Source organism: Salvelinus fontinalis, chromosome 13, assembly GCF_029448725.1.
Source record: "Salvelinus fontinalis isolate EN_2023a chromosome 13, ASM2944872v1, whole genome shotgun sequence".
In the NCBI taxonomy this organism is placed as follows: domain Eukaryota; kingdom Metazoa; phylum Chordata; class Actinopteri; order Salmoniformes; family Salmonidae; genus Salvelinus; species Salvelinus fontinalis.
In genome coordinates, this window is record NC_074677.1 from 25346426 (window position 1) to 25612697 (window position 266272).

The window sequence follows — 266272 nt, forward strand, 5'->3', positions numbered from 1 at the left end:
AGGCAGAGCATTACCTAGCATAGACCTATAGATGACCTGGAGCCAGTGGGTTTTGCAACGAATATGTAGTGAGGGCCAGCCAACGAGAGCGTACAGGTCGCAGTGGTGGGTAGTATATGGGGCTTTGGTGACAAAACAGATGGCACTGTGATAGACTGCATCCAATTTGCTGAGTACAGTGTTGGAGGTTAATTTGTAAATGACATCGCCGAAGTCAAGGATCGGTAGGATAGTCAGTTTTACGAGGGTAAGTTTGGCAGCATGAGTGAAGGAGGCTTTGTTGCGAAATATTGCAAAATTAATTATAACCTATTCAACTTCTTTAATAAGAGGAGAAACGTATATATTTTTTTCATTAGCTTATTCCTGACCACTAATTGGTTAGCCAGCATCTGCCTCATCAATTTATACTGCAGACTGATCAATTCCCTCTCCAACTATACCCACCCACCCAAGTGCTGGCTCAGCTGCCTGGCCTGCAGCATCTTCCTGATGAAATGGCAGCACTGCTAAAAAGTTAGCTTCACACTCAAATTCCAAGGAAATCTTTCCTAACCCTAGTTATTTTATTGTGCAATTATAGTCTACTACACCCAGTTACTATGCAGATTGTGGCCACGTAAAAGAGGAAATGGTCACTTGGATGTCTAGTCCACCATTTGCAAAGCAGTATGGTATGATAAGGACATCAGTAGACAGATATATTGATCCAGGATCCAAGAGAATTTGGATTGTTATTGAGTTGGATGATCAATTGTGCAAATACTAGAAACCATTCGACCACTTAAAAACAGGTAATTTCCCCCCCTACTTATTTAGACTGAACAATACATTCTCATCTCAAGATTTAGCTGAGTAAGCAGCTGGTTTGTCATTGTGTCAGAAGAGGTACTACTACAGTGCTTGGAAAATGGACAGGATGGAGCTGTGTTGACTAATATATATATTTTTTTAATTAACAGAAAGGTCCTGATGAAATGTGAGATGAGACAGTTCTCAGCAAGTAGATCTGTGGCAAGCCCTGTTTGACATAGGAGGGCAAATGAATCAAAGTGTTTTATATTACCTGCACATACACACAAGAGGAGTAACATGAATTGTTTATGCAGGTTCGTACATGAAACATTCTCAATTCAGGCAGCAAAGGCGTTGATGTCCTCCTTAACTCGATTTAATGAAGAGAAGGTGAAAAACACGGGAAATATCCATACGTTCATTATGAAACACCATAGGCATCGATCCATGCTTATTGAGGTGTATCCTAACAGTGTTGCCTGAAATTGAATTTTATGAATGCCCATCTATGTGGTAAGCCTACATTACCACCAAAAAACGACACTCGGACAGGACCAAAAAAGACGTGCTTGTGCTTACTGGTGTGTAGCCCACAATGGAATTTTATTAATGAATGCCCATCGTCTGTAAAACTTTTAGTCCTGAGAGTAATCAATTAGGCTACCTAACTTTATCAGGAGTTATCGCGCGCCTATTTGCAATGTGTTTACACAGCGGGAAATTCAGAATTTTAACTAGGCAAGTCAGTTAAGAAGAATTCCTTATTTCCAATGACAGCGGTTTAACTGCCTTGTTCGGGGGCAAAACGACATATTTTACCTTGTTAGCTCGGGGATTCGATCTTTAAGTTACTAGCCCAACGCTCTAACCACTATGCTACCTGCCTTCCCAATTAATTGGCTTGTCAAAAATTGAAGGGTACAAACTTGAAACCACTGATCATGACAATGGGGTGAAATTCCAGAACAACAGTCGTTATCGTCCATTCCATATTGTCCATTTTAATTTGACCTGTCCTGTTTTTAGGATATGTTGTTTGTTTTAACATAACAGCGCATTTTTTGTTGTTGATTGAGCGCCATTTAGGTTAGGTTATTTGATTGGAGAAACCGGCATAATGTAAAAAGTGTCCCTCTCATTTTTATTTTTTATTTTTTTATTTCACCTTTATTTAACCAGGTAGGCAAATTGAGAACACGTTCTCATTTACAATTGCGACCTGGCCAAGATAAAGCAAAGCAGTTCGACACATACAATTACATTTTATCTCCAGCCTGTAAGCTACAGAAAAGGCCACAATCTCTTTCTACCATATTTATATAGCTAATGTGCAGTCGCCCTACCCTGGTGCACTGCACAAGTAGCTAGGTAAGTGTTCTAGCTATCTATCTAGCCAAGACGTCATTACCATGAGAAATCGCGGGCATTAGCGCGTGACCATCTGACTGAGTAGGAGGAGACCTGGCTCACCAGCTAGCCAGCTATTTATTTACATTGGAACAGCAACCACAGGTATACACTGAAAATACATTATTTAATTAAATGTAACTTCATTACAACTAATTATTGTTTGAGGACGATGTTTTAGTTGTTGTTTATCTAGCTAAGTTAGCTACTAAAACTGAAATAGCTATTGATAACAATTGCTTTAGCTAAGGTCAGTAACGTTAGCTAGCTAGGCCCTGTTAACCACAGCTAACATTAGCAAGAAGTGGTCTGATGCTTTGTGGCTACAGGTGGCTGGCAAGCTAATTCTAACTATTTTACATCTTATGAATTCATTAGATTCTTTGAGTGGACACTGCAATAAGATGAGAAGATATGAAATGCAGCAGGCCAGACCTACTGCAGGTTTGTGAAATTCAAACGTGAGTTAGGCTGATGGCTGCATTCATGTCATAAACTGATTGTCAGGAATCGGTTGTTTCCTTTCCAGGCTGCCTCTCTGTGCCTCTGTTTACCCAGAAGAAAAGGAGCAGGCTGCCTTTGACATCCAATCCCTCTGAGAATGAATTCTGCTCTAGCAATGAATACATGTCCACACACAGCTCTGCTTCATCCAACAACATATCTGGTAAGATAAATAGGATACTTCTCATGCGTTTCAGTAGTAGCTATAATCATGCGTGATTCATAAATGTGGCTGTTATCAATTTATTCTGGATTTTCAAAGCGAGAGAGATATCCAAGTCACTAGATGGCACTACACACGAGGAAAAATGCAATTTTGCTGCCCATATCAATGCTTTACCAGAATTTTTTTTATAATACTTTCTACCTCTGCTCAGGTAACACAGAATATTTCCAAGATCAAGACCCAAGCTGTCCTGCACCTGCTACTCAGAACAGACAAGGCAACCAGCATCAGTCTCAACCACAGTTTCAGTATCCAAACAGTCGACTTGCACCTGAACCCGTGGGGAGAAACTTTGCACCTCTACCACACCCATATAAAGCTGTGAATACAGGGTATGGTCAGTTGATAGGTCTCTGGAGCTCTCTGTAGAGGCAGTTATTATAGATGCATAATTCGAAAATGTTTGCAGTGCACATTTAAAAGTTAACCTGCAGATTAACAGGGTCTATATACTGTATAGTAAGTACAGTTTTAGAGATTTTCGTTTTTTTGGGGGTTGTCTGATGGTTATGCAACACATAAACCAGTCATATCACTTATATTGCATATGTTCAGTCCGCAGATGGGACAGCAACAGCCACCAGTGAGGCAGGACTCCAGAGCCCCTATAAACCCCAGACAGAGCAACTACAACGGCCCCTGCAGCAGTGGGAACACACAGAGCAAGCCAGTACCGCCAAGTAGCTACTCTCATATGGGTCAGCAGCAGCAATCTGGCTACAGACAGGGACAGGCCAACCCACCAGAGCCTCCTCTCTACTCCCAGCAGTCTACACCCATTACCACAACAAGCAGACCAACTCCTGGCCCTCCAAGCAGACCAACACCTGGCCCTCCAAGCAGACCAACTCCTGGTCCTGGACCACAGCAGCAGAAACAGAACACATCCTGGAAGTTTAAAATGACCACCAACACTGGGCTACAGAAACAGCTGATGGACAGTAGAGACATATATCAAACTCAAAATACCTCTCAGTCTCAGGTACAACATGTAAGTCATCTGTGCTAATTGTAACTTATAGTGTAACATACTGCAGGAAAACTCAGCTTTTCATAGATTACTTACCATAAAATAACTTTGATATAGCTTTCATATTTAACCCAATTGTAAATCTTCAATCTAGTTAAAAATGACAGCTCATACAGTAACGTTACATCCTTAATATATTTTATTATGCTAGCCTTGTAAAATGTATGTTGTTCAATGCTAGAGCAGGTATTAAAGCATTCATGTTTCCTATGTTGGGAAGACACCACCTGTGTTCCAGATCAAACCAGCAACTGAGAACTCTTTGAGGATACTGACTGCTGTCATTGATGGCATGAGACACTGGAGCCAGTTCAAGGACAGAGCTCCGTACCTATTTGAGATTTTCGGTTAGTTTTCAGTTTGTCTCTTCACTAACATTGTATTTACCATTGCCTGTACTGTATTTACAAAATGTTTGTATTTTATTATTTTATGTTCGTCCCACAGCTACTCTTGACTCCGCAGTCACCGCCGGGTCTCATGGAGCTAAGAACTTCCTCATGAGAGATGGGAAAGAGGTGGTGCAGTGTGTCTTCTATGAAAATGTGAGTAAGAAAAACACTTCCTCTTTAATAGGAAAGGGAGAAATACAATAGCAGGCCAAGGGCTGTCGAGTTAGTCAGAGGACAACATTATATTACTTCATGTTCACCAAATGAATTGGAGTGTTTAAGGCGATAAAAAATGTAATCTTAAAAAGGCAGTTATTTTAAACATAAAGAACTTTGTAGATTAGAATTTTCTTTCCACAGGATTCTTACCAGCTGCTACTGATCATCAGCATTATAAAGCAGTAGTTTGTTTTGATATGGCTGGAGGATATGGATTCTCAAATCATACTGTATCTCCAGGGTGGATACCCATTATGTTACGTTTACAGTGTTGTGCTGGATGTATACCCTTTGTGTCTGACCCACCTCTGATCCATCCCCACCAGGAGCTGGACCTTCCCAGGCTGATCCGAGGCCAGGTGCACCGCTGTGTGGGAAATTACGACCGCACCAGGGACACACTCACCTGCATGTCTGTCAGGGCTGCCCTGCACTCAGAGCAGAGGAATGCACAGGAGTCTGTCAAAGCATCGGACGCTGAGATGAGGGGCCTGGTGAAATCACTCAGTGAAGTCTGATCAGAGGCACAGAAACACGTAAAGGGCAATTCAAGGGCAATACAATTGTTTTTGCCCATGGTTCCTTGTGAAGATCACTATATGGCAAGTGTTCTCCTTTTCATTAGAAACTGCGGGATCCTATATGGAGTGTTGTCGTCTATTAGAAACTGAAGGATCCTATATAAAGTCCTGCTGTATATACAGTGCCTTTGAAAAGTATTCAGACCCCTTGACCTTTTCAAAATTTTGTTACGTTCGCCTTATTCTAAAATTGATTAAGTAGTTTTCCCCCTCGTCAATCTACACACACAGGCCTCCCGGGTGGCGCAGTGGTCTAGGGCACGCAGTGCTAGCTGCGCCACCAGAGTCTCTGGGTTCGCGCCCAGGCTGGGCTGGGTTCGCGCCCAGGCTCTGTCGCAGCCGGCCGCAACCGGGAGGTCCGCGGGGCGACGCACAATTGGCATAGCGTCGTCCGGGTTAGGGAGGGTTTGGCCGGTAGGGATATCCTTGTCTCAGTATGTAAAAATGTAATAAAATGTATGCACTCTACTGTAAGTCGCTCTGGATAAGAGCGTCTGTTAAATGACTAAAATGTAATGAAATGTAATACCCCATAATGACTACGCAAAAACAGGTTTTTACTCAGTATTTGTTGAAGCATCTTTGGCAGCGATTACAGCATCAAGTCTTCTTGGTTATGACACTACAAGCTTGGCACACCTGTATTTGGAGAGTTTCTCCCATTCTTCTCTGCAGAACCTCTCAAGCTCTGTCAGGTTGGATGGGGGAGAGAGGGGGGGGGGGGGGGGGGGGGCGTTGTTGCACAGCTATTTTCAGGTCTCTCCAGAGATGTTCGATCGGGTTCCAAGTCCGTGCTCTGGCTGGGCCACTCAAGGACATTCAGAGACTTGTTCCCGACGCCACTCCTGCGTTGTCTTGGCTGTGTGCTTAGGGTTGTTGTCCTGTTGGAAGGTGAACCGTCACTCCAGTCCTAGGACCTGAGCGCTCTGTAGAAGGTTTTCATCAAGGATCTGTTTGTACTTTGCTCTGTTCATTTTTGCTTCGATCCTGACTAGTCTCCCAGTCCCTGCCGCTGAAAAACATCCCCACAGCATAATGCTGTCACCACCATGCCAGTTTTCCTCCAGAAGTGACGCTTGGCATTCAGGCCAAAGAGTTCAATCTTGGTTTCTTCAGACTAAAGAATCTTGTTTCTCATGGTCTGAGAGTCTTTAGGTGCCTTTTGGCAAACTCCAAGTGGGCTGTCATGTGCCTTTTACTGAGGAGTGGCCTTTGTCTGGCCACTCTACCATAAAGGCCTGATTGGTTGTCCTTCTGGAAGGTTCTCCCATCTCCACAGAGGAACTCTAGAGCTCCATCGGGTTCTTGGTCACCTCCCTGACCAAGGCCCTTCTCCCCCGATTGCTCAGTTTGGCCGGGCGGCCAGCTCTCGGAAGAGTCTTGGTGGTTCCAAATTTCTTCCATTTTAAGAATGATCACTGTGTTCTTGGGGAACTTCAATGCTGAATACATTTGTGCCTCGACCCAATCCTGTCTCTGAGCTCTATGGACAGTTCTTGTGACCTCATGGCTTGGTTTTTGCTTTGACATGCACTGTCAACTGTGGGACCTTACATAAACAGGTGTGTGCCTTTCCAAATCATGTCCAATCAATTGAATTTACCACAGGTGGACTCCAATCAAGTTGTAGAAACATCTCAAGGATGATCAATGGAAACAGGATGCACCTTGAGCTCAATTTTGAATCTCACAGCAAAGGGTCTGACTACTTGTGTAAATAAGCTATTTCTGTTTTTAATTTGCAACATTTCTAAAAACATCTTTTCGCTTTGTCATTATAGGGTATTATGTGATTTATTTAAAAAAAATGAATTTATTCTTTTTTAGAATAAGGCTGTAACGTAACAAAATGTGGAAAAGTCAAGAGGTCTGAATACTATCCGAAGGCACTGTAAATACTTGAGATGTTGGAAGATTCTTCCAGAGATGAGTAGTACATGATTCCCCATTATTTTGAAAGAATAGTCAGAACTGTGTTTTTCAAGTGTACAATTTCATCTGCTTGTTATCTGTTTCCCATTTTTATATAGTATTATACACATATTTCCAATGTTTCATATGTGTCATTCAGTTTCGGGACACAAATAAAACCCCTTTCTCTTCCTCATTTATGAAACATTTTATTATAAAGAATATTCACAGAACAGCAAACTTTGTCAAGAGGCTAGTTTCAGGTAAAACAAACACATTGAGGTAATATCTCAAAATATGTATTTCAAAAATGGGGGGCTGTTTAGAATGAAAAGTGAACCCACATACAGTTATTAGTTTATTTACAACCAACATACAATATCACAATGGAAAACCCAATACTACTCTCTACAAAAAAACACTTTCACCAGTGCTGAGACTTGACACAATGTTTCAACATATCGGGTAACAAATCCTGTGCAGCAAGTGAATCCCAGTCTTTCCCAATATCAAGCACAGTACGAGGTCCAATACAAATACCAACATTTCTTTCCTGGTCTTTTCAAAACATGGCAACACAATTACAATTTTTTTATCAAGACTTTCCCTCTTTGTAAGTAATTTGGCAATTTCCAAAGTTCACCCCAGCATTATGCACACACACTCTCTCTCACACACACACACCTTGGAATATAGTATGTATGTAAAATATTTGTTACATTGGCTGTGTTGTGGAGGAAATTATACAATTTGTCCTTGAAACATGACGAGAATAAAATCATTATATTAGGAGGAATGGGATGGCAAAAAACACTAATCCATTACCTTATCTCAGAATGTAATTATTTTAAGCCATGCTTCACACATTACGTGGTTAATGTGTCAATTCAACACTGATAACTTTGAGCTAAGTTAAATTTGTACAGCTCTCGAGCTCTACCACTCTAATTCTAAATTACATGGTATATGTCGCAACCTTTTAATTTAGTGATTAAAGTTATTTACCTCTTATGAATAAACTGCCAAAGTGTCAGCAGCACAATTCAACACAAGTACAGCTTGTTCTATCTGTCATTACATTCAAGCTTTTAGAAGACATCAGCTCTTTTCTTCTAGAGAATATTTTCAACAAGATCATAATGTTCAGAAGCACATCTTGAAACATATACAGGAAAAGTACAGCACACACAGAGAAAATAACAAAATTACAACTGTTTTACACTACAATATCCACAGTTTAAGCTGAAGTAGATGGTAACCTGATATTAAAAATATTGAAGTAACTTGTCTTGGTTCTGTTATAAAGGCACATGTTGGTATGGTCAGAGCAGATCATCTAATCTAGATAAACTGTTTTACTATTAAATAACCCCAACTTCATCTGCACTCTAGTCAATAATTTCTAGACAATGCTGTCTTATCTAATTGCCTTTAGCCTGATTTAAAGTAGTCCTGAATTATAGTGTATAGCTAATATTGTGTAGTGTTGGGGTCAATTCCAATTTAATGTGAAATTCGAATTCAGTTCTTGAATTCACTCATGAAGTGGAGAATTTACATTGTTGATATTCAAATTAAATTCAACCTTCAAGTTATGGAATTGGAATTAGACTGTTTGGACTGTTTGAATTGGAATTTCTATATTTCCAGTTTAGCTGGGCCGTCTGAACTGTGACATGATCAGCCTGAGGGAATTGAATTAGAATTTGTGTAATTGTTGGGGAAAGTATTGGATTGGCAATTGAATAATTAACATTGGAATTGAATTCTCTAAATTCAACGACTGGAATCAACGACCTGGACTTTAAATTTAATTAAATAGAATTTACAGGGAAAGGGAATTTAATTATAATTTTTTTAATTAACCCCAACCCTGGTATTGTGTGGTGTAAAAACTGAAACAATAATGACTTGGGTTAACAAGACAACCATATTAACACTAGGAACTCTGGGAAAACGTTGGTAGAAGGATATCATGTCATCCCAACATAAAATGTATAACAAATGCTTTTCATATGTTTTATGTTATTACTATGCACGCCTTCTATCTATATTAATTTGTCTTAAAGGCAGGTCAGACACATCTATATTGTTTGGTAGAGCTCCTTCACTGAAAAATATTTATTCAACTCTTTCTTTAGAATTTTTACTGTCCAATAGTCCATTTAAAACCATGTTGAAGATGTAGGCTAAGTCAGATGGTGAGTCCCCAAGGGTCATTTTTCACTGTGCTACATGTCCATCTTATGACATCCATTCAGTCAGTGTTGTTCAATGCTGGATAAAAACGGCATCTGGATCTAAACCTTTATACAATCCACTCTCCTCAAACTCCACTGGACAGAATCCTTGATGCGCTCACTGTGTTGAGACCTGAGTCCGTGTTCATATCCTTTCTGATCCTCGCTTTGTCTTGATGTCAAATTGGTCTCTCATTGTCTTTACTGTTCGCCAAATCCGCATTGATCCATTGAAGATAGAAGCGTGTCCATGTTTTTTGATAACTAGAAATGTCTCATTCTCTTTTAATCTCAGGCCCTACTTTACCTTCTCATTAAGTTTCTCGTTATTTTCACACCTTCTCTTTTGCAAACAACTCCCTGATTATTCTGGAATGATATATTTAATGACCACTCTTATTGCCCACTATTAATGTCACCATGGATTCATATTATGGTTCTAGTCCTGACCATCACCCTCTGTCTGGTTACAGTAATATTAAACCAACGTTGTATGTATAACATGATAGGAATGTTTATGCGCTGTATACTTCTGTTCATTTGAACAGAGGGAGTTGTTGTCATTCCTTGTGTTCCTTTCAAATTTATTTTTTTCCAGAAAATATACTGAATATCAAATAAGTCTAACCAGAAAGGCAGTCACAAATTGACAGTAAATGTGAATTAATAGTCATAACAATATGAGTTAACGTTTGACATTATTGGGAGAGGAAAAAAATGAACAGAACATAGTTCCATTCAATTAGGTCAATTATTAGATCAAATAAATAGCTTTTGTATGAAGGAAGACAGTACATAAATGTTGTTCACAGTTGGGTATAGCCTAGTTGTATATCAGAGGCAGGGCTTTTTAAAATGTCATCCTACTGAAGAAGTGGATGCAGGTGTTTCTCCCATCTCCATCATACAGGGAAGTAGGAAGTACTGTAGCAGACTGGATGAGGTTGGGGAGGGTGGGGTCAGTTGTTGTCCTATAAGAGAGTGGGCAGTGGGGTTGCGGACAGATGCTCCTTTGGTGCGTATTTGGCGAAGAAGGGTAGGAAGAGTGTGAGCATGACGGCGACAATGGCCAGCATGTATCCCCAGCCGATCTGGCAGTCCCCGGCATAGTAGATGTCTGAGTCCCCGCAAAAGGACCTCACCAGGGTGGAGTTCAGCCCAAAGGGATAGACCAGCAGCCCAGACCCCATGATGAACACTGGAAGAGAGGGGAGAGATGAAAGAGACTTTGGTTACAACCAGGGATACACTCAAATATGTAAGATATATCATAGTGTTGTGTTGTTTGGTCATGCATTTCATTGTTGACTATATCTTGAGAGAGCACTGAACATCCCCTCTTGTTCAGCTGCCAAAAAACATTTCTAATGTCCCTCTTTCTCCAACTGAACTAAATCCAGCTGTAAAAGTGTCCATCCTGGCTCATTACTTTGAGATTGGAAAGTGTTCCTCGAACATCCTGGTAATGCTGACTCCTGGCCACTTGGTGGAACTAGAGGTTCTGCATTATGAGTTGACAGCGCAAAGACAGCCCACAGATACGGCCAACAGTGTAATGTAGGAGCTTCACCATCTGCCTTATCTCCAGTTGTACCCTGAATAGCCCCAGTAGGAATATAAATCACAATTGAGATTGAGTCTGTCAACTCAGCCAGGGAGTGATGGAGGAAGGACTGATAGAGGAGAGGGGTATGGGGCTTTTATATATTAAAAAAGACCCCTGATGGCTTTTGATTGACAGGTCTGGCTAATGAAAAGTGAATCATGTCTCCTAAAATCCATTAGCACTTCTCAGGCCAAACTGACGACCACAAGAAAAGAGCCCAGCACTTTAATACACATCGATCAACTTTCACAGACAGTATCACATCCTCAGTGCTCGATGTAGCGATGGCGAGAGAGTGGCTCAGTTTAAAAATGGAGTCAGGTCTGCCAGCCAGTGCTGCCAAGAAGCAACTATCGACTGCTGAGTATCATCATTACTACTCATTTCAGGAAAAACATAAAAGGTTAGATTTACATTATATTGGAATGTCATGTGTCTTTTAAGATAAAAGGAGATAATAAATAGAGTATGGATTTGGATAATGAGCAGTTATCCATAGCTGTCTGTCTATAGAACGTATTAAACACGTATCATCTTTTGTTGATGTATTGATTTCAAATCTTCAAGGACAATGACGCAGCAGGGTTGATGGAGTGTAATAGGGAATTTATGAGAGAAGGTAATGGGGATGTCAAATAGGAAATAGTTTTGAGCTGTAATGTACACTACCGTTCAAAAGTTTGAGGTCACTTAGAAATGTCCTTGTTTTTGAAAGAAAAGCACATTTTTTGTCGATTAAAAATAACATAAAATTGATCAGAAATACAGTGTAGACATTGTTAATGTTCTAAATGACTATTGTGGCTGGAAACAGCAGATTTTTTAAATGGAATATCTACATAGCCGTACAAAGGCCCATTATCAGCAACCATCACTCCTGTGTTCCAATGGCACGTTGTATTAGCTAATCCAAGTTTATCATTTTAAAAAGCTAATTTGTCATTAGAAAACCCTTTTTCAATTATGTTAGCACAGCTGAAAACTATTATGCTGTATAAAGAAGCAATAAAACTGGCCTTCTTAAGACTTGTTGAGTATCTGGAGCATCAGCATTTGTGACTTCGATTACAGGCTCAAAATGGCCAGAAACAAAGAACTTTATTCTGAAACTCGTCAGTCTATTTTAATTTTTTTATTTTTTTATCCCATTTTCTCCCCAATTTTCGTGGTATCCAATCGCTAGTAATTACTACCTTGTCTCATCGCTACAACTCCCGTACGGGCTCGGGAGAGACGAAGGTCGAAAGCCATGCGTCCTCCGAAGCACAACCCAACCAGCCGTACTGCTTCTTAACACAGCGCGCCTCCAACCCGGAAGCCAGCCGCACCATTGTGTCGGAGGAAACACCGTGTACCTGGCCCCCTTGGTTGGCGCGCACTGCGCCCGGCCCGCCACAGGAGTCGCTGGAGCGCGATGAGACAAGGATATCCCTACCGGCCAAACCCTCCCTACCCCGGACGACGCTATGCCAATTGTGCGTCGCCCCACGGACCTCCCGGTCGCGGCCGGCTGCGACAGAGCCTGGGCGTGAACCCAGAGACTATGGTGGCGCAGTTAGCACTGCGATGCAGTGCCCTAGACCACTGCGCCACCCGGGAGGCCATCAGTCTATTCTTGTTCTGAGAAATGAAGGCCATTCCACGCGAGAAATTGCCAAGAAACTGAAGATCTTGTACAACGTTTTGTGTTGTGCACCGTGGGAGGCCCTGGTGCACAACTGAGCAAGAGGACAAGTACATTAGAGTGTCTAGTTTGAAAAGCAGACGCCTCACAAGTCAACTGGCAGCTTCATTAAATAGTACCCGCAAAACATCAGTCTCAACGTCAACAGTGAAGAGGCGACTCCGGGATGCTGGTCTTCTAGGCAGAGTTGCAAAGAAAAAGCCATATCTCTGTCACGGCCGTCGTAAGAAGCGGACCAAGGTGCAGCGTGGTCAGCGTACATATTCCTTTTATTAAGAAAATGACGCCAACAAAAACAATAAACAATACAAAAACGACCGTGAAGCTTAAGTGCTATGTGCCACAAACAAAGTTAACTTCCCACAAAGAAAGGAGGGAAAAGGGCTACCTAAGTATGGTTCCCAATCAGAGACAATGATAGATAGCTGTCCCTGATTGAGAACCATACCCGGCCAAAACATAGAAATACAAAATCATAGAAAACAAAAACATAGAATGCCCACCCGAAATCACACCCTGAGGGCGTGACAATCTCAGACAGGCCAATAAAAATAAAAGATTAAGATGGGCAAAAGAACACAGACACTGGACAGAGGAAGATTGGGAAAAAAAGTGATATGGACAGATGAAGTTTGAGGTGTTCAGATCACAAAGAAGAACATTTGTGAGACGCAGAAAAAAATGAAAAGATGCTGGAGGAGTGCTTGATGCCATCTGTCAATCATGGTGGAGGCAATGTGATGGTCTGGGGGTGCTTTGGTGGTGGTAAAGTGGGAGATTTGTACAGGGTAAAAGGGATCTTGAAGAAGGAACGCTATCACTCCATTTTGCAAAGCCATGCCATACCCTGTGGACGGAGCTTAATTGGAGCCAATTTCCTACTACAACAGGACAATGACCCAAAGCACAGCTCCAAATTCTGTAAGAACTATTTAGGGAAGAAGCAGTCAGCTGGTATTCTGTCTATAATGGAGTGGCCAGCACAGTCACTGGATCTCAACCCTATTGAGTTGTTGTGGGAGCAGCTTGACCGTATGGCATGTAAGAAGTGCCCATCGAGCCAATCCAACTTCTGGGAGGTGCTTCAGAAAGCATGGGGTGAAATCTCTTCAGATTACCTCAACAAATTGAACTAGAATGCCAAAGGTCTGCGAGGCTGTAATTGCTGTAAATGGAGGATTATTTGACGAAAGCAAAGTTTGAAGGACACAATTATTATTTCAAATCAAAATCATTATTTATAACCTTGTCAACGTCTTGACTATATTTCCTATTCATTTTGCAACTAATTTCTAAGTGACCCCAAACTTTTGAACGCTAGTGTATATGGATGTTTTGGTAAGGGGGGGCTGTACATTTAGAAAATTCCCATGCATATCTAAGAGAGTAGGTAGATAAATAAAAAAGCCCCCTGAGAGTGACTGCTGAGGATCATGCTGGTAAGGGCACAGGAGAGAAAGAGAGAGATGGAGGGGGGAAAAGGGAGAAAGACTAAAGGAATGGGGAGAAGGTTGTGTGAGTGGGTAATCAGGGCACTATGTCCCAGCGTCAGCTCATTACATCTATCTCTGAGGTGGAGGTTGAGGCTGGGAGAAAGACCCAACCCAGAGTGGAAGCTGAGGCTGCTAAATATCCCCCAACCCACCCAGAGTTCTGTCTCTGTCCTGCTCAGAATGGCCACCTGTTTATCTGTCGGCGCCTGGCTCCTCAAAGCAGCCCGGCTAATAACACTTTAAGGGCCTTCTCTCTCGTTGGCTTTGTGGAAAATGAACAAAGACACAGGCAGGGTTTCCTTTTCAAGGCCCTTCCCTCGCTGTTCCCTCCCACACAGAGATATGACAGCAGTCACACACAGCCTGCCTGCACCCCAGCCACTAAAATCCAAATAAATAATGAAGAAACTCGTAAGGCCCCCAAATAATCGATGCAGGAATGAAATCAAACCCCACAGCCTTGAAACAAGTGGCACGAGAGCCTTGAGCATCATTGGATTTCATCGACAGAAGCTGGAAGGTAGGTATACGGAGGGAGGGAGCAATGTTTGTCTGCATCAGATAAGCCCTGTGCCTCAGGTTGATATGGTCTCTCCAGGCTGCATAGCTCTGTTAATGGAACAGAAGTACAAGCCTGATGACCCTGGACTCAGTATCGGGAGCTGAGGGCTGCTGCACACACACTCCACCTGGATTCAGTTTAGAGACTAGCAACTGTGTTATTGTATGGGACTACTGGAGATATTCACCTAATTAGTTTGCCTTTGATTCTTCTTGCATGGCGATGATTCAAACGTGTAGTCTATGATATGATACACGTATATACTGTATATATGATGGATTAGCTGTTGAGGATGCACTGTATGCATACATATATATACATAACATTTCCTGATTTGACTCGTGTTTAATCTTGAGTAAAAGGTGAAAACTGTATTGGAGAGCACACGGTAGCAGCCCACTATGGACACGGATGGATAAACTCAATCTCATGACGATATAAGCTTCCATAGCAGTGTAATCCACAGGATGTTGGTGGCACCTTAATTGGGGAGGACAGGCTTGTGTTATTGACTGGAGAAGAATCATTGGAATGGTATCAAATACATCAAACACATGGTTGTCAGGTGTTTGATGCCATTCCATTTGCTCCGTTCCGGCCATTATTGTGAGCCGTTCAGCAGCCTCCACTGGTATAATCCTATGGGGACGTACAGAGACGAAGGGAGCGGTGTAAAATGATGCGATGCTGTGAAACTGCTCATGGTAACCTCACAGCATAAAAAGTAAATAATGTAGCGACCGTTGAGCTGACTTATATACTGTAAACTGCAGATAGAGCACCAAGCATGATCTAAATCCTAAAACAACAGTGGTCATTTGAATGAGCATCTCGGAACTGGTCACACACACAATGAGTATCCATCAGGAGTGGGCGAGGGGCTTCTTAACGGTCCACTTGGCCAGTTGGGCAGCAGGTACAGCAGTAATGAAGGCAGTTAGCCATGAGGAAGAACAGTTCAAATGTAATTACAGGAGTTTAAAGAGCCATCTCCACAATAGCTGCAGGGCAGTAAAAAGCATTCAGCACAGCACTTGAACATGCAGCTTCTTCTTCCTTCCTGTTCCTATTAGGCACCGTTTACTGTACTTCCTGCACCATTCACACACACCACACCCATGTGCACATATGCACTCACACACACAAACACACATTCACACAAACCATGTACATTCTGGGAGATGGGGAGGTTGCTGGCAATGGCATGATGTGGAGAGAGAGGGAGATTATCCAACGACAATCAGGTGGGACTGCAGGGAGGGAGGGAAGGAAGGAGGAACGGAGTCCATCAGAACAAATGATGGGGAAGAGACAGACAGAGGTAACAATGGGGAAAGGATAGTGTAGGTCACACGAGGGCTAATCTGTCTCATTTACAGATACACCCCACTCCCATACAGACATGCAGATACACACACAGACGGACACTTCCTATGGAGCATTGACACCTATGGAGATGACTACCATCACCTGATAAACTCCACCTGTAATGTTATAACAACACGTGTCACTCTAGATCCTGATGAAAATGTACCGCAGAGCAAGTGTGAAATTAGCATGTAGAAACAGTAAAGAATCACTGATGATGCTTTCCCTGCAGCCCCTAAACATAGATAAAGTAATTGGGATCACTTGGAGGCCTAACACAGACAAATTGTGAAGAGACATTGCAGCACCCACATCACTGCTAATGCTTCTTTACTGCAGCCTGTCTGGCTGAATACAACAGCAGAGCCGACGTGATGCTAATGATAGTAAATCACCAGCCAAAACAGATGCCTGCCTCTCTGTTCAGCAACATATGCTGCTTGGGAATATTCTATGAGTTCATCCATATGGTTTTGACTTGTTATTGCTCAGACTCATCCGTCCTCTGTGGTTACACCACTGGCAGGGTTATCCTTGAAGTTTGAAATCCTGGATTTTTTTGGAATGTTTCGCAATGGGGATAATTGCTTGTGGAGAACAACTTGTGAGAGAGATGCAGAGAGATGCTTTGCAGATGGTAACATCATGCTCTCCAGATGTTGTTGACAAGTGCAGAAGCACTTTGTTTCATTGTTCATTTCCACAGGTAGCTGTGGAAGTCAGGAGGCCAAGGGTCTGTGATTATCACTGAACCTTTAGCGTAGTCAATCCTCTAAAATAAACATCAATACTTCTGTAAGAGTGTGTTTATTCTTCAATCAGATTCAGGAAGTGAAGAGAGGAAAGGAAAGGAGAAGAGAAGAAGAGAGGAGATGTGATGAGAAGACTTGCAAAGCTCAGTCGAGGTGTACTGCAGCCTTGACTCTCCTCTGTCTTTTCCCCGGACTCTTCATTGAGAATATGACAGGAGAGAAGCAAGTGTTAGAAGAGGAGAGTGTTAGAAGAGGAGAGGAGAAGATAGGAGACCTCAGCCTTGACTCTCTCTTTCTCTCGCTCTCTCTCTCTCGCTCTCTCTGGTCCCTTGACTGCTCACCCTTCTCAATGAACTAGTGAGACATGCCACATCGCCCTTGAAGATGATACTGAATTGCACAGCTGTGAGAATGAGAAAAAGATTGAGTACATTTCATGAAGGTATTTGAGGAGAACTTCTTGGCTTCTTGACCTGTCCCCAGAGTGAGGTGTGTGATGAGGTAGCGTCCATGCGTGACAGTGCATTAACCCTCGGCTGGGTACCACGGTAACACCATGGTAACTCTGTATAGTACCAATCACACAGGATGGACTGAGGTCCCGATTCACTCTCTCTGGGTCAGGCTCTGGAAGGCTATACACACGGACTGGGAGGTCTTACTGAGAGTATATGATACCACTATCTCATGGGTACGGTACAGACTTCATACCAATATCTTTGGGTATAACTTTGCACTCTGATACTGTAGGTTAGTGATGTGGATCATCCAACATCAAACATCACCCATTAAAATAAAACGCTGTGAACCTTATACTCTTTATAGTACTAATCTATTAGTAGAACGACTTTTGGCATATTCAAATTAAATTGTTCCCTGTTGATGAATCATTAAATGAAAACATTAGGTTGTGACACATGACCTTTTAGTTGTCTAGTCAGTCCAATGCCCTGTGGGGCTGAGGGTTATACAGTGATCTCTCTCTACCAGTGAGTAGTGAGGTGGAGTGTGGCCCAGTCTTAGAGGATGATGTGGTTATCATAGAAATGGATGACTTGAACGGGCATTATGTCGACTATACCTACACAAGTTGAGTGTACCCATGCTAGTAATTATATTTCTTTGTTGGTCATCCTGTATTTCCTCCACGTACCATCAGAGGGCTTAATTACAAGCCATCCTCCTGCTGCTGCTGCTGCTGTGGGCCTTGAGGGCCATTCATTATAACGCTAAGATTTCTACTTTGGATCAAACTTTATTACCTCCCAACACTGACTGTGTTAACTCAGTTAGCACTGAGGACAGTTGCCCGTGGGATTGAATTAGAGATTGATGGGATAGCTCCCTCCCGGGACTGGCCTGTATGTCCATGGATACGTCCCAAATGGCACCCTATTCTCTATGTAGTGCACTACTAGTGCCTGCCATTTAGGACGTAACCCATGTCTAATCCTCTGGTTTGGTTGTAGCCAGGCCTGGCTGGCTGGAGGCTGTCATTTGTCTGTTCTGTCTGTTCCCATTGGCTCTGTTTGTTAACGACTACAGCTACCGCCCCGCACTGATTACTGTCACTCAGTAACAGATCTGGGTTCAACTGTGTCAGCACCACAAATAGCAGAACACACAAATCTCTACAATAGAGTTTTACCCCATGGTTAGAAACACTGGTGTGAATCTGAGGGTAAGCTAAGGTCAAGGGGACAACAGAGAGCGTTGACAGCAACTCTCAAGTCACTTATTCAAGAGGGGGAGCTTTGACACTTGACTTGACAAGTTACAAGACCACAGAGTAAATATGATAATCCTTTAGACAGGGAGAGAGGAGATTTAATGGATTGACAGTGGCTCCTCTTCTCCTTGTCCCCTACACTCCTATATCTGCATTCCAGCCTTGCAGCAAATATGGTCGGTGAATATGAGGGCTAATGTTGTCCCGTGGGCCGCTTATCTCCTATGACCCACAAGCACATCTGTGACACTCCCAGCCCTGGGAGAGACCAGCCCACAGCTGGAGGCCTGACTGGAACAAGTCAGCCACCACAGGCCCAGATAACAGAGAAATAGATTGTTATTTTTACTCCTCTGTCAGAGATGTGTCTTCTTGCAGTGTTTCCTTGCAAATATTTGGGAGCGGGTGTAAAAAAAAGAATGTATAATAAATCTTTATTTGCCAGCACAGCACTCATTTGTTTGTGTTGCCAGCGCTGTTTGTCAGTGATGAAACTCTGTGACATGAAACATATGCTGTAGGCCCTGGAAATACCAAGAAATATTGTTTAATTACAGTTGCAGCCTCATAGCCATACATCAAAGCAGTTTTTCTGACATGCTTTCCTTCTTGTGATTATTTGTCCTGTTGTCTACCTTTCCCCCTGATCTGATTAACAGATGCTTCACATACACAACAGGACAGGTGTTGTGATCCTGCCTACTATTTGCATATGTATTTTTTCACCAATAGAACTGCAACTGGCGTTCTGTGGCATGAAAGTAAGTGTTGACGGTTGTTAGATCTATGTATCTATTTTTATAAACAAAATAAGTTGTTTGCGGTTTAAGATTTGTTCTTAAATCAATGTGTTTGTGTGGTTGTGTTTGTGTGCTGCATGTGTGAGTGTGGTTGTGTTTGTGTGCTGCATGTGTGAGTGTGGTTGTGTTTGTGTGCTGCATGTGTGAGTGTGGTTGTGTTTGTGTGCTGTGAGTGTGGTTGTGTTTGTGTGCTGCATGTGTGAGTGTGGTTGTGTTTGTGTGCTGTGAGTGTGGTTGTGTTTGTGTGCTGCATGTGTGAGTGTGGTTGTGTTTGTGTGCTGTGAGTGTGTTTGTGTTTGTGTGTTGCATGTGTGAATGTGGTTGTATGTGTGTGCTGCGTGTGTGAGTGTGATTGTGTGTGTGTTTCAGTCAAGTCATTTCCTATCATTTCCTACCATAAAGCTCTATAATGAAAGCAGAAGGGGTGGCAGTTGGGATACGGGCGTCTCTTGGAAATTGCTTTTCATCACTCGCATGTGGAACCTATTTCCGTTTCCTTTTCCAGGCAGGTAGATGATAGGTATGGACGACCTCTCCTCTCCCCCTGGTCTGAAGGAGATGGAGGAGAGTGGTCCTGACGTTCCACCATCACATTAAAGCTACAGGCATGTCGGACCATGCTGTCTGAGTCTGACCATGCAGGGAATTAAACAGGGACTGTGGAGACGACAGGAGGGTTCTCATCTCATATGCCAATCTACCATGCCTTCCATGAATATGTCTAGGTGCTACTGGGGTATGCCACAGACAGAGGCAAGGGTGATGTGTATATCAAATAACATGGGAAAATGTACTAATCTCAATTGCATGGAGTGAGGAAAAGTTTAAAGGAACATGTGTTGTAGACATGCCTACTGATCCAAGAGAGAATCACCTATTTTTATCCACATCTATATTCCTCTATAAACATGTCACAATGTGCTCAGGAAGATAAATATTCTGGTATGAAGATTAAACTTTATTGCTTGCAGCTACAGATGTAGGATCTTAATTTGACCAGTATTGTCGTAGCAAAATAATCATGCAGCAACAGTATTCGAACGTTTAGTCCATAATGTTGCTTGATCGGTGGTTAGGCTATTAGCTGGACAAAAGTAGGCTACGTGAAAAGTGTGATACTGTTAATATACCTCTGTGTTAGTGAAAGTTTTCAAAGACTTTATGTAAATCACAAAGCTTTTGTGCATTTCCTGCAGCAATAAAATTCTCAGCAACAAACGAGTGATCAAATTAAGATCCTACACCTATAGGACGTGGTATGGTGTGTTTCAGGTATTCAAATGGGACTGTAGCGAGGAGTGGAACATAGTGGGGTAGTGGAGTATAAAACAGCAGGGAGGGTCCACATCTTAATGTGATGAGCTGTGCAATAGCAGCAGCCTGCACAAGCCATGATGATAATTAAGCACAGTGTGCCTCTGGGAAATTATGCTAACGGTTGCTTCTTCTTGAATCACGTTAGTACCTATAAACATTTGGCTGGAGGTGATCACGCAACCAAGAACACACACCCATGTGCACACACACCCATGTGCACACACACCCATGTACACACACCCATGTACACACACCCATGTACACACACACACACACACACACACACACACACACACACACACACACACACACACACACACACACACACACACACACACACACACACACACACACACACACACACACACACACACACACACACACACACACACACACACACACACACACAAAGGGAAGAGAGATAAATATGTTTTTAGGACAAGGCTCTTTAGAGGGAAAACAATAGCAGGAAATCTCTGGTACCACACAGAACCCACCGGGCACAGATGTCAGTTCAATGTCTAGTTGGGATTTACATTTGGTTGCGTTGTCAACTAACTTAAATTCAATGTAAAATCAACAACAAAAAATGACGATGTCATTGGATTGAGGTTAAAAGTTGGGTGAAAAAGAGACCAAATTCCCTTATGTTGATGACTTTTTGCAGATTCAATCAGTTTTCCACGTTGATTGTGAGAATGGAGGGAGAGTGAGAATGGAGGGAGAGTGAGAATGGAGGGAGAGTGAGAATGGAGGGAGAGTGAGTGAGAATGGAGGAAGAGTGAGTGAGAGAGAATGGAGGGAGAGTGAGAATGGAGGGAGAGTGAGTGAGATGGAGGGAGAGTGAGAATGGAGGGAGAGTGAGTGAGTGAGTGAGAATGGAGGGAGAGTGAGAATGGAGGGAGAGTGAGAATGGAGGGAGAGTGAGTGAGAATGGAGGGAGAGTGATAATGGAGGGAGAGTGAGTGAGAATGGAGGGAGAGTGAGTGAGAATGGAGGGAGAGTGAGTGAAAATGGAGGGAGAGTGAGTGAGAATGGAGGGAGATTGAGTGAGAATGGAGGGAGAAGAGTGAGTGAGAGTGAGAATGGAGGGAGAGTGAGACTGGAGGGAGAGTGAGAATGGAGGGAGAGTGAGTGAGAATGGAGGGAGAGTGAGAATGGAGGGAGAGTGAGAATGGAGGGAGAGTGAGAATGGAGGGAGAGTGAGAATGGATGGAGAGTGAGAATGGAGGGAGAGTGAGAATGGAGGGAGAGTGAGAATGGATGGAGAGTGAGAATGGAGGGAGAGTGAGAATGGATGGAGAGTGAGAATGGAGGGAGAGTGAGAATGGAGGGAGAGTGAGAATGGAGGGAGAGTGAGAATGGAGGGAGAGTGAGAATGGATGGAGAATGAGAATGGAGGGAGAGTGAGAATGGAGGGAGAGTGAGAATGGATGGAGAGTGAGAATGGAGGGAGAGTGAGAATGGAGGGAGAGTGAGAATGGAGGGAGAGAAAGAGAAAATTATAGAAATAGGAGAGTCAGAGGAGTGGTGACTTAGAAAGTAGATGAGAGGACAGTACTAGAATTCTGATTCAATGAGACCGCGCGAAACAACTATTCACTAAAAAGATCCAAAAGATTAAATACGATTTCAAAAAAAATATCAATTTGTCCTGCTGTTTAAGCGGCACAAAGAGATTACACAGAGAACGGAAGCGTGCCCTGAATGGATAAAATATGCTTTTGACTGGATGAAATTGCATGACTAAGACTGTATGAAATAGGTTGGCAAAAAGGGTGATCACACAGGTGATTCTCTCTCTCTCTCTCTCTCTCTCTCTCTCTCTCTCTCTCTCTCTCTCTCTCTCTCTCTCTCTCTCTCTCTCTCGCTCTCTCTCTCTCTCTCTCTCTCTCTCTCTCGCTCTCTCTCTCTCTCTCCCTCTCTCTTTCTCTCTCTCTCTCTCTCTCTCTGAAATGGGAAAGAACCTGTTGACCTTGGGAGGCAAAAGAGTAAGAGAAATAGAGGGGGGAAAAGAGAGGGGTAACAGAGAGAGAGAAAATAATAGAGGAGAAAGGGGAAGGCATGAAAGAGAGCACATGAAAATACATTGAGAGGGAAGAGATTAGAAGGGCTATAAAATTGCCCAGTAGAATCACTACCCATCTACAGAGTGGGCATGGCAATCTGGGGCACAATAGCAGTGGTCAATCAGAGAGCAGAGAACCATGGACTAATAGCCCTGTGTTATCACCGTGATTAGTTCAGCTTGTGTGTGGTCAAGACAACCGTGACACACATGTCAGACTTGTACCAGTGCCTCTTCTACCTCATGAACAAATGAGAAAGGAGGGAAAAAGAAAAAGAGAGATAAGAAGAAATGAAGAAAGAAGATTACAATACTATTACCATATGTTCCAGGAAGCCTCCAGGACAAGAAGGATGATGGTATAGAGGGCTTATAGACTCACTCATTGGTCTATATAACTATAGCTATAACTGACAAGAGGACAAAGGAACAATTTGTTCATTACTCAAGCAGCTCTTCATACATGTATGACAACAATCATATATCACATGAAAGGTGAAAACAAAACGTAACCTACATCCTATAAATGAAAGACACAAAGAAAGGACAAATAATTACAATCTTTCAGTGTACAACATGTGCATGCTTGTACTGCACTTCCAAAGAAGAAGTTTATGGAATCTCTGTCTTAGTCATGTGACTAATGTCCTACTGAAATACGTAAGAATCTCTGTCTTAGTCATGACCTACCGAAGACACGTGAATCTCTGTCTTAGTCATGACCTACCGAAGACACGTGAATCTCTGTCTTAGTCATGACCTACCGAAGACACGTGAATCTCTGTCTTAGTCATGTCCTACCGAAGACACGTGAATCTCTGTCTTAGTCATGACCTACCGAAGACACGTGAATCTCTGTCTTTGTCATGTACTACCGAAGACACGTGAATCTCTGTCTTAGTCATGATCTACCGAAGACACGTGAATCTCTGTCTTAGTCATGTCCTACCGAAGACACGTGAATCTCTGTCTTAGTCATGACCTACCGAAGACACGTGAATCTCTGTCTTAGTCATGTCCTACCGAAGACACGTGAATCTCTGTCTTAGTCATGTCCTACCGAAGACACGTGAATCTCTGTCTTAGTCATGACCTACCGAAGACACGTGAATCTCTGTCTTAGTCATGTCCTACCGAAGACACGTGAATCTCTGTCTTAGTCATGTCCTACCGAAGACACGTGAATCTCTGTCTTAGTCATGTACTACTGAAGACACGTGAATCTCTGTCTTAGTCATGACCTACCGAAAACACGTGAATCTCTGTGCCGCAACCAATCTATCATCTTAATTACTTTAATTTCTATATCTCTGTTCATGTTTTAATGTCACAAAGGAATTGACTTATCAGACGAATTGGTTGTCCTTGAAAACACGTGAAGGTTAAGCTCAATGTTACAGATAGCGACGTTCACCAAAACCCAAATCAATGAGTCAATACATCCATCTATCCCATGTAGCCTGCTAGCTCGATTGAATTTGCATAGTATACAAATCAATGACAAACTACAGTGTACATGAGAAGAAACCGAGATGAAAAACAGAATATGTTTTCCCCCCCTGACCCATAGTTTCCCTGGAAATCCACATTGTGGACTTCACATTCCTAATTTAAGAGTTCTACTGTGTACTCTGGACTTCACCCCAGCTGAGCATAATCTGAGAAGGTGGCCAGATGTGACAATGTTACTCTTGGTTTGACTAAGACGATATGTTCAGAACTGAGCCTTTGTCTGTGTTGGGTTTGGTTGGCTGCATTAGGAGGAATATGTGCCCAGTGACAATGTGTGCGTGCATGTGCGTGCGTGAGTAGCAATGGGAGAGTGACAGTGTGTCTTTGGGGACCTGGTTGGTCCTGAGGCTGAACAATCATGGTAGCTGTCGCCTGGGCTTAGTGGGTCTCCTGTGGTCCCAGGGGGAAGTGAGTGTGAAGAATGTGTCAGATGTGAACAGGACATCACATCGCTTCCCCTCCCATTCACAACACAGTCATGCTAAGCTGCATATGCACTCAGCCATACCCTGGCTCTTCACAGGTAAACTCACTGTGAGGTAAAAGTCACTGTGAGGTAACTCAGCACTCAACATGAAACATGCTCATATTGTGAGCAGAATTTTGTTATGGCACAGGGCCAAAACAGATGTCTGCTTTTGTTTCATCAAATGTGTTTATCTGCACTATGGACCTCCTGGTGTATAGAGAACGTCCTTGATATAAAAAAGGACACTGTTTTAAAATATATAGAGTGACTTGGTCCTTTTTGTGTTTGAATACTTTCAGTGCTATTCCCTGTTGGCACTATGGAACTGGTATACAGTATACATTATTGATAGCAAAACTGATATTTTCAAATAGACTTTCAGTCTTATTCACTGGCTCAATTTAAAACTGTATGAAAAAGCTTTATAGAAAATGTGGGATTGAGAATCAGTAATATCATCAGGAACTCCAGTATTACATCCCATCCTGTATTAAGGTGTGAAGAACAAAGGTTCCAGTATTACATCCCATCCTGTATTAAAAGGTGTGAAGAACAAAGGTTCCAGTATTACATCCCATCCTGTATTAAGGTGTGAAGAACAAAGGTTCCAGTATTACATCCCATCCTGTATTAAGGTGTGAAGAACAAAGGTTCCAGTATTACATCCCATCCTGTATTAAAAGGTGTGAAGAACAAAGGTTCCAGTATTACATCCCATCCTGTATTAAGGTGTGAAGAACAAAGGTTCCAGTATTACATCCCATCCTGTATTAAGGTGTGAAGAACAAAGGTTCCAGTATTACATCCCATCCTGTATTAAGGTGTGAAGAACAAAGGTTCCAGTATTACATCCCATCCTGTATTAAGGTGTGAAGAACAAAGGTTCCAGTATTACATCCCATCCTGTATTAAGGTGTGAAGAACAAAGGTTCCAGTATTACATCCCATCCTGTATTAAGGTGTGAAGAACAAAGGTTCCAGTATTACATCCCATCCTGTATTAAGGTGTGAAGAACAAAGGTTCCAGTATTACATACCATCCTGTATTAAGGTGTGAAGAACAAAGGTTCCAGTATTACATACCATCCTGTATTAAGGTGTGAAGAACAAAGCAGCTGTTTCCTATTGTCCTATTGGCTGCTCTTAGCAGCAGAGGGAGACAAAAGATAAAGATCAGGAGAGGCACCTGAGCGCAGTAACTAGTTGTGAGCTCTCATTAATCAGTCTGCTGCAAGAAGTGTGTGTGTGTGTGTGTGTGTGTGTGTGTGTGTGTGTGTGTGTGTGTGTGTGTGTGTGTGTGTGTGTGTGTGTGTGTGTGTGTGTGTGTGTGTGTGTGTGTGTGTGTGTGTGTGTGTGTGTGTGTGTGTATGTGTGTGCGTCTGTGTGTGTGTATATGTGTGTGTGTCTGTGTCTGCCTAAATGTGTGTGTATGATAGTTTGTAGCATCCAGGGTGTAGCCCTAGCCGGGGGCAGCGTAATAAATTCCTCCAGGAGACACGGGGCCCCATGGCGTTGCTGTAATGAAGCAGGGACCCGAGGTGACTCCTGACCTGCTGGCATTAAAGTGAAATAAAAACCATTACCTTCAGCCTTCACCTCACCACCACACCTAGAGGTGGGGCCTGGGGTGCTGGAAGGGGGTTTGATAAGGGGAAGGAAGGGGGGCTGGAAGGGGGCCTGGGGTGCTGGAAAGGGGGTTGATAAGGGGAAGGAAGGGGGGCTGGAAGGGGGCCTGGGGTGCTGGAAAGGGGGTTGATAAGGGGAAGGAAGGGGGGCTGGAAGGGGGCCTGGGGTGCTGGAAAGGGGGTTGATAAGGGGAAGGAAGGGAGGCTGGAAGGGGGCCTGGGGTGCTGGAAAGGGGGTTGATAAGATTAAGGAAGGGGGGCTGGAAGGGGGCCTGGGGTGCTGGAAGGGGGTTTGATAAGGGGAAGGAAGGGGGCCTGGGGTGCTGGAAGGGGGTTTGATAAGGGGAAGGAAGGGGGGCTGGAAGGGGCCCTGGGGTGCTGGAAAGGGGGTTGATAAGGGGAAGGAAGGGGGGCTGGAAGGGGGCCTGGGGTGCTGGAAAGGGGGTTGATAAGGGGAAGGAGGGGGGCTGGAAGGGGGCCTGGGGTGCTGGAAAGGGGGTTGATAAGATTAAGGAAGGGGGGCTGGAAGGGGGCCTGGGGTGCTGGAAGGTTGTTTGATAAGGGGAAGGAAGGGGGGCTGGAAGGGGGCCTGGGGTGCTGGAAAGGGGGTTGATAAGGGGAAGGAAGGGGGCCTGGGGTGCTGGAAAGGGGGTTGATAAGGGGAAGGAAGGGGGGCTGGAAGGGGGCCTGGGGTGCTGGAAAGGGGGTTGATAAGGGGAAGGAAGGGGGGCTGGAAGGGGGCCTGGGGTGCTGGAAAGGGGGTTGATAAGGGGAAGGAAGGGGGGCTGGAAGGGGGCCTGGGGTGCTGGAAGGGGGTTTGATAAGGGGAAGGAAGGGGGGCTGGAAGGGGGCCTGGGGTGCTGGAAAGGGGGTTGATAAGGGGAAGGCAGGGGGGCTGGAAGGGGGCCTGGGGTGCTGGAAAGGGGGTTGATAAGGGGAAGGAAGGGGGGCTGGAAGGGGCCCTGGGGTGCTGGAAAGGGGGTTGATAAGGGGAAGGAAGGGGGGCTGGAAGGGGGAGGGGAGTTGAGGGTGTTGGAGCTGTAACATTGTTTCCCTCCAGTGGAGACAGATCACTCAGCACTGGGAAGGACCTGGGAGGGCCTGAAAGCATGCTCTCTTTTCACAGCCATGGCATTCTAAAACAGTGGTTTTGGTGATGGAATGATTGTGGAAGCTATATGTAGAAGATAAGCGCTGCCATATAATAATCTCTATATCTTTAGTATCCATGGTGGTGTGGTGTGTGTAGGAGACAGCTTATATTTGATCATTTCCCATCATCCCCTCTCTCCTTGAGGATCCTCCTAAAATTAGTGATTTGTCACAAGGAGAGAAAAATACCCCTCCAGCCCAGGGAGATGAGGCCAGAGAGGTAAGGTGGGGGGATGGGGGGATAAGGGGGTAACATGGGGGTAATGGTGAGGAACAAACAGAAAAAACACCCTCATTTCCTGGAGAACGAGACGAGCCCAAAGGGGCGTTTGCTCAGCAGTCAATGTCAATGTTCCACACTCTTAGAAAAAAGGGTTCCAAAAGCGTTCTTTGGGTTCCATGAAGAACCCTCTCTGTAAAGGGTTCTACATGGACCTCAAAAGGTTCTAGCTGGAACCAAAAGGATTCTCTTTTTTTAGAGTGGTAGGTAACCGAAAGGTCGCTGGTTCGAATCCCTGAGACAACTAGGTGAAAAAAATCTGCCGATGTGCCTTTGAGCAAATCTGTCGATGTGACTAATTGCTCCTGTTAGTCACTCTGGATATCAGTCTCTGCTAAATGACTAAAGTGTTCTACCTGGAACCAAAAATGTTTCTCCTATGGGGACAGCCGAAGAACCCTTTTAGGTTCTAGATAACGCAATGATGAGATAGTAAAGCATACAAACAAAGAAGAAGTACATCTATCTCACTGTCATACTGTGTTCAACCGTGTTGGAAATAAGTCCCAGACTTTATCGTGTGTTATCCTCCAACTCATGTGCATGTATGGCTCTTTCACGTTTTATGTGTGCTTGTTTATTTTAAATGGTCCAATTACTAAACTAAACTAAAAAGAGAAAAAAAATTCTAAGAGTGCGGGCTGGATCTATCTGACCGTGACCTGGCATAAATTGACAAATATACATTGTTAGTTTTCCCTGTTTGTGCTCTCACTGGCCCCTGCCCCACTCTGGCCTGGCTAGTGGTGCGGTGCAGAGTGGAGTGTCTAGCTACCAGGGGACTCACTATTAAGAGGTAAGAATCAGCAGAGAAGGAGGTGGAGGGGCAGGCAGGGCTAAATGTGGCTGTTATCTCCCTGAGAGTTGTTGCAGGTTTCAGCTGTACACACACACACACACACACACACACACACACACACACACACACACACACACACACACACACACACACACACACACACACACACACACACACACACACACACACACACACACACACACACACACACACACACACACACACACACACACACACACACACACACACACAGCCTGTCAATGACAAACAACTAACATAACTGCATAGGTATTAGGCATAAAATCCTAAACACATACATGCAGAGTGCACAGAGGTTATTGATTACAAACCTGCACAGTCCCTCACACTTGTGGTCTCAGATACTGGCACTTAAAGGAGTACTAATGAGAGAGATGAATAAATCAGCACTGAGGTGATGGAGTGCTGGGGTCACTGGAACTTTGTCTGAGACGAGATCTAGCCACGCCTAGACTTAAACAGCACTTTAGTGGGGGGCATAAATACAGTGAAGACTGGAAGGGTGAAGACTCCCTGGGTGAGTGTACAGAGCAAAGACTAAGATGCATGGCAGATCTCCATTACCAAGCCCTCAGCATCTCCTCACCAAATTGATTCCTCCACTACAAATCATCCCTGTACCCTTTCTAACCCCCTCTCCCCCTCTCCCCACCCCACACACCCCAGCCCATCTTCCTCCTCTGCACGGCTGCTGAGGCTAGCTATCACCAGCACACACAAACAGAGCCCTGTCAGGCCGGCCGGTCCCCTGGGCCAAATTACCATGATAATTGCAGTGTTTATCTGAACAACACAATAGCTGGTTAACATCTTCAGGGGCCAATCTATCAGCAAATTATCACTAAGCAACAGTGGGCCTTGTAGTTTGAATTCCTCCTGATTGACCCCCATCCCCTCCCCTCCAACGCTTAATCCCATCTCCCCTCCCCTTCATCCCCTCCACCCCTCCATACCACCATCCTCTCCCCTCAACCATTCCATACCACCATCCTCTCCCCTCCACCCCTCCATACCACCATCCTCTCCCCTCCACCATTCCATACCACCATCCTCTCCCCTCCACCCCTCCATTCCACCATCCTCTCCCCTCCACCATTCCATACCACCATCCTCTCCCCTCTACCCCTCCATATCACCATCCTCTCCCCTCCACCCCTCCATACCACCATCCTCTCCCCTCCACCCCTCCATACCACCATCCTCTCCCCTCCACCCCTCCATACCACCATCCTCTCCCCTCCACCCCTCCATACCACCATCCTCTCCCCTCCACCCCTCCATACCACCATCCTCTCCCCTCCACCCCTCCATGCCACAATCCTCTCCCCTCCACCCCTCCATACCACCATCCTCTCCCCTCCACCCCTCCATGCCACCATCCTCTCCCCTCCACCCCTCCATACCACCATCCTCTCCCCTCCATCCCTCCATACCATCATCCCCACCCCTCCATACCACCATCCCCTCCCCTCCATACCACCATCCTCTCCCCTCCACCCCTCCATACCACCATCCTCTCCCCTCCACCCCTCCATGCCACCATCCTCTCCCCTCCATACCACCATCCCCTCCCCTCCATACCACCATCCTCTCCCCTCCACCCCTCCATACCACCATCCTCTCCCCTCCACCCCTCCATACCACCATCCCCTCCCCTCCATACCACCATCCTCTCCCCTCCACCCCTCCACCCCTCCACTCCTCCACCCCTCCATACCACCGTCCTCTCCCCTCCACCCTTCCATACCACCATCCTCTCCCCTCCATCACTCCATACCACCATCCTCTCCCCTCCACCCCTCCATACCACCATCCTCTCCCCTACACCCCTCCATACCACCATCCTCTCCCCTCCACCCCTCCATACCACCATCCTCTCCCCTCCACCCCTCCATACCACCCTCCTCTCCCCTCCGTCATTGTAAATAAGAAGTTGTTCTTAACTGACTTGCCTAGTTAAATAAAGGTCAACTATAAAATAAAATAGTCTGTATTGATTGTGTGTTAGTAGGACCAGAAGTAGACAAATGTGTTCCAGTACTGGCGGTGAAAGAAACACTTCCCTTGTCTCTGATGAATCTAATAAAGAGATACATGTACTCTGGTGGTGTGTAGATCTGAACACCATGCACCAACAAACACACTATGCTGCTGTGACTGCATACTGAACATCCACCTTCCCCCTGTTAGTGAGCAATTCTTGCTTGATGGGGCCTTAAACAGTGGGGAGATGCTCTGTTCCCCATGGAGGAGAGGCAGTATCAAACAGACAGCCCGCTGCCCGCTCTACACTCCTCTCCTCTCCTCTCCTCTCCTCTCCTCTCCTCTCCTCTCCTCTCCTCTCCTCTCCTCTCCTCTCCTCTCCTCTCCTCACTCCCTGCTCTCCCGACTCTCCCCACTCTCTTCGCTCCCTGCTCCCCTCTCTTCTCCTCGCTCCCTCCTCCCCTCTCTCCTCTCCTCGCTCCCTGCTCCCCTCTCTCCTCTCCTCGCTCCCCACTCTCCTCTCCTCGCTCCCTGCTCCCTTCTCTCCTCTCCTCACTCCCTGCTCTCGTCCCATCTCAGTGTGTGTGTATATGTGTCCTGTCTCACCACGCTCCATATGGATTTTAGTACCTGGTCTGCAGACCGGTGTGTGTGCGTGCGGACGTGCATGCTCCTGGCCTGCAGGCCAAGGCCCATCGATTCCACCAACCAGCCAATCACACTGAGAGGACTGGCAAGAGAGTTTCTTTAAATGGCCCTTGCCTGCTCACTGTTACACTCCTACACCCCTGAAGGAAACATTTGCAAACACACACAAATACAGACCGATATATGGTCACACACATACATTTCACTGCCACATGAAAAAATACTATAGTGTACAGTATTCTATGGTAGGAATACTATAGTATTCACTGTAGTGTTTTTGCAAACTGTTTTTGCAGACTGTAGTATACTGTAGTATTTAGGGGACATTACTGTAGTATCTACTAGGGTTGCAAAGGGTCGGAAACTGTCCGGTACATTTCCGGAATTCTTCCGGATATTTTGGGAATTTTCCTTAAATTCATCTAAAAAGTTAGCTTATAACAGTGAACCTTTTTTGTGTGATACAATAATGCAATTCTAGGTCTTCTGGCATATTTTGGTTAAACTATCCTAAATTCTATGGAATTGCAACCCTCTGCATGCACAGTACATTCTTCCATCACATCTGCAGTGCACTCTTTCATCACATGTGCAGCTCATTCTCAAGATCTTGCACACTGCTATTGAGCCCACGCTATTACACTGTCTGAGCCAAGGACTACATGCTTTCTGGTAAGTTTTGATTACAATACTGGGTGGAGTGAATATATTTTAAATGACTTACATGATTTTTTGTTAACGAGTAAACAGCAAAGTGTGTTTAAATCATTTCTAACTTGTTAACAATTTCTGCTAGTTTGTTTTTGCTACCATGTGGGTTTTAGCTTGCTTGAGCCTGCTAACTGAGTGTTAATTCCCCTGTTTTCATACATGTTTCATTTTAAAACATTTATCTTACAAAGGAGTTGTTTATCTAACTGCTTAACTATTTATCTGTACATGGAATTGTATTTGTTGTTTTTTTACTCATTTTTTTCTTATCTTTACAGGAAAATGCCATGGACACTATCTGATATGTGGAGACATTTCAGTGCATCTCATTTCACTGCAACCAGAGTTCATGTAGAAGGGAAAGCTGTGTACATTTGCAAATATTGTGCTGAATCATATCAGAAGAATGCAACATAGATGCAGAATCATCTGGCCAAGTGCATAAAGTTCCCACAACAAGCAACCTCTGACAAAAGTCGCTCTACTTCTATTCGAAGTGAAAATGATGAATCAGACACTTTATCGATAGCAACAGCTCATGGTCTTCCTGGAATCAGAAGTTTTTTTGACTCAAATTAGGAAATTAGTCAGAGAAATGCTGATGAATGTCTTGCTCGAGCTGTGTATGCAACTGGTTCACCTCTGATGTTCACAGGCAATGTGTATTGGAAGAGATTTCTGAATGTTCTTGGCCCAGCATACACCCCTCCAACCAGACATGCTTAATCTACTCATTTGCTGGATGCAGAGTTCAACAGAGTTCAAGTGAAAGTCAAGCAAATCATAGAGAAAGCAGACTGTATTGCAATCATCTCTGATGGGTGGTCGAATGTTCGTGGGCAAGGAATAATTAACTACATCTCCACCCCTCAACCAGTATTCTACAAGAGCACAGACACAAGGGACAACAGACACACCGGTCTCTACATTGCAGATGAGCTGAAGGCAGTAATCAATGACCTTGGACCACAGAAGGTATTTGCACTGGTCACAGACAACGCTGTGAACATGAAGGCTGCTTGGTTTAAAGTGGAGGAGTCCTACCTTCACATCACACCCATTGGCTGTGCTGCTCATGCATTAAATCTGCTCCTCAAGGACATCATGGCACTGAAAACAATGGATACACTCTACAAGAGAGCCAAGGAAATTGTTAGGTATGTGAAGGGTCATCAAGTTATAGCAGCAATCTACCTCACCAAGCAAAGTGAGAAGAATAAGAGCACCACATTGAAGCTGCCCAGCAACACCCGTTGGGGTGGTGTTGTCATCATGTTTGACAGTCTCCTGGAGGGGAAGGAGTCTCTCCAAGAAATGGCCATATCAGTCTGCCGATATGGACAAGAGGATCCTCCTGGATGATGTATTTTGGGAGAGAGTGGTAAGCAGCCTAAAACTCCTGAAACCTATAGCAGTAGCCATTGCACGGATTGAGGGAGACAATGCCATCCTGTCTGATGTTCAGACTCTGCTTGCAGATGTAAGAGAAGAAATCCATACTGCCCTGCCTATTTCACTGTTGCTCCAAGCAGATGAAACTGCAGTTCTGAAACACATCAAAAAGCGTGAAGACTTCTGCTTGAAGCCCATACATGCCGCCGCGTACATGTTGGACCCCAAGTATGCTGGCAAGAGCATCCTGTCTGGTGCAGAGATCAACAAGGCCTATGATGTCATCACTACCATGTCTCGCCACCTTGGCCTGGATGAGGACAAGGTTCTTGGCAGTCTGGTGAAGTACACTTCCAAGCAAGGGCTTTGGGATGGAGATGCAATATGGCAGTCGTGCCAACATATCTCATCAGCCAGCTGGTGGAAGGGACTTTGTGGATCTGAGGCTCTGTCCCCTGTTGCCTCCATCATCCTCCAAATCCCACCAACATCAGCCGTCTCAGAGCGCAACTGGTCCTTGTTTGGAAACACACACACCAAAGCACGCAACAGGCTGACCAATACAAGGATTGAAAAATTGGTGGCCATCCAGGAAAATTTGAGGCTTTTTATGCCTGACAACGAGCCATCCTCAACAAGGTTGGAAATGGACAGTGAAGATGAGGCCTCAGAGTCTGATGTCCAAGAGGTGGACATTGAAGAGGTCCAGGGAGAAGACATGGAAGCCTGAGAGGAAGACAACCAAAGCTTTAAAGTTTTTGGGAGATGCGATGGATCATTGGGGATGATTCAATATTCCCTTTCTTTTGTGGTTCAGTAAAATCATCCCATGTGAAGAGTCAACTCATTTTTATTACATTTCAATTCGTAACTAAATTGTTTTTTAAATTTCATTTGGAAGTATTTAATCATTTGCAATTATGTCCACGTATGATAAGGTTTATGTTTCTGTCTCCATATGATATGGTAAGTATATCCAATGCAAAAAACATCTACATTTAAATGGTATTAATATTAATTTGCATATATTTCCATTCATTCCCATATATTCCCATTAATTCCCATATATCTCAATCTTTCAATCTCACACAAATTATCAATGAACCTACCAGGTACCACCCCAAAGCCGTAAACACGGGCATCCTCATAGATATCATCCAAACTAACTCGCCCTGTAAATACACCTCTGCTGTTTTCAACCAAGATCTCAGCGATCACTGCCTCATTGCCTGCATCCGTAATGGGTCAGCGGTCAAACGACCTCCACTCATCACTGTCAAACGTTCCCTGAAAACACTTCAGCGAGCAGGCCTTTCTAATCGACCTGGCCCTCACCTCATCCCGTCAGTAGAGGATGCCTGGTTATTTTTTTTAAATGCCTTCCTCACCATCTTAAATAAGAATGCCCCATTCAAGAAATTTAGAAACAGGAACAGATACAGCACTTGGTTCTCTCCAGACCTGACTGCCCTTAACCAACACAATAACATCCTGCGCCGTTCTGCATTAGCATCGAACAGCCCCCGTGATATGCAACTTTTCAGGGAAGTTAGAAACCAATATACACAGGCAGTTAGAAAAGACAAGGCTAGCTTTTTCAAGCAGAAATTTGCTTCCTGCAACACAAACTCAAAAAAGTTCTGGGACACTGTAAAGTCCATGGAAAATAAGAACACCTCCTCCCAGCTGCCCACTGCACTGAGGATAGGAAACTGTCACCACTGATAAATCCACTATAATTGAGAATTTCAATAAGCATTTTTCTACGGCTGGCCATGCTTTCCACCTGGCTACCCCAACCCCGATCAACAGCACTGCACCCCCCACAGCAACTCGCCCAAGCCTTCCCCATTTTTCCTTCTCCCAAATCCAGTCAGCTGATGTTCTGAAAGAGCTGCAAAAATCTGGACCCCTACAAGTCAGCCGGGCTAGACAATCTGGACCCTTTCTTTCTAAAATTATCTGCCGAAATTGTTGCAACCCCTATTACTAGCCTGTTCAACCTCTCTTTCGTGTCGTCTGAGATTCCTAAAGATTGGAAAGCAGCTGCAATCATCCTCCTCTTCAAAGGGGGGGACACTCTTGACCCAAACTGCTACAGACCTATATCTATCCTACCCTGCCTTTCTAAGGTCTTCGAAAGCCAAGTCAACACACAGATTACCGATCATTTCAAATCCCACCGCACCTTCTCCGCTATGCAATCTGGTTTCAGAGCTGGTCATGGGTGCACCTCAGCCAGGCTCAAGGTCCTAAACGATATCCTAACCGCCATCGAAAAGAAACAATACTGTGCAGCCGTATTCATTGACCTGGCCAAGGCTTTCAACTCTGTCAATCACCACATCCTCATCGGCAGACTCGATAGCCTTGGTTTCTTAAATTATTGCCATGCCTGGTTCACCAACTACTTCTCTGATAGACTTCAGTGTGTCAAATCAGAGGGCCTGTTGTCCGGGCCCCAGACAGTCTCTATGGGGGTGCCACAGGGTTCAATTCTTGGGCCGACTCTCTTCTCTGTCTACATCAATGATGTCGCTCTTGCTGCTGGTGAGTCTCTGATCCACCTCTATGCAGACGACACCATTCTGTATACTTCTTGCCCTTCTTTGGACACTGTGTTAACAACCCTCCAGACAAGCTTCAATGCCATACAACTCTCCTTCCGTGGCCTCCAACTGCTCTTAAATACAAGTAAAACTAAATGCATACTCTTCAACCGATCGCTGCCTGCACCTGCCCGCCCGTCCAGCATCACTACTCTGGACGGTTCTGACTTTTTTTTTTTGACAACTACAAATACCTAGGTTTCTGGTTAGACTATAAACTCTCCTTCCAGACTCATATCAAACATCTCCAATCCAAAGTTAAATCTAGAATTGGCTTCCTATTTCGCAACAACGCATCCTTCACTCATGCTGCCAAACATACCCTCGTAAAACTGACCATCCTACCGATCCTCGACTTCGGCGATGTCATTTACAAAATAGCCTCCAATACCCTACTCAATAAATTGGATGCAGTCTATCACAGTGCCATCCGTTTTATCACCAAAGCCCCATATACTACCCACCACTGTGACCTGTACGCTCTCGTTGGCTGGCCCTCGCTTCATACTCGTCGCCAAACCCACTGGCTCCAGGTCATCTACAAGACCCTGCTAGGTAAAGTCCCCCCTTATCTCAGCTCGCTGGTCACCATAGCAGCACCCACCTGTAGCATGCGCTCCAGCAGGTATATCTCTCTGGTCACCCCCAAAGCCAATTCCTCCTTTGGCCGCCTCTCCTTCCAGTTCTCTGCTGCCAATGACTGGAACGAACTACAAAAATCTCTGAAACTGGAAACACTTACCTCCCTCACTAGCTTCAAGCACCAGCTGTCAGAGCAGCTCACAGATTACTGCACCTGTACATAGCCCATCTATGATTTAGCCCAAACAACTACCTCTTCCCCTACTGTATTTATTTATTTATTTTTGCTCCTTTGCACCCCATTATTTCTATTTCTACTTTGCACATTCTTCCACTGCAAATCTACCATTCCAGTGTTTAACTTGCTATATTGTATTTACTTCGCCATCATGACCTTTTTTTGCCTTTTGCTCCCTTTTCTCACCTCATTTGCTCACATTGTTTATAGACTTATTTTTCTACTGTATTATTGACTGTATGTTTGTTTTACTCCATGTGTAACTCTGTGTTGTTGTATGAGTCGAACTGCTTTGCTTTATCTTCGCCAGGTCGCAATTGTAAATGAGAACTTGTTCTCAACTTGCCTACCTGGTTAAATAAAGGTGAAATAAATGAAAATAAAATAAATATATTCCCTTTAACTCCCACGGAAAGTTTCCACATCTGAATATTCCCCAAAATGTGCAACCCTAGTATCTACCTAAGTGTTCTTGTTTTATAATCTTTGACATAAAAGTGGGGGGCTTTATCCTTAAAGAAACCTACTGGAGAAATACTAAAAGAGCAAATTTACATAACCTGCAGGTAGGTAAGACTGGGTTCTGAACGGAGGTCAGACACTCCTGGTCTTTTCTATAACTTGTAGGGAACACAATATATGGTCTATACTTGGCATGTAAGTTTCTCACTTACGGGTGGTACAAATTGGGATACGGTGGAGGAGAATTGGCAGGGTTTGTGCAAATGAAATACTGTAGTATTTACTATAGTTAAACGTTTTTGTGTTTTTGCGGACTGTAGTGTTTCTGCGGACATTTCGGTAGTATTTACTACTGTGTTTTTTTGTGGATAATACCATACTATTTACTATAGTATTCTACAGTATACTACAATATTCTATACTAAGTACTACACATGATCGAGGGACACTACAATGTGTAGTCTAGTATTCTGCAGTATGCTACAGCTTACTACCAAATTCTACAGTAAACTGTAGTTTTTGTAGGCTGGCTTGCGAAGGGAACTCATATACACACAGAAATGTATACAGACACATACCAAACACAAATGCCCACACACACACACACGCACGCACGCACGCACACACACACACACACACACACACACACACCGTTTCTCATTTAAAGCTTAATAGCTCTTGTCTGCATCTCCTTCTGCCTTCCCTCTGTGGGCCCGGCAACAGTGTAAAATAATCAGACTGCAAATGCAAATGACCTTGTCTAATCTCAGATCAAACAGTAGGAGATTAAATGAAGGCTCTATGTGAATAGGGAAACGCTCTTCTTTCCTTTCTTCTCCTCTCCTTTCTACCCCTCCTTTCCTCTCCTCTCTCCTTCTGCCCCTCCTTTCCTCTCCTCACTCCTTTCTGACCCTCCTTTCCTTAATCCAAGTCTTTGTTTGCCTGTTCCATTGTAACGCAGCATTACATAAATAATTCATTTGCTGTGGGTGGGTGTGGTAAACGGACAGGCAGGCAGCAACAACACACGCACGCACGCACGCACGCACGCACGCACGCACACACACACACACACACACACACACACACACACACACACACACACACACACACACACACACACACACACACAGAGAGAACACAAGCCCAGCTGAAATCCCATTAACTCCTAATGAATTATTCCTACCATACATCTGTCCCAGCTCCTTACCCACACACAAACAAACACAGACAGACAGACAGACAGACACACACACACGTCACGCCCACCTCCTCACAATTTTCCTAATGGGTCCCCACTAAACAGGCTTTACCTAAAGCCTTTCCTTCCCGCTATCCCTCTCTCTCTCTGTGGGCTCACTTTGCTTTATTAGTCATCTGAAATGGAGACGCTATTGGCCTCTTAGATGGGATCGTAAGCCAGGGATATTACGATAATGGAAACGGTATGGCGAGTAAATGACAAGCAGAGTGATTAGCTGCTACGTGAGATCAGGGCCCATATCCACAACACGTATCTAAGTAGTATTGTTGATCTAGGATCTTTCCATACAATCTTTTTCATCATGATCCATAGGTCAAAACTGATGCTAGATCAGCACTCCTACTCTGAGACACTTTGTTTTGTAGATACGGGCCCAGAGCTGAACGGCAGGGTTAGAAACCACAAGGAAACAGGCCTAGGCTTAGTTACGTCTTGTTGCTGATCTATACTTCATCCACGTTCATCTGTAACTGTCCTTCTATGTTGATCCGTGTATCAACCTCCCTCTTTCTATCCATGCCTCTTACATTAGGTGAGCAGAAACATGGGCCCAACTGTAGAGCAGGGAGAGCAAAAGCTCCTCAACGCCTGCATGGCCTATACTGTAGCACAGTAAGACAACAGCCAGCATAAGGTCCTCTATAATGTCCCTTCACACCTGTTTAATGCACAGTAAAAGACTCAGAAGAGACAATTTAGGCAGGGGAATCACAAATCCAATATCTCAGATTCATAAAGCTGACTCTTACCCTGAGGCAAAGAGGTCCTGTCTCCCCCCATTACGTAGCCCAGGTTAACCCCCCTAAACTCTGCTGTTTCCCCACTGCCCCGGGGGTAGAAGTTAAGGAACCTTGTGCTACCATGACAACCTCAAAACAGTAGCTGGATGTATGGTTAAGCAGCAGGTAAAGTGGTGAATTCTCTGTGAGTGAGTGAGTGTGCTCTTTTACGGCATAACAAAGAAATATCACCATAACAGCCTCTCTGTCTGTCTGCCTGCCTGCCTGCCTACCTGCCTGTCTGCCTGTCTGCCTGCTTGTCTGTCTGCCTGTCTGCCTGTCTGTCTGCCTGTCTGTCTGCCTGTCTGCCTGTCTGCCTGTCTGCCTGCCTGTCTGCCTGCCTGTCTGCCTGTCTGTCTACCTCTCTGCCTGCCTGCCTGTCTGCCTACCTGCCTGTCTGTCTGCCTGTCTGCCTGTCTGTCTGCCTGTCTGCCTGCTTGTCTACCTGCCTGCCTGTCTGTCTGTCTGTCTGTCTGTCTGTCTGCCTGCCTGCCTGTCTGTCTGTCTGCCTGCCTGCCTGCCTGCCTGTCTGTCTGTCTGTCTGTCTGTCTGCCTGCCTGCCTGTCTGTCTGTCTGTCTGTCTGCCTGTCTGCCTGTCTGCCTGTCTGCAGCACTGTAGCGTTACACATAGACTCACTACTCACTATACATAGACGCTCCTATTTCAGTGAGATGAGAGACTGTCACAACTAGGTACTGAGTATTTCATCACAAGGCTTATCTAAAAACAATATGGATTTTTCCTTATCAGAGCCCGAAACGGGTCAGGACGTCTTTCTTGAGTTATTTGCATATAAATAGTCAGGAGGAAGAGATTTTTCCTCCCTTGATCCTTAATATCACATATGGGCTCTTAGTAAGCACCAAGTTAGAACCACAGTTATGAACTAAACCACTCTAATCACATTTCATTCTTCTTTTATTTGGCTAAAAAAGCAACATCAGTAGGTCGTGATAGAGAATAAACTACCAGCACCATTCCCTTCTTACTGTAGGTCGTGATAGAGAATAAACTACCAGCACCGTTCCCTTCTTACTGTAGGTCGTGATAGAGAATAAACTACCAGCACCGTTCCCTTCTTACTGTAGGTCGTGATAGAGAATAAACTACCAGCACCGTTCCCTTCTTACTGTAGGTCGTCATAGAGAATAAACTACCAGCACCGTTCCCTTCTTACTGTAGGTCGTAATAGAGAATAAACTACCAGCACCGTTCCCTTCTTACTGTAGGTCGTGATAGAGAATAAACTACCAGCACCGTTCCCTTCTTACTGTAGGTCGTAATAGAGAATAAACTACCAGCACTGTTCCCTTCTTACTGTAGGTTGTGATAGAGAATAAACTACCAGCACCGTTCCCTTCTTACTGTAGGTCGTGATAGAGAATAAACTACCAGCACCGTTCCCTTCTTACTGTAGGTTGTGATAGAGAATAAACTACCAGCACCGTTCCCTTCTTACTGTAGGTCGTGATAGAGAATAAACTACCAGCACCGTTCCCTTCGCACTGTAGGTCGTAATAGAGAATAAACTACCAGCACCGTTCCCTTCTTACTGTAGGTCGTAATAGAGAATAAACTACCAGCAGCGTTCCCTTCTTACTGTAGGTCGTGATAGTGAATAAACTACCAGCACCGTTCCCTTCTTACTGTAGGTCGTGATAGAGAATAAACTACCAGCAACGTTCCCTTCTTACTGTAGGTCGTGATAGAGAATAAACTACCAGCACCGTTCCTTTCTTACTGTAGGTCGTAATAGAGAATAAACTACCAGTACCGTTCCCTTCTTACTGTAGGTCGTAATAGAGAATAAACTACCAGCACCGTTCCCTTCTTACTGTAGGTCGTAATAGAGAATAAACTACCAGCACCGTTCCCTTCTTACTGTAGGTTGTGATAGAGATTAAACTACCAGCACCGTTCCCTTCTTACTGTAGGTTGTGATAGAGAATAAACTACCAGCACCGTTCCCTTCTTACTGTAGGTCGTGATAGAGAATAAACTACCAGTACCGTTCCCTTCTTTCTGTAGGTTGTGATAGAGAATAAACTACCAGCACCGTTCCCTTCTTACTGTAGGTCGTAATAGAGAATAAACTACCAGCACCGTTCCCTTCGTACTGTAGGTCGTAATAGAGAATAAACTACCAGCACCATTCCCTTCTTACTGTAGGTCGTAATAGAGAATAAACTACCAGCACCGTTCCCTTCTTACTGTAGGTCGTGATAGTGAATAAACTACCAGCACCGTTCCCTTCTTACTGTAGGTCGTGATAGAGAATAAACTACCAGCACCGTTCCCTTCTTACTGTAGGTCGTGATAGAGAATAAACTACCAGCACTGTTCCTTTCTTACTGTAGGTCGTAATAGAGAATAAACTACCAGTACCGTTCCCTTCTTTCTGTAGGTCGTAATAGAGAATAAACTACCAGCACCGTTCCCTTCTTACTGTAGGTCGTAATAGAGAATAAACTACCAGCACCGTTCCCTTCTTACTGTAGATTGTGATAGAGAATAAACTACCAGCACCGTTCCCTTCTTACTGTAGGTCGTAATAGAGAATAAACTACCAGCACCGTTCCCTTCTTACTGTAGGTCGTGATAGAGAATAAACTACCAACACGTTCCTTTCTTACTGTAGGTCGTAATAGAGAATAAACTACCAGTACCGTTCCCTTCTTACTGTAGGTCGTAATAGAGAATAAACTACCAGCACCGTTCCCTTCTTACTGTAGGTCGTAATAGAGAATAAACTACCAGCACCGTTCCCTTCGTACTGTAGGTCGTAATAGAGAATAAACTACCAGCACCATTCCCTTCTTACTGTAGGTCGTAATAGAGAATAAACTACCAGCACCGTTCCCTTCTTACTGTAGGTCGTGATAGTGAATAAACTGCCAGCACCGTTCCCTTCTTACTGTAGGTCGTGATAGAGAATAAACTACCAGCACCGTTCCCTTCTTACTGTAGGTCGTAATAGAGAATAAACTACCAGCACCGTTCCCTTCGTACTGTAGGTCGTAATAGAGAATAAACTACCAGTACCGTTCCCTTCTTACTGTAGCTCGTAATAGAGAATAAACTACCAGCACCGTTCCCTTCTTACTGTAGGTCGTAATAGAGAATAAACTACCAGCACCGTTCCCTTCTTACTGTAGGTCGTAATAGAGAATAAACTACCAGCACCGTTCCCTTCTTACTGTAGGTTGTGATAGAGAATAAACTACCAGCACTGTTCCTTTCTTACTGTAGGTCGTAATAGAGAATAAACTACCAGTACCGTTCCCTTCTTTCTGTAGGTCGTAATAGAGAATAAACTACCAGCACCGTTCCCTTCTTACTGTAGGTCGTAATAGAGAATAAACTACCAGCACCGTTCCCTTCTTACTGTAGATTGTGATAGAGAATAAACTACCAGCGCCGTTCCCTTCTTACTGTAGGTCGTAATAGAGAATAAACTACCAGCACCGTTCCCTTCTTACTGTAGGTCGTGATAGAGAATAAACTACCAACACGTTCCTTTCTTACTGTAGGTCGTAATAGAGAATAAACTACCAGTACCGTTCCCTTCTTACTGTAGGTCGTAATAGAGAATAAACTACCAGCACCGTTCCCTTCTTACTGTAGGTCGTAATAGAGAATAAACTACCAGCACCGTTCCCTTCGTACTGTAGGTCGTAATAGAGAATAAACTACCAGCACCATTCCCTTCTTACTGTAGGTCGTAATAGAGAATAAACTACCAGCACCGTTCCCTTCTTACTGTAGGTCGTGATAGTGAATAAACTACCAGCACCGTTCCCTTCTTACTGTAGGTCGTGATAGAGAATAAACTACCAGCACCGTTCCCTTCTTACTGTAGGTCGTAATAGAGAATAAACTACCAGCACCGTTCCCTTCTTACTGTAGGTCGTAATAGAGAATAAACTACCAGTACCGTTCCCTTCTTACTGTAGCTCGTAATAGAGAATAAACTACCAGCACCGTTCCCTTCTTACTGTAGGTCGTAATAGAGAATAAACTACCAGCACCGTTCCCTTCTTACTGTAGGTCGTGATAGAGAATAAACTACCAGCACCGTTCCCTTCTTACTGTAAGTTGTGATAGAGAATAAACTACCAGCACTGTTCCTTTCTTACTGTAGGTCGTAATAGAGAATAAACTACCAGTACCGTTCCCTTCTTACTGTAGGTCGTGATAGTGAATAAACTACCAGCACCGTTCCCTTCTTACCGTAGGTCGTAATAGAGAATAAACTACCAGCACTGTTCCTTTCTTACTGTAGGTTGTGATAGAGAATAAACTACCAGCACCGTTCCCTTCTTACTGTAGGTCGTGATAGAGAATAAACTACCAGCACCGTTCCCTTCTTACTGTAGGTCGTGATAGAGAATAAACTACCAGCACCGTTCCCTTCTTACTGTAGGTCGTGATAGAGAATAAACTACCAGCACCGTTCCCTTCTTACTGTAGGTCGTGATAGAGAATAAACTACCAGCACCGTTCCCTTCTTACTGTAGGTCGTGATAGAGAATAAACTACCAGCACCGTTCCCTTCTTACTGTAGGTCGTGATAGAGAATAAACTACCAGCACCGTTCCCTTCTTACTGTAGGTCGTGATAGAGAATAAACTACCAGCACCGTTCCCTTCTTACTGTAGGTCGTAATAGAGAATAAACTACCAGCACCGTTCCCTTCTTACTGTAGGTCGTGATAGTGAATAAACTACCAGCACCGTTCCCTTCTTACTGTAGGTCGTGATAGAGAATAAACTACCAGCACCGTTCCCTTCTTACTGTAGGTCGTGATAGAGAATAAACTACCAGCACCGTTCCTTTCTTACTGTAGGTCGTAATAGAGAATAAACTACCAGTACCGTTCCCTTCTTACTGTAGGTCGTAATAGAGAATAAACTACCAGCACCGTTCCCTTCTTACTGTAGGTCGTAATAGAGAATAAACTACCAGCACCGTTCCCTTCTTACTGTAGGTTGTGATAGAGAATAAACTACCAGCACCGTTCCCTTCTTACTGTAGGTTGTGATAGAGAATAAACTACCAGCACCGTTCCCTTCTTACTGTAGGTCGTGATAGAGAATAAACTACCAGTACCGTTCCCTTCTTACTGTAGGTTGTGATAGAGAATAAACTACCAGCACCGTTCCCTTCTTACTGTAGGTCGTAATAGAGAATAAACTACCAGCACCGTTCCCTTCGTACTGTAGGTCGTAATAGAGAATAAACTACCAGCACCATTCCCTTCTTACTGTAGGTCGTAATAGAGAATAAACTACCAGCACCGTTCCCTTCTTACTGTAGGTCGTGATAGTGAATAAACTACCAGCACCGTTCCCTTCTTACTGTAGGTCGTGATAGAGAATAAACTACCAGCACCGTTCCCTTCTTACTGTAGGTCGTGATAGAGAATAAACTACCAGCACTGTTCCTTTCTTACTGTAGGTCGTAATAGAGAATAAACTACCAGTACCGTTCCCTTCTTACTGTAGGTCGTAATAGAGAATAAACTACCAGCACCGTTCCCTTCTTACTGTAGGTCGTAATAGAGAATAAACTACCAGCACCGTTCCCTTCTTACTGTAGATTGTGATAGAGAATAAACTACCAGCACCGTTCCCTTCTTACTGTAGGTCGTAATAGAGAATAAACTACCAGCACCGTTCCCTTCTTACTGTAGGTCGTGATACAGAATAAACTACCAACACGTTCCTTTCTTACTGTAGGTCGTAATAGAGAATAAACTACCAGTACCGTTCCCTTCTTACTGTAGGTCGTAATAGAGAATAAACTACCAGCACCGTTCCCTTCTTACTGTAGGTCGTAATAGAGAATAAACTACCAGCACCGTTCCCTTCGTACTGTAGGTCGTAATAGAGAATAAACTACCAGCACCATTCCCTTCTTACTGTAGGTCGTAATAGAGAATAAACTACCAGCACCGTTCCCTTCTTACTGTAGGTCGTGATAGTGAATAAACTACCAGCACCATTCCCTTCTTACTGTAGGTCGTGATAGAGAATAAACTACCAGCACCGTTCCCTTCTTACTGTAGGTCGTAATAGAGAATAAACTACCAGCACCGTTCCCTTCTTACTGTAGGTCGTAATAGAGAATAAACTACCAGTACCGTTCCCTTCTTACTGTAGCTCGTAATAGAGAATAAACTACCAGCACCGTTCCCTTCTTACTGTAGGTCGTAATAGAGAATAAACTACCAGCACCGTTCCCTTCTTACTGTAGGTCGTAATAGAGAATAAACTACCAGCACCGTTCCCTTCTTACTGTAGGTCGTAATAGAGAATAAACTACCAGCACTGTTCCTTTCTTACTGTAGGTTGTGATAGAGAATAAACTACCAGCACCGTTCCCTTCTTACTGTAGGTCGTGATAGAGAATAAACTACCAGCACTGTTCCTTTCTTACTGTAGGTCGTAATAGAGAATAAACTACCAGCACCGTTCCCTTCTTACTGTAGGTCGTAATAGAGAATAAACTACCAGCACCGTTCCCTTCTTACTGTAGGTCGTAATAGAGAATAAACTACCAGTACCGTTCCCTTCTTACTGTAGGTCGTGATAGAGAATAAACTACCAGCACTGTTCCTTTCTTACTGTAGGTCGTAATAGAGAATAAACTACCAGCACCGTTCCCTTCTTACTGTAGGTCGTAATAGAGAATAAACTACCAGTACCGTTCCCTTCTTACTGTAGGTTGTGATAGAGAATAAACTACCAGCACTGTTCCCTTCTTACTGTAGGTCGTAATAGAGAATAAACTACCAGCACCGTTCCCTTCTTACTGTAGGTCGTAATAGAGAATAAACTACCAGTACCGTTCCCTTCTTACTGTAGGTTGTGATAGAGAATAAACTACCAGCACTGTTCCCTTCTTACTGTAGGTCGTGATAGAGAATAAACTACCAGCACCGTTCCCTTTTTACTGTAGGTTGTGATAGAGAATAAACTACCAGCACCGTTCCCTTCTTACTGTAGGTCGTGATAGAGAATAAACTACCAGCACCGTTCCCTTCTTACTGTAGGTCGTGCCAGTAGAAATATCAATACCCTTCTCTACTTTAAGTGTCTGCTTCAGCCAAATGTCAAGTATTCAGCCTTCATATGACTAATTGCTTCAATTTAGATAATGAGCTTGCCGTGGGAGAATAATAAACGCTGAGTGTCATGTCGGTTATATCAGCCCGCGTTCCAGAGAAATGTCAAACTTGTTTTCTCAAGCCCTTTATAAACATTTAAGCAATACTCTCATCGCCTTCTTATTGCTTTGCCTCAATGATTCCCTGAGCTCATTTCCACTGTCTTCTCTCTCTTTTTACTGCCTGTGTGATCGCTAGCTCACTGATTAAATCTTAATTGACCTTGTAGAGCTCACCGATTTAAAAACAATACATAGCAGGCGTCTACAAGGATTACATTTTAGTCATTTAGCAGACACTCTTATCCAGAGTAACTTACAGTAGTGAATGCATATATTACCATATTTTCATCCCCTGTGGGAATCAAACCCACAACCTTGGCGTTGCAAGCACTATGCTCTACCAACTGAGCCACATGGAAATACAGAGGATCTGTACCGCATAAACAGAGCATGAGAGAGGGAGAGAACGAGGAAAAGAGGCAGAAGCAGGATGTTGGCTTAGAGAGGAATGATCACACGGCCTGAGATGGAACAAGCTCTGGTTATATGACGCTTGAAATGTGGTTCTGCTGCTATGCCAGCCAGCCTACGTTAGCTGTTAAGATTAATAATATATGCCATTTAGCAGATGCTTTTTTCCAAAGATTTACAGTCATGCGTGCATACATTTTACATATGGGTGGTCCCAGGAATCAAACCCACTACGCTGGCTTTACAAGCGCCATGCTCTAGCAACTGAGCAACAAAGGACAGCGGCGTAAAGTACTTCAGTAAAAATACTTTTAAGTACTACTTAAGTAGTTTTTGGGGTATCTGTAGTTTACTATTTATATTTCTGACAACTTTTAGTTTTACTTCACTACATTCCTAAAATAATGTACCTTTTACTCCATACATTTTCCTTGACACCCAAAAATACTCGATACATTTTGAATGCTTAGCAGGACAGGACAATTGTCAAATTCACACACTTATCAAGAGAACATCCCTAGTCATCCCTACTGCCTCTGATCTAGAGGACTCATTAAACACAAATGCTTAGTTTGTAAAGATGTCTGAGTGTTGGAGTGTGCCCCTGGCTATCCGTAAATAAAAAAACAAGAAAATCGTGCCGTCTGGTTTGTTTAATATAAGGAATTTGAAATGATTTATACTTTCACTTTTGATACGTAAGTATATTTTAGCAATAACATTTACTTTGATACGTAAGTATATTTAAAATCAACTTTTAGACTTTTACTCAAGTGGTATTTTGCTGGGTGACTTTCACTTTTACTTGAGTCATTTTCTATTAAGGTATCTTTACTTTTACTCAAGTATAACACATGAGTACTTTTTCCACCACTGACAAAGGTTAGACTAGATTAAACTGGGGGTGTAAAATAAGTTCTCGTTGCCTGGGGGCTCCAGTGACCTGGTCATGGCATAACCTTTTCCTCCTTTTACAGTTCACACATCTATCCATAACACTCTCTCACACATAAACATATACGTATGCACACACATGTGCACACACAGGCACTTACACACACAAGCACGCAGACACGCATGCACACACACACACACCACCCTAAAGCCTAGGGCTAAGAGATTTGTCAGCAAGATTGCCATGTTGTGATGAAGCCAGTGTTAGAGGAGTATTGGAATGTGGGGGATAACAGACCAGCCACACTAAACCCCAGTGTAACATGAACTGAAGCACTTTCTCCAGTGCGTGGCTCTGATCACCAGAGCTTGACATAGTTCATTATCAAAATGTGTCTTGAGCTTCTCTAGATGAGAGGTTTCGAGAACAGTGCTGGAATGTATAACGGCCGTTTTACGGGCTCCTGACCAATTCTGATATTTTTTTATTTTTTTGCGTTGATCTTGACTTTTCTTGTACATAATGTTTTCGGCATCGTTTCCTATGACCGAAAAGAGCTTCTGGACATCAGAACAGCGATCACTAATGTACATTTTAATGACTTGGCTGCACAGAACATACTACTCACCCCGGACCAGGCCCTAAAGAGACGTCCATATAGAGGCCGACGTGCGGGTACCCTGATGAAACTGCGGCGGTGAGGAAATAATGAGCCTTTACACTCTGTTCTATAGACGAATGTACAATCACTAGAGAACAAACTGAAGAACTGTAATATTCTATGTTTCTTGAAATCTTGGCTGAACAAACATAATATTCTAGCTATTTATTCTACGCATCAGCAGGACAGAACAGCAGCGTTGTGGAAGCTCAAAGGGGGTGTATCTCTTTGCTAACAACAGCGAGAGCACAATCTCTAATTTAACCAGGCAAGTCAGTTAAGAACCAATTATTATTTACAATGACGGCCAAACCCAGACAACACTGGGCCAATTGTGCTCCACCCTATGGGACTCCCAATCACGGACAGTTATGATACAGCCTGGAATTGAACCAGGGTCTGTAGTGACACCTCTAACACTGAGCTACAGTGCCTTAGACCACTGCACCACTCGGGAGCCCAATATTAAGGAAGTCTCGAGGTTCTGCTCGCCTGATTTAGAATACCTCATGATAATCTGTAGACCATACTACACTGCTCAAAAAAATAAAGGGAACACTTAAACAACACAATGTAACTCCAAGTCAATCACACTTCTGTGAAATCAAACTGTCCACTTAGGAAGCAACACTGATTGACAATAAATTTCACATGCTGTTGTGCAAATGGAATAGACAAAAGGTGGAAATTATAGGCAATTAGCAAGACACCCCCAAAAAAGGAGTGATTCTGCAGGTGGTGACCACAGACCACTTCTCAGTTCCTATGCTTCCTGGCTGATGTTTTGGTCACTTTTGAATGCTGGCGGTGCTCTCACTCTAGTGGTAGCATGAGACGGAGTCTACAACCCACACAAGTGGCTCAGGTAGTGCAGCTCATCCAGGATGGCACGTCAATGCGAGCTGTGGCAAAAAGGTTTGCTGTGTCTGTCAGCGTAGTGTCCAGAGCATGGAGGCGCTACCAGGAGACAGGCCAGTACATCAGGAGACGTGGAGGAGGCCGTAGGAGGGCAACAACCCAGCAGCAGGACCGCTACCTCCGCCTTTGTGCAAGGAGATGCACTGCGCCCTGCAAAATGACCTCCAGCAGGCCTTTCTCACAGACCCTCTCCCCTCCTCCCCTCCCCTCCCCCCCCCCTGGCTTTATAGCCAGTGGAGAGTGACTCTGGTGAGATGAGATCCCCGCACAGCTTAACATCTGGCCGCATCGCTATTGAAGCATTCATAAATAAAAAATAACTCCAGTCCCTTGACCGCACACATCACGCAGCCGCACTTGTATAAATCATGTATATCGATTTCTACTTCTCCTCCCCCCTCTCTCTCTCTCACTCTCTCCCCCTTCTCTCTTTGGGATACGAGTGAGGGTCTGATTAAGGTAAGATGGGGCAGAGCAGGATCTCCTAGTCTTCCTGGGGGGCTACAGTGGAGCAGAGCAGGATCTCCTAGTCTTCCTCGGGGGCTACAGCGGGGCAGAGCACGATCTCCTAGTCTTCCTGGGGGGGCTACAGCGGGGCAGAGCAGGATCTCCTAGTCTTCCTGGGGGGCTACAACGGGGCAGAGCAGGATCTCCTAGTCTTCCTGGGGGGGCTACAGTGGGGCAGAGCAGGATCTCCTACTCTTCCTGGGGGCTACAGCGGGGCAGAGCAGGATCTCCTAGTCTTCCTGGGGGGCTACAGTGGGGCAGAGCAGGATCTCCTACTCTTCCTGGGGGGCTACAGTGGGGCAGGATCAGGAGAGAATCTATGAGGGGTTCGTGGATAAGGTTGCGGCTAAGTTGTCTAAATGGCAGTGGTTGCTGCCACTGATGTCTTTCAGGGGAAGGATCCTGGTCACTAACAACTTGGCTGCTTCTATGGTCTGGCACAGACTGATGGTGTTAGAACCCCCACAGAGTCTTGTCAAGCAAATTTAGAGGTTACTGTTTGATTTATTTTGGTCAACACTGGACACACGCAGCAGTGTTACACCTCCCTTTGCATGAGGGTGGGCAAGGGCTGGTGGACATTGGGTCCAGAGTGACAGCATTCCATCTACACGCTGCACAGCAGGCGATGTGCTGGAGAGACACTGTTTGGGCTTTTCTGAAGAGAGCAGGGGACCTTGGGTATGACAGGCACTTGTTCCTGTTGGATCTGGAGCACGTCGATATGTGCATCATCTTTTTATCCCTTATTCCAGCCTTGTAGGGTTGTTTTCTGTCCTGGGTGGGTGGTGTACAGGCCTAAGGTTGGGGCTGACTCTGGAGTTATACGTTGGAGGACCTAAGTATAGCGTAGCCAATAGCGAAGGGCCTGCTGAGTAAATTACCTGTTGTGGCAAGCAAAAATAGTCATGTGGAAGACTAAGAAACATGAGCTGCAGAGGCGGGGTGTACAGACCCCAGAGTTGTGCTACTGAAACTGGAGCATGTAAGGAACACTACTTGACCAAAAGTATGTGGACACCTGAACATCTCATTCCATGGGCATTAATATGGAGTTGGTCCCCCCTTTGCTGCTATAACAGCCTCCACTCTTCTGGGAAGGCTTTACACATTGATGTAGGGACTTGCCTCCATTCAGCCACAAGAACATTAGTGAGGTCAGAACTGATGTTGGGCGATTAGGCTTGCAGTTGGCATTCCAATTCATCCCAAAGGTATTCAATGGGGTTGAGGTCAGGTCTCGGTGCAGGCCAGTCAGGTCTCGGTGCAGGCCAGTCAAGTTCTTCCACACCAATCTCAACAAACCATTTCTGTATGGACCTTGCTTTGTGCACGAGGTCATTGTCATGCTGAAACAGGAAAGGGCTTTCCCCAAACTGTTGCCTCAAAGTTGGAAGCACAGAATCCTCTAGAATGTCAATGTAGGCTGTAGCGTTAAAATTTCCCTTCACTGGAACTAAGGGGCCTAGCCTGAACCCTGAAAAACAGCCACAGACCATTATTCTTCCTCCACCAAACTTTATAATTGGCACTATGTATTCGGGCAGGTAGCGTTCTCCTGGCATCTGCCAAACCCAGATTCATCCGTCGGACTGCCAGATGGTGAAGCGTGAATCATCACTCCAGACAACGCGTTTCCACTGCTCCAGGGTCCAATGGCGGCGTGCTTTACACCACTCCAGCTAACGCTTGGGTTTGCACATGGTGATCGTAGGCTTGTGTGCGGCTGCTCGGCCATAGAAACCCATTTCACAGTTCTTGTGTTGACGTTGCTTCCAGAGGCAGTTTGGAACTTGGTAGTGAATGTTGCAACCGAGGAAAGATGATTTTTACACGCTACGTGTTTTAGCACTCGACGGTCCCATTCTGTAAGCTTATGTGGCCTACCACTTCGTGGCTGAGCCGTTGTTGCTCCTAGATGTTTCCACTTCACAATAACAGCCCATACTGTTGACCGGGGCATCTCTAGCAGAGCAGATATTTGACGAACTGACTTGTTGGAAAGGTGGCATCCTTTGACGGTGCCACGTTGAAAGACATTGAGCTCTTCAGTAAGGCTGCCAATGTTTGTCTATGTATATTGTATGGCTGTGTGCTCTATTTTATACACCTGTCAGCAACGGGTGTGGCTGAAATAGCCAAATCCACTTATTTGAAGGGGTGTCCACATACTTTTATATACACTGCTCAAAAAAATAAAGGGAACACTAAAATAACACATCATAGATCTGAATGAATGAAATATTCTTATTAAATACTTTTTTCTTTACATAGTTGAATGTGCTGACAACAAAATCAAACAAAAATGATCAATGTAAATCAAATTTATCAACCCATGGAGGTCTGGATTTGGAGTCACACTCAAAATTAAAGTGGAAAACCACACTACAGGCTGATCCAACTTTGATGTAATGTCCTTAAAACAAGTCAAAATGAGGCTCAGTAGTGTGTGTGGCCTCCACGTGCCTGTATGACCTCCCTACAACGCCTGGGCATGCTCCTGATGAGGTGGCGGATGGTCTCCTGAGGGATCTCCTCCCAGACCTGGACTAAAGCATCCGCCAACTCCTGGACAGTCTGTGGTGCAACGTGGCGTTGGTGGATGGAGCGAGACATGATGTCCCAGATGTGCTCAATTGGATTCAGGTCTGGGGAACGGGCAGGCCAGTCCATAGCATCAATGCCTTCCTCTTGCAGGAACTGCTGACACACTCCAGCCACATGAGGTCTAGCATTGTCTTGCATTAGGAGGAACCCAGGGCCAACCGCACCAGCATATGGTCGCACAAGGGGTCTGAGGATCTCATCTCGGTACCGAATGGCAGTCAGGCTACCTCTGGCGAGCACATGGAGGGCTGTGCGGCCCCCCAAAGAAATGCCACCCCACACCATGACTGACCCACCGCCAAACCGGTCATGCTGGAGGATGATGCAGGCAGCAGAACATTCTCCACGGCGTCTCCAGACTCTGTCACGTCTGTCACATGTGCTCAGTGTGAACCTGCTTTCATCTGTGAAGAGCACAGGGCGCCAGTGGCGAATTTGCCAATCTTGGTGTTCTCTGGCAAATGCCAAACGTCCTGCACGGTGTTGGGCTGTAAGCACAACCCCCACCTGTGGACGTCGGGCCCTCATACCACCCTCATGGAGTCTGTTTCTGACCGTTTGAGCAGACACATGCACATTTGTGGCCTGCTGGAGGTCATTTTGCAGGGCTCTGGCAGTGCTCCTCCTGCTCCTCCTTGCACAAAGGCGGAGGTAGCGGTCCTGCTGCTGGGTTGTTGCCCTCCTACGGCCTCCTCCACGTCTCCTGATGTACTGGCCTGTCTCCTGGTAGCGCCTCCATGCTCTGGACACTAGGCAGACAGACACAGCAAACCTTCTTGCCACAGCTCGCATTGATGTGCCATCCTGGATGAACTGCACTACCTGAGCCACTTGTGTGGGTTGTAGACTCCGTCTCATGCTACCACTAGAGTGAGAGCACCGCCAGCATTCAAAAGAGACCTAAACATCAGCCAGGAAGTATAGGAACTGAGAAGTGGTCTGTGGTCACCACCTGCAGAACCACTCCTTTATTGGGGGTGTCTTGCTAATTGCCTATAATTTCCACCTGTTGTCTATTCCATTTGCACAACAGCATGTGAAATGTATTGTCAATCAGTGTTGCTTCCTAAGTGGACAGTTTGATTTCACAGAAGTGTGATTGACATTGTGTTGTTTAAGTGTTCCCTTTATTTTTTTGAGCAGTGTATATAGTATATATTGTATTTGTATTTATTATGGATCCCCATTAGCTGCTGCCAAGGCAGCAGATACTCATCCTGGGGTCCAGCTAAATTAAGCTATTATACAATATTAAGGCAGTTATACAATTATACGGTATATGGGGGGCTGGTGAACTGTCTATGGGATTTTGTTGGGGTGTGGGACGTCAGGGAGTTCTATGTGCAGTGGATGAGGAGGGGGACTTGTTTAACTTTCCAGTCTATTAAAATGAAATGTTTGTGTTTTAATTATGTAACTATTTGGGCCAATATCTCTCTCTCTCATACAGTCTGGAGGACCAATAAGAGAGGTAGAGGGGTGCAGCAGGTAATTGGAGAAATCAGTGATACGAACCGTCCCATATTCAGAGAAAAGAAGAGAGGAGGAGATGAGAGGAGAGGGTATATAAAGACACGCTTGGTACCCAAATTGATGACGTATGACGCGCAGCTGTGAATCGAGTGGCGACTAATGGATTTGGTTCAGTCTGTCGAGCGTGGAAACAACAGCAGCATAATGCTAGTTAAAACTTGTAAAAGAAATGGATGTTAATATCTATTGGCGAGGGATAAATAATTTGTACTATTGGTCACCATCTGGATATCACCGTGACTTGCCAATTAGCTTACGTGACGGCAAGCCGATGAGAATGAGCAGTGCAACGGTGTTGTATCGAGGTGCTTGCCGACGTGCGTTGCTTCCCACTGTGCAGCAGTATCACATGACGCCTGTGGTAGTTAACGCGGCCAATTTGTTCCATCCCACTTGAAGTAGGATAGCAGCCTACACAAGAAATAACTTCTGGATGTCACCGTACAGTCTTCTGCTCAATGGGGAGAGTTTGCACTGCAAGCCGGCAAAACAAGAACACGGGGCACAGTGTCCTTCGCTCCCGCATGCCGCAGTAAGGAGAGGGAAGTAGCTACAGTCAGGGGCGCAACTTTTACTGGGGATGGGGGTCATGACCACCCCACATTCTGAAATTTAACATCCTTAAGATGTATCTAAAACTTGATTGGAGTCAACCTGTGGTGAATTCAATTGATTGGAAATGATTTCGAAATGCACCCATAAGGTCTCACAGTTGACAGTGCATGTCAGAGCAAAAACCAAGCCATGAGGTCCAAGGAATTGTCCGTAGAGCTCCGAGACAGGATTGTGTCGAGGCACAGATCTGGGGAAGGTTAGCAATAATTTCTGCAGCATTGAAGGTCCCCAAGAACACAGTGGCCTCCATCATTCTTAAATGGAAGAAGTTTGAGCGATCAGGGCCTTGGTCAGGGAGGTAACAAAGAACCCGATGGTCACTGACAGAGCTCCAGAGTTCCTCTGTGAAGATGGGAGAACATTCCAGAAGAGCAACCATCTCTGCCGCACTCCACCAATCAGGCCTTTATGGAAGAGTGGCCAGACAGAAGCCAGTCTACAGTAAAATGCATATGACAGCCATTTGGAGTTTGCCAAAATGATTCTCTGGTCTGATGAAACCAATATTGAACTCTTTGGCCTGAAGGCCAAGCATCAGGTCTGGAGGAAACCAGGCACCACTCATCAACTCACCGATACCACCCCTACGGTGAAGCATGGTGGTGGCAGCATCATGCTGTGAGGATGTTTTTCAGCTGCAGGAACTGGGAGACTAGTCAGGATTGAGGGAAAGATGAACGGAGCAAATTACAGAGAGATCCTTGATGAAAACCTACTCCAGAGCACTCAGAACCTCAGACTGGGGCGAAGGTTCACCTTCCAACAGGACAACGACCCTAAGCACACAGCCAAGACAATGCAGGAGTGGCTTTGGGACAAGTCTGAATGTCCTTGAGTGGTCCAGGCAGAGCCCGGACTTGAACCCGATCAAACATCTCTGGAGAGACATAATAATAGCTGTGTAGTGACGCTCCCCATCCAACCTGACAGAGCTTGAGAGGATCTGCGGAGAAGAATGGGAGAAACTCCCCAAATACAGGCGTTCCAAGCTTGTAGCATCATACCCAAGAAGACTCGAAGCTGTATCACTGCTAAAAGTGCTTCAACAAAGTACTGAGTAAAGGGTCTGAATACTTACGTAAATGTGATATCAGCTTTTTTATATATATATAAATTTGCTATCATCAGGACGACTGACTAAACTGACTGAACCCAATCCGTTTGTCTCCCCTCAGCTGTGCGACATAGGTCATCAATTTGGGCAACAAGAGGAGAACTACAGTATATGAAGGGAATTACAGGAAGAGTCTCCAAGCCTTGACATGAGGCCACTGAGATTCTTTGTTTGGCATATGAAATATGCCCTTTTATGAATGCATACTCATAAACCGACATGTGTCCCCCTGGCTAGTGGGCGATGCCCATATGTTACGACCTCTATGACATGGATTTGTGGAGCACACAATATGCATTCATGGTTTGCATCGCGTAGGCTCAGCTTTTGAACAAGATGGCAAATCAATCTCATGGAGAGGAGCTGGTATGCAAACCACCTGTTCAGACTGGTGTATTGGCCAGCAGATATATTCAACAGCTATATTCTTTCCACTCAACAATCAAGTGTCTATTACAGTTCTGTATGTAAACACCTGACGTATTCTACCTACATTATTTTACGGACACAGGCACTAGCTATTTTCACCATGAAACAATGCGTAAGCCCACCTCAATCGTGGATGAATTACAATAGGACAGGGACTGCTACATACTATAGCTACTGTAGCTATCATCACTTATTAATAAACACCGTTTACAGCAGCATATATAGCCTTCAGTCTATCGGGATGTTTAGAAATGAGACAAGGCCTTTCTTTCTCTCTCTCTGATGGTTGGTTCAGTTGACGTTTAAACAATTGCTGGATATATTTAATCCTTAAGGACAGGAAGCCCAAATAAAAAAAGGAATTACAGTATGTAATCTCTCCTATGGCTGATGATGAAGAATATACACTGCTGTTCAAAAGTTTGAAGAGGCGACTCCGGAATGCTGGCCTTCTAGGCAGAGTTCCTCTGTCCAGTGTTCTTTAGCCCATCTTAATCATATATTTTTAATGGCCAGTCTGAGATATGTTTTTTTCTTTGCAACTCTGCCTAGAAGGCCAGCATCCCGGAGTCGCCTCTTCACTGTTGACGTTGAGACTGGTGTTTTGTGGGTACTATTTAATGAAGCTGCCATTTGAGGACTTGTGATGCGTCTGTTTCTCAAACTAGACACTCTAATGTACTTGTCCTCTTGCTCGGTTGTGCACCGGGGCCTCCCACTCCTCATTCTATTCTAGTTAGAGCCAGTTTGCGCTGTTCTGTGAAGGGAGTAGTACACAGCATTGTATGCGATCTTCAGTTTCTTGGCAATATCTCGCATGGAATAGCCTTCATTTCTCAGAACAAGAATAGACTGACGAGTGTCAGAAGAAAGTCCTTTGTTTCTAGCCATTTTGAGCCTGTAATCGAACCCACAAATGCTGATGCTCCAGATACTCATCTAGTCTAAAGAAGGCCAGTTGTCCTGCTTCTTTAATCAGGACAACAGTTTTCAGGTGTGATAACATAATTGCAAAAGGGTTTTCTAATGATCAATTAGCCTTTTAAAATGATAAACTTGGATTAGCTAACACAATGTGCCATTGGAACACAGGAGTGATGGTTGCTGATAATGGGCCTTTGTACGGCTATGTAGATATTCCATAAAAAGAATCTGCTGTTTCATTTACATTACATACATTTAAGTCATTTAGCAGACGCTCTTATCCAGAGCGACTTACAAATTGGTGCATTCACCTTATGATATCCAGTGGAACAACCACTTTACAATAGTGCATCTAACTCTTTTAAGGGTGGGGGGGGGGGGGGGGGGGGGGGTTAGAAGGATTACTTTATCCTATCCTAGGTATTCCTTAAAGAGGTGGGGTTTCAGGTGTCTCCGGAAGGTGGTGATTGACTCCGCTGACCTGGCGTCGTGAGGGAGTTTGTTCCACCATTGGGGTGCCAGAGCAGCGAACAGTTTTGACTGGGCTGAGCGGGAACTGTACATCCTCAGAGGTAGGGAGGCGAGCAGGCCAGAGGTGGATGAACGCAGTGCCCTTGTTTGGGTGTAGGGCCTGATCAGAGCCTGAAGGTACGGAGGTGCCGTTCCCCTCACAGCTCCGTAGGCAAGCACCATGGTCTTGTAGCGGATGCGAGCTTCAACTGGAAGCCAGTGGAGAGAGCGGAGGAGCGGGGTGACGTGAGAGAACTTGGGAAAGTTGAACACCAGACGGGCTGCGGCGTTCTGGATGAGTTGTAGGGGTTTAATGGCACAGGCAGGGAGCCCAGCCAACAGCGAGTTGCAGTAATCCAGACGGGAGATGACAAGTGCCTGGATTAGGACCTGCGCCGCTTCCTGCGTGAGGCAGGGTCGTACTCTGCGAATGTTGTAGAGCATGAACCTACAGGAACGGGTCACCGCCTTGATGTTAGTTGAGAACGACAGGGTGTTGTCCAGGATCACGCCAAGGTTCTTAGCACTCTGGGAGGAGGACACAATGGAGTTGTCAACCGTGATGGCGAGATCATGGAACGGGCAGTCCTTCCCCGGGAGGAAGAGCAGCTCCGTCTTGCCGAGGTTCAGCTTGAGGTGGTGATCCGTCATCCACACTGATATGTCTGCCAGACATGCAGAGATGCGATTCACCACCTGGTTATCAGAGGGGGGAAAGGAGAAGATTAATTGTGTGTCGTCTGCATAGCAATGATAGGAGAGACCATGTGAGGATATGACAGAGCCAAGTGACTTGGTGTATAGCGAGAATAGGAGAGGGCCTAGAACAGAGCCCTGGGGGACACCAGTGGTGAGAGCACGTGGTGCGGAGACAGATTCTCGCCACGCCACCTGGTAGGAGCGACCTGTCAGGTAGGACGCAATCCAAGCGTGGGCCGCGCCGGAGATGCCCAGCTCGGAGAGGGTGGAGAGGAGGATCTGATGGTTCACAGTATCAAAGGCAGCCGATAAGTCTAGAAGGATGAGAGCAGAGGAGAGAGAGTTAGCTTTAGCAGTGCGGAGCGCCTCCGTGACACAGAGAAGAGCAGTCTCAGTTGAATGACTAGTCTTGAAACCTGACTGATTTGGATCAAGAAGGTCATTCTGAGAGAGATAGCAGGAGAGCTGGCCAAGGACGGCACGTTCAAGAGTTTTGGAGAGAAAAGAAAGAAGGGATACTGGTCTGTAGTTGTTGACATCGGAGGGATCGAGTGTAGGTTTTTTCAGAAGGGGTGCAACTCTCGCTCTCTTGAAGACGGAAGGGACGTAGCCAGCGGTCAAGGATGAGTTGATGAGCGAGGTGAGGTAAGGGAGAAGGTCTCCGGAAATGGTCTGGAGAAGAGAGGAGGGGATAGGGTCAAGCGGGCAGGTTGTTGGGCGGCCGGCCGTCACAAGACGCGAGATTTCATCTGGAGAGAGAGGGGAGAAAGAGGTCAAAGCACAGGGTAGGGCAGTGTGAGCAGAACCAGCGGTGTCGTTTGACTTAGCAAACGAGGATCGGATGTCGTCGACCTTCTTTTCAAAATGGTTGACAAAGTCATCAGCAGAGAGGGAGGAGGGGGGAGGAGGGGGAGGAGGATTCAGGAGGGAGGAGAAGGTGGCAAAGAGCTTCCTAGGGTTAGAGGCAGATGCTTGGAATTTAGAGTGGTAGAAATTGGCTTTAGCAGCAGAGACAGAAGAGGAGAATGTAGAGAGGAGGGAGTGAAAGGATGCCAGGTCCGCAGGGAGGCGAGTTTTCCTCCATTTCCGCTCGGCTGCCCGGAGCCCTGTTCTGTGAGCTCGCAATGAGTCGTCGAGCCACGGAGCAGGAGGGGAGGACCGAGCCGGCCTGGAGGATAGGGGACATAGAGAGTCAAAGGATGCAGAAAGGGAGGAGAGGAGGGTTGAGGAGGCAGAATCAGGAGATAGGTTGGAGAAGGTTTGAGCAGAGGGAAGAGATGATAGGATGGAAGAGGAGAGAGTAGCGGGGGAGAGAGAGCGAAGGTTGGGACGGCGCGATACCATCCGAGTAGGGGCAGTGTGGGAAGTGTTGGATGAGAGCGAGAGGGAAAAGGATACAAGGTAGTGGTCGGAGACTTGGAGGGGAGTTGCAATGAGATTAGTGGAAGAACAGCATCTAGTAAAGATGAGGTCAAGCGTATTGCCTGCCTTGTGAGTAGGGGGGGAAGGTGAGAGGGTGAGGTCAAAAGAGGAGAGGAGTGGAAAGAAGGAGGCAGAGAGGAATGAGTCAAAGGTAGACGTGGGGAGGTTAAAGTCACCCAGAACTGTGAGAGGTGAGCCATCCTCAGGAAAGGAACTTATCAGGGCGTCAAGCTCATTGATGAACTCTCCAAGGGAACCTGGAGGGCGATAAATGATAAGGATGTTAAGCTTGAAAGGGCTGGTAACTGTGACAGCATGGAATTCAAAGGAGGCGATAGACAGATGGGTCAGGGGAGAAAGAGAGAATGTCCACTTGGGAGAGATGAGGATCCCAGTGCCACCACCCCGCTGACCAGAAGCTCTCGGGGTGTGCGAGAACACGTGGGCAGACGAGGAGAGAGCAGTAGGAGTAGCAATGTTATCAGTGGTAATCCATGTTTCCGTCAGTGCCAAGAAGTCGAGGGACTGGAGGGAAGCATAGGCTAAGATGAACTCTGCCTTGTTGGCCGCAGATCGGCAGTTCCAGAGGCTGCCTGAGACCTGGAACTCCACGTGGGTTGTGCGCGCTGGGACCACCAGGTTAGAGTAGCAGCGGCCACGCGGTGTGAAGCGTTTGTATGGTCTGTGCAGAGAGGAGAGAACAGGGATAGACAGACACATAGTTGACAGGCTACAGAAGAGGCTACACTAATGCAAAGGAGATTGGAATGACAAGTGGACTACACGTCTCGAATGTTCAGAAAGTTAAGCTTACGTTGCAAAAAATCTTATTGACTAAAATGATATAGTACTGCTGGCTGGTGAAATAGGCTAGCTAGCAGTGGCTGCGTTGTTGACTTTGTTTGAAAGTGTAGCTGGCTAGGTAACCTCTAACTGGCTAGGTAACCTCGACAATTACTCTAGACTACACAATTATCTTGGATACAAAGACGGCTATGTAGCCAGCTAAGATCAAACAAATCAAACTGTTGTACTGTAATGAAATGAAATGTAATACTACCTGTGGAGCAAAGCGGAATGCAACTACTCACTCCAACCCGGAAGTGCGTATCGTAGAGGGAGAGGCAATAGAAGTGTTGTTTCTTGTATTATTGTCTTTTGTGTCTTTAGAGGACTGCTTCACCTTAATGTCCCCTTTCCCCCCTTTCCCTTTTCTTCTGTCCTTATTTTGTCCCACTTTGTCCCTTCTTTGTCCCTTCTTCTCTTCTGCCAACTAGACACTCCTTGTTAGCTAGCTAGCCTCTTCCAGGAATGTCCCTAGCAACTGCCTAGCAACAGGTAAACAACTTAGCTAGCTAAGAAAACGGTATAATTTTATGAAAAAATTGTTACTTTTTCAAAAGCCTTTCTTCTTTGTTTGCTGCTTGTTTGGTCTCCTATTCAGTTTGCAGTTTTCTTTTGATTTTTTTTTTTTTTTTTTTGTTTCCAGCTACAATAGTCATTTACAACATTAACAATGTCTACACTGTATTTCTGATTAATCTGATGTTATTTTAATGGACAAAAAATGTGCTTTTCTTTCAAAAACAAGGACATTTCTAAGTGAACCCAAACTTTTGAATGGTACTCCACGTAACCGTGGAGACGATGTAGCCTTTAACGAACTGCCACTTGATTGATGAGGAGGCTCATTTCCCGTACCAAATGATTTGCGGTCACTATCTACATACATGCACGCAGGCACGTATGCACGTACACACACACACCCCTCATCTCTATCTCCCGAATTGTCCAAACAAGTTGGTAGACAAGCTACAAAGGGGGAAAACACATTAATCCTGTATTTTCATTACTCATATCATCAGATACTTACATCTCAAGTGGAAACGAGACAGTGTACAATTTAAATTCAGAGAGGCCAAGGCTGCTTCATCAGTTCCCATTCACAATAGCCAGGTCTGACAACAACAATGTCAGCCAGAGACAATACTCAGCCTCATTTATCTGTCTTCTACCCAGAGACACTGGGACAGTTAGAGAAAATAACGGATGAAACGCTGACTGAAGCTGATACATGTTTCTCTTCTCCAGGACAAACAATACAGACATCTCAAATTAATATCGCCAGAGGAAACAGCCATGTGACACTCAGGGAAATAACACAATCTCATAAGACCATTCTTAGATACTGCGAGGGAAATGTAGATATTTCTATCTGGGAGGAGAGGAAGGTAGGTAACTAAAAATCCATAATGTTAGCTGAGGAACAAGGTACACTTCTATGGGCTTAGAGGGTTACACATCCCCCTTATCCAAAGACCATTCCTCATATAGGCTTCATCTCGGCATAAAGAACCAAATTAACTAAAATGTCCAGTGGGTCACTATGTTGAATGAAACATATTCTGCTTCTACCCCCTTTCTGTCATTCCATATCTGTATAGAGCCAGGACGAGCGCAGTCAGACCAGGAAGTACATATCTGGTGTCTGGCCTGACAGTTGATGAATGTGCAGCTGCACTCCTAACCTGGTTACTCCGAGTTCTTCCAATGATAGGGGCAATTGGCTGAACTTCTTAGGGCTAGGGGTCCCGCTAGCGGGATAACTTCCGGTGAAACTGGAGGGCACGCATTTCAAATAAATAATCATAAATAATATGGATTTTAAACATTTATGTACATATAAGTGTCTTATATCAGCTGAAAGCATAAATTCTTGTTATTCTAACTGCACTGTCCGATTTACAATAGCTATTCCAGCGAAAACATGCCATGGCATTGTTTGAGGACAGCACTCCACATCAAAATATTTTTCCACCGGCACAGGTTTCCTACATTCACAAATAACAATTAAATGTTCACTTACTTTTTGAAAATCTTCCTCTGATTTGTCATCCAAAGGGTCCCAGCTATAACATGTAGTGTCGTTTTTTTAGATAAAATCCTTCTTTACATCCCAAAAAGTCAGTTTAGTCGGCGCCATCGATTTGAGTAATCCACTCGTTCAACATGCAGAGGAAGTAATCCGAAAATCTACCCCTAAACTTTGTTTCAACAAGTCAAAATACGTTTCTATTTACTCCTCGGATACCCTAAAATGTAATCAAACTATAATATTTCTTACTGAAAGAAGTATGTTCAATAGGAAACCGATTTTAGCAGGTGCATAATGTCTTCATAGTGCGAGCAAACACGAATTTCCAAGACTGTGTCCTTCTGCTAAAACGAATATTTCGTATTCGTTTTTGAAGTTACAAGCCTGAAATCTTGAACATAGACTGCTGACACCCTGTGGAGCTAATTTTCAATATGACCTTTCTCTTGAATTTCTAAGAGGATGGTCTCTCTCAAAAAAAATGTATGGTTGGTTTTTCTTTGGATTTTCTCCTACCATATCTATTGTGTTATATTCTCCTACATTATTTTTACAATTTCTACAAACTTCAAAGTGTTTTCTTCCAATGGTACCAATTATGGGCATATCCTGGCTTCAGGGCCTGAGCTACAGGCAGTTAGATATTACTGCACTGTCGGAACTAGAAGCACAAGAATTTCGCTACACTTGCATTAACATTTGCTAACCATGTGTATGTGACCAATATTTTTTTTTTTACTTTCACAGCATTTCAAATATTCTGGTATTTTTCAATAGTTCTCTTGTCACTTTAAATCATTACCAGAAAGAGAGAGAGGGGGAGAGAGAGAGAGAGCAAAAGATAAAAGAAAAGGTGAGGTGTTTTAGAAAAATTATTATTATTATTTTTTTATTTATTTTTTTCACCTTTATTTAACCAGGTAGGCAAATTGAGAACACGTTCTCATTTACAATTGCGACCTCGCCAAGATAAAGCAAAGCAGTTCGACACATACAACAACACATAGTTACACATGGAGTAAAACAAACATACAGTCAATAATACAGTGAAAAATAAGTCTATATACAATATGAGCAAGTGAGGTGAGATAAGGGAGGTGAAGGCAAACAAAATATATATATAAATATATAAAAATATAAAAAGGCCATGGTGGCGAAGTAAATACAATATAGCAAGTAAAAAAAAAAGAAAAAAAGTAGAGATAGTAGAGATAGAAAAAAGTAGAGATAGAAATAATGGGGTGCAAAGGAGCAAAATAAATAAATACAGTAGGTAAAGAGGTAGTTGTTTGGGCTAAATTATAGATGGGCTATGTACAGGTGCAGTAATCTATGAGCTGCTCTGACAGCTGGTGCTTAAAGCTAGTGAGGGAGATAAGTGTTTCCAGTTTCAGAGATTTTTGTAGTTCGTTCCAGTCATTGGCAACAGAGAACTGGAAGGAGAGGCGGCCAAAGGAAGAATTTGTTTTGGGGGTGACCAGAGAGATATACCTGCTGGAGCGCGTGCTACAGGTAGGTGCTGCCATTGATTTAGCCCAGTCATATGTAGCTGTGACAATAAAGGACTATTGCCCCACTTTTCAGAATCATCTTCATTATCTCCAGCACCAAACCAGTGTCTAAATATGTGAAAACAGCACGTTTCTAAGATCCGTGGTTAAAAAGATCAGAAGAAAGGTCCTAAAAAATGCTTCTCTGTGACATCACAGGGTAGGTTAAAAAGTTTAAAAAAAACTGTGATTTTCAAAACCTTGCTCCCCATATCACCAGGAATCTCACAGTGTTTGTGAATAACTGTTTTTAAAATGTTATAACTTTTGATGGTGTCATCGGGTAGAACTTTCAAATTGTATATTATTTGGAAAAAACATAGAAATGCTACATTTTCACATATGTAGACACTGGTATTGTGCTGGAGATAATACAAATGATGTTGAAAATGGCTGGAATTGCCCTTTAACCAATTAGATTTGAGGTCAGACATGGAGAAGGGGTTATAGTGACCAGAGTAGGTAAATTAAAACCTGCTAATTTAATATGAGCAGTAGGGACATGGTCATTAGCAACACCCTGCTAGACTGAGTCTGAACCCTATTGGATAAGAGGGCAATAAAGACCAAGTGGTAAACATGGAGTCTATTGGGAATCAATAGGTGGTAATAAAAAAGCTAACCCCAAAAAGCTAATGTCACATTGTATTTTTTTTATTTAACATTTATTTAACAAGGCAAGTCAGTTAAGAACAAATTCTTATTTACAATGACGGCCTACCCTGGCCAAACCCTAACCCGGACGATGCTGGGCCAATTTTGCACCGCCCTATGGGATCAAGGTCCCTCAATAGTAGCAGTGGACTCAATACCACTCATCAATGAACAAAGTGTTTGGCATCCTCGTCACACTCTCTCTCTGGGAAAAGCTGGAATCCAATAACAAAATTCTTCCTTCCCTTTTTTCTTTCAGCCTTTCTTTTTCCATATTCTGGAAGGTTCCATTCAGGGACCATTGTCATTCTGCCTCTGGCTGAATGGATTCTATACAGTTCCTCCCTCCTTCAATGGATGAGGACAGGCTAGCCTGGCCATTCTCTCTCCAAACACAGTTATCCATGGACCATGTGCTGGCCTTGCATGGCCCAGCCACATATTTCCAGCCCTCCAGCTTTCAGCCTTCAGCCCTTCACACATTTATATTCACCCCTCTGTTCACTTCTGGTTGATGGCTGGCCAGGCCCATGACTTCATCCAGCTTCCCTGCTCCTATCAGCCTATTTCAATGCAAAACAGGAGCGTCTTCTGTAGTTTGTTTCCCTTCCACCCCTCCACGGCCGTCCCCTTAATTAAGAAGTCCCCCTCTTTAGCCGTGTCTTTGTCCAACAGCAACTAATGCGTGTCATTTGTAAAAATCATCTTTTCCTCCTCCACTATAGGATTTGGTCCATATGGCACTGGGAAGATGTGTCACTGTGAGTGTCCCACTGGGAAACAAACAGTGGGACAAAAGGATTGGAGAGACTTGGAATGGGAGGGCTTAAGTTTTTGTGGAGAAAAACCAACCACAGCATAACAATACTTAATGGTTCCTATCCTGTAAGTGATCACTCTTCCAGACTTCGTTTTCAAGTGAGAATATCCTGAGTATCTAAACATTCAGAGTCAAGATTCTCATATCAAACAGCTTTGCATTGCTGCAGTGGACTTTTTATTTAAATCCTGGTAAATATTACGGTAAGAAAGCTAAACATATACGGCATTACAGGAAGGAAACAATATGCTATGTTACTAGGTTTAGTAATGCATGAATAATGTAGAAGATTTTTATGTATACTGTATAACTGTATAAGAAAACACCTGCTGGATGGACACTTTAGACTAGGTGGTTCCATATCCATCCCCTGGCAGGATAGATTTCTCAGGCCTTCCTTTATTCTCATATACAGCTTTTTACATGATTCAAAATTCGAGGAAATTGTAAAAAGAGGAAGGTTATATCAATGGAGCCTGCATGCCTTCAAAGAGGATGGAGACAGCTTTATATGATTAAAATTGACTGGCACATAGAAGCGGCATACACACCCTCCCATAACAGATATTGAGGGCCCCCTTGGGAGGCAGGCTCAGGTCTCACTCAGAACTGAATGAGAAGGGCAGTAAAGCAGGAGACTCCCTGCACAATCAATCCTGATCCATTGACGAGTGTGTGTGTGTGTGTGTGTGTGTGTGTGTGTGTGTGTGTGTGTGTGTGTGTGTGTGTGTGTGTGTGTGTGTGTGTGTGTGTGTGTGTGTGTGTGTGTGTGTGTGTGTGTGTGTGTGTGTGTGTGTCTACCAGAGTAGCAACAGTGTGCAATTCCCCCAGTGTGCTCGGAGCTCTCAAGCACCCCCACTCCCTCTACTGGTGTGGAAATAAATATTTATCACATCACCTTGAAGACCAGACACACACAGAAAGAGGCACGATAACAACTGCTTCCCTCTTTGGAGAGGACGAAAACAAAAGGAAATGGAACAGACACAAAACAATGAGAGCCAGTGGATGTCGGACAAAAGGAATGCAAATACAAGCCCTCAAATAACTCAGTTGTTGGTAAAGTTACTAGCACAGGAATGAGAGAGTCAAACCTAGTGACGAACAGAAATACATGGTATTGACAGAGACGAGGAAAATGGCTACTCTCCTCTTTGTTTCTCAGCAAGTTAGAGTTGTGAGCAGTGTTCTCCAGAGTCTTATTACCTCTGGCTTAATATCTCTCCCACTCCATCACTCTTTCCCACTCCAACCCCATCCCTCGCTCTTAACCCCACACTCTTTCTATGTCTCTGTCTCCATCCCAATCTCTCTCTGTCTAAGTACCCCTCTTTTGGTTTCATTTCAACCACATCACTCTCCCTAACCCTTCCTTTTAGGATTCTCTACTTGTCTCTGTCCGACTCTTTATCTCTCTGTCTCTCAGTCTTAGTCCCAAACCCATCCGTCGATTTCTCTCTTTGTGTCTATATGTCTGTCTCCCCACCTCTCTCCATCTCCACCTCTCCCCACATCCCTCTCTCTTTCCCAGCATACCAAAATTGGTTCTGTGTATGAAAGTTCCAAGAACATTTGTTCGGTCAGGGCAAATGTTAGCAGAACACAACAACTGTCCAGTCGTGCTGATGATTATAACGTGTTTGTATAAAACATTTGCCTGATGTTGCAAGAACGTTCCTAGAACGTTTCATTAAGTTGTGGGAACATTGTGTGTACATCACAAAAGATATATTCCCAAAACATAAAATCTGTCCAGTTGTGTGGATGATTCTATGTTTCTTATGTGGTTTAAAAAACATTCACCTGATTTTACAAGAACGTTTCCAGAACAAATTTAGTCTGTTCTTGAAAGGTTCTCTGAACAGTTAATTAGGTTGTGGGAACAGTGTGGGTACATTACAAGAGACAGGTTCCTAAAACACAAAATATGCTCAGTTGTGATTAGATTCATACAATGTTTAAGTTAGGTTGCACTGGACATTCTTATAAAATTGTTACAATGTTGACACCTGGTCTAAGTTCTTTAAAGGTTCCCAGAAATGTTTATTAAGTTATGGGAGTTGTCTGGGATGTTGCAAGAATATTATTTTGCTATTCACATAGGTTGCACAGAACATTCCCACAATTTTGCACAATGTTCCACAGTTTCCAAATAAGTCCGTTTTTATGACGTTCATAGCACATTTGGTTTAGGTTTAACATAATTTTTCACTGAAGTTCATGCAATATATATTTTACCTTGTCTTGGAAGTCCTCAGAACATTTGAAAATGTTATATTGAAGTTTTACCTAATATTACCACAACATTCTCAGCATGCAATTTGTAGCTCCTTAAATCAGATAGGAATACATGTCCATTATGTTTCTCTCCAGATTTAATTGTAATTCACATTTGAAGGTGATACAGAGACACATGGCATTTGTATTTAATTCATAGGACACTTGAAGAGCATTTAATCATACAAACACAACCATTTTTTTAACTTCAAATGTTGACAATCTGCACATTATTTCATTCAAAGGACATTTGAACAGCATTTAATCATACAAACACAACAATATGTTTTACACTTCAGATGTTGCTAATCTGCACGTGAGGGGTTTGAACCTGCAATTTTTGGTTCCCAAGGCATTTTATTTTTTCAGTATACAGTGCATTCGGAAAGTATTTTTTTGTTTGTTTATTTTTTATTTAACCTTTTATTTAACTATCAAATCAAAATCAAATCAAATGTATTTGTCACATACACATGGTTAGCAGAGTTTAATGTGACTGTAGCGAAATGCTTGTGCTTCTAGTTCCGACCATGCAGTAATATCTAACAAGTAATCTAACCTAACAATTTCACAACAACTGCCTTATACACACAAGCGGAAATTAATGAATAAGAATATGTACATATAAATATATGAATGGGCGATGGCCGAACGGCATAGGCAAGATGCAGTAGATGGTATAGAGTACAGTATATACATATGAGATGAGTAATGTAGGGTATGTAAACATTATATAAAGTGGCATTGTTTAAAGTGGCTAGTGATACATTTATACATCAATGAGTCAGTATGTTGGCAGCAGCCACTCAATGTTAGTGATGGCTGTTTAACAGTCTGATGGCCTTCAGATAGAAGCTGTTTTTCAGTCTCTCGGTCCCCGCTTTCATGCACCTGCACTGACCTCGCCTTCTGGATGATAGCGGGGTGAACAGGCAGTGGCTCGGGTGGTTGTTGTTCTTGATGATATTTTTTGGCCTTCCTGTGACATCGATCCAGGGTTTTGCCAGCCCGGGTCGCGCATTCGATATGCTGATAAAATTTAGGGAGCCTTGTTTTCAGATTAGCCTTGTTAAAATCCCCAGCTACAATAAATGTAGCCTCAGGATATGTGGTTTCCAGTTTACATAGAGTCAAATGAAGTTCTTGGAAACCACATATCCTGAGGCTGCATTTATTGTAGCTGGGGATTTTAACAAGGCTAATCAGTTAAGAACAAATTCTTATTTACTCCAGCCAAACCTGGACGACGCTGGCCCAATTATGAACCGCTCTATTGGACTCCCAATCATGGTCGGATGTAATGCAGCCTGAATTCGAAGGGACTGCAGTGATGCCTCTTGCACTGAGATGCAGTGCCTTAGATCGCTGCGACATTCGGGAACCCAAGTATTCAGACCCCTTGACTTTTTCCACATTTTGTTACATTACTGCCTTATTCTAAAATGTATTACATTTTTTCCCTCATCAATCTACATACAATACCCCATAATGACAAAGTGAAAATACAGGTTTATAGATTTACAGAAATACCTTATTTACATATATATTCATATCCTTTGCTATGAGACTCAACATTGAGCTCAGGTGCACCCTGTTCCATCCTTAAGATGTTTCTACAATTTGATTGAAGTCCACCAGTGGTAAATTCAAATTATTATTATATATATTTTTCACCTTTATTTAACTACGTAGGCAGTTGAGAACAAGTTCTCTTTTACAACTGCGACCTGGCCAAGATAAAGCAAAGCAGTGCGACAAAAAAAACAACACAGAATGATGCTAGTGCTGGCCACTGCACAAGCATCGAATAGTCTCCGCGATATGCAACTTTTCAGGGAAGTCAGGAACCAATACAAGCAGTCAGTTAGGAAAGCAAAGGCTAGCTTTTTCAAACAGAAATTTGCATCCTCCAAAAAGTTTGGGACACTGTAAAGTCCATGGAGAATAAGAGCTCCTCCTCCCAGCTGCCCACTGCGCTGAGGACAGGAAACACTGTCACCACCGATAAATTCACTATAATTGAGAATTTCAATAAGCATTTTTCTACGGCTGGCCATGCTTTCCACCTGGTTACCCCTACCCCGGTCAACAGCACTGCACCCCCCACAGCAACTCGCCCAAGCCTTCCCCATTTCTGCTTCTCCCAAATCCAGTCAGCTGATGTTCTGAAAGAGCGGCAAAATCTGGACCCCTACAAATCAGCCGGGCTAGACAATCTGGACCCTTTCTTTCTAAAATTATCTGCCGAAATTGTTGCAACCCCTATTACTTGCCTGTTCAACCTCTCCTTTGTGTCGTCTGAGATTCCCAAAGATTGGAAAGCAGCTGCGATCATCCCCCTCTTCAAAGGGGGGGACACTTTTGACCCAAACTGCTACAGACCTATATCTATCCTACCCTGCCTTTCTAAGGTCTTCGAAAGCCAAGTCAACAAACAGATTACCGACCATTTCGAATCCCACCACACCTTCTCCGCTATGCAATCTGGTTTCAGAGCTGGTCATGGGTGCATCTCAGCCAGGCTCAAGGTCCTAAACGATATCCTAACCGCCATCGAAAAGAAACGATACTGTGCAGCCGTATTCATTGACCTGGCCAAGGCTTTCGACTCTGTCAATCACCACATCCTCATCGGCAGACTCGATAGCCTTGGTTTCTCAAATGATTGCCTCACCTGGTTTACCAACTACTTCTCTGATAGAGTTCAGTGTGTCAAATCGGAGGGCCTGTTGTCCGGGCCTCTGGCAGTCTCTATGGGGGTGCCACAGGGTTCAATTCTTGGACCGACTCTCTTCTCTGTATACATCAATGATGTCACTCTTGCTGCTGGTGAGTCTCTGATCCACCTCTACGCAGACGACACCATTCTGTATACTTCTGGCCCTTCTTTGGACACTGTGTTAACAACCCTCCAGATGAACTTCAATGCCATACAACTCTCCTTCCGTGGCCTCTAATTGCTCTTAAATACAAGTAAAACTAAATGCATACTCTTCAACCGATCGCTGCCTGCACCTGCCCGCCCGTCCAGCATCACTACTCTGGACGGTTCTGACTTAGAATATGTGGACAACTACAAATACCTAGGTGTCTGGTTAGACTGTAAACTCTCCTTCCAGACTCACACACAAACATCTCCAATCCAAAGTTAAATCTAGAATTGGCTTCCTATTTCGCAACAAAGCATCCTTCACTCATGCTGCCAAACATACCCTCGTAAAACTGACCATCCTACCGATCCTCGACTTCGGCGATGTCATTTACAAAATAGCCTCCAATACCCTACTCAATAAATTTGATGCAGTCTATCACAGTGCCATCCGTTTTGTCACCAAAGCCCCATATACTACCCACCACTGTGACCTGTACGCTCTCGTTGGCTGGCCCTCGCTTCATACTCGTCGCCAAACCCACTGGCTCCAGGTCATCTACAAGACCCTGCTAGGTAAAGTCCCCCCTTATCTCAGCTCGCTGGTCACCATAGCAGCACCCACCTGTAGCACGCGCTCCAGCAGGTATATCTCTCTGGTCACCCCCAAAACAAATTATTCCTTTGGCCGCCTCTCCTTCCAGTTCTCTGCTGCCAATGACTGGAACGAACTACAAAAATCTCTGAAACTGGAAACACTTATCTCCCTCACTAGCTTCAAGCACCAGCTGTCAGAGCAGCTCACAGATTACTGCACCTGTACATAGCCCATCTATGATTTAGCCCAAACAACTACCTCTTCCCCTACTGTATTTATTTATTTATTTTGCTCCTTTGCACCCCATTATTTCTATTTCTACTTTGCACATTCTTCCACTGCAAATCTACCATTCCAGTGTTTTATTTGCTATATTGTATTTACTTCGCCACCATGGCCTTTTTTTGCCTTTACCTCCCTTATTTCACCTCATTTGCTCACATTGTATATAGACTTATTTTTGTACTGTATTATTGACTGTATGTTTGTTTTACTCGATGTGTAACTCTGTGTTGTTGTATGTGTCGAACTGCTTTGCTTTATCTTGGCCGGGTTGCAATTGTAAATGAGAACTTGTTCTCAACTTGCCTACCTGGTTAAATAAAGGTTAAATATTTTTTTTTTAATAAAAATAGTGTTCCAGGTTGAAACAGCTTACATAGTTGAGAGGTGATAAGTCTCAAGCACACCCATTGGTTCTGGAATAGAGAATGTGCAAATAAGGTTTGCAATTTGGCACAATTAACATGACAGTAATTCTACCTCAAAAACAAATGTGTGAATACCAACAAATTTAAAGCCCACCATAGCAGGTAGGCCTGGGTTACATAACCTTGCCTACTAGCTATACTAATGATCTGCTGTCCAGAGAGTAACAGCACACATATCAATGTTCTCCCGCAGTAAAGTAAGCACACTGTTGACTGAAAAAAAAGGATGCTAATCAGTCCATCTCTGAAACCTCTCAAAAAGCCAGACTAAAATAATACAGCTAGCTAGGGTAGATACAAGTCAAGTTGTACTTGAAGTAGGCTACCCACCCCTCACCCACAGACACAAACAAACATGATCAAGAACGCCTAGCCTTAGCTTCACCATGTAAATTAGCGAGCAAGCTAAACTGTTGGTTTATAAAATCCAAAGAAAACTAAACTCGTTTTAATGAATATGTCATGCATTTAAATGGCTAAACAAATATAGCCATCTAGCCAGGCTAATGTTGCTAACTAGCTAACCGTGAGCTAGCTAGCTAGATAACAGGCATTTTCAATTCAAAACTTGCCCAAGACAGTTCACAGAATTGTCCAATTCAACAACTTTATCCTATTTATTAATTACTACATTTAGCTAACATTAAGTAGTTAATCCAGAGATTCTTACCTTTGCCTTGATTTGGCAGTCTTGTCCAGATCATCATTGTCATGGTCAGTGACATGAAGCTTGAGACAGGCATTTGTAGTTCTGTATGATAGCCATATTAGCAGCACCACGGCTCCAGATTTAGCCCGTCTCTCCCAGTCCCCCTCCATCTCTCTCTGTCTGCAGCCTCAGAGAGGCCTTTCTCTGCCAGGCTGCCTTCTTCACTGTCCCCCCTCTCCCTCTCCAACCCTCCATCTCTGGTTGTTTTTGTTTGTGTCTGTCTGTGGTTCTCTGAGTCTGAGGATAAACCCTCCAGTGCAGTAATCCTCAGAAGTGACAGTAATATGGCAGCGGTGTGTGTGTGTGTGTGTGTGTGTGTGTGTGTGTGTGTGTGTGTGTGTGTGTGTGTGTGTGTGTGTGTGTGTGTGTGTGTGTGTGTGTGTGTGTGTGTGTGTGTGTGTGTGTGTGTGTGTGTGTGTGTGTGTGTGTGTGTATGCATGCATGCATACATGAAAGGCCTCAGATGGAATAGTAGGCAGCGGTGTGACATGTGACTTAGGGAGCCTCAGCAGTGCTGTTACTGGCTGCTCTATAGGAGTACATGCTCAAACTGTATAATATAGTACAGAGATAAAGGGGACTTTTGCTGAGGGGAAAGAACTGGTCCAATTGGATTGAGAATGAATGAAGGTGTGCTTGAGGTATCTAAGTGTACAAGCTGTGCTTTATTCTCATGAGGAAAGGACCCACACTGAATAGGACACAATCAGCTGTGGCCTTGCCCTTAAAGAGAACATGTAGTGTAAGGCTGTCTTACAATGTCTGTCTGACAACACAGGCAGGATGCATGAAATCAAAGGAATAATGACTGATACAGTCTACATAACATCACACACAGAAAGATTGGGTGGCAATGTCCTTCCTGCCTCCAATGCCAAAATCTCACAGCCAAGCAGCACCACAATAGCATGGCAGAGTGTGCCAGCTCTAATTCTGTTATCACCCACCAGTGTGACATGAGGCTGTGTGTGTGGTGTGTGTGTGTGTGTGTGTGTGTGTGTGTGTGTGTGTGTGTGTGTGTGTGTGTGTGTGTGTGTGTGTGTGTGTGTGTGTGTGTGTGTGTGTGTGTGTGTGTGTGTGTGTGTGTGTGTGTGTGTGTAAGGCTGTTTGCCTCCAGATTGTCTCTCCTCCGCCTCCATTAAGTTACGCAGAAAAACACACAAAGGTATGACCTTCACAGCCTCTCCATCACAGACACATTAAGAGCGAGAGAGACAGAGAGGGGGAGAGGGAAAGAGATAAACTGTGCTCGGTTGATGTACGACGGGCGTAAATCACATTACCTAGTGCATTAATATTCTAGTGCATTAATATTCACAGCGCTTACAGTAATGAGCAGAACATAAATACACATTATGCCCCACGTATATATTAACAACAAATATATCATTATAATACAAAAGCCTCAGCTGTAAAATAAACAAATGAATAATGTATGATCTGTATACGTTATGTCAGATGAAAATCACATCCAATCCATCAATGCAGATTACAAATTGGATTCATATTGGAGATGGAGTGTTGTGTAGGTTTGGTGGAGAACCCCCTTTGGTCCAGAGATAAGGGAGCACTGAGCGCCCTCTCCCCAGGAAAGCCTCGGTGAGCCTGGGCAGGCAGGGGCGCTACCCTCCCTGGGCCTGGTGTGGGGGGGGGGGGGGGGGGGGGCTTGCCTGGGCAATGTGCTGGAAAACCATCCCACAGTAGAGAGTAGATTATTGAAATCTTCTCAGGCGGAGTGGGTTGCTTAAACTTGGAAAGGGAGTAGGGGGGTGGTAGTGGGTTGGGGGGGAGGGCACAGCCAAGCATGAGAGGAGACACTGATGACACCTCCATGACTGAGTAATTCAGCAATATCTCGTCCTGACACCACTTCAACTATATTTTCTCCGTCTCAGACACACCGATATGAGTATGCACTCATACACACACATGTACCGATGCTATGAGCACACACACACTCTTGGCAGGCTCTCTCGTACACATGCTCTTTTAAACACACACACACACACACACACACACACACACACACACACACACACACACACACACACACACACACACACACACACACACACACACACACAGGAGAGGAGAGATGAGGGTGTGCAAGCTGTGACGGTGAACATCAATAAGGAGAGCAGCTGTGGAATTATTGTGGCACATCTGGGAGAAAGGAGACAGACCTGAGAAAGTGTGACAGGGAAAAGAGAGGAAGAAAGAGAGAGAGAGGGGGAGAGAGAGAGGGGGAGAGACAGAGAGAGGGAGAGTGAGTGAGTGAGAGAGAGAGCGAGAGAGAGAGGGAGAGAGCGAGAGAGAGAGGGAGAGAGCTCTTCAAATAGTATTGGTAAAAGATTTGATAATATTATTGAGGATCTTTAAGGAGTAGATTTGATACATCTTCTGTACCAGCTAGGGCCACACACCCTTTCCATGTGTGTGTACAAAGGCTCTGGGTGGATGTGTTCAAAGACATAGCTGCTTGCATGTCTGTTATGGGGACTTGTGGATCCCACCACCACAACTAAGTAAAGTACTTACAGTGGCTTGCGAAAGTATTCACCCCCCTTGGCATTTTTCCTATTTTGTTGCCTTACAACCTGGAATTAAAATTGATTTTGGGGGGGGTTAGTATAATTTGATTTACACAACATGCCTACCACATTGAAGACGCAAAATATTTTTTATTGTTAAACAAACAAGAAATAAGACAAAAAAACTGAAATATTGAGCGTGCATAACTATTCACCCCCCTGAAAAGTCAATACATTTTGCAGGATTTACAGCTGCAAGTCTTTTGCGATATGTCTCTATAAGCTTGGCACATCTATTTTTGCCCATTCTTCAAGGCAAAACTGCTCCAGCTTCTTCAAGTTGGATGGGTTCCTGCTGGTGTACAGCAATCTTTAAGTCATACCACAGATTCTCAATTGGATTGAGGTCTGGGCTTTGACTAGGCCATTCCAAGACATTTAAATGTTTCCCCTTAAACCACTCGAGTGTTGCTTTAGCAATATGCTTAGGGTCATTGTCCTGCTCGAAGGTGAACCTCCATCCCAGTCTCAAATCTCTGTAAGACTGAAACAGGTTTACCTCAAGAATTTCCCTGTATTTAGGGCCATCCATCATTCCTTCAATTCTGACCAGTTTCCCAGTCCCTGCCAATGAAAAACATCCCCACAGCATGATGCTGCCACCACCATGCTTCACTGTGGGGATGGTGTTCTAGGGGTGATGAGAGGTGTTGGGTTTGTGCCAGACATAGCGTTCTCCTTGATGGACAAAAAGCTCAATTTTAGTCTCATCTGACCAGAGTATCTTCTTGCATATGTTTGGGGAGTCTCCCACATGCCTTTTGGCGAACACCAAACGTGAGTGTTGCTTATTTTTTTCTTTAAGCAATGGCTTTTTTTCTGGCCACTCTTCCGTAAAGCCCAGCTCTGTGGAGTGTACGACTTAAAGTGGTCCTATGGACAGATACTCCAATCTCCGCTGTGGAGCTTTGCAGCTCCTTCAGGGTTATATTTGGTCTCTTTGTTGCCTCTCTGATTAATGCCCTCCTTGAATGGTCCATGAGTTTTGGAGAAATTGAAATTCTTTAAATGTCTTTATAATCGATTTAATGGTGCGCCGTGGGATGTTCAAAGTTTGAGATATTTTTTATAACCCAACCCTGATCTGTACTTCTCCACAACTTCGTCCCTGACCTGTTTGGAGAGCTCTTTGGTCTTCATAGTGACGCTTGCTTGGTGTTGCCCCTTGCTTAGTGGTGTTGCAGACTTTGGGGCCTTTCAGAACAGGTGTCTATATACTGAGATCATGTGACAGATCATGTGCCCCCTCGATTGCGCACAGGTCGACTTTATTTCACAAATTATGTGACTTCTGAAGGTAATTGGTTGCACCAGATCTTATTTAGGGGCTTCATAGCAAAAGGGGTGAGAACATATGCACACACCACTTTTCTGTTATTTATAAAATAAAATAAATTAAACAAGTTACTTTTCATTTCACTTCACCAATTTGGACTATTTTGTGTATTTCCATTACATGAAATCCAAATAAAAAGAAATTGAAATTACAGGTTGTAATGAAACAAAATAGGAAAACCGCCAAGGGGGTGAATACTTTTGCAAGGCACTGCAAGTAAAAATACTTGAAAGTACTATTAAGTCTTTTACTTTTACTTAACACCATTCCTAAAGACAATTATGTACTTTTTACTCAATGCATTTTCCCTGACACCCAAAAGTACTGGTTACATTTTTAATGCTTAGCAGGACAAAAAAGTGATCACACACTTATCAAGAGAATATCCCTGGTCATCCCTACTGCCTCTGATCTGGCAGACTCTGTAACGGCGTTCCTCCTCCTCTTCATACGAAGAGGAGGAGTAGTGATTCGACCAACGTGCAGCGGGTTGTGCATACATAATGATTTATTAACACAAAGACGAAACACAAAAACAAACACTTGGAAGGATTACAAAATAACAAACCGACCTAAACAGACTTAAACTTAAGAACTACATGTAACACGAAGAACGCACGGACAGGGAAAACAGACTACACAAAAACCGAACAAACATTCCGAAACAGTCCCGTGTGGCGCAACATACACAGACACGGAAGACAACCACCCACAACGAACACTGTGAAACAACCTACCTTAATATGACTCTCAATTAGAGGAAACGCCAAACACCTGCCTCTAATTGAGAGCCATACCAGGCAACCCTTAAAACAACATAGAAACAGAAAACATAGACTACCCACCCAAATTCACGCCCTGACCAATTAAACACATACCAAAACAACAGAAAACAGGTCAGGAACGTGACAGACTCACTAAACACATGCTTCGTTTGTAAATTATGTCTGAGTGTTGGCTATCCGTAAATAAAAAAAAAACAAGAGAATGATTCCCTCTAGTTCGCTTAATATAAGGAATTTTAAATGATTTATATTTATACTTTTACTTTTGATACTAAAGTATGTTTAAAACCAAATACTTTCAAACTTTTACTCAAGCAGTATTTTACTGGGTGACTTTCACATTTTCTATTAAGGTATCTTTACTTTTACTCAAGTATAACAATTGTGTACTTTTTCCACCACTGTTATCACCTAACACAAAACAAAACAACACAGCCCAGTATTCATTTAAACAATGTCTCTGTGCTAAGCCGTCTCTGAACATTACTAGAAGAGGCTGACTGCTTACTGCCGCTTAACCACTGTGAGGGAGCATGGCCCTGGAGATGTGATTTCCTCTTTGCTCTGAGTGGATATGGAGGAGTGGCAACAGTAAATCCTGGTGAATGGCTTATCATCTTGACTGCAGAAGAAGAGAGCTGAGGACACAGGGATTGGATAGAAGACCTCCTCATCCGGCTGAATCCTCAGGGCAAAGTATTGAAGTTGAAATCTAAAGAATATATACTACAATATATGAAAATATATTAAATTACGAGCAAATGAATCATGTCCTGTCCTGGCAGGCAGAATTAAGGCCAAGTAGACAGATTATTAAGATATAGTATAGTGTAATGGACGTCGGATAATCATATGACAGTTGTTACTTAATTGGCTGAGTTAATTGTCTGTCATTACATAGCCTTGCTGGGAGCAGTGGGGGGAGTGTGTGTGTGTGTGTGTGCGTGCGTGCATGCATGCGTGTGCAAGTGTGTGTATCTGTGTGTGTTGAAGGAGTTAGGGTTAAGATTCATACCTCGCTCTGAACTGAGGATGGAAGTCAGTGGTTGATATCTATCTCTCTCTTTCTTTTCCTCAGCAGATATATTGCACCATCAATCCCCTACATCAGGAAGCCATTAGGAAGAATGAATACATTAATCTGGAATAAATGGCCACCTGCTTGACACATTATCACAGATTAGGGCTCTGGCTGCCTGAGAATGATGAGTTAGCCCAGGCTGCTGCACTGTGTGGGGGGGTGAACCCACATTAACCTCTGACTAGAAGCACCAGAGGAGAGCAAGCCCGCCTGGCTCAGTAAGGGGCAGGAGCGAAGACACTGTTATGGGGGGATGATTGAAATAGATCTGTCTGTGTGTGTGTGTGTGTGTGTGTGTGTGTGTGTGTGTGTGTGTGTGTGTGTGTGTGTGTGTGTGTGTGTGTGTGTGTGTGTGTGTGTGTGTGTCTGTGTCTGTGTCTGTGTCTGTGTGTGTGTGTCTGTGTCTGTGTCTGTGTCTGTGTCTGTGTCTGTGTCTGTGTGTGTGTGTGTGTGTGTGTGTGTGTGTGTGTGTGTGTGTGTGTGTGTGTGTGTGTGTGTGTGTGTGTGTTCGTGCGTGCGTGCGTGCGTGCGTGAGTGTGTTCGTGCGTGCGTGCGTGAGGGGGTGAGGGGGTGAAGGTGTGTGCGTGTGCTGGCCCATGTTGACTCCAATGCTTCCCACAGTTCTGTCAAGTTGGCTGGATGTCCTTTGGGTGGTGGACCATTCTTGATACACACTGTTAACTGTTGAGTGTGAAAAACCCATCATCGTTGCAGGTTTTGACACACTCAAACCGGTGCGCCTGGCACGTACTAGGGTGCCGTCTTTTGGATGGGACGTTAAACGGGTGTCCTGACTCCCTGAGGTCATTAAAGATCCCATGGCACTTATCTTAAGAGTAGGGGTGTTAACCTCGGGGTCCTGGCTAAATTCCCAATCTGGCCCTCATACAGTACAATCACGGTCACCTAAACATCCCCAGCTTACATTTGGCTCATTCATCCCCCCTCCTCTCCCCTGTAACTATTCCCCAGGTCGTTGCTGTAAATGAGAACATGTTCTCAGTCAACTTACCTGGTTAAATAACGGATAAATAAAAACTTAAATAAAAATTAAGTACTACCATACCCCGTTCAAAGACACTTAAATCTTTTGTCTTGCCCATTCCCCCATTCATTTCGTGTCTCAAAATCCTTCTTTAACCTGTCTCCTCCCCTTCATCTACACTGATTGAAGTGGATTTAACAAGTGACATCAATAAGGTATCATAGCTTTCACCTCAATTCACCTGGCCAGTCTATGTCATCAAAAGAGCAGGTGTTTCTAATGTTTTGTACACTCAGTGTATATGAATATGATGATGTGTATAGACATTATGGACAGTATATGAATAAATGCCTTGACTAGAATACAGTATATACATATGAAGTGGGTAAGACAGTATGTAAACATTATTAAAGTGACCAGTATTCAATGACTATGTAAATACGGCAGCAGTCTCTAAGGTACAGGGTACGTTACGGGATGGAAACCGGCTAGTAACAGTGACTATGTTCAGGGCAGGGTACTGGGCAGAGGCCGGCTAGTGGTGACAATTTAACAGTCTGATGGCCTGGAGATTGAAAAACAGCTTATATCAGTCTCAGCTTTGATGCACCTGTACTTTCTCCACCTTCTAATTGGTACCGGGGTGAAGAGGCCATGGCTTGCGTGGCTGAAGTACTTGATGATCTTCTTGGCCTTCTTGTGACACAGGGTGCTGTAGATGTCCTTGAGGGTAGGCAGTGTGCCCCCGGTGATGCGTTGGGCTAACCCCACCACCCTCTGGAGAGCCCTGCGGTTGCGAACAGTGCAATTGCCGTACCAGGCAGTGATACAGCCCAACAAGATACTCTCAAGCCAAATTTCTTTAGCCTCCTGAGGATGAAGAGGCGGTGCTGTACACATCGAGGAACTTGAAGCTTTTCACATTCTCCACTGCGGCCCCGTCGATGTGGATGGGGGCGTGCTCGCTCTGCTGTCTCCTGAAGTCCATGGTCATCTCCTTCGTTTTGTTGACCTTGAGGGAGAGGTTATTTTCCTGGCACCACTCCGAAAGGGCCCTCTCCTCCTCTCTGTAGGTTGTCTCATCGTTGTTGTGTTGCTACGCAGTCATGGGTGAACAGGGAGTACATGAGCACGCACCTTTGTAGGGCCCCAGTGTTAAGGATAAGTGTAGCGGAGGTGTTGTTGCCTACCTTCACCACTTGGGGTTGGCCCGCCAGGAAGTCCAGGGCAGGGCAGGGTTCAGACCCAGGGCCCCGGGCTTAGTGATGACCTTGGAGGGCACTATGGTGTTGAAGGCTGAGCTGTAGTCGATGAACAACATTCTTGCATATGTATTCCTCTCAGATGGGATAGGGCAGTGTGCAATGCAATTGCGTCATCTGTGGATCTGTTGGGGCAGTATGGAAATTGTAGTGGGTCTAGGGTGTCGAGTAAGATGGAGGTGATATGATCCTTAAATAGCCTCTCAAAGCACTTCATGATGACAGAAGTGAGTGCTACGGGGCGATAGTCATTTAGCTCAGTTACCTTCACTTTCTCGGGTACAGGAACAACTTTCTTGGGTACAGGTGGACATCTTGAAGGAAGTGGGGACAACAGACTGTGATAGGGAGAGATTGAATATTTCCGTCAACACGCCAGCCAACTAGTCTGCACATACTCTAAGGAAGCAGCTTGGGATGCCTTCTGGGTTGGCAGCCTTGCGAGAGTTTTCACGCTTAACTTCACTAGGGTAGGGGGCAGCATTCGGAATTTTGGATGAAATACATGCCCAAATTAAACTGCCTGCTTCTCGGGCCCAGAAGATAAGATATGCATGTAACTGGTAGATTTGGATAGAAAACACTCTAAAGTTTCCAAAACTGTTAAAATAGTGTCTGTGAGTATAACAGAACTGATTTGGCAGGTGACAACCTGAGACAAATCCATTCAGGAAGTAGTTATGTTTTTGTTTTTGTAGTTTTCTATTCAATGCCATTACAGTATCCATTGATTTAGGACTGAAATTGCAGTTTCTATGCCTTCCACTAGATGTCAACAGTCTTTAGAAATTGTTTCAGGCTTGTATTCTGAAAAATGAAGAAGGAAGAGCAGTCTGAATGAGTGGACCCTAAAGTGTCACAGAGCTTTTTCATGCGCACAACCGAGGGAGTGCGTTTCTTGTTAAATTGACAACGTTATTGTCCGGTTGAAATATTCTCAATTATTTAGGCTAAAAACAACCAGAGGTTTGAATATAAACATCGTTTGACATGTTTCTATGAACTTTACGGATACAATTTGGATTTTTTTGTCTTCCTGTTTTGACTGCGTTTGAGCCTGTGGATTACTGAAGAAAACGCGCAAACAAAACTGAGGTTTTTGGATATAAAGAGACTATAAAGGAATATTTCTTGAGTAAATGAATGTCTGCTGAGTGCAACCATATGAAGATCATCAAAGGTAAGGGATTATTTTTATCTCTATTTGGCTACTGTTTGTAATGATTTGTCTAGTGGGCTATGTTCTCAAATAATCGTAAGGTATGCTTTCGCCGTAAAGCATTTTAAAAATCTGACACCGTGGTTGGATTCACAAGAAGTTCATCTTTAAACCTATGTAAAATATGCTTTGTTTTCTGAATTTTTATATGATGAGTATTTCTGTATTTGAATTTGGCGCCCAGCAGTTTCACTGGCTGTTAAAGAGGTGGGACGCTACCGTCTCACGTGCCCAAGAGAGGTTAAATGTCTTACTCACGACGGCCATTGAGAACGAGAGCTCACAGCCCTCGTGAGCGGTGGTTGCCCGCTTCCGTGGCACTGTGTTTTTCTCAAAGCGGGTGAAGAAGGTGTTTGGCTTGTCCGGGAGCAAGGTATAGGTTTCCGGAGGTGTCTAGTTTTCCCTGTATAATCCATGATTGTCTGGAGTCCCTGCCACATACGTCGCATTTCTGAGCCGTTGAATTGCGACTACCTATACTGTCGTTTTGACTGTTTGATTGCCTTACTAAGGGCATAGCTGGACTGTTTGTACTCGTCCATGTTCCCAGTCACCTTGCCGCGGTTAAATGCGGCGCGAATGCTGCCATCTATTCACGTTTTTTGGATTGGATAAGTTCTAATCGTCACAGTGGGAACAACATCCTCTATGCACTTCCTGATGAACTCAGTCACCGAGTCAGTGTATACGTCAATGCTATTCTCAGAGGCCAACATATCCCAGTCCGCTTGATCAAAACAATCTTGAAGCATATATTTTGATTGGTCAGACCAACGTTGAACAGTCCTTACCACGGGTACTTACTGTTTAAGTTCCTGCCCATAGGAGGGTATGGAATGGAGGCATGATCTGATTTCCTGAAGGGAGGGCAGGGGAAAGCCTTGTAGCCGTCCTGGAAGGGGGAGTAGCAATGGTCAAGAGTTCTCGATGAGCAAGTAGTACAGGAGATGTGTTGATAAAACTTCTGTAGCGTTTTCCTCAGATTTCCTTTATTAAAGTCCCCAGCTACAATAAATGTCGCCCCAGGATTTGCGGTTTCCAGTTTGCACAAACCACTCTGCAATCCCCTAACCTTCCACGCTTCAGCTGTTAACATGATGTATGAAACTGTCGATAACAGTCACGCTGCGAAGAAAATCCTTGCTGCCAGAATACATATACCTTAACATGGGATGGGAAGGCAAGGCCAGGGAAGGATATGTACTGTACTATTTGTAGAACGTGGCAAAAGAACAGAACAAAGCTGCCTATGCTGAATAACACTACGGTCTTACTCAGACATCCTCTCCTCTCCTCCACTCCTCTCTCTCTCTCTCTCTCTCTCCCTATCACTGAGCCTTTCATTAGCGGGGTGAGCAGTGGAAGTCCTATTGACTCAACTGTCCAATCAGGCCACATGGTAGTCGCTGCATGCCTGCCTACCACTGCCCACTTCCATGCCCCAATATCATCACAGGAAGAGCGAGAGGAGAGGACTCGATCAGTCCTGAATTAGACGCAGTCCTGAATTAGATGCAGTCCTGCACACCACCCCTGTCCCTCTAGCTAGGCATACTAGAGAATAGGAAACAGTCAGTGGCCAGTAAAAACAAAAACATGCAGAACAGTGTTCTTGTTATTTAGTTTAGGAGAAACATCACTTCCTAAACTTAAGCTTGAACTTTAACTTAGAACGTGATAATGAATGGTCAAAACCAATAAGGACCAACAACAGAGAGAACACTTTTAGCCTATAGAAGGAGACTCCTATTTGGGCTCTTGTTTCTTGTTTCCACCAGGTCCCAAACCCAAGGTTGAGCAGGGTTTTCGAGAGCTAGGTGGAGGTGTAAATGAGGGGAATATCACCATGTGTCCTCTGGGGCAGATCCTCAGTCTGTGACAACATAATGCGCCTGGTCTCACTCACTGAGACCTCAATACTGGTATTGACTTGCAATCACTCTGCTAACATGGACCCATTGATTTATAGCTCCACACCATTCCCGCCATCCCCCCATTCTTTCCTCCCTCCATCCCTTGTGTCAGTATGGACATTCTTGCCCATCTGAAGGGAAGACGTGTGTAGACTCCTAATGCACCTCACGCAAGCATGCACACAAGAGCAGCCAGACCGCTCAAGTCTGATTTCGAAATTGGACGTCTATCCATGTCCTGAGGAAGTTGGGAAATGCCTTCATAACTGTCCACTAGGGGCAACAGTGAGCACTACTGCCATCAAGTAGTAATCTGATGACTACGGATCCAGAAGTCACATGGGTCAATCCCAGTGGTAGACACTGTTTATTTGGTGTTTTTCTACCCTACCCTATCCCAAACCTTAACCCTTACCTTAACCATTCAGAATGAATGCTTAAAACTTCTTATGGCTGCATCCCGCTACCGGGATCGATATGACAGCAGCCAGATAAAGTGCAGGGCGCCAAATAAAAAAAACAGAAATCTCATAATTAAAATTCCTCAAACATACATGTGTCTTAAATAATTTTAAAGGGTATTCTTGTTGTTAATCCCACCAAAGTGTCCGATTTCAAATATGTTTTTCAGCGAAAGCACTACGATTATGTTAGGTCACCACAAAACCACAATAAGCACAGCCCTTTTTCCAGCGAAAGATAGCAGTCAGAAAAAGCAGAAATAGAGATAGAATTAATCACTAACCTTTGATTATCTTCATCAGATGACACTCATAGGACTTCATGTTACACAATACATGCATGTTTTGTTTGATAAAGTTCATATTTATAACAAAAAATCTGAGTTTACATTGGCGCGTTACATTCACTAGTTCCAAAAACATCCAGTGATAGTACATAGCCACATCGTTTCAACAGAAATACTCTTCATAAATATAGATGATAATACAAGTTATACACATGGAATTATAGATATACCTCTCCTTAATGCAACCGCTGTGTCAGATTTCAAAAAAACTTTACGTAAAAAGCAAATCATGCAATAATCTGAGACGGAGCTCAGAACAATAGCCAAATTAGCCGCCATGTTGGGGTCAACAGAAACCAGAAAATACATGATAAATGTTTCCTTACCTTTGATGAACCTCCTCACAATGCAGTCCTAGGAATTCCAGGTCCACAATAAATGCTTGATTTGTTCGATAATGTCCGTTATTTATGTCCAATTAGCTACTTTGGTTTGCGCCTTCGGTAAACAATTCCAAAGTCAGAAAGCGCCTCCACTATAACGTGACTAAATGTCCAAATGTTCCGTAACAGTCAGTAGAAACATGTCAAACGATGTATTGAATCAATCTATAGAATGTTGTTAACATACATCTTGAATAGCGTTCCAACCGGAGAATTAGATTGACTTCAGAAGAGCGATGGAACGGAAGTCCTACTCATGTGAAGGCACATGGTGAATGCGTGATCAGCTCGTGGAAGTGATTACTCATTCCTGTCTCCTTCGGCCCCCCTTCACATTAGCGTCATCAGACAAAGTTCTGTTGACTGTTGACACCATATGAGTTCTGTTGTACTCACAGACATAATTCAAACAGTTTTATAATCTTCAGAGTGTTTTCTATCCAATATGAATAATAATATGCATATATTAGCAACTGGGACTAAGGAGCAGGCCGTTTAATATGGGCACCTCTGTGCACCTTTCATCCAAGCTACTCAATACTGCCCCTGCAGCCATAAGAAGTTAAACTTCACTCCTTTTCTAGTGGCGCAGGGGTCTAAGACACTGCATCTCAGTGCAAGAGGTGTCACTGCAGTCCCATATGGCGGCGCACAACTGGCCAAGCGTCGTCCGGGTTTGGTGTAGGCCGTCATTGTAAATAAGAGTTTGTTCTTAACTGACTTGCCTAGTTAAATAAAATAAATAAATACAATTCTTTGTGCTCTGTCTATGAGTTGTGACTATCACCACGTATCAAAAGGAACCCTGTGTCACAAACCACTGAGATTACATTATTGACTGGAGGGCAGATATCAAGGGAGAGCTATTGTGTACAGTAAACACACATACACACACACACACACACACACACACACACACACACACACACACACACACACACACACACACACACACACACACACACACACACACACACACACACACACACACACACACACACACACACACACACACACACACACACACTGAGCCATGATGGTGACACTAACAGTGAGACATCTCTAGGAGCGGAGTGGGAACACCTCAATCCAGATACCCATCTTTCCCCTGTGTTCTGCTCTGTGGAATAAAACAAGTGGTTGTGACAGTGGAGGCCGACAGGACCTATAAGTCTCTTCACCTCTGGACCTGCTCTTATCTCCTCGTCAATACATGCCTTGAGTTACGTTCCCCAAATATTCCCCAACCCCCTCAGCTAAACCCGCTGTTCCCTGGTAAGCTGTCATTGTAAATAAGAATTTGTTCTTAACTGACTTGACTAGTTAAATAAAAGTTACATCCCCCAGACCCCCTCCCCTTGCCTAGAGCTAGGGGACACTGAGAGAGGGGTGGGGGAACTAGTGAGAGAAAGACAAATAGTGGAGGGAAGAAAGACAAAGAATGGCGAGAGATTAGGCAAAAACAAATTCAATCCCTAAACAGAGATAACACAGTGGCAGAGTGACTCACCCAAACATAAGGAAAGCTTTGACTATGCACAGACTCAGTGAGCATAGCCTTGCTATTGAGAAAGGCCGCCGTAGGCAGACCTGGCTTTCAAGAGAAGACAGGCTATGTGCACACTGCCCACAAAATGAGGTGGAACTGAGCTGCACTTCCTAACCTCCTGCCAAATGTATGACCATATTAGAGACATATTTTCCACAGATCCACAAAGAATTTGAAAACAAACCCAATTTTGATAAACTCCCATATCTACTGGGTGAAATACCACAGTGTGCCATCACAGCAGCAAGATTTGTGATCTGAAAAGGGCAACCAGTGAAGAACAAACACCATTGTAAATACAACCCATATTTATGTTTATTTATTTTGCCTTTTGTACTTTAACTATTTGCACATAATTTGAAATGTATTTATTATTTTGGAACATCTGTGAGTGTAATGTTTACTGTTAATTGTTATTGTTTATTTCACTTTAGTTTATTATCTATTTCACTTGCTTTGGCAATGTTAACATATGTTTCCCATGCCAATAAAGCCCTTAAATTGAAATTGAATTGAGAGAGAGCGACAGAAAGAAAGAGAGAGCAGTACAAGTGTGAACTACACATCTGGGGCTGTATCAGATCCTGTATGTTAGCCCTAGGATGTTTTGAGACAGGGTAAATGGATTGTTACGTGGATGTGGACAAGGTAACTGTAAACAAAGTTAGTTCCTGCCTGCTGAGCTAAAGGACTGAATAATGCGACACGAGTCCCAGCCTTGGTACACACACACTGTTAGAGACATTTTGTATATAAAAGAAAATGTGTATTGAAGTTATTTAGGTTAATTTATTGTGCATAGACATTGTAGTGAAACTTTTATTTATATGGAATATCCCTTTATTTTCTATAATGACACCTCGTGGCCAATTGTTAGTTCACTGTCTATACTTACTTGGAAAAAATGCTTGCTTTATCATTCACCTTCATAGGAACTGTGTGACATACCTGGACATTCTGTGAGTAAATCAATGTGATTTTTGTTATACCAAGAAACACAATCTCAAGCCGTTTCTTGGAAGCAAGTTGGAACCGTCAATGTAAAGTTGTCTGAAAGGAAGTGGCTAATTAGATTGTATGCCACTACACACACACACACACACACACACACACACACACACACACACACACACACACACACACACACACACACACACACACACACACACACACACACACACACACACACACACACACACACACACACACACACACACACACAGTGTGTTAGTCCCTGGCTGTTGAGCTAGAGGACTGAATAATGAGACATGATTCTCCACCACCCCGGCCTTGTTGGTTCTCTTCTCTCCTCTCTCCCTTTGTGTATGGTGGAGGAGTTAGCACACAGGGACCCAGCTGAATCCACACAGACAGACACATGCTATAGCCTGCAGTTATTTGTTTTTCTATCCGGACCATATGTGTCCCCCATATTGGTACTTCTACAGCATGTTGTCTAAAATGCACGTCCACCTCACAGTACCCCATCTGGATAATGATTCAACACTTGGTCTGATATCAAGTGTGTGAGTGGTAGAGTTCCTGCCTTCCCCTTTTCTATAGTACAGAGAGGAGGACACACGAAGGAAGAGGGGCTCAGTGAGAGCAGTGTGTCATAGAGATGTCTTACATATCCTGGACCAAACTTTCTGTTACGGATGACTGCATTACTGTCACGTTCCTGACCTGTTTTCTCTTGTTTTATATGTCTTTATTGGTCAGGGCGTGTTGGGTGGGCAGTCTATGTTTTCTATTTCTATGTGGGGTTTTGTGTTCGGCCTGGTATGATTCTCAATTAGAGACAGGTGTGTATCGTTTGTCTCTGATTGAGAGTCATACTAAGGCAGCCAGGGTTTCACTGGTGTTTTGTGGGTGTTTGTTTCCTGTCTCAGTGTTTGTTCTGCACCAGATAGGACTGTCTCGGTTTTCACGGTTTGTTATTTGTTAAGTGTTCATGGTTATTGTTTAATTAAACATGTTGAGCACTGGCTACGCTGCATTTTGGTCCTCTCCTTTACCCCTGGAAGAAAACTTTCACAATTACTCATATTGTCAGGTGTGGACATACACAATCCAAACACAGTGGTTGTACAACAATGAGACATTTCCCTTATAGGATGGCTTGGCAATCCCCTGGACACAACATCCCATTTGGCACATAATCAATGACAATCCTGCAAACCCCTGGATACATTCCTTTGATTTGCATGTGTTGATTTACATGCAGATTCTATGATAAATAGCCAAGTGCCACACACACCTCCCCGCACACATACAACCATATCCCCCCAACCCAGTAAGTGAAGTTGTCTACACAGCAGCTCAGCCAGTAGTTTTATAGCTAGGATGGGAATAGCTGGCTGGCCATGCTCTGAGGACCACTGCTTACTTTCTGTTAATAGATTCATCACCAGTCATCAGCCTATCAGGCCTGCACATTTATACTGGCTAGATGATGGGGAGACTTACAGCATGCATGCAGTCTCTTACAGATCTCTTTTTTCTTTTTCCTCTGCTAATTCATCCTCCTCTCATAGCTGTTCCATTATTCAATTCCAGCCATTACAATGATCCTGTTTTCCTATAGCTCCTCCCACCAGCCTCCTCTGGTGTGTGTGTGTGTGTGTGTGTGCGCGTGCGTGCGTGCGTGCGTGCGTGTGTGTGTGTGTGTGTGTGTGTGTGTGTGTGTGTGTGTGTGTGTGTGTGTGTGTGTGTGTGTGTGTGTGTGTGTGTGTGTGTGTGTGTGTGTGTGTGTGTGTGTGTGTGTGACAGGGTGGATGTTGTGCTGCTGAAACATTGGCCAAACAAAGCAGGGCTGTTAATCCCTAACAAATTGATTGTCACTCTGCCACACAACGAGACACAATGGAAGAAATAAAGAAATGCTCTATAGCATACTGTAGCAGGGTATTCACATCTTACCTTACCAGGTTCTACTGTAAATGGATTCATTTGCACCCTCTTAAATCAGTCGCTGATTAGAGGGGAAGAATGAAAAAAAGCAGTGGAACTGGCTTTGAGGTCCAGATTTAAATTTGAGGGCTCTATAGGAAACCCATTATTGAGCGAGATTTATAAAAAGAGAGAGAGAGAGAGAAAGAAAGAGAGTGAAGCCCCCCGTGAATAATATTACTGATGCTGCTGTGTTAAATAAAATACACTGCTCAAAAAAATAAAGGGAACACTTAAACAACACAATGTAACTCCAAGTCTATCACACTTCTGTGAAATCAAACTGTCCACTTAGGAAGCAACACTGATTGACAATAAATTTCACATGCTGTTGTGCAAATGGAATAGACAAAAGGTGGAAATTATAGGCAATTTGCAAGACACCCCCCAAAACAGGAGTGATTCTGCAGGTGGTGACCACAGACCACTTCTCAGTTCCTATGCTTCCTGGCTGATGTTTTGGTCACTTTTGAATGCTGGCGGTGCTCTCACTCTAGTGGTAGCATGAGACGGAGTCTACAACCCACACAAGTGGCTCAGGTAGTGCAGTTCATCCAGGATGGCACATCAATGCGAACTGTGGCAAAAAGGTTTGCTGTGTCTGTCAGCGTAGTGTCCAGAGCATGCAGGCGCTACCAGGAGACAGGCCAGTACATCAGGAGACGTGGAGGAGGCCGTAGGAGGGCAACAACCCAGCAGCAGGACCGGTACCTCCACCTTAGTGCAAGGAGGTGCACTGCCAGAGCCCTGCAAAATGACTTCCAGCAGGCCACAAATGTGCATGTTTCAGCACATGGTCTCACAAGGGGTCTGAGGATCTCATCTCGGTACCTAATGGCAGTCAGGCTACCTCTGGCGAGCACATGGAGGGCTGTGCGGCCCCACAAAGAAATGCCACCCCACACCATGACTGACCCATCGCCAAACCGGTCATGCTGGAGGATGTTGCAGGCAGCAGAACGTTCTCCACGGCGTCTCCAGACTCTGTCACATGTGCTCATGTGCTCAATGTGAACCTGCTTTCATCTGTGAAGAGCACAGGGCGCCAGTGGCGAATTTGCCAATCTTGGTGTTCTCTGGCAAATGCCAAACGTCCTGCACGGTGTTGGGCAGTAAGCACAACCCCCACCTGTGGACGTCGGGCCCTCATACCACCCTCATGGAGTCTGTTTCTGACCATTTGAGCAGACACATGCACATTTGTGGCCTGCTGGAGGTCATTTTGCAGGGCGCTGGCAGTGCACCTCCTTGCACAAAGGCGGAGGTAGCGGTCCTGCTGCTGGGTTGTTGCCCTCCTACGGCCTCCTCCACGTCTCCTGATGTACTGGCCTGTCTCCTGGTAGCGCCTGCATGCTCTGGACACTACGCTGACAGACACAGCAAACCTTTTTGCCACAGTTCGCATTGATGTGCCATCGTGGATGAACTGCACTACCTGAGCCACGTGTGTGGGTTGTAGACTCCGTCTCATGCTACCACTAGAGTGAGAGCACCGCCAGCATTCAAAAGTGACCAAAACATCAACCAGGAAGCATAGGAACTGAGAAGTGGTCTGTGGTCACCACCTGCAGAATCACTCCTGTTTTGGGGGGTGTCTTGCTAAATGCCTATAATTTCGACCTTTTGTCTATTCCATTTGCACAACAGCATGTGAAATTTATTGTCAATCAGTGTTGCTTCCTAAGTGGACAGTTTGATTTCACAGAAGTATAATTGACTTGGAGTTACATTGTGTTGTTTAAGTGTTCCCTTTATTTTTTTGAGCAGTGTATAATCTAAGTTTATTGGTCGCGTAAACACAGATTTGCAGATGCAGCGAAATGCTTTTGTTTCTAGCTCAAACAGTGCAATAATAATACCTAGCATTTTTTTTACAAAACAATATGCCCAGTATGTAGGTTCATATGTATGTGAATAGAAATATGTATATTTCTATTCAGTGCCTTTGGAAAGTATTCAGACTCCTTTTTTTTTTTTTTTTTACAATGCAGCCTTATTCTAAAATGTATTGAATAAAATAAAAAATCAGCAATCTACAGACAATATCCCATAATGACAAAACGAAAACAGGTTTTTATACATTTTAGCAAATTTATAAAAAATTGAAAACAGATTTACCTTACTTACATAATTATTGAGACCCTTTACTATCAGACTCGAAACTGAGATCAGGTGCATCCTGTTTCATTGATCATCCTTGAGATGTTTCTACAACTTCAATGGAATCCACTTGTGGTAAATTCAATTGATTGGACATGATTTGGAAAGGCACACAACTGTCTATAAAAAGGTCCCACAGTTGACAGTGCATGTCACAGCAAAAACCAAGCCAGGAGGTCGAAGGAATTGTCAGTAGAGGTCCGAGACACAGATCTGGGGAAGGGTACCAAAACATTTCTGCAGCATTGAAAGTCCACAAGAACACAGTGGCGTCCATCATTCTTAAATGGAAGAAGTTTGGAACCGCCCGGCCAAACTGAGCAATCATGTGAGAAGGGCCTTGGTCAGGGAGGTGACAAAGAACCCGATGGTCACTCTGACAGAGCTCAAGAGTTCCTCTGTGGAGATGGAAGAACCTTCCAGAAGGACAACCATCTCTGCAGCACTCCACCAATCAGGTCTTTATGGTAGAGTGGCCAGACGGAAGCCCCTCCTCAGTAAAAGGCACAAAACAGCCTGCTTGGAGTTTGCCAAAAGGCACCTAAAGACTCTCAGACCATGAGAAACAAGATTCTCTGGTCTGATGAAACCAAGATTGAACTCTTTGGCCTGAATGCCAAGCGTCACGTTCGGAGGAAACATGGCACCATCCCTATGGTGAAGCATGGTGGTGGCAGCATCATGCTGTGGGGATGTCTTTCAGCATCAGGGAATGGGAGACTAGTCAGAATTGAAACAAAGATGAACGCCGCAAAGTACAGAGAGATCCTTGATGAAAACCTGTTCCAGAGTGGGGTGAAGGTACACCTTCCAACAGGACAACGACCCTGAGCACACAGGAGTGGCTTCGGGTCAAGTCTCTGAATATCCTTGAGTGGCCCAGCCTGAGCCTGGACTTGAAACCGATCGAACATCTCTGGTGAGACCTGAAAATAGCTGTGCAGCGACGCTCCCCATCCAACCTGACAGAGCTTGAGAGGATTTGTAGAGAATAATAGGAGAAACTCCACAAATACAGGTGTGCCAATCTTGTAGTGCCATGCCCAAGAAGACTCGAGGCTGTAATCGCTGCCAAAGGTGCTTCAACAAAGTACTGAGAAAAGGGTCTGAATACTTATGTAAAAGTGATATTTCAGCTTTATATTTTTTAAACCTGTTTTTGCTTTGTCATTATGGGGTATTGTGTGTAGGAAGAAAATTAGGATTTTTAAAAAAAATCAATTTTAGAATAAGTCTATAACGTAAGTGGTCTGAAAAAAAAGTCAAGGGGTCTGAAAACTTTCCGAAGGCAATGTATATGTCTATATACAGTTGAAGTCTTAAGTTTACATACACCTTCGCCAAATACATTTAAACTACATTTTTAATTCAAATAAAAATTCACTGTCTTAGGTCAGTTAGGATCACCACTTTATTTTAAGAATGTGAAATGTCAGAATAATAGTAGAGAGAACTATTTATTTCAGCTTTTATTTCTTAAGAGAAATAAGAGAATTACCGAAATGGAAAAAATCCAAGCATTTATAAATAAAATCCAGTCTTACTTTATCAAATGCCCTTTCAAAATACCATTTCTGGCTTCTTATAGGTTTCATGATGTTCTATTATTTCTAGTAGTTCTAGTAGTCATATATTATCTCTAATGTATCGTCCATGTAAAAAACCTGTCTGATCAGGATGAACAATACCTGGTAAAACCCTTTTAATTCTGAGTGTTATGCAATTTGCTAGTATTTTTGCATCACAACATTGAAGTGTAAGGGGCCTCCAGTTTTTTTAGATAGACCGGGTCTTTATATTTGCCATCTGGGTCTTGTTTTAATAATAGAGAAATCAGACCTTCCTGCTGAGTACCTGACAGACTACCATTTCTATAGGAGTAGTTAAAACAATCTAACAATGGAGCTTTTAGAATATCAAAAAATACTTGATATACCTCTACCGGTATGCCATCAAGACCTGGGGTTTTTCCAGACTGAAAGGATTTAATAGCCTCAAAAAATTATTCCTCTGTAATTTGGCCTTCGCACTGATATTTCTGTACATTTGTTAATTTTACATTTTTTATATTATTTGGAAATAATTCCTTACCGTAATCTTCATTCAGTGGAAGAGGATGTGATGGAAAAGAGAACATCTGTCTAAAATAATTAGCTTCCTCTTTTAAAATATAATTCGGAGAATCATAGATGACTCCGTCTTCTATACACCTTAGCCAAATATATTTAAACTACATTTTTCACAATTCCTGACATTTAACTGTAATAAAAATTCACTGTTTTAGGTCAGTTAGGATCACCACTTTATTTAAAGAATGTGAAATGTCAGAATAATAGCAGAGAAAATGATTTATTTCAGCTTTTATTTCTTTCATCACATTCCCAGTGGATCAGAAGTTGTCATAAACTCAATTAGTATTTGGTAGTATTGCCTTTAAATTGTTTAACTTGGGTCAAACATTTTGGGTAGCCTTCCACAAGCTTCCCGCAATAAGTTGGGTGAATTTTGGCCCATTCCTCCTGACAGATCTGGTGTAACTGAGTCAGGTTTGTAGGCCTCCTTGCTCACACACACTTTTTCAATTCTGCCCACAAATGATCTATGGGATTGAGGTCAGGGCTTTGTGATGGCCACTACAATACCTTGACTTTGTTGTCCTTAAGCCATTTTGCAACAACTTTGGAAGTATGCTTGGGGTCATTGTCCATTTGGAAGACCCATTTGCGACCAAGCTTTAACTTTCTGACTGATGTCTTGAAATGTTGCTTCAATATATCAACCTAATTTTTCTTCCTCATGATGGCTTCTATTTTGTGAAGTGCACCAGTCCCTCCTGCAGCAAAGCACCCCCATAACATGATGCTGCCACCCCTGTGCTTCAAAGTTGGGATGGTGTTCTTCGGCTTGCAAGCATCCCCCTTTTTCCTCCAAACATAACGATGGTCATTATGGCCAAACAGTTCTATTTTTGTTTCATCAGACCAGAGGACATTTCTCCAAAAAGTGCGATCTTTGTCCCCATGTGCAGTTGCGAACCGTAGTCCGGCTTTTTTATGGCGGTTTTGGAGCAGTGGCTTCTTCCTTGCTGAGCGGTCTTTCAGGTTATGTCGATATAGGACTCATTTTACTGTGGATATAGATACTTTTGTACCTGTTTCCTCCAGCATCTTCACAAGGTCCTTTGCTGTTGTTCTGGGATTGATTTGCACTTTTCTCACCAAAGTACGTTCATCTCTAGGAGACAGAACGTGTCTCCTTCCTGAGCGGTATGATGGCTGTGTGGTCCCATGGTGTTTATACTTGCGTACTATTGTTTGTACAGATGAACGTGGTACCTTCAGGCGTTTGGAAATTGCTCCCAACGATGAACCAGACTTGTGGAGGTCTACAATTTTTTTCTGAGGTCTTGGCTGATTTCTTTTGATTTTCCCACAATGTCAAGCAAAGAGGCACTGAGTTTGAAGCATTAAAATTCATCCACAGGTACACCTCCAATTGACCCAAATTATGTAAATTAGCCTATCAGAAGCTTCTAAAGCCATGACATTATTTTCTGGAATGTTCCAAGCTGTTTAAAGTCACAGTCAACTTAGTGTATGTAAACTTCTGACCCACTGGAATTGTGATACGGTGAATTATAAGTGAAATAATATATCTGTAAACAATTGTTGTAAAAATTACTTGTGTCATGCACAAAGTAGATGTCCTAACCGACTTGCCAAAACTATAGTTTGTCAACAAGAAATGTGTTTCGTGGTTGAAAAATGAGTTTTAATGACTCCAACCTAAGTGTATGTAAACTTCTGGCTTCAACTGTATCTCTTAGATACAGGACATATTGTATATATATATATACAATATGTAGGTTTATAGCCTCAGTGCACAATTTCATAGGAAAAAGTATGACTTGGTCTGATTAGTGACAATACATGACAGGTGTGCATATCACTAAAAGTGTTTGTAAAAATGAAGATCAAACTGTACAGGGTGTGTGTTAGGAGAGGATATTTAGGGTGACAGGGTCTGTGTGTGTGTGATATTGGCAGGGGTGACAAGTTTGGTTGTTTGATATGTTGTGTGTAATGTGGGTTAACTTGACAGACTGTTTGTTGGTGTGTGTGCATCTCATTATGTTTGTGCAAAGGCAGTAGACCTCCATGTCTCTTGTACAGAGCGTAGAAGGTAGTTATGAGGGGAAAAAACAAGGGCTCCTGAGTGGCGCAGTGGTCTAAGACACTGCATCTCAGTGCTAGAGGTGTCACTACAGACCCTGGTTTAATTCCAGGCTGTATCACAACCGGCTGTAATTGGGCACCACCCAATTGGCCCAGCGTCGTCTGGGTTAGGGTTTGGCTGGGGAAACTCGTCACTGTAATTAAGAATTTGACAGACAGAGGAGAGACTCAGAGATGAGTGGTCAACAGGAGAAAATAGGAACATAGAGATGGAAGGGGAGGGAGTGAGAGATGAAATACCTGACATCACATCCTCAAACAAATACAGTACACGCTTATGAATTAACATCATGTTTGATTGTTTAACAAAAGGGCAAGGTAAACACCAATCAGGCAAACACAAGGCCCACATCAACAAGTACGATCTGATCTTGTCCTGCATCAAAATTGTTTCGCTGATGTGTGTGTATGCATATGGGTACGTGTGTATGTTTCCTCAGATAGAGATACAGCTGACTCTGAATATTCTTTGGTGGCTGTGTACTATGTCAAACAGGTCATCCATAGCTAGCAAAAATATGCTGAGATGAATAGATGACTCCAAAACATAAATAAAACCACATTTTGATCAATATTTTAAACCTGCAGAGGCTTCAGAGCTGCTAAGCTGCCAAGGTAGCTAAGCATGTAAGTCAATAACATCTCCAACCCCAGGTAATGCCAGGAGTCCTCTTCTAAAGTAACTAGATCCTCTATTGTGAGAGTAAAGGGGATAGATCAATCTAAGTCTCTCTGGATGAGGGTAATTGATGATAACATTAAAAGAAAATAAATTATTGTCTGCTGTAAAAGGCACGGCAGACAGACATTCTTTAGGTGGGATATCCAGTGGCATTCATCTAGGAGAGGGTTCATAACTCTGTCCTCCTCCTCACCCCCTCTATTCTTCCCTCTCAGTCTTTCTCCCTCCCTCTCTCCTTCCCTCTCATTCTACCTCTCTCATGTACTCTCTTTTTGCCCTCTTTCTTACTCTGCCTTTCTCTCCCTCTGTACTTTTCTTCCTGCCTCCCTTTTTCTTTCCCAGTCTCTCCTTCCCTCCCCCAGGGTAAAGTATGGCAGATCAGGGAGGTTTAAGTTCCAGGCTGGTGGCATGATAAGACCCACTCTGGGGTGACATCATTGGCATAACTGTGCCAGCCTTGTTGTTCACATGATCATCACAGAGAGATATGATACAGGGTACCCTGGAGCTCTGCGTGATACTTTAATACAGCTGAGTATAAGTTTGTGTGAGACACACCACAGCATGAGCCTTTGTTGGAGCAGGTGTCTCTGAACAAGCAGTACACTACTCCAACCATACCAGTCTCACACTGACAGCTCTATCATGCAGGCTGGAGAGGTGCTGGCAGCCTATAACACACATTTTAAATGTTCACATTTTTGTCATTTAGCAGACGCTCTTATCAAGAGCAACTTACAGGAGCATTTAGGGTTAAGTGCCTTGCTCAAGGACACATTTGTTCACCAATTCTTATTTTACAATGTCAGCCTACTGGGGAACAGTCGATTAACTGCCTTGTTCAGGGACAAAACAACAGATTTTTACTTGGTCAAGTCAGGGATTCGATCCAGCAACCTTTAAGTTACTGGCCCAATGCTCTAACCACTAGGCTACCTGCCACCCCAAATACTAGATCTATAATTCTCTGTGACCCTGTCCACTTTCAAGACAGGAAAGGAGCTGATCCTCCTCTGGCTCTTCTCTACAGTTGAACATCATGCCGAGCCCTGTCATTTGACTCCCCCAGAAAGGGGGTCAAGTAAGGTCAAGTGTTGTATTGACATTCTAAAACTGTAATCTCAAACTAGATTCCCTTTTGGACAGACAACAGATAACCAGCACATTATATAGTTTCACTAAACTTTCACACAGTAGTAGCATGAGTACAGATGAAGGATCTTAATTTAACCTATATTGTCACAGCAAAAGAATCCTGCAGCAAAAGGATTTGAATGTTTAGTCCATAATGCTGCTTGATCAGTGGTTAGGCTATTAGCTGACCAAAAGTAAGCTACATGAAAAGTGCAAAACTGTTAATATAACAGTCTTGGTGTGGGTTTTCAGTGAATGTATGTAAATCACAAAGCTCATTTGCATTTCCTGCGGTGCAGAAAAATTTGAAGCAGACAAAGTGATCAAATTAAGATCCTACACCTGTATATAGCTCAGTAATGTTGAAAATATCCTATTGGTCTATTCATTTCTCCAATCTTGGCAATGACCTTGTTTACTAGTGCAAGAGCTTGAGAGCCACAATAGAGGCCAATACATTACTTTAACACTCAGCCTCCTGCTATGGCCCATTCACCGGCTGCCCGCATATTGACAAGCAGACAAATAGCCTGGGCCTGGGTGGCAGAAAGAGCTACGGTTAAGAAGTTTGATTTAATATGTGGGAGGCTATGAAGCATTATTATGTCTGAACCACTGAAGGCCCCTCTCACATACCTGGGTTCCTACTGGAAAGATTGTAGAGGTCAAACTGCCCTGCAACAGCCAGGAATAACAATGTAGCTCACCACACACGGACACACGGACACATACATACATACATACACACACACACATGCATGCGCACATAAAAACACAGACACACACAAACACACATACAGAGAAGCAAGTATGCATGGATGCACACACACAAACAGGTATGGTAGTAAATTGTGTTAAGGACAGGTAGGTCATCTCAAAGCATGGGTCTAAAAAAAGCAGCAAATTATTAATACACTATGACATATTAGGTGATACATTTCATAACAATTATACTGTAGCTACAAACCATGACATTAACAAAGACAAGTCATTGTTCTGTTTCTACTGACTAACACATTGCTTTCAATTAAACGTTACTATGGCGGGGTGTCTTTACTCCATGATCGGCGGCCCATTGCACAATTAGATACAGTATGTGATGGCGGTATTGTCTTGGCTGCCTCACTCGCTACATACACCCTCTTCTTGTTAACCTTCCAAATGGCATGGTTGATAGGAACACGCACACACACAGACACACACACAGACACACAGCGTAGGAAAGCGTAATTAAAGTGGATCCTACCAATAGTCACACTGCACCAAAGGAAGTAGAAAAGCATGCGTTCATATATAGAGCTCATTAACCAGACAAAAACAGCATCCCAATGGGACAGAAGATTAATGGGAGGCAGCTCTCACATATGCTCACATGCCAACAAGTAGGGCCTTGATTTTGCTGCTGTTCGGTTGAAGGACGTATTCCTTCATCCATGCCCTTATGGGAGTCATCAGCATTACAGTGAAATGAGATGCCATGTCGGCTGATGACACAACCAAGCATATACAATACAAACAGGATGGGTCCAAGAATAGTTCCTTGTGGGACACTGCAGATGATGTGGTGGGCCTGGGACCCGGACCAACCTAGCGACACATACTCAGTCCTGTCTGATAGGTAGTAGTGGAACCAGCTCAGAGCTAGTCCAGACAGTCCGATGGTGTCCCGGAGGCGTTCCAGGAAGATGGGGTGGTTAACAGTGTCAAACGCTGTACATAAGTTCAGGAGGATCAGGAGACAAGGGGAGCCTGCATCAATCACAAGGCCAAATCTACATTGGAGTTGCTTACCAAGAAGACAGTGAATGCTCTTGAGTGACTGAGTGACAGTTTTGACTTAAATCTACTTAAAAACCTATGGCAAGACCTAAAAATGATTGTCTAGCAATGATAAACAACAAATTTGAGAGAGCTTGAATAATTTTTAAGAATAATGGGCAAATGTTGCACAATCCAGGTGTGGAAAGCTCTTAGAGACTTACCCAGAAAGACTCACAGCTGTAATCGACACCAAAGGTGCTTCTACAAAGTGTTGATTCAGGTAAATTAGATATTTCTGTATTTCATTTTCAATAAATTTGCAAAAATTCTAAAAACATGTTTTCACTTTGTCATTACTGGGTATTGTGTGTAGATGGGTGATACAACATAACAAATCATCAATTTTGAATTCAGGCTGTAACACAACAAAATGTGGAATAAGTCAAGGGGTAGGAATCATTTCTGAAGGCACCTCTAACAGATTACCTTTCAGATAAAGTATTTCCCCTGACTCCCAGCCCTGGCACATCAAGGCTCTCTTAACCCCAGCCATGGCACATCAAGGCTCTCTTAACCCCAGCCATGGAGACGAGGAGGAGACGAGGAGGAGAAACACCGTTACAGAATCACCCACCAACCAAGGACAAAGCAGCGTGGGAGAAAGCAGCGGCAGAAACCCCAGGACTCCTGGACATGGGAGGAGATTTTGAACGGAGAAGGACCCTGGGCACAGGCTGGGGAATATCGCCGCCCCAAAGCTGAGCTGGAGGAAGCGAAAGCTGAGCGGCGGCGATATGAGGAGGCAGCACGGCAGCGCGACCGGTACGAGAGGCAGCCCCAGAATTTTTGGGGGTGGGGGCTAGAGTGGAGTGTGGCTAAGCCAGGAAGCAGACCTGAGCGCACTCCTCCGCTTATCATAAGCAACGCGTTACTCGTCAGGCACCGTGTTATGCGGTTAAGCGCACGGTGTCGCCAGTGCGTGCCCATAGCCTGGTGCGCTATAGGGCAGCCCCCCGAAAGTGTCATGTGAGTGTGGGCATCCAGCGGGGGCGTATTGTGCCTGCTCAGCGCGTCTGGTCTCCGGTACGCAGTTTCGGTCCAGGGTATCCTGCGCCGGCTCTGCGTGCTGTGTCTCCGGGGCGCTGGGAGGGTGCAGTGCGTCCTATGCCTATGCTCCGCTCATACCGGGCAAATGTGGGAGTGGAGCCTAAGGGAGAGGTGCGCGCAGTAGGCACTAGATCTCCAGTGCTCATCCACAGCCCGGTTCAACCTGTGCCTGCACTCTGGAGGGTCCGGACTGGAGTAGTATTCCAGCCTGGGGGAGTGGTGCCAAGGCTGCGCACCAGAGCTCCAGTGCTGCCCCACAGTCCGGTCCTTCAGGTGCCTCCTCTTAACATCAAGCCTCCTGTAGGTCTCTCCAGCCTGGTGGGTCCTGCGGCAGCCCCACGCACCAGGCTGTCTCTCCGTCTCCTCCCTACAGGTGTGCCCCTCTGCCCAGAGCCGCCTGCACTGCCCGTCTGCCCAGTGTCGCCTGCGCTGCCCGTCTGCCCAGTGCCGCTTGCGCTGCCCGTCTGCCCAGAGCCGCCTGCGCTATCCGTCTGTCCCGAGCCGTCTGAACTGCCCGTCTGTCCCGAGCTGTCAGAGCTGCCCGTCTGTCCCGAGCCGTCAGAGCTGCCCGTCTGTCCCGAGCCGTCAGAGCTGCCCGTCTGTCCCGAGCCGTCAGAGCTGCCCGTCTGTCCCGAGCCGTCAGAGCTGCCCGTCTGTCCCGAGCCGTCAGAGCTGCCCGTCTGTCCCGAGCCGTCAGAGCTGCCCGTCTGTCCCGAGCCGTCAGAGCCGCCCGTCTGTCCCGAGCCGCTAGAGCCGTCCGTCAGTCAGGTGCAGCCAGAGTCGTCCGCCAGACAGGAGCAACCAGAGCCGTCCGCCAGACAGGAGCAGCCAGAGCCGTCCGCCAGACAGGAGCAGCCAGAGCCGTCCGCCAGACAGGAGCAGCCAGAGCCGTCCGCCAGCCATGACCAGCCAGAGCCGTCCGCCAGGCACGAGCAGCCAGAGCCGTCCGCCAGACAGGAGCAGCCAGAGCCGTCCGCCAGACAGGAGCAGCCAGAGCCGTCCGCCAGACAGAAGCAGCCAGAGGTGTCCGCCAGCCATGACCAGCCAGAGCCGTCCGCCAGCCATGACCAGCCAGAGCCGTCCGACAGCCATGACCAGCCAGAACCGTCATCCAGCCAAGACCAGCCAGAGCCGTCTGCCAGCCATGGCCAGCCAGAGCCGTCAGCCAGCCCGGAGCTGCCCCTCAGTCCGGAGCTGCCCCTCAGTCCGGTGCTGCCCCTCAGTCCGGTGCTTCCCCTCAGTCCGGTGCTGTCCCTTAATCCAGGTGGGTTAATTTGGAGGGTGGCCATTGGGAGGAGGCTACGGAAGCGGGGATTGACTATGGTGGGGTGGGGACAACGTCCAGAGCCAGAGCCGCCACCATGGACAGATGCCCACCCAGACCCTCCCCTATAGGTTCAGTTTTGCGGCCGGAGTCCGCGTCTTGGGGAGGAGGGGGTACTGTCACGTTCCTGACCTTATTTTCCTTTGTTTAGCTTTGTTTAGTTGGTCAGGATGTGGGCTGGGTGGGCAGTCTATGTTATTTGTTTCTATGTTTAGGTTCATTGTTATTTAGCCTTATATGGTTCTCAATCAGGGGCAGGCGTTTGATGTTTCCTCTGATTGAGAACCATATTAAGGTAGGCTGTTCACACCGTTTGTTTGTGGGTGATTGTCTTCCGTGTCAGTGTTTGTACCACACGGGACTGTTTCGTTTGTTTAGTCTGTACCTGTTCGTGCGCTCTTCGTTATATGTAAGTTCACATGTTCAGGTCTGTTGACGTCATTTGTTGTTTTGTATAGTTTGTCAGTGTTCTTCGTTTCGTCTTCTTTAAAATAAATCAAACATGTATTCTCCACAAGCTGCGTTTTGGTCCGATCCATGCTCCTCCTCAGACGAGGAGGAGAACAATCGTTACACCATGGCACATCAAGGCTCTCTTAACCCCAGCCATGGCACATCAAGGCTCTCTTAACCCCAGCCATGGCACATCAAGGCTCTCTTAACCCCAGCCATGGCCAATCAAGGTTGTCTTTAACAGCTAGGCTATTAGAGTCCCCCCCCCCCCGGGCAGAGTGGTGATGGGGATTAGGAACAAGATGTCTGTCAGTCCAATCATAGATTTGAGACTAATAAGGATTAAAATAACTCAGGTCCACCACTCAGTCACATTGCTGGGGAAGATACTGCATGTGGGAACAATGAGCACTATAGTAACCAGCTCACCACTTGGGGTTTTCCCACTTTATTTCACTTTTCTCCTTTAAATGTGCTTTCAAACGTTGTTTTGGAAAGAGTGTGTACAGTCTGTGCATCCAGGTGGAAGGTCTGAGGGATTAAAAAATGTGTGTGTGTGGCTGGGGGTTGTGACAGATTGAGACTGCTGAGCCACTGTAGTGACTGATAATTCTGAGCACCGCTCCTGTTGCTTCAGCTGAGTGGGAGTTGCACTCCAGCATTAAACCACACACACACACACACACACACACACACACACACACACACACACACACACACACACACACACACACACACACACACACACACACACACACACACACACACACACACACACACACACACACACACACACACACACACACACACACACACACACACACACACACAAGCATCAGACAGCATACACAAACACACACTGCACACAAAGCTCCAGGCAATATCAAACACACACATTCTGGTTTTACCTGTTTGTTTTCATGTCTTGGTACAATAGAGGATTTGCATTAAATTGACGTTCTCTGTCTGCAAAACTTCAACTCTTAAATTAGTGTGACAGAGAGAAAGTTATTTAAAGCCAATTTCAGCAGACTAACCACATCCCTCTATGGGGATGACTGAACTCAAGGACAATAAGACTTTAGAGAAAGCATAAAGTCTCCCAGAGAGGTGTAATTCTGTTAGCTAAGCTAGCGAGCCATTATTGTTCTCTTTATTCCAATCATAATAGTCTGCAACTGCCCCTGATTCTAACACCATTCAATTTCTCCAGCCATGTTGAAAGAGGCCAGCAACCACAGCTAAACTTCTGTAAACAACATGGAATGAACCAAACTCAAGAGACTAAAGTAAATCATTACTGTATCAAGGGTTATCAAAAGCACAGGGATTCAAAAGCATCTTCAACACTGGCTAAGGTAAGCACACCAGAACTGATGTTCCAGCAAGCTTGATACACCATTAGCCCTAATTGGTAGTGAACTTATTATTTGAACCTGAACATTAGAGTCTCATGAGCTCTGAGGGATGGGGAAAAGCATGTTGGATTTGGTCATTTCAAGTTTTAATGCCACGTGCACAAGTACAGTGAAATGCCTTTCTTGCTAGCTCAAAGCCATACAATGCAGTAATCAATGCAGTACTAAAAATAACATAAGGTAGAACAAAAACACATGAGAAAAAATAAATACAAATAAATAAATGTTACAGTAGTGACTGTGATTGTAAACCTAATCTGCCTCCCACCCATCCCAATACATCACCATCTTCATCATCATCACCATCAACAAAAGTGTGACCATGTCTCGTCACGTTCCCAGTGGCAGGTTGTTCATCTCCTACACGATGAGCAGTGATCATCAACCTCCTCACCCAATTATGTATATATAAATCATTGTCTTAACCGGTCCATTTTTACAACACTGACTGACTGGGTCACACATTGGTCTCCAGTGACAGCAATCACAGCACTAACCCGCCATATATCACACTCCATCTCATTCATGTCTCAACCACATCTCATCATGTTTTCTAGAAGAGGAATAGACATAAACGTGCACACACACACACTCACTCAAGCCCGTACATCGCACAAGGGAGTCAGTGATAGCAACATAACAAATAGCAACATAACATAATAGCAACATAACATTAACAAACAAATGTCCTGGTGAAGCATTGATTACTCATCTGTACTTCACAGGACAAGATTACTCATCTGTACTTCACAGGACAAGATTACTCATCTGTACTTCACAGGACAAGATTACTCATCTGTACTTCACAGGACAAGATTACTCATCTGTCCTTCACAGGACAAGATTACTCATCTGTCCTTCACAGGACAAGATTACTCATCTGTACTTCACAGGACAAGATTACTCATCTGTACTTCACAGGACAAGATTACTCATCTGTACTTCACAGGACAAGATTACTCATCTGTACTTCACAGGACAAGATTACTCATCTGTACTTCACAGGACAAGATTACTCATCTGTACTTCACTGACTTATGTTCAAATAAAAAAAATAAGTCAGTGAGTACAGATGAGTAAATTACCAGCTCGGTCAGCACTCTGTCACAACGCCCTTGACCAACTAGAAACCCCGATTTCACTGTAGGAAGGTAAACAAGGGTATAACAAAAGTGTGTGAATGAGTGCAGTGTGTTCGTGTTGAAATACTTTCGCTATCTCCTAAAATGACCTATTTCACTCTCCTAACAGAACTAACAACATTTACAAGACAAGACACAACTGTGATAATATACATTTTGAACGTTGTAGTCTAGGAATGTGGTTGTCTTGGGAATCTTGTCTTTCCCAACATTCCCTACCCCCAGAATAATGTTGACCTGGGTGTGACCTCTCTCTCTCGGAGGAGCAGACTGGGTGAGGGAAGCAGAGAACAGGGGAGGGGGACAGGATAGATGGTACAGGGGGAGCAGGTGCACTGAGCAGTTTAATCTCAATTTTCTTATACTGTATCTCTCTCTCTCTCTCTCTCTCTCTCTCTCATATCCTCCTGCTTTCTCCCCTCACTCCCCCTCACTCTCCCTCCTTCTCTCCTCCCTCGTCTCTCTCACCATTTTTGATCTGTGGTAGACGTTTCAGGCAGTATCCTGATCGGTTCTGACAGGTATGAACCAAGCAGGAACGGTACAGTACTGTATGTGGTGCTGTCATAGAGCGCGTTGTACACATAAATAGAGAGTGTGTGTTCAGTGTGTGCTCAGTGTGTGTTCAGTGTGTGTTCAATGCAGTCCTTCTCACAGGCTACTGGCAGCTGATTACACCTGATCACATGCATCAGGAAAGCCTCCACCCCATCAACAGATCTATCAGTGTGAACAGCATGAGCACCAGCACACTGTGGATATGTGTGTGTGTGTGTGTGTGTGTGTGTGTGTGTGTGTGTGTGTGTGTGTGTGTGTGTGTGTGTGTGTGTGTGTGTGTGTGTGTGTGTGTGTGTGTGTGTGTGTGTGTGTGTGTGTGTGTGTGTGTGTGTGTGTGTGTGTGTGTGTGTGTGTGTGTGTGTGTGTGTGTGTGTGTGCGTACGCGTACATGCATGAGTGTGGCTGCAGCTTGTAACAGTGTGGTATCTGATGACACTGTGGTGTCTGATTACTCCCAGCATGTTAGTGTGTGTGAGAGAGCAAGAGATAGAGTGGATAGGGGAGTATGCCACATTAAGACGTACAAACATAGTCCACAATCTGTCCACTGTATGACCATGAAGAACATGGTAGACCATGATAAGCCATTGCAGAACTGGTTGGTTTCCATATAAACTGCTCCTCCATCCCTCAGCTATAATGTTTTAGTTTACACACACACGACACTAACACTCACCTTCACAAAACAAAGCAACCCTTCAACAGAAAACACATATTGCACATTATGTCCATGTTGGTTCAAGTGACACGGGAGAAGAGGGTTCCCCAGTAAAGGCATCAATCGTCTGAAGACAGATTCCATTTCCAAGTTGATGAAAGAGACCATAGTAGAAGATTGATTAAACTATGGCATCATCCCACTGCGAGGAGGCGTGTGTTGTTGGATGACTTCCAGTAACGAGGATAAAATGCTAGTAGCGTTGTGCTGTGGAACTGGGGTGTCGTCCACAGTTGAGTGGGTTTACATAAGGGCTGCTGTACTGGAGCGAGGCCAGCAAACTCAAGATCATTCATAGCCTCTGCTGTAGATAGATGGATAGATACCACTGTGGCTTGAAACAAAGAAGCTGCACTTGTGTGAGAGCATGTGTTTATTGTTCATAACGGTACATGTGTGTACACTGGCGTGCTTGTGTGTTTGTGTGTGTGAGAGTACAGAATGTGAACATATCAGTGTGTGTGTTATAATGTGAGGGCAGGGGCCCCATACAGAGTGTGTGTGGTGCTCAGGGGAGAAAGAGACAGGAATGTGTAGTGGCAGGGGGGTAGCATGCACCTGTGTGTGTGTACAGTCTATATATTTCAAAGACAGAGCTGTATCTCTGAGTCTGTGTCTCAGAGCACAGCAGAGCAGTGCATCAAAACAATATCTCCGCAGGGACTCACACACGAGCTTACCCTCTCTCTCACTCTCTCACACACACATATTCATACACACACGAGCTTACCCTCTCTCTCACTCTCTCACACACACATATTCATACACACACGAGCTTACCCTCTCTCTCACTCTCTCACACACACATATTCATACACACACGAGCTTACCCTCTCTCTCACTCTCTCACACACACATATTCATACACACATGAGCTTACCCTCTCTCTCACTCTCTCACACACACATATTCATACACACACGAGCTTACCCTCTCTCTCACTCTCTCACACACACATATTCATACACACACGAGCTTACCCTCTCACTCTCTCACACACACATATTCATACACACACGAGCTTACCCTCTCTCTCGCTCTCTCACACACACATATTCAAACACACACGAGCTTACCCTCTCTCTCGCTCTCTCACACACACATATTCATACACACACACGAGCGTACCCTCTCTCTCGCTCTCTCACACACACATATTCATACACACACGAAAACACCCCATTAGAAAACCTTGGACACAAACACACATAATTCTAACCATTCTGTTAAAAATAACAGGCGCACAAACACACACAGACACACAGCCTCCACCACATACTGTAGCTTTTATCTAGAACACCCATGACCTGCCAGACCTCTTTCAGTGCAGTAATTAATATTGTCTCCAGAGACAACATGTCTGTCTAGTTGCTGTCAGAACCACCAGGATCCCATAATACACCTCTTTGACACTCAGTTTAGCAGTTGACACTCTGCTAAACTGACAACAGGTGGGGGGTTGGGGTTAGCAGGGCCAAAGCTCCTTTAAGTATGTGACATAAACTGACTACACAGAGACTGTCAGACAGTACAGTCAGTCATACAGTCCAGTCAATCAGTCAGTCAGACAGTCAGTCCAGTCAGTCACAGTCCAGTCATTCTGACTGCCTTCCCCTGGGCTGTCTTCCTGGAGCACTGTTTTTAATTCGCTTAGCAGAGAGAACACATCCATTAGCTCATGTTAATGAGATGCTCAGGAGGCCTTCCAATTGGCACTGATGGAGAGAGCCTGGACAATCCATCACTCTCTCTGTGTGTGTGTGTGTGTGTGTGTGTGTGTGTGTGTGTGTGTGTGTGTGTGTGTGTGTGTGTGTGTGTGTGTGTGTGTGTGTCTGTGTGTGTGTGTGTGTGTGTGTGTGTGTGTGTGTGTGTGTGTGTGTGTGTGTGTGTGTGTGTGTGTGTGGACAGATGTAACCCCAAGAGGAGAAGGAAAGTAGAGTGTGTACAGTACAAAGCAATTAAACATACATAAACATACATCGCCAACTGTAGACACTGCTCTTCCATGGTTGGGTGACCGATGTGAAGAGCTAGACAGAGACCGTATCATAGTTTGACATGTCCAATCACTCAGTCCCACTGATGAGTCATTCCTACTGTGCGTTCTTATATACCACTAACAGCCCACTTCAGGGAATTGCTGGGAACCAGACTGCAGCTTAAACTGACACACACACACACACACACACACACACACACACACACACACACACACACACATACATACACACACACACACACACACGGAATCAGATATTACAATGATACAGATGGAAGACAATCACGATGACTGACAGGCCTCATGGGGCGGGACTACATTGTAGGAGGCAGGGTTTGTCTATGTCATGTTTGAGAGCAGCCGTTGAGTGGGTGGACACTGACTCCAGCCAATCAACATTGAGGCCTGACTGTAGCTTGGCAAAATGAAAACGCAGAGAGGCCCTCAGAGTTGGAACACTCATGTAATATGTATGGGTAACAGGCTGTGTGTGCGTGCGTCCATCCGTGCATGTGTGTAAGAGGGCTTTTATGGACGCATGACAGGATGAGGAGAAGGACGAAAAGGAGGAGAGTGAGAGGAGATAAGAAACAAAAACATGCATTCATTCTTGCACCTTACACCTCTTTGCTTTAAACCTCTGTGCTTTTAATCAAGAAAAAGAATTCAAGCCATCCACCACATTAACAATGAAAGAAGTAGAGATAAAAAAATGAAGCACAGCATCCTTAGAAATATCTGCTGATTCCAAGAGGAATCTCTCTCATCTCTCATCTCTTTCTCTCTCCCTTCCATCTCCCCTCTTTCTCTCTCTCTCCCCCTCCCATCTCCCCTCTTTCTCTCTCCCATCTCCCCTCTTTCTCTCTCTCTCTCTCCCTCCCTCCCATCTCCCCTCTTTCTCTCTCTCCCCCTCCCATCTCCCCTCTTTCTCTCTCTCTCTCCCCCTCCCATCTCCCCTCTTTCTCTCTCTCTCTCCCCCTCCCATCTCCCCTCTTTCTCTCTCCCATCTCCCCTCTTTCTCTCTCTCTCTCTCCCTCCCTCCCATCTCCCCTCTTTCTCTCTCTCTCTCCCTCCCATCTCCCCTCTTTCTCTCTCTCCCCCTCCCATCTCCCCTCTTTCTCTCTCTCTCTCCCCCTCCCATCATCCCCTCTTTCTCTCTCTCTCTCTCTCTCTCCCCCTCCCATCTCCCCTCTTTCTCTCTCTCTCTCCCATCTCCCCTCTTTCTCTCTCTCCCCCTCCCATCTCCACTCCTTCTCTCTCTCTCCCTCCCATCTCCCCTCTTTCTCTCTCGCCCCCTCCCAACTCCCCCCTTTCTCTCTCGCCCCCTCCCATCTCCCCTCTTTCTCTCTCTCTCTCCCTCCCATCTCCCCTCTTTCTCTCTCTCTCCCTCCCATCTCCCTTCTTTCTCTCTCTCTCCCTCCCATCTCCTTCTCTTTCTCTCTCTCTCTCCCCCTCCCTTCTCCCCTCTTTCTTCCTCTCTCCCCTCCCATTTCCCCTCTTTCTCATCTCCCCTCTTTCTTCCTCTCTCCCTCTCCGATCTCCCCTCTTTCTTCTTTGATAGTGTGTGTTTCATTTGGAGCACATAGAGATGCATATAGAAACAGAGTGACTAGAATGACTCCACATGGTCAGTGAAACAGTCAACAGAACTGTATTATTCAGTACAATAAAGAGAAAATGATGGTACACTATATCTAAAACATATACAGCAGCAGTCAAAATTTGAGACACCTACTCATTCCAGGGTTTGTCTTTATTTTTACTATTTTCTACATTGTAGATGAATAGTGAATACATCAAAACTATGAAATAACACATACGGAATCATGTAGTAACCAAACAAGTATTTAACAAATTTCTTCAAAGTAGCCACCATTTGCCTTGATCTCTTCACAATGCCAATGTAGAGTGTTCTCGAGTGGATTAAACACAGATGAATCAGGAGGCATGAAAGTGCATTCTTAATGACAATGCAACTTTAATTGGCTGGAAGACAAATTAGTAGTGTTGTTAATGTATCTATGTATGTGGAACGTACCATTGTCCATCAATACCCCACATCAAACACCAGGGAGATCAAACACATACTGTACACACGCACACACCCACACAAACACACCCTCATAACTCAGGAGGACACACATCCATGATTGATGTCTACTGTCACAGTGGGCTCTGAGTCATAGGTGAAAGGTCATTGTATAAGCATCACACACTGCAGCTAAACTGGGTCCCGTTCTGCCAACCTGCAGAGCGCAGATTGAAACAGGTGGAACCACAGATGTATCACTACAGTATCTGATTGGGGCTGCAGTTCAGTCAATTCAGATAGCAGTGTTTCCACATTGCACTTTCAGAAGTGTGTTTGATTTGAAAAGCAGTGTGCCCAGCATTGGAGAGAGTTGAGTTGATTTAGAAATTGCCAGTTATTATAATCTATAACTTGGGTCAGTTATTATAACCTATAACTTCAGTCAGTTATTATAACCTATAACTTCGGTCAGTTATTATAACCTATAACTTCGGTCAGTTATTATAACCTATAACTTCAGTCAGTTATTATAAACTATAACTTGGGTCAGTTATTATAACCTATAACTTCAGTCAGTTATTATAACCTATAACTTCAGTCCGTTATTATAACCTATAACTTCAGTCCGTTATTATAACCTATAACTTCAGTCCGTTATTATAACCTATAACTTGGGTCTGTTATTATAACCTATAACTGGGTCAGTTATTATAACCTATAACTTCAGTCAGTTATTATAACCTATAACTTCAGTCAGTTATTATAACCTATAACTTCAGTCCGTTATTATAACCTACAACTTGGGTCAGTTATTATAACCTATAGCTGGGTCAGTTATTATAACCTATAACTTCAGTCAGTTATTATAACCTATAACTTGGGTCAGTTATTATAACCTATAACTTCAGTCAGTTATTATAACCTATAACTTCAGTCAGTTATTATAACCTATAACTTCAGTCAGTTATTATAACCTACAACTTCAGTCAGTTATTATAACCTACAACTTGGGTCAGTTATTATAACCTATAACTTCAGTCCGTTATTATAACCTATAACTTCAGTCAGTTATTATAACCTATAACTGGGTCAGTTATTATAACCTATAACTGGGTCAGTTATTATAACCTATAACTTCAGTCAGTTATTATAACCTATAACTGGGTCAGTTATTATAACCTATAACTGGGTCTGTTATTATAACCTATAACTTCAGTCAGTTATTATAACCTACAACTTGGGTCAGTTATTATAACCTATAACTTCAGTCCGTTATTATAACCTATAACTTCAGTCCGTTATTATAACCTACAACTTGGGTCAGTTATTATAACCTATAACTTGGGTCAGTTATTATAACCTATAACTTCAGTCAGTTATTATAACCTATAACTTCAGTCCGTTATTATAACCTATAACTTCAGTCCGCTATTATAACCTACAACTTGGGTCAGTTATTATAACCTGTAGCTGGGTCAGTTATTATAACCTATAGCTGGGTCAGTTATTATAACCTATAGCTGGGTCAGTTATTATAACCTATAACTTGGCTCCCTGAGTTTTTCCTAGTCAGGGCACGTGGTCTAGAAAACTCCAAGCCCCAATACTAGCTACAGCAAAAAAAAAAAGAAGCTTTGCTTGTGGGAATGAAATTTGGACCGTGCACTAACTGGTTTGATATGCACTCTGAAGTTATTACTATATATCAATATAATGTAAAAAGTTAGACTGCTTAACTAAGCATCTTGCTTGCGGACTTCTTGGTTTCAGAGTTTCAGAGTAAAGAAAGTTGTTAGTCTCTAAAATTGCAGCTATGTTGTTAAGGCTTCTGGCAAGCAGATTAATGATGAAAGGGAGATAAAGATCTGTCATCGCCTGAACAGGAGCCAAAAAACAGAAGCTTCTCTCCCTCTCTCCTCTAGTAAGGATGTAGTGAATTCTGTGTTCTCCTTATGAGAGGATGTGGGAAAGAGAGGGAGAAAAGAGAGTGTTCAAAAAGAAGGAGAACAGCATTCAGATCTCTGTCACCACCCCTAGGCTTCCACCTAATAAACAGTAGTACTCCAAAGACATGCTGAAAACAGTATGGTATGCTCCAAAGAGATACAGAAAATTAGGTCAAATTGACAGATTGTCAACAGGAAAGTCCTCGACATATATTACGGGTGCTATAGTTATTTCTGCTCCAAGTCCTCCTTATGGTGGTGAACAGCGCATTCCATCCCTTCTGTAAAACAGTCTAACTGAAGCGCCACTGTGATGATGACTGACAGCTGGCACATGTACATTATACACATTAGCACTGACGAAGACGTCGGTAATGATAGCATCATCAAGCACAGGTGCAGCTCAGCTTTAAACCACAGGGGCATCGCATGCATGGGTGCACACACTCCCACACACACACGCTCAAACACTCACGCACACACTCCATAGCCATGTTGCTGTAATGTAGAGTTTAGTAAGAGTAGTAGTGATAGTTTCATTTCATGTTTGAGAGGAGAGAGGACATCTGCATAGCAGCTCTGCCCAGTGGAGGGTTGACACAGCAGGCTGCTGCCTCTTCAGCACTATCACACTGGAAGACAAGAACACAGTGTGTGTGTGAGAGTGCGTGCGAGCCTCCGCTGATTCCCTCAGTGAAAAGAGCGAGAGAGAGAGAGTTGTTAAAGACAGTACAGTAACTCACTGAGGAATTTCATCTGATCCGTTTGGATAACAAGCACTGCAGGACACACTGCTATACTGTATCACTGGGGCTAGGGTGGGACTCGGAGTCTTCAAAGAGGAGAAACACCAACATATTTATCTAATAGCTGTAGTTGGGTGGAAGTTAGCTTGATGGCAATTTGTAATACAGTTGAGAATGATGCTCCAACTGGTTAATCAAAATGCTCTTGGATTCTGTTATGACAATTTTTGGTTGGGTGCTTGTCTGAGTCAAGAACAAACAAGAGAAATTAACTGAAAGCTTGAAGATTTTCATTCAATTATATGACATTGTATTGTTGTTTGGTATAAGCTTTGTGGTAAATATGCTAACCGATGCAAATGTAATTACATCATGCCTGTACACCCTAAACCATTTGAGATTAAGACGGAGCATGTGCAGTGACTGCCTGAGGCTCCAACAGAGTGTGACGTGTTTTCAGTGTTGAACAGAAGAACCACACAATGAGAATCACACAGAGTCACTGTTCTGTCACAATACTCTGTCTTATAGACCTCTCTTTATGAGACATGAGATTGTCTTTCCCATGGAACTGAATTCAAATGACTGATTAGAATAACGAGGAGGTTTGAAGCTGGAGCACGACAGGCAAAGATCAGTCGCCTCTATTACAGTTGTGAAAAAATATTCCCGAGAATGTGTGAGTGCATGTTTAAGGGCGAGTGGCATCGTCAGTATTCCCAGCTCTCCACTGCCTTACTGTGAATATCATACGGTTCCGGCACACACATGCACACACGTCACAGAGCCGTCCTCCAGTGGCCATAGCCCACTAACAAAAACAGTCCAATAAAATATGTATGGAGGGAAAAGAAAACTCTCACCACCCTCGCAAATAAAATGTGGCCCCTCCCTGTTATGTTAAAACATTCATGGAGAATGCTTACCACGTGCTACACTATATATACCAGGACCCTGAACTCCAGCAGCACCAAATGGTGCTGCTTTGAGCCAGTGAAGGTTGAGCGAGTTCACAGTCTAATCCTGGACTTCACCTGTGGGAATTCATAGCTAGGAAAGGAAAGAGCAGGGATGTTTTTACCTCTAAAATGCTTTTTCTGGATCTGCTGTGTGTGTGTGTGTGTATGTGTGTGTATGTGTGTGTGTGTGTGTGTGTGTGTGTGTGTGTGTGTGTGTGTGTGTGTGTGTGTGTGTGTGTGTGTGTGTGTGTGTGTGTGTGTGTGTGTGTGTGTGTGTGTGTGTGTGTGTGTGTGTGGATGGGAGCTCACACTCTGGAGGACTGTAGGCTTTAGCTGTGAGGGGAGCTAAATCCTCACACACGCACACACATGCATGCAGACGCACTGACACACTAGGCTACCACTGTCTTGAAAGCTATTGTGTCTTACAGGAATGTTATCAATAAAACATTACAATAAGGTGCAGAGCATTCGACTTTACTGCTGGGGGGCAAGGAGACCCCCAGCTCCACTAAAACCATTGACAACTGGGTGCCGTTTTCAAGGAATTGTTAAATAAATGATAACTATTTGGTTGTAATATCATCAACTCTTGAAGAACATATTCAGAAGTACTAATTTCAGATTATTCCACATGTAGCCCTGTAATCAGAGTTGTACAGCAAGTAACTGAAAGCGTATCATGATCAGTAAACATCAGTTGATCATGTCATTTCAGATAGCCTCACGATATCTCTCAATATTAGCTACCATTAATTGGATATTTGAGTGATATAAAAGTGAACTATACATGACAAGTATGAGTGGTTTATGTTAATTGTCCATCCTTTATGGACTCTGCCTGTCAAGCAGCAGACAGGCATATAGGCAGATGTACTGTTAGCTGATAATGTTTACTTTGCAAGCTACCGGTAGAAATGTTTTACAGTTGGTCAAACATACAGTAGTGGTAAGCAGACCTAATGTACTATTTTCTCCAACCAATCCCTAAAGTGTACATTTCCCAGCTGTCAGGTTTATATCTAAATATTGTGAAACGTATGTGATTAATATAATGTTTACATACCCTACATTACTCATCTCATATGTATATGTATATACTGTACTCTATATCATCTACTGCATCTTGCCATCTTTATGTAATACATGTACAGTATCAATAGCCACTTTAAACTATGCCCCTTTATGTTTATATACCCTACATTACTCATCTCATATGTATATACTGTACTCTATACCATCTACTGCATCTTGCCTATGCCGTTCTGTACCATCATTCATTCATATATCTTTATGTACATATTCTTTATCCCTTTACCCTTGTGTGTATAAGGTAGTAGTTGTGGAATTATTAGGTTAGATTACTCGTTGGTTATTACTGCATTGTCGGAACTAGAGGCACAAGCATTTCGCTACACTCGAATTAACATCTGCTAACCATGTGCATGTGACAAATAAAATTTGATTTGATTTGATTTCGACATTACGTCGACGTCATGGAACCGCCCTTTTTTATTCCAGAGTATAAAACCCACCCGTGACGAAATGTATATTTCATGCCAAAGAGATCCCCGGTAAGCCGGAAGTCCAGAATGGTTAAGTCAGAGAACGCCGGGACGTCGTCCCCACGTTGGAATGGCTACAATTCCATAGGCCACGGAGACCATACAGCTGTAGGTTTGGCTACACGGCTGGAAATGGTTAAACTCTGAGACTATCGATCACTACAGAATAAGATTAAATCTTAGACGTAAAATTACTAGTCTGCAGCTAGAAATTACGTTAGTCTTGAACGAGAATACAGACAACCGCCGAAGCATCTATTCTATGAGAACATTTCCGAATAGTACTCTGCAGTATCCATTCTAATCTCCTAAAACCACGAAAGACGTGACTTCTGGGAAAGTTAACCAGAGACTCTGATGAACTCTACAGGACGATCGAGGAATCCAACAGATACGACAACGACATACGGGCGTAAATATATAAATGAGTGGCCGTTCATGTGCAAAGGATTAGCAGTTCAATTAATATAATTATAGACTGTGTGTAGTGAATCCATTTCCTCTTTCCCGCTCTTTCTCAGTCCCAACCTCTTTCCTTTGTCTACCAAGCCGAGATATCGGCTTAGACCACTATGGGCTTTTCTATCATTGTTAGTTACCAATATATACTGTTTGTTAGTTATGTATTTCTGTGATTATTTAGTTAGTTAGTAAATAAATAATTAAGCCAATTTGTATATTGTAATGGGTGTCGTCGTCGGATGAGGAATAATCGGACCAAAGCGTAGCGTGGTAAGTGTTCATGCTTTTTATTTTAAACTGAACACTAAACAAAAATAACAAAGTGAATAACCGAAACCGAAACAGTCCTGTCAGGTGCAAAACACTAAACAGAAAACAACTACCCACAAAACACAGGTGGGAAAAAGCTGCCTAAGTATGATTCTCAATCAGAGACAACGATAGACAGCTGCCTCTGATTGAGAACCACACCCGGCCAAACACAAAGAAATACAAAATCATAGAAAATTAAGATAGAATGCCCACCCAAATCACACCCTGACCAAACCAAAATAGAGACATTTAAAGCTCTCTACGGTCATGGCGTGACATATATTGCTGATTCATTATGGAAACTAGGGTGTGTGCATATATCCAAGGTTTTACGACATTCAATAATGAGCACTGATGATGTAACAAATAATAATTCATTAATAAGAGTCTGTTTTGATTAGATATAAAAATATCTGAGTCGATTCGAGAAATAGAGACTCTATAAACATTTTTCCATGATGCCCTCACATAATAATCAAATAGTAATCACATAATAATAATTACAGAAAGAGAATTGATTTGATAAAATAACAGTCTTCACATTTAATGATAGTCCAGACACGACACCACCATCACGCTCGGTAAACAAAACAGAAAACACACCTTTATAAAATAGTGATAATATGCATAGCATAATGAAGCCATTGTTGCCACTCTAGTGTTATCAGTCCTTTTGATATCACACACACACACACACACACACACACACACACACACACACACACACACACACACACACACACACACACACACACACACACACACACACACAGTAGGGCCTGGGGAAACAAACATACACACACTCTTCTGATCTCAGTTGTTCTGGGGCTTTGTGCGCTCTCCAAAAAAAACTGTTTATCAAGACGAGACACAACCTGGAAACTGAACAAAGAAACCAAAGCTTCTGCATTGTTACAATGTATTGTATAGTGATACGCCGACTAGACACTAACAGTGAGAGCTATACAGTATATATTACACATGCAGATGCTGCCTGGCCTAGACTGGCTGCGTACAGATGTGGGATCTTAAATTGATCGCCCTGTTACAAGAGAACGTTCCTGCAATGGAGACATGTTTTAACTTGTAGTGTATTTGAGGTTTAAAAAGGCTTCTGAAGTTTGTAATTTTCACTTTGAAATGTCATACTTGATTTTCCCTCACAAAAAAATTGAAGAAACCCTACAAAAATGTCCATTAACTATAATCCACATAATAATTCATATTTCCTGTTTCAGCAAGATTATGCTGCTGTTGTAGCAAAGTGGCTCAAGTTAAGATCCCACATCAGCACTGCCTGGGCTCTTTGTCAAGCGCTGTCAGAGATCTGAGTCTTCTTAATCCAAATCAGCATCGATCTGACCTGCAGTCTGGGTGGACACAGCCCATGTCGAGGCTGGAGAGGTATGAAGTGTTCAAAGAGGTGGGCGGCAGGCCTTTTATAATCACTGCTGTAGAGCCAGTGGCCACCCTGCTGCCTCATAAGCCGTCTCAATGCCTTCGCAAAGACAATGAGACAGCAGCTGTTTTGAAAGTCGTCAACCAAGTGTACTAGCACCGTGACACACAAATAGCTGAGACGATGACCTAATCATCGCCGTGCTCTGCACGTAGCACGCCAATGCGCGCACCGGGCACAGGCGAGGAAGCCTCTTCTCTCTCCGCTCCGCATGGGGAGGCCCACAGCTCAACGGTCCCACAGCTCAAACTATAAAAGCTCTCAAACTTCGGCATAAATGCCAGGTTAGGATGTAACACCGCTCTGCTCAAGTCGCCATTGAAGGCAAGGCAGTCGGGTCTCGTCGAAAGAGCACACAAATCCCTGACACGCTTGGCTATAGTCAAGGCAAGCAACAGTGCCGCCTTCAGAGACAACATCTTGAGGGGGATTTGATTCAATGGCTCGAATGGCATCTCACAGAGCGCCTCGAGTACCAAAGTTAAATCGCACTCTAGCCGCTGGCGTAAGCCGCCGCATTCCCAATAGAAACCGTTTCACTAGAGGGTGGCTGAAGACGGTGTCTCTTCCAACCCCTCATGACAAGCTGAAATTGCTGCTGCGAACACCTTAATGGTGGCGGGTGAGCTCTGCTTGTCAAACATGAACTGTAGGAATGAGAGCACTCTCTCGACCTGACAGCACACAGGGTACACATTCTCTGTGGCACACCATTGTGAAAACACGTTCCATCTGCTGGAACCTCCTGGATGTGGAACTGGCACGTGAGCTCTGCATGGTTCTGATTACTGAATCAGATAACTCACGGCGCTCTAACCTGTCTCTCTCAGGGGCCAGACCCTTAGTGGTTGGCCGATTAGAGGCGATTGCTCTATCATTCCCTCGCCTGAGACATCGCATCCTCTCGCATCCTCGAGGATGCAATGTGGAATTGGCCATGATGGCGCAATCAACATTTGAGTCATCTCCACGTACCACGGAGCCCCTGGGCGATCGGGGGCTATCAATATGATTAGCAGTGGGAGAATGCAGGACAGCGGTGGAAATGCGTACAGGAGAACATCTGGCCACGGTTGGTGCACAAAAGCATATATCCCTAGTGGCAGTTCGTCCTGGGCTCGTAGGGAGAAGCATAGGGGACACTGCGCATTCACACATGACACAAATAGGTCCACCTCGCCTCTCCCGAACCGTTCCCATATTTGGAGAACAATGTCGGGGTGCAGCTGCCACTCATCGTCTCGGGGACCCCCTCGAGACATGAGGTATGCTCCAACGTTCTGATAGCCTGGAATGTGTACTGCTGTCAATGAACGAAGGTGCTCATGAGCCCACAGCCACAATTCCTCCGCCAGCAGGTGGAGTGCAGGAGACCTGACTCATCCTTGGCGATTTATGTAGGCTACTGTGGTTCGGTTTTCCGACCAGACCAGCACGTCGTGACCCCGTAGGGTAAACATGAAGTGGGTCAGAACCAGTAGAACTGTCTCCAACTCCAGGAGGTTGACGTGGCGTCCCGAGGAAGGCCACACACCTCCAACCACCCGAGCCTGACATGTCAGAATAGCGTTTGTAAACACTGGAATGTTGGAGGACACTCTGCCAATTGGGACCCCTTGCGTCAGGACGCACGGGTCTCTCCAATAGTTCAGGTCCTCTCTGAGTGAGAGGGGAACTACCAACAACCGCCGACGGTGCCTCACTGGGTCCAGTCATAGTTGGGCAAACCATCGCTGTGTTCTGTGCATGTGCAGAAGTCCCAGCTGAACCACGGAGTGGGCAGACCCAAGAGTGTTATGACGGAATGCGCCGTCACCGTGTGATTCGGATAAAACCTTCGTAGGGCTAGCAACAAGGCAGCCATTTGAGGATCTGAAATTCAAGCCTTCATAGTCACAGTGTCTAGCTGTAATCCCAGGTAGACAATCCGATGACTGCGCCAGGGCGCACTCTTTTCCCAATTCACAGCGAACCCCAGACTTGTGAGATGAATCACTGTCTGTGTCGTGTGTGTGATCGCCAGCTCTGCTGACGGGGCGAGAACCAGTAGGTCATCTAGGTAGGCTAGTAGCCTTATCCCTTGACAATGCAAAAGTTGCAATGCCGCCTCCACGCATTTGGAAAAGGTGCGAGGTGCCAAGTCTTTGTTGTGGATACATTCCAGAAGACGTTTTGTCGTAAGCATTCGAAAGGGCCGTTTGGCTACACTCTCATTGAGAGTGCGTAAATCCAATATTGGCCTCATTCCCCCTGCTTTTTTGGCACTAGGAAGCAGGGTGAATATAGCCTGCTGTTCCTTTGCTCTTGGGGAACTACTATGACCGCCTCCTTCACCAAAAGTTCCGTAATCTCTTTCACAAGAGCGGCTACTTTCTCTGGCGTTTTCATCACTGTCTCCACCACGCCCGAAAACGGGAGGAGTTCGGTGGAATTGGATTGCATAACCCTTCTCCAGCGTCCGGCTTAGCCAGGGGGAGAGGGTGCAGCTTTGCTGCCACTCAGAGTAATGCTCTGAGAGCGCAAAGCTGTGGTACAGACAGTAGGAAGGACCTGTATTCCTCTACGGCCCAAGGCGCCGTGGTCCCTCGACACTGATGTGGCGGTCCTCCGTGAACAGCCCTCCGTGAACGCAGCACGGGTCTGAGCTGCACTAACTGAGACGCCTGCCTGAATTAGTGTGCCGTCCCCCAACAGCGGTTGCATCATCGGCCCAACATTACTCCTGGGGGTGTGTGGTATAGGGTTTTTATGAGGTATAGCACGGCGGCTCATCAAGAGTGTCCGATTTGCTGCCCTCATGTCAATTCCACAACATCCTCATGTGTGTGCTCAGCTACGCACTCATGGTGGGCTGTGCAACCAACAGAGTGGTGCGAGGAAGAGAGAGAGATAGAGAGAGAAGGAACCTGAACGGTCTGAACCTGAAGTTTGTAATGGAAAAGAGGTTCTCTTGTGACAAAGTTAGATGGAACACATTCTTTATTAACAACTGACACATTGGCTCCTCCATCCCCTTTGCAGGGGTGGGAGAAGAACAGTGGGCGCTGTCACACGAAGTGCTGCGCTCACTCCTGTCCTCCCCCCCTCGTCCTGTCATGGCCGTCGTCTCTTCTGGCTGCCCCTAGGCCGTCAGGGCGACAAAATGAAAACCTCTCTCGCCGATGGAGCCTCTGCCATCTCTGGTGCTGCCGGAGGGGCGGAGCCCGCTCGTGGTGCATCGGGTACTGCTGCTCAACGGGCTCTCCGTCTGGCTGTAGACCCAGGTCTACTAGAGAAGGTGGAGTGAGGAGGCTCTTTTGAACCCGCTCTAAACCCTCCTGTCAATGGCAGGTGTCTAGTGAGCTGCATCTTCTCCTCTACTAGCTTCCCAAAGCGTGCCGCCTGTTTCGGTCTAGAGTATGGGCCGCCCACCATCATACCCACCTCCGGGTTGGGGGAAATGGGGGGCAGTGTAATCTCTAGACGGTTCGCGGCCCGCTCATTGAGCCCTGTAAAGTCAGAGCGCAAAGAGGCCATTGCGTAGGAGGGGGCTGCTAAGAACTCTCTTCCTCGCCCAAGGATGTGAAATTCCCCTCGCTCTCCCTAGGTAGGGGGGGCATGTCAGCCTCAGTCAGTAGACTGGGTTTTTCCCGGAGAAAAACCCAGACACTTCCCAACATCTTCGTCATCTCCGGAGGCGACGTCGTCATATGACGCCTCAGAACCTGAGGCTAGCACAGGCATGGCGTCTTCCAGAGGGAGATCTACCCTGAAAAAAGCCCACCGCTGTTTCCTCTCCTTTAAAGAAAGGAGGGTGCAGCTTGGGCATTCCGGGGGATCTTTGAGGCCGCCCCTAGCGTCCTGCGAATCCAACACACGAAACATGAGTTGTGTGGGTCCATAGACGCCATAGTGGAGCAGCGACACTGAGCTCTTAAAAGATATTTTGGGGGTAGAAAAGGCGTGCTCATGAAGGACGACGTCGAGACCAGGATATCGACGACGTGTTCGTCCTGAATCTTCTCTCTTCTCTTCTAGGCTTCTTCAGTCCAGTCCTGTCACTGAAGATAATGGGAGGCTGATTGTGGGGAAGCATCCCCTTATATAGGTACACCTGTTCTCCTATTGGCTGCAGGTGTGTGCATCATTTTCTCTCAGGCTGGGTAAACCACTAGGAGCAGAGCTCCACAATATAGAACCAACACCAACTGGCATTCAGTCAGTTCAAAGTATGACAAAGTAATACCACATCAAAACCAAAACTGCTTACACTCGGATATGAACACTGAAGATTTTGCTGTGTAGTGAGAGAATTAGGGGGGAACTGACTGAGGGCTAAAACTGTGAGACTTGTTCATTTCTAAACTACAAGGTGCGGCAGAAAAGACCAAAGGTTTTCAAAAGGGCTGTCGACAGGAAATCCAGGAATGTTTCCAAAGAAAGTGTCTGAAAAGCCCAGTCTGCAAAAGTGTGTTGTTGTTCGAGGGGATGTTTTTCTCAGACTGGACATATTTCAGGATAGTACAGTTTTCAATCCAGGAAATAAAGCAGTACTTTATTAGCCAGTCCTTTCTCCACTCTCCTCCTCTCTGTTATAGTTTACTGTATGTTGTGGGTTGTTAGTTAGAGGAGTGTGTGTCCTTCAAATATCCTAATCTCACACACTGTGATGAACACGTAACTACAGACAAACACACATGAACGGACAAATGTGCACACACACGCTATACAGTGAGTGGAAGGCCTATGCACCAGGGTGGTGGGCAGCGGCTAGGGCTGCTTAGTTTACTTGGCTGGTGTCGTGTGTACATCACATTAAACCCTGAGCATCTCATCACCAGTAACCATGCTTAGTTTACTTGGCTGGTGTCGTGTGTACATCACATTAAACACTGAGCATCTCGTCACCAGTAACCATGCTTAGTTTATGGTGCTACTTCTCTGTTTGAACGAAAGCAGGGCCTTGATAAGACACACGTTCTCTTGAACCAATGACCTGTGTTAAGGGTCTGTAATTGTATTTTTCCTGCCTCCTCTAAATCTCCCCAGTGCCCTCCTCATATCGCTCTACGCCAGCATAACACTTCACTCCACCGCCGCACCGCAGCCCGTAACCTAGCAACGGCCCGCTGAAGGCCTGAAGAGCAGCAGCTTCTGTTTGGTTTTGTGTGAGTGATGTGCCTTGGCAACAGAGTGAGCTCCTCTTCACTTCAGATAATAGGCAGCTTTATCTGTGTGTAGCTCGTAAGTATCTGTACACTGAGCTGTCTCTTACCTATAGAGAACACTGAGGATGAACATGTAGCCTATCTAGATCACTAAAGAAGGTCCAAGCAGAGAAATGGAAGAGACAATCACTGATGTGACCAAGGGACTTCATTCATAACTAATGCTTCTTATGATTCACCTTGAACTTGTATGTCAGCCGTTGATTAAACAAATCAATCTACCGTCTAGGTAATAGAAAGTGTGTGTGTTGTTTGTGAAGTGTTTGTTCTGTACTCACCCGCAGTCATCTGCATGTATCCAGCCAGTGTACAGATCCTCCTCTCACAGCCTCCGCTGGGCAAGAAGATGGTGATGATGGCCAACAGGGAGCTGACCGCCAGGACAGCACATCCTCCAGAGCAGAGCACTGCACTCGTCTGAAACACACAGAACATTTAATCAGATGCTTTTATCCAAATAAATTGTCAAAAGTGACTGTGACACATACAAGTGTAGTAAATATACAGTTGAAGTCGGAAGTTTACATACACTTAGGTTGGAGTCATTAAAACTCGTTTTTCAACCACTCCACAAATTTCTTGATATCAAATTATAGTTTTGGCAAGTCGGTTAGGACATCTACTTTGTGCATTATACAAGTATTTTTTCCAACAATTGTTTACGGACAGATTATTTCACTTATAATTCACTGTATCACAATTCCAGTGGGTCAGAGGTTTACATACACTAACTTCTTGTCAATAGGGGGGCGCTGTTTTCACTTTGGAAAAAATCGTGCCCAAATTAAACTGCCTCATACTCTATTCTAGATCATACAATATGCATATTATTATTACTATTGGATAGAAAACACTCAAAAGTTTCTAAAACTGTTTGAATTATATCTGTGAGTAAAACAGAACTCATTTTGCAGCAAACTTCCATATAGGAAGTGAAAAATCTGAAAACGATGCTCTGTTCCAGGGCCTGCCTATTCAATTGCCTTATATTTATCGATATGCATGCACTTCATACGCCTTCCACTAGATGTCAACAGGCAGTGGAAGGTGGAATGGGGTGTCTAGCTTGATCTGAGGCCGAACAAGAGCTTTTGGAGTGACAGGTCTGGAAATTTCTTTGTCTTCTCTGGCGCGCGAAGTCATCCGACATTGTCTTCTGATAAGCGTTCGGTATACACGGCTAATATCTCCGGCTCTGATTTTATTTGATACATGTGATAATGACATCGTAAAGTATGATTTTTCAACCGAGTTTTATCAGATTATTCAACGTTTATTGGGACTTTTGGAATTTTCCGTTCTTTGCGTCGAGAGATGATGGGCATGTTCGCGCCACATGGCTAGCTAAGGTTGCTAATTCGACAGGACAAAATGACATTCTAAAACCAAACAACGATTTATTCTGGACCAAGGACTCCTTGTACAAGATTCTGATAGAAGCTCAGCAAAAGTAAGAACAATTTATGATGTTATTTCGTATTTCTGTGGAAAATGTTCTATTCTCCGCCGGGCGCTGTCTCGCAATAACGCAAGCTGTTTGTTATGGTAAAGTTATTTTAAAAAATCTAACACTGCGGTTGCATTAAGAACCAGTGTATCTTTCATTTGCTATACAACATGTATTTTTTAGTAAAGTTTATGATGAGTTCTTTGGTCAGATTAGATGAGTGTCCAAAATAGCTCCTGACATTCTGGGAAAATGTTGCTACATTTTCACAATGTATAACCACGGTTTGCAGCTCTAAACATGCACATTTTCGAACAAAACATAATTATAACCTGATGTTATAAGACTGTCATCTGATGAAGTTGTTCAAAGTTAGTGATTCATTTTATATCTTTTGCTTGTTTTTGCGAATGCTATCTATGCGGTGAATAAATGCGTTTGTGTGTTTGGCTATTGTGGTAAGCTAATATAAAACACTTAAAAAAATCGGAAATATTGTCTGGATTCACAAGATGTTTATCTTTCCTTTGCTGTACACCATGTATTTTTCATAAATGTTTTATGATGAGTATTTAGGTATTTCACGTTGCTCTCTGTAATTATTCTGGCTGCTTTGGTGATATTTTTGATGGTAGCTGCAATGTAAAAACTATGATTTATACCTCAAATATGCACATTTTCGAACAAAACATAAATTTATTGTATAACATGTTAAAAGACTGTCATCTGATGAAGTTGTTTCTTGGTTAGTGACTAATTATATCTCTATTTGGTCGGTTTTGTGATAGCTACCTATGCGGTAGAAACATGGTGAAAATATGCGGTTGAGTCTTTGGCTATTGTGGTTAGTTAATAGAAATACATAGTGTTTTCGCTGTAAAACATTTAAAACATCGGAAATAATGGCTGGATTCACAAGATGTTTATCTTTCATTTGCTGTATTGGACTTGTGATTTCATGAAAATTATATTATATGATATCCCTGTCCCGTTAGGTTAGGCTATGCTAGTCAGCTTTTTTGATGAGGAGGATACCGGATCCCGATGATGGTAATGATGCAGGTGCTCGTGCTGCATTGCTGATATTATGAGAGGTGAGAGGAAGGTATGCAGACTAGGCTAACGGATATAGAAAAGCCATTCAATATTATGTTCTTTATTCTCTTTTCCTCTCTCACTAAAATGATATTCATGTATGCATGGGAATGTCTAGTTCTTTCCCCCGTTGCTGGATCCTGCTTGGCTCACAGCCTCCTGGTGTAGAGCCTAGCTGCCTCCCTGCTGGGATCTTTTACATTCACAGTGACACATGAAAAGATATGCTGGGCCTTATAGAACAGAGAAGAGGGGAGGGAAGGGGGGGCAAGGCTGGAGTGGGGGGCAATGCTGGAGTGGGGAAGGCCATCTATTCACCACAGTATTATAGTCCACAAAATACATACCCCCTTAGCAGAAGCAGTCATTTACTGTATGGAGCTACAGGTTACAGCATATTTCTCCACTACCAGAAGAGTTGTCTGTGTGTTTATCTTGTTTCATTCATAAAATTAACTGGGAAGCAGTAATAGATTTATTCACATGGCATTTTACACTTTACGCACCGTTGGCGTCTATAAGACAAAACCTAAATTTCAATCTACGCGGCCAGCATCAATCAAGTCTTTACATTGTGTGTTTCTCGGCGAGCATGTGTCGTAAGTGTTCGGCTGTTGATGATACAAACACGTTATAATGACCTCATTATCATCACATCGTTTACTTACAGACGAGACAGAAAGAAAGACATGAGAGGCCCTTTTCCACTGCCGGGGGCTCCGGACCGCCGACCGTCGCCGGGGGCTCCGGACCGCCGACCGTTGCCGGAGGCTCCGGACCGCAGACCGTCGCCGGAGGCTCTGGACTGCAGACCGTCGCAGAAGGCTCCGTGCCATGGATCGTCACTGGAGGCTTTGTGCCATGGATCGTCACTGGAGGCTTTGTGCCATGAATAATCACTGGAGGCTTCGTGCCATGGATCATCACTGGAGGCTTCGTGCCATGGATCATCACTGGAGGCTTCGTGCCATGGATCATCACTGGAGGCTTTGTGCCATGAATCATCACTGGAGGCTTCGTGCCATGGATCATCACTGGAGGCTTCGTGCCATGGATCATCACTGGAGGCTTCGTGCCATGGACCATCACTGGAAGCTTCTTGCCATGGATCACCACTGGAGCCTTCTGGCCATGGATCACCACTGGAGGCTTCGTGCCATGGATTACCACTGGAGGCTTCGTGCCATGGATCGTCACTGGAGGCTTCGGGCCATGGATCGTCACTGGAGGCTTCGGGCCATGGATCACCACTGGAGGCTTTGTGCCATGGATCATCACTGGAGGCCGGGTGCGTAGAGCTGGCACAGGACGCACCGGGCTGGAGAGACAAACAGGAGGCCTGGTGCGTGGAGCCGGCACAGGATATACTGGGCCGTGGAGACGCACCAGAGGTCTGGAGCGCAGAGCTGGCACAACCCATCCTGGCTGGATGCTCACTTTAGCCCGGCAAGTGCGGGGCGCTGGCACAGGACGCACTGGGCTGTGAAGGCGCACTGGAGGCATAGTGCGTAGAGCCGGCGCAGGATATACTGGGCTGTGGAGGTGGACTGGAGGTCTGAAGCGTAGAGCTGGCACAACGCGTCCTGGCTGGTTGCACACCCTAGCCCGGCAAGTGCGGGGAGCTGGCACAGGACGCACTGGGCTGTGAAGGCGCACCGGAGACACAGTGCGCAGAGCCGGCGCAGGATATCCTGGGCCGAAGAGACGCACCGGAGACCAGGAGCGCTGAGCCGGCACAATTTGTCCTGGCTGAATGCCCACCCTATCACGGCAAATGCGGGGAGCTGGCACAGAGCACACCGGGCTGTGGATGCGTACCGGAGACACAGTACGCGTAACCGCAACCACACTCACTCACACACATCCTAAAACACTAACACAAAAGCACACGGCCCCACACATCCCGATGGTCAGGGCTGGGGCTCAGTCATAAAGACTGTTTTATTGGTTTCCTACTCTTAACAAATCCAATATCACATCCAAGGCCTGTACTGGAGAGTAATACCAGTTTCAGCACTGCTGCAGACATGCCCTAAATAAACCAAGGGACTTGAGTAATAAAGTAACATTCAGGTGGAGGCTCCATGGGTAACCTTTTCAAATTAAGTCAAGGAAGCCAAGGATTACGCACTAAAGGCTAATAACATTTCATTGTATAATTGGGAGTTATACAATTGGTGGTTTGGAAGGCGCTGAGCATAAGTGCTGTTGCAGCCATAAAAAACCTGTCCTCCCTCCAATGAAATAATCACAATAGTATTTCCATGGAGCTTGTGAAAGTGCACATCCTAACCTCTTATTGCTGTTATAACAGCAGCATAAAGACCAGCCCATTAGTGCTCTCTGCATACATACATACATACCCTTGACATAAACAACCCAGCCTCTTGACAATATAAAGCATCACCTGTATAAAGGACTCTAGGTAAAGTGAGTGCATACCCGCTGCAGCCTAACTGATAAGCATGAAAACGTGATGAGATTGTTATGGTACTCAACTGACGTGTGGGTGCTGTTGTATTGTTTTCCATACTGTAAGGGATGACACAGACCCAAAGCACAGCAGCTATGCTGGGCGGTATTCTCTCTCTCCTTGTCGTCTTTCTCTCCACACCTTCCTTTTAGTTCTGTCCTTCCACTTGGCTAGCTCGACCCTGGGCACATCCGCATTCAGTGAAGAAACAGCGTAGCTGGCGACCACAGTAAGTGTCAGCCTTGACATCTCTCTGTGTCTGCCGAGCCTCGGCTGTGTCTGCCGAGCCTCGGCTGTGTCTGCCGAAGCCTCGGCTGTGCTATAATGTTCTGCCGCCCATTAGCTCTGTCACACACCTCCAAAAACACAACTTTACACTGTAACATCACACACACACACATACTAACCCACACACGCTTACACAAAGATCACTTTACCCTGAGAGAGGCTGAGTGAGGCTTGTTTATGGCTCTTTAGCTGGCGCGTACACACACACAGCTGGGACGGGCCCCTACACCCTCATCTCTCTCTCCCTCTACCACACTTTCTCTCTCTCTTTTTCTCTCTTTTAATCCGTTGTCCTTCCTCCCTGGTACTCTGTACTTGTCTTGTAACTTCATCATTTTCCGGACAATCCTTATAACCCTGCCAAAATGGTCACACAAATGCCGCTAGTCCCCTAAATGAACGTGCTGAATAATACATCTATCTCCTCATTGATCTTTACTTGGGGAGAGTCGCCTAGTGGAGACAGAGGTTTGTGTGCATCTGTGTGTGTCGTGTCAGACAGTCCCCTGAATGGCTGACAAAAGCCACCACCAAGGGCCCATGCTGAGAGAATACAAGATGGGAGAGAAAATGAGGGATAGGGCGGAGGAGATTAATGACCTGACAAGTGGAGGGAGTGTTCATTTATATGTTGAGGACAGCACATGACATTCAGAAGGCACTTATGAAGAGGACATGGGAATGTGGGAATGTTCTTCAGTTTCCCTTGAAACCAGACACGGATTCAACAGGCAAATTCCTAAAATTCACCTCTGCAAATGGGTGCGCCTGTAAATGTTTATTGTCCTCATTGAATAATAACTGGTGAAGTTAACATGTTATAACATAGGATGGTCGAAGGTTACGAAATGTAACCGGTCATTCATTTGATTTACGGTGTTCCTCTTCCCTCAGATCCTGTTACACAGTAATTACCTTGTTCAATAACATGCTGAACGTGAATGCTGATTGGAATGCTAATCTGTGACATGTATTTCCAGGCCTAGTTTAGCAGTAGGGGTTGGGTTCCCATAGAGCCGAGTGGAGTGGAGTTTCCCATAATCTCCCCCATAAGGGGGAAACTAACTATCCCGTTCTGGGGAAGTCAGTGGGGGTAATACTAAACTGCCTATCATTGTCATAAGGAATCCACTATATTCGTGGCTGAAATAAGGCCCTGCTGGTAAGCTGACATGTTTTAATCAAAACACACAGCGGGAATCTAAAGTCAGCCATCCAACTTTCTCACTGGCTGAATGAACTGGGGCGAACTCTCTCTCTCCTCATTGTTTTCCCAGCAGTTTGCCCCCGGTCAGTCCCTCCCCTCAGCAGGCAGTAAGAGCCAGAACCAGGTGGGGATGTTGGTGTTGGTGGAGGGGGCAAAAAGTAAAGTTCAACCCACAGAGCAGAGCCACTCTCGAACCCAGACCCCCGTGTGTGTGTGCGTGCGCGTGTGTGCGTGCGTGCGTGCGCGTGTGCGTGTGTGTGTGTGCGTGTGTGTATGCGTCTACATGTGTACATGCATGTATACCCCAGTCAGACATGTGGAGTGGCCTCTCAGAGCCTTCCCCTACAGGCTGCCTAATCCTTTCTACAGCTGTACAGGACATGAAAGCAGGAGTGCAGAGCCACTGACCGAGGGACAGAGACCCTCTTTAGGACTGCATCCACACAGCCTGAGGAGTGCATTCCAGAACTCATCCTCTTTAGGACTGCATCCACACAGCCTGAGGAGTGCATTCCAGAACTCAGCCCCTTCCTCCCCCTTGTAGTCCCAGTTTCCCTGGCCTGGCTCCACTCTGGCCTCAGCTACAGGCAGCTGTCTTCTTGTCAGGGTCACTTACCACCACCTGCTGCCTGGAACCCCAATGGACGCCACTGTCTGTGTGCTTTGGAATGGGTGAAGGACCGACACGGCCTCTTCATGGCCTCCTACAGCAGGTGAGTGGGTCTAGTTGCTCTCCATACTGTCTCCCCTAATGCTGATGCATTATTGCAGTTTTTTACTTCTTTTAGCAAATCACAGAAATGTAACTCCAGACTGCTATTCAGTACCTTCTCTGAGTCTACAGGCCTAAATGCAAGGTAAGGAACAAAACCACCTCAGCAGGAAGCTGAAGGTACCGCACAACTTGGGCAATGTCGGATCAAGACAAATGTGGAAATAATGTATTGGATTCCCCCTGCAATGAACTATGAGAAGTCCGAGATGGAGAGATGCATATTCTGAACATTTCCATAATATCTGTTGTTGTGGGTGGTAGAAGCAGCAGCAGGAACTGAGTGTGCATACAGCACCATCATCCCACAGGAGATGTGATATCTTTATGCAGATGCCAGAGCTATAGAAACCTATTGAATGGCTGTTACATAAGGCTGTGGAGAGGATGGCTATGGGCCACAGTACAGAGCTAACTTCAGCTGCTATTTTAGAGCCATATTATTCTTCAACCAGCTCTTTTGTCTCCTCAGCCTCCTCTTAAAATCAGGAAGCATTGCAGCCCCTGCATCCTTTATTCGATCAACTACATTTAGATTTTAATAGATCAAGAGCTACATTTCGTTAGACACATCGTCACAAATACACTGCTAAGATAAAACGTTAAGAAATTGGACTACTTTTTTGGCCAATTCTCATTGCTCCATACGGAGCAATAAAATAGCATCCCCACATTATACATAGGCTAATCAAGGACGATATGACCGTAATCAAAAACCCATCTGTCAACTCTGTCCACCCACACTAAACATTACACAATACACATCACGGCTGCACTGCTATTGGAAATGACTGTAGAATACACTGATCAAAACACTACAGCACCGCCAAGCTCACACATATCACATCACCACTGCAAAAGCCTTAACGCTCAAACACAGGCTCAGTTAGTCCAGCTGTATCAGGACTCTCTAGTTGTGGCTGTATAGTTGTAAGACGGTTTCATGTAGCCTACAGTATTCTCCCCCTCACCATCACACCCCCTCTCTCCCTCCCTCCCTCCCTCCTGCTCTCCCTCGATCTCCCCCTTCCTCCCTCCCTCTCTCCCAAACCTCTGAAGCCTGCTCTCTAAAGGAGGAGTGATACTCCACCCGAGGGCTTACACCCCATTAGCAGACAGCCACCTTATCACACACAAAGCCCCTTCTCCCCAACCCATCTCCCCCCAGTCTCAATTAAATGGATGTTATTGTCCCAGGGGGAGGCAGGCACAGGGTCAGGTACAACGGATAAAATAACCACCTCTTCCCTCACCTGACTAGCTCCCAAACTCCCTCCCTCATTCCTTCTAACTCTTTTCCTTCCTTCCTACCCACTCCATTGGACTGTGGCAAATAATACATCACACGGCAGTCAGATCCGATGGATGGTGCGAACTGTCTTCACAGAGCTGTGTTAATGATGACATCCCAGTACCAGTCTCAGACTAGCCAAGGGATTGGGTGAGAGCCTCTGAAAAGGCCTCTTTTATACCAGGTTAGTGGGGGGGCTGTCAATGAGAGAGAAAAGAGGAACCGCAGGCTCACTTTCTTCCTTTTTCTTCTTCTCTTTCAATAGAGGACTCATTTAATTGATACTTTGTTTTTTTCTCCCTAATTCTCTTGATAACAAACAAACATAGCATTTGCTTTTTGCTTTGAGGCTCATGCTAAACAGAGAACAGAGAAAAACACATGGGAATTTAGAAGTGCAGAAAAAGCAAGCAGATATATGAACAGTAGTCATTCAGAATGGCATGTTTGCACAAAGTTGAGGGTGGAAATTATAGAAATCTGCCTGATAAACAAGCCAAATAAATCAAAGTCAACTATGTGTGATTGTGCTAATTATAGTAAACCTATGTAGCTACGCATGTATGTCTGGCACACTTACAAACAGCAAGTAGAATACAGAGGCAGAATCCTACAATTATGTTCGATTTATTTCTTAGACTAAGCAGCACTTTGAGCTGTACGAAGAAGAGAGCAGAGGGGAGGGCATGAGATGAGAGGAGGAGAGAGAGTTGAGAGGAGGATAGAGATGAGAGGAGGAAAGAGAGCAGAGGGGAGGAGAGAGAGATAAGACAGCAGAGGGGAGAGGGAGAGATGAGAGGAGGGGAGAGAGCAGAGGAGGAAAGAGAGCAGAGGGGAGGAAAGAGAGCAGAGGGGAGAGGGAGAGATGAGAGGAAGGGAGAGAGCAGAGGGGAGGAAAGAGAGCAGATGGGAGGAAAGAGAGCAGAGAGGAGAGGAGAGGAGGAAAGAGAGCAGAGGAGAGGGGAGAGAGATAAGAGAGCAGAGGGGAGAGAGATGAGAGGAGGGGAGAGAGCAGAGGGGAGGAGAGAAAGATGAGAGAGAGGTGAGAGGAAGAGAGAGAGATGACGGGAGGAGAGAGAGAGAGATGAGGGGAGGAGAAAGAGAGATGAGAGGAGGGGAGGAGAGAGAGATGAGAGGAGAGAGATAGATGAGAGGAGGGGAGAGTAGAGGGGAGAGAGAGATGAGAGGAGGAGAGAGAGATGAGAGAGAGATGAGGGGAGGAAAGAGCAGAGGGATGGAGAGAGAGCAGAGTGGAGGATAGAAAGATGAGAGAGAGGTGAGAGGAAGAGAGAGAGATGAGAGGAGGAGAGAGAGAGGAGAGGAGAGAGATGAGAGGAGGAGCGAGCCGAGAGGAGGAAAGCGAGCAGAGAGGAGGAAATAGAGCAGAGGGGAGGAGAGATGAGAGAGCAGAGGGGAGAGAAAGGGAGATGAGAGGAGAGAGAGCAGAGGGGAGGATAGAAAGATGAGAGAGAGGTGAGAGGAAGAGAGAGAGATGGGAGGAGGAGAGAGAGAGATGAGAGGAGGAGAGAGAGATGAGGAGAGAGCGGTGAGAGGAGGAGAGAGAGATGAGAGTAGGAGAGAGAGATGAGAGTAGGAGAGAGAGATGAGAGTAGGAGAGAGGAGGAGAGAGATACAGGAAGAAAGGGATGCAGAGAGAGGGGTGAGTTAGTAAAGGAATGGAAGATACTGTATTCTAATTATTTTCCAATCCACATCAGTTGTTTCTGTAATACTGTACAAACCCACACACTTATAAATACAATGTTCCCTTGCTCTGGAAGGTCTGATAGTGACAACATTTGTTTTCACCGTGGGTGTTTTATTTACCAACAGCATGATTAGATATACATAATCTCACCATACTGTACCCACACCTGTTAGTTATGGTAAACAGCACATGACTTTTCCCCCTTTCTTTAAAAATGAATTAAATGGATTATCAAAAACATGGTAAAAGGCTCCCTCTCCATCCATAAACACTAAAACATGTAGTATTTTCTCTCTGATTAACAGAACTTTGTAATATTCACTACAAAGCCTTCTAAAGGCTAGTCTGCAGTACAGAATATTGTCAACCAGTCAAAAAGGATCAGAGGTTTGTCGGCCTAGTATAGAGACAGATGGTTAGAGAGTGTGTGATGAACTGTGGAGGGTTGTGGCTGTCACTGCGCGTACCTCTCATGCTCTGTCCACCCAGACTCACACTGTCAGGCAGCTGCTGCGTGACCTGGCTTACCACTGGTACCCAATGCACATTTCAGAATTCATGTACACAGTACAATACCATAGCAACTGGAAACGCTACTATATCAGCCTTGGCCCCCAACACAACTACTGCAGACTAGTTGGGATAAAACTATCATCCATCTACAGGTTACTGCCAAAATAAAGGAAATACCAACATAGTGTCTTAATAGGGCGTTGGGCCACGACGATCCACCAGAACAGCTTCAATGCCCCTGGGCATAGATTCTACAAGTCTGAAACTCTATTGGATGGATGCGACATCATTCTTCCACAAGAAATTCCATCACTTGGTGTTTTGTTGATGGTGATGGAAAATGCTGTCTCAGGCGCCGCTCCAGAACATCCCATAAGTGTTAAATTGGGTTGAGATCTGGTGACTGAGACAGACAGACAGACAAGACAGACAGACAAGACAGACAGACAAGACAGACAAGACAGACAGACACACTTTTTAAACCCCCTATGCTCCTTTGAGACCCCTCTTTCCAAGTCACTGAGATTTCCTATTTTAGCCATGGTAGACAAAATAATGGGTAACTGGCCATTTTTTATACATGACCCTAAGCATGATGGGATGTTAATTGCTTAATTAACTCAGGAACCACACCTGTGTGGAAGCACCTGCTTTCATTATACTTTGTATCCCTCATGTACTGAAGTGTTTCCCATATTTTGGCAGTTACCTGTACATAGCAACATGTCAACGGCAATCAACTCTCTAACCCAAATCAATGTAAGGATCCTTCCTATAAGTCCAGGATAGTAAATAAGAAAGTTTCAGACACCTGTTTGCTTTTTTGAAAATAAATCTCAAATCTAAAAACATTACAAAGAAGAACCTTGGAGTCCGTCATACTTTCAAAAATCAAATGTATGAGATTAAGAAAATAACATTATACATGTTTTGAGGTTGGATGCTCTACACAGAGGTAAATTAACTGAATTGCTGGGTTTGAAACAAAGTTGCATCAGCTTGTAACATCATTTCCTTATGAGTAAGAGAGAGAGAGAGAATCTTCTCAATGTTCGATTGGAAATGATGCAACTTAACAACAATACGCTGTGGAAGGCGTAAAGGAGAGGTTTGTCACTATGTGCTGGGTGCTTCACTAATCAGAGTTAACTTGTTGTGTTCAGAGGCCTGGGATAGATTGGGAATAAACTAATCTTATCCAGCCGTTACTGACAGACGATAACCACTGCACCATCCCCTGTGATCTACACAGAACATGAGTGAATTGGTAGTGGATTAACTACAGGCTTTTTTGTAGTTTGAAATCAAAATAATTGGGAACACTCATTTCATTTTAGGCAATTGTGTTAAAGAGTTAATCATTAGTGGCTGTCTTGTTTAAGTTGTTGTCAAAGTTTTTGGTACAAAAAATGGAATAGATTACAAACAAACTCCTTGCCGTAGATTACCTCAGAAACGACCAGAGTCAGCTCTACACTTGTGGTTATTACCTGAACGTGTCATGATAACAAACGAGCAAGGATGGATTACAGAAACGCTTCCAGCAAATCATATTTTCAAAAGCTTAATTTGCCAGGCTTCCTGAGCTGCTCTGACAACAACAGATACACATACTGGACATTTAACTGTATATATTTCAAATATCAGCTAAACAAGATGTGTCCCCTCTACCTACATATAGTGTTTATTTAACTCTACAGAATTCTACTCCTAAAGAATTAAATGTTTTATTCTCAAGATGCAGGAATCGCCTGACTCTCAAAGATGTTTAAAAAGGCTTTGAAGCACTTTATGTTTGAGCGCTTTAGAAGAGTACCCCGAAAATCCTGTTTGATATTTTTCATTGGGTAGAGAGAAAGAGAGAGAGCTAGATCCAATTTCTATAGAGACAGCCATGGAGGGCCCACATGGGCCTCCCTAAATCATCTATAATTCAAGATGATATAATCAAAAAGAAATGCTGTTCTCCTTCTTTTAGACGCTGGCTACAGTACATCAACCTTGTACAACATTTGTTGGGTGATTTACAGCATTAGTGCTGAAGTGTTCTTTTCCCCTCTTGCTTTCCTCCATTATCCCTGGCCTCTGTGCAGTGACTACTGATGGAGACTAGCTCACGGCTACAACCTGAACCTGGCTCCATGCATCAAGTCAAGTGAGCTATCTTTCATTTATGGAAAAAGAAATGTTTGAGCGTTGCCTGTTAAATCAATACATAAACTACCCTCTGGGTCTACAATGGAGGCAGGCGGTGGGATGACATGCTGGTAGACAAATGGACAGCAGACACACAGACCAGCCTGACTCAGCAGCTTCCTGAGTCACTCTCTACATCGCTCTCTCTCTCTCCCTCTCCATCTTTCTCTGTCGGTCTCTCCTATTTCTCTCTCTGTCTCTTTCTCGCTATCTCACAGTTTCTCTCCATTTTTTCCACTTTCCTCCATCCCTCCATCCCTGTTCTTGATTAGTAAGCCACAGATCTGTTTCTACCTGGGAATTGATGATCAGAGGGTCTTAAATATAACAAAAGCAAAGAGTAAAAATTCAGCAGAGGAAGATACTAATTCAAGGATGCGAGAGACAGAGTTGATGCAATTTCTGCAGTGGGTTGAATTCAGCCAGCAAAATACAAGTTACATAAAGCTATTTCTTTTGCCCCAATTCTCATTCTAGTTTTGAAATAAGAAGTGAGTGAGATTTGCCTGTACAGTATATGACGTAAAAGCCACAGGGATACATACACAGGATTGGTCCCCTGGTGGTGTTAGTAGTGTGTATTGGAGGTGAAGTCAGGTGCAGGAGAGCAGAGTGTTGTTAACAGGCACACTTTTCATTCTGGTCCAAAATGACAGCACAAAGTAACATAAAATGTGCCCAAAACACGGAACATAGACAAAAAGTAATGCGTGTAACAATATCCACAATTCCAAAATACACGTAACTGAAAACCAGGTGTGCAGGGAACAAGACAAGACAAATGGATACATGAAAAATGGAGCAGCGATGGCTAGAAAGCCGGTGACGTCGACCGCCGGACGCCGCCCGAACAAGGAGAGGAACCGACTTCGGCGAAAGTCGTGACAGGTGGTATGTCTAATAAGAGAACACCTGCATCCGTTTCTATGTCTCTCCATCTCTCTCTGTCTCTTTCTCTTTCCATCTCTCCATCCTTCTGTATCTCCTTCATGCCCACCTGTTTCATCCATCACACTGTAGGCATCAGGTTAAATCTCAGTCCCCCTGTGTTACTCCTCCTGACCCCCCTGCACCCCCCTGTGTCTGCCTCTATCAGCACACTCACCCAAAGCCACCTGACCCCCCTGCACCCCCTGTGTCTGCCTCTATCAGCACACTCACCCAAAGCCTACTGACCCCCTGCAACCCCATATGTCTGCCTTCACCACCAAACTCACTCAAAGCCACAAATCCTGACCCCAAATCCTAAATCCCAGGCCTATAACAATTTGACCCCACTGACAAATGCCTGAGCTTCTCTCAATCACATGAGCTAAATTGGTTTGAAATTGGATTGCCCTCTGAACTGGCTCAACATCAGCCAGAACCAGACCACTGACTGACTGACGACCAAACCGGCAATAGATGAGATTTCAGTTGGGAATGAATGGGCTCTGAGGAACTGGGGCTTTGCTTACAGGTAAACCTGTTCACCATGCACTACTATGATCAAATGGACCTTGACAGCAAAATAAGATTATTTTATTTTCCTATGTCCACATGTGTACAAGGGCAAGTTGAGTTCTGCTTTATCCCAGCCCTACTAAAAGACACACACACATAGAGAGGGTGGAGCGAAATGGTGTCAAGCCTATAGAGAATTTAATTCATTCAGAAGTGCCACAACAGGATGGATGTAAACTGTAGCCATTAGTTTTGGCACCAGTGGGTTAAATGCCTTGTTCAGGGGTAGAATGACCCAAAGTCCTAAACACTAGGCTCCTGTCTGTGAGAGACAGGCAGAAGCATCTTACCACACACTCTTGATTTCTCATAAGGTGAGCTGTCATAGAACACCTCATCATCTGTTGTCTAAATCATTTCCAGCCCCTTCTCCATCTCCTCCTAGATCGCTGTATTACACATCCAGTACATTTTGGGATGGTGCACTTCCACTCGTGCTTAGAGAAGGTGACCGACCACAAAAAAGGGGAGGGTTTGGCCGTCAGGGATGTCCTTGTCCCATCGCACAGTAGTGACTCCTGTGGCGGGCCGGGCGCAGATGCAGTCCCCAGTTGTACAATGTTTCCTCCGACATTAGCGCGGCTGACTTCCGGGTTAAGCGATTAAGCGAGCAGTGTGTCAAGAAGCAGTGCGGCTCGGCAGGGTCGTGTTTCGGAGGACGCATGGCTCTCGACCTTCGCCTCTCCCGAGTACGTATGGGATTTGCAGCGATGGGACAAGACTGTAACTACCAATTGGATATCATTAAAAAGGGGTAAAAAATAAAAAGCTATGTTGACTAGGACATTTGCTAATATGGTGACATCAATGTTGGCTGTGTGTAGCTGTTATGATATGAAGGTTTGGCTTGGAAATATGTATTGCCTGGACATAGACAGCTGCATTGAAATCCACAAGCGAATGGAACAGGTGAGAAGAGGACAGCGCATAGATGCGAGAAGGAATTAATGAGCAAAGTGATCGTGCTGTTTTTGTGTGGCTGCTATGACAGTGACCTGTGTTTGCATGTAATCAGGGGTGTATTCATTCCGCCAATTCTGTTGAAAAACGTTTCTTAAATGGACGCAAACAGAACAAACCGGGGATAAACATACCTGAATTTGTACAATTGAACCTCTTGTTCGCAACTGTTGGACTAATGATTACATCCTAGATCAGCTTGATGCAGGCAAGAGTATACAAGGCGGTATTGAATGTGGCACTGTCTTTCACCTTGATTACTCAAAATTCTCTCAACCTGTGCACCAACGTTTTAAACTTTCCTTCATAGGCTAGGTTGTAGGAACCTCATGATGGGTATAGGGAAAATCAGAGTATCATGTAGTAGCCTAAACCTATCTGTCACGGCCGTTTAAAGGAGTGGACCAAGGCGCAGCGTTTTGAGCGTACATACTTATTTACCAATGTCGCCAACAAAAACAATAAATATCAAACCGACACGTGACGCCAATGTAGTGCATCCAGGCAACTAACAAGGACTACACACAAAACCAACTTGGAAAATGGCAACCTAAATAGGCTCCCCAATCAGAGACAACGATAAACAGCTGTCTCTGATTGGGAACCCATCCAGGCCACCATCAACCTAATTACCCCTAGACAATACAAAATCCCCATAGATAACAAAAACCCTAGACAAGACAAAAACCCATAGACAATACAAAAACTAAACAAACCACCCTTGTCACACCCTGACCTAACCAAATAATAAAGAAACCAAATATAACTAAAGTCAGGGCGTGATACTATCGATGTTACATTGAGCTGGGTGAATGGAATATGAATGACAGTCTTCCAAGATGTTGTAATAGAAATAAGGCCATGCTCATCAAAAAAATGATCGTCCCCCCATCTTAAATGGCACCGACCGCCATTGGTATGTGTGTGTGTGCATGACAATCCATTCTGTGATGTCTCTCTGTGTAAGAAATAGAATCAGGTCAGGAGAATCCACCCAGACAAAGCTCTCTGGCGTATTCTGTAACGTAGCAGTATGCTTTTGTCTCTCACCGACACTCAGCCCCGTTCCGTTCTAGTCCTCTCTCCAGGGCCACAGAGATACGACCCAGCACACCCCAAAAAATTCAGTGAAACTCCCCAGAACATTCGCGGCAAAAACTGTCCAGTCGTGGCGATCATTATAGAATGTTTGTGTAAAACATTTTCTTGATGTTGCAAGAACGTTCTTAGAACACATTTTATTTGTTCTTCAAAGGTTCCCAGAATGTTTCATTAGGTTGTGGGAACAGTTTGGTGAAAACACTGTGGGGATATAACAAAATATATGTTAGCAAACACAAACACTGTCCAGTTGTGCAGATGATTTTACAACATTACAATTCATTTCTGATTGACCATACTGCCATGGCTATATAGTGAAAAAAAAAGATGTAAGCAAGATTCCCTGGTGGTGCAGAGGAGAAAGACCTGGTTTTCACGTTCTGACCATAGTTCTTTTGTGTTTTCTTTGTTTTAGTGTTGGTCAGGACGTGAGCTGAGTGGGCATTCTATGTTGTGTGTCTAGTTTTCCCGTTTCTATGTTTGGCCTGATATGGTTCTCAATCAGAGGCAGGTGTTAGTCATTGTCTCTGATTGGGAACCATATTTAGGTAGCCTGTTTTGTGTTGGGTTTTGTGGGTGGTTGTCTTCATGTCTTCGTGTGTCTGCACCAGACAGAACTGTTTCAGTTTTTCACATTTTGTTGTTTTGTATTTTGTAGTGTTCACGTTTTATTGGCTTTAATTAAAAATGATGAACACTAACCACGCTGCGCTTTGGTCCGATCCTTCGTCCACAGAAGAAAGCCGTTACAGAACCACCCACCAAAAAAGGACCAAGCAGCGTGGTAACAGGCAGCGGCAGCAGGAGCAGCGCAAGAAGAAGGAATGGACATGGGAGGACGAGTTGGACGGCAAAGGACCCTGGGCAGAGCCAGGGGAATATCGCCGCTCCAAAGCAGAGCTGGAGGCAGCAAAAGCAGAGAGGTGGCATTATGAGGAGCTAGCACGGCAGAGCGGCTGGAAGCCCGAGAGGCAGCCCGAAAAATGTATTGGGGGGAGCGCACGTGGGGTGTAGCTGGGTCAAGTAGGAGACTTGAGCCAGCTCCCCGTGCTTACCGTAAGGAGCAGAGGATGGAATCAGAGCAGTCGGCGAAATTGAGGTATGAGTCGGAGAATGTTGAGGAGTTATTGGACAGATTGGAGGAGAGTGAATGGAGGGGAGATTATGAGACATTCGAGGAGTTGTTGATAAAATTGGAGGAGAGTGAAGAGAGAGAGCTGTTGATTTGGCGTAGTATGCACGGCATTCGCCCTGAGGAGCGTGTTAGCTGTGTGATGCCACATGTGTCAGTTCCTAGTGCTCATCCTGAAGCATGTGTTGAAGTTCCGGAGCAATTGATGCCGGCTATACACACCAGGTCTCCAGAGTACCTTCACAACCCGGGGTGTTCTGTTCCTGCTCCCCGCACTCGCCCAGAGGTGCGGGTTCCCAGTCCGGTACCACCAGTGCCAACACCACGCACCAGGCTTCCTGTGCGTCTCCAGAGTCCAGTGTGCCCTGTTCCTGCTCCTCGCACTCGCCCTGAGGTGCGTGTTCCCAGCCCAGTACCACCAGTGCCAACACCACGCACCAGGCTTCCTGTGCGTCTCCAGAGTCCAGTATGCCCTGTTCCTCCTCCCCGCACTTGCCCAGTGGTGCGTGTCCCCAGTCCGGTACCACCATTTCCGGCACCACGCACCAGGCCTACTGTGCGCCTCAGCAGGCCAGAGTCTGCCGTCTGCCCAGCGCCGCCTGAGCTGCCCGTCTGCCCAGAGCCATCTGAGCTGCCCGTCTGCCCAGAGCCATCTGAGCTGCCCGTCTGCCCAGCGCCAACTGAGCTGCCCGTCTGCCCAGCGCCGTCTGAGCTGCCCGTCTGCCCAGCGCCGTCTGAGCTGCCCGTCTGCCCAGCGCCGTCTGAGCTGCCCGTCTGCCTAGCGACGTCTGAGCTGCCCGTTTGCCCAGCGCCGTCTGAGCTGCCCGTCTGCCCAGCGCCGTCTGAGCTGCCCGTCTGCCCAGCGCCGTCTGAGCTGCCCGTCTGCCTAGCGACATCTGAGCTGCCCGTCTGCCCAGCGCCGTCTGAGCTGCCCGTCTGCCCAGCGCCGTCTGAGCTGCCTGTCTGCCCAGCGACGTCTGAGCTGCCCGTCTGCCCAGCGCCGTCAGAGCTGCCCGTCTGCCCAGCGCCGTCAGAGCTGCCCGTCTGCCCAGCGCCGTCTGAGCTGCCCGTCTGCCCAGCGCCGTCTGAGCTGCCCGTCTGCCCAGCGCCGTCTGAGCTGCCCGTCAGGAGCTGCCAGAGCTGCCCGCCAGTCAGGAGCTGCCAGAGCCGCCCGCCAGTCAGGAACCGCCCTTCAGTCCGGAACTGCCCCTCAGTCCGGAGCTGCCCCTCAGTCCGGAGGAGTTTCCTCAGTCCAGAGGCGCCCCTCAGTCCAGAGGCGCTCCTCAGTCCGGTGGGGCCGTTTATAAGGGTTCCCAGGCCAGGGTCGGCGGCGAGGGTCGCCGCTCAAAGGACGTCAGTGAAGTGGACAAAGACTATGGTGGAGTGGGGTCCACGTTCAGCGCCAGAGCCGCCACCGCAGACAGATGCCCACCCAGACCCTCCCCTATAGGTTCAGGTTTTGCGGCCGGAGTCCGCACCGTGGGGGGGGGGGGGGGTACTGTCACGTTCTGACCATAGTTCTTTTGTGTTTTCTTTGTTTTAGTGTTGGTCAGGACGTGAGCTGAGTGGGCATTCTATGTTGTGTGTCTAGTTTTCCCATTTCTATGTTTGGCCTGATATGGTTCTCAATCAGAGGCAGGTGTTAGTCATTGTCTCTGATTGGGAACCATATTTAGGTAGCCTGTTTTGTGTTGGGTTTTGTGGGTGGTTGTCTTCATGTCTTCGTGTGTCTGCACCAGACAGAACTGTTTCAGTTTTTCACATTTTGTTGTTTTGTATTTTGTAGTGTTCACGTTTTATTGGCTTTAATTAAAAATGATGAACACTAACAACGCTGCGCTTTGGTCCGATCCTTCGTCCACAGAAGAAAGCCGTTACACTGGTGGTGCAGAGGATAAAAGACCTGGTGGTGCAGAGGATAAAAGACCTGGTGGTGCAGAGGATAAAAGACCTGGTGTTGGAACCAAACCATGCAAGTCCAAACCCCACATGGGCAGACTGTCCACATATAAAGTGTAAAAAATATGTTTGTGTGACTAAATGCTGTTCAAATGTCCTACAAATTAAATTAAAATGCCATTTTTCTCTTTATCACTTACAATACCGTTCTCTAATGACAATTGCCATCAAATCTGGCGAGAAACATATGGGCATGTTTTTTTACATTTGCATGCTGAGAATGTTGTGGTAATATTAGGTCAAACTCAAATATACCATTTTCTAAATGTTCTTGAAATGTTCCCGAGGTCCTCCAAGACAAGGTCAAATGTATATTACGTGAACATCAATGGAATATTATGTTAAACCTAAAACAAATATGCTATGAACATCATAAAAATGTACTTATTTCATTCTTATACTGTAACATTAATGGAATGTCCTGTGTTACCTAACTTAAACAGTGTACAGTCGTGGCCAAAAGTTTTGAGAATGACACAGATATTCATTTCCACAAAGTTTGCTGCTTCATTGTCTTTAGATATGTTTGTCAGATTTTATTATGGAATACAGAATTATAATTACAAGCGTTTCATAATTGTCAAAGGCTTTTATTGACAATTACATGAAGTTGATGCAAAGAATCAATATGTGCAGTGTTGACCCTTCTTTTTCAAGACCTCTGCAATCCGCCCTGGCATGCTGTCAATTAACTTCTGGGCCACATCCTGACTGATGGCAGCCCATTCTCGCATAATCAATGCTTGGAGTTTTTCCTGATTTTTTTTCCGGATGCCCCAAACAGTCGGAAAGGGATTCATCAGAGAAAATGACTTTACCCCAGTCCTCAACAGTCCAATCCCTGTACCTTTTGCAGAATATCAGTCTGTCCCTGATGTTTTTCCTGAAGAGATGTGGCTTCTTTGCTGCCCTTCTTGACACCAGGCCATCCTCCAAAAGTATTCGCATCACTGTGCGTACAGATGCACTCACACCTGCCTGCTGCCATTCCTGAGCAAGCTCTGTACTGGTGGTGCCCCGATCCCGCAGCTGAATCAACTTTAGGAGATTGTCCTGGCACTTGCTGGACTTTCTTGGGCGCCCTGAAGCCTTCACAACAATTGAACCGCTCTCCTTGAAGTTCTTGATGATCCGATAAATTGTTGATTTAGGTGCAATTTTACTGGCAGCAATATCCTTGTCTGTGAAACCCTTTTTGTGCAAAGCAATGATGACGGCACATGTTTCCTTGCAGGTAACCATGGTTGACAGAGGAAGAACAATGATTCCAAGCATCACCCTCCTTTTGAAGCTTCCAGTCTGTTATTCGAACTCAATCAGCATGTCATTACTGATCTCCAGCCTTGTCCTCGTCAACACTCACACTTGTGTTAACGAGAGAATCACTGACATGATTTCAGCTGGTCCTTTTGTGGCAGGGCTGAAATGCAGCGGAAATGTTTTTTGGGGATTCAGTTCATTTGCATGGCAAAGAGGGACTTTGCAATTAATTGCAATTCATCTGATCACTCTTCATAACATTCTGGAGTATATGCAAACTGTCATCATACAAACTGAGGCAGCAGACTTTGTGAAAATTTATATTTGTGTCATTCTCAAAACTTTTGGCCACGACTGTATGAATGTCATCACAATTGTGGGGACTGAGCATATCAGGTCCCCACAATGTTACCACAACCTAATGAAACATTCTGGGGACCTTTAAAGAACAGACTAAATGCATTCGGGGAACGTTCTTGTAACATCAGGTGAATGTTTTTTTCACCATAAAAGAAACATTGTAGAATCATCTGCACAGTTTTGTGTTCTGGGAACATATATTTTGTGATGTCCCCAGAGCCGTGAACAGGGTTTGAGTTTTAGAGATGTTTTATTTTATCACTAAATAAAATAAAAATGTATTTACTACATTTCTACATAAAAAATATAATAAAAAAATGCTATTTGGAGAACAGCAAAAATCACCTTGGCTGCTGTAGGTTAACTAGAACTTAATGGTTAATGTTCTGAGAATGTTTCCGGTTTGCTGGGGACACACTTACTATCATTAGGCCACATAACATCATCTATAGTAGAGATACTGTCACGTTCCTGACCTATTTCTGTTAGTTTGTTGTATGTGTTAGTTGGTCAGGACGTGAGTTTGGGTGGGCATTCTATGTTTTCTGTTTCTATGTTGGTTTAAGGGTTGCCTGGTATGGCTCTTAATTAGAGGCAGGTGTTTGGCGTTCCTCTAATTGAGAGTCATATTTAGGTAGGTTGTTTCACAGTGTTCGTTGTGGGTGGTTGTCTCCTGTGTCAGTGTTTGTCGCACCATACGGGACTGTTCGGTTTGTTTTGTACATCGTCATTTTGTGTAGTCTATTTTTCCCTGTGTTGAATGTAAGTTCATCGTCCAGGTCTGTCTACTCCGTTTGTTGTTTTGTTAGTTATAGTGAAGTTCGTGTTTTTTCGTCTTTTCTTTAAATAAATTATGTGTTCACAACCCGCTGCGCCTTGGTTCCATCACTACTCCTCCTTTTCGGTTGAAGAGGAGGAGGACCACCGTTACAGATACACATTCCTGGACAAAAACCTTTCACCACTAATGGGATAACTAGCTCATAGCTAGCTATCCCATTAGCTAGCTATCCCATTAGCCATGAATCGGAGGCCTACTCCTACTGAAAGAGCGGAGGGGAGGAGAGGAGACATTACACAGAGACATTGGTGAGCGCAAACAGTAAATCTACAGGGAGTAAAACCTTAGCCTCAGGCTGCACCAGGAAAAGGACAGACAGAGTGCTTTCGATTTGGAGAGATTTTGCAACTCTTCATTGTGAAAGTGCATGGGCGTAACTGGTATATATCTTGCGGAGTGACAGGGAATTCATTAACTCCCGTGCCATTGTAATATGTGGGCCCTTCTGGGACCTTGGCTCCTGGCTTGGCCCAACCTGCAAGCTGCCATGTTTCTCATTTTCTCTCTCAAAACAAGGATAGGTCCCAGAACCTCGAGAGTAGAGACCAACACACACACACACTCACACACACACAGGCCTCGTCCATCATTTTATTACCTACAGTAGCAGCAGCAGCCTCTGATAACACCCGGGGGCTGGACTCCCCATTTTGTTGGGCAGGCAGAGGGCCCTGATTCAAGCGGAGCACATCATTGCTTCCTCCCCTGATGCCATATAGGTACAGTGCAGAAAGAAATAGGAATTGCCTGGACTGTCCAACCCCACCCCAAAGTTCAGTTAATTCCATTTGAAGAATATTCCACTTACACTCAGAGCTTTGTACTGTCGCTATGGACTATTAAAGTTTAGGGGGGGGGTTTACAGTTGAAGTCGGAAGTTTACATACACTTAGGTTGGAGTCATTAAAACTTGTTTTTCAACCACTCCACAAATGTCTTGTTAACAAACTATAGTTTTGGCAAGTCGGTTAGGACATCTACTTTGTGCATGATACAAGTCATTTTTCCAAATATGGTTTACAGACAGATTATTTCACTTATAATTCACTGTATCACAATTCCAGTGGGTCAGAAGTTTACATACACTAAGTTGACTGTGCCTTTAAACAGCTTGGAAAATTCCAGAAAATGATGTGATGGCTTTAGAAGCTTCTGATAGGCTAATTGACATCATTTGAGTCAATTGGAGGTGTACCTGTGGATGTATTTCAAGGCCTACCTTCAAACTCAGTGCCTCTTTGTTTGACATCATCAGCAGAAAAAATTGTAGACCTCCACAAGTCTGGTTCATCCTTGGGAGCAATTTCCAAACGCCTGAAGGTACCACGTTCATCTGTACAAACAATAGTACGCAAGTATAAACGCCATGTGACCACGCAGCCGTCATACTGCTCAAAAAGGTGACGCGTTCTGTCTCCTAGAGGTGGCAGCATCATGTTGTGGGGGTGCTTTGCTGCAGGAGGGACTGGTGCACTTCACAAAATAGATGGCATCATGAGGCAGGAAAATTAGGTGGATATATTGAAGCAAAATCTCAAGACATCAGTCAGGAAGTTCAAGCTTGGTCACAAATGGGTCTTCCAAATGGACAATGACCCCAAGCATACTTCCAAAGTTGTGGCAAAATGGCTTAAGGACAACAAAGTCAAGGTATTGGAGTGGCCATCACAAAGCCCTGACCTCAATCCCATAGAAAATTTGTGGGCAGAACTGAAAAAGCGTGTGCGAGCAAGGAGGCCTACAAACCTGACTCAGTTACACCAGCTCTGTCAGGAGGAATGGGCCAAAATTCACCCAACTTATTGTGGGAAGCTTTTGGAAGGCTACCCAAAACGTTTGACCCAAGTTAAACAATTTAAAGGCAATGCTACCAAATACTAACTGAGTGTATGTAAACTTTTGACCCACTGGGAATATGATGAAAGAAATAAAAGGTGAAATAAATAATTCTCTCTACTATTATTCTGACATTTCACATTCTTAAAATAAAATGGTGATCCTAACTGACCTAAGATAGGGACATTTTACTAGGATTAAATGCCAGGAATTGTGAAAAACTGAGTTTAAATGTATTTGGCTGAGGTGTATGTAAACTTCCGACTTCAACAGTATATAAGGAAGGAAGTGTTTTTCACAGACTTAAATTAAGTATTTAAAACAAGATGTCTGAAAGGACAATATGTGACTCATCATTTTGGCAGCTCTGTATGGAAGTCTGAGGAGAGGATTGTGTTGTGTATTGCATTGTTGAGTTGATTGCTTGACAACTGGCCCCTCTAAACCCTGGAAATCTCAGGCTTATTAACCTGCCATTTTCTGAAGAGAAACAAAAGATGAGGATGAACTTCTACATTTTCCAATCACTGTTTCTGGAGACTGGCCATGACTCATCTACATTGCAACCATGACAATCTTTGTCGAAGTACACACGCACGCTCACACATAGATGACACACACACACACCATTCACACAGCAGTTGGATGTGTCAAGACGGAGCACTAATCCAGCATGCTACAGGGCCAGGTTAATCCAGCATGCTACAGGGCCAGGTTAATCCAGCATGCTACAGGTCCAGGTTAATCCAGCATGCTACAGGGCCAGGTTAATCCAGCATGCTACAGGGCCAGGTTAATCCAGCATGCTACAGGGCCAGGTTAATCCAGCATGCTACAGGGCCAGGTTAATCCAGCATGCTACAGGGCCAGGTTAATCCAGCATGCTACAGGGCCAGGTTAATCCAGCATGCTACAGGGCCAGGTTAATCCAGCATGCTACAGGTCCAGGTTAACCCAGCATGCTACAGGGCCAGGTTAATCCAGCATGCTACAGGGCCAGGTTAATCCAGCATGCTACAGAGCCAGGTTAATCCAGCATGCTACAGGGCCAGGTTAATCAGGCATGCTACAGAGCCAGGTTAATCCAGCATGCTACAGGGCCAGGTTAATCCAGCATGCTACAGAGCCAGGTTAATCCCGCATGCTACAGAGACAGGTTAATCCAGCATGCTACAGGGCCAGGTTAATCCAGCATGCTACAGGGCCAGGTTAATCCAGCATGCTACAGAGCCAGGTTAATCCAGCATGCTACAGAGCCAGGTTAATCCAGCATGCTACAGGGCCAGGTTAATCCAGCATGCTACAGGGCCAGGTTAATCCAGCATGCTACAGGGCCAGGTTAATCAGGCATGCTACAGGGCCAGGTTAATCCAGCATGCTACAGGGCCAGGTTAACCCAGCATGCTACAGGGCCAAGTTAATCCAGCATGCTACAGAGCCAGGTTAATCAGGCATGCTACAGGGCCAGGTTAATCCAGCATGCTACAGGGCCAGGTTAATCCAGCATGCTACAGGGCCAGGTTAATCCAGCATGCTACAGGGCCAGGTTAACCCAACATGCTACAGGGCCAGGTTAACCCAGCATGCTACAGGGCCAGGTTAATCCAGCATGCTACAGGTCCAGGTTAATCAGGCATGCTACAGGGCCAGGTTAATCAGGCATGCTACAGGGCCAGGTTAATCAGGCATGCTACAGGGCCAGGTTAACCCAGCATGCTACAGGGCCAGGTTAATCCAGCATGCTACAGAGCCAGGTTAATCAGGCATGCTACAGGGCCAGGTTAACCCAGCATGCTACAGGGCCAGGTTAATCCAGCATGCTACAGGGCCAGGTTAATCCAGCATGCTACAGGGCCAGGTTAATCCAGCATGCTACAGAGCCAGATTAATCAGGCATGCAACAGGGCCAGGTTAACCCAGCATGCTACAGGGCCAGGTTAATCCAGCATGCTACAGGGACAGGTTAATCCAGCAGTGCCAGTGATTACAGCTGTGGGTGGAGCCAGACGATACCAGCCTTCAGCTGCTGGAAGCACACTAAGCTACTAACAATTTAAGTGAAATTCTTCTGGCAGGTGAGACGAGCACCACCTCCTCCTCCTTCACACTTACCAAGCAGCAGGTCTGAGTACAAGCCCCTTGCTAACACTTCCTTCAACCTGGCAACCTCTAACACCTGGACTGACTGACACCTACCAACCTGTCAACCGCTGCCTGCTGCCCCAGAACGCGCAGGCAGGACTCAGGCTGCTTTGAGGACAATAACATCAACACAACTCAGTCAGTCTTATGAGAGAGGTGGAGAAATGACTTGATATAATCAGGGTTGATTCTAATAACCACCTCCGTTTCAGTTCATTCCTTAATATTATAGTAAACTATGCAATTCTGTTTATAAAATGTATTATATTGACTGCTTATATAACTTTGTAATAGAGTATAATTACTGTATAATTCCATTGTATCACATTTGTGTTCTATTCTACAAGATCAGGTCTTACATCTGTGCATGTGTTTTCAACCTGTTTGTTTAACACACTCATTCCATCCCAGAGCTAGTTGCCACTGTAGCAGACACTATCAGGCCTGCCAGTCAGTGCTCCAGCCTGGCTGTAACGATCTTCGTTGGGAGAAAGAGAGGAGGAACAAAGCACAGCGTGGTAAGTGTTCATGATGAATATTTAATGGATCAAACTGAACACTGAAATACAAAACAATAAAGTGAACGAACCGAAACAGTTCCGTGTGGAACACACAGACACGGAAGACAACCACCCACCAAACCCAGGTGAAAAAAGGCTACCTAAGTATGATTCTCAATCAGAGACAACTAACGACACCTGCCTCTGATTGAGAATCATACCAGGTCAAACGAAAAAACCAACATAGAAAAACGAACATAGATAACCCACCCAACTCACGCCCTGACCATACTAAAACAAAGAAATAACAAAAGAACTAAGGTCAGAACGTGACACTGGCACATCTCTTGGCTAGCTCCTCAGTGCCAAGGCTGGATGTCAGCGCAGGCCAACCAGGGCTTTAAAACATGGACGGAGGACAGAAATTGACCATAGAACCAGAGCACATCTAGGCCAGACACAGAGGGAGTGTGAGAAAGCCAAAGCCCTCCTTCTTGTTCTGTCCCCTCTACTGGGCTCTGTACACACACAAATCAGTGTGAGCTCTCATTGTAGGCCAGCTGAACACAGCCCCTCACTGATGGACTCCACAGACCCCATGCTTTCTGAGATAGGGGGGCCTTTTAACCTGTCATATACAAAGGAGAACAGATGGTGATGGTTGTGGGTGGTAGTGTGAATGTTGGAGGGGGGTCAGTTAGTGTGTGAGTGTGTATGTGCGCTTGGTGTGTGAATGCATGCATATGTATGTGTGTTTGTATGTGTGTGTGTGCATATTTGTGTGCATATTGGTGTGTGCATGTGTATGTGTTTTTGTGTGTTCGGGATGCATATTGTGTTTGTTTTTGTGTAAGTGAGTGTGTGTGTAAATGTGTGTGAGAGAGAGAGAGAGGTGACGTTGTTTTAAAAAGGAGGACAAGAGCATCAGCGGAATAATCTGTACACCAATGAGGGGTGTCGGCCTGGAAGGGGTGAGGCGGGGGCCGTAACTTATTAATGCCCATGGGGGCGTGATGCTGGGATGCTATGCTACTATGACGCAGCATGGGATACTATGATGCTGTGCTTGGGCCAACCTGATCACAGACGTATCCATGTACAATGCCTAGTGAAAGGCTGCACACCCCATTCACAGTCTTTAAAGTTTGCTGCCTTAAATGTTAATCTAAAAAGGATTCATGTCTTTCCTACAGATCTACAAAGCATAGTCAATATTTTCAAAGTGAACGAAAATTATGGAAAACTTTCAAAATGAAAAGAAAAAAATGTAAAAAGCTGTACGTCTTCACACCCCAGAGTAAATAATTGGTGGCAGCACCTGAATAAGATTCTACCAACTTTGCACAACTCTTAGGGCAACATACACCATGTGTAGACAGCATTAGGAACATCATCCTAATATTGAGTTGCAGCTCCTTTTGTCCTCAGAACAGCTTCGTCGGGGCATGGACTCTACAAGGTGTCGAAAGCATTCCACAGGGATGCTGGCCCATGTTGACTCCAATGCTTCCCACAGTTGTGTCAAGTTGGCTGGATGACCTATGGGTGGTGGACCAATCTTGATAAACACGGGAAACTGTTGAGTGGGAAAATGCAGTTCTTGACACACTCAAACCGGTGCACCTGGCACCTAGTACCATACCCCGTTCAAAGGCACTTAAATATTTTGTCTTGCCCATTTACCTCTGAATGGCACACATACTCAATCCATGTCTCAATTGTCTCAAGGCTTAAAAATCCTTCTTTAGCCCGTCTCCTCCCCTTCACCTACACTGATTGAAGTGGATTTAACAGGTGACATCAATAAGGGATCATAGCTTACACCTGGATAGTCTGTCTCACGGAAAGAGCAAGTGTTCCTAATGTTTTGTACACTCACTGTTTGTCAAAATTGCTCATGCTCTGTAAATATGGTTGGGAATCATTGATAGACAGCAATATTCAAACCTTATCTCTGATTTTCAAGTAAATTTATGTCAGAATTGAGACTAGACCACTCAAGAACCCCTCTTAGAAAGCCATTCTGGTGTGTCTTTGGCATTAACATTTCTGTAATTGTGTTTTGGGTGTGTAGACTTCTACTAGGCACTGTACAAGAAGGACTTCGCTCAGTTAGCAACTCTCTGGGTACTAAAGGTACTGTATCGCCTGACTGTCTGAACAGGTGAGACTACTCCGAAATGTGTCAAAGCCCAGAGATGAAACCCTTCAAATAAAGTGATAACACTCTTCAAAGGTCCCTGGAACATTAGTTGCCAGCACAAATACATGGAATTCCCATTCAGCCATACAGTACCTCCTATCCACAAACACCTGAATCTTCATCATTTGAAGATATGAAGTACTAGAATTATTAACTCATTCTGCTCTGCTTTGTATTAGACTGTGTACTCTGCTCAGACCTGTTTGCCTGATCCAGTATAAATCCCATCTTCTACCTGTGTGGGAAAACTACAGTAGCTACGTATTTGATTCTTTCCTGCACACAGCCCCTAGCTACTACATCTGAACTGCCACTTAATTATATATCTCTTTCATATGTTAATTTATCCTGCTCATACATAATCATAACTCCTACAGAAGCTGGTGGGATATTGCAGTTTTTTTTACAGCATGGTCGTGGGTCCAACTGGCCTGCTTTTTCTAATCTAGAATGAAAAGAAGGACTGGAATGCACTGGACAGCTTTACGGGAATACCCATGGTGCAATGCAACTGGACTCCCGGGGGGCCCCATACTTCTGGCTGCCCCAGAGAGGCAAATAAGATAACTTACACAATCACACATTCCATTTGGTGGGAAGTTAGCCAACATAGTCACTTAGACAGCCATCTCTTGATTTAACTTAGCACACGGTCCCATAGCTTTACACCAGTTGTTTTTTTAGCACATGCCCTCATTCTGTTTTGAATGGACTTCAACATGTTGAATTATAAATGCTTTTTATGACAGATTTTTTGTGTTTACAGACTGAAGATTCATGCTTGTTGACACGTTTTCAAAAGTGGATCACTGCTACTACATTAAGACCATTGATTGTTAAAACCCATCAGCTATTTAACAAGAGGAGCAAGAGCATCTCTCCCTCATAGTTTGTGACCCATTAATGACTGTAACTAAATTAAGCACTATGCTATGCTTTGTCAAAGCAAAGCATTCATATTCTGAATAGGAAAAACTGAAATCCTAGGGAACTGTAACCAGTGTCTGGGTCTATGGCTGGCAGTAGTTATGTAACCAGTTATCCTGAGAATTAAAGAAACAAGACCACTGACTGAAGGTGGAAGTGTGTGATGTGAGAGATTCCCTATGGCACTACAATACTATCATCTCACTCAACTGCCATGCTAACCGTGGCCCAGCTCCTTAGCTCAAACAAACAATTTAGCTCAGAATAAATAGTGAATAGTAACATAAGAAATGGCAGGTCCTTATTGCTAGTTCTACAGTTCATTACTACTGTAGCTACGCCTCCCTGAGTGTACTGTACTACCTATTAATGGTACCTAATTCCTAATAGTGGTAGAATAGAAACCCATATATCGGCCAGATAAGGTGCCAAACACTTGCCCTCTGCTGGTGAGAGATTACCCAACATAAACACTGATGGCACAAGGCCCCTCTCCATCCATCCACCAGAGAGCCTGTTGCTGTGAAGGTTAATCCACAACCCCAGCCTTGTCAACAGGTCTCACCTGAGGGCAAGGACCTTTCATTGTGACATAACTAATTCTATAACACCTGTTGACTATGAGCTTGAACAACACCTAATGGAAATCTATACCTATTCCTTTGGGAGATCCGTGTTCAGAAAGTGTTCTGTTTATGGTTTTGGTTGGATTTAGTTCAATCTCATTGATTGTGCATGCTGCCATGTCCATCATCAACAACACTAATGTCACTATATTGGAGTCCTGAATACACTCAAGACAGTGATGCAGGAGCTGCAATGGCTCAAAGTCCTCTCTCAGCTGGTCTTATAAGACAAAGGGGTATGTTTGCTCATCACAGACAACATAATGAACACTATCCTTTGTGGATTCTGGAAGCCACTGCATGCTCATGTAGTTGCTACGTTATTGAGATGTAATACGCAACACTGTTTACTAATTTGTTACCATAACACATTCATTCAAGTATTGCATGTATGATCCATGTATGGTCATGTACCTGCCACGAGCTGGATGGAATCTCAGCAAATTTCCCGGGTCCTCCGAAGGTGTAGCATCTGTACATATGGTCCAGGGACTCGGAGCAGTGCCAAAGTAAGCCGAAGCTCACAGAGTCCTTATTTTTCAGATGGTCCTTGACAATCCATGCAGATGATATAAAACTGAAACTACAGATAGCGACCAGAGCGGAGGACAGGAAGACCCAAAAGCAGCCCACACAGCTGAACATCCTCGCAGCTTGGGGCAACGAGTAGCTCAGAGACAGATCGATCCCAACCCCGGCTTCTTTCTTCTTCCGATCCAGCAATGAATGCATTTGGAGCTCACACACCCAGAAGAGAGAAAGTGAACCTCACCCCAACAAATTTTACACCAGCAGCCTCCTGCAGCAACAGAACTAGTTAACAATTTGTTAACCGTAATGATTTAAAGGGATATTCCAGTGACCCAAACATCGGCTCGTGATTTCATAAAAGAGTCAAACATGAGCACTTCTAGGTAAACAAGCTGCCACCTCAACAAGAAGTAATGTCTCCTTTAAATAGGCTATCCGCGACTATACTTGAGAATCTAGAAATATGAGTCACGGCAGGACACAAAAGCTGTTTGTCACACCTGAAACAGAGATGCATAACTGTCATTCCGTAGATGGTCGCCGCCTGGAAATATGGAACTATCAAATGATCTTAATCGAATTTTACTCACGAGATGTAAAATAAAACATATGTTAGTGTTGCAGTTGCTGTCTATAGGTCCGGGTATTTGAGTCGCCGCGCTTTGTTCAGCAGGAAAAGCCGTGGTTTTGGTTACGCGTGGTAACCAGTAGGCAACACAACAAAAGTGTCCACATTGGCGCGCGCGTCATTGCGCACAGGGAATACTCAAGTGGGCGTCTCCCCATCAAGATACATGTTGTAAACCTTGACTTGTGTCCTCATGTTACTTACGGTAGGTAAATACATGTCTAGAGCAAAGTGATACTAAACCACAAAGATTGCCCATTTGGCTAAACATTTGCTAAAGTGCCAATTTTATAAGACAATTTTCTGTGGGAAACAAGAGGAACTAATATTTTTAGTGAAATAACCTAGTCCTAATTATTATTGGACAAAACGCTGTTTTTGTCGTTTAAACAAACATCCAAATCACTGAATATTATATACTTATTGCTAATCATTTTTAGTTAGACATTTATCTTTATCATTTATGTTTCAATACAGTCCACATTGCCCCCAACTGGTTAAATGGCATTGCAACAAGAAAAATCTGATTTTGCTGTTTGACAACGTTACCTACTTCAGCTACAATATAGGCAGAAAAGTTTTATTACATGAACGCCATAAAATACTTACAATAAAGTATATCATACTGTACAACATAAAATGAGGATAAAACAATTTGGATGCGAAAAACTGCAGCATCAACACCAATAGAGCTTATGCAAAAGCTAACCACACACTTGAAACTGCACTGGGATGAGCATTCATTTGCTGAATTACAGGTTGCATTACCATCTGGCAATATTAGAGGTTAAATACCCAAGTGCGATTAACAACGTCATAGCCACAAACTATGACCAGCCAACAAGCTAATGACGACTGAAATAGAGCCAAATCCATCCCTGTTTGGCAGCAGACAAGATTTCATACATAATCAGTGCAAAGAGAAAGAATTCTGTCATTTTCCATCATTGGTAGCATTTCTGTCCCTTCTGTATAAAAAACAAAATAGACAAACACAAGGCAAACATTTCAATAATATATATATATATATATATATATTTAAATCAAACACAATTTAAATATATTATAGATTAAGAACACATAGGTCAGAGAAACAATATTAGTGGTACATAGCACCAAAATAGTATTTTCTGGTTCTTTTCCACACATCTCAATGAGGTTCAGGCAAAGTCATAATAATATTAACATTATATTCACTGAGTACACTTCAATGAGATTTGCTTAAACATTGCTTTCGACAGTAAATACAAAAAAGAAAACCGCAACAATCACCATAAAAAATAACTAACATTAATATATGGGGGTAAACCAGAAATCTACATATTTATAACAATACATGGAGTAGCCTGGAGTTCTTCTTTCATTGCAACTGTAGCACGTCTTTTTCAGGCCATAATAAGAAGTATCTATTCATTAGCCTATGCTCCGTAATGATATGGACAAGGTGCCAGGGGTCGCCAGAGCTACAGGTAGATGGCAAGACCAGGAAATCAAGAAGGTCCATTCCAGTTTGACTGTAACATGTCTGACCTGCTCTAGAAAGTACATTAGGGCACAGCCAGGAGGGTAGGAAAGGACAGCTCTGACTCACCATCTCATCATAGTAACCCACCCCACTGACAAAATACACCAGGAATGCCAAGGCATATAAGCAGGATACGCATCTGCCGCAAAATAAAACTGCACAAAGCCCCTACTTCCAGCTGGAATTTTTTTGGGGCATCAGTCTGACCACTTTCAAATTGATTTAATCTAAAAACAAAGAATGAGGAATTGGCAAAGGCGGTAGTGGTGGTGGGGTACGGAGAGAAGATGGCGAGGACAACCTAGTCTTCTTAGTGATTGCTTCGTGAAGGATGCTTCAGGCCCCTGCAGGCCCTCTCTTAGATGGCATGGTAACAGAGGTAACCACGGCAGCACCATTGCTTTCTGAAGTGCTGCTCTTTCTGACAGCTCCCGTTCAGCACCATTTTGTGTCCTTTTTGTCATCCCTCCTTTTTGGTCTGGAAGGAAGGAAGTCGGGTGCTCTGTGCAACCGCCTTGTTGACTTTTCTTTTCCACTTCATTTGTTCACAGAGATACCTTCATAGTGTTACGACGAGTTGGATGGATGGATGATATACTTCAAGTTTTTCGCTCACGCACATATATTCACACACAAACCAGTACAAGTTGATGCAGGAGATGATGGAATGCTTTTGTTCTTCTATCTTCATTGATGCATTTCACCATAAGGTGAATCCAGTGTACAGTTCATCACTGGACTAGGTGACATCTGTCTGTCACTGTCTGTCTCTATAGGATGAAGGGAATAACAATCTTTTGGTTCTCCACTGGAGGGTCATAACTAGGGAGAGAGATGGACAATGAAACATGGACAATCATCATACAACAGTAAATTTGTCATGACTGAAGAGTCATTTTATTTGATATAGTTGACTACTGTATTAGATAAATGCAATGGCTTGGGGCATACAGATATCCGGAACAATTTGACATACCTTGGTGGATTTGTCAGGACTGTTGTGGTGCGCCTGGTGTACTACGTCATTGACGATCATCTTAGCGATCTTCCAGGCCATTTCCTCCTGGGCCTAAACACACATAGACAAGTTACAATTCAATATGTTCATCATTCATTAGTTCAAACAGATTGAACACAAGAGGAGCTTGTTTTGTTGGTGTACACACCTCATCTGAGTTGCCTTGAACAAGTTTCTTCATGGCTAGAGAAAGCATGGAACCTGTGAGGAGAGAGAGTGAAGACTGAGTGAAGAAGATGTCAACAGTCAGAGGACAAGCCTCTCATCTATTGTTCCTCTGAAACAGGTATTCCCAAACTGGGGTAAGCAATGCCATCGGGGGTACAGCAAATAAAAATGTGATTCACATAAAAAGTTAAATAATAATAACATTTTCAAACAGTCCATTTAAATTTTCCAACGGGGCTATACATTTGTGTGAGATTCTTTTCTCGCCTGATTAGCCTCGTTTCACTGCCAAAAATAAAATTAAACCACCTAGTGTTTAGCGAAATAACAACACAATGTCAAATACAGGTAGCCTTGTCAAATAATTAACATACAATCACATTAACCATTACTCTCTCGTGGGAATTCCACTAATGGTCCGTATGCAGCCAAACGTAGCTGCTGCTCATTCCGTTTGCGCGAAAATTGATAAATGGTTAAAAAAAATTAAGGCCCACGTCCATAACGATACATACCAGCTCTACTGGTAGTACTGCTACTACCAGCAGTACGACACCTGCACCTGTTGACGACACAAGTTGTTCTGCTTCCACAGGCACATCCAATGCTAGTATTAGTAATTCTACATTTGTTGTTAGCACAGCTAGCATGGACACTGACAGTTGTGAATCTGATGCAGCCGAAGAGCTACTGCCCCCTTACCAGGGAAAGCACCGAACAACATACAGGGACGTTGGACCATCGAAGAGGCGCAAATATGATGAGAACTACATTGACTTGGGGTTCACTTAGATTGGCAGTAGTGCCTTTCCTCAGCCACAGTATGTTATATGTGCAAAAGTACTATCTCACAACTCGATGAAACCTTCATTCCTGCGCAAACATTTAGAAACAAACACGCCAATATGAAAAATAAGCCACAGGAGTGTTTGGAGCGAGAATTAAGATGACTTTCGAGTAGTAAGACATGTATAAAAGCAACAGATACCATTAATAAGAAGGGGCTAGAAGCATCTTATATGGTGAGCTTCTGAGTGGTTGGGACAGGCAAGCTCCATACTATTGTGGAGGACTTCATTCTTCCTGCTGCTGCAGATATGGCTGGGACAATGCTGGGGGAAAAGGTCCAAAACAACTATACAGAACACACCTTCATCAAACAACACTGTTTCACGACACATCAGTGACATGGCAGGAGATGTTTTGAAACAATTACTGCTTCACATACAAGCCAGTGAATTCTATGCGTTACAGCTGGATTAGTCAACAGGCGTGGCAAGACATCCTCGTCTGCAAACCACTGGAAACCAGGACAACCAGAAATTCTATTTTTAAAGTTCTGGACAGCGTTGTGACATCAAATGGACTTTGGTGGTCAAAATGTGTTGGTATCTGTACTGATGGTGCAAAAGCCATGACAGGGAGACAGAGGGGAATGCAGTTGCTCTCGACGCCACTTGGGTACACTGCAGCATCCACCAAGAGGATCTTGCTGCCAAGGGAATGCCTGACAGCTTGAAAGACACTCGTGTATTTTCTGCACTATGCAATGATATGGGCAGCGACCATGTACCGCTTTTACAACATACAGAAATGCGTTGGTTATCAAGGGACAAAGTATTGACACGTGTTTGTTTTTTTATTGGGAGACAAGCTTAAAGTTTTCTTTACTGACCATCATTTTCACTTGTCTGACCGCGTGCATGATTTCTCACAAGACTGGCCTATCTGGGTGATGTTTTTTCCTTGCCTGAATGATCTGAATCTAGGATTACAGGGACTCTCCGCAACTACATGCGGGACAAAACCGAGGCTATGATTAAGAAGTTGGGGCTCTTCTCTGTCTGCATTAACAAGGACAACACACAAGCCTTTCCATCATTGTATAATTTTTTTGTGTACAAATGAACTCAGGCTTACGGACCATGTTAAATATGACATAGCGAAGCACCTGAGTGGGTTGGGTGCGCAATTACGCAGGTACTTTCCCAAAACGGATGACACAAACAACTGGATTCGTTATCCCTTTCATGGCCTGCCTCCAGTCCACTTGCCGATATCTGAAGAAGAGAGCCTCATCGAAATTGCAACAAGGGGTTCTGTGAAAATTTTATTTAAAATCGGAAGCCACTGCCAGATTTCTGGATTGGGCTGCGCTCAGAGTATCCTGCCTTGGCAAATCACACTGTTATTAAGACACTGATGCCCTTTGCATCCACGTACCTATGTGAGAGGGGATTCTCAGCCCTCACTAGCATGAAAACTAAATATAGGCACAGACTGTGTGGAAAATTATTTAAGACAGACTCTCTCCAATACAACCCAACATTGCAGAGTTATGTGCATCCTTTCAAGCACACCCTTCTCAACCTGTGGTGAGTTACTCACAATTGTCAATGCACAAATAAAGTTATATGTAAGATGGCTAAATAAAGAGCAAAATGATTGATTATTATTTGTTCCCTGGTCCTATAAGAGCTCTTTGTCACTTCCCACGAGCCGGGTTGTGACAAAAACTCACACTCATTGTCGCTATTATTATTATTATACATTTTTTTTTACCCCTTTTTCTCCCCAATTTTGTGGTATCCAATTGGTAGTTACAGTCTCGTCTCATCGCTGCAACTCCCGTACGGACTTAAGAGAGGCAAAGGTTGAGAGCCATGCATCCTCCGAAACACAACCAAACCAAGCCGCACTGCTTCTTGACACAACGCCCACTTAACCCGAAAGCCAGCCGCACCAATGTGTCGGAGGAAACACTGTACACCTGGCGACTGCATCAGCAGGAGTCGTTAGTGCGCGATGGGACAAGGACATCCCTGCTGACCAAACCCTCCCTAACCCAGACGATGCTTGGCAAATTGTGCGCCGCCCCATGGGTCTCCCGGGCGGGCCGGCTGCGACAGAGCCTGGACTCAAACCCAGAATCTCTAGTGGCACAGCTAGCACTGCGATGCAGTGCCTTAGACTACTGTACCACTTGGGAGGCTCCATTCATTCTTATGTTCAAGAAATTGATTGTATAGTGTGTGTGGCAGGCTTACAATGGCAAAAAACAACATTTGAGAGTTCGCTGACCCTGGTGCTAGAGGGGGTACGCAGCTGGAGATTGAATGTTTGAAGGGGTACGAGACTATAAAGGTTTGGGAACCACTGCTCTGAAAGATACTAGACGTATGAGGTACATGAACAATTTATCACAGCACAGAATTCTCTTGGAATGCGATCGATGCATTTGGAAGAAACCGAGGGCTGGAGAAGTTGGTTTGTGATTAGAGCCATGAAATCTACTAAGAAAATGCATTCAACATATACAGGTTTAGTCCAGGACTTTTATATGGATTTCTTCTTGTTCTCAGAGAACATTCTCTTCTTAGAAATCCTAAATAATATATTAATGTTATACTGTATAGTCTTTTATAAGAACTAAAAGCACCTTGCGTTGTATTTGGGGTGCCCCACTTATTTAAACCTACTTTCTGTTTGCGGTTAGGATGATAATAGAAGAAAATACCCACACCATGCATGCTTGAGTGACATGACACAAATTATACAAGCAACAATGAACAGTAGAGAAAGAAAAAAAAGGAGAGAGAAGTAGAGAAAGAAAGATATAGATTGTCAATGTAAATTACCTTTGGATTTCTTCACATCCGGCTCTGGTTCGGCCTCCCTGATGAACTGGCCCAGCTCGTTCACTTTCCCAAACGTCATTCTTCTGAATAGAGAGGGGACATAGCCAATGATGTCATAGATACCAGATATCAATGGAGACAGCACACTGTTACTAGACTGGTCCCACATTAGTTTGTGCTGTACAGCCAACTCCTATCGTCGTTGTCACTTGGTCCCAGCACAAACAGATCTGGGACCAGGCTAATCTCTTACAGCAACTAGGACACTACTGGGGCTGCACTATATCAGTCTGTGTGTTTGGCCTATTAGACTGCTATAAAGTAATGGGGATAACCTACAAATCTTCGGTCACACTGAGGACCGCATGGTGGAGTCTTGAAAATATGCTTTTTAACATCATATATTCATTCATAACATGTTTGTATTTGGAGTGGTTTAGGTCACACATCAGTGCCATTGCAAGCTAAGTACGCCAGTGTATCAAAAGAACCGTTTTGGGAATATTACATTAGTAAAATCAGGCTAGTTCAGGGGTAGAAATGGGGGAAATTTAGCACCATTATTTGACTATTTTCTAAAATATCATCCAGTAGAGAAACATATGGGAAAAAAACACCAGATCAAATAGTTGAAATAATAAAAGTTGTTTACAGACGACAGTACGTAGAGAATGCTGAAACTGTATATCTGAGAAGGCCAGAGGAGGTTATGCAGATTTACCCAGCGTAGGGGCGCTGGTACAGGGACTCTGGGTCCAAACTGGCTATGTCCACCGTTATCGCCTCGTCAAAATTTTTCAGGATTTTCACTGCTGCCACCTTTTTGGTAGCTTGCTGTAATGAGAACAAATATAATACTTTGCACAGTTAGAGAAGAACTAGAGGGAATAATATTCCACGTATGAAGCTATTTACTTGAAGTTCATTATCTCCGAAACGGTTCAGGAGGGAAAATGACTAACAGACAAAGGTACGACTGCTACTGCTGTTGAACATTCATTCATTCATTCGAGTGCACATTGACAAACTTTTCAAAATGTCTCATGAAATGAGGAAAATGTCAGGGTGTGAGCAGGTCAAGTGTGGGATTATCTACCTGGGTTTGAGACCCCTCGGTAGCATTGGTGCTGCGGTCACCATCTGGGGCCACACCTTGACCGGGAGCGCTGGCCAGCACAAACTCATCTGCTCGGACAGAGTTGATAAGGTCACTCAGATACTTGTAGTAAAGGTTACTCGACAGGAAGCCTGGCATGTAGACCTGAGGGAAGAAAAATAACATGAACTTCAAATTAGCAAAGTTGAACTTGAAAATGCAAGAGGGTCATGCCTTTCAGTCATAAAGGTCTTCCGTTTTCTTCAGAGCATGGCAAAGTGTTTCAGCATCATCCCTAGCCTTTGGCAACAACATGGTAACTCAAAGCCAAATCTTTATACAGTTGAAGTCGGAAGTTTACATACACTTAGGTTGGAGTCATTAAAACTCGTTTTTCAACCACTACACAAATTTCTTGTTAACTATAGTTTTGGCAAGTCGATTAGGACATCTACTTTGTGCATGACACAAGTCATTTTTCCAACAATTGTTTACAGAGAGATTATTTCACTTATAATTCACTGTATCACAATTCCAGTGGGTCAGAAGTTTACATACACTAAGTTGACTGTGCCTTTAAACAGCTTGGAACATTCCAGAAAATGATGTGATGGCTTTAGAAGCTTCTGATAGGCTAATTGACATCATTTGAGTCAATTGGAGGTGTATCTGTGGATATATTTCAAGGCCTGCCTTCAAACTCAGTGCCTCTTTGCTTGACATCATGGGAAAATCAAAAGAAAATCAGCCAAGACCTCAGGAATAAATAGACCTCGACAAGTCTGGTTCATCCTTGGGAGCAATTTCCAAATGCCTGAAGGTACCATGTTCATCTGTACAAACAATAGTACGCAAGTATAAACACCATGGGACCACGCAGCCGTCATACTGCTCAGGAAGGAGATGCGTCCTGTCTCCTAGAGATGAATGTACTTTGGTGCAAAAAGTGCAATCAATCCCAGAACAGCAAAGGACCTTGTGAAGATGCTGGAGGAAACAGGTACAAAAGTATCTATATCCACAGTAAAACGAGTCCTATATCAACATAACCTGAAAGGCCGCTCAGCAAGGAAGAAGTCACTGCTCCAAAACTGCCATAAAAAAGACAGACTACGGTTTGCAACTGCACATGGGGACAAAGATTATACTTTTTGGAGAAATGTCCTCTAGTTTGATGAAACAAAAATAGAACTGCTTGGCCATAATGACAATTGGGGGAGGCTTGCAAGCCGAAAAACACCATCCCAACCGTGAAGCACGGGGGTGGCAGCATCATGTTGTGGGGGTGCTTTATTGCAGGAGGGACTGGTGTACTTCACAAAATAGATGGCATCATGAGGCAGGAAAATTATGTGGATATATTGTAGCAACATCTCAAGACATCAGTCAGGAAGCTAACGCTTGGTCGCAAATGGGTCTTCCAAATGGACAATGACCTCAAGCATACTTCCAAAGTTGCGGCAAAATGGCTTAAGGACAACAAAGTCAAGGTATTGGAGTGGCCATCACAAAGCCCTGACCTCAATCCCATAGAAAATGTGTGGGCAGAACTGAAAAAGCGTGTGCGAGCAAGGAGCCCTACAAACCTGACTGTTACACCAGCTCTGTCAGGAGGAATGGGCCAAAAATTCACCCAACTTATTGTGGGAAGCTTGTGGAAGACTCCCTGAAACGTTTGACCCAAGTTAAACAATTTAAAGGCAATGTTACCAAATACTGATCGAGTGTATGTAAACTTCTGACCCACTGGGAATGTGATGAAATAAATAAAAACTGAAATAAATCATTCTCTCTACTATTATTTTGACATTTCACATTCTTAAAAAAAAGGGTTGATCCTAACTGACCTAAGACAGGGAATTTTTACTAGGATAAAATATCAGGAATTGTGAAAATCTGAGTTTAAATATATTTGGCTAAGGTGTATGTAAACTTCCGACTTCAACTGTACCTGTAACCAGCCTAGTACTGTAAAAGCCTGTTATATAAAATAAAGTGCCATTTAATATTGACCACATAGAAAATTCTATAAATCTTTATACACTGCTCAAAAAAATAAAGGGAACACTTAAACAACACAATGTAACTCCAAGTCAATCACACTTCTGTGAAATCAAACTGTCCACTTAGGAAGCAACACTGATTGACAATAAATTTCACATGCTGTTGTGCAAATGGAATAGACAAAAGGTGGAAATTATAGGCAATTAGCAAGACACCCCCAATAAAGGAGTGGTTCTGCAGGTGGTGACCACAGACCACTTCTCAGTTCCTATGCTTCCTGGCTGATGTTTTGGTCACTTTTGAATGCTGGCGGTGCTTTCACTCTAGTGGTAGCATGAGACGGAGTCTACAACCCACACAAGTGGCTCAGGTAGTGCAGCTCATCCAGGATGGCACATCAATGCGAGCTGTGGCAAGAAGGTTTGCTGTGTCTGTCAGCGTAGTGTCCAGAGCATGGAGGCGCTACCAGGAGACAGGCCAGTACATCAGGAGACGTGGAGGAGGCCGTAGGAGGACAACAACCCAGCAGCATGCACATTTGTGGCCTGCTGGAGGTCATTTTGCAGGGCGCTGGCAGTGCTCCTCCTTGCACAAAGGCGGAGGTAGCGGTCCTGCTGCTGGGTTACCTGGGCCACTTGTGTGGGTTGTAGACTCCGTCTCATGCTACCACTAGAGTGAGAGCACCGCCAGCATTCAAAAGTGACCAAAACATCAGCCAGGAAGCATAGGAACTGAGAAGTGGTGTGTGGCCACCACCTGCAGAACCACTCCTTTATTGGGGGTGTCTTGCTAATTGCCTATAATTTCCACCGTTTGTCTATTCCATTTGCACAACAGCATGTGAAATCAGTGTTGCTTCCTAAGTGGACAGTTTGATTTCACAGAAGTGTGATTGACTTGGAGTTACATTGTGTTGTTTAAGTGTTCCCTTTATTTTTTTGAGCAGTGTACAATAAATAAAGACTTGCTAAAGTGCCAAAATTCCTCAGGAATTGTGAAAACCTGAGTTTAAATGTATTTGGCTAAGGTGTATGTAAACTTCTGACTTCAACTGTAAATGTATTGCTCTGGTATCACTACCTTCAATAACCCCAAAGGCCTGTCACTGGTAATTTAAACCTTATGGTTCAATCTAATAATGTTTTTTTTTAAGCTAATTTCCTAGTGATTTTACAGTTGAGAGTTGGCAGAGTGACCCCTGTGTGTGTCCCGTATAAACAAATGTATTTGACCCAGGTTAAGAGAGTTGGGCCAGTAACCGGAAGGTCGCTGGTTTGAATCCCCGAGCCGACTAGGTGAAACACCTGTCTGTGCCCTTGAGCAAGGCACTTACCTCTAATTGCTCCTGTAAGTCACTCTGGATATGAGTGTCTGCTAAATGACAACTTATTTTTGTTTTTAAGTCAAATGTTACTGTGTGACTTTCAACCCCTCACCTTTTCCATGGTGGTCCAGGCCTGTCTGAGAGGAGTGGTGAAGCAGTCTGGTAGAGGCCCTCCTTCCCGGCATATATTAGACTCTATCTCCATCCGCACAGAATCATCGAAACCCAGCGGTTTGGTGGCTTGGAGTGAGAAATACCTGGGGAGGAAACAGATCCCACCACTATTAAACTGGTGTCCCAATAAACAAGCCAGACTGAGTAATGCTGAGGTGTTTAGGCAAATATATTGTGAAGGCAAATATATTGTAAAGGCAAATATATTGTAAAGACAATGATGGTGAGAAACCAAAGATATTGTTAAGCAAATACACTCAGTGGCCAGTGTATTTCACTGGTCACCCCCAGGGCCAATTCCTCCTTTGGCCGCCTCTCCTTCCAGTTCTCTGCTGCCAATGACTGGAATGAACTACAAAAATCTCTGAAACTGGAAACACTTATCTCCCTCACCAGCGTTAAGCACCAGCTGTCAGAGCAGCTCACAGATCACTGCACATAGCCAATCTATAAATAGCCCAAACAATTACCTCATCCCCTACTGTATTTATTTATTTATTTTGTTCCCTTGCACCCCAGTATTTCTACTTTGCACATTCACCTACTGCAAATCTACAATTCCAGTGTTTATAATTGCTATATTGTATTTACTTCTCCACCGTGGCCTTTTTATTGCCTTTACCTCCCTTCTCACCTCATTTGCTCACATTGTATATATACTTTTTTTGTACTGTATTATTGACTGTATGTTTGTTTTACTTCATGTGTAATTCTGTGTTGTTGTATGTGTCGAACTGCTTTGCTTTATCTTGGCCAGGTCGCAGTTGTAAATGAGAACTTGTTCTCAACTTGCCTACCTGGTTAAACAAAGGTAAAATAAATTAAATAAATAAAGTTAGGTACACCCATCTAGTACCGGGTCGGACCCACTTTTCCTCCAAAACAGCCCAAATTATTCGGGGAATGGATTCTACAAGGTGTCGGAAATGTTCCACAGGGATGTTGGTCCATGCTGACGCAATGGCATCATGCAGTTGCTGCAGATTGGAGGGCAGTACATTCATGTTGTGAATAGCCCGTTCCATCTAATCCCAAAGATGCTCTATTGCAGTGGTCACCAACCTTTTCTGAGTCAAGATCACTTGGAGTCAAAATGCAAGCCAAGATGTACTACTCAGATGTTTTTTTCTTCAAACAGGATAAAAAAAAAAAATACGCCCATGCAACATTAACCAATTGAAAACAGTTCTGTAGCAATAAGGCTTATGCAGTAGGCTATAGGCCCAATAAATTATCACTGTATATTGGCTATGCTTCAATTGCCCTGCCAATGTTGTTCTTCTCAGACCATTTTTAAATGACATTTACACATTTTAGGTATATGATCACACTGGTAATAGATTGTTTGTTGTATTACTTGTGAGGCACAGCTGAGTGAGCTCAATCCTTTTATTTTTTTACTGGACTGATGGCCTGCATCTGATGGTGTTGGCGGAGTTCTACCTTCGGCGGAGTTCTACCTTCAGACACATGAAAGGATTCAAAATGGGAACACTTTGCCTTCCCGGCAATAGGGCTACTAAATCAAATGCACCTACCACCAAAAGCGCAAAATATATAAAAATAGGAACACAAGGCTTTATTGTTGGGTTTTTAACCAAAATGTTTGGTGATTGACTAGGAATGCCTTGGAGACCACTGCTCCAATGTTCAGATACGCTGTGGTGTTCAATCGTTGCTCAATTGGTCTCAGGGGACCTAACGTGTGCCAGGAAACCATTCCTCACACCATTACACCCCCGCCACCAGCCTGTACCGTTGACACCAGGCAGGATGGGGCCATGGACTCATGCTGCTTCTGCCAAATTCTGACTGACTCATCAGACCAGGGAATGTTTTTCTCAATTGTTCAGTGTTGGTGATTGCGTGCCCACTGAAGCCGCTTCTTCTTGTTTTTAGCTGATAGAAGTGGAACACAATGTGATCGTCTGCTGCAATAGCCCATCCGTGGCGAGGAGTTGTGCGTTCTGAGATTCCGTTCTGCACACTACTGTTGTACTGCGCCGTAATTGGTCTGTTTGTGGCCTGACTGTTAGCTTGCACGATTCTTGCCATTCTTCTTCGACCTCTCTCATCAACGAGTTGTTTTCACCCACAAGACTGCAACTGACTGGATGTTTTTGTTTATCACACCATTCTCAGTAAACCCAAGACAGTGTCGTGCGTAAAAAACGCCCAGGAGGACGGACGTTTCTGAGATACTGAATCCGGCGCGCCTGGCACCGACAATCATACCACACTCAAAGTCGCTTAGATCACTTGTTTTGCCCATTCTAATGTTCAATCCAACAGTAACTGAATGCATCGATGCCTGTGTGCCTTCTTTATATAGCAAGCCATGGCCACGTGACTCAATGTCTGTAGGAGCAAACCATTTTCATGAACGGGGTGGCATAACCTAATAAACTGGCCACAGTTTATATATAAAGAAACGGATGGCTTACTTGTCATAGAGGATCATGGCGTCATTCTGGGCCTCCTGGCCGTCGTATTGGCCAGCCATTGCAGCCAGCTGGTCCTGGAAGTTATCTGCTGCCAGCCAGAACTGCAGGATATTCACAGCGTCCTCCTTCTCCATGTACTGGGGAGACACACAGACACACACCATGTTAGCTTCATTACCAATGACTCTTCTATTAACACCTACCATATGACACTAATGTAAAATAGAATAGAGAAGAATAGAATAGAAACAAATAGATTAGAAACACCAGTAGCACCAACAGCAATAACACCAATGAATAAAACAGCAATTAATATTAATTAACTTGATAACATACTGTGGTTGTGTTTAAACAACATCAATTGTGTGGTACAGTTGTTGCTCTCACCTCAGAGAAGTAGAATAGGGCCGACTCACAGAACAAGATGTCTGCCAGAAACACTGAGCCACTGGTCAAAACTTCCATCTGGTACTTACAGAAATGATGGCTGCGCAAGAATTCACTAAAGTGCCTGGGAAATATAAATGATATGTGATCACATTTACATTTATGATATAAGAGTGGATATACGAGTGGATAGGTGTATAAGAGAACATTGGTTACACTTTAATCATATATGAGACAAATCATGAACCATACAGAAAAACACTGGCATTTAACATGAACTCATATGAGAAATTGCCAATCTTTCAGTGGATACTAGAACATGAAGACTGGAGAATCTAAAACGTACTGTAGCTCCATGATGGAGAAGACGACTGACTGTGCAATGACAAAGCAGTTTGGGTCCACCATTCCATCCTCGCCACAGATTTTAGCTGGGCAAAGTGGAGAAAGGGACTAAAACAGTCACAATCACACAACGGATTATCAATTCATCCACAAAATAGATATCCTGAAACTTTGTTAAATGTACTTCACAGACGAGAGAGGATTAGGGCAGATTTGATCTTTAACGTTGGTTGCAACATCCCTACTAGGTCTAACCTTCATAGGAATGCATACAGTACTCATACAATTCTGATAAAATACTCATACAGTACACACACACACAGAGACCGTCTTACAGTCAAAGTCAATACTAATGGCAAACAGATGGGGGTACTAATTTCTTACCGACTATGTCGTTTCTAATCTGTTCTGTGATGGGGATGGGCCTAGCAGCGTCTGGAGAGATGTACTTGGTGAAGATGTTCACTGCATCTCTCTCTATACCTACAACACACAGGTGAAAATGGTTAACAGTCTGTCACAGGTGTCAAATTGTGTACAACTCAGGTATTGTTACCTTCAATGTGCAATTAAAATAAATGAAACTTATTCTCACAGCCAGTTGTTTCACATGGTGGAGATTAGAATAAATATAGCTAATAAACTACCCTTACCTAGTCAGAGTGTTATACAGTCATAACAGTAAGGTAGGAATATAGAGAAATTATGGTACAGCCATTATGGCCCAACACAAACATACATAAAAACACAAAATTATAGCCCAACTCATAAAAAAGGATTGTGAGAACAGCCATAGCGTCTCTCTGTAACATTCACCAGCCGGATCCTTCAGCCGGCTCCGACAGACTCCAGGCTACTTACTTAACCATTATTTGTACAGGTAAATTAAGACCAGATTTCGATTTACATATTTATTTATGAAGACCAGTCAAACGTACTCTTCATGAGCTTGTCTGAGAGCTCCTTGAGGGCGTGGGTGGACTGCAGCTTGAACGGGGTCCCTGTCCTGGAATTCTGCCTGGGGGGGGTATCTTCCCTGCTGGGGGTGCCTGGCCTCTGGTCCACTAAGGAGCTAAAGGAGTCCCTGTGGACGAGCTGCGTAGTGGGGCCTTCAATACTGTTACAGTTTATCTCCTGGGGGCGGGAGGAGGGGGGCCTGGGGACGGAGGGTAGGTCCATGTCTGGGGGGGAGGAGGGGTCGGGGGAGACAGGGGTGGAGGCAGGCTCGGCCAGGGAGCTGTGTTTGATGGAGTTGAGACTGTTGGCCCGGACCCGGGACCAGCTGGTTGAGCGGAAGCTCTCTGCCTCCAGCCAAAAGCGGACCAAGTGGTCGGACCCACGGGCCTCCTGGAACTGGATGTAGTAGGGCATGGCCAAATTGTCCCGCAGGATCTGGTCCACTGTCTTAGACAGGCGTGAACGCGTCTCAGAGGCCAGGTAGTTCACACTAGAGTGCCCTGAAAACACACCACAATACTGAATAAAACCACTATACAACCAAACAGTATGATCACACTGGACCGTTCTGAAACACACAATGAACCAATCAAACCATCAATCAATCAAACGTCTTTATAAAGCCCTTTCTACATAATCCGTTCTTACAAAGTCTAACCCAGCGGACCACAGCATACTGAATGAAACCACACACGATCATCCAAAATAAAAAATAATACTTATCTAAAACCTATTCAACTATGGCACAGTTCCCAGGTCATATGATCAGGGAGGCCATGTGAATGTATGACTGAAGCCTGGCTGGAGGCCTCCATTATATAATGGACTAGAGTAGGAGCACTAAACAGTGAGCTGGTGTTTTGTGATGAGTGTTGTGTGCTCCTAGTATCAGCTCCAGAGAGTGGGCAGGCTGCCATGTGTGACTGTTAACCGGCAGCTCAGCTCCCTCTCCCTCTCCCACCCCTCCTCTCTCCCTCCACCCCTCCCTTTCTCCTGTACAAGAGTTCACACCCTCAGAGCACTGTCTGGGGTCCAGTCACTGTAGCACAGTATAGTCACCCTACCCTACTGCATTCCAAGCCCCCCCCCCCAACACCGGTAAATAAAGGACCTGTCCCAGCACTATCATAAACATTACTGGTGTGGTTGGCTGCTGTGGCACTATAAAACTAATGCCTGATATCTACCTATTTATGAAATGGTTCATTTAAATAGCCTGCATCTTCAGAGGAAATAAGATTTAGGGAGTTCTTATGTGTCATAATCAAATAAAGTATTTGTCACATGCACTGAATACAACAAGTGTTGACTTTACCATGAAATGCTTACTTACGAGCCCTTTCCCAACAATGCAGTTAAAAATTAAGAAAATTTGACAAATGGATAAAAATAAAATAGTAACACAAAATAACAATGATGAGGCTATACAAGGGCTATATATACAAGGAGTACCGGTACCGAGTCAGTTTACTGGGATACAAGGTAGTTGGGGTGATCGATTGAGGTAATATGTACATGTAGGTTTGGTTAGGTTAGGTGATTGATTTAAGTACTATGTACAGGTCGCCATTTAATTAACCCAGAAAACTTCAGTACAGGGTTTTTTCTGGATAAAAAAGGGGCTTAGGTGGTGGGCATGGCAGGGGACGTGGCAGAGGACATGGCGATGAGCACGGTCAGCCCGTCAGGGTGGATACATTTTAGAGAAAATATTAGAGGCCCCCATCTTGGCGGTGTAGAGAAATATTTGCATTTTTAAAGGGATACTTTGAGATTTTGGCAATGAGGCCCTTCATCTACTTCCCAAAATTCAGATGAACTAGTGGATACCATTTGTAGGTCTCTGTGTCCAGTATGAAGAAAGTTAAATGTAGTTTTGCGAGCCAATGGTAACTAGCATTAGCAAAATGACTGGAAATCTATGGGTATCTGCTACAATAGACTTCCAGTCATTGCACTACTTTAAAAAATGTGTAGTGGATCATTTATTTTTCCGTTTTAAATAGTTTCCTGCAATTCTATGCATTTTCCCATGGCTTCTTTTGCTCTAAAATAAAAAAAATACACAAAACAATGAATTTAGTAGTATTAATTTTATTATTTATCCCCGACTGTCTAGCTTTTATTTTGGTTATTGTTAGTTCTTAAAGATTATTATAAAAAAAATATTATAGGTCCATTCAAATTTAAAGTATGTAGAAAATTTGTCTTAGTCGTTTAAGTTTACACTAAGTATTTTTCCATCCTGAAAATGCATTTACAATGTATTATTTACTTTTTTTACACTGTTTGGACTTTGGTGACAAAAAAAATGCTTAGGCGTCCAACCCAATGATTACAACGGCAGCAGAAAAATCCCTGCAGTATGATGCATGAGATATAAGGAGTTTTCCTGATCAGGACATGTGGTCCCTCAGGAAAAACTCAGGGCCCTACTTATGAGTCATACTAAAAATCTTTGCTGGTAGTGTGCTGGTTGGTCAAAAGGCTAACTCATGCAGGAGTGCGTTGCAGGATTAGCCTTGAACCAATCGCTTGTGGAAAGGCCAGGCCCGTTGGTAGTTAAACCAATTCCACCAGCACCATATCCACCACCTACTATTATCACATTGTATCAACTCGCTGAAGCATTGGCACACACGGTCCAGTCAGAAGGAGAACTTAAAAGACAAAGCTCATCCATTAAAATCACTCTAAATAACTTTTTTTCCTTCTTAGATCTAGGATGAGTTTATCCTTTTAAATTATAATAAACAAGAGCGGTCACTTAATCCTAGATCAGCACTTCTTCTCTGAAATGCTTGTGAATACGTTTCCTGAAAACTATGAGACAAATCAGAAGAATACTGGAGGCACATACCCAGATCCCCAAAGTGTGCAGCCTCCATGTGGCTGGGCTGTTTCTTGAGGATGGCCGTGCGTCCGCTGGCGAAGGAGTCCATGTTTGCAGAGATGGCGTTGATGGCCACATGGCTGGGCCCCGCCACCTCCAGGATGGCATGGTGGTTACGGAGGCTATGGGAGGGGGAGTGGGGGCTTGCTGGGACTACCAGGGCTGGGGTTACAGGGGAGGAGGAGGGTGGAAACATAGGTATCTTATTTCCTTTGATCGATACAGAATGTAGGCTTAGCTTTCTAGATGACAGAAACCCAAAACATCAACAAAGTATGTTATGTACGAGGTTATGGGTTCTGAAAAAACGCCTACTTCTTTAACTGAATGGTGTAGTGATCTAGTACATAACTGTGCCCAGTTAGAGCTCAGTGGGTGCTGGGACACTTTTTTTCTTTAACGCTAGGGTGTGGGGAGTGCGAGACATTGTGCTCTGTGTAAATGTTAACTTAGCCCTTTGAGCCTGTCTAAGAACATAAAATACTTCACTGGCATCTCTCTAAAAACTCTTAAACCCAATAATTTAAAGTCTGAACTTTGGACATAAATTAGGCCTACTAGCAATACATTCTCTCTCAGTACATTTACAAAGACAAATATAAACAGCTACAAAAAGAGAAAGCTCAGAGGGAAATACCGCTACCCTCAAAAAAGTGAGTGAACATAACACTTCAACTAAAGAGACACTTGACTGCTTTCAAAGAACTTCAAACAAGGACCCTATTTCCTCTATTTTCAGGGCTGCTAAAAAATGAAACAGACGGCAGCAGCACAGCATTATAATTCATAATTTCAAAGAAGTAGTAGTGCGGTACCCACCTCTACTGACTTTAGCATCAACTGGTTGCTCGGGTTCCTTGCCTTTTGCTATGGGTCAAAAAGGAATTGCATAGCATTGTAATTAGAGCAGGCTCTAACATTTGATTCGCAATGCAGGGTGAGATCAGTGACCGGAATACTGTGCCTGAGGTTCATTGTAGGGTAAAGCAATATGGATGATGATGATGATGATGCAGTGTCACTGAAAAGTCACAAACTTAAAGGGATAATTTGTGACTTTGGCAACAAGGCCCTGAACTTGTGGATATCCTTTTTTGTCTCTGCGTGCAGTTTGAAGGAAGATGCTAACTAGCAGATACCCATAGACTTCCAGTCATTGTAGCAGATACCCATAGACTTCCAGTCATTGTAGCAGATACCCATAGACTTCCAGTCATTGTAGCAGATACCCATAGACTTCCAGTCATTGTGCTAATGCTAGTTAGCATTGGCTTGCCAAACTAACTTTAACTTCCTTCATACTGGGCAGAGACCTAAACATGGTATGCACAAGTTCGTCTGACTCTGGGGAAGTAGATAAAGGGCCTCATAGCCAAAATCCCGAAGTATCTTTAACTATACAGTTACATAATGGCCTAGGCCTGGTCGGGAAACAGATATGCCTGTGACAGTGGGATAAACCTTCTCTGTTTAGCAAACAAATAATTATAACTATTTTCCTCACTGTCATGCACAGAGAAGACAAGGAAGAGGAGCAAGCTACTTGTGTGAGGCTCCTAATAGGAATAGAACAGAGTTCTTCTTCACATTGAAGCATGGCTGCCATCTTACAAGGTGTGTTTATTGACTACAGTGGCCCTGGTCTATCAGCTCGATGTCACTTCGATGTCATGTTGTTACTGCAAAAAACCCTCATCACCATAAAGAACAGTCTGGAACCAAAGTCCTGTTTTTCTACACATTTCAGTCCTCCTCCATTACATAAAGTAACAGAATATGCCTGGTTACAATTGTGTGGTGAAAGTGAACCTTTTACGCATGACATAAATAGTTTTTCTGAGGCGCTTTCAGCGTTCAGTAGAGGAGTGGGGGAAAGATGGAAGGCTCTTTTTCCTTAGAGGCATCAGATGGTTAGCACATGGTTATGTCTACCCACCTCAAAGAGCTTTATAATTTCATTCTGTATATAAATAGGTTTCTGCATATGACTGATTGTTATCATCAGAATTTCATATTATCCATGGTTTGCACTGTAGGCCAAATACTTTACAGTAGCTGTCAAGACAAATGTGTGTTGTGTGTGTGTTTTACTAGCCCCAGGAATGGAGGTCTATAGTTTGGGCTAGTGATTTACATGCAATCTTTTTTGCTTTTATGTCTTCTGACCACAATTCCAAGGTAAATACTGAGTTAGCCTGGAGCAGTGGTCACCAACCTTTTCTGAGTCAAAATCACTTTCTGGGTCAAAATGCAAGACGAGATCTACCGCTCAGATTGAAAAATCATGACTTAAAAGCATAAGCCTATGCAACACAAACCAATCAAAAACAGTTATGTAACAAAGAGGTTTGTGCAGTAGGCTATTGGCCCAATACATTATCACTGTATATTGGCTACGCTTGAATTTCCCTGCCAATGTTGTTCTTCTCAGACCATTTTGAAATTGTATTTCAACATTTTTGGTATATGATCACTGGTAATAGACTATTTATTTCATTACTTGTGAGGCACAGCTGAATTTTCTCTTTTTTTTTTTTTTTTTACTGGACTGATGGCCTGCATCTTATGGTCAGTCTGAGGGGAGGGAGGGAGGGAGCAGAGGTCCTATGTTCTCCTTACTCCTATGATCAAAGAAAGTGCATTATTCCTCGATATTAAAAAAGACACAAGCGCAAATAATAACAAAGGTAGATTATCATAACATGCGCATTTTATGGCTTATAGACAGTGCTGCATAACAACTTAAACATGAATTTACTCATAAAAACTGCAGTTCTTTGCTGTATTCGTTGGCTTTAAACGTTTTTAAATCTCACATTATCAACTTTGGTGTGCTTTTGAGGTTTGTTTTTACAGTCCTAGTGTGCGAAGAAACTGTGCAGACACCGTGATCTGAGCTATCTGATTGGCCAGCGGTAGATATACAGTTGCACTTGATTTGCTCTGAAGGCCTGCCGGGTAGGCGGAGTTCTACTCCAGACACATGAAACGGTTAAAAAAAAGGAACACTTTGGCTTGCCGGCGCTAGGGCAGCTGAATCAAGTGCATCTACACCCAACAGCGCGAAACGAATAAAAATAAGAATGCAAATGCTTGGCTTTATCTTTGTTGTTTTTTACAGACATGTTTGGTGATCGACTAGGAATGGCTTGGAGATCGACCGGTTGGTGACAACTGACCAAGAGCCATTAAACTTAACTCCCCGCCACCAGAATTTCCAACATGCCAATGAAGAATGCCTAGCCCTAAACCTACTTATAACGTTACTTGCATGGGGAGCTATCCATCCAACCACCATGGCATAGTTGACTGGCATGGAAGACAGCCAGTGACCTAAACTAAAGAAACATTACCGTGACATTATTAGGAAATCACCAAATGCAAGGCTTTCGGGTTAATTAGTATCTAGGTGATAACCAACATAATCTACATTCTCCAATAATTAATTGCTATCGATCATGGTCAGGCATACTAGTAGCTAGCTGAGTCTTAGCACCACAGCATCAGATAGCTAACGTTAGCTACTTAACGTCAGCAGTAGCAACAACTATTGAGAAGGAAAGCTGCATTAGCTAGATCGTGTGGCTGCCAGTTTTAGATCTTCAGATTTGAAACACATAACTACAGAAACAAATTGGTATTTGCTATATTATCCAGCGGATATTTTGTCGGCGTGGACTTGACACAGACCTGTCAAGCGCATTCTCATCTCAGTCAATACTAGCCATCGCGCATTCCTCACCCTCTCCCGCGAGCCTCTTTACGCCCTTTGGCTCGCGCTAGCCGGCTATCATACTTCCTTACCTTTCCTTCGGAAAAACGACATGACGATTTTCACGCTCTGAATGTATCCTCAGCTCAATGACAACATCCCGTGGATTCCCGAGTCCCTTCATTCATATGCGTCGATTCTTGACTATGGTAATGTGGTCATTTGCGACCGAGGGGAATAGGCTGTCAAATCCAAAACTTCACCCTTCTGCGACCAGTGGCCATATTGTCAATATTGTCTCACTTCCGGACATGATGATGCGGCAGCGTTGTGGGAAACTTGCATTATTTGTTAGTGACAGTAGAGGGCAGGATCCACAAGGGGGCTATTTTACTGTAGAACACTATACTAGGGGTGTAATCATTAGTCCAAACCCTAGTCATTGGTCCCAAAACGAGAGTTTCTATTGGACAAATGCAGGTATGTCCCGCCCAGTTTTGTTCGTTTTGCTTCCGTTTAAGAAACTTTTTGCGCCCCATGGGTGTAATCGTTACTCCAAACAGTAAACGGAAAACTAGCGTTTCAATTGGACAGGTTCAGCAACAGGGCGGTTTGCAACTGTTTAGAGTAATGATTACACCCCTCTGCGAAAGGGATTAGAAAGGAACACTGCGCTACCTAGCTCTCCAACGTGCATGAGGAGCGAACTCAAGTGAAGAGGATATTCAGCAACTCTTGGATAACAGTGGATGTTGATAATAATAGTAAAACCGACGCAATTCGGCACTTCAGGGTCTTACAGAAAGAAAAACAAAAGTAGATTTTTTTAACATTTTCAAATTTCTAAAAGTCTAAATCAATCGCAATGGGAATACAAAATATTGTGCTTGGTTAAAGGAGCAATCAGCAGTTGCTACATACATTTTTGGAATTATAATATGTAGGTTACCCATTGAATCTTGAAGAATATAACCTATAAATGCCTCATGAGCTTAGTTCAACTGTAGTACCCCATCAGAACCCCCAAAAATAAGATCAAATCACATTTTATTTGTCACATGTTTTGTAAGCAACAGGTGTAGACTAACAGTGAAATGATACTTACAGGCACTTCCCAACAAGGCAGAGAGAAAAATATATAAATAATAGAAACAATAACACAAGGAATAAATACACAATGAGTGGCAATAACTTGGCTATATACCCGGGGTACCAGTACAGAGTCAATGTGCATGGGTACAAGGTAATTGAGGTAGATTATGTACATATATGTAAGTGTAAAGTGACTAGGCAACTGTATAGATAATAAACAGTAGCAGCAGCGTATGTGATGAGCCAAGAGTTAGCGCAAACAGGGTCAATGCAGATAGTCCGGGTAGCTATTTGGTAGCTACTATTAGCTACTATTTCACTAACTATTTAGCAGTCTTATGGCTTGGTGGTAGAAGTTTTTCAGGGTCCTTTTGGTTCCAGACTTGCTGCATCGGTACCGCTTGCCGTGCGGTAGCAGAGAGAACAGTCTTTTTAGGGCCTTCCTCTGACACCAGCTGGAATAGAGGTCCTGGATGGCAGGGAGCTCGACCCCAGTGATGTACTGGGACGTAAGCACTACCCTCTATAGCGCCTTGCAGTCGGATGCCAAGCAGTTGCCATACCAAGCGGGGATGCAGCCGGTCAAGATGCTCTCAATGGTACAGCTGTAGAACTTTTTAAGGATCTGAGGGCCCATGTCAAATCTTTTCATCCCCCTTCAGGGGGAAGAGGTATTGTCATGCCTTCTTCACGACTGTGTTGGTGTGTGTGGACCATGATAATTCTTTAGGGATGGGGACACAGAGGAACTTCAATCTCTCGACCCGCTCCACTTCAGCCCACTACACCTTGTTTTACTGCAATGTTTGTAAACAAACTGAAACATGGTGAAATAAAATCAAATCTAATCAAAACTACAGAACTAGAGTACATTCGGAAAGTATTCAGACCTCTTGACTTTTTCCACATTGTGTTGCATTACAGCCTTATTCTAAAATTGATTAAATAAAACATGTTCCTGATCAATCTACACACAATACCTGATAATAACAAAGTGAAAACAGGTTTTTAGAAATTTTTGCAAATGTATTAAAAATAAAAAACAGAAATACTTTATTTACGTAAGTATTCAGACCCTTTGCTAGGAGACTTGAAATTGAGCTCAGTTGCATCCTGTTTCCATTGACCATCCTTGAGATGTTTTTACAACTTGATTGGAGTCCACCTGTGGTAAATTCAAATGATTGGACATGATTTGGAAAGGCACACACCTGTCTATATAAGGTCCCACAGTTGACCGTGCCTGTCAGATGCGCTGGGAAGAAAGCTGAGGAAGATGGCGGAAGTGGATGCTGAGTTTGAATTAAGCAGCGCGTTGAGTAAATTTGGTGAAGACGAATGTTCTGAATGGACAACAGTAATATCAAAAACTGGAACAAAAAAGAAATTGTCTAAAATTGGAGTGAAGGATACGTGTGTAAATGATAATGAATCGCTTCTTGTTGGGATGCATTTGTTGAGTAAGGATGCGTATGTGGGAAACCCGTTTGAGGTTATCAAAAATTGTGAAGTATGCGCTTGGAAAAGTGGAGTCTATCCAAGTGACCAGGAGTGGTTTTATTCTGATTGATTGTATTTCTGAAGAGCAGAGTAAGATTGCAGTGGGCCTTAAAATAATCTGGACAACAGAAGTTTTGTGTTTTGAACTTCGGGGTAGAGCACCTGTCAAAGGAGTCATCTCAGGGGCGACGACGGATGTTCCGGTTGAATACCTGAAGATAATTCCTGGTGTGGTTGGTGCCCGGTGTCTGACACGTTGGGTGAATGGAGAGAAAGAAGAAAGTCTGTCGGTCCTGTTGTTTTTTGATAAAGAGCAAATACCTATGCATGTGAAGCTTGATTATGTAAGATACGCTGTAAGAGCTTCCATCCCCAAACCACTGCAGTGTAAGAATTGTAAAGGTTTTGGCCATGTTTCAGTGTGTGCAGACGAACAGAGTATATTGAAGAACGGTGTGTTGAAAAAGGATTTGGCCATATTTCAGTGTGTGCAGACGAACAGAGTATATTGAAGAACGGTGTGTTGAAAAAGGATTTGGCCATGTTTCAGTGTGTGCAGACGAACAGAGTATATTGAAGAACGGTGTGTTGAAAAAGGATTTGGCCATGTTTCAGTGTGTGCAGACGAACAGAGTATATTGAAGAACGGTGTGTTGAAAAAGGATTTGGCCATGTTTCAGTGTGTGCAGACGAACAGAGTATATTGAAGAACGGTGTGTTGAAAAAGGATTTGGCCATGTTTCAGTGTGTGCAGACGAACAGAGTATATTGAAGAACGGTGTGTTGAAGGACGACGGTGTTGCAATTGTGGTGGGGAACATGATCCTGAGTTCCTGGAGTGCCCTGTAAGGGTGAAGGAAATTGAGGTGGCAAAAGTTAGAGCAGTCAATCGAATCTCCTATGCGGAGGCGTTTAAAAGAATTGAGAAAACAGTGATGCTAGTGAAGAGATGGTAGTGGACGCACCACAGCCTGTAGTAAATGTTTTCTGCCAGACAAAAGATACCCTGTGTGTTAAAAATATGGATTTTGTTGCGTTCATTGCCACAGTTATAAACTGTACAGCACAAGTCTAAAAAAAAAAGTAGAAGAAACTAGACTAGATTATTGTGGCTGCAGCAGAAACGTTTTTGGGACTCAAGGATTTTACATTGAAAGACTTGCAAGGGATACTGGCGCCGGAAGAGCCTCCCTCCCAGGCTCCCCTTGAGCCTGTGTAGGGATCAGATCTGTTTAATGAATTTCTTTAATAGAAGTTGTTTGATTTATTTATTTTTTGGCAGTATTTTGGCAGTTCAGATTTTGGGGAATCCTCTTTCCATCCTGCATAGTAGATGGCGGGTGCACATTAAATTGTGTGATCACCAATATACCATGGAAGAAGAAGTGCCTGCCAGAGAAAAACCCCCGAGACTCCCAAGACTGGAACCCCCAGGACTCTTCCTCGAACATCTCTGGAGAGACCTGAAAATAGCTGTGCAGCGACGCTCCCAATCCAACCTGACAGAGTTTGAGAGAATCTGCAGAGAAGAATGTGCCAAGCTTGTAGTTTCATACCCAAGAAGACGCGAGGCTGTAATTGTGCTTCAACAATGTACTGAGTAAAGGGTCTTAATACTTACGTAAATGTAATATTTCAGTTTTTTATTTTTATAAATTTGCGAATACATTTTTTCTTTTTTTCTTTGTCATTATGGGGTATTGTGTGTAGATTGACGAGGGGGGGAAACTATTTAATCCATTTCAGAATAAGGCTGTAACTTAATAAAATATGGAAAAAGTCAAGGGGTCTGAATACTTTCCGAATGCACTGAACAAAAATATAAACGCCACATGCAGCAATTTCAAAGAATTTACTGAGTCCGAGTTCATATAAGGAAATCATTACATTTAAATAAATTAGGCCCTAATCTATGAATTTCACATGACTGGGCAGGGTTGCAGCCATGGGTGGGCTTTGAAGGGCATAGGCCCACCCACTTGGCAGCCAGGTCCAACCAATCAGAATGAGTTTTTCCCCACAAAAGTGCTTTATTACAGACAGAAATGCTCCTCAACTCATGAAACATGTGACCAACACTTTAAATGTTGCGTTTATATTTTTGTTCAGTGTATAATTTTGGTATCTTGGATGGTCACTCCTGGCTTGCATCCATAGCCCTGTCTGTTAATTTTAGAATGGTTACGTTTCCCCAGCCCTATCCCTCAGCTTTTTACCGAAACAATGGCGGGGAGGACGCTTTCTTATGTTTTCAACTGTTGATTGGGCCTTTAAATCAGTTGCAGAAATCTGACCATTTCTTTTTGGCATTGACTAATCAATAGATTGTGATTGGACCCTGAGCCCATAGGAGGCCATTTTCAAATGTATTAAAGCCTCATTCTTTTTTCCATCTGTTAAATGGTTTTACTAAACCCCTGTCGAAGGCCGAGGGTTGAAACCAATGATGTCTACAAACCCTGATTGCGGATGCTATGTATGGCCATTGGGAGGCATTGAAGCCACCGGTCGGCCATATTGGTACTCCCCATTTGGCACAGTCCTCCATAGGAAGTAATGTAATTCTACAGTATTCCTATTAAATGTTTTAAGGACAAAATTACATTTATTTAAGTATTTATTTAAGTATTTGTCGTTGTAGTGGGGACAGTAACATAAATTATCAAAAATGTTTTATACACTGCTCAAAAAAATAAAGGGAACACTTAAACAACACAATGTCAATCACACTTCTGTGATATCAAACTGTCCACTTAGGAAGCAACACTGATTGACAATAAATTTCACATGCTGTTGTGCAAATGGAATAGACAAAAGGTGGAAATTATAGGCAATTAGCAAGACACCCCCAATAAAGGAGTGGTTCTGCAGGTGGTGACCACACACCACTTCTCAGTTCCTATGCTTCCTGGCTGATGTTTTGGTCACTTTTGAATGCTGGCGGTGCTTTCACTCTAGTGGTAGCATGAGACGGAGTCTACATCCCACACAAGTGGCTCAGGTAGTGCAGCTCATCCAGGATGGCACATCAATGCGAGCTGTGGCAAGAAGGTTTGCTGTGTCTGTCAGCGTAGTGTCCAGAGCATGCAGGCGCTACCAGGAGACAGGCCAGTACATCAGGAGATGTGGAGGAGGCCGTAGGAGGGCAACAACCCTGCAGCAGGACCGCTACCTCCGCCTTTGTGCAAGGAGGTGCACTGCCAGCGCCCTGCAAAATGACCTCCAGCAGGCCACAAATGTGCATGTGTCTGCTCAAACGGTCAGAAACAGACTCCATGAGGGTGGTATGAGGGCCCGACGTCCACAGGTGGGGGTTGTGCTTACAGCCCAACACCATGCAGGACGTTTGGCATTTGCCAGAGAACACCAAGATTGGCAAATTCGCCACTGGCGCACTGTGCTCTTCACAGATGAAAGCAGGTTCACACTGAGCACATGAGCACATGTGACAGACGTGACAGAGTCTGGAGACGCCGTGGAGAACGTTCTGCTGCCTGCAACATCCTCCAGCATGACCGGTTTGGCGATGGGTCAGTCATGGTGTGGGGTGGCATTTCTTTGTGGGGCCGCACAGCCCTCCATGTGCTCGCCAGAGGTAGCCTGACTGCCGTTAGGTACCGAGATGAGATCCTCAGACCCCTTGTGAGACCATATGCTGACACATGCACATTTGTGGCCTGCTGGAGGTCATTTTGCAGGGCGCTGGCAGTGCACCTCCTTGCACAAAGGCGGAGGTAGCGGTCCTGCTGCTGGGTTGTTGCCCTCCTACGGCCTCCTCCACGTCTCCTGATGTACTGGCCTGTCTCCTGGTAGCGCCTCCATGCTCTGGACACTACGCTGACAGACACAGCAAACCTTTTTGCCACAGCTCGCATTGATGTGCCATCCTGGATGAACTGCACTACCTGAGCCACTTGTGTGGGTTGTAGACTCCGTCTCATGCTACCACTAGAGTGAGAGCACCGCCAGCATTCAAAAGTGACCAAAACATCAGCCAGGAAGCATAGGAACTGAGAAGTGGTCTGTGGTCACCACCTGCAGAACCACTCCTTTATTGGGGGTGTCTTGCTAATTGCCTATAATTTCCACCTTTTGTCTATTCCATTTGCACAACAGCATGTGAAATTTATTGTCAATCAGTGTTGCTTCCTAAGTGGACAGTTTGATTTCACAGAAGTGTGATTGACTTGGAGTTACATTGTGTTGTTTAAGTGTTCTCTTTATTTTTTTGAGCAGTGTATATATTTGTATGCACTGTTAAGAGTAAGACAAGCATTTTGCTTCACCCACTTTAACATCTGCTAAACTGTGTACGCGTCCAATAAACTTCGATTTGATTTGAGAAAATGGGAAAATAATACAAAAAAAGCACGGATGCTGTTTTATCGTAGAAATTACGGATGGGTAGTTAATTCCCAAAAGTACAACATAATGAAATGTTAGAATTATTTGAATCAAAAGCATTTTTATCAAACGATTCTTGAAATGTTTCTGAGTTATTGTTCAAAACTTTTAGTTTAAGGTCCACAGTATTGTCTTTACTAAAACAATTTGGTCTTTGTTGTAAAACCATCAAAGCAAAGGCCTTTTGATCAAGCATAATGTAAGATATATTGTAGACAATCATCAACTATTGATTCAGTAAGATAATCAAGATCAAAAGGTAAGACTTTCTAACATTGATTTGACTGTCAAGTGTCATATGTTTCAGTCTCTCCCCACATCGTGGGTGTCCTTGGGTCGGTCGATGCGGTAGACGAACTCGGCAGGCATGAAGTATCCCAGGTATTCCACGGTGTCAGATGAGGGGTGCACGTACCTCAAAGTGTTTCGGCCACTTGTTCACATCGTCGTTGGAGTTGAGTGGGGCAGGCTGAGAACTCCTTTGGCTATGCACAGGAGGGCACCAGAAAGACACGAAATGGTAATGCTCTCTTTGGCTGCATTTGAACAGGCAGCCCAATTCCGATCTTTTTTTCACTAATTGGTGTTTTGACCAATCAAATTACCTCTAAAAAAGAGCTGATGTAAAAAGATCTGATGGGATTGGTCAAAAGACCAATTAGTGGGAAAAATATCAGAATTGGGCTCCCTGTCTAAGCAGCCTTTGAGGTCTCAGTAATAAGGGCTACATACGTTCTGACTGTTGGTGTCCATTGATATGGTTTGGCAACAAACATTTTAAGTCATGGAAATTAGATAGAGAAAGCAATAAGCATGCATTGGGCCTTGAAACCGCAACACCATGTCACAGAATCTTGTCAACACAAATATCTGCACGTTTTATCTTTTGACCATGATGTGGATCTTGGCCTTCCCTTTCTGGATGAAGAAGGTGCCTCTGAGAGCCAGGCTTTTATCAGGACAGTGCTCCTCCATGGACTTCCTAAGAGCACCCACAAGGCACCCACCTGTTCTCTTTTTGGCTCTCACCTCTATGACCTGACCGTGACAGAAACATTTTAAATAATTTTCAGCACTGATTACGCAACCAGTTTAGAGTCTCCTGTTAAATATTTGTTGACCTAAAGTAAACCTTTGGGAGCAAACATAGACAGGGAGGTCTTAGTTCATGTAAACATCATTTCAATGATGATCCTCAAGGGCACTTTGTTTATGTCAATGCATAACCAGAGGCAGGTTTTATTCACCAGGAACACATATAATGATTCATACACAATGATTAAGCACAATTTAAATTATAGTGAGGCATAAAATCTCACTTGGTTTTTAAATTGATATGAACATAATTATAATAGTTATAATTCCAAGTATCAAAATAATCTACACAGTATTCATCACATTCTCTTACCAACCACACCATCCATCTCTTACCTTTCCAGGCTTCCCCTCACATGTATATAGGTTTGCCAGCAGTCCGAAGTCACAGTCTGAAAATGTATCACTGTTTTTCTCCAGTAGGCACTGCCAATCAGCTGGATTGATGGAGGAAAACCAGCTGCTATTCACTGCAGGCCTTCACTCAGCTTCAGTGAGCCCCAGAGGCATCATGTAGTGTGATGATAATTAAAATGAGATAAGACTCAACTTATTGACTAATAATAAAACAAACTGTCTTCAACTAAGTTGTGTCTAATTTAAGCGTCCAATGTGTTGGTACCATAATGTATCCTATCCTCCCAAAGTTTGCAATTGAAATGGGCAACTTCAGGAAGTCTTTCTATTCACGTAATCATAATAAGTCTGACAAAATACTGCATGAATATATCAAGACAATGGGGAAATTATTTTGGCAACTAACAAACATTTCTGGAGGATACAGCTCCTGCACCAAGAATGAATGCTCCAGGTAGCTCCATTTCCTTTCATACAGTGTTCATGTTGTAATCCTTGAGGGGAGAAATAAGAATTTATATTGGACCAATTGTAATAGCATTAATCTCATATCACTTTATCAGGCGGACCAAATACGGCACTCCCCCCACATCTGTAATGTGTGGTTTTCCACACAACCCTGTTGATAGGTAAAATAAATATTGCGGTAGAGATGGTAACAAAGTATCACTGCATAATATTGGCCACTAATTTGTAGTTTATAAGTGTGTGTATATATGTAGCTTATAAGGCCTTTATTATGTCTTATTAGACATATATATATTAGCCCTTAAGTGTTTTCTTATTGAAACGTTATAAGTCATGTATAACTGGACAATCCTTAATAACCTCACTGTTAGTTATAATAAAAGCATATTAATAGTTAATTAAGAGCAAGTTACACAAGAAACAGACTCTTAGTAAGCTATCTCAATGTGGGACTAATAAGGGCATATTACCTCGATATGTGTTCCTTATTCTAAAGTCTGACCATATTTTTACTTGCATAAACAGCAGAACTTCAATATACAGTACCAGTCAAAAGTTTGGACACACCTACTCATTCAAGGGTTTTTCTTTATTTTTACTATTTTCTACATTGTAGAATAATAGTGAAGACATCAAAACAAGGAAATAACACATATGGAATCAGTGTGTTAAACAAATTAAAATATATTTTATATTTGAGATTCTTTAAAGTAGCCACCCTTTGCCTTGATGACAGATTTGCACACTTTGAAGTTTATGGAAATGTGAAAGGAATGTAGTAGAATATAACCCAATAGATCTGGTAAAAGATAATACAAAGAAAAAAAATAATCTTTGAAAAATAGAAGAGAAAGGCCATAATGTATTTTTCCAGCCCAGGTGCAATTTAGATTTTGGCCACTAGATGGCATCAGTGTATGGGCAAAGTGTTAGACTGATCCAATGAACCATTGCATTTCTGTTCAACCGTTTGTATCAAGACTGCCCGAATGTGCCTAATTTGTTTATTAATAACTTTCATGTTCAAAATTGTGCACTCTCCTTAAACAATAGCATGGTATTCTAGAATAAACAGGTCTTGAGTGAGGTCTGTCAGCAAAATTGTTCTTCAGCCCTCGCTGCAACACTGTAGTGGCAAGAGGAGGAAAGGAAGATTTGAATCAGGCAGACAGTTCAATATCGGTTAAAACCAAGTGTTCAGCAAATCCATGCATACAGTAAGTCGCAATTTCCTAAATATGTTTTACGTCACACAATTCCTTCAATTTTGGGACATGTAATAGCAACTGTTCAGTCTTGCAGACGTCTGCCATTCTGTATCCTGTAGGAATCACAAGCCTCGAGCGACTGAAGATCACAGATTGGTCATCGCCCAATGGTCGAGTTGGTGATCTGCATAAAACGTTGGGAAATGCTGGTATTTTTCATCGCCTTTCACGTCAAGTTCGCCCCACCCAATCTGCTTCTCACGGCTTTCACAAGCCTCAATAATGAATGGGAAGTGGTGTTTCACTGCGCGGCACCGCGTGCTAGTGTCCACGAGCCGTGCAGCGCAAAGTCAATTAAGAACTCCTATAAAAACCTTGGTTGGCCCACAAATATTCTCTGACGTTACGTAACGACGTCTGCTCGTCTCACTTCCTGGTTGACTGTATGAATTTGTCCAAACATGACCGCGTGTGCTGTGTACAGGTAGAATAGATACAAGGGTTACCTCTTTTTGTACCTCATGGCTTCTGTCAGGGACCTGCAAGCTCGACGAGTTGACAATAATAATACACGCACTCTGTTGAACTCAGAAGGCGTTTATGAAGCAGCAGAAGATAATTCATCCCAGCTCATTCTGGAGAACCCCGATCCTGATATCGTCAAAACAATCTCACATTATTTCGAGGCTGCTCTCAGTGGGCAGAAATATGTGTTATCCCATCCCGTCACAGACCATGGCACTGAGTCTTCAGCAGACAGGTAAGCACACATGGAAAGATGAACCCAGATAAATTGGTTAAAAGTCAGTGCAGTGCCCTCAGCAATGCTTCTACATAAATGTGTGAAGCATTAAGAATATATTCCTATAGCTAGCTTATTACAACAATGTCAAGAAAAATGTATTTGAATTAACATTGCAATTAACACAACCAAAAGTGTGAACATTGCAATGCTTGTCTTTGCCTTTTCTCACACATATATCAGTAGGGATTCAGGGGACAGCCTGTTCATAACTCAAGTGCCAGTGTCTGAGGTGGTGAGGTCTGTGAGAAGATGTCACTCAAAGGAGAGGTCAGAGTTCACATGTACCATAGAATCAGAGGAGGAGAGCGGGGAGGAAGATGGACCTGCCACTCCCAAAAGGAAGCAGCAGGTCTCACATGCAATGAAACATCACAAGAGGAAAGCAGAGAAGCATGGCCTGAAAAAGTACTCCTTTTCCTTCCTGGGGAGCGTTTACAGAAGTAAACCCCTATCTAGTCGAGAGAGGACTTACAGAAACACACACCTACCACTATTAAAGAGTGTGACCTTCTCGGTAAGTAGGCAGCACTTCTTGAGTCAAATTCGTATTGTAAAAAAAGATCTGTCATAAAATAAAACAAAGTCCAGCTTCTGATACTTATCATTTGGATCATATATAGGCCTAATGTATTCATGGGTAACTAATGTGTCATATGCTCCTAAATGTCTTCTCAGTCTCACTGACATTTAATCCCTTTTGTTTCCAATAGAGTAAGGCAATTGGAGGCTTTTTTAGATGCGTCAAAACACTGAAGAAGTTCTCTAAAGGAAAAGAGACTTTAGCCTCAGCTTTACCAAACAGATATCTGGATGAGGAAGGTGAACTGTCTCCACTGTCAGAGTAAGTTTTCTACAGCTCTAAATTTTTTGGTTGTAATTGCTGGAGATGGTCAGTGCTCTTAATGTAGATTTGAGCTATGAAACGGGGCAGAACACATTTCTTCCTTTGAGCTTCTTTATAATGATTGTATATTTCTGAGGTGTATAATGCTGTTTTTTTTTTTCAATGGACCTACAGACAGGAGGTGGAATCTGAAGGTAGTGATGATATCAGAGTGGTGGTGAGTATGATCAAATAATCTTACATTTTATCTAGGCTCTTTTTCTCATTGCATCATGAGTCAATGATTTGCTATTTCAAGTCTAGCAGTACATTTATCAAAACATTTCTTTCTTACAGGAAAATACACTTTTAATGCCATTCCTGAAAAAGAAAAATAGGCAAACTTGGTGTCATCCATCATCTGAAGCTGAAAAGCAATGCAGAAAGTTTTCATCTGTAAGCAAATACTTCACCAAAGACTCCACATCAGTAAGCAAAGACTCCACCGCCAAGACAAAGAAACGGAGCACAAAGAAAACACAACACCTCCCTCATGTTAAACAAACTCTTTCCTTGGTTTCCAAAATGATTAAAGACACACCATCAAAGCAGAGTTTTGCTGGTTCACGGCGAATCGTACCTGAGAAATGTAACATGGCAGAAAAAGAGACTAACCCAGAGTCAATGAGTTGCGTTAGGAGATGTTCATCTGGTAGGAGTTTGGTCCGCAATGAAACAGAAGAACCTGGGATACATTTAGCTGACAATACAGATGGACAGGAAGAGAACGACAACATGGACATTTCATTGACAGAATGGAAGACAATGCTGAATATCGGATTTGTCAGTGAGGAAGTAGAGGGGACTAGAATAGACCAGGCAGTGGACATAACGAGTTCACCTATTAATGAAGTGCAGGAAAGTGAAGGAAGCTGTTTGGAGAGGACCCAAGTGGGCAGAGCCATGACCCCCAGTGTGACTGAGCAGAGCCCTGATCGTGACCATCAGAACCAGACAAGAGAAACAGAGGCTGATCCTGGAACTAAAGGCCACAACCCCCCTTCAACAGAACCAGAGCTCACAAATGACTGTACAAATGTTGATGTTGGGGGAGATTATGAACAGAAGGGAAAGAAGAGGAAGAAAAAGAACAGGAAAAGAGAGGGAGGAGATGGTGAAAGTATAGAGTACCGAGTTGGGCAGCCTCCATGCCAAGAGGCTCCAGATTATCAGGAACTAGTCACCTGTGTGAGTACAAGCACCATACAGGGAGGAGAGGCTACTGAGAGAACCCAGGATAACAAGGCAGAGCATTCTGTTTCCGCGTCTGGTGAAATGATTATGCCACAGAAAAAGAAGAGAAAAAAGGAGAGGAGGAGGGATTCACCATGCCATGCTGATACAGATATAGGCCTAAAACAGGAAGAGAACCCCAAGCTATCATCCCATGCTGGAGGTGGTGCTATAGTTCAGACCGAAGACATAGAATTGAAGAAAATGAAGAAAAAGTATAAGAATTCCACAGCACATGCCATCCTGGAGGAAGGACCAGTAAAAGGACATTTTCCGAATTTGAGTTTGGAATCACAGTTAGATGAGGTAATAGGACCCCAAAAGGGAACAAACATTTCAACCCTCCCTGAAGATACTGTCACAAACCTACAGGTAAATGCTACTGATATAAGACAGAAAACAATTGAGTGCTCTATAGTCCAACTTACTAAATTGGTAGCCCAGAGAAAGAAGCATAAAACCATGGCACCAATAGACAATTCTTTGGTACAGAGTGACGGCACAATTTATTTTAGGAAAAAGAAAAAGGCAAAGAAAGATGGGGATTCCTGCAGCAATGAAATGGTGGGAAATTATACTGAAATTCCTCTGACTACAAGTACTTTATCTCAATCTGGTCAAATCGATACACTGGAGAAGAAAAAACGCAAACGAGATAAGAAACAGAATTCTGACATTCATGAAGATTCTGAGGCCAGACCCAAAGAGAATGTTGTGAGCCATGAGAGGTCTGAAGACAAGGTCACGGAGAAGAAGAGGAAAAATAAGAAGAGGAGGAAATCTTCAACTGACGATGGCGCCGTTGTTCAACAACAAGAGGATAATATTCAAAAATTCCATATCACCCTCAAGAGTTCTGTGTCTGAATCCAATGACACTGTGCCACCAAGAAAAAAGCGGAAGAAAGATAGGGATTTAGTAACTCCTTTGAGCACAGAGGAGAGACATCAAAAGGACAGCATACCACCTGAAACAGATGAGATCACTAGCCCAAGAAAGATGAAGAAGAAAAAGCGAGATGGGTCTAAAGACACTTGTTCTGTCATACACAAGGATACAGCAGCTCCACTGGAAAAAGAGAGTATTGGCATATCTTTGGAGGGGTTTGAGAGGTCTGCTTTGACTCCAGATGACACAGTTTCTCAGAGAAAAACTAAGAAAAATAAGAATTCCCTCACCAAACATGATCCTGAGGGAAGACTGAAAAATGATGCAACTAAAATATCTCAGACGATGAGCGCAACTGTAAAAAATTCTAGACCAGAAGAGAAAAAAGAGATAGATACAACTGAAGTGAGACTTGAAGCTGAAAGTGCCTTTATATCCTCAGAGAGAAAGAGGAAAAAGACAAAGAGGCGGAAATCCACTGGTTACGAAGTACCAGCGGTAGGACATCAAGATAATGGTTACACTGCAATATTAATTGAAACGACTCAGAGTTCTATGACCCAATACACAGAAACAGAGTTACAGAAAAAGAAGAAGAAGAAGAAGAAAATAAATGATAACACTGCAATGCTAATTGAAACGACCCAGAGTTCTATGACCCAATACACAGAAACAGAGTCACAGAAGAAGAAGAAAAGAAATGATAACACTGCAATGCTAATTGAAACGACCCAGAGTTCTATGACCCAATACACAGAAACAGAGTCACAGAAGAAGAAGAAAATAAATAGAAAAACTAACAAGGAATCAGTTGCCCCGAAGCACACAGATGGAAGACAGACCGGGGAGATGTCAGAGGCGACGTCAGACTGTCTGCCTTTACCACAGATTAATCCTGATCCTGTATCAATCTCCCATGAACTGGTTTCATCAGCAGAGAAGAAGAAGAAGAAGAAGAAAAAGAAGCATGGAAAAGATGCAAATCAGGATTAGCTCGCAACCGAACACATTGACTCAGTGGTGATGACATGAAGCATGCCATCTGAATAAAACAACCCATAGCTTGGAGAGGATTTTTGATGGGTGGCCTTTGGTTATAAGGGAACATTTTTAAATGAGTAGATTCATTGTACACCACCTCTATGATGGTTGTTCTTCCACTCTTTAGAGACACTTGTATGTGCATTCAGATGATAAATGTGCATGCATAGGCTAGTCAGATAAACAGTGAACGTTTTCAGTGTTAAGTTACCACTAAATGGTGTTTTGTAAAGAATATTTTTATCCTACCCTGTCACCTAGTGGACAATTTAAGACAAAACACACTGGTTTTACTCAAACTGGTTTTATTGCAGTGTAAGTGACATGTTTATAACTTGGATTCGAATGTCATGATGTTTCATTAGTCCTACTACATATAATGTATGCCAGTGCTGCATGAGAAAGTGGTTAATGTGTACATTTGACAAGATTTGTTTCTTGTTCAGTTTTGAAATAGATTACATTTCTAATGTAATTCCCTTCAGTAAGGGACATTGCTTCAATATCCTTTGTGTGCAGTGCATCATATGAAGGCCTAGTCTAAACATTGTCTCCACAACCATTATAGTAATACTTTTTATATTGGCTCCATACAAGTGTATTTGTAAGTATGACTGTATTGAAGGATGCACAATAAATGTACAGCTTATCAATGTTTTATTGTAAGACTAATGTGTTATTGATTAGCAGCACTGTATTCATAGAATTAGATCAGTTCAGGCAAATAATGTCCAGACAGATATATAGGCCTATAAAACATAACGTTCATATATAATTATGTAATATTAATTGATAATCTGGTTGCAACATAATAATTAATAATGTGGTTGCAACTTTAAGATTAACTGTGAAAATCATATTTATGAAATTGTAAAACCATATCACAACCAATCCATAATGTATAGCCTAGTATGTGTAGGCTGTTGTGGGAGGATCTTAACCCAACCTTCTCAAGTAATGTACAACACGACGGAGTTATGTTCGGTGGTGAGTGGTCACAGTAACTAGTCCAGCGGCGGTATTATGTAAGTGTACTACCCGAACAGCATTCATATCACAATTGGTTAAGAAACGTCAACCGTGGTTTTTATAGCCTGGCAACTTTCCGCGGCTGCTCTCCGAGTCCTCAAACTCGTGCTTTCATCTGAGGGCTTGTATCAACTGTTCAATATTCCAGCCTTCACTACCGCTATGACTTCAAGTACCAATGTCTCTTGTTTTCACGAGGCTAGAAGAGTTGCTATTTTTGGAGGCACGCACGGAAATGAAATGTCAGGCGTAACGCTTGTAAATCTGTGGATACAGAATGGAAAAGAAATCCAAAGAAAGGGAGTTGAGACGAAACCCTTCATAACGAACCCAAGAGCCGTTGAGAAATGCACTAGATATGTGGACACAGATCTTAACAGAGCGTTCACGACCGAGAATCTCAGGTAAACAGCGGGGACCTTTGACGTTGAGTCGTGTTTATCTGTGTGTCCAGTGTTATTTAGTTCTCAGTACCCAAATACACTAAAGTCTATATTGTCTAGAGACAACTCTGGAATTGCCATATTATAGATGTTCTTATTTTTTATATATATTGTGGACCCATGGTGCTAAGGATGTATGTTTATTATGGCTTATTATAAGCAATTCCCGAACAGCTTATTATGGAAATCCTGAAGTTTGTGATTTTCTTGAAAAAAAAAAGTTGAACTGCTCCAATTACAGCAAAGTTACTGTATTCATGCTCACACAGACTCACAGCTGACTTTCAGCCAGCCTCTGGGCAAAACGTGAGCAGAATGTGACTGAGTTACAAATGAGCTTGGAGTTGGTCCAAGTGCATGACAGCAGAAGGATTGGACTGACAGAAGTTCATGTTTTATAATACAGCAGGCTCTTCAACAGTAGCCTATTCATTAAATTACATGTGTAATGATTTATTTTGCTTCTAACTTGGCATTATGCCCCAATGGCCAAATAGGCCTAGTTTGAAAACTTCAGTGTGTATGCATGGGAAGCAAGCACCTTCCATCTCCTTGCTATCATGATATAGGTAGACTTGAATCCACATTTTGAACATTCAAAATATAGTCTAAATGTAGAAATAATGCTTATCTTCAGTGTCTGTAGATGTAGTCAAATAGATTATAAACTCATTTTTCACTGGAGTATTCCATCTACTCAGCAGACAACCTCTCTAGTCACACTACCATGTTGTTGACACATCTTTTAGGCAGGCTAAGCTGATTACCTCCTTGAAGACATATTCTAATTATAGCATTTCTATTTATATCAGGCCGATGGACTGCACTCCTGATTCCAAGATACATTCCTGTAATGTTTTTGTGGTTTTATACTGGCATTTTGGTGTTTGGTGTAAGCTGGTTGGTAGGCCTATAGTTGTCTTTTAACCAATCAACCACACATTTTTCATAATCTATCTGGTATAGTTTTTCTTTTATAGCCTACTGAGAGTGGAGAATAACTGCATTTTGACAGACCTACCTGTCTCTATTGTGCTACATGATAGTCCTAACTATCCGGACATTGCTAGATATGCAGTCAAAAGGGAGTTGGGCGGGGGAGAGAAAGAGACAAAAAATGGGTAGCACAGGTGCCATTATGCTATTGGGGCAGCTTGGAGAACATGCTGGTTCAGCATTAGAGCATTTGTTGTTTTAGAATTGTTAAAAAAGGCATAGGATAGGAAGGAAACATTTCAGCTATCCAATGGTATTGTGAATCAATTTTGTGAGCATAGGTTGCAGCATGATAAGAATCACTGAAGATTAGCTTAGTCATTAGTTCATAAGACGTTCAGAAATGTTGTAATAATTGCTCAGAAATGCTTGCCAGATGAGACTTCCTCTGCTCGCTACATACTTCAGTCTGAGACTGTCATCATTGAAGGCATTTGTGGTGACGACAAAATGAGGTGTGTTGTACAAAACAACGTCATCAGCGATTGGATCATCGATAACCAATAAGAGTATCAATGCCAATGATACATTTTCCAAATGCCGCTTTACCCACATGTGTTCTGGCTCTGACCCAACACATCGGTTTCTGGGACCAATCAGAACGGTTAGAATGTGTTTGCGTTCTAGACATCGTTGAGGAGGTAATCAGATCCAGACTCACTGCGGAGAAGAAACTAACGTACATGGCTGTGGCGTAGTGTTTGGCTGGAGCAAGGAGTTTGGGTAGCCAGGCAACAGAACTGCAAGGCTGTGAGAATATGGTCCAAATAAATGTGCTGCTTTTGAGGGTCAGAAGAATAACATGCTTTGTGATATTTTTGTTCTCCAAAATGTTAGCTTTTGCCGACTCCCCAACAACAGGATGTTCCGGTTTTCAGGGGAAATAGAAAGAGAGCCTGTGACACTACTTCTGCTTTTGGACGTTAACAAGGCGACACTCCATCTTATCTCCTCCTCCACATTTACTGGATTGGTTCAACAGTGCAGAAGAGAACCTCCCCCCAATTTTTTTTTCTTCTCGTCAAGACCAGTATGTAGGGGATCTAGTTTCAGGTGTTTCTTTTACGCCTGCTACATTAGTTAACCAAAATTCAGAAACGTACCATTTGAATGTGAGCATGAATATGCATGAGCCTGATCATACTTCTGTACTCTTAAAGGGATAGCGCAGTTAAAAACGTGATTTTTCTGTAGAATAAAAAATATATTTCCACACTATGAGGTTGAAATAACACTCTGAACTTGTGAAAATTGTTATAATGCCCTTATGTTTGAAAAAAATGCTTTCCCATCCATCCTGTAGCAGAGTAGGCGTTTTCATTATTTGTGGGCTACAATTTACCGCTGTCTGGTGAACGTTTTGTTGGTCTTCTTACATTAGGGTTAAAGTGTAAGTCTTATATCACCATTTGTTTATTGTAACAGACTCCACTGTCAATCATTAACAACCTCAGTTATGGTAAGGCATGTGCTGTGTTCTGAATCACATATTTACTAGGGATAATCGGTAGCTTATAAATGGCTGTTTAGTATGTAGGCCTAGTATGTGGGGTATATAAGACCATTGTTTACTAGACAGGAGGTGAACAGTACTGTACACTGAACAAAAATATAAACGCAAGATGTAAACTGTTGGTCCCATGTTTCATGAGCTGAAATAGAAAATCCCAGACATTTTCCATACGCACAAAAAGCTTATCTCAAATTTTGTGCACAAATTTGTTTATGTCCTTGTTAGTGAGCATTTCTCCTTTGCCAAGATAATCCATCCACCTGACCGGTGTGGCATATCAAGAAGCTGATTAAATGATCATTACACAGGTGCACCTTGTGCTGGGGACAATAAAAGGCCTCTTTAAAATGTGCAGTTTAGTCAAACAACACAATGCCACATATTGATCAAGTTTTAAGGGAGCGTGCAATTGGCATGCTGACTGCAGGAATGACCACCAGAGCTGTTGCCAGAGAACTGAATGTTCATGACTCTACCATAAGTTGCCTCCAACCGGCCTTACAAACGCAGGCCACGTGTAACCACGCCAGCCCTGGACCTCCACATCCGGCTTCTTTACCTGCGGGATTGTCTGAGGGGTGCCTTTTATTGTCCCCAGCACCTGTCAGGTGGATGAGGAGAATTTCTGTCTTTAATAAAGCCCCTTTCTGGGGAAAAACTCCTTCTGATTGGCTGGCTCCCCAGTGATGCACGCCTACCCAGTCATGTGAAATCCTAGGGGCATAATGAATTTATTTCAATTGACTGATTTCCTTATATGAACTGTAACTCAGTAAAATCTTTGAAATTGTTGCATGTTGCATTTATATTTTTGTTCAGTATAGTTTATCAGTATAGTTATTACACAAATGGATTTCACATTGTTAATACAATGTTGCTCCTATAGTAATTACACTGTTTCTACACAGGTGTTAGAACTACTAAAAGTAAAGCGCGTTAGGCCAGTAACCGAAAGGTCGCTGGTTCGAATATCCGAGTCGACAAGGTGACAATCTGCCGATGTGCCCTTGAACAAGGCACTAAACCCTAATTTTCTCCAGGGGTGCCATACTACTATGTCTGACCCTGTAAAACAACACATTTCACTGCACCTATCCGGTGTGTGTGACAATAAAACAAGTGGTTAACCTGTCAGTGGTGTATCCACAGTGCCCCTAGTGGAGATGACCTGCCCTACGAGGTCCAGAGGGCCCAGCAGATCAATGAGATATTTGGACCTAAAGGAAGCCCTGAGGCCTACGATGTCATCTTCGACCTCCACAACACCACCTCCAACATGGGTTGTACGCTCATACTGGAGAGCTCCAAGGACCACTTCAACCTCCAGATGATGCATTACATCAAGGTGAACTTAGAATGTGTTTACTCCCTCTCGCTTTCTCAAATAAAACATGCTTTTTGGGCTCAGTTAGAATTTCAGGCAGTCAATTCAGGAAATAAACCAAAATTTCAATTCAGTAACTGAAAAAATTGCATTTATTTTCTATAACTTCTTAATAAACTGAAAAGTAGAAGCTATTTATTTCAGAAGTTTTAACATGTCTGAAGTTTAAATTCAAATCACTTCCTGAGTTGACAGCCGTCAACTCGAATTGAGCACAACCCTGGTCCGGGAAACCGCCGTTCTGTGTTTCCTCTTAGTGCACTTTGGATAACCTTTCTCACTCACTAACCCTTTATGGGTTAGTTGTATGAATAATGAATAATTTAATTGATTGAATCATAGTGCTCTTTAATGGTACATGTGAGTTAACTAGAGGGAACCTATAGGAAGTTAGCTAATGTATAAAGAGGAGGGTTTAAACCACTTATTAAACACTGGTTTGACTATGGTCTTTTAAGTGAAAATTGGTCATACTTAGCCTTTTATTGTTATATTTCTGACTAGTGTGTTATTAGCGGCCATATTGTAATGGAAATAATGTGTTCTGTGTTGAGGTTGTGTGTTTGTTCACATGCTGAGACATCTTTAATTATGTCATGCAGAAGGCCATAGCTCCAGACAGTTGTCCAGTTCTGCTGACTGAACACCCGCTACTCAAGTATTCAACTTCACGCTCTGTGGCCAAGCACCCCATCGGTGAGTGCAAATTCCAGCCTTACAGCCTTGGAAAAATGTGAGATGTTGTAGTACGTTGGGGGCATTTATTTACCTTTTTTACTTTATAATGTAATAGTAATTATTAAACGAGTCAAAAATAAACAAAGTTTAAATAGATTCAAATAGAATTTGTCCCTAAAGAAGACAACATATTTAAAGGTATATAAAGGTTTTGAATGTGTTTATTTCAGGTCTAGAGGTTGGCCCACAACCTCAGGGGGTTTTGAGGAGCAACATCTTTGAGTCTATGAGGGTGGTACTGAAACATGCCCTGGACTTCATTGAGCTCTTCAACGAAGGTTAGTAACATTTGTGTAACATTTATAAAAGATAAACATTCCATAGATTTTGTACAGCATACATCAGCTGGTGTTAAATTAATATGGTAAGATATTAAAATATAAGATATAATCTTATATAGATATAAGATATTAAAAACAAAATACCTAAGGGGTAGTTTGAATGTCCCACTGTCACGTTGTATAAAGGATTGGAGACAGGCGCAGGAATACATAATAGGGGGATTTAATACTCCACCCAAAAATACAACATGCCATGAAAGGCACGGGGACGAAGGCCAAAACAAACACGTATACAAAAACACAGCGATGGAACTCAAACAAAAGAGCGAGGTTGAACATCTAATAAATACAAGGGACGAGACCCGTAATAACGAGTACACAATACACGCAGCACGAAAGCCAAAACAACAAAGCACAGGTACTCACAAGACCAACAGACATGGGAACATTAACCCACAAGACAATGGTAAACAGAGGGCACATATATACAATTACTAATTAGGGGAAATGGGATCCAGGTGTGCGTAATGAAACAGTTCAATGACGCCTAGAGGCCGCTGATGTAGCCGTCCAGAACTGGTGCACGGAATGAGCAGCAGTACCAGGGGAATCCGTGACACCAACCGTCTTGTTTTGTTAAGAAAACAATTGTTGTAAGAGAAAGCTTTTTGCAGAATATATTGGTCTCTACTCTACCAATACTTTAATAATAAAACAGAAATACACATCTAACATCAACAACATAAACTTTTTTCTTAGAGAGATGTCTAATAGGCTAAGTCGTTTTGTATCTCTTTTTGTTTTGTATAAAAGCCTTCTCTGCTCCCCCTTCAGCCTATCTGGCATTATCAGCATCACTGTAATGACTCAGTTTTTGTGACATTGCTCATGGGTGAGCAAGTCGTGTTCTCCTTACATGAAAACCTTTTTTAAGTAATCCTTCCACTTCAACTATTTCATAAGATCCCCTTCCAGTTCCTTCAGACAGACAGTGTTTGCCTCTTTGAGGTATCATGTAACTTGTACAGATGTAGGATCTTAATTTGACCAGTTTTTCAAAGCAAAAAATAATTCTGTAGCAACAGGAAATGTGAATTATTGTGTGGATTATAATTAAAGGACATTTTTGTAGGGGTTAATACATTTTTAGTTAGGGAAAATGTCCTGCAACAACAGTGATCAAATTAAGATCATACATCTGTATATAGCTGTAAAATATGTAAAAGTATGCTTGACAACTAATGGAAATATGAATGGGGGAAAAAGCTGCATGATACCTCAAAACTGCAACCACTGTAACAAGCTTTCCTCCACATTTTCTGTAAACAAGCAGTAGTTCCCAAGAGTGAATTGAAGTTTGAAGTCTGCATGTTCGTTCCCCTCACTAGGCCCGCTAGGCTGCTGAATGGCATACTTGTTGGAAGTTGGTTAGTTTCCATGTGATTAGGAGCCAGCAGGGTTTTGTAATCTGGTGTCCAGGGGCCTGGCTCTAGGGTCCACAGTGGGGGCCTGATGAATGCTGTGTGCCTTGGTGCTGAGTTGTGTTTTCTGCTCTGAGAAATTAAACTGTGTGTGAGATCCTCCAAAACAACAGTTGGAACTACAGGCTATTTTGTACATGATTGGGGATTAATCAATGAGGGAAGAAAAAGTCATGCACACAATCATAGTCAAACTTATTTACAAAATAACACAAATACATACTGTACATAGGCTACATTATTATTGATATTTCTCATAACTGTTGAGGATTATTTTATTTGTGTGCAAGGAAACTACTTCAGTGCTATTTGTTTTGTCCTTTACTTTATTTTGCATGCACAGTAACAAGTGAGGACGATGTGGTGTGTTGTTTGTATTCTGTAGGCTTGGAGTTTCCCCCCTGTACAGTGGATGTGTTCAGAGTTTCAGAGAAGATGGACTACCCCAGAGACACCAATGGCAACATCATTGCCATGGTGCACCCCAATCTACAGGTACAAAACCGGGCTATTAAATGCTATGATACTTTTAAATGTCTATTGTTATTTGCTTATTCTAACTTTTTGTTCCTTTCAGTTACGTCTGTTTTTGGCCTAATGTCTTGGGTAACAAATATTTATTTAGTAGTGAATTTCAATAGCCTGTGATGGTGTATCCAAGGACAGTCAGAATCCCAGGCTGTTTTCTTTAACTGTGGGGATGCAGTAGTTTGTTACTTTTCTTCAAAAAAGCAGAACTCTAACTCTTGAGCTTTGAATTTCCTTGTTGTTGTTCATTCCTACTTTAGGACTGTGACTGGGAGCCGTTGAACCCTGGTGACCCTATGTTCCAAACGTTTGACGGGACAACCATCCGCTACGAAGGTGCTGGCACCGTCTATCCCACTTTTATTAACGAAGCTGCTTATTATGAGAAGCAGCAGGCGTTCGTAACTACCAGACGAGAGACCTTAGCAGCTGGTGCCATCAAAAAAACATGGGACAAAGTTAGTGTATAGTTTACTTCAGTTTGTTGTAAGCCCCAGCAATATTCTATATTCTTTACAGTTAATCTTTATTATATTAGATCTTTATACAATATTCTTTATAGTTTTCCCAATGACACCACTTAAAAAGAACATCATATCTTTCACATTGATAATTAGAGAGTAATGTTTTATACTCTCTGTACTTTTTTAGATGTCATATTGATATGTTGTTCTAAGATCAACTAACTATGCAAAGTACAGTCACTGTGACTAGAGGCACTGCTAGGTTTTTAATGAAGCTGTGAACTTTTTCTATCCTAAGAATTGTTGTGATGAATACATTTTCTGTTATTCTCAAATAGATTTTATTAAGCAAACTTAAAGTTTTGTGAAGTGAAAGTAAGCATATCTATGACAAATACAAAGTACCGCAATCCCAAGAAGAACCACAACACTTAAGCACTGTTCTTAATACTGTATTCTATATAACCGCTCAGGAAGTTGGGCAATTTTATATTATATCAAAAGGATAACCTACAACCTGAGAATCTTTATGTTGTATCTATTATACTTATAATCAAGTTGTTACAATCAATAAGCTAGTGAGCTTGGCCTTAAAATACAATAACAGAACCTCTTGATGCAACCTAACCTCTCTACAGATGTCGGATCTTAATTTGAGGACTCTTTTGTTGCTGAGAATGTTCCTGCACAGCAGAAAATGCAAACTTGTAGTGTATTTGAGTTTTTAAAATGCTTATAAAGTTTGTAATTTCCACTGAAAAATGTCAGACTTTATTTGCCCTAACGAAAAATATATCAACTCCAACAAAAATGTCCATTAGTTATAATCCACATAATAATTCACATTTCCTGCTACTGCAGGATTAAATTAAGATCCTACATATGTATACAATCAATGCCACCTAACCTTTCTACAATGGTCACTATTATGGTGCTGCTACTATTGTCCTACTATTGCCTTAAAATAAGTGATTTCTATGATAATTGCATGACATTTGTGAGGGAAAGTTTCATTTGTATCTTAGATGTGGAATAAATACAGATGCTATTTTGATACGAAGTTGGATATATAAAGAGGATTTATTTTCATGTGACGAGGTGTGATGTGTTTCAAAAGTCAATTTACATGTGTTTGGTGTCAGAAGGTAGAAAATAGTTGATGGTGGTATTATTGTTATTTTGATGTACTGTAAGTGGGTTTTAATGTGTGATGTCAATTTCGAAAATAACATATGAGTGGACATGTGAAATCTGTTCAAAATATACTGTATGTATATTGTGCAATAATTTCCTTTCCAATAATGTCCTACGCATTTGTTGTTTGTTGAAATGTTATATAATTATAGCAATAGTGATCTGATTTAAAGATTTCATTCCAATCCCTCAGAACAGTTCAATTGTGGTATATGCCATGCCTTTTTTGTAAAAGTGACATAATCAATAAATATGTCATTTGCATTATACCATCAGTAAATTGATCATAGTGGCTTTTATCATACAATTTTGAAAAAATTAAGAAGAAAGTTGTACATGCACTCTTATATCTTCTGATTATTGGAATCAAAAACAAACAGAGATAGATATACAGTATGTATGTACAGTGTTTGTTTTCAGAATGTTTCATCTCTGCAATGTCATTATGCTATACGAACACAAGAGCAGCACAGCTCTATTTTTTAATTTTTAATTTTAGTTTACCTTTATTTAACCAGGTAGGCCAGTTGAGAACAAGTTCTCATTTACAACTGCGACCTGGCCAAGATAAAGCAAAGCAGTGCGACACAAACAACAACACAGAGTTACACATGGAATAAACAAACAGAAAAGAGTCCATCCCTACCCATGTGATTGTTCTGCTGAAGGAATGAACAAGTGGACAGTCTTTGTTACATAACTAGCTACCAACCAGCCACTGTACTCTTTTTTTACATCAATAACACAATAGAAAAGTTGATATACAGTGTGTGCAAATGAGGTAAGATAAGGGAGGTAAGGCAATAAATAGGCCATGGTGGCAAAATAATTACAATATAGCAATTCAACACTGGAGTGATAGATGTGCAGAAGATGAATGTGCAAGTAGAGATACTGGGGTGCAAAGGAGCAAAAAATAAATAACAATATGGGAATGAGGTGCTATTTACAGATGGGCTATGTACAGGTGCAGTGATCTGTGAGCTGCTCTGACAGCTGGTGCTTAAAGTTAGACAGGGAGATATGAGTCTCCAGCTTCAGTGATTTTTACAATTTGTTCCAGTCATTGGCAGCAGAGAACTGTAAGGAAAGGTGGCCAAAGGGGGAATTGGCTTTGGGGGTGACCAGTGAACTACCTGCTGGAGCGTGCTACGGGTGAGTGCTGCTATGGTGACCAGTGAACTGAGATAAGGCGGGTCTTTACCTAGCAAAGACTTATAGATGACCTGGAGCCAGTGGGTTTGGCGATGAATATGAAGCGAGGGCCAGCCAACGAGAGCATACAGGTTGCAGTGGTGGGTAGTATATGGGGCTTTGGTGACAAAACGGATGGCACTGTGATTGACTGCATCCAATTTGCTGAGTAGAGTGTTAGAGGCTATTTTGTAAATGACATCGCCGAAGTCAAGGATCGGTAGGATAGTCAGTTTTACGAGGGTATGTTTGGCAGCATGAGTGAAGGATGCTTTGTTGCAAAATAGGAAGCCTATTCTAGATTTAATTTTGGTTGGAGATGCTTAATGTGAGTCTGGAAGGAGAGTTTACAATCTAACCAGGCACCTAGGTATTTGTAGTTGTTCACATATTGTAAGTCAGAACCGTCCTGAGTAGTGATGTTGTCAGCGATCGGTTGAAGAGCATGCATTTAGTTTTACTTGCATTTAAGAGCAGTTGGAGGCCACGGCAGGAGAGTTGTATGGCATTGAAGCTCGTCTGGAGGTTAGTTAACACAGTGTCCAAAGAAGGGACAGAATTATACAGAATGGTGTTGTCTGCGTTGAGGTGGATCAGAGACTCACCAGCAGCAAGAGCGACATCCTTGATGTATACAGAGAAAAGAGTCGACCCGAGAATTGAACTCTGTGGCACCCCCATAGAGACTGCCAGAGATCCGTACAACAGGCCCTCCGATTTGACACACTGAACTCTATCTGAGAAGTAGTTGGTGAACCAGGCGAGGCAGTCATTTAAGAAGTCAAGGCTGTTGAGTCTGCCGATAAGAATGTGGTGATTGACAGAGTCGAAAGCCCTGGCCAGGTCGATGAATACAGCTGCACAGTATTGTCTCTTATCGATGTCGGTTATGATATCGTTTAGGACCTTGAGCATGGCTGAGGTGCACCCATGACCAGCTCGGAAACCAGAAGGTACGGTGGGATTCGAAAATGGTCGGTGATCTGTTTGTTGACTTGGCTTTCGAAGACCTTAGAAAAGCAGGGCAACATAGATATAGGTCTGTAACAGTTTGGGTCTAGAGTGTCTCCCCCTTTGAAGAGGGGGATGACCGCGGCACCTTTCGAATCTTTGGGGTTCTCAGACAATACGAAAAAGAGGTTGAACAGGCTAGTAATAGGGGTTGCAACAATTGCGGCAGATAATTTTAGAAAGAGAGGGTCCAGATTGTCTAGCCCGGCTGATTTGTAAGGGTCCAGATTTTGCAGCTTTCAGAACATCGGCTATCTGGATTTGGGTGAAGGAGAAATGGGGGAGGCTTGGGCAAGTTGCTGAGGGGGGTACAGGGCTGTTGACCGGGGTAGGGGTAACCAGGTGGAAAGAATGGCCAGCCGTAGAAAAATGCTTATGAAATTCTCAATTATCGTGGATTTATCGGTGGTGACAGTGTTTCTTAGCCTCAGTACAGTGGGCAGCTGGGAGGAGGTGCTTTTATTCTCCATGGACTTTACAGTGTCCCAGAACTTTTTAAAGTTTGTGCTACATAATGCAAATTTCTGTTTGAAAAAGCTAGCCTTTGCTTTCCTAACTGTCTGTGTATATTGGTTCCTAACTTCCCTGAAAAGTTGCATATCGCGGAGGCTATTCGATGCTAATGCAGTACGCCACAGGATGTTTTTATGCTGGTCAAGGGCAGTCAGGTCTGGAGTGAACCAAGGACTATATATTTTCCTGGTTCTACATTTTTTGAATGGGGCATGCTTATTTAAGATGGTGAGGAAAGCACTTTTAAAGAATAACCAGGCATCCTCTACTGACGGAATGAGGTCAATATTCTTCCAGGATGGCAACGGTGAGAGACCTGTTTCTGGAAAGTTGTATTTTTAAATTAGAAGCTCAAATTGTTTGGGCACAGGCCTGGATAGTAAGACAGAACTCTGCAGGCTATCTCTGCAGTAGATTGGAACTCCGCCCCCTTTGGCAGTTCTATCTTGTCGGAAAATGTTATAGTTAGGGATGGAAATTTTAGGATTTTTGGTGGCCTTCCTAAGCCAGGATTCAGACACGGCAAGGACATCCGGTTTGGCAGAGTGTGCTAAAGCAGTGAATAAAACAAACTTAGGGAGGAACCTTCTAATGTTAACATGCATGAAACCAAGGCTTTTACGGTTACAGAAGTCAACAAATGAGAGCGCCTGGGGAATGGGAGTGGAGCTAGGCACTGCAGGGCCTGGATTAACCTCTACATCTCCAGAGGAACAGAGGAGGAGTAGGATAAGGGTACGGCTAAAGGCTATTAGAAATGGTCGTCTAGTGAGTTCGGAACAGAGAGTAAAAGAAGCAGGTTTCTGGGCACGGAAGAATAGATTCAAGGCATAATGTACAGGCAAGGGTATGGTAGGATGTGAATACAGTGGAGGTAGACCTAGGCATTGAGTGATGATGAGAGAGGTATTGTCTCTAGGTTAACAAACCACTGTTACGTTGACATCATTGCAATAATAAAGGCCTCTTGGTCTTGTGGTCAATAGATCATCTAATTAATTGTACCTTTTTCAACCACTGGATTCTAACAAATTAGTCTCATACTAAATGACTTTCATAAGTTAGAACTGTAGCCTTCAATGTGTCACTTTAACTGAGCTCAACAAGCAGGAAGTCTCTCCAGTTCATAGATAAGAGCTTTAACTTCCCTGCATATCTGATTGCTGTATTTCTACATACCAGCAGTAGTAACAGAACGTTCCCATATTTCCTGTAAAGTTACCTCACCCGACACCAGGCAGCACTCTGATTTGTCTAATTGTCTCCCTATTTAAAGTTACGGTCACTCCTACCCTTTTCATTATTATGGTAATCCAACCAAACTCTCAAACTATTGATTGGTGATCTATGATTCCCACAGGCAAAATAAATATTTTAGGATCATTCTTTTTCAGTTCTGGGCAAGGACACTCAAATCCACCAGCTGGTTATGTATCCCCCCTCCTCTCTCATGAGTGATATAATTGTTCTGTTTTTTATTGAATAGCATTACAGCTCAGATTTACTGGAAATGTATGTCTTGGCTGGTGTTCAAGTGTTTAGTTGGGTGGATGCAGCCATGTGTATCAGATTTGAGATAATCTAATCAAGTTTTGGGGTACTCTTCTTGAAAGAAAACATTTATCATATCGCAAGATTAACATTCTTGGACTGTGTAAGTCTGTGATATGTCTTTGTGATACATTTATTTTCATAAATAATATGATTTGATAAACCAGTAAGCAATGGTAAAACATTGCACATTCAGCAATGTGCCATGATTTCTCATTTGCATAAAATGTCATAAGTTTAAACAAAGCACAATTGCATAACATTTGCATGTAGGCAACCGACACTCAGGTGACATATAGTAGAAAAACTGGTTGATATGTGTTCAGTGCATGCTGTCCTGTTCCTATGTGTGTGTGCATGCTGTCCTGTTCCTATGTGTGTGTGCATGCTGTCCTGTTCCTATGTGTGTGTGCATGCTGTCCTGTTCCTATGTGTGTGTGCATGCTGTCCTGTTCCTATGTGTGTGTGCATGCTGTCCTGTTCCTATGTGTGTGTGCATGCTGTCCTGTTCCTATGTGTGTGTGCATGCTGTCCTGTTCCTATGTGTGTGTGCATGCTGTCCTGTTCCTATGTGTGTGTGCTTGCGAGCGCACTTGTGTATGTGTGACCGTAATGCCTGCTGTTGTGCTGGCTGTTTCCTTCTGGTCCTGATACTGACTTGTCTAATAAACATATCGCACAAAGAGCCTCTTCCTCTGTATAATGTCAAACATCTCCATCCACCAATCAGACAAAAAGGACTGGATTGTCATAAAAATACAGCAAACAACAGCTTCCAGTTTCTCCATGTTTTACAGTAGAGTATAACTGTATATTTTCATGAAACTCATTTCTATCATATGATAATAATAAATGGTATACTAGCCTACAGCAGTAGACTAGAGCACCCTATCTCTAGGCCTATAGAATGAAAGCAACCTACCCCAATGCATTGTATGAGCATGTGTATCAGTAGTAAACTGTGTATCCCCAGTTTACAATTGGCTCATTCATCCCCCTCCTCTCCCCTGTAACTATTCCCCAGGTCGTTGCTGCAAATGAGAACGTGTTCTCAGTCAACTTACCTGGTAAAATAACGGTAAAATAAAATAAATAAATAAATAAATAGTGTAGCATTTCGCAGGTCAGCAGGGAGAGACTAGTCGAGGCCTGGTGACAGACGGAGTCTACATCATGCAGCAATGGCTCCCTCTGCTGGACGTGCCAGGTCTCAACGGGCTCGCTGGCCAGGACTAATTGGGGCTGATTGTGGTTGGTGAGTAATCAAGGGTATGATTGCTCACCTGCTGGATGTGTCCCATAAAGCTGCCAAAAGGTGCAGCACACAGGGGTGGGGGCTGGGGAAGAGAGGTTACACCCGTATAGTTGTGCGCAGTACCAGCGATAACGGAGGGAGCTTGGTTTTGTTCCCCACAGGATACAGCAAGACTCCGGAGCCCACAAGATGGTATCCCGGAGGTCTCATAGTGGAGACCTATTATTTATTTAAATGTTTTATGATTTAAATTAACACCCTTAAACTAATACAAGTCTGTCTGTTTTGTGTAAACGTCTTGACCAAACCCCCTGTTCTGCCACAGTAGACACATAGTTCTTAACCATTCTGTCATAGCTGTCCCTGCAGCCAATACAGCTCGGCCTGGACATCATGATACGCATATAAAATGTGTACTGGGCCTCCTAATGGTGTTGACAGCAGGATAGCAATGGAATGTGCCTTAAAACAGAAAAATACATTCCTCTATTATATGGACTGGCGACATGTATGATTAACACAAGAACCAATGTAAATGTTAACATAAGATAATATTATACACTCTCTGAAGCAGACACATAAGAACATTATTCATTAATATAATCTAACAAATCATAGATCCTATTCTAAAATATAATTATGTAAGATTATAAATTCACATCAACAGGGGTTTTCCTATTGTCAGAATAGGTCATTCATGCTTGAATGTTCAAAGCTTGAATGTTCAAAGCTTGAATGTTCAAAGCTTGAATGTTCAAAGCTTGAATGTTCAAAGCTTGAACAATCATGTCATTCGTGCTTGAACAATCTGCTACATTCCATGAGGGAGTTCTATTAACCTGATCCGCGGTGCATCATTCTCGGTGACGTGAACGGGAAGGAAGGAGCCCATCCTAAAAATAAAAAAAAAACAGTAATCTTCTGCTCTGCTCGGTGATGTTGTCAACAAGGCAGCATGGTGCAACGTCCAGAAACTTAACATCTATTTTCCATAAAATAAATGTTCGAATTTTCTAAATAATTTTAATTGGGAAGACAGGTAACGCGTTTTTATCAAAAGCAATCACTTTTGCATGTGACAACACCATACATAGCTGGAAAACTTCCCTAGTTAAATAAAGATTAAATAACAAAAATAAAAACACCGAATCATTCTCATTACTCCACGTGCTTAAACTAGCCTAGGCTGCGTCACTTTTGTTTTGATCCGACTTCGCAGTGGGCTTTGAACCGGGCTCCAAGATCACAACCGGGAGGCAGCCCTGTGCCAAAACGAACGCAATCACATTTTATCCGGGTTAAACTCCTTCCAGCGGGTTAACTTGGGCCAGATCGAATCCCCTCATTCCAAAAAGGAACGCCCCAACAACATCACTTTGACTGTTGCATTTAATTGGTGTACGTCACAACCTATCTGAATACCGGAAGCCAAAAGTTTTTTTTATCTGGGTAAAGGAACACTGTTCCATCATATGCCTGCGTGGGAGATGTAACAAGTGTGTGTAGTGCACCACCAGTACGACGAAGTGTCAAGTTTGGAATGAGTTTGTAGGATTTTTTTTCAGAGGAAAAGGTTCCACATGCGATTGAAACAACATTATAAACAGTATAATTTCCTCAAGGGTGATTACATCGAATCGCTGATCTTCGCAGGGGAGATAATGTGGGAGCAAGATGAATTCGAAAAACATTGGAAGAATGAATTTCCTGACGGAGAAGCACCTAAAATGGATTTAACCTCGGTGGAAGATGTCGAGACCGAGCTGGAGAAATGTAAATCGAATCTCAAAACACTGCAGCAGGCGCTGTTGGAGGAGAAATTCAAGGTGATATATTTCCAGACCACCATCGCTCGACAGAAGAAAAGTTATGACAAGGTGATGTGGGAAGACGGTAAAGACGAAAACTTGAATATTGAACCTTTATTATCAAGGACAGAAACGGAAAGAAAATCGCTGAGGACAAAAGAAAAGCTAGACAGGGAACGTATGAAAGTTCTTGGTAATGGAAGCATGAAACTGCAGACGACAGGCAGCAAAGGCACCAAACCAGAGCCGCCGATCAGGATCAGTAGCAGGACAGGTAAACCTATACCCCCCGCGCCCCCGCGCATGTCCAGCTTCCAGAAACAAGTGAATACGATCTCATCAGAGGTCTCTCAGGCGGATGGAAACTGCATCGGCCGCATAGGGAAATTGAATTCCGTGACCGACAACAACAGCAGAGAGGCCAGTGACCACGAATACGAGGATGCGGAGCTCAATGAGAATTTCGTAAAGGGCAACCTGGTGACCCCAAAAATTTCCGTCAGAGAGAGCCAGAGGTCCAACACCCACCGGGACTCCCCGCGCCCGTTGCGCCACAGCAGGGACTTCGACTCCAGTGATGATGGGAGGTTGTCTCCTTCCTGCATTCCTGCGCCCTTCAGGGCATCCCGTACCGGTGGGTCCGGGCACAGCACTCCAGACAGACGCAGTGATGGCAACTTGAGTTCCGACCATGAAGACTCCTCTTCAGGTAAGATATCTATTTGTTTGGCCACATCAGTTGAGGTTTACACAGCCCTTTATCATGCATGTAACCCGGAAAGAGCTATTTGTAAAGTCATTGTTTAATGGCATGGGCACCAATAAGACAATGCTGAGAGAATGCTATCGATGTATTGCACTGTATGGCAGCAACATTGTAAGAGAAAGAGATCGTGGCTGTGTAGTATTGAAACAGGTGTTAAATACTTTCCATCAGGTTCCACAATGGCAGGTTAAACTATATTCAAAGTTGTTTTGAGTAGTTAATAACTTGACAGTTCACACATGACTAGGTGAGAGGAAGGAAAAGGTCCTGGAAACATTTGACACTCATTTTGTGACATCACTCTGCTGTCATCTGTGTCAGGTGCATCACAGAACTATATAGATACATATGTATTTAGGGAAATATGTAGGAGTGGGACTTGAAATGGATGAGTGGTTCATTAGGGGCAGTGGAGAGAGCAGCGCTTCCTCCTCATGCTAATGACCTAGTGCCATAGCGATGACAATCTAAATGCCTGTGACACAATCCAGTCTGGCACTCAGACAACATCAGCACTTAGCCTCTGGAAGTCTGGGTGCTGAGGGAATTGTTATAACCGATATAGCGGTCTGTAGCGAGGGCAAAAACATATTTGTTAGATCATTTACTTTTTTCACAAAAGTAGTGCACTGGGTCATTACTAGTCCTGTGTTATCTGTAGCGAGGGCTACATTGTTAGGGAGGAGAGACATGTATCTTGTCAGTATATCCATAATCTTTGCTCCAGCTAAACTTGACGAGGACAGTAGGTCTAACTACTTACAAAAAGCATGTTTTTAAAAAATGGAAATGTTAGGTGCAGTGAAATGTGGTGTTCTGATGATGGTCTACTAAAGTAAGTCAATTACAGTATGACATTGAACCCAAACCGACTGCGCACGTGCTCCATCGTGCATAAATATATTTTGTCCCCCCCACACCAAACGCGATCACGACACGCAGGTTAAAATATCAAAACAAACTCTGAACCAATATTATTAATTTGGGGACCGGTCGAAAAGCATTAAACATTTATGGCAATTTAGCTAGCTAGCTCGCTTGCTTGCACTTGCTGGCTAATTTGTCCTGTTTAGCTAGCTTGCTGTTGCTAGCTAATTTGTCCTGGGATTTAAACATTGAGTTGTTATTTTACCTGAAATGCACAAGGTCCTCTACTCCACCAATGAATCCACACATAAAACGGTCAACTGAATTGTTTCTTGTCATTTCTCCTCCTTCCAGGCCTTTTCTCCTGACCTATAAATTAGGTGCATTACCGCCACTGAGCTCGTTTGTCTTTCAGTCACCCACGTGTGTATAACCAATGAGGAGATGGCTGTGAAGGAAAACTATAGTTGCACGTCCCTGATCACTCTATTGAAGCATAAAATACTTACTTTCAAGATGCTATTTACAAAGTAAGCTTGACTGGCTGCGCGCGTGCGCTATCATGCATACATTTATTTTGTCCCCCTACACCAAACGCGATCACGACACGCAGTTTAAAATATCAAAACTAACTCTGAACCAATGACATTAATTTGGGGACAGGTCGAAAAGCATTAAACATGTATGGCAATTTAGCTAGTTAGCTTGCACTTGCTAGCTAGCTTGCTGTTGCTAGCTAATTTGTCCTGGGATATAAACATTGAGTTGTTATTTTACCTGAAATGCACAAGGTCCTCTACTCCGACAATTAATCCACACATAAAACGGCCAACCGAATCGTTTTTAGTCATCTCTCCTCCTTCCAGGATTTTTCATCTTTGAACTTATATGGTGATTGGCATCTACACTTTACCATGACAACCGGCAAAACATTTCGTCTTTCAATCACCCACGTGGGTATAACCAATGAGCAGATGGCATGTGGGTACCTGCTTCTATAAACCAATGAGGAGATGGGAGAGGCAGGACTTGCAGCGCGATCTGCGTCACAAATAGAACTGACTTCTATTTTAGCCCTTGGCAACGCAGACGCTCGTTGACGTGCGGGAGCAGTGTGGGTGCAATTATTGAATAATATAGATTTCTAAATTTATTTTGCAACGCTCGCGCATGCGACGTTTGTAGTCAGCCTGTTAGACGGAAAGATATATAAGGTAATTTCGTCAAACTTGAGGCTCTCCATGCTTATTAGTTGCTCATTCAACATATTTGCTTCTACTTCACACAATCCTGTTTTTAACAGTTTTTAACTGTTTTACATTCCCTGAGATCAACCAGAAATGTTTCCTGGCCAAATATTACCAGATCTTTATAAAAACGCCGCACGTGGTCTCTCGTTTCTGCATAGTCACATTTTGCAGAGGGAAGAAGAGTTGGGTAGGTCCTCTTTGGTTCAGTCCGGAGTGCATGGAGCTTAACTCCGCCACTTCTTACAATGTTGCTCATTGTAAGTCGCTCTGGATAAGAGCGTCTGCTAAATGACTTAAATGTAAAAATGTAAATGCAGTGAAGTTAGATCATAGCTGAATCAATGTCTTGGAAGATCACAATGATTAATTAGTATTTTACATAACCAAAATATAATGGCATAGTATAACGTTACTCTTACACCATAAACAGAGATTTTAGGACATTTATCTCATGTGGCCAAAACTCAACAGGGGGGGGGGGGGGGGGGGGGGATTCTGACATGTTTTTATTCATGTATGCTACAATGTCCTGCAGAGTAAGACATCATTATGTCCCGCATTTGGGTATTTTAAATGTGGTCGCCCCCCCCAATATTCTCTGTGGTATGTCAGTTGGTGGTAGATGCAGACCTTTTCCTTCAATGAGCGGTTGATGGAGTCAGTTGTGTTGTTGAGAGTGCTCAGCAGGAAACAGTTCTAGAAGAAACTTGCAAATGAGTAATTCTGAGAGCAGGTTACCTCACAAGGCATGTCTTTGTGTACACTGATTGAAAGACTTAGTGTGCTACCAAAAGAAGGCATATATGTTTGCCAGTTAGAGATAATAGTGTTTGCAAATTTGTACTGCATCTTGAAGTGTACAAAACATTAGGAACACTTTCAGAACATCCTCAGAACAGCCTCAATTCGTCGGGGCATGGACTCTACAAGATGTCAAAAGTGTTCCACAGGGATGCTGGCCCATGTTGACTTCAATGTTTCCCACAGTTGTTAAGTTGGCTGGATATCCTTTGGGTGACGGATTATTCTTGATACACACAGGAAACTGTTGAGCGTGAAAAACCCAGCATTTCTTGACACTCAAACTGGTGTGCCTGGCACTTACTACCTTACCCCGTTCAAAGGCACTTGCAGTGCATTCGGAAAGTTTTCAGACCCCTGGACCTTTTCCACATTTTGTTACAGCATTATTCTAAAATTGATTACATTTCCCAACCTCTTTAATCTACACACTATCCCATAATGACAAGGCAAAAACAGGTTTTTATAAAAAAATATGCACAATTATTTTATTTTTTTTAAATAAAGAAAATATCACATTTACATACAGTACCAGTCAAAAGTTTGGACACCTACTTATTCAAGGATTTTCATTATTTTCACTGTTTTCTACATTTTAGAAGACATCAAAACTATGAAATAACACACATGGAATCATGTAGGACCAAAAAAAGTTTGGGCTGCAATCTGAGGTGCAGTTAATTGCAGATTCCTGAGGCTGATAACTCTAATGAACTTCTCCTCTGCAGCAGAGGTAACTCTGGGTCTTCCTTTCCTGTGGCGGTCCTCATGAGAGCCAGTTTCTTCATAGTGCTTGATAGAATTTTGTGACTGCACTTGAAGAAACATTCAAAGTTCTTGAAATGTTCCTGATGGACTGTTGTTTCTCTTTGCTTATTTGCGCTGTTCTTGCATAATACGGATTTGGTCTTTTACCAAATAGGGCTATCTTCTGTATACCACCCCTACCTTGTCACAACACAACTGATTGGCTCAAACGCATTAAGAAGGAAAGGAATTCCACAAATACATTTTTAACAGGGCACACCTGTTAATTGAAATGCATTCCAGGTGACTACCTCATGAAGCTGCTTGAGAGAATGCCAAGAGTGTGCAAAGCTGTCATCAAGACAAAGGGTGGCTACTTTGAAGAATCTAAAATTGATTTTGATTTGTTTAACACTTTTTTTGGTTACTACATGATTCCATATGTGTTATTTCACAGTTTTGATGTCTTCACTATTATTCTACAATGTAGAAAATATAAAAAATAAAGAAACCCCTTTGAATAAGTAGGTATGTCCAAATGTTTGACTGCTACTGTAAGTATTCAGACTTTTTACTCAGTAATTTGGTGAAGCACCTTTGGCAGTGATTCCAGTCTTCTTGGGTATGACGCTACAAGCTTGCCACACCTGTATTTGGAGTTTCTTCCATCCTTCTCTGCAGATCCTTTCAAGCTCTGTCAGGTTGGATGGGGAGTGTCGCTGCACAGCTATTTTCAGGTCTCTCCAGAGATGTTCGATCATGTTAAAGTCCGGGCTCAGGCTGGGCCACTCAAGGACATTCAGAGACTTGTCACGAAGCCTCTCCTGCTTTGTCTTGCCTGTGTGTTTAGGGTCGTTGTCCTTTTTGGAAGGTTCTCTCATCTCCACAGTGGAACTCTGGCGCTCTGTCAGTGACCATTGGGTTCTTGGTCATCTCGCTGTCCAAGGCACTTCTCCCCCGATTGTTCAGTTTGGCCGAGTGGCCAGCTCTAGGAAGTGTCTATGTGGTTCCAAACTTATTCAAATTTTAAGAATGATGGAGGCCACTGTGTTCTTGGCGACCTTCAATGCTGCAGAAATGTTTTGGTACCCTTCCCCAGATCTGTGCCTTGACACAATCCTCTCTCAGAGCTTTATGGACAATTCCTTCGACCTCATAGGGCTTGGTTTTCGCTCTGACATGCGTTGTCAACTGTGGGACCTTTATATAGACAGGTGTGTGCCTTTCCAAATCATGTCCAATCAATTGAATTTACCACATGTGGACTCTAATCAAATTGTAGAAACATCTCAAGGATGATCAATGGAAACAGGATGCACCTGAGCTCAGTTTCGAGTCCTATAGCAAAGGATCTGAATACTTATGTAAATAAGGTATTTCAGTTTTTTATTTTTAATACATTTGCAAATATTTCTAAAAACCTGTTTTTGCTCAGTTATTATAGGGTATTGTGTGGACTGAGGAACAAAATGTATTTAATACATTTTATAATAAGGCTGTAACATAACAAAATGTGGAAAAAGTGAAGGGGTCTGAATGCTTTCCGAATGCAGTGTATGTCGTGGTGCAATAATGTTTTGTATCTTTTATCGCTCCCCATTAGCTACTGCCAAGGCAATTTTTAGGACTAACTTATTCCTTGCTACCCATTCCGAAACTAACTGCAGCTCTTTAAGTGTTGTAGTCATTTGTCGCTGTAGTAGGTGACGTTTATAGTGTTGAGTCATCCGCATACATACACACTGGCCTTACTCAAAGCCAGTGGCATGTTGTTAGAAAAAATCAAGGAGCCTAAACAGATACCCTGGGGAATTCCTGATTCTACCTGGATTGTTTGAGGCTTCCATTAAAGAACACGCTCTGTGTTTTGTTAGACAAGTAACTTTTTATCCACATTATAGCAGTGGGTGTAAAGCCTTAACACACGTTTTTCCAGCAGTAGACTATGATTGATCATGTCAAAAGCTGCACTGAAGTCTAACAAGACACACCCCACAATCTTTTTATCATACATTTTTCTCAGCCAATCATCAGTCATTTGTGTAAGTGCTGTGCTTGTTGAGTGTCCTTGCCTATAAGCTGCTGAAAGTCTGTCAATTTGTTTACTGTGAAATAGCATTGTATCTGGTCAAACACAATTTTTCCCAGAAGTTTACTAAGGGTTGTTAACAGGCTGTTTGGTTGGCTATTTGAGCCAGGAAAGGGGGCTTTACTATTCTTGGGTAGCGGAATGACTTTAGCTTCCCTCCAGGCCTGAGGGCACACACTTTCTAGTAAGCTGAAATTGAAGATCTGGCAAATAGCAGTGGCAACATCGTCCACTATTATCCTCAGGAATTTTCCATCGAATGTCAGACCCCGGTGTCTTAACATTGTTGATAGACAACAATAATTTCTTCATATCTTTCACACTGACTTTACGGAATTCAAAAGTTTGGTCAGATATACATGGATGTGTAGTGTCAATGTTTGTTGCTGGCATGTCATCCCTAAGTTTGCTTATCTTGCCAATGGAAAAAGTAGTTGACAATATCAGTCGGTTTTGTGATTAACTGATCCATCTGATTCAATGAATGATGGAGCTGAATTTTAAGATGCTCTAAAGCTTTTTACTATTATCATTTATCTTTGTTTCATAGTATAGTTGATTTTTATTTAGCTTAGTCACATGATTTGTTCATTTGCAGTACATTTGCCAATCAGTTGGGCTGCCAGACTTTGCCATACCTTTTTCCTCATCCCTTTCAACCATACAATGTTTCAATTCCTCATCAATCCAAGGGGATTTAACAGTTTTTAGTCATTTTCTTAATGGGTGCGTGCTTATTAGTAACTGGAATAAGCAATTTCATAAATGTCAAGTGCAGCATCGGGTTGCTCGTCATTTACACACCATAGACCAGCAAATATTCTTTACATCAACATATGAATCACTGCAAAACTTCTTGTATGACCTCTTATACACTATATTAGGCCCAGCCTTTGTAACTTTGGTTTTCCTAGATATGGCTATTATATTGTGATCACTACATCCTATGGATTTGGATACTGCTTTAAAGCACATTTCTGCCGCATTTAGGAAAGATGTGATCAATACATGTTGATGATTTCATTCCTGTGCTGTTTGTAAATACCCTGGTAGGTTGACTGACGTCCTGAACCAGGTTGCAGGCACTGGTTACAGTTTGAAGCTTTTTCTTGGATGGGCAGCTTGATGATTGCCAGTCAATATTTAAGTCACCCAGAAAATATACTTCTCTTTTGATATCACATACATTATCAAGCATTTCACACATTAACCAGATACTGACTTTTAGCACTTGCTGGTCTATAGCAGCTTCCCACCAGAATGGGCTTTAGGTGAGGCAGATAAACCTGGGATGCTGGCCTTCTAGGCAGAGTTGCAAAGAAAAAGCCATATCTCAGACTGGCCAATAAAAAGAAAAGATTAAGATGGGCAAAAGAACACAGACACTGGACAGAGGAACTCTGCCTAGAAGGCCAGCATCCCGGAGTCGCCTCTTCACTGTTGACATTGAGACTTGTGTTTTTCAGGTTCGATTTAATGATGCTGCCAGTTGCAGACTTGTGAGGTGTCTGTTTCTCAAACTAGACACTCTAATGTACGTACTTGTACTCTTGCTCAGTTGTGCACTGGGGCCTCACACTCCTCTTTCTATTCTGGTTAGAGCCAGTTTGCGCTGTTCTGTGAAGGGAGCAGTACACAGCGTTGTACAAGATCAACAGTTTCTTGGCAATTTCTCGCATGGAATAACCCACAAATGCTGATGAAGGCCAGTTTTATTGCTTCTTTAATCAGAACAATAGTTTTCAGCTGTGCTAACATAATTGGAAATGGGTTTTCTAATGATCAATTCGCCTTTTAAAATGATCAACTTTGATTAGCTAACACAATGTGCCATTGGAACACAGGAGTGATGGTTGCTAATAATGGGCCTCTGTAGAAAAGTCTGCCGTTTCCAGCTACATTGTTAATGTTGAAAATGAATAATGTCTACACTCTATTTCTGATCAATTTGATGTTATTTTAATGGACAAAAAATGTGCTTTTCTTTAAAAAACAAGGACATTTCTAATTGACCCCAAATGTTTGAACGCTAGTGTATATTTCTGCTCTATCTACCAAACAAACGACAAGGCATTCTGTTTTGGTTAGCCTAATGCTATTAGAACTGGGTCAAACTGAACAACATGGCTGCTGTTCTTCTCACAAGGGTTCCTTTGGAAGAGTGAACAAACCTGTGTTTGTTACGTTGCTGGAGATTTCTTTTATATCATGTTCATAAGACAAACTGTATTTTTTCCCCTCCTTTTCCATGTCTCCCTCCTCTCAGAAATGCAGGGCCTGTTGAGGCCCATCCTGCTCTGCATGTCTGCTCACAAAACAGCCAGCTCTAACTCAGTTGTGTGTGTGTGCGTGCGTGCGTGCCTGCCCACCCATGGAATATTTTAGTATACTTAGGGTAATTCCTCGGTAACAGAGTGATGCTAAGACTATTTTTATTTTTTATTTTTTTGCATTTTCCAATTAAGAACATTCAAAACAAAAGTGAAAAGATATTAGACAGCAATAGGACAAAGTGACAGTAACAGACGAGCGTAGAAAAATAAATAATAATAATAAAAATACAAACATACAATAAATAAGTTATAATAAAGAGTAAAATAAAGAATAATAATAATGAGACATTGGATCATATGGTCACAAGCTACATATTATACATTACGTGTGAAACATTGTATAAGGGTTATATAGAGATTCAATCAATGTGATGTGAGGGGAGAATCTCCATATAGTCAAAAGGTTGCCAAATTCTGTAAAATGTCTTTAACTTATTCCTCAAGCACTAAGTGATTTTCTCCAATGGGATACAACTATGAACTTCCGATAGCCACATTGCAATTGGCAGGGGGAATCCGATTTCCATTTCAAGGCAATACATTTCTTGGTAATCGCTAGCAATATTTCTGTTAGGCAAAGCCATACTATTATACTAAGATTAGAGTTAGTAAAGTTACCCAGTAGACAGACCTCCGGGTCTAAAGGGAATGCAACCCCGCGGATTGAGGATATGGTATCGCATACCCCCTGCCAGAAACCGTGTAGTTTTGAACACTGCCAAGTGGCTCAGATGAAGGAACATTCCTCCATTCCACATCTAAAACATAGGGAGGAGATATCAGGGTTGAACTTGTGCAGTCTAGATGGGGTGATATAGAGCTGATGGAGGAAATTAAACTGGATCAGTCTGTATCTGAAGTTCAATGTGGATGTAACACCATCCTTGCATAGGTCACTCCATAGACCCTCATCAAGATCAATACCCAGATCTTATCCCCATCTAAGTCGGGGTTTATCTAGCTCAGATAGTGTTAGTCCTGACATAAGAGCATCGTAAACACTGGAAATGGTCTTGAATAGTGGTTGGTCTGCGTGGAAGAGTTGTTCAATAGGTGACATCTTAGGTAGGGTCCATTGTCCCTTGAGTCACCCTAATAAAGTTGTGTAGTTGTAGGTAGATACAGAAGTCCCTGTTAGGCAAGTGGTATTTCTGTTTCAGCTGTTCAAAAACATAAGAACTCCCTCCTCGTAACAATGTTCCAGAAGAGTGATCCCCTTATCAGACCATGGTCTAAAGTTACTATTCTGGAAAAACATAGGAATCAATCTATTGTTCCATAAAGGGGTTTTAGGGGAAAGACATCCCTCTCGTCTGAACAGCTCATGCAGTTTGCACCATGCCAGGACAGAATGAATGATTAAAGGGTTGTCTGTGATGGTTTTTACATATTTTCTGTCCCATTTGTAAAACAATTCTGCCCCAGTGTCATCATTTACCTCAAGCTTTTCAATGTTCAACCATGAGGGAGAGGGACCCTTGTCAAACCTCTGAGCCAGAAACCTAGACTGTGCAGCCCAGTAGTACATTCTAAAATTGGGGAGATTTAAGCCCCCTTGACTGTAATCAAGGGTCAATTTATCCAGGCCAACCCTAGGGGTTTTGCCATGCCAGATAAACCGTCTGGTCATCTTGTCGAGAGAGGAAAAGAATGCTGCGGGAACTGGGATAGGGAGAGAGAGAAACAAATATAGAAATCTGGGCAGGACATTCGTTTTAATTACATTGATTCTACCCAGTAGAGTGAGAGGCAAGTCCTTCCATTTACACAGGTCACCCTCCACCTTTTGCAGCAAACTGGCCAGATTGAGTTTTTAGAGTTTGTTCAGGTTACCATCCACCATTATTCCCAAATATGTGAAGCCCATAGGAGACCATCTAAAAGAGAACTTGTACTTGATGGTCAAAGACAGACAACGGTAAGATTTCACTTTTATCTAAATTGACCTTATATCCAGAGAAAGAACTATAACACTGTAGTAGGATCTGCAAGTGAGAGAGGGAGTGTTCTGGTTTTGTTAGAAATAAGATAAGGTCGTCCGCAAAGAGTGATAACTTATGGGTATGGGGGCTCACCTCAAAGCCATGTATGTCAGGGCACGTTCTAATAGCCTCAGCCAACGGTTCAATGGCGAGGGCAAAGAGGTGGGGGCTAATTGGGCAACCTTGTCTGTTCCCCCTATAGAGAGGGAAAGAGGAGGAAGTAATCCAATTGGTAGCAGTCCTAGCTTTAGGAGATTTGTAGAGTGATTTTATCAAATTTACAAACACGGTACCTAAACCAAACTTTTCCAAGACGCGAAAGAGGTATGGCCATTCAACCCTATCAAAGTCCTTTTCAGCGTCGAGGGAGACTGCGACACTAGGTAATTTGTTTTTGTTAGCAAGGTGAATTATATCAAAGAACCTGAGATTATTGGAGGACAGTCTATTAATTATGAAGCCAGTCTGATCTGGGTTGACCAACAGGGGAAGACATGACTCCAGTCTCTTAGATAGCATCTTGGTGACCAGTTTACAATCCGTGTTAAGGAGAGAGATTGGTCTATAGGAGGCGCACTTTAGCGGGTTTTTCCCTTTCTTGTGGATTACAGTAATCACTGCTTGAGAGAGAGATTCTGGAAAGCAGTTGTCCTCCCGGGCTTTTTTAAGTACCTCCATAAGGTAGGGGACCAACAGCTCCCTAAATTCGTTATAGAACTCTGGAGGGAAGCCATCCTCCCCAGGAGATTTATTAGAAGGTAAGGATTTAATGGCCTCCAACAATTCAGGAACTGAGAAGTGTTCACTCAGGCGCTCGCTGTCTTCCCCTGACAGGCATGGGAGGTTGAGAGAGGAGAGAAAGGAGTCGATCTCTGATAGATCATCGCTTGATTGGGAAGTGTAGAGGTCTTCATAGTATTTCTTAAAAGTATTATTAATTTCAGTAGGGTCGAAAGATCTCATTAGTAAGAGTTTCTATAGCATTAATTGTCCTCTTACTTTCCTCTGCTTTCAGTTGCCATGCCAATACTTTGTGTGCTTTCTCTCCAAGCTCGTAATAACGCTGTTTTGATTTAGTGATGGCCCTCTCAGCTTGATATGTGTTCAGAATATTATATTTAAGTTTTTTTATTTACCTAAAGCCTGTATCGATCTTTAGTCGGGCCTCTTTGGTAGGTTTTGTCTAGCTCAGAGATTTCAGATTCAAGGACATTCAGTTCCGCACCGAGTTTTCTCTTCAGCCCTTTAGTATAGGAAATGATCTGTCCCCTCAGATAGGCTTTCAATGTGTCCCAAAGAATGAAACTGTCAGGAGCGGAGGGTTTGTTTGTCAAAGTGAAAATATTGATCTGCTCTTAGATGAATGCACAAAATTCAGGTTGCTTTAGGATTGTAGAATTTACCTTGGTAGGAATGGAGATTGATAATACCAGAGGAGAATGGTCACTAAGCAATCTGGGGAGACACTCGATATCTAACACTCTATGAAAAAGTTGGGTCGATAGTAAAAAGTTATCTATGTGGGTGTGAATAAAGAGTAGTCCCTATTCTGTGGGTGCAACTGTCTCCAGATGTCATTCATGAAATATCTTAATTTGTTAGACATGGTGAGCTTGCCGGCTTTGGTAAAAAGTGAGGGTTTATCAGAGGACCTATCAAGAACTGTATCTAAACAAAAATTAAAATCTCCTCCAACCAGTAGCCATCCTGGTGGTGCTTGAGCAACCTGAAGGAAGACCTTCTGAATAAACATTTGGTCATTGAAGTTAGAAGCATAAATATTCAATAGGGTCCAAGACTCTGAAAACATATGTCCCTGCACCAAAACAAATCTGCCCGAGGGATCAGAGATGGTGTTGTTGACGCAGAAGGGGATGTGTCTACTTATCAAAATTGCAGTTCCTCTTGCTTTGGAGTTAGCGTCCCACATATCCTAGAGAAGTTAACGTCCCACTTGGCCAAAAGCCAGTAAAAATGCAGAGCGCCAAATTCAAATATATTACTATAAAAATCTAACTTTCATGAAATCACACATGAAAGACACCAAATTAAAGCTACACTTGTTGTGAATCCAGCCAACATGTCTGATTTCAAAAAGGATTTACGGCGAAAGCACACCAAACGATTATGTTAGGTCAGTACATAGCCACAGAAAAACACAGCCATTTTTCCAGCCAAAGAGAGGAGTAACAAAAAGCAGAAATAGAGATAAAATTAATCACTAACCTTTGATCTTCAACAGATGACACTCATAGGACTTCATGTTACACAATACATGTATGTTTTGTTCGGTAAAGTTCATATTTATATCCAAAAATCTGAGTTTAGGCGGGACGCTACTGTCTCACATGGCAAAAAGCCAGAGAAAATGCGGAGCGCCAAATTGAAATTAATTACTATGAAAATTACTATAAAAAATCTAACTTTCATTAAATCACACATGGAAGTTACCAAATTAAAGCTACACTTGTTGTGAATCCAGCCAACATGTCAGAATTCAAATAGGCTTTTCGGCGAAAACAAACAATGCTATTTGAGGATAGCACAATAGTAAACAAAGACAGAGAAGCATATTTCAACCCTGCAGGCGCGACACAAAACGCAGAAATAAAAATATAATTCATGCCTTACCTTTGACGAGCTTCTGTTGTTGGCACTCAAATATGTCCCATAAACATCACAAATGGTCCTTTTTGTTCGATTAATTCCGTCTATTTTTATCCAAAATGTCCATTTATTTGGCGCGTTTGATGCAGAAAAACACTGCTTCCAAATTGCTCAAACGTGACTCCAAAATATCTCAAAGTTTACCTGTAAATTCTGAACTACTTTTGTAATACAACTTTAGGTATTTTTTAACGTTAATAATCGATAAAATTGAAGACGGGATGATCTGTGTTCAATACAGGATTAAAACCAACTATAGCCAGCTTTCTGGTCACGCGCTTCTATCCAACAGGACACTTAATGTGACTCTCGTTCAAGATGGCCGTACTTCTTCATTACACAATGGAATAAGCTCAACCAATTTCTCAAGACTGTTGACATCCAGTGGAAGCCGTAGGAACTGCAAGCAGGTCCCTTAGAAATCTGGTTTCCCAATGAAAACTAATTGAAAAGACAGTGACCTCAAAAAAAGAAAATCGGAATGGTTTGTCCTCGGGGTTTCACCTGCCAAATAAGTTCTGTAATACTCACAGACATGATTCAAACAGTTTTAGAAACTCCAGAGTGTTTTCTATCCAAATCTACTAACAATATGCATATCTTATCTTCTGGGGATGAGTAGCTGACAGTTGAATTTTTGTATGCTTTTCATCTGAATGTGAAAATGCTGCCCCCTATCCTAGAGAAGTTAAAAGAGGACGCAAAAACTTGTCCTACCCATTCCCTCTTCAATTTCTTGTGTTCACTGGCTGAAAGATGTGTTTCTTGGAAAGGAAACAACAATAAACATAGAAAAAAAATAAAAAATAAACTCCAACAATCAAACATGAATACACTTGTAGAGATACGTTGCTGCTCGCTTTCCATCTTGCCCTTACTAGCTAAACCTTGGCGTAAACTAAAACCAGCGAGTTCTGAAAACAAACGTTGTGAAAAGACATTTATGGCTGAATATTTACTGCCCACACTAAGGGCTGATTGAGTCTCTTTTCAGGAGAGGAGAAACATAAATGGGGGGGGAAAGCATTGGGCCTAAGCCCACTAATTTGCTTCGCCCAGTAGATATTGACTATACCGAAATATACTCTCCTTTAAATGTAATAGAACTCACCCCGGGGAAAAAACGGTTAGTTCAAAATGTACAAATCAATTACAGCGAACGGATAGCGGGGTAAATGGATCCAAATTCCAAGAAGATATCAGCAGTTCAGTCCCAGGACAGCACGGATAAGAAAAAAACAAAAAAACAATCTTATCCCCCAGAGTAGCGCCTGCATGCTCTGGACACTACGCTGACAGACACAGCAAACCTTTTTGCCACAGTTCGCATTGATGTGCCATCCTGGATGAACTGCACTACCTGAGCCACTTGTGTGGGTTGTAGACTCCGTCTCATGCTACCACTAGAGTGAGAGCACCGCCAGCATTCAAAAGTGACCAAAACATCAGCCAGGAAGCATAGGAACTGAGAAGTGGTCTGTGGTCACCACCTGCAGAATCACTCCTTTTTTGGGGGTGTCTTGCTAATTGCCTATCATTTCCACCTTTTGTCTATTCCATTTGCACAACAGCATGTGAAATTTATTCTCAATCAGTGTTGTTTCCTAAGTGGACAGTTTGATTTCACAGAAGTGTGATTGACTTGGAGTTACATTGTGTTGTTTAAGTGTTCCCTTTATTTTTTTGAGCAGTGTATATGTTTTTTACTTCTGTGGTAAACCTGTGCAAGCATGAACCATAAACAAAGCTATATGAGTTAAATAAATGTGCAGTAAAGTTAAAGTAATCGGGATGTAAAGAAAATTAAAACATTTCTTTTGAACTTTTTACTGCCTAATATAAGTAGTGCAGTCTTTTTTTCAGCTTTACTCGGGTCATTATGAATTCAAGTTGTAAACCTTTTCAAACATTAATCAGACAGTCTGTATGTTTCTTAGTTCACCATGCAACAATTCACCTCCCTCTTCACAAGTTCCGTGCCAGGAACAGCAGCCTATTAACAGTTTCTGGCTTCAAAGTTGCCCTGTGGCATGTGACCACATTGCCCCCAGTGCTAAATGCTCTCTGAGGTAGAACTTGTGGCAGGGATGCAGAAGTATTTCTTTGTCAGATAACTCACCTGAGGTTTGTTTTGGACACTCCTCTCTGAAAAATAGAAGGTGAAAAATAATAACACACATGCATCACAATTATTCAAAGAAATAACATTGCATCTGTTGTAATTGCAACAATTTACAGCATGGACACTGTTCATGATTACACATTTAATCCATATATAGCTTTACATACAAATGTTGTAAGAGCTTTAGAAAATGGGATAATTTATTGAGTAGGCTATTTATTATTGATAGGGATAGATCCATATATTGAAACCATAGGCTAATTATAAATAAAAGCAATGTAATCCATGTAATGTTTGGATATTGCACACATTTACAAATGACAAATATTATAGATTTGCATAGCTGTATATATTCGGCTTAACGTATAAGAACGATCAGGCAGTGTAGTCAGCGATAACCGTAGATGGAGATAAGGAATGCAATAGTTATTCTGCATTTTAAGTTAAGTTATTTTTCTACCTAGCTCTGTTTTGGATGTTGAAACTTACCAATAGCAATGTGTAGCCTGTGTCCGAAACACCCTAGTCTTGCCCATTTGTTCAGCTCCAATGCTTTGACCATGTTCGATCCGCTGTCGGTAGTCATACATACTTGACGCAACTCTTTCAAGCCCCAGGATGAAAGTGCATCCCTCATCCCAGCTGCAATTATTTCTCCCGTGTGGTCGTCTGGGAAATATGGGGGTCTGAAGGCATCTGCTTTGCAGCTTCCAGTTGTTGTCAATGTAATGAATCGTGAGGCTAATGTATGGCTCTGTGGTCTGGCTTGACCATAAGTTGGCAGTGATAGAGAAGAATGCAGCGTTATGGATTTCGTTGGCAACTCTGTCCAGACATTCTGTGTAGAGTTCTGGCTGACATGTTTTGCTGAAGTATTTACAGCTTGGGACCTCTTATCTTGGGTCTAGAGTTCAAATCAACTTTCTGAAACAGTTTTTCTCCACAGTTTGAATTTATTCCATGTCTTTCACTATGTGATATGTAATTGCACTCTCTCATTCCACTTGTTACTCTGCTTGTCATAGGGAGTACCACTAATGAAAGATGTCTTGGGACTTGCTCCACTGCTCCAGGGGTTTGTTGCACGCATTCCGGTCGATTCTTCTTATTCTCGCACATGCAGGGTTTTCAGGTGGTGACAAAGATTGCTGGTGTTTCCACCTTTGGCTAGCACAATGCGTCGACACAACTTACACAGTACAAACCAGTTTCCAACTAATTCTTTGTCATCCTGCAAATCTTAAATTTAACTTTTTAACTAGGCAAGTCAGTTTAGAACAAATTCTTATTTACAATGACCACCTACCGGGGAACAGTGGGTTAACTGCCTTGTTCAGGGGCAGAAAGACAGATTTCTTTTTTTTTTTACCTTGTTATCTTGGGGATTCGATCCAGCAACCTTTCGGTTACTGGCCCAACGCAAATCACCCTCAATAGCATTATTTTACTTGTTTTCAGTTGTCCTCAATGCTTGATTTTTGGACACTTTTGCTAATTAAAGGAGTTTACTTCACTAAATGTTCACTTAATCTGTAGTTGCGTATGCTTGTTTGTTGTATGTATTTAGTGAAAGAGAAACATTTTGAACTAGCCCACTAGCCTGTATCACTCGACTGAAACTTTGAACGAAACAAAAACACCTTATTTCATACATTTGATTAATTTATCATGATATGCACAATATGGCAAAATCCATATCATGGCACAACATCATACCGGTATTCACGTTCATACCGTTATACCGCCCACCCCTGGTGTGTGTGTGTGTGTGTGTGTGTGTGTGTGTCAAACACTGACCGCTTATTACAGTACAGTAAGCTATATGGTAGTGCTGGGACGATACCAGTATCCATACTTGTTACTGTCATGGCAAGCAAACAAAACACCAAGCGGATTTGACTACTTTAGGAAAACATTTGTTGTCATCCAGAGTCAGAGTGGTGTCCCAAGCTGAAGCACATCATATTTTACATCCAGCAGGTTTTTAAAGGACCAATGAGTTTGGTCTGCTTGGTGTTTTAATTTTTGCCATTGAAAAAATACTGCGATACTAGTATCATCCTGGCCCTACTATACAGTGAGCTGAGGCGTCTGTCCTCTGAGAAACATACACTCTCCCCCCTTTAGCACTGTTTTCAAGTTTGAGTTTCTCTTTCCAAACAAACGTAGGCTACACATCACATAGGATAAATGATGTGGCTTATGTCATTATTTAGTTACTTTGTAAGGAGACTGACGAGACATTTTCAATTATGAAAGGCATTTAGAGAATGTTTGGATATATGGATGTCAAGCTGCCTGGCTGTTACTGCCAGTTCTCAATGGCCTGTCTGTGGCGTTACCTTGGTGATCAGCATGTCGTCGTGGCAGCTAGGCTGCTTCTTGCAGTTCCTCGTCTGCCTTTGTCAATATAAGCAGAAGATGGGCAGTAGCCCACCACACACCATAGCTTGCGCCGAAGGTGTGAACTCTAAGCCCAGGCTTACTCTCTAAGCAGCTGAGCTCAAGTGAAGGCAGTTTGGAGTGTGGAGAGAAGCTGGCTACACCGTCACTTTTAAAGCCATTGTGAAAGGTGTAGTCTTTTTATAGGCCTATATGACTGGCCTCTCTGTTCCCAGGCCTATATGTTGTCACTGCCACACTTTCCACCATGTAGGTCTAGACTAGTCATCCACCTGCCTCTCAATCACTCTCTTAGGATCCCTAGGGTTTAGTGGGCTACTCTTTGTGACGTGACGATGTCATCATGTCTGTGGGTCATTCAGATCATGCTGTGCCCCTGCTTGTCCTATCAGTTCCTTCATTGACTCGGGTTGGCAACACTGGAGTCAGCTCATCCCCTTCACTCAAAATCCAGTCGCAGCAGCCGGACAAGGGGAAAGAGACTTCTTCAGAAGAAAAAACGATAGATATGGGGTCTCTTTTATAACAAATAGTATGTTGGTCCCTCGAGTATACAGCATATTGCATACATTTCACTTTAAATGTATAGCTATAGCACTTAACCTTTCACGAGCCTCTACCCCGGGTCCGGTAGCCCAGCTGGTCAGAAAATGTCGTGCACCATATTAGACAGTGATCTAGTCTTATACATAAATACTCATAAACTTGGCTAAAAAATATAGGGTGGTCAGTGATTGATAGACAATTTAATTCTTAATACAATCGCGGAATTACATTTTTTTAATTATCCTTACTTTTCAATACAGGTTGCGCCAAGCAAAGCTACACCTAACAAAATGGCGGAACGTGCTTTTAACATTTTTCTACAGAACAACGATTTATCATCTTAAATATTTCTTACTATGAGGTGATCTTCCATCAGATTCTTGGGCAATGTATCCTTTCTTGGGTCTAATCTTCTTTTGGTCGAAAGATGTCCTCTTGTCTGTCGAAATGCCCACTAACGTTCGACCGGGACCCCGAAATGTGCCCGGCGCTTCAAAGTGCACAACAAAGCAATGCCTCAAAATCGCACTAAACGAATATAAATTGCTATAAAACGGTTCAAATTAACTACCTTATGAGGCTGTTAACACCTATAACGAGTAAAAATATGACCGGAGAAATATTACTGGCTAAACTAAAGCTTGGAAGGAGGCGAGTCGGATGTCCTTCGCGCGCCACGCGCAGGCAGCCAAAAGCAGTTACTTCTGGTATTTGGTGATTTATAGACGCACTGATTGCGCAATCGACTCCATTCAAAGCGTCATCACGTACTGACACCCAGGGGAAGACGTAAGCAGTGTCTGTTTCTCCATAGCATTTACAGTGACCTTTAAACTGACTCCAGATCAGTGGCCAAGATGTTTGAAATCTGACTCCCTATCATGAAAAGTGCTGTAGATTGAGTTCTGTTTCACTCAGAGACAAAATTCCAATGACTATAGAAACTAGAGAGTTTTCTATCCAATAATTATAATAATATGCATATTGTACGAGCAAGAATTGAGTAGGAAGCCGTTTAATGTGTAGAGCAAATTATGCTAATGCGAAACAGCACCCCCTATAGTTGCAAGAAGTTAATTATTTAGTGTAGTTTCTGTGTTTTATGTGCGGTCTTTTTAAGCACGTGACCAAGTGAATTTCCCCCTGGTGGGTTAATAAAGTTAATCTGAATCTGACTAATAACTACTGTTATGGTACAGTTTAGTTATGTTAGGGGGGGGTGAGTTCCTGATTTCTATGGGAACCACAGGCTCATTAGTGGTATGGTGGGGTAGGGGGGGGGGGCAGGCAGAGTTCCTGGAAGGATCAGGAATTCGGCCAAACATCACATCTTCTATTGTTTGTCTTCTCATCGACTCTGAGTGAAGGGGTTTCAAAGGTCAGAATCCTCAGCCAACTCTGCTTGAGTCATTAACAAACTACTAAAGGACAAACATACAAGCTGTCTGCGCTACTGTTTAGGCCACGGCTCTCCAACTCTGTTCCCGGAGTACTGCCTTGCTGTAGATTTTTGCTCCAACCCCAGTTGTAACTAACCTGATTCATCGTATCAACCAACTAATTATTCGGATCAGTTGTGCTAGACTACATATCCTGGACTACATATGTGTAGACTTGCAGTATGGAGAAAAGACATTTCCTATAGTAAAAGTTATCATATTCCTGTATTTCATAACCATGCCTCAAAATGAGATTTCATATATTTTTATTAAGTTTGATTTCTTTGCTCTTATATTGTGTCGTAGCAGAAGCAGTCAGAGACACAACCTCTTTGAAAGGAAAAAGTGTGGTTCACAGTCAGCCAACTGATTTGCTCAAGTTACTGAGCCAATCAAATTCAGACTGTTCCATACACTCCCTCCCACACACTCACTCACTCACTGTGTCACACAGTCAGGTTCTAATAGCAGGGCAACATGGCCCCCGTTTCTCTCTCTGCCTCCCATCTGATCTGAAATAAGAAAAACCACCACCCTGCTGATTGGTTGCCGGCTCTGGCTGCCATGGAGACTACGGTAAGGTGCGGGAAATGTGGTGGCGAGTTGATGAGCTGGTTTGTGTGTCTACTCTGGGCTAATCCTCCATAGAGCTGCTCATTCACTCCTCTCCTTCAGGTTATTTTGTGCCCAATAGAAATTAATGGTAATAGTGTATTGTCATTGGAGTCACTTTTATTGTAAATAAGAATAGAATGTTTCTAACCATTCCTACAGTAACGTGGATGCTACCATGATTACAGATCATGTGTGAGGAAGTTGCACACGCACAAATATCATACCCCCAAGACATGCTAATCTCTCACCATTATTTAGGATTTCATTCAGGATTATCCGTAATCATTATAGTATCCACATTCATGTAGAAGTGTTTAGAAACATATTCTTAATTACAATAAAAGTGAATCCAAAATAACACAATACATTTTTTACCATTAATTTCTATTGGGCACAAAATAATCTGAAACAACCAAAACAAACAGCAAATGCATCCAACAAATTTGTAGAGTCACAAGTTTGATGCAGCCATTACGTACTATTAATATGGGACCAAATACTACTCAAAAAAAAATACACTTATAAGTGAATTTGTCCCAATACTTTTGATCCCTTAAAATGGGGGGGGGTGGACTATGTGCAAAAAGTGCCATAATTTCTAAACGGTTCACCTGATATGATTGAAAATACCCTCGAATTAAAGCAGGGACCGAGAGACTGAAAAACAGCTTCTATCTCAAGGCCATCAGACTGTTAAACAGCCACCACTAACATTTGGTGGCCGCTGCCAACATACTGACTCAACTCCAGCCACTTAATAATGGGAATTGATGGAAATGTATCACTAGGCACTTTAAACAATGCCACTTAATAATGTTTACATACCCTACATTACTCATATGTATATACTGTACTCTATATCATCTACTGCATCTTGCCATCTTTATGTAATACATGTATCACTAGCCACTTTAAACTATGCCACTATGTTTATATACCCTACATTACTCATCTCATATGTATATACTGTACTCTATACCATCTACTGCATCTTGCCTATGCCGTTCTGTACCATCACTCATTCATATATCTTTATGTACATATTCTTTATCCCTTTACACTTGTGTGTATAAGGTAGTAGTTGTGGAATTGTTACGTTAGATTACTCGTTGGTTATTACTGCATTGTCGGAACTAGAAGCACAAGCATTTCGCTACACTCGAATTAACATCTGCTAACCATGTGTATGTGACAAATAAAATTAGATTTGACTGTCTGCACTTTAACCTCCATAGTCATTATATCATTTAAAATCCAAAGTGCTGGAGTACAGAGCCAACTGTATCACTCTACTCATTTTGTTCTTAATGACTCAAAGACAGCTCTCACTGAGATGGTTATGAACTTGGTTCTGCATAGAGAATTTGTTTTATATTGGAATTGCAGCTACAGTCGTATGAAAACGTTTGGGCACCCCTCTTAGGCTGCATAATAATTTACTCTGTCGTCACAGAAAATGATCAGTGGCATGCCATTCATTTTCTAATAGAAGCTGAGAACTGGGGTATTGTCCAGACAAAGATTTTTAGTGTAGCAATATTAAGTTGTAAGAAATTAAATCAGATGTGAAAAATAGGCTATGCAAAAATGTGGGCACCCTTGTCATTTTGTTGATTTGAATACCTGTAACTAGTGAGCTCATTAAGCCTTGAACTTCATAGACAAGTGCATACAATTATGAGAAAAGGTATTTAAGGTGGCCAATTGCAAGTTGTTGTTCTCTTTGACTCTCCTCTGAAGAGTGGCAACATGGGGGCCTCAAAACAACTCTCAAATGACCTGAAAACAAAGATTGTTCAACATTATGGTTTAGAGGAAGGCTACAAAAAGCTATCGCAGAGATTTAAGCTGTCAGTGTCCACTGTGGCCAGAAGTGGCAGACCAAGTAAAATATCGGAGAGGCAAAGGCGAAGGATGGTGAGAACGGTCAAAAACAGCCCACAGACCACCTCCAAAGACCTACAACATCATCTTGCTGCAGATGGTGTCACTGTGCATCGTTCACAATTCAGCTCACTTTGCACAAGGAGAAGCTGTATGGGAGAGTGATGCGGAAGAAGCCTTTTCTGCACACACGCCACAAACAGAGTCGCTTGAGGTATGCAAACGCACATTTGGACAAGCCAGCTTCATTTTGGAATAAGGTGCTGTGGACTGATGAAACAAAGATTGAGTTATTTGGTCATAACAAGGGACGTTATGCATGGCGGCAAAAGAACACAGCGTTCCAAGAAAAACACTTGCTACCCACAGTAAAATTTGGTGGGGGTTCCATCATGCTGTGGGGCTGTGGCCAGTGCCGGCACTGGGAAACTTGTTAAAGTTGAGGGTCACATGGATTCCACTCAATATCAGCAGATTCTTGGGAATAATGTTGAAGAATCAGTCACAAAGTTGAAGTTGCGCTGGATATTTCAAAAAGACAACGACCCAAAACAGTGCTCAAAATCTACCCGGGCATTTATGCAGAGGAACAAGTACAATGTTCTGGAATGGCCCTCCCAGTCGCCAGACCTGAATATCATTGAGAATCTGTGGGATGATTTGAAGCAGGCTGTCCATGCTCGACAACCATCAAACTTAACTGAACTGGAGATGTTTTGTAAGGAGGAATGGTCCAAAATACCTTAATCCAGAATCCAGACACTCATTAGAGGCTATGCGAAGCGTCTAGAGGCTATTTTAGCAAAAGGATGCTCTACTAAATATTGATGTGATTTTTCTATTGGGGTGCCCAAATTTATGCACCTGTCTAATTTTGTTTTGATGCATATCGCACATTTTCTGTTAATCCAATAAACCTCATTTCACTGCTGAAATATTACTGTGTCCATCAGTTATTTGATAGATCAAAATGAAATTGCTGATCCAAACACCCAATTATTTATAAATGGAAATCATGGAAATTGTCAGGGGTACCCAAACTTTTTCATACGACTGTATGCAACTAAGCTACTATGCAGGTCATTCCACCAATTCGGTGCCTTTTGAGATGTGTAACTTGGTTCAAAAAGACATTAGATTTGACTTAATTTTAACATTCAGTCATAAAGAGCAGATGTTCAACTGAATAAAAATTAAAACGATTCCCTTCTCAAGAGGTTAAATATAAAAAGGACAATAGTAAGTGGCTGATAAGTTACACGGTTTTGACCGTTACGAGTGTTGACCCTAACAGGGTTGACAATTTTATCGGAGGGACATTTTTTAAAACTTTTTAAAAACTTTTTAGCAAGTCTTGATTGATATAAAAATCAGATGTATTGACTTCTCCTTGGCCTATATTAAAGGTCACTTCACTGGATATAACAGGCTTTTAAAATGCAATATTGGTGCACAAATTCTACTTGAAATATCAGAGACTCAAAAGGCTCTCATTTTGTGGAACGAACCATGCAACTATGAGGAAGCACTGTCAGAACAGCATCACATCACTTGTTGTGTATAGAAGTGAAATGCACTTCAATATCATTATGTCAATACATTAGGAAATGTTGAATAAAGGAGCTCCTGCCCACTGCGCTTGTGAAGTATCACTTGTTTGTTTTGTCAACATTTCAGACTCTCGAGTCACAACTTTTTATTGTTGGTTGTGGTGTATACAAAGCCGGGTGCAACAAATACAATGGGTAACCATGCAACACAATAGGTAACCATGTGCATAGACTTCAGGAAGCATACAACACCTATATCTGCAACATCTATCAGAAGTCAGAACATAAAGATGGTCAAGGAATATAAATATCTGGGTGTCCTCTTGGACAATAAGCTTCAGTGGAGTAAATGTACAGATCTGATCTACAAAAAGAGCCAACATAGACTGTACTTTCTCAAAAATCTGGGATCTTTTAATGTTAATTGTACTATACTGACTCTCTTTTACAAATCTTTCATTGAGAGTATTTTAACGTTTTGTATTGTTTGTCAATTCCACTATCAGCCAGAGAAATATGCTGAGAAGGATTATCACCACAGCAAGCAAGGTACTTGGAGTCAAACAGACAAGCCTGGATGAGATCTTTAAGGTTAGGGCCCTCAACAGGGCTCACAAATTTTTTTTAGACCCAAGCCAACCCCTGTACCCAGACTTTGAACTACTCCCCTCGACGCCGGTATACGGCACCCCTCGGCAGGAAAAACAGAACTAGACAATCATTTGTGCCAGGTGTGATATCCCTCCTAAATAGCTCGGGCTAATGTTCCTATCCACCCAGTAAGGCCAGCAGGCTAGTCTCTTTTTATTGGTATGGAACGGTTATGAAAGTTGTATTGTCTATTTGTTTTGTTATTTAAATGCCACTTTAAACGTGTACATGACACTGCAACAAAATTTCCCCATGTGGACAATAAAGTCAGTTAAGTAAAGGGTGGTGTATCAATAGTCAACCACAAATGTCAGTGCCACCTTAGTTCACACTAGGTGTTTTGGCTTCCGATGTGTCGACTGGTTTGAGAAGTTAATGTCATGTCCACAAGTACAATGAAATGCCTTTCTTGCAAGCTCCAATCCCAACAATGCAGTAATCAATATCAGTGTAATACTTAAAAACATAAGGTAGAACAAAAATACACTAGAAATAAGAACACAAGAAGAAGGTTGGTCAGAAAGAACACAAAAAGAAAGTCTGTTCCAATACCATATTTACTATGTGCAGGTATACGGGACTGATAGAAGTAGATATGTATAGGGGAAAGGTGTCTAGGCCTCAGGATATATGATAAACAGAGAAGCAGCATCGTGTGTGTATAGTCAGTATAAATGTATGCATGTTTGTGTGTGAGCAAATTAAGTGAGTGTGTTGGAGCGTCAGTGTGTGATCACTACTGGCTGTAAGCGAATGAGTGATGCAGGTTTGGAGCAATACTGGCTGTATCCAAGGCTGAGCTAATCGTTCACATAACAGAATGCAGCACGTGACTGAAGAGACAACCAACTTGCTAGTTACAGCATCAGCTCGCACTCTGGAAAGACAGCGGAGAGTGGAAAGGCAGTTTGCCAGTTACAGCAGTGCATCCCTTGAAGGATAACGAAGAGGTTATCCTTATTCGTTATCCTTCAAGGGATGCACTGCTGTAACTGGCAAACTGCCTTTCCACTCTCCGCTGTCTTTCCAGAGTGCGCGCTGGTGCTGTAACTAGCAAGTTTGTTGTCTCTTCTCTTCAGTTGCGTGCTGCATTCTTTTACGTGAACGATTAGCTGAGCATTGGATACAGCCAGTACCCTCAAGGGTACGCGCAATGCCGTTGGGGGTATGCCAAATAAACATTTCACACTTCTTTAAAAAAATATATTATTATTTTAAATTTTCAAACAGTCCATTACATTTTCCAACGGGGCTATACATTTTGGTGAGGTTTTTCTCTCGCCTGAGTAGCCTCATTTCACTGCCAAAAATAAAATGAAATCATCTAGGGTTCAGCAAGGCCTGGCTTATACTGGTGAAAGGAACACCATTTTTCTCTTTCTCACTTTTTCAATAAGGCGGATAAAAAGGGTTCTGCCAGGTGTACTCTCTGCCTGAAAGAGATCAGTTATGCCAACAAAGGGTCTCATGCTCTGCTGGCACATTATAGAACAGATGTACACAGGCAGAAAGTGTACAATGTAATAACGTGCAGTGTAGGCCAGATATTACTTTTATTGTGGTGAACTTGACATACTGGAACACTGTGAGTGATGGGGGATTATTACATTTTTTACTCTGAACATTATTTTTGCACACATGTATCCTTGTGCTCTTGATCTATGTCTACAATAGTGGCCACTATAATAGAGCGAAAATAGAGTGCCTGTTTGTTTCATTCTATTTCTACTTCTTTTAATGTATTTTTCCCCCCAAGTGAAATATTTAGGTGTGTGTGTGTGTGGTCACAAACTGTAGTATTAATGTATTGTTTATTCTGTGGACTTGAGTGTAATTTGCAGTAAAGTCAAGGTAACAAATAACATTGGATTGCTTTCCTTACATTTTGTTGCTATAAGTTAGGTTCACATTAAAACCACTTCTTATTTTACACACAGAGACTGATCATGCAGATCATATTCCTTGTTGTTTAATTAGTATACAGTTAGGCTGGAGCCCTTCTTGAAATACAGGTTAAGTCACTAGAAATTAGCATTTTTAAAGCTGGTATATATATTTTTTTATCCCCCTAAGCAGGGATTTTTTGCATGTTTCTATGCAACAAAAAAGTGTCAGCTTTTTGGGCCCTCACCAGTTTGCTTCCCTGTATTTAGTAGTCTTATGGCATGGGGATAGAAGCTGTTCAGGAGCCTGTTGGTGTCAGACTTGATGTTCCAGTCCTATTTGCCTTGCGGAAGGAGAGAGAGAACATTCTATGGTTTCGGTGGCATGAGTCTTTTTAACAATTTTCTGGGCCTTCCTTTCACACTGCCTGATATACAGTTGAAGTCGGAAGTTTACATACTTAGGTTGGAGTCATTAAAACTTGTTTTTCAACCACTCCACAAATTTCTTGTTGACAAACTATAGTTTTGGCAAGTCGGTTAGGACATCTACTTTGTGCATGACAAAAGTAATTTTTCCAACAATTGTTTACAGATAGATTATTTAACTTATAATTCACTGTATCACAATTCCAGTGGGTCAGAAGTTTCCATACACTAAGTTGACTGTGCCTTTAAACAGCTTGGAACTTTCCAGAAAAAGGCTAATTGAAATCATTTGATTCAATTGGAGGTGGACCTGTGGATGTATTTCAAGGCCTACCTTCAAACTCAGTGCCTCTTTGCTTGACACAATGGGGAAATCAGCGAAGACCTCAGAAAACAAATTGTAGACCTCCACAAGTCTGGTTCATCGTTGGGAGCAATTTCCAAACGCCTGAAGGTACCATGTTTATCTGTACAAACAACAGTACGCACGTATAAACACCATGGGACCACGCAGTCGCCATACCGCTCTCCTAGAGATTAACGTACATTGGTGCGAAAAGTGCAAATCAATCCCAGAACAACAGCAAAGGACCTTGTGAAGATGCTGGAGGAAACGGCACAAAGGCAAAAAAAATATTTTGCCTTTGTGCTGTTGTCTGGGCCCAATATAGTTTGTACCATGTTTTGTGCTGCTACCATGTTGTGTTGCTACCATGTTGTTGTCATGTGTTGCTACCATGTTATGTTGTCTTTGGTCTCTCTTTATGTGGTGTCTCTCTTGTCAATGTGTATTTTGTCTTATATTTTTAATCCCCCGTCCCCGCAGGAGGCCTTTTGGTATGCCGTCATTGTTCTTAACTGACTTAAATTTGTTCTTTACTGACTTGCCTAGTTAAATAAACAAATAATTAAAGATGGAGAAGAGGCGCTGTAGAGCCTAATTCACGACTGTGCGTGGTGGAGGTGATGTTGCCTACCCTCACCACCTCGGGTCGGCCCGTCAGGAAGTCCAGGATCCAGTTGCAGGGGGAGGTGTTTAGTCCCAGAGTCCTAAGCTTGGTGACCAGCTTGGAGAGGACAATGGTGTTGAGCACTGAGCTGTAGTCCATGAAAAGCATTCTCACATGCATTCATCTTATCTAGGTGGGTGAGGGCAGTGTGAAGTGCAATTGAGATTGCGTCGTCTATGGATCTGTTGGGGCAATATGCAAATTGGAGTGGGTCTAGGGTGTCTGGGATGATGGAGTTGATGTGTTCCATACCAGCCTTTCAAAGCACTTCATGATTACAGATGTGAGTGCTACAGGGTGGTAGTAATTGTGTCATGAAGCTTTAGAGCTCATTCCAATAGGAATGATGGTAGCCATTTTAAGACGTGGAGATTACAGACTGAAAATTACAGTTGAAAATTACCATGAATATGCCTGCCACCTGATCTGCACATGCTCTGAGAACACGCCCTGGAATACCGTCCAGCCCTGCTGCTAGTTTTGACCTGATTAAAGACCTTACTCACTTCGGCCTAGGAAAGAGAGATCACCCAGTCCTCTGGGTCAGTGGGGGCCCTCACGCATGGTACAATGTTGTTATTGTGGAAGCGTGCATAAAATGCATTGCGTTTGTCTGGCAGAAAGGCATTGTTTGGCAGATCACGGCTGGTTCTTTCTTTGTAATCCGTAATGGACTGTAGCCCCTGCCACATGCGGTGAGAACCATTCCCAATTAAACAATATCAAAGTTGATTTGAAATACATTTAAACACTCACTTCCCCTTAAAATGATTGTTCTTAGAGCATTTGCCATCATTATCAAGCTGACCATGACTGTGATGCTGACAGTAACAATGATAATGTCTGCTGATTTTTTTTAGTGTTGGTGAAATGACCATAACTATACTTCTCATAAGGATCTACACTACCAGTACGATGACATGGCAGCATTTAATATGGACACAGAGGGCTACATCCTGTATTTATTTATACAGTGTTCTCTCTCGCCCCCCCACCAACCACAGCTAGGTTTTAGGTTACCATGGTCACCATATTAAATGTCAGCTGGCACCCATTTACCATAGAGTCAAGAGGGAACAGTTTTCTTGAGTGTATAACATATATTTATTAAGCCCAGTGGTTACCAGCAATGTTCCCTCAAAGTTGCGCTTGGGCGCGCAGCTCCCTGGGACTGCCACACAGAAGAAATATCAGCCTGCGCAAAGAAGCATGAGATTGAACGTCACTCAACTTTCTAGAGTTTTCCTGCTTAGTTAATACTATCAACGTTTCCCTTTACTGTGGCAATTGTGATCTAATCAATGCAATATTAGCCACTTTCAATGCAACATACCAAAACAAACTCTGCAAGACTTAGTATGCTAAACTAACTATGCATCGGATTAACATGATGGCGACGGAGAGGATGGCTGCCGTTTTATTGGTTCTTAACCAACCGCACTATTTAAAAATAATAATAATAATAAATTCCCCAATGTTTAACTTAATTTGTACACAATATTGCTGCTACCGTCTCATATGACCGAAAAGAGCTTCTAGACATCAGAACAGCGATTACTCATCTTGAATTGGACAAATCATTTTTCTTTTATGAGTCAGACGGGAAGGATGTACTCCAAACACCCGAACAGGCCCTCATCCCCGTCATTCACTGGAGAAAGAAACTGAGATTTTGCGGAAAGAGATCGGAGTGCCTTGTGAGGATCAGGCGACGAGTGGCTAATCTGCCTTTGCCATCTGTACTGTTAGCCAACGTTCAATTGCTGGAAAATAAATGGGATGAACTGAAAGCACGTATTTCCTACCAACGGGATATTAAAAACTTTATCTTATGTTTCACCGACGACATTAATAACATACAGCTGGTGGGTTACACACTATCGGCAGCCTCTGGTTAGACACGGGGCGGTGGCCTATGTATATTTGTAAACAGCTGGTGCATTATATCTAAGGAAGTCTTGAGGTTTTGCTCACCTGAGGTAGAGTATCTCACGATAAGCTGTAAACCACACAATCTACCTAGTGTTTTCATCTGTATTTTTCGTAGCTGTCTACATACCACCACAGACCGATGCTGGCACTAAAACCGTGCTCAATGAGCTGTATACCGCCATAAGCAAACAGGAAAACGCTCATCCAGAGGCGGCACTCCTAGTGGCCGGGGACTTTAATGCAGGGAAACTTAAATCTGTTTTGCCTCATTTCTATCAGCATGTTAAATGTGCAACCAGAGGGGAAAAATTCCTGGACCACCTTTACTCCACACACAGCGACGTGTACAAAGCGGTCCCTGACCCTCATTTGGCAAATCTGACCATAATGCTATCCTCCTGATTCCTGCTTACAACCAAAAATTGAAGCAGGAAGCACCAGTGACTCGGTCTATAAAAAAGTGGTCAGATGAAGCAGATGCTAAACTACAGGACTGTTTTGCTAGCACAGACTGGAATATGTTCCGTGATTCTTCCAATGGCATTGAGGAGTCCACCACGTCAGTCACTGGCTTTATCAATAAGTGCATCAAGGACGTCCCCCCCACAGTGACTGTACATACATACCCCAACCATAAGCCATGGATTACAGGCAACATTCGCACTGAGCTAAAGGGTAGAGCTGCCGCTTTCAAGGAGCGGGACTCTAACCCAGACGCTTATAAGAAATCCCGCTATGCACGCCGACGAACCATCAAACAGTCAAAGCATCAATACATGACTAAGATCAAATCGTACTACACCGGCTCTGACGCTCGTCAGTTGTGGCAGGGCTTGCAAACCATTACAGACTACAAAGGGAAGCACAGCCGAGAGCTGCCCAGTAACATGAGCCTACCAGACGAGCTAAATAACTTCTATGCTCGCTTTGAGGCAAGTAACACTGAAACATGCATGAGAGCATCAGCTGTTCCGTACGACTGTGTGATCACTTTCTCCGCAGCCGACGTGAGTAAGCTTTTTAACCAGGTCAACATTCACAAGGCCGCAGGGCCAGACGGATTACCAGGACGTGTACTCGGAGCATGTGCTGACCAACTGGCAAGTGACTTCACTGCCATTTTCAACCTCTCCCTGACCGAGTCTGTAATACCAACATGTTTCAAGCAGACCACCATAGTCCCTGTGCCCAAGAATACTAAGGTAACCTGTCTAAATGACTACCGACCCATAGCACTCACGTCTGTACCCATGAAATGCTTTGAAATGCTGGTCATGGCTCACAACACCATCATCCCAGAAACCCTAGACCCACTCCAATTTGCATACTGCACAAACAGATCCACAGATGATGCAATCTCTATTGCACTCCACACTGCCCTTTCCCACCTGGACAAAGGAACATCTATGTGAGAATGCTATTCATTGAATACAGCTCAGCGTTCAACACCATAGTGCCCTCGAAGCTAACCACTAAGCTAAGGACCCTGGGACTAAACACCCCCCCCCCCCTCTGCAACTGGATCCTGGACCTTCTGACGGGCCGCCCCAAGGTGGTAAGGGTAGTTAACAACACAGCCGTCACGCTGATCCTCAACACGGGGGCCCCTCACGGGTGTGTGTTCAGTCCCCTCCTGTACTCCCTGTTCACTCATGACTGCACGGCCAGGCACGACTCCAACACCATTAGGTTTGCCGATGACACGACAGTGGTAGGCCTGATCACCGACAACAATGAGACAGCCTATAGGGAGGAGGTCAGAGACCTGACCATGTGGTGCAAGGACAATTACTTTTCCCTCAATGTGATAAAGAGATCGGAGATGATTGTGGACTAGAGGAAAAGGAGGAGCGAGCGCGCACCATTTCTCATCGACGGGGCTGTAGTGGAGCAGGTTGAGAGCTTCAAGTTCCTTTGTGTCCACATCACCAGCAAACTAACATGGTCCAAGCACACCAATACAGTCATGAAGAGGACATGACTAAACCTATTCCCCCTCAGGAGACTGAAAAGATTTGGCATGGGTCCTCAGATCCTCAAAAGGTTCTACAGCTGCACCATCAAGAGCATCCTGACTGGTTGCATCACTGCCTGGTATGGCAACTGCTCGGCTTCCGACCGTAAGGCACTACAGAGGATAGTGCGTACGGCCCAGTACATCACCAGGGCCAAGCTTCCTGCCATCCAGGACCTCTATACCAGGTGGTGTCAGAGAAAGGCCCTAAAAATTGTCAAAGACTCCAGCCACCCTAGTCGTAGACTGTTCTCTCTGCTATTGCATGGCAAGCGGTTCCGGAGCACCAAGTCTAGGTCCAAGAGGCTTCTAAACAACTTCTAACCCCAAGCCATAAGACTCCTGAACATCTAATCAAGTGTCTAACCATTTGCATTGTTCCCCCCCCCCCCCCCCCTTTTCTACGCCGCTGCTACTCTCTGTTATTATCTATGCATTGTCACTGTAATAACTCTACCTACATGTACATATTACCTCGACACCGGTGACCCTGCACACTGACTCTGTACCGGTGCCCCCTGTATATAGCCCCGCTATTGTTATTTTATTGCTGCTCTTTAATTATTTGTTATTTTTATCTCCTACTTTTCTTGGTATTTTCTTAACTGCGTTGTTGGTTAAGGGCTTGTAAGTAAGCATATCACTGTAAGGTCTACCTGTTGAATTTAGCGCATGTGACAAATACAATTTGATTTGATTAGGATTCTATTGCATTGATAAGCACGACTCAGCCTGTACTCTATACAGACCTGTGTAGAGCTGCAGTAGGCCGTTATGCAGCCTATATGCAAATAGATCATTGCCATATATGGATCTGTGCTATTCACTTTTTTAACTGGAGTCTGACCTTGTTTACAGCATGAGCGGAGGTGAGTAGATGCGCTTGTTTTGAGATCTAATCAATTGAGTTATGAGCTAATTTGTAGTCAGTAATGGGGGAATAATTGCTTCTCACAAAACATGTACATTTCTAGACCTCTTTGAAAAGCGAGTCAGGCAAAGAGCTTTTTTGTCTTAAAGGGGCAGTGTTGTATTTTGAGACAAACTTGAATAAGCTAAGTAGCCAATAGGCAGAGGGTAGCATAATGTGTCTGATTCTCTGTCATAATGGTATGGGAACAATAATGTGTTTTATTTTGTGAAGTGGTTTCTTGCATCAAACAACACAACATTTTCAGGTTATTATCAAAAAAACATGAAGGGCTTGACGTCTCATATAATGTACTGTAGGACGACATTAAACACCACACATTGGCTGCTACTGTGGGCTGAATGATAGAACAGCTATTTCTATGTTAAAATGTTTTGGGATGCATTTTTCCCATTGTTTTTAATGGTAGGTCACTCTGGTAGTCCTACATTATGATCAAATAGCCACAGTAGGCTACTTGACCACTGTCTGAAACTAACTTAAAGGTCACAGCCTCAGGGGTCACAGCAAGAGTTGCACAGAATTTCAAAGTTCAAGTTTGCTCTCAGCAGACCTGAAATTTGCTTAGTGATTTATTTATTTTTTAATTTAAATGTATTATTATAATATTTTTTTTTTTATGGAACATTGGTTAGCAGTACGGCTGTCACTTAGACCTAAGCCTACCACCTTTTTATAATGCTTCTCTCAGGACCCCATTCCGTTTTGAAATACCTAGCTAATTTTCAGTTTGTCATTATAAAACAGCATCTGTGTTTAGAACATGAGACTTTCAGTTCCCTTATGCTCTTGTCTTTATGTCTGTGTTGTCTTACATTGTTTCCTATGTCCAGTACTCTCTGTCTCTTTGCACTGCTTGTTATTCTCAGTTCCCCCTTAGTCAGGTGAGAGGGAAACAGACCGACGAACGAAGGTTTTGGTCTTGCGTAATAACCTACAGCTCACCAATGAGAAGTCATACTCAGCATAGACTATACAGTGTTTCCTCTAGGATTCTTTTCAGCGGCGGTGGCACGGTTTTAGAGGCGTTCTTGGCCGCAGAGACAATTTGGCTTAATTAAAGCTAATTTCCTGTAATTCTACACATTTCTCATGGGGCTGAGAGAAAAATTGCAGTTGCAAAGCTAGTTTGCTGCAATTCTACACATTTTGACATGGCTTATGCCTTGTTCTTATGCTATCTGAGTGACTCAAACATAACAAAGTCAATTAATTTTTAAAATTTTATTTCACCTTTATTTAACCAGGTAGGCCAGTTGAGAACAAGTTCTCATTTACAACTGCGACCTGGCCAAGACAAAGCAAACCAGTGCAACAAAAACAACACTGAGTTACACATAAACAAACTATAATAAGGCAACTCAATGGGGGCCCCGTGACATTTTTGGAATTTCAGATTCTCCCTGACCGTCGTTTTTTATTTTGGTGGTTGTTAGTTCTTAAAGATGATCTTATTGAAAAAAATATTGCTCCATTATCTTTTCTACATACTTTATACACTGAGTTTACTAAACATTAGGAACACCTGCCATTTCCATGACATAGACTGACCAAGTAAATCCAGGTGAAAGCTATGATCCATTATTGATGTCACTGTTACATCCACTATAATCGGTGTAGATGAAGGGGAGGAGACTGGTAAAAGAAGGATTTTCAAGCTTTGAGACAAATGAGACACGATTTGTATATGTGTGCCATTCAGAGGGTGAATGGGCAAGACAAATTATTTAAGTGCCTTTGAACGGGGTGTGGTAGTAGGTGTCAGGCGCGTCATTTGAGTGTATTAAGAACTGCAACGCTGCTTGGTTTTTCACGCTCAACAGTTTCCTGTGTGTATCAAGAATGGTTTACCATCAAAATGGCATCCAGCCAACTTGACAACTGTGGGAAGCATTGGAGTCAACAGGACAACATCCCTGTGGAACGCAGTCGACACCTTGTAGAGTTCATGCCCCGACGAATTGAAGCTGTTCTGAGGGCAAAAGGGGGTGCAAACTCAATATTGGGAAGGTGTTTCTAATGTTTTGTACACTCTGTGTATCTGGTTTTGGTTGTTACAACTGAAAACATTTTACCATCCCCAAAATAATTTTCTTAAAAAAAATAATTCAATTTTTTTGTGGTGGTGGCCACTATAGTTGCTGTTATATGCATATGGGGGAAACACAATCAAGTAGAGGCATTTGATATGTCATAAAGATGTCACTTCCCATCTTGGGGCAAAGAGGCTATGCTTGCTAAGTCACTTGAGAATATACAGTAGGCCTATATATCCTGCAATGCTTAGAGTTTCCTCATGAACTGACAGTTACTGCAGCAGAACACAGATCAAGCCCCTAACACCTGACCACAAAAATCCACACTCATATCCTGAATCCCCTTCTTGGTATCACTCTGTTTTTAGTCATCATCATCGCTGTTTGTCATATGTGGTCCAACTGTACCTCATTGCAGCGAAGTCAGTCCATGGTTAAAGGGATAATTCAGGATTTTGGCAACTTCCTCAGAGTAAGATGAACTTCTGAATAACATTTTTATTTCTCTGCGTGCAGTTTGAAGGAAGTTGCTAACTAGTGCTAGCGCTATTGCTAATTTGTGTTAGCGCAATGACTGGAAGTCTATAAATATTTACTAGCATAAACGTCCAGTCATTGTGCTAGTTAGCATAGGCTCGCAAAACTACCTCAAACTTCCTTCATACTGGACACAAAAATGGTATACACAAGTTCATCTGACTCTCCCGAAGCATCTCTTTAAGGGAGTTTATTGAAGAGGTAGCTATTCTCACTTTACATACGCCATACAAGAAATACATACTTCCTTGACTCACAACATATTCACTCTGCTATTAGAATGTGTTTAAAATGTTTTATTAATACCAATCATGAGAAACAGAGTATACAATGGCACAGTTTGTTACATTTTTAAAAGTTACAAATGCTGCAATTTTAATCATAATATGAGTGGAAAAATGTAGATTGTTGAAGACCATAAGAACCCCATTCCCTCCCTCCCTCCCACAATCCCAGGTCCCCATACAGCCGAATCCCCCCCACTCCCCAGCTCCCACCCGCCAGGATGATACTGAGATCCCTCCTAGTTGTCCCACCGCTCACCCTCTCTCCTCTTACCCGCCAACCACCCTCCTTACCCGCAATTACCAGGTATTCTTCCTTAACTTCTTGCCGCACGGATCCCTTTTACGTGATCATTTTCGTAAACAACTGCTGAATTGGCAGCGTGCCAAACTAAAAAATAATAATAAAAATATTTATAATCATGGAATCACAAGTGAAATATACCAAAACACAGCTTAGCTTGTTCTTAATCCACCTATCGTGTCAGATTTTGAAAATATGCTTACAGCGAAAGCAATCCAAGTGTTTGTGAGTGTATCAATCACTGCTAGAAAAGCTAGCCTTAAATTAGCTTGGTCACGAAACTCAGAAAAGCAATAAAATGAATCGCTTACCTTTGATAATCTTCGGATGTTTGTACTCACGAGACTCCCAGTTACACAATAAATGTTCTTTTTGTTCGATAAAGATTAGTTTTATAACCAAAAATCGCCATTTGGTTTGCGCATTATGTTCAGAAAACCACAAGCTCGTTCTGGTACTGAAGGGCAGACAAATTCCAAAAAGTATCCGTAATGTTCGTAGGAACATGTCAAACGTTTTTTATAATCAATCCTCAGGTTGTTTTTAACATACATAATCGATCATATTTCAACCAGACGGTAAACTGTTCAATTCTACAGAGATATAAAATGTCGAGCCAAATCTCTCCTGCGCAGGAACCAATCAAAGGACACCTGGTCATCCACTGACGCGTTTTGATAAATCTCGCTCATTTTTCAAAATAAAAGCCTGAAACTATGTCTAAAGCCTGGTCACAGCCTGAGGAAGCCATTGGAAAATAAATCTGGTTGATATGCCTTTAAATGGAGGGGCAAGCAATGGATTTATTTTATTTATTTTTTAAAGCACTTCCGGGTTGGAGTTCCTCAGGTTATCGCCTGGAAAATCAGTTCTGTTATACTCACAGACAATATTTTGACAGTTTTGGAAACTTTAGAGTTTTCTATCCTAATCTGTCAATTATATGCATATTCTAATATCTGAGCCTGAGAAATAGTCCATTTACCGTGAAGTTTTTCCCCAAATATAAAAATTCTGCCCCCTAGCTTCAAGAGGTTTTAAGAGTTAATGTCCTATTAAGCACAGAGGGAGGGCTGTCCATCTTGACAGATCCTGTTTCACCTTGTCTAATAGCTTAGAAAAGTTGTGCTTAAAAGGTTGAGTACTCTCTCGTGACTGACATTCCAAGCTATGTAAATGTGTCCCTAACAATTTGAAATGCTATATTTGTGTATTGGAGGCGAGGAGTCTGCTGATTGATTGGAAAGTGTTCGCTCTGTGCAGACTTAATTTGTAACTGAGAAACTGTCTGATTCTTGAATCTTGAATCTTGATAGCAGCAAGAGAGCTGCAGGGAGAGAGGTGGACGTGTTTGAAACAGATAATTTTTTGGCGTATAACGGCACCTTATGCTCAATACCCCCTCGGATCGCTCTTGACACTTGTTGGCTGTTCCGTAACGCAATAGCAAGAGGCTCTATTGACAGGGAAAAGAGCTAAGATGATGCCGGGCAGCCGTATCTTGTTCCACGGTGCAGTGGAAAGTATTGGGAATGGAGATTATTTGTTAACACACTAGCTGTTGGAGAAGAGTATAGCAGTTTAATAATTTCAATACATTTTGGACCAGACCTTTTTGGGAGCACTGTAAGCAAGTAGTCCCATTTCAACTGATCAAATGCCATTTCCGCGTCCATGGAAACGAGACTCTCAGGACCAAGATCCTCAGAAAGACAATGCAAAATGTTAAACAAACAACGTATATTAAAGTAGTGGCGTTTTTTTTTTAGCAATTCTGTCTGATCAGGAGAAATGATGGTCTTCCAGTCTACAGGCCAGGATTTTAGCCAGGATATTTACGTCCGTCCGTGTTAAGCAATTAAATTTTACCAAATTTTTGGCACAGTCCGTTTTTTTTTGAGTAGAAAAGTGTCCAAGCTTAGTAGAAAGTGGGGGGGAAGTGACTCTATATCAGTAATGTGGCTATTTGAACCTAATTTTTGATGTTAGAATGTGAGAGCTGGATATTGAGGTTTAGAGGGATCCCATTACTGGTTATTGGAGGTGCGCACAGCACCCTTTTGCCCATAGTCTAACATTGAATGTGTGTGTGCGTGTCTCCTTTCAAACAGACACGGGTGTGGACTGATTCAGTCAGCTGAGGAGAGGAGGAATGAGAGGGAGGCAGAAAGCTCAGTGGGAGCCAGGGGGTTAAACAGACACACAGAAGTCTCCTGCATTATTCACACTCTACAGCAGTCTTTACAATGGCTACAGCTCCTCTGAGTCACCATAGATACTCACTGGGCTTAGAGAGGAATATGCCAGAGCAGCTAGACTCACAGCTGTAAAGTCGTGACTTTCAACTCCTGCCCTCTGGCATGTTAGTAAGGCTTAAGTAGTGAACTGATGACATACATTAAATAATAAGATAGGGGCACTATTCTCTCAAACACCACATGTTATGCTCCAACGTGATTAGAATTAGCCTGTAATCCTACACTTGGGGTCCTTAATCCGTGTTGGCAGAATCTGAACTCTAGAGGGCTGTAGAGTGTTAATATGAACATGACAAAGGGAATAGGGCAATTCCATGGTAAAAGAGTGACAGAGACTCACTTATTCACTTTTAAAATGAATGCCAAGCAATAACCATTGATTGCAAAGTTTAACAAACCATACACCTTTATTAATTTACTTGAGGAACATTGTAGATGCAAAGTTTGGTAACAGAATCTCCTGCAGTTATTTTATGTGACCACAATATCCCCAAAATATGTACTCCAAATTAAGATGTGAAGATGTCAGCTATGATACCGTGAGTTAGTAAAAAATCTATTTTGGTTATTGAACTACAGTAAGTGAAGTGGATCAACACCCGCTATCTGAATGACATCATTGGTCCTTGATCTGTACTATGCAGAAATGCATCATTAGGAATGTCATTCTCTTCATGGTGATGTATTCTGAATAGGTAGACAAATGTAGTATCCTCCTTTGCATGTTTGGATATTATTCTACACACTGGTTATTATTCTAATGAGCTCAACACCCAAACAAGACCACATTTGGTTGGTCCAGACCAGACCAAATTTGTACCAATCGTAGGCGTCCGTTTCACAAGTTGGACATCACAGTTCAGTACGTTACATTATACTTTATTGTTCTGTACCTCAGGGTTCGCACAAGGTGCTTAAAGTACTTGAATTTGGCACTCTGAAATTCAAGTTCTGGAATACCTTAAATCAGATATTTTCGCAAGTTGGAAATTGAGAAGTACATGAACTAAAATGAGAGAACAGAAAAATGATCAAATGTTTTTATTCTATTAGAACAAATAATTTGTTTCAATTGCTTAACACTATGGGCTACTGTATGTTTAAGCTTAAACTCTATTGGACTAGTTCGGTTTGCTATTGGAGCAGTAGGGAGAAATGAAAACCACACAACTGAATCATTGAGGGAAAAAATGCCGGCTTGTATTTTGTAAATAAAAATACTTAACAAAAAAATGAATCACCTCGAGTAAAGAATTATGTGAAATTTGTACAATGAGCTCAATATGAATGAAATGCATCAAATAGTACAATAGACTTAGATATCGGCCATGTTTACTAGGGTGCATCCAACTCTATCTTAATCTGAGGATCTCTCAGATTTCAATTTTCAAAGTCCAATAGCAATACAATAAACATGAATCCACAGAAAACTGACACAAACCACTATGAGATGGAATCAAATGTGAGTGACTGTGCCTATCAATAAACACTGTAAGGTGTTTACGTGTAGCATGTGCTTATAACAATCCCGATGCAATGATGTACTTCAAGAAAAATCTTATCACACCGTAGTATGGCAGTGCAAATTCAGTGTTCTCCAAGCAAAATACATCTTCGCAAGCAAATCTTCTTATTGATGTTCTGGGTTTGGGCGGCTCGCCATCCTTGGTGGAACTGAATCCATAATCAAAAACCTGACCTGTTTTACAAACAGGATCACACAATATACAGTGGGGCAAAAAAGTATTTAGTCAGCCACCAATTGTGCAAGTTCTCCCACTTAAAAAGATGAGAGAGGCCTGTAATTCTCATCATAGGTACACTTCAACTATGACAGACAAAATGAGGGAAAAAAATCCAGAAAATCACATTGTAGGATTTTTTATGAATTTATTTGCAAATTATGGTGGAAAATAAGTATTTAACTGTATATACCATGAGTAACTTTTCATAAAACCATTAATATAGTGCTTAGTTTTAATCTCATACAGGAATAAGAAAATAAAACTTAGTGTAAAGCATTTTGACTAACTACAGCACTAGGCTCACGTGGACAGTAACTAGCCCGGGCAAATAAAAAGTACTAGTGCTTACACGTACACGTCATTTCTTATAAAGTCATCTAAAACTTAAGTGTACCAAAATGGATTATGATACTAGTTAATCACATTTTATAAAAGTATGAAAACTAAAATGGTTTGCCATGCATGATCACTAATGTTTGCTATTTCAATTGATCGATAACTGAGCTAGCCTAAATGTTAACGGCTTGTGCGTTTGTATGGTTCAGTATGGACACAAGCAAAATGCTAGCAATGCCTAATCGCTAGCAGCTCGTTTTCCTTATGAAAACTCACCAAATCCTGGCGTATATATTTCCCTCAATCCCTTCACAGCACGTTTGTATAGATAAGTGAGTGTTAATATCCAGTTCTCTCTTTAGTTGCATGTTGGCGCTAAATGGTGTATAACATGAGGTTAGGGAGAGGGACTAAGAGAATATTGAGTTTTGATTGGCTCAAAATAAACTGCTAGTCATGCAGCTTCTGACAGCTGATTTGTTAAAGCTGTCAATTTAAACATAGCAATATAGTATACTATGATTGGTTACTGGAATCTCACTAGTAACGATTAGTATCCAACATTAGTTGACCTGCGTTACATATTGGTCTTGAGAATTAATCATGAGTGATTCATATATGCTCGTTATGTTCGTCTCCTCTCCCAGATTTGCCTCGTTAGAGTGGTGAATGAATGCGCTGCTGTCTCTGCAATTAATTGCAAAGTCCCTCTGCCATGCAAATGAACTAAATCCCCCCCCCAAAAAATTCCACTGCATTTCAGCCCTGCCAGAAAAGGATCAGCTGACATCATGTCAGGGATTCTCTTATTAAGACAGGTGTGAGTGTTGACGAGGACAAGGCTGGAGATCACTCTGTCATGCTGACGAGTTCGAAACAGACTGGAAGCTTCAAAAGGAGGGTGGTGCTTGGAATCATTGTTCTTCCTCTGTCACCCATGGTTACCTGCAAGGAAACACGTGCCGTCATCATTGCTTTGCACAAAAAGGGCTTCACAGGCAAGGATATTGCTGCCAGTAAGATCGCACCTAAATCAACCATTCATCGGATCATCAAGAACTTCAAGGAGAGCGGTTCAATTGTTGTGAAGGCTTCAGGGCGCCCAAGAAAGTCCAGCAAGCACCAGGACCATCTCCTAAAGTTGATTCAGCTGCGGGATCGGGGCACCACCAGTACAGAGCTTGCTCAGGAATAGCAGCAGGCAGGTGTGAGTGCATCTGCATGCACAGTGAGGCGAATACTTTTGGAGGATGGCCTGGTGTCAAGAAGGGCAGCAAAGAAGCCACTTCTCTCCAGGAAAAACATCAGGGACAGACTGATATTCTGCAAAAGTTACAGGGATTGGACTGCTGAGGACTGGGGTAAAGTCCTTTTCTCTGATGAATACCTTTTCCAATTGTTTGGGGCATCTGGGGAAAAAAGCTTGTCCGGAGAAGACAAGGTGAGCGCTACCATCAGTCCTGTGTCATGCCAACAGTAAAGCATCCTGAGACCATTCATTTGTGGGGTTGCTTCTCAGCCAAGGGAGTGGGCTCACTCACAATTTTGCCTAAGAACACAGCCCTGAATAAAGAATGGTACAGACACATCCTCCGAGAGCAACTTCTCCAAATAATCCAGGAACAGTTTGGTGACGAACATTGCCTTTTCCAGCATGATGGAGCACCTTACCATAAGGCAAAAGTGATAACTAAGTGGCTTGGGCAACAAAACATCGACATTTTGGGTCCATGACCAGGAAACTCCCCAGACCTTAATCCCATTGAGAACTTGTGGTCAAACCTCAAAAGGCAGGTGACAAACAAAAACCCACAAATTCTGACAAACTCCAAGCATTGATTATGCAAGAATTGGCTGCCATCAGTCAGGATGTGGCCCAGAAGTTAATTGACAGCATGCCAGGGCGGATTGCAGGGTCTTGAAAAAGAAGGGTCAACACGGCAAATATTGACTCTTTGCATCAACTTCATGTAATTGTCAATAAAAGCCTTTGACACTTAAATGCTTGTAATTATACTTCAGTATTCCATAGTAACATCTGACAAAAATATCTAAAGACACTGAAGCAGCAAACTTTGAAAATTCATATTTGTGTCATTCCCAAAACTTTTGGCCACGACTGTACAGTCAATCATTGATATATATATATATACACTGCTCAAAAAAATAAAGGGAACACTTAAACAACACAATGTAACTCCAAGTCAATCACACTTCTGTGAAATCAAACTGTTCACTTAGGAAGCAACACTGATTGACAATAAATTTCACATGCTGTTGTGCAAATGGAATAGACAAAAGGTGGAAATTATAGGCAATTAGCAAGACACCCCCCAAAACAGGAGTGATTCTGCAGGTGGTGACCACAGACCACTTCTCAGTTCCTATGCTTCCTGGCTGATGTTTTGGTCACTTTTGAATGCTGGCGGTGCTCTCACTCTAGTGGTAGCATGAGACGGAGTCTACAACCCACACAAGTGGCTCAGGTAGTGCAGTTCATCCAGGATGGCACATCAATGCGAACTGTGGCAAAAAGGTTTGCTGTGTCTGTCAGCGTAGTGTCCAGAGCATGCAGGCGCTACCAGGAGACAGGCCAGTACATCAGGAGACGTGGAGGAGGCCGTAGGAGGGCAACAACCCAGCAGCAGGACCGGTACCTCCGCCTTAGTGCAAGGAGGTGCACTGCCAGAGCCCTGCAAAATGACCTCCAGCAGGCCACAAATGTGCATGTGTCAGCATATGGTCTCACAAGGGGTCTGAGGATCTCATCTCAGTCCCTAATGGCAGTCAGGCTACCTCTGGCGAGCACATGGAGGGCTGTGCGGCCCCACAAAGAAATGCCACCCCACACCATGACTGACCCATCGCCAAACCGGTCATGCTGGAGGATGTTGCAGGCAGCAGAACGTTCTCCACGGCGTCTCCAGACTCTGTCACGTCTGTCACATGTGCTCATGTGCTCAGTGTGAACCTGCTTTCATCTGTGAAGAGCACAGGGCGCCAGTGGCGAATTTGCCAATCTTGGTGTTCTCTGGCAAATGCCAAACGTCCTGCACGGTGTTGGGCTGTAAGCACAACCCCCACCTGTGGACGTCGGGCCCTCATACCACCCTCATGGAGTCTGTTTCTGACCGTTTGAGCAGACACATGCACATTTGTGGCCTGCTGGAGGTCATTTTGCAGGGCGCTGGCAGTGCACCTCCTTGCACAAAGTCGGAGGTAGCGGTCCTGCTGCTGGGTTGTTGCCCTCCTACGGCCTCCTCCACGTCTCCTGATGTACTGGCCTGTCTCCTGGTAACGCCTGCATGCTCTGGACACTACGCTGACAGACACAGCAAACCTTTTTGCCACAGTTCGCATTGATGTGCCATCCTGGATGAACTGCACTACCTGAGCCACTTGTGTGGGTTGTAGACTCCGTCTCATGCTACCACTAGAGTGTGAGCACCGCCAGCATTCAAAAGTGACCAAAACATCAGCCAGGAAGCATAGGAACTGAGAAGTGGTCCGTGGTCACCACCTGCAGAATCACTCCTGTTTTGGGGGGTGTCTTGCTAATTGCCTATAATTTCCACCTTTTGTCTATTCCATTTGCACAACAGCATGTGAAATTTATTGTGAATCATTGTTGCTTCCTAAGTGGACAGTTTGATTTCACAGAAGTGTGATTGACTTGGAGTTACATTGTGTTTTTTAAGTGTTCCCTTTTATTTTTTTGAGCAGTGTATATATATATACAGAGAAAAGAGTCGGCCCGAGAATTGAACCCTGTTGCACCCCCATAGAGACTGTGAGAGGTCCGGACAACAGGCCCTCCGATTCAACACACTGAACTCTACCAACCGAATCGTTTTTAGTCATCTCTCCTCCTTCCAGGCTTTTTCATCTTTGAACTTATATGGTGATTGACATCTACACTTTTACCATGACAACCGGCAAAACATTTCGTCTTTCAATCACCCACGTGGGTATAACCAATGAGCAGATGGCATGTGGGTACCTACTTCTATAAACCAATGAGGAGATGGGAGAGGCAGGACTTGCAGCGCGATCTGCGTCAGTAATAGAAATGAGTTCTATTTTAGCCCTTGGCATCGCAGATGCTCGTTGCCACACACGGGTGCAATAATTGGGTGCGATAATTGAATAACATGGATTTCTGAATTTATTTTGCGACGCTCGCGCATGCGACGTGTCCGGTCTGGTCAGCATGTAAGCTTCATAATGTGACTGGTGAAATGAAGAACGAGATCTGCTTCATCTCCTAACGTATTGCACAAGTTGACTGCAGGTATTTACTTAAAGTAGCTACAAATATGAGCATTTATTGAAAAACTTCAAAGAAATAGTTGGTTTTTGCTCTGACATGCACTGTCAACTGTGGGACCTTATATAGACAGGTGTGTGCCTTTCCAAATCATGTCAAATCAATTGAATTTACCACAGGTGGAGTCCAATCAAGTTGTAGAAACATCTAAAGGATGATTCATGGAAACAGGATGCACCTGAGCTCAATTTTGAGTCTTATAGCAAAGGGTCTGAATACTTTTGTAAATAAGCTATTTCCGTTTTGTGGAAAAAGTTAAGGGGTCTGAATACTTTCTGAATGCATTGTATCTGCCATTGTGAATCTTAGACTCCAGTCTGTGAGGCACAACGATCTGCATGTTGTACAGGGTGAGATTGTAGACTCCTAAATTGATAGCTGTAAAATCACCTAAACAAACTGCACTAACTAAGCTACGTGCTGATATTGTCTTTGGTATTATTGTGTGTAGCTATGTTTGCTAGCCAGCCAGCTAAGAGGGCATTGCATTGTTGACTTGCACACAACGATATTCCATGTTGCTGCTAACCTTATTAAAACGGCAAAATGAAACATTTGTTGACAAAAAAATATTGTAGGTGGGTATTAGGAGAAAGTGACTGGTATCAAGATCCATTTTTATTCAGGATTTATTCTGACATACAATGTTTTCTTATCATATAGCAAATCTCAGTTTTGGATGTAACTGAGATTATTCTATTTACACTTTGTAGTCGATTTTGATCCTAGAATAAAAAGTAAGATGCGTCCAAAGACAAACCATGAGATTGACACGGTAAGAGGGAAAGCAGGAGAGAGGGAGAGGTGTGGGGACGGAAGATTGAGGAGAAAGAAACAGTGCAGGTATGACAGCAGAGTGAGAGGGAAGTTACGTGACAGAGAAAAGCAACGAGAGAGAGAAGCAGGGATGATAGAGAGGAACCTTAAATCCGGTAGTGTGGTGGTTGTGAGTAGGTTGGGATTTTAGGTAGGTTGTGGGAGTGTGTCAACCCTGTCCTCACAAATCAATAGTGGGTTTCCCAGCCCACTATTCCCTTTGGCGCAGATCTAGAATCAGCTCACCCTTACCACATACTAACCCTAACCATTTGGGATGAAAATACGAACCTGACCTTGATCAGTATCTAGGGGCATCCCCTTCCATCTATCAACCTTGTCTGCCATGACTAGCACCAGACTACACCCTGAAATCCCCTTTCAATAATGCACACTGATTCCCATGTCGTCACCATCTAATGACTCCTATTTGTAATGTGTATTAGATGACGTTACTATGACTGATAAGCCCTACACACAGGGAGCAGGTTCTGTAGCTGTAGTATTCTTCTAATGTTCTAGTATAGTTCTACACTCTTTATCAGAAGGATTCTAATGGCTCTTTTTGGCTCATCTTTTTTTGGATGATTTCCTTTCTTTTAGCCTTGTTTTTTTGTTAAATGGATACTGTACATTTGATCAAAATACATACTTTTTCAAGAGATAATTTGTGTTATTGTTATGTGTAATGAGTTGACTGAAGTACCATCACTACTACAGAAGAGCAGAACACACACACTATTCATGCAAGAGCAGCTGTATCCTAGCTTCAGTCATTTATTCTGTGCATCCAGTACACCATTAATGCAGTGGCTTCCCTTGCCCCCCCCCCCCCCCCCCCCCCTCTCAATCCCTACCTTGGTGAGATAGCCAGTGAAGTGGAAGACAGAGCTTTCTTCTTGTATATGGAACTAAAGGGGCTGTACCCCCCCCCCCCCCCCCCCCCCCTCTTCCCTCCTTCCTTCATCTCTCCTTCCTCTCTTTCCGTAGGGAGACGGGCGGGGCAGGAGTGGGGTGACGGGAGAGGGGTTAGATGAGGAAGAAGAATGGTTCAGGGGGGTATCTGGGCAGAGTAGGGGAGAACACAACGTGTTCATTGGCTGGTGGGCTGGCCTGTTAAGTATGTACGCACACATGCACACACACGTGCATGCCACTCCCCATGCCGATAGGCTGTGTTTAAGGCATAACCAGCAGGATTGGTGAGTGCCATAGCCACATATCCTGCGTTGAATAATGGAGGAGTATAGAGTGGTGTATGGGCTGGGTATGGGGTCATACCTGAACTGGGCCCCCTAAGTTAAGTGGTTTCCTGCCCCCTGTGACAGCCAGCTAACCTGTCTGTTTTGGGGGTGTTGTGTATGGTTTGATGCCGTGCCGTTATTGCCATCCTTTGTTACCCAGGTTCACTGATCCACTGGTTGAGAGTAGAGTAGATTAGGCCAATTTTGTCTCTGTACACATCACTGAGCCTGTTGTTTGACCAGGATCTACGATGAAGGGAATTGATTACTGGCTGTAATATCTCCCTCTACCCTCATTCATTAGACAGTGTAATGATTAATGATGATTTTCATGTAATTCATTTCACTGGAAATGTATTCCAGTAACATACATTGGTATTGATTGTGTTGTGTTCTCCTGGCGATGCTGATTAGTGGTTTGTTGGACTGTATTGGCTATGTGTGTTTGATACAGCACTGCTGTATCTGACTAGATCAACCAGATGGACTGGGGCTGGTGCTCCAAGGCTATTGTGAGAAGTTGTGTGGTTGCTGGGCTCCCCAGAGAGGGTATTGTATGACACACAGTATGACCCAGAATTTGACAGAGAATTGAACTGGGTGGAACACTGGGATACAGGTGATCATCAGAATACACACACACACACACACACACACACACACACACACACACACACACACACACACACACACACACACACACACACACACACACACAGTAGGTTTAGAAGTCTATTCTCCTCTCGTGGGGAATCAACCAATACTTTTGTCTGTCTGTCACAGTACTGTAGAGACTGGGTAATGGCCTGTTTTACCCCACAGCATGACTGCCCATTAATATTTGATGCTGGAAGGATTGTGTCGCAACGGGAAGGCTAACACACGGCGCTGCAAGTGAATTCTCTTTGTTTGGCCCTGCCCGCAGATGATGGCCGTTTTAGTGTGTGTGTGGGGGAGGTTGGTATTGGCTCACTTCCCAATGCCCGAGGGGATGGAGTATGCCCTCCACACACACATGCGTCGTTCTGTGACTGTGATGTGACAGAATATGAGGGAGCGATGTCCCATTTTGAAGACAAAGGATGATGATCAGAGCTCACACACACACACACACACACACACACACACACACACACACACACACACACACACACACACACACACACACACACACACACACACACACACGAGCCAACAATGGAATGCCATCCAGGACCGATATAATAGATGGTGTCAGAGGAGAGGAAAACCCATAAAATTGTCAGACTCCAGTCACCCAAGTTATAGACTGTTTTCTCTGCTATCGCACGGAAAGCGGTACCGGAGCGCCAAGTCTAGGACCAAAAGGCTCCTCAACAGCTTCTATCCCCAATGCATAAGACTGCTGAACAATTCATAAAATCGCCACCGGACAATTTACATTGACCACTGCTGCTACTTGCTGTTATCTATGCATAGTCATTTCACCCTACCTAAACTCAGCAAAAAAAGAAAAGTCCTCTCACTGTCAACTGTGTTTATTTTCAGCAAACTTAATATGTGTAAATATTCGTATGAACATAAGATTCAACAACTGAGACATAAACGGAACATGTTCCACAGACATGTGACTAACAGAAATGGAATAATGTGTCCCTGAACAAAGGGGGGGGTCAAAATCAAAAGCAACAGTCAGTATCTGGTGTGGCCACCAGCTGCATTAAGTACTGCAATTAAGTACTGTTTTTATTTCTTTACTTACCTATTGTTCACCTAATACCTTTTTTGCACTATTGGTTAGAGCCTGTAAGTAAGCATTTCACTGTAAGGTCTACACCTGTTGAATTCGGTGCACGTGACAAATAAACTTTGATGGACTCTCCTCCTCATGGACTGCACCAGATTTGCCAATTCTTGCTGTGAGATGTTACCCCACTCTTCCACCAAGGCACCTGCAAGATCCTGGACATTTCTGGGGGGAATGGCCCTAGGACTCACCCTCCGATCCAACAGGTTCCAGACGTGCTCAATGGCATTGAGATCCGGGCTCTTCTCTGGCCATGGCAGAACACTGACATTCCTGTCCTGCAGGAAATCACTCACAGAACGAGCAGTATGGTTGGTGGCATTGTCATGCTGGAGGGTCATGTCAGGATGAGCCTGCAGGACGGGTACCGCATGAGGGAGGAGGATGTCTTCCCTGTAACGCACAGTGTTGAGATTGCCTGCAATGACAACAAGCTCAGTCCGATGATGCTGTTACACACCGCCCCAGACCATGACAGACCCTCCACTTTCAAATTGATCCCGCTGCAGAGTACAGACCTCGGTGTAACGCTCATTCCTCGGTGTAAATGCAAATCCGACCATCACCCCTGGTGAGATAAAACTGCGACTGGTAAGTGAAAAGCACTTTTTGCCAGTCCTGTCTGGTCCAGCGACGGTGGGTTTGTACCCATAGGCGACGTTGTTGCCGGTGATGTCTGGTGAGGACCTGCCTTACAACAGGCCTACAAGCCCTCAGTCCAGCCTCTCTCAGCCTATTGCGGACAGTCTGAGCACTGATGGAGGGATTGTTTGTTCCTGGTGTAACTCGGGCAGTTGTTGTTGCCATCCTGTACCTGTCCCACAGGTGTGATGTTCGGATGTACCGATCCTGTGCAGTTGTTGTTACACATGGTCTGCCACTGCGAGGACGATCAGCTGTCCGTTCTGTCTCCCTGTAGCGCTGTCTTAGGCATCTCACGGTACGGACATTGCAATTTATTGCCCTGGTTACATCTGCAGTCCTCATGCCTCCTTGCAGCATGCCTAAGGCATGTTCACGCAGATGAGCAGGGACCCTGGGCATCTTTCTTTTTTTTTTTTTTTCAGTGTCAGTAGACAGGCCTCTTTAGTGTTTTCATAACTGTGACCTTAATTCTCTACCGTCTGTAAGCTGTTAGTGTCTTAACGACCGTTCCACAGGTGCATGTTCATTAATTGTTTCTGGTTCATTGAACAAGCATGGGAAACAGTGTTTAAACCCTTTACAATGAAGATCTGTGAAGTTATTTGGATTTTTACGAATATTCTTTGAAAGACGGGGTCCTGAGTTTACATGTACAAATTACATCAACTAACCCTTACCCCGCACACTGACTCAGTACCGGTGCCCCCTGTATATAGCCTTGTTATTCTTATTGTGTTACTTTTTATAACTTTTTATTTTAGTCTACTTGGTAAGTATTTTCTTAACTCTTCTTGAACTGCATTGTTGGTTAAGGGCTTGTAAGTAAGCGTTTCACGGTAAAGTCTACACTTGTTGTATTCGGTGCATGTGAGAGTTTGGTTTGATTTGGAAATGGAGTAGTGAGGGGATTTTAGAGGATGTCTCCTCAGACGTGAGTCTGGCAAGATTGGATCTCCTGTGTGTGTGTGCGCCCCACAGACTGGCAAATTCCATCTGGCACATTGCGCCCAGTGTATTGTGGAGAGACAGAGCAGCGCTCTAGGCCAACTATGTCTCTAGGAGGGGATCCTCCCTCTAGACTTGACGTTGTTCTGCCTCACTTATCCTCCCATGTTTCTCCTGTCTTCCCATCCTAAAGGGGAGAGAGATGTTTTGGCGGGATGAAGGAAAGAAACTAGGGGTGGAAAAGCAGGAGTTGGAGGTCTGAGGAGAGCACTTCCCTCCTGTTCCCCCCATCTTGAAGGAGAGAGGGGTTGAAAAGGAGGTGTTGAAGGAAAGGGGGGTTGGAGGGCAGAGGGAGCACTTTAGAGGGGCTTTGTTGCCTGCAGCATGACTTTCAAATCTCTCTCTCACACACACACACAGTTAATTGGTTCGTTATTGTTAGGGAGGGGCTTTGAAACAGTGATTCCTCAAGTCCCGAAGCCGTCAGATGTTTCTGCAGCTACAAGCCTCAACACTAATCAAATCAAATTGATTTATGTAGCCCTTCTTACATCAGCTGATATCTCAAAGTGCTGTACAGAAACCCAGCCTAAAACCCCAAACAGCAAGCAATGCAGGTGTAGAAGCACAGTGGCTAGGAAAAACTCCCTAGAAAGGCCAAAACCTAGGAAGAAACCTAGAGAGGAACCAGGCTATGAGGGGTGGCCAGTCCTCTTTTGGCTGTGCCGGGTGGAGATTATGACAGAACATGGCCAAGATGTTCAAATGTTCATAAATTACCAGCAGGGTCAAATAATAATAATAATCACAGTAGTTGTCGAGGGTGCAGCAAGTCAGCACCTCAGGAGTAAATGTCAGTTGGCTTTTCATAGCCGATCATTAACACACACACACACACAAACTTGACATTCACCAAGGTTCAGCTTGCAGTGAACTAATCTATTTTGTCTCTGACACGAGCACAGCAACCTTTTTGCCCCCATCACTCCCTAACTCCAACAGTCTCAAACAGAGAAAAACACGGTTCACCTGCATCGCTCCATATCACAGACTGGTAGTGATGTGGTAGTAGTGTGTACCGTGTCTTTAGTGCGGGTCAGTACAGCCAGCAACTGTTGTTTTGTCTGGTTATGACAGAGGCTTATTTGTGAAGCCATTCATGACACTTTAGCACACCCAGACTGTAGGAGACCAACAGGCTAGTCCATAGTCCTCAAGAAAATGGGGCTAATGCAACCTCTTCTGCGAGGGTGAGGAAGATGGGGAGATGAGGAAGAGAGCGAGAGAGTATCAACCATTCAGTTTTGACTTCTCTCCCGAAAGAATAACAAAGACACAACATACACAAATAGTGTTCCATTTTGGATGTTGTTCTCATACAAGAGAACGAGACAGAAATAAAGAGAGCGAACAGAAGAGGAGGAGAGAGTGGATTAGAAGAGCGTGAGGGGCTCTGCGCGCACGCTCAAGAAATATAAAGAGCGAGAGAGGGGGTGGGAGTGAGTGAGCAAAAAAGAGCGAAAGGGAGGGAGTGCTTTCTGTCTACCCTAGCAACGGTTGGCTGTGGCTGTCTCTAGCCTGCTGTTGGAGCTCAGCCTGACAGCAACTGCTAAAGTAGAGGGCTGTGGACACACGCACTTTTGTTCTCTCCGCCTGTTGGATCCCAGTTTATTTGTATTTTTTCTTCTTTTGTTGCCTGAGATGACGACTGCCTTTCACCCGTGAATAAGAACAACAAAAAGAGGGTGTATTCAGCGGAAGCCGAGGAAGAGAGAGAAAAGGTATTGAGTGATAGAGAAGGGAGGAGAAAGGGAAAGAAGCATTTTTGAAGAGGAATCATTGCTGGAGGATGGAGCCCCTGAGCACTCGTGGCCTCCCCCGACTCTCTTGGATAGATACACTCTACAGCAGTATGTATCACTCTCTCTCTCTCCTCCTCTCTTCCTTCATCCCTCACCCACCACGTTCTCTGAGCTGAGATGTCTGATCTCATTAGGAACAGACACACACGCGCGCACACTGGGTTTTGTCACGACTCCCAATGAGTGCCCATCACTATAGCTGTCCATAACAACACACCCCAGTCCTACATGTATTATTTCAGCCTTCGAGGAGCACTGTTTTGGCCATTCTTCTAAAGTGTGTGTGTGTACAGAGAAACGTCCATGCCTGTATATCCCTCTCTTCTAATGATGATATTAGGTCATGTGTCACCTGTGGAAGTGCACAAATATATTAGCATATTTAACCAACCAGGACATATAGAAAGTGTTGGGGATGCTACTCCGAAAATGTAGTTTACCAAGCTACCAATCACTTCACACTGGAAGAAGTTGGTCTTCATTAAAGCTACCCTTCAGAAACATTGTAGTTTACTAAAGTTACTTCAAAAAAGTAGTTCACTACATCCAAACTACGTATGTACATCTGAAATGTCAGACTACAAATTGAAAGAACAGGTCACTTTGGTGTCATAAGCTACCAGAATGTGTACGGTAATCTAGCCTATTAAACACAAAAACAATGTTTCAAGTGAGAATTAGGCAGGTCTGATGCAAAGAATTACAATTGCCTTCACCCACATTTCATTTTTTGGTAAAAAAATGAGATGAACTATTGAAAACACTACCTACATTTGACTATAGTTCAACTACCACCAAGCTACTGCCAGATGTACTTACATGTTTTTAGTTATCTGTAGTTCACTACTCCCCAACACTGCCACTTGACAGTGTTAATTGTACAGAGAACTTGGTATAGTGTTCTAACCAGGACACAAGCTGTGATGGTGCATTATTCAGTCATTCTGTTGTTTATTGTCCATGTAGATTCTTCATTGTGGTCAGTGTTTTTATTGGAGAGTTTCTGAATGCCTGTTCTTTTTAAATTATCCTGTAGGGTAGGCTAATGTAGTGCCTGACAAAATGTTTGTATAGAAAATGGCCAGGATCATGAATCATGATGATTAATGTATGTTTCAATGTAGAATTAGAATATTCTTGATGATCTGTACTTAAGGATCTAGTTGTCTTTACTCAGCATTCTTTGTATACAATAGCTTTTAAGATGTGTGTGTGCACGATTTACCCATACATGCATGAGTCGTGATGTGATTCCGATGGTCTCTGAGTCTTGTCTCAAAGGAGAGATTAGGTTTATGTAACAGCTTGTGGTCGTTTATTCTGCTGTATCGCTATTGTTCCCAGTTAATCTGCCCGTTGCGGGGGGACAGAGTTGGATGGAGAGCGGGGAGAGAATGAGGGGTGGTGGGAAAGTGAGAGCGAGGGGAAGGTAGAGGAAGATTAGGGAAGAGCGAGGGGAAGGTAGAGGAAGAGTGGGGGAAGGTGGAGGAGAGGGATGGTGGGAGAGCTGAAGAAGAGGGGTATTAGTGGTGGGGGGTTTTAAACAGTTAAGGCAATGGGGGGATAAGAGCATAAAGTACCATATTGTCAGGCCTAATGGGTTTACCAGGAAAAACATTTATTGGCATGGATAACACTTTGTCTGTGTTGATGACTCCATCTAAGAACTTACCCACGTTGGATACAGAGCAACACACAGAATCAAATCAAATGTATTTATAAAGCCCTTTTTACATCAGCTGATGTCACAAAGTGCTTTATAGAAACTCAGCCTAAAACCCCAAACAGCAAGCAATGCAGGTGTAGAAGCATGGTGGCTAGGAACATCTCCCTAGAAAGGCCAGAACCTAGGAAGAAACCTAGAGAGGAACCAGGCTATGAGGGGTGGCCAGTCCTCTTCTGGCTGTGCTAGGTGGAGATTATGAGAGTACATGGCCATTGAGGCCAGATTGTTCTTCATGATGTTCATAGATGACCAGCAGGGTCAAATAATAATCACAGTGGTTGTACAGGGTGCAACATGTCAGCACAACCCGCAATCACACAGGGGGTTGTTCACCAGATAAGTACAGTTATTCATCATTAGTCAGGATTATTCATGCATGTTTATCTTTTTTGCAAATGATCACCCTATTCTTTGCAGCACTACATATTAAAATACATCAAGCAGAAATAGGCCACATTGAAAAGACTGTATGAGACAGTCAGTGGTGGTCTAACAATGAATAAAAACCATCCGGGCCGGGTTTGAAGTGGCTAGCAGCCGGTGGTTGAAGGAATTGTCTCGTTTGCCAGCAGCACTGATACAATAACACAATGAAAGTGTCATTACACATCTCATTTCCTGTGTGAGTAGGTTAGACGTCTAACAAAGACCTTCTAATGAAGGAATAACAAGAGACCTTGTTGACTCAGATGGTCCTGGAGTTTAGTGTTAGATTATATTGAAGGCTATTTCCATTACATTATATTCTCCTCTCTTTTTCTCATCCTTCTATCATCCTTTCATCAGTGGAGTGACAGATCATTTGGACAGTCAGTGAGGGTGATGATTAATGTTGTGGAGAAATAAATGTTTGACTCTTTACTGCAGCAGTCTTGGCCAACCCACTCATGCCCCTCTGATGATATTCAGTCGCACTCTCACCGTCTCACTCATTCATACAAAGTTCTTCCTGCCCTCCTCTCTGCCAAACCCCTTTTCAGAGAGGCAACCTACAGACTCATGGAAACTCTGCTTGGGTACAATAACATGCACAGCCATGATTGTGTGTATACAGATAGATAGATGGATCTAGGCTAGCATTATCTAGGTTAGCATTAACAGTTTATCATTTGTTTTGACAAACTCCATATCTTGCAAATAGGATATTTCTGTCCATGTGAGCACTGAGGTTGGTTTCAGTGTCTCGTCTCCAGTATTTTCACTTTAGCTCAATGCCAAAGCCAACCGTACACTTTCATTATATTATATTCAGAGAAATCGTCTGGAGTCATGTGACGCTGATGCTGAAGCAAAACATCAAAGGAGAGGGATTATGTAAGAGACAGACTATAGCCTTAAATATGGCAACAGAGGACACACACACACACCAAATCCTAGTCACTGCAGGGAAGACTGACTTGGGAGTACCACGATTTTAGCTCCACACGTGTCAAGAGGCAGTAACACTGCTGTGCCAATCCTTTACAACTATAGCCAGCTGTCTGCAGTGTTGGTGCAGTGGCCACTCTGATGCCAGGCATCATGCCACTGTGATGCCAGGCATCATGCCACTGTGCTACACTGTGATGCCAGACATCATGCCACTGTGATGCCAGACATCATGCCACTGTGATGCCATGCATCATGCCACTGTGCTACACTGTGATGCCAGACATCATGCCACTGTGATGCCAGACATCATGCCACGGTGATGCCAGGCATCATGCCACGGTGATGCCTGGCATCATGCCACTGTGCTACACTGTGATGCCAGGCATCATGCCACTGTGCTACACTGTGATGCCAGGCATCATGCCACTGTGCTACACTGTGATGCCAGGCATCATGCCACTGTGCTACACTGTGATGCCAGGCATCATGCCACTGTGCTACACTGTGATGCCAGGCATCATGCCACTGTGCTACACTGTGATGCCAGGCATCGTGCCACTGTGCTACACTGTGATGCCAGGAATCGTGCCACTGTGCTACACTGTGATGCCAGGCATCGTGCCACTGTGCTACACTGTGATGCCAGGCATCGTGCCACTGTGCTACACTGTGATGCCAGACATCATGCCACTGTGATGCCAGACATCATGCCACTGTGATGCCAGACATCATGCCACTGTGATGCCAGACATCATGCCACTGTGATGCCAGGCATCATGCCACTGTGATGCCAGGCATCATGCCACTGTGATGCCAGGCATCATGCCACTGTGATGCCAGGCATCATGCCACTGTGATGCCAGGCATCATGCCACTGTGATGCCAGGCATCATGCCACTGTGATGCCAGGCATCATGCCACTGTGATGCCAGGCATCATGCCACTGTGATGCCAGGCATCATGCCACTGTGATGCCAGGCATCATGCCACTGTGATGCCAGGCATCATGACACTGTGATGCCAGGCATCATGACACTGTGATGCCAGGCATCATGACACTGTGATGCCAGGCATCATGACACTGTGATGCCAGGCATCATGACACTGTGATGCCAGGCATCATGACACTGTGATGCCAGGCATCATGACACTGTGATGCCAGGCATCATGACACTGTGATGCCAGGCATCATGACACTGTGATGCCAGGCATCATGCCACCGTGATGCCAGGCAGCATGCCACCGTGATGCCAGGCAGCATGCCACTGTGATGCCAGGCAGCATGCCACTGATGCCAGGCAGCATGCCATTGTGATGCCAGGCAGCATGCCACTGTGCTAGCTGAATCAGGCCCTCCTGGTTGGCTGTGTAATGATGTCAGCCATTAGAGCTCCAGCGGAGGTTTGTAATATCCACTACTTCACATACATGTTTCATGGTATTTTTTACTTTAATATTTGTGTTGTGTGGTCGGTATTGAACTCTGATTCTGTACAATGATCCTATTGTCTTTGGCTGTAGAGATTTGAGTTGAGGGCTGGTTTATGAAGCAGAGACTGAGGTCCAGGGTTTGAAGCCTAAACAGTATGAGAGAAGCTGTTGTAAGGTTAATCTTATGTTCAGAAATGACAATCACCATGGGGTCATTCCATGTGAAAGTGGATGGAATGCAGTGTGTCATTTTGAGCAGGGGGTTAGTTGGATGGTTGGTTTATGTAACAGGGCCTAAAGGGCTTTCAATAGTATACAATATACACTATGAACGATAGCTTATCTCATGAAACACTCTCTAGAAAGACGCTTTTGCTGTTGCGCTAGTCTATCCTATTGCCGATGCTAAGACATCTATCTAGACTATTAGTGCCTGGTTATGAAGCCAGTGTTCTGCCCACTGTAGAAGTGATCACATCGGCAGCCTGTCTAACGAAGAGCCTGGTCTGTGTTGAACTGTGTATGTCAGTGCTAACATAGAGGGAATGGATCCTACTTCTATGAGTTCGCCAAGAGAATAATGGAGTCTGTATGTGGACCTATTTACAGCCACTGTGTGGATCCATTGTGTTAGCAGTGTACTAACCCCTGATGCCTAAAGAGCTGCGTGCTTAATGATGGTTATTAGTGTATCTGAGCATCAGGGTGTGTTTGTTTGGCTCTGTTTTAGCAAATGGGGACAGCAAAGTGATTTTGGAGACCTTCCCAGAAACTAGAGAGAGTTGGGAAAGAGGGCAGAGAGAGAGGGAGTGTGTTGGGGTAATTTAATAGGATACTAGCTGAAGGTGTGTAACCCATTCATCACATTCACCCCTGAAAAAAACGATCTCAACATATTACTATCTCATTGTGTCAAAATCAGTTGGTCACCTGTGGATGGATGGTACTGTGGTCTACTGTGGATGAATGGTACTGTGGTCTACTGTGGATGGATGGTACTGTGGTCTACTGTGGATGGATGGTACTGTGGTCTACTGTGGATGGATGGTACTGTGGTCTACTGTGGATGGATGGTACTGTCGTCTACTGTGGATGGATGGTACTGTGGTCTACTGGATGGATGGTACTGTGGTCTACTGTGGATGGATGGTACTGTGG

General features: G+C 43.4%; 6 protein-coding genes, 1 non-coding gene and 1 pseudogene across 15 annotated transcripts in view; 4 read left to right on the top strand and 4 right to left on the bottom strand.

Moving 5' to 3' along the window:
• The first annotated feature begins 2037 nt into the window (after nucleotides 1-2037).
• Nucleotides 2038-5866, top strand: LOC129868301 (spermatogenesis-associated protein 22). 3 transcript variants are annotated; one of them, XM_055942155.1, is made up of 8 exons: nucleotides 2038-2307; nucleotides 2581-2646; nucleotides 2732-2869; nucleotides 3084-3264; nucleotides 3488-3914; nucleotides 4183-4309; nucleotides 4410-4507; nucleotides 4900-5866. In XM_055942155.1, the coding sequence occupies exons 2-8, from the start codon at nucleotides 2607-2609 to the stop codon at nucleotides 5089-5091; spliced, it is 1203 nt and encodes a 400-aa protein (XP_055798130.1). In that variant the 5' UTR covers nucleotides 2038-2307; nucleotides 2581-2606; the 3' UTR covers nucleotides 5092-5866. The 3 variants fall into 3 exon arrangements, with proteins under 3 accessions (XP_055798130.1, XP_055798129.1, XP_055798131.1); XM_055942154.1 differs by having other exon boundaries at nucleotides 2043-2307; nucleotides 3488-3923; XM_055942156.1 differs by lacking the exon at nucleotides 2581-2646 and having other exon boundaries at nucleotides 2045-2307; nucleotides 3488-3923.
• Nucleotides 5867-7258: 1392 nt separating this feature from the next.
• LOC129868303 (LHFPL tetraspan subfamily member 7 protein-like) lies at nucleotides 7259-154622 on the bottom strand. Its single transcript, XM_055942158.1, has 3 exons — nucleotides 153764-154622; nucleotides 123288-123426; nucleotides 7259-10503 (listed from the first exon to the last, which is right to left on the bottom strand). The coding sequence occupies exons 1-3, from the start codon at nucleotides 154079-154081 to the stop codon at nucleotides 10277-10279; spliced, it is 684 nt and encodes a 227-aa protein (XP_055798133.1). The 5' UTR covers nucleotides 154082-154622; the 3' UTR covers nucleotides 7259-10276.
• LOC129869132 (U7 small nuclear RNA) lies at nucleotides 37224-37277 on the bottom strand. Its single transcript, XR_008761855.1, has one exon. It is a non-coding gene; the product is annotated as a U7 small nuclear RNA (small nuclear RNA).
• A 452-nt stretch (nucleotides 154623-155074) lies between the features above and the next one.
• Nucleotides 155075-176550, bottom strand: LOC129868302 (A-kinase anchor protein 10, mitochondrial-like). The gene is made up of 15 exons (XM_055942157.1): nucleotides 176286-176550; nucleotides 173301-173348; nucleotides 172449-172643; nucleotides 169570-170088; nucleotides 169016-169114; nucleotides 168633-168717; nucleotides 168287-168410; nucleotides 167900-168036; nucleotides 165394-165538; nucleotides 161954-162118; nucleotides 161579-161691; nucleotides 160858-160940; nucleotides 157200-157252; nucleotides 157010-157102; nucleotides 155075-156855 (listed from the first exon to the last, which is right to left on the bottom strand). Exons 1-15 carry the CDS (start codon nucleotides 176305-176307, stop codon nucleotides 156850-156852), a joined length of 1887 nt encoding a protein of 628 aa, XP_055798132.1. The 5' UTR covers nucleotides 176308-176550; the 3' UTR covers nucleotides 155075-156849.
• A 6942-nt stretch (nucleotides 176551-183492) lies between these two features.
• LOC129868304 (ester hydrolase C11orf54 homolog) lies at nucleotides 183493-184803 on the bottom strand (annotated as a pseudogene).
• Nucleotides 184804-186714: 1911 nt separating this feature from the next.
• LOC129869124 (uncharacterized) lies at nucleotides 186715-188201 on the top strand. Its single transcript, XM_055943624.1, has 4 exons — nucleotides 186715-187077; nucleotides 187303-187636; nucleotides 187833-187963; nucleotides 188141-188201. The coding sequence occupies exons 1-4, from the start codon at nucleotides 186839-186841 to the stop codon at nucleotides 188199-188201; spliced, it is 765 nt and encodes a 254-aa protein (XP_055799599.1). The 5' UTR covers nucleotides 186715-186838.
• Nucleotides 188202-192113: 3912 nt separating this feature from the next.
• Nucleotides 192114-201487, top strand: aspa (aspartoacylase). Its single transcript, XM_055942159.1, has 6 exons — nucleotides 192114-192600; nucleotides 196298-196493; nucleotides 197135-197228; nucleotides 197441-197548; nucleotides 199418-199527; nucleotides 199821-201487. Exons 1-6 carry the CDS (start codon nucleotides 192359-192361, stop codon nucleotides 200028-200030), a joined length of 960 nt encoding a protein of 319 aa, XP_055798134.1. The 5' UTR covers nucleotides 192114-192358; the 3' UTR covers nucleotides 200031-201487.
• Nucleotides 201488-208182: 6695 nt separating this feature from the next.
• LOC129868307 (active breakpoint cluster region-related protein-like) overlaps nucleotides 208183-266272 on the top strand; it is a 224395-nt gene continuing 166305 nt past the window's right edge. For 3 of the 7 annotated variants that reach the window (XM_055942161.1, XM_055942162.1, XM_055942163.1), the window contains exon 1: nucleotides 208184-209259. In XM_055942161.1, the coding sequence (XP_055798136.1) occupies nucleotides 208323-209259 (937 nt within the window). In that variant the 5' untranslated portion in view covers nucleotides 208184-208322. Of the gene's footprint in view, nucleotides 209260-229025; nucleotides 229139-260250; nucleotides 260635-266272 lie in introns of those variants that run through there. The other 4 variants (XM_055942160.1, XM_055942167.1, XM_055942165.1 and 1 more) reach the window with 4 other exon arrangements.

Bases quoted from the DNA above. Each gene is read 5' to 3' on its own strand.
- LOC129868301 (XM_055942154.1), top strand. From the start codon at position 2,607: ATGAGAAGATATGAAATGCAGCAGGCCAGACCTACTGCAG. The intron at 3,265-3,487 runs GTATGGTCAGTT...GCATATGTTCAG, and splicing joins TATAAAGCTGTGAATACAGG to TCCGCAGATGGGACAGCAAC. The intron at 4,508-4,899 runs GTGAGTAAGAAA...CATCCCCACCAG, and splicing joins AGTGTGTCTTCTATGAAAAT to GAGCTGGACCTTCCCAGGCT.
- LOC129868302 (XM_055942157.1), bottom strand. From the start codon at position 176,307: ATGTCGTTTTTCCGAAGGAAAG. The intron at 168,718-169,015 runs GTAAGAAATTAG...CACTTTGCCCAG, and splicing joins GATTAGAAACGACATAGTCG to CTAAAATCTGTGGCGAGGAT. The intron at 162,119-165,393 runs GTGAGGGGTTGA...TTCTTCCCTCAG, and splicing joins CCTGGACCACCATGGAAAAG to GTCTACATGCCAGGCTTCCT.
- LOC129869124 (XM_055943624.1), top strand. From the start codon at position 186,839: ATGGCTTCTGTCAGGGACCTGCAAGCTCGACGAGTTGACAATAATAAT. The intron at 187,637-187,832 runs GTAAGTAGGCAG...TGTTTCCAATAG, and splicing joins TAAAGAGTGTGACCTTCTCG to AGTAAGGCAATTGGAGGCTT. The intron at 187,964-188,140 runs GTAAGTTTTCTA...ATGGACCTACAG, and splicing joins GAACTGTCTCCACTGTCAGA to ACAGGAGGTGGAATCTGAAG.
- aspa (XM_055942159.1), top strand. From the start codon at position 192,359: ATGACTTCAAGTACCAATGTCTCTTGTTTTCACGAGGCTAGAAGAGTT. The intron at 197,229-197,440 runs GTGAGTGCAAAT...TGTTTATTTCAG, and splicing joins TGTGGCCAAGCACCCCATCG to GTCTAGAGGTTGGCCCACAA. The intron at 199,528-199,820 runs GTACAAAACCGG...TTCCTACTTTAG, and splicing joins TGGTGCACCCCAATCTACAG to GACTGTGACTGGGAGCCGTT.
- LOC129868303 (XM_055942158.1), bottom strand. From the start codon at position 154,081: ATGCATTCATTGCTGGATCGGAAGAAGAAAGAAGCCGGGGTTGGGATC. The intron at 123,427-153,763 runs GTACATGACCAT...TGTGTGTTTCAG, and splicing joins TTCCATCCAGCTCGTGGCAG to ACGAGTGCAGTGCTCTGCTC. The intron at 10,504-123,287 runs GTGAGTACAGAA...CCTCTCTTCCAG, and splicing joins ATACATGCAGATGACTGCGG to TGTTCATCATGGGGTCTGGG.